This window comes from Nycticebus coucang, chromosome 11 (assembly GCF_027406575.1).
Source record: "Nycticebus coucang isolate mNycCou1 chromosome 11, mNycCou1.pri, whole genome shotgun sequence".
Taxonomy (NCBI): domain Eukaryota; kingdom Metazoa; phylum Chordata; class Mammalia; order Primates; family Lorisidae; genus Nycticebus; species Nycticebus coucang.
In genome coordinates, this window is record NC_069790.1 from 110,689,300 (window position 1) to 110,923,255 (window position 233,956).

General features: G+C 44.1%; 2 protein-coding genes and 1 non-coding gene across 4 annotated transcripts; 2 read left to right on the plus strand and 1 right to left on the minus strand.

Annotated features, from left to right (window-relative positions):
- The first annotated feature begins 1,669 nt into the window (after nt 1-1,669).
- Nucleotides 1,670-171,754, plus strand: TBXAS1 (thromboxane A synthase 1). 2 transcript variants are annotated; one of them, XM_053609040.1, is made up of 13 exons: nt 1,670-1,923; nt 29,791-29,884; nt 33,034-33,086; nt 63,546-63,642; nt 80,149-80,265; nt 100,311-100,399; nt 102,044-102,192; nt 103,673-103,803; nt 110,555-110,869; nt 160,698-160,789; nt 166,695-166,832; nt 168,994-169,156; nt 171,468-171,754. In XM_053609040.1, exons 1-13 carry the CDS (start codon nt 1,835-1,837, stop codon nt 171,540-171,542), a joined length of 1,602 nt encoding a protein of 533 aa, XP_053465015.1. In that variant the 5' UTR covers nt 1,670-1,834; the 3' UTR covers nt 171,543-171,754. The 2 variants fall into 2 exon arrangements, with proteins under 2 accessions (XP_053465015.1, XP_053465016.1); XM_053609041.1 differs by lacking the exon at nt 80,149-80,265 and having other exon boundaries at nt 1,701-1,923.
- Nucleotides 113,735-113,863, plus strand: LOC128560595 (small nucleolar RNA SNORA70). The gene has a single exon (XR_008373077.1). It is a non-coding gene; the product is annotated as a small nucleolar RNA SNORA70 (small nucleolar RNA).
- Nucleotides 171,755-174,683: 2,929 nt separating the features above from the next.
- On the minus strand, nt 174,684-215,908 carry PARP12 (poly(ADP-ribose) polymerase family member 12). Its single transcript, XM_053609039.1, has 12 exons — nt 215,577-215,908; nt 211,866-212,001; nt 210,818-211,121; nt 208,516-208,617; nt 195,399-195,522; nt 190,062-190,257; nt 186,883-187,024; nt 184,094-184,190; nt 179,511-179,586; nt 178,331-178,461; nt 177,319-177,470; nt 174,684-175,853 (listed from the first exon to the last, which is right to left on the minus strand). The coding sequence occupies exons 1-12, from the start codon at nt 215,906-215,908 to the stop codon at nt 175,528-175,530; spliced, it is 2,118 nt and encodes a 705-aa protein (XP_053465014.1). The 3' UTR covers nt 174,684-175,527.
- Between the last annotated feature and the right edge of the window lie 18,048 nt (nt 215,909-233,956).

Sequence of the window (233,956 nt, forward strand, 5' to 3'; positions counted from 1 at the left end):
TAGCGGTCAGAGGGAAACGCAGGTGTTGGGAGGTCCTTGGTATCTTCCTTGGTCTTCTGGATCTAAATACCCAATTCATGTGGATGACTTCCACATACTCTTTTGAGGACGAGAAAAGGCATTGGAGTCATCCAGTGTCTTCTTCTGTGAAGGGGGGTTAGTCACACGCTTTGCCTCCTGTGTTGTTCATGAGGACTCTGTGAGTCGACCCCACGAGCGCTCTCACAGTAGTAGCCCAGACATAGTAAGGGGTCCGTCAATGGTTTATCATTATCAGTCATTGTCATCTCCTCCCTGACTTGACAGCCCCACTCAGATGTCTTCCAGGCATCTCGGGCTTAATGGGACCATTAAGAGCAGAATTCTTGGTTTTTCAACAATGCTCTCCCTTCCCTGTCTCAGTAAATGACACCTCCTAGCTCAAGTCAGAAACCTGGGAGTCAGACTTGGCCCGTTTCCCCCTGCCCTTTCTCATCCATCCCACCAGGAGATTCTGCAGTGTCCACCCTCAGGTGTATTTCAGATTCATCGTCTTCCCACGGCCATCCCTGCTCTGGTCCAAGTGTGCTCATCGCTGGGTGAAGGTAGGAGTCGAGTCTTGTAGGGAGTTCTGCACCTGTCCCCAGAGTGACTAGGCTGCAGTGTGACTGTGACCACAGGGACCCTGCAGGGACTCAGGCAATGAAGCCTAGGCTTCCCAGGTGGCTTGGGCCTCCCAGCTGCTTCTCGTCCTGCTCCCTCCATGGCTTGGCTCTCTGTGGTTCCTGCCACACATGAAGTTCTTCCCTGCCATGGGGCTTCATCCGTGTCGCCCTTTGTGTCCAGAAGGCTTTGCCTGTGGCTCCTTATGGGATGAACTCCTCCTCCACTGATGTTTCTCCACTTACATCTGCCCTCTTCAGACGACTTCTCCCATCATCCCACGCAGTCCCACCACACCCCCACCTTGCTGGCCAGCACCACAGGCTCCTCAGTTTTCAGTGCCCTATTCACGGGCCTGCTATTTACTGTCCTTCCCTCTCTAAGGAAAAGTCTCCAGAGTCTGGTCCCCACATGAGCCTGGCCCTATATGTGTTGGACAAAGGGATGACTGTCATGGTGAATGTTCCCTCTCTAACACACCCTTCCCATTACGCAAGGTGCAAGATGCTGACTAATGGGCAAAAAATGATTCCACCTGCGTCAGTCAGGTGGGCACAGAGCACATAGCAGCCTGTAGGTGGGCCTGCGGACGGCAGAGGAGCCTTCCCGTGCAGGACCAGAGCCCCGGCCCTGAGCCAGATCTCTGCAAACTCCGTCACTATGAGGGGTCGGGAGACCCAGGAACTAATGGGCCTTGCAGTTGGGCTGTGCCTAAAGCAGCCAGCATTTTTCATCAGGCTGATGTCTGGTCTTGAATTTTCTGGGATGTTCAGAGACTCCTCTCTCTCTGGCTATAGATACAGAGGCGTGGCTTGGAGGAGAGTCTTTCTCTGAGGGCTACTTGCATGGCAGAAGTCCATGGCTGCAACCATCTTGCTTCTCAGCAACTGTGGGGCCGATCTGCTCTTGTTTCCCAGGGAAGCTAACATAAATGTTTATTGACAGTACAGTCATCAAGAAAATAAAGTTGCTGATTCATTGCCTTACCCTGAAACCCTTTTTTTTGGTCCTCCTCTTCCTTCCTCTTTATAAGGAGACACTCTGAGAAAGAGCACATTTTGGGGACCCATTGGTATGGTTTCCCCAGATGCCCATTCCAGCTCTACCTGCAGAAAGCTATTCCTGAGACAGTGCTGGGCTCAGCCACCCTCTTTCAGCTGGAAGACCCCCACTCTGGGGTCCCTGAGGAACAATGGAAGCCTTGGGGTTTCTAGAATTGGAAGTGAGTGTCCCCATGGTGACCGTGGCCCTGTCAGTGATGCTCTTGGCCCTCCTGAAATGGTAAGTGCAGCCAGCCCTGGGACTGTGACATTGTCGTGAAGGCAGCCCTGGAGCCTGGCTGGTGCCAGGGTAGGGTCTGTGGGAGTGTGTTTTTCTTCTTTTCTAATCTAGAGGGAGTTGAGTATTAACACAGCTTCAGAATTAAAAGCAAACAGCCAGGTTAATCTTTTGCTAAAATGCATGAGATTGAAGTGTCAGGAAAAGCTGGTGATTCAGTGACTGAGAATGCTACACATAATTAAGTTTGAAAGAAATGGAAAAAGAAACAAATTGGAAAGGCATTAGGTTTGGGGAGAAGTAGTTCCTCAGACCCCGTCGTATCTTCTCACCTCGTTTTTCTAAAATCCTCTTCCTTTGTTGGATTTACAGCGAATAATCCAGCCTCTTGGTTCATATTACATTAAAAACATAATAGGACATAGGAGCTGTTTGGCAAAAGGGGTCTGCTTTGCCAAAAGTCCTTGACAGGGATTTCTGTGGGTTTAAGGACAAAGTGGTAGATCTGATTTCCTAATGTTCTAATATTTGACAGAAGGGGACAGATTCTGATGAATGTAACACACGCAGCTCCCATAAAGTTGGAGACCCTAAAAGAGCCTCTGATTTGAACTCCGAATTGTTCCTCTGTGGTTTTGTTAATTCGACAGCAGATTTTCCTAAGCCTGACTCTGCGGTGTCTGTAGATCGACCGCCTCACACTATGTTACATTCATGTGTATTCACCCCGTCAGTTAAACTTATTAGAGTTACCCCCTCAGTCAAAACCGCCTGGGTTTCGATGGCTCCGGTATTTGAGGGGAGAGTGGAAAAAGAAATAATGCAGAACTGGAGACGGAACAGAATTTTAATTTATGTTTTCAGTGGTAATAAAGCCTCTTCTAGATTAATAACTGGGAGAGCACTTTGAAAAGCATCGAGCATTATGCAAATGGGAGGTATTATTCTTTTGGAATTTGCATAGCTGAAAGTGGAATTCACGTTTGATGTTCTGTGATGATGAAATTCCTCCTTGGAAATCGGCTCTGAAACGCAGCCTCAGTCCCAGTGCTGTTTTGCTTTTTAACTGGCTTAATTATTTTTTGAACTTCCCTCAGTCAGCTTATCTTGCACTGAAACTAGCCTCGTTCAAAACCAAGAGCAAGTTACAGACCCCTGTCCTGCAGCCCCAGCAATCCATCTCACTGATTCTGTGCTCACTGAAGCTCAAAGCACAGTGTCTGACATGCAGATGGTGCTTAATGGATGTCAGCTACTATAATTAACTATCATCCACGTAACCTAAAAGAAGAAGCAAGTAAGTCTTTAGTGGTTTGGGTTTATTTTTAATTTCTTACTAATGTGCATATTTATATTAATCTCATTGTTAGTTATGCTCTGACTGTGGTTCTCAAAGCACACACTTTTGTTCCTGTCTTTAATGTCTCTGTTGCGTCTGAACTCCCAGTTCACTGCCTGACTCATAGTATATCTGAGTTCAATCACTGTGTGATGAACGAACGGGCAGCAACGTGGCACCAGTCAGCAAGGCAGCTGAGAGTTTTGCCATCTATTCTCGGGGATTTATTAATAACCTGGCTGAGAGACACAGAGATTAAGACAGAGGCATGAAGCAGAAGTGGCAAATAGGAAGTGAGAGCTGACTTCCACTTGGTATCGCAAAAATATGCATCACCCTGTTAACATAAAATAAACAAAAATAACATTACCCTGTGTGTCTGGCCTGGTGGGCCGCCCTGGTACACAGTCAGGGAGCAGGTCTGGATTGGGTGCCCGAGGCAGGGCAGACATAGAGGTTCTGGGGTTGAACTCAGCCACTGCAGGGGATGATGTGTGAGAAGGTGGCCGTGGCTGTGGCTATGACTGTGATGCTCATGAGTCCAGCCCTGGCTCCATTGCTTCATCACCAAGGGATGCATCTTTGGGCTTTTGGCCCTCCTTTTCCAGGCAAGGTTCTAGGCAGCTACTAACTACAGGCTTGAATGGAGTGAGGCGTCCCTCTGCTTCATCTTCCTAAGCAGATATGCTCAGAAGAGAGGGGCATGCTTTTCCTCCAGCAATGAGATTCTGAGGCAAGGAGAGGTGTGGAGACGCTCACAGCCATCTGGTCCCAGAGGAAAAGCTGTGGCTGGTGAAATGGCCCCAACCCTTCAGCACATGCGTCCTTCCAGAGTTACACCTGCCGCCAGGAGAGCTTGCAGGGTAGAGCCTAAATCTGAGGAGGCATGATTACAGGGGACACCAAAGTTGCTTCTTGCCCCCTCGACCAGCCTGTGAGTGCTGCAGTGGTTAGGGCAAGGTTGCCTATGTTGTTAAAATTCTGGAAACTTCTGTCCATGACACAGATGCTCTACTAGTCTTTGGTTGAAGGGGGGTTCAGTTAAGAAGTCCTCACCCCTCAGCCTGTCCGCAGGCCTTACTATCTGGTGCCTGCTCCTTCAGCGGCCCTGCAGCCCCCCTCTTCCCAGCCGCTGTGCTGGGGTTGTATGAACTGTCTGCCCTACTGGGGAGGGTCGCATTCCTGTGTGCACATGGCCTTTTCTTCCCTTCAACATCTCAGAGAAGTGGTCCCTGTTTCTACAGGTATTTATCGTCCCCTTCTCAGGGCTGCTTTTTTGTTTTGTTTTGATTTAATCAGATCTCTCATCCTATCTTTCTTCCTCACAATGACTGGCACACAGTTGGCATTTAATAAATGTCGCCTAACGGGTAATTCCAGCCTCCAGTCTCTGCCTGGTGTTTTCTTCCCCTGCTTCTCGCTGGGCCTTCACAGTTCCATTTAAATCTCAGTTCTCTCATCCATGTGCCTCGCCCCTTCTCTGAAAGCCTGTCATGTTTTCAGTTGGTGCCAACTTGCTGCCCACTTTTTGAGTTGTTGCAGAGGTCCTGTTTTTGTGTCCTCTTTCACCTTGTAGAGCAGAGTCCTGAGTGTGTGCTTAATAAACACCTCTTAAGTGCTCAATGGATGTGGGAATATGGAAAGAAGAAGACAAAAAAAAGTTCATTTCATTTAAAAAGAGACTGTTTTAAGCTAGGTGTAGTATATTTTGATAGTTTTCCTGAAATTGCACTGGACACCATTTTTCAGTGATGACCATTTAGATTGGCTGGTGCGGGGCTTCAGGTGGTCAGGGTTGGAGATGGAGCTGGGGCGTGGACCGTGTTAGCTGTAAGTACATAAAGCACGTGCTAAGGTGATGAATATATAAGATAAAAAATTAAAAACACTCATTTTTCTATATAAAGTGGTTTTCAATTCTGACTTCTGGAAGAGATTTGATGTACGGGGAATAAGTCGTACCAGCTGAATGTTGCTCGAGGCAACCTTAACTACTAGCATATTTAATCTTTCAAGCAATACCTAGGAACTGGCAGCCGGACTCCTGGGGGAAGAATAAAGATGACTTTCTTCTTTAAAGAAAAGAGTGTAAAGGAATAACCCAAATATTAGTAGTGGGTTTCTTTCTGGGGTGAGGGTGTTGGGTAATTTTTTTTTCTATTTTTAGTCTTTCTGCATCTTTCATATTTCTTTAATGAGTATGAATACTTAGTAAAAAAGAAATTTAACTAAAAAGAATGAGGAATTGCTCCTTCCAAGTAGTAACGAGGGAAGCGGTTTGGTGTATCAGGCATGGTGGTCTTATCATTTCTTCTGGTGGAGCTTGATGCCAGGGGGACTTGGAAGGATGGGGCACTTCTTGGCTGATGGGGTGGTGAGGCAGGAAGCAGGGGTGGGGGAGTCCGATCAGGAGCACCTGTGAGCAAGGTGGAGGCTGGGGGCTGTTTTAGGAAGGTGGAAGCACTTTTAGTGCCAACCTGCATAGACACTCAAGTACTAAGACCCAGAGATCTGAATCAAGTCCACAATAAAAACAGGAATTCAAAGGTAGTAGGGTTCTGACTGAGTCTCATTTCAAGAGCAGTTTCAATTAAGATGTGATTATTGGTGATTATTAAGACTTAAGAATATCATGGATTATTAAGAATTAAGTTCACTGTTATACCTAGAAGTTTCTTTCTCAAGGAGCTTGCTTTACATGCGAAAGAACTGGATTCTAATTCTAAACTCACATCTACTCCCAGACCATACTTATTAATTTATGATTTTTGGTTTTAGTTTTTGAGATGAGGTATTGCTGTGTTACATAGGCTGGTCTCGAACTGCTGGTCTCAAGGGATCCTTTTGCCTCAGCCTCCCAACCAATTGAAACTATAGGCATATACCCACAGTGCCTGGCTCCAGACTATGTTTAAAAGGAAACACTGGGGGACAGAACATGGGAACCAAGATGGGAACTCTTGAGCTCGTCAGAGAAAGAAGCCACTGACACATTCCCTGGTGGCATCAGAGGTCGAGCTCTAGAGAAGGCATCTAACCTCTAGTATGTGGGTATTGCAGAAAGAAGACCAATTTGCCCACCATTTCCCAAGTTCTGTTCCTAAAACTGTTTGGGAAATTGAGTCGAGGGGGGTCCTTCTTGGAGATTTATAGCATATCAAAGGCCTTGAAGGATTCTTCAGCAAAGAAATCTGTTTAACTTTCTTTACCCCAGCATTTCTTGTGTGTATTCAACACAGACTCACTGTGGCGGGCGTCCTCAAACTTTTTAAACAGGGGGCCAGTTCACTTTCCCCAGACTGTTAGAGGGCCAGACTATAGTTAAAAAAAAAAAAACAAAAAAAAAAAACTATGAACAAATTCCTATGCACACTGCACATATCTTATTTCGAAGTAAAAAAACAAACAAAACGGGAACAAATACAATCACACCGCCTCATGTGGCCCGCAGGCCGCAGTCTGAGGACCCCTGGGGTATGGCCTCAGAGGGAAGGGCAACCAAGACCCTATAGAAGAGTTCCTTGGAGGGGATGGCTGGATACTTTGGTGGTTGGGCAGGTGCACGCCTGGCAGATGGACAAGGATTGCTAACCAGAGGAACAAAACGTTCAAATTACCCCTTGGCAAGCTCCGAGGTTGCAGGGTTTATGTCTTATTTACTTCAGGACACAGAAGGTATGGAGTCTAGTGAACAAAAGTGGAGCCAATGTGTATGGCTGGCTCTAGTTCAACATCAAAGAAAATGAATAACCACCGCTGACCAGCCGGGTTGTAGGGACACTGCCGTGGGAGGTTGTGAGTGCCCCTCACTGTGTACCAAGGATGATACAGAAGCATTTGCTGTGTGGTGTGGGAGGTTGGTGCAGAAGGCACACAAGTGCCTTTGAGGTCTGGACTTGATGACCTCTATGTTTGTTAATACTGCTGCATGCGCAGGTCTGTGCTGACCCCAGCTGACCCACTGGGTCTCTCCCCGCCACACAGCCTAGAGTGTAGTAGCATTATCACAGCTCACAGCAACCTCAACTCCTAGGCTCAAGTGATCCTCCTGCCTCAGCCTCCTGAGTAGCTGGGACTAGAGGTGTGAGCCACCACCATGCCTAGTTAATATTTTTTAGTTTTTTGTAGAGATGGCTCTTGCCGTTGCACGGGCTAGTCTTGAACTCCTGCCCTCCCAGGTAGGAGTACAGGTGTGAGCCACCACCCAGCCTTTTTTATTCAAAGATAGGATCTTGCTCTGCTGCCCAGGCTGGGGATCAGTGGCCCAATCACACTGCTCTTTCTCTTGCCTGGACACCCTATCCTTCCTCAGCAGCAGTCCCTAGAGCTGAGTGGGGTTCCCCAAAGCCTGGAAATACTCTGAGGAGACAGCTGTTAGGGTCCTCCTTGTAGTCTTGGCCATGACTCTTGTTTCTCCCCTTCCGGCCCCAGCTCTGTGGCCTTTCTGGGTGGTCAGCAGTCACATCTGACTTTGGGAAGCAGAAGTGTCCTGGGCTGGGTGTTGAAATGCAGGGAAGAATTAATTGACTCTGCATAGGAGAGGGGGAGAAAATTCCAGGTGGGGAAGCATCAAAGGTAGCATTAGAGTTTGTAACATTTGGTGGAACAAAACATGAGAAGTGTGAAAAATGGACGCAGTTTAGGAACACATTTTAAAGACTGTGGATAATTCCCAGCGCCTCTGAGCGTCTCCAGGAAGAAGCGTGTTATTTCCCTTTTTTTGATTTTTGTATTTTTGTCTAGGATATGATGGGTACTTCGATTTAATAACTCAGTGATGAGCTTGGAGATAAAACTGAGCCTATTTATGAAAACTAGGTCTGCGCTTCCTCGAGGACCATCTCCACAGAATATTATTTTTTGTTTTTTCCATTTTAAATAGTTATACACAATATCCCTATCCTTCTCCTCACTTTATTGATTTTCCAGAATGAGAGTACGAGGTGTGACTGTGAAGTAATGTGACTGATTATTTTAGCATACACACCAGAACTTATATAGCCAAATGAATTTTATGACCTTCAAAGACATTTTCTTGATAGGCCAAACCCTTACTGCAGACACGCTGCCATCAGAAAACACATTCTGAGCACTTCTCTATGGGGATGGTGCTTGGTGCTTCGATGCAATCTTTTCAAAACCCTCAAGGCAACAGATCTTTGTCAAGAATAGATTAATTTTTTAAAAAACAGCCCAAATTGTGGCAAATAGGTGATTAAATTGGGTAATATTATTTGCAATCAGAAACAAAATGTGATTATCAGACAACCAGACTTGCAGTTGTGGTTTTCTCGGACGATGTCTGAGCCGCTTCTGGAAGCCTGGGGATTGAGCTGAAGGGCTATGCTCCCTGGCACAGGTGTTGGTTTCTGTTTTTTAAAAAGAACAATAGCAATAGTCTTAGTACTGATTGCCATACCTCCTCTGATCTGCTAAGGCATTCAGGCTTCCGGTAGCATCTATTTTTTGGGTAGAATGAGAGAAGAATCTCAATTGTTGTCTAAACAAAGAAATCCATCAGATTTCTATTTGTGTAGCACGGAGCTGCTTACATACACACTTGGCGCCACTTTTCCTGGGAGGAAGTAGCTCTCCCAGAAATAAAGCTATTGAATAAATGCTACCCTGCCCCCAAACACCATCATAACAACTAAGCTAATAGGCCGTGGTTTGCCATTGGAGGTAAGTGCCCCATCCTTAGGAACCTCAGTAGCCTTATAGGGACTTGTCTCTATTGTAAGAATAACGTGCATCTGAATACAGGGATGAGACTTTGAGGAGAAGATGGCCACGCTGTTGTTGATTGATATTTCAGTTATTCAGAGCCATTTTCTTCCTGGGTTACCAGAAGTAGGCAGAACCACTTCCTGCTGGGTGGGGTAGGCAGGCAGCCAGGGCTGATCAGGGAGTTTCCAGGAACCCGGGGTTCCCTGTTGCCTTCCTCCCCGGCCCTCCGAGCAGAGTACGGCACTGAGCCCCATGGTGGAGCTTTCTTAAACCTTCCACATGTTCTCAAAAACACATGCTTCTTCGGCGTTGCCTCACCAGATGGTCAACTGCTCAGCACAGTCCCCCAAAGAGGAGAGACCATTTTTTTTTTGCCTTCAACTGTATCTAGAAAAATGGTGTTAGAGATGGTCTGAAAGCCAAGCCAACCTCTGCAAATAGTGGCTTCCACCAAGGTCCTATTTGTATGTCCTGCACACGGACGCCCTGGAGAGAGCCAGCGCCATGCACCCAAACTAGCAACAGCCTCCAGTTCTGATGGAAAAAGAGCCCTGATCCTCCCACGAATTCCCTTCCTGCCTGCACACAGCAGCTGTGTCCCTCCATAACACACGGCACCATCCCTGCTACCTAAATCCTACCCGCCCTTCAAAATCCTGTCCAAACGTCACTCTCCACACAGGTCCCTCCACCTGGCCATCCCTCCAGGAGCTCTGCTTCCTGCGGGCCCTCTTCCCATCTCTGTGGCTATCCTGGCACTTCCTACATTATTTTATTGCTTATGCACGTGTCCTATCTTCCTGACCTGACGATACACTCCTGAGGGCAGGGCCAGTGAGTACCTCATACATGGTAGCTGCTCCATAATGTTAGTGACCATGTTACACCTCTGGTAACTGAGATGGCAACACTGTTGTAACGCGTATGGTGTGTTCCCACACTCAGCTGTGTGTGCAAGGGTGGGTAGGATGGGTCTCCTTCTGACTTGCACGCCGGTAATACTATGCTTTTGACACCTGGAAGGATGCCTTGCATGTGGCATTCTTTATTAAAAGAATAAAGAAATGACTTGTTAGTTTGTGCACCCATTGAATGTGGAAGGTTTTCTGGGCTATACGCTGGTTCTCCCTCATAGATGAGCTATGTGTGTAACATTAAGTTCAGACGGATAAAGTTAACTGTCACATCAGAAATCAAAGGCAAGATTGCAAAAGAAGTGGATGGGATGGAATGCAGACCCCAGCCATCTAGAAGATGTGGTGCTTGGGGGTGCACAGAGCCCTTGGGGGACACGTGGGGTGTCCCAGTGTGCACTGTTCTGTTGAGCGCAAGTCCCTACAGCTTACAGCGATAGCATCTAAACTCTTCCCAACGCCCACTGTTTATGTTATTGTCCCCATAGGCCCCATAGTCTCTTGTTCCAACAACAATGTATATTTAAGTCATGATTGATTTATTTTTCCTTTTTAATTATTCAAAGACACAGTGATTGGGAAGCCCTGCCAATGAGAATGGCTGATCGATGAGATAACCAGCAAGTTATAATTCTACTCCAAAGCAAAGAAACTTGACATTTTAGTTAACCTGCACCCTCTTATTGTCAATAAATACACAATTTACATTAGACTCTTTGAAATGTTGAAAATATCTCATGGACCCTCTTCCCACCTTCACAAATCAGTAGCCATCTGGGGACCCCAGACCATATGGCAATGAGAAGGGAGTGTAGACAGTTGTACACTTAGGAGTTTTTAAGTCTATCTGTACATGAAGAGCAGCCCAAATTGGCAGCATCATCTCATAATGCAAGGGAGGAGGTCATTGGGAAGGTCTCAGGAGAAAGGTGGCTTTATGGAAATCAGCCAGGCCTTTACAGTTTAGGGACACACACTTACCCGCTGGGTAACACTGGACAGGTCACTCCCTCCTTGCTCGTTTCCCCACTGGCGAGAGCGTCCATAGCACCTGCCTCTCAGCACACGGCTCGTTTTCTGCCTCGCCACGTGGGCCAGACCTCTGCAAATCTCCTGTCCCTCAACTGACCACAGCGCGCCCGGTCTTGTCTCTTACATGTTCCTTAGAGTGTCCCTTCCCCTCTCTCTCTGCTCTCTACTGCTGCAGCTGAGGACTTCACAGGCCTCCTCGGGATGGACATAGCCTCCCAGCTGGCCTCTCTGCCTCCTGTTTTGTGCTCTTCAAATTTGTCCTGCAGCTGCTGCCAGAATAACACATCAGAAGGTCCCTCTCCTATGGATAAACTCCCTCTCTCCTGCTCCCCTGGGGAAGGAGGTCTTCCTGGCCTGGCTCATGGGGTGCTCCCTGCACTGGTCCTGCCCCTGCGCAGGCTCAGCTCCCTCCCTTCTCACCTGCACTCAGCTGGAGGTACTATAGGAGCTGCACCTGTGTCCCCGGGCTCTGGCCACTACACCTGGTACCTTCTCTCTCTTATCACTTCCCTGGCTCCCCAAGGGCAGGGTTGGTTCTTTTTCAGCTTTAGCCTGAATGCCCAGCATTGTGCCTGGGGCGCTCACATCTGGTTTGGGTAATAAGCACTCTATTATTTATTGAACCAAATTGAATTATAAGAGATGATCTATAAGATTTCATCAGGCATGTGTTTGGCATATATACTCAAGACACGTTAGTTGTTCTTTGCTGCTGTGAGCATTATCGTGGAAAATTTCCATCCCTTTCTGGCTGTCTACCCCTGCAAGCAGCTACCACCCCCAGTTGTTATCTGACAAAATTTCATTGAATTGAACTCTGGATCTTAATTAAAGATTTTGTCTTCATACTTCAGGCTAAACTGGACTGCAGGTTAAAGTTCATCTTTGCACTATTTATGAGGGAAAGGATTTCTACACAAAATTGGAGTACAAAGGCGACAGCCCAACCCGTTCAGGGAAATAAACCACACTCAGGCACGTCGGCAGCTCGCCAGTGCATCAGCGCTGCCCCGAAAAGCCCACTGAAAACATTGCCCTCCAGACAACCTTTCCGTGCTTTCTATGATGACTCAGAGGTCAGGCTGAGGAATCAGATGTCTTGGGTTCAATTCTGGTTTGGCCTGATGACCTTAAGCAAGTGATGTCAGGTCTCCATGCCTCAGTTTCCCTGTTTGTGAAATAGGGATGATGATAGCGCCCATCTCACAGCATGTAGGGAGGATGACCCGAGAAAGGACAGGAAGCAGACCTGGAGCTGTGTCTGGCACGGTGAGTGTCCAACAAACGTCAGCTCCGAGAGTTGCTCCAGAACTGCAGACCTGGACTCAGCTGTTGTGTAGACGCTGGGCAGTGAGATGGCAGTTTTCATTCAATAACTTATTATACATCATTCTGATTGCCCCCAAGATCCCCTGAACTGCCCTGGAGTCCAAAGTGAGGAGGGGCCTCCTTGTGAATGATCCTGGGCCTATACCACTAGGGAGCTTTTGACCCTGAACAAGTAAGATGAGGTTTTAAAACGGTCTACTAGACTTAGCTACTAAAGGATTTTAGGAGATGTTGAAGATAGTCACTAATGGCCTAGTGGGGCAGACACCAGAATGCAGAGGGTTTGGGAGTGGTGCAGAAGGAAGGCAGTGAAGACGACCAGGGGCTTCTCTTTCCTGAAGGTCAGAGATGTCAACCACTCTCTGAGCCTTACCACTTTTTTTGTTTGTTTGTTTTGTTTTTTGAGATAGAATCTTACTATGTTGCCTTCGATAGAGTGCTGTGCTGTCACAGCTCACAGCAAGCTCAAACTCCTGAGCTTAAGTGATTCTCTTGCCTCAGCCTCCCAAGTAGCTGGGACTATAGGCGCCTGCCACAGGCCCAGCTATTTTTAGGTTGTAGTTGTCATTGTTGTTTGGCGGGCCCGGGCCGGGTTTGAACCCACCAGCTCCCATGTAGGTATGTGGCTGGTGCCCTAGCTGCCGAGATACAGGCGCCGAGCCCTTACCACTTTTTTATAAAGTGGAGATTGCCTTCCTTTTCCTGTCTCCTTGAAAGGGAGCACAAGTGCTTTGTGATGGTACGCCTTGAACTAACATATGTTGCTATTAGGCTACTGATGTCGACTGTTTACCTCTTAGTCCTAGGTGTTTAAAAATTAAAGAAAATCTATTTCTTGAAAAGTGCTGTATAAATCAAGCTTTAAACTCAATTAGGTTTCCAGAAATTTTTCAAATTTTCAGTTTAAAGTTCACGTTCATCCTCAGATTTGAACAGTAAGAGCACAATCTTATTTTTCACTTGGTCTTCGTTTCTTCAGCTGACACTTGCCTTGCCCTTGGGCTTGAGAACTCGACGTGTAAATGATGCATAGCAAATCAGTAAATAAATCCTGCTAAGCCTTCCTCTATTCTCTCTCACACACCGGGCATTTTGTTCCCTGTTCATTCTCATCTAAGCCCTCACTCTCATCATCTTCACTGACCTCCGTGCAAATGTTTCTTTGTAGGTTTGACGCTTTCCCATTATAAAAGAAATAAGCCAGTCAGTCAACTAGCCAATCAACTAACCAGTTAACCCATTAATCACTTCTTTGACGTTTTGGTCTGTCCCAGCCATCGCTACACTCATCCTGTCCTTCTCGGCCAAGTGTTTTCTAAGAAGACCCCACATTTGTTCACTTCCTCACCTCCTGTTTGCTCTCAGCACTGCAATGGGGTTTCTGCTTCATTGTCCACTCAAACAGCCTTCTCCAAGGCTGCCAGCATGTCCCTGCTTCCTAGTTTCCAATTCTTCTCTGACTTTGTGTTTTGCAATACAGTAGAACCTCTGTAAATTGGCCAGTCAAGGGATGGTAACAAACTGGTCAACCTACAGAGGTGGTCAACATAAGGAACTAGGCCTGCTGTATGATACGTACATATGGTGCATGTCCAGTCTATGAAAATTAGGTTAACCAAAGGAGGTGGTCAATGCAAGGAAGTGGTCAGGTACAAAGGTTCTACTGTATTTGACTCTGTTAATGTTGAATATATGTCACAGCCATCAGTTGCGTAGAGGTAGAAAAAGGATTGAATATCATTGATTATAATCCAATGGCCTCATTTTATAGATGCAGATATAAAGTTCTGGAGAAGCAAAATGCATGGAACTGTATTATCTGATTTTGCTGCAATAATGCTGTGTAACAAACTACTCCAAACATAGTGATTTTTCTCATAGTGATCTGTGGGTTCAGGGTGAGGGTGCAGTTCAGACCTTCTCCACCTGTGTTTAATGGGGACCGGGCTGAAGGGGATTTGGAGGGATAAGCTGCTCCTGACGGATCATGGAGTACAGAAAATGCAAAAGGAAAGAGCAGTGTCCCTGGAAGCCTCATCCAGCAAATGGCTTAAGGCCACTTCTACCCACATCCCATTGGCTGAGTAAGCCACATGCCCAAGCTGAACATCAATGACGTGAGGGAGAAGAGTGCGCACTGCAGCAGGAGGAACGGCAAGTCATGTAGCAAAGGGCCTTGACACAGGATATTGATCCAGGCCTGGCATGAAGAATAATCTACCAAATGCTCTAAGATAACCTCTGGATTCTGAAAGTGGTCATGAGTGATGAGACAAAAATAAAATCATAACTAAAAACAAACAAACAAGAAACTTAAAGCTAAGGGACACTTGGATTTTTTTCCCCAAGAGACAGGGTCCTTCTCTGTTGCCCAGGCTGGAGGGCAGTGGCACCTCATAGCTCACGGCAGTCTTGGACTCCTGGGCTCAAGCCATCCTGCTGCAGCCTCCTGAGTAGCTGAGATTACAGGCATGAGCCACCACATTTGGCTAACATTTGGATTTTTATAGTGGATGAAAGCAATGATGGAGAATTTGCCAGCTGAGACATTGACATGACAGGTCATAGTGGGTCTTAGCGATGGAGTGGTGACCTAGCACCAAGAGTGCTGAAGCAGGGACCAGAGCTTAGTAGAGAGGCTCGAGTTGAGCCTATACTGAGCCTGGGACATACCTAGGAATTTCTAGCCAAGTGGAGGTGAGGCGCTGGCTGGTGACGCAGGTAGGGCATGCTTTAGGAAGACGGACAACTGAACCAGGGGACGGGATGGAGAGGGGTTGTAGGATTTCAGCTCCAGTCTGGAAAAGCAGGACACAGGGAAGGCATGTTTGAAGTGCAGAAGAACAAAGGAAAGCCGAGGGCGGAAAGCACGGTGTGTTCACCGTGCCCTGAAATACTACAACCAGGGGATACCCCCGCAGACTGTGAGCTGTACTGCTTAGGACAAATTCATTGTTCTGCGCTGGGCAGTAAATTTACAGATGTTGTTATGCCAAGAAAGGGCTATGGCTGAAAACATAAATAGCTCCAGATTGTTTTAAATATTCTCGTGGGCGCTAGAGCCCTCCTGGGTTGGTAAGGGAAAAAATGTTTATCCACTGCCCTTCTGGAAACTGCTCCTTGGACTGTCTAGTGGCTGTTAGAAGAAAGAGTGTATCTTTGTATCACGGGGCCCAGTACACATGGTGAATTTCACCTGGGTTTTCAAAGATAATAGAGACCCTTGTCTCACTTCCACGCCCCTCCTTGCCGTGCACACTTAAGTGGTCCCCTCCGGGAAGTCGCTGAGGAATCTGGGCAGGGTGGTACCCCTTCAGTCCAGAAGCAGCCACAGAATTTCACTTCCTTTTTTGTCCCATGTAAAGGGTGTGCCGACTAAAACAACTAAAGCAGATTAGTGTAGTCACAATAAGTAGCAAAACAAAACATGGAAACAAAGCACAACGTTCAGAGTGAGCCAGGAAATAAATGTTTTTGAATGAGTATCTTCTTTTATGAGGGCTGGTTTCTCCCCGTCTGGTATCCTCACATCCTTAGGATGGTCAGGCCCCTTTCTGCTGATCCACACCTGCGGATTATTCTCTTTGTACTGAGTTTAATGGTGTCCTCCCCAAATTCATGTCTTCCAGAACCTAAGAATGTGAACTTATTGGGAAATAGGGTCTTTGCAGGTGCAATCGAGTTCAGATGAGGCTGGACTGGATGAGTGTCCAGTGACTGTTGTCCTCTCACAAAGAGGGAAAGTTGGGCATGGAGATGTAGGGAAGGAAGAAGGTGTGAGGACACATGGTGGAGGCAGGGACTGGAGTGGCACAGCTGTGAGCCAGGGGACACCAGTCTGCTGGCCGCTACCTGGAGCCAGGATGACGGAGGAAGGAGCCTCCCTCAGGGTCCTTGCTGTCCTCAGAGGGAGCATGTCCCTGCTGACACTTCTATTTCAGACTTCTGGCCTCCAGAATTGTGAGAGAATACATTTCTATTGTGTTACGCCTCCATCTATGGTCATTTGTTAGAGTGGCCCTAGGAAGTAGCACAGTCTCTTTTATTTTATTATTATTATTTTGAGATGGAGTCTCATTCTGTCACCTAGGCAAGAGTGCTATGGTATCATAGCTCACAGCAACTTCAAACTCTTGGGCTAAAGTGATCCTCTTGCCTCAGCCTCCAGAATTGCTGGAAAGGCAGGTGCCCACCACAATGCCCGGCTAGTTTTTCTATGTTTAGTTTTTCACTCAGGTTGGTCTTGAACGCCTGAGCTCAAGTAATCCTTCTGCCTCAGCCTCCCATAGACTTAGAATTACAGGCGTGAGCCACCACACCCAGCCAGCCCAGTTTCTTTACCTTCTTTGTTCTCACCAAGTCAGGGCAGATGAGCCCATGGCCTGGCTGGAGGCCCAGCCCTTTCCCTCACAGAGCAGGCCAGGGCAGTCTCTAAGCCTCAGTTTTCCTTTTTGTATAATGGACAGAGCGAGGATATTGGTGGAGATTACAGGGCACGTGTTTATAAAACAAAATTTATAAGTAGGATTTATCAGTAGGATGCCCGACCCATAGCAAGTGCTTAGTAAATGTTAGTGACTATTAACTACACAATTTTCTGAAGTCTTGAAATCCATTTTCATCCAGCCCAGTATGAGCTTTCCCTAATTTTCCTGTTCTAATGAAAGCAAATCAGATCTTCTGTATTCTCCCAGGGACATACACATGACATCTGGGACAGTGCTTGACACAGAGGTAGGCACTATCTCTGTCTTTACGGGATGAAGAATGGAAGATCAGCATTTTGTTTCAGCATCTCATCAGAGGACATAGATTACAGATGTTACAAGGCTTAGTAACCAGCTTGAAATATAAAAGGTGCAGTTTGTTCACACCAGGACATAGGTAGCCAGCCTCCAAGATGGCCCCAAATGTCCCTGCCCTGATATTCACACCCCTGCCTTGTTCTTGCTCCCGTTGTATGGTGTGACCAACAAAATACAGTGGAGATGACAGTGTGCCACTTCTGAGGTCAGGTTATTAATATCTGAGGCTTCCATCCTGGACGCTGTCTCTCAGATTGCTGTTTGGGAGGAAGGGCCCACACGGTAATGCCTGCCCACAGCTATGAGAGAGCATGTGGGAGAGGTTCTCCAGTTTGACTAACTTTCTGGAGGACCCTGAGCCAAAACCACCCAGTTAATCTGGTCCCAGATTCCTGACCCCCAGAAATGTGACCAACAGTCACTTAGGTTTGGGGTGGATTTGCTGCACAGCAGTGGGTCACTAATATAGGCAAAGGGGTAGGAATGGCTAGGATGGGCCAAAACTAGGATGAGGGACTGTAATAATGGATGAGGTTACAAGATGCAGGCCAGGCAAGGGGCCCGATCCAGCAGGGTGGGCCCTGGGGGAGGGGCAGAGGGGCTCTGTGACCAGAGCTTGGAGGGGTGAGAGCCAGAACCAACCACATCCCTGAGTATTGAGACTCGGTGACCTCAGACTGGAGCTATCACCTTTTGACCTTGTTTTATACAATTTCCAGTTGGACCCACAGTTGATCATTGTATCTAAGAGATGATCAAAGTCCAATGAGTAAACTTGCCAAGAATTAGGTCAAGGCAAAGATCTAGGGATTACAGTAACAAACATGGTGCCATGGGATTATAAATACGTTTTGAAACACTCATTCTTTTGTTGCTTGAATTCTTTTGTTGCCAAATCTCTTTAGCTGTCTGTCAAACTGAGAATCTGAATGGGGCTTCCCAGGCCTTTTCCAGTGGGTCACAGTGCAATCGAAAAACAGAAATATTGGCTGGGTTTATGAAGACATAACCTCAAATCCAACTGGCAACTGTTTTTTGAATACCTGCTTGGCTAGATACGAAAGGACTTAGAATCTTTCACACACTCACTGCAAGTACGCAGTGTCCCGTGTACTTACCTTGGCTACACAGAGATACTTAAATTCTATCAGTCAAAGAAACTGTGCACTCTGCACAGGCCAAGTCTTCATGTTTACCTGCTCTGGTTTTAAGTCTTGAAGTCCTGCTGACTTACTGGCTATCTGATCAATTGATTTGAACCAGGTGTCCTCAAACTTTTTAAACAGGGGGCCAATTCACTGTCCCTTAGACCGTTGGAGGGCCGGACTATAGTTTTAAAAAAAAACAACTATGAACAAATTCTTATGCACACTGTACATATCTTATTTTGAAGTAAAAAAAAAACAAAACCGGAACAAATACAATCACACCGCCTCATGTGGCCTGCAGGCCTCAGTTTGAGGACCCCTGAGAACCCTGCCTTTTTACAGGTGCCTTAGAATCCTTAACCCACAGAAATGAATAAAATAGAGTTCTCCACATGCCCTGTCTTATAGACAGGTTGGATTTTAGGCATTTTGCTGCTCTGCAAATATAAAATGAGAGACAGTAGCACCCAGTAGTAAAGAGTACAGACTCCAGAGTCAGACAGCCTGAGTTCAAATCTCAGCCTGGCTACTTACTAGCTACGTGACCTTGGGCCAGTTGCTTAACCTCTCTGTGCCTCCATTTTCCCAGCTACAAATGAAAATGATAATAACAGGACATCCCCCACAGAGTGTGCGGAGGAACAAATGAGTTCATCTGTGGGCAGCACTTAGAATAACTCCCGGCCCACGGGAAGCATTCTCCCACCGCTCCCTCACTTGCTCCCTTTTATTATGCAGGATGCAGAGGCTAGAGCAGCTTGGGCTGCCCTCTCTGGGCTCTAACTTAATTGTCCACCAGAGTTCACCCGAGGCAGATGTCCCTCTTTACCACAATGTCTCAAGGGTTCTTTAAGGACTTCATAAAAACAAAGGATTAACTGCAGATGATTAAACCCAAAGATGATGGAAACAGAACGAGGTACAGTAAATAATGATCTTAGGCAGGATTATATTCCTGCAAACAGTGCAGCGTGTTTTCCCCGCTCGCTCCTGTTGCCAACCCTCCTCGGTAGGGAATTGCTGGGACTCCTTCAGTGGCCAAGGGAAAAGTTTCTGTGTGCCCAGGATAGTCTAAGCGGGCTCATAGAGGAGGTAGCCCTTAAGCTGAGAGCTGAAGAATGACCAGGATTCACCAGATGGAGAAAGAGGGAAGCCACACCAAAGGAGAGAAGAGTGGGTGGGGACCAGGATGAGGGAAGCAGGCACCTGCGGTGCAAAATTTAAGGAAGCCCATGTTTTCAGGGTCATGCAAGAGCAGGGCTGGCGTGTTCACAGCTCTGAGAGTGAGGGCTTCCTTAAATTTTTGGTCCTGGATGCCTCATTTGCCTCACCTGAGTCCTGGCCCTGGCAACCAGCCCAGGCAAAAGCTGGGAAGGGTGAAACAATGTGGCAGCACCAGGAACAGACAAGTCAGGCAAGATTGTCAGAGCCTAAAGGGGGACAGAGACCACTTAGAGTGTGGCTAGGATTCATGTCATCAGAGGCCCCATGTGCCAAATAAACCAGGTTAATTCTTGTCTGAAAGTGACCAGGAGCCAGCAGAGAATTCTGAATAGATTGCGACATGGTCAGATCTGCACATCAGCGAGAGTCTTCTGGCCTAGTGTGAAGGGCTGATGATGGAAGAGGGGAAGAAGCTGGAGACTGGGGGGCCCGTTCAGGACTCTACGGAAGGGTCCCTGCCCCAGGGAGAGAAGATGATGGCCTCAAACAGGGCACTGGCAGTTGGGAGTGATGGTGAAGAACTCCCTCGAGAAGTTTTGAAGGTAGAATTGACCATATTTGGTGACTGAGTGCAGATGAGCATCAAGAGAAAGAGTCGAAGATGGCGCTGAGGTTTCTAACTGGTGGTGGACTTGGAAGCCATGGAGAGTTATTAGGCAAGATAAGAAGCACGTAGAAGGTGGTTAGCTGTTCAGCTTCCCTAAGTCCAAGGTAAGACCCGGTTGCCATGTTGGTTTTCACAGGACATGCTCTCTGGGGCGGGGGGGATATGACCCAGGCATCCTTTATAAAGTGTCCACATTCTGTAAGTGCCACTGAGCTGAATTAAGTGGCTGTGGCCCCTCCCTGTCCTGCTCATTCGCTCCTAAGTAGCCTTGGGGTACTACTGTGTTTTGAAAGTTTGTCCCCTCCAAAACTGGGTCGTGCAGGCTCTGCCCTCAGGAATGGCCTCTACAGAGAGTTCCCACCACCAAGATGGCTCTTTACCAGAAGCAGCCTCTAGACCTTGAGCTTCTCAGCCTCTGTAACAGGAAGAAATAAATTCCTCTTCTTTATAAATTATCCAGTTTTGGGCATTCTGTTATTAGCAGCAGAAAAAGAACTAGGACACATGTCCATGTCCTTTTAAGGATGGCTGTACTGCTGGGACCTGACAAACACAGCGAGGACGCACCCCACCTCCCACCTGGGCACGCAGGACCTCGGGCTCTGACTTGTCTGGACCATCTTGCATTGGGGCCTGCAGTGTGACCAGATGCTAGACAAGGGGCCACAGGAGGGTTGGCCGGTGGCTCTGGGAGGTAGAGGTAGGAGTGAGGAGGAGGTCAAGAGGCGGATTGAGCTGCCTAGTGAGGAGGGCTTCAGGAAGGACAGTTTGGGATCAGAAAGTCAGCCAGGGAGAGGTGGGATGGAGGGCTGTGGCTTCTGAGCTGCTACCCAGAAAGGCTGACTCAGCAGTGCTACAGGGAGAGGGAAGGTGTCCCAGAAGATGAGTCTGGGGCAGGGGGAAGTGCTAAGGCCACGGGGTAGCACTTGGAGCCACATACTGGCTCTAATTTCCTCTGACCCAGGCAATAGCATGCTGATCTGTGGTCAACTAAAGCTCTCAGCCCCTTTTTTATAAACTGTAGTGACATACCCTTCCTGAACTTGATAAATTTGGAAAATACCTGCTCTGCTTGCATTCCTCCCCATTTTCATAAAATACAGCAAGTAAAAAAGGGAATCTGAGCTCTTTGAAACATTAATTAAAGGCACCACAGTTTCCTTATTTAACTGAGAGTTGCAGCTTCATATGGGATTATTAGCAAAGCAAAAGAGCCTTTGTTGTGCTTGACAAAGTGATTAATTCAGACTCTAGGTGAATTTTGGCTTTCTTAACATCTTTTGATGTGCTAAGATGCCCCAGGAGGACAACATCATCAATTACCTAAACAAACTATTACCTTGAGAGCACAACTATCAGTTAGGCCCCGTCTCCTAATTGGCAGACAGAGAGATAGAAATGAACTCAGGGTTGCAGCTTCAACCCTTCCTTGTTCTACGGGTGCAGAGTCCTTTCAAATGTCTTGTGGCAATGCTCCTGTTGAGCTGGGGGGTGACAGAGTTATTTTTCCACCTCTGCAAAATGCAACGGCAGTGACTTGTGTCTCTAGAACGAAAGACCTACCTGTGATTGCTGACCTGGCATTATTGTGGGCGGGCCACAGAGCTCAGCAATGGGGGGACATGAGAGACAAGTTCATGGGTGCAAATGTCCTCCTCCAGGGCTGAAGAACAAGACAAGGCAGAAGCTGTCCTTGTGGTTCTGTGGGATACATCTTCTGGGCTCACTATCCTGTGACACAGAAGGAATTCAAATCCAGATACAAGAGGCAGCTTATTACATTGAAAAATATATACACATATAAGCTTATACAATATTTAAATATATTTTTATTTATACATTTCACTAAGCCATTACTCTATTTTTCTCTCAATCCTAGAAAAGAGTTGTTGGGGAAGGTTTTATGCTGTGTCCATATATACTTCTATGTCATTGGTTTTTCTGCTGGGAGAGGAAAGAACTCATTAAATTCAGGCAAGTAACCAATACTTCAAACAAACCAAAACCACCCCAGAAATGTTTCTTCCATATCGGCCACTTTGATGGCGTCATGACATAATTCAGTTGCTTTGTCTGTTTTTACAATAGAAACCCGGGTTGGATGTCACACTGTGAACCCAGGGCTTGCTGTGCCACCATCATTCTTCTCTTTTAATTCTCACAGAGACTAACGGGCAAAGCACTTCCCAGGATCCTGGGAGAGGCCAGGCTGGATTTTCTCAGAGGCACCCGGGCTTGTGAATGTTACCTCACATGCCAAAAGTGATTTTGAAGAGGTGATTAAATTAGGGATCTTGAGAAAGAGAGAGCATGCTAGGTTATTTGAGTGGGTGCCACACGTCATTGTGAGGGTCCTTATCAGAGAAACGCGGTAGTAGGGGCAGGGTAAGGATGCAGTGTGATGGCTGGAAGCAGACGTTTGACTTCTGTGGCCACAGCCAAGGAGAAAAGGAATGGAGACTCTGCCAGAGCCCTCAGAAGGGCTCAACCCTGCTGACCTTTAGCATCAGATCAGTGAGACTGACTGTGACCTTCTGGCTTCCAGAACTGTGCAGATACCAAAGTTGGGTTGTTTCAAATTAGCAAGTTTGTGGTTATTTGTTACAGCAGCAATAGGAAACTAATACACTTTGGAAAGATTAGTTGACTTTAAAAAAATTCTTCAATTTCTAACCAGATTCCGTATATTGATCTTTTATGTTAAGGTACCCATTATACATTTGAAGCGATTCTAATGACAAACAATTCAATTAATGAGTTTTAAAAATCTATTTGCTTTTGAATAGGGCTTCATGTGGTGGAAGCATCAAACATGATATCATCAGTTTAATATCTCACACTGGGGACACATGATAGTTTTGGATCTTTATGAACTCATGGACTCAAATCTCCTTGATGTGTTTTGATCATTGCAGTTATCGCTTGATTGATCAAATTGTCCATGTATCAGTCTTGCTCATCTAAAGTCAAGGTGTTGACAGGGCTGGCTCCTTCTGGAGGCTCTGAGGCAGTGTCTTTTCTTTGCCTCCCTGGTTTCACTCCAGTCGCTCCTTCCCATCATCACATGGGGCAGGGGGCAGTCACGTTTTTGGCTTGAGCAGTTGGTGGACTGTGGTTGCAGTGATGGCCTGGAGATGATTAAGGGACAAACAATTTAGAGGGAAAATTGAAATCAGATTAGGCATGTTAAGTCTAAAATGCCTAATAGACATTCAAAGGGGGCAAACAATTTGGAAGTTGGATAACGAGGACTGGAGCTCAGTGGAGAGAATATAGCTGGAGATAAAAATGTAGAATTATTGACTCACAGATGATAATTATAGTCATAGGACAAATAGAAGGAAAGTAACCAGCAGAGACACACAGGCATGATCCCTTAGGTAGGAAACAAAGAGCAGGGAGTGTTTGGGGAAGAAGGAAGTGCTCATTTACATCCGCATGCTACTGCAAGGTCAAGTTAAAAGACTGGCAAGAAATCATTGCCTTGACAAAGTCAAAATCAAGGGCGGTCCCAGTGAAGCTGTAGATACAGAAGCTTAGTTGGAATGGGTGCAGAGGGGAAAGAACAAGTCTAGATAATGCCTTCAAAGAATCTTACTGGGGAGGAGAGAAGAAGGCAATGGGTGGAATCAAAAGAGTTTGGTTTTTTCCTTTTAAAATGGAAGACACTGGAATATATTTCTATGCTGATAGGAATCATCCAGCAGAAAGAGAGAAATCGATGTCTCACAAAGAAAGAATAATTGAGGATAATGATAAGAGATGAGCAAGCGATTGGCCTTCGGTGGGTAAGGACTCCCTCCCCTTTCCCTCTTTCTCTCACCATGATCATCAGTTCATTTCGATCTGTTATTATTATACCTTTGGTTTCTAAGCAACCTGCCTGTGTTCTCAGGATATTCTCCGCATGTTCTCAGGTGGTGGTTTATCCACAAAGTCCTGGCCTAGAGTGCAGGAAGGAACAGGTTAGGAGAGGTAGTGAATAGCCTGTTTGAAATGCGGCTGACCTGGTTTCAACTGTCACTGAATTACTTTGCGGCACTGTCACCTTGGGTACACTATGACTCCTCTCCATGCTTTCATTTCCTGATCAGTAATAGGAGGATAATATTCTACCTTTCTGTTATGGTTGGAAGGTTTCTACAAGACAGTGTGTATAAAGCACTTAGCATAGGGCCTGGCACATAGGAAACACTAAAAACTATTATAAATTATAATAATAGTAATGATTGTATGACTCTGTATAAATGCCTAATGTATTTTTCTTGTATTTTGACAAAGTTGTTGTCTGGCTAATGACTACAACGACTATGTCTTTGTGGTACTTAAATTACTGGGGAAAAGAACTTCACATCAGCCAGATATTTATGTATTTACTCAGTAGTCCTCTGTTTTACTTCTTTTTCCAAAGGAGTAAAGATAATAAGCCGTCACCTTTCTGGACCTTTAATGCCAAGTCATAGTGGCTGTTACTCATTAAATCTTCTATTTAAGACCTTGCAACTCCAAAATATCAATCCCTTTGAGGTTTGTTTGGTGTGCCTATTAGAACACATGCATGCTCAGAAGTTTCCTATGAAAATGCAACTATTGGACCAAGAAAATACTATGTTTCAAATTGTATGGGATATAGTTAAAGGAGTACTCAGAGGAAGATTTATAGCTTTAAATGCATTCATTGAAAATAAGTTAGCTAAGCCATTAACTTAAGAAGCTGAAATAAAACAACAACAAAGAACAAAGAGTAGGGAACAGGCCCCATATGCCAGAGGTGGTGGGTTCAAACCCAGCCCCGGCCAAAACTGCCAAAGGAAAAGAAAAAAAAACAAAAAAAAAAAAAAACAAAGAGTAAACTCAAAATAGAAGGAAGAACATAATCAAAATATGAGCATAAATTAATAAAACAGAAAACAACAAAACATTAGAAATGATCAACAAAAGAAAAAGTTGGGGCTTTGAAAATAATAATAAAATAGACAAACCCACAGTAGGATTAATCAAGAAAACTTTTCCAAGCAAACTAGGAATAGAAGAAAATGTCAACCCAATAAAGAATATTTATCAAAAATATACAGTAAAATCTCACACTTAATCTTAAAACATTTGATGCACCCCTGTAGAGTCGGGAATAAGAGAAGGAGACTCATTCTTAATGCTTCTTTTTCATATTGTATTAGTGGTCTCAGTCAATGCAATATGAAAAGAAAATGAAAAGTGGGACAAAAGGATTAGAGAGAAAGAGAACAAACTATTATTATTTACATCAAATATCCTTAATTATCAACATAGGATATCAGGCTGGGTGTGGTGAACCTTATCTAAAATCCTATCATTCTGGAAGGCCAAGGTGGGAGGAGGCTCAGGAGTCTGAGACCAGCCTGAGCAAGACCAAGATTGCGTCTCTACCGAAAATAGAAAAATTAGGCAGGCGCGGTGGGTGCCTGTAGTTCCAGCTACTGGGGAGCCTGCTGGAGCCCAGGAGTTTGAGGTTGCTGTGAGCTACTTCTGCCCAGGTGACAGAGCAAGACTGTGTCACTGTGCCTCAAAAAAAAAAAAAAAGAAAAGGAAAAAAATCTAGAGAGAATTACAGTAGAAAGGGAATAGGTTTTCTCTCAGACAGTTCTAGTTTTTTGCCCAAATTTCTGCTAAGCACTTCAAGATGTGTCTTCAGGAAACCGCGTGTTCTGCTCCCATTTCTTAACAAAACCTTTTGAAAAGGCAACAATTTAAGGCCTTTAAAGCTTCCAGTGTAGGCACAACTTTTCATGAAATTGCTGGCAAAGCCTCTGAGAGCCACTCCCGCTGAAAGTGTATAGTAACCGCGACAAAGGGCTTCTCCTCTCCAGAGAGCAGGCCAGGTGGGTTATCTGGCACCGTTGGCCTTTCCCTGTTCTTGGAGCATCACGATTTTTATCCAGGAGAAGTAAAGGACTCTTTTACCATTTCAAAAACATTAGCAGCCTCTGAAATCTCCAAAAGCAGCTCAGTAAGCAGGAATCCTTTGATGGTGACAGTGAGGATGAATGAACAGCCCGGGAGCTGGCTGTATCAGGTTGCACACCATAGGAGAAGCCCATTCCTCCAGGGCTGCTGGAGCTACGCGGTGAGCAAAATACCAGAGGGCAGCTTATCATTTGAATATTTTCTTCTTCTGCTCCAAACTTCAATCAATGTGACTATCTCCTTAACACATAATTCATCAAAATATCCCCCAAATTATCCCTAGTGGCTTCTTTAACTGAACAATAGGCTAAGCACCCATGTTGAATCTACCAAGAAAGGACATTTGTCTTGAGGGACATGAAACACTGGGAACTCTTCAGCCTTTAGAAATTGAACCTTATTTTGAAAATGATCTGTCTTGTTTAATTCATTTTGAGAGCAGACAGTGGAAATTGTCCCACTAGCACTACAGGACCCACGTCATGTAGCATTTAATGACTGGTCGAGTTGTGAAAATAAAACCAAAGGATGCTGTCTGAAGCCACATGTACTTTCTGTTGTCATTTTCCAACTTGAGTATCCTTAATGTAAACAATGACAGATGTGCATACTCATAATTGTGGGATACATTTGCATTAATTCCTGTCAAATGAAAGCTGTTCTAACTATCACAAGGTGGTGATCGTGTGATGATTGCATATTACCTGCTTTACGCAGCAGTAGCCCAGGCCACCTGTACTTTTTGGATTTAATGACACAATTTAATGACACAAAAGATAAATTTCATTCACAATGACCACTTTTAAAGTAACAGGATTGTTTAAAAAATTGACACAATCTTTTCATTGACTCTACAACTCACACATGGCAGTCCCCGGTGTATCACTTCCCGAGGCCTGCCGTATCAAAGAACCACAAACTGGGTGACCTAAAACTCCAGAATTTTATTGTCTCACAGTTCTAGAAGTTTGAAGCATGAAACTGAGGTGTCCCCAAGGCTATGCTCCCTCTGAAACCTGCAGGGGAGAATCCATTCTTGCCTCCTCCTGGCTTGTAGCAGATGACTTTGGACATACCTGGGCTTGTAGTGGCATCACTCCAGTCTCTGCTGTCACAGTCACATGGCATCTGGCCTCCACCTTCTTACAAGGACACCAGTCATATTGGACTAGGGGTCTCTTCTACTTTGATGTGACCTCATCTTTTTTTTTTTTTTAGACAGTCCCACTGTGTCACCCTCGGTAGAGTGTTGTGGCATCACAGCTCACAGCAATCTCAAACTCTTGGGTTTAAGTGATTCTCTTGCCTCAGCCTTCCAAGTAGCTGGAACTATAGGCGCCTGCCACAATGCCCGGCTATTTTTTTGTTGCAGTTGTCGTTGTTTAGCAGGCCCGGGCTGGGTTCCAACTTGCCTGCCTTGGTGTATGTGGCCGGCACCCTAACCACTGAGCTACGGGCTCAGTGGTCACTGTCTGAAATCCTGGAGGTTAAGACTTTAACTTACTTTTTTTGGGGGGGGGTGACACAATATGGTCACACTCTGAAGTCCTAGAGATTAAGACTTCAACTTACTTTTTTCGGGGGCAACACAATTCAACCCATTACATGTGGGGTCCATGAGTTTTGGGTGAAGAACCTATTGAGACAGTCAGAGAAGGTGGCATTGGGACCCTGGGACCAGAGAGTATATGCAACCAGGGTGCAGAGAGGGATGTGGAGGGGACATGAATGGAACCCACTTTGCAATTTTGCCCATAAGTATAGTGGTGGTGATCTCTGTCTCTGAATATCTGAGCACAGAGACTCCAGACCCTGATGGCAATATTCGGCCAATATCCAGCTGAAGGCACTTGAGTTCTACCCTTGAGTCTAGGCTGCAAAGTGAAGTTTGTGTCCAGGACACTCTCTGCTGGTGCCATATGCTTGGAAATGTCTGAATTTTGTGCAGAGACACACATTTCTCTAAGAAGAGTTACATAATTAGGGCATGGACTTGCATAATAATTAGCATGTGTAATTAGGCACAGACTTCTTGTCCTTTAGACAATCAAGACATCTAATTACAAAATTAAGATGTAATTACGTGGTCTGTGATCTACATATTTCTTTCTACCCAAGAGATTATATTTAGAAAATAATTCATGAAAACTGATGAAGAAATGATCAGAGTACCCAATTTGAGGATGTCAAGGAAAGTGTTAAGTGGGCTAATAAGTCTTTTTCGGTCTTTCCCCTTAGGTGGTAGGGGAATTATTTATAACATCACAGTCTACTTGAAAGAATAACTTTTACAAACTGTTCTGTCAACCTTTGGGACACACGTTAATGAAGAGGAATATTGGCATGACTAATCTGTGGCACTCACATGTGGCTCGAGTGTGGTTTGTAATTACACTTGAACATGGATGTAAATGTGATGTTCTGGGAATTCATTCAGACCTAATAATGCAGCCATATGATGGAGATGTTGGGAGGGCTGGGAGGAGAACCTGTCTTCTCCTTCTGCCCCATCCTGACTCTCCCTTGGGGCTGCTTTACAAACAGACCCATTGCAAAGTGAATGGAACCCATTGGCAATTTTGTCCATAAATATAGTGATGGTGATCTCTCCCTGAAGATTTGGGCACGAGGACTTTAGACACTGATGGCAATATTTGGCCGATATCCAGCTGCAAAGTGAAGTTTGTGACCAGGGCACAAACCAGTACTTACTATGTGTTGTCTTTTCCTGCGTATTTGCTAAACTGTTCTCATTTTGAGTGCTCCTATTGGACTTCAGGTGAGAAAGGGAATGGTTAAAGAATATAGCAAAATTCCGTCTTTCTAATAGGCCAGGGATTTCTACAGCGATTTTTGACCCTTAAAGAAGCCAGATTACAGTGATATTCTCCCTGCCTTTCCTTGCCCCTAAATTGTGACTTGGCTGATCTGTGCATGTTGCTAAATGCCCAGTTTAACTCATTAATTTTTTTTTTAAATGAACTGAACTTTTGACCTATTGGCTGCTGGTTGGGATCAGAACCATATGTCCAGGTTTTTCTAAGCCAGTTCTGACTTTAACTATATTATCCCGCTGTTCCTATAAATTGTTGAACTACTCTAGTAATTCCAATGTTTTGACAGCCACACTGCACTTCTCAGACCGCCACTTTCTTCTGGAAAATGGCATAAAAATCTGTCAGACCACGCTTCCTGATTTTTGATTAAGAAAATATGCTTCCTGTATGCTTTCAGGCCGAGAAAACAGAGACTTAAAGAGGCTGTGAGCAGCTGTGATGGGGTCTCCTCTGCAGGGCGTGTTCCTCCATCCTCTTTTTTGAATTTCTCTATTTAGGCCATGAAATGTGATGAGCGACAAATTGTGTGTGTGTGTCAATCTTGACCAAGAAAACACACAGATTTGCACAGGCAGCTTTGCCCTTGGTAGTTTTTTGCCTTGCCTTCTGAGCAACTGCTCTTGATGGATTTAGGGGCCAAGGAACTGAACTAGAGAGAGGAACATTTTTGAGAACAATTTAATAGGAATTCTAGGTGGGGGAGGGACAGGTGGACTACAGCATCACTAAGGCATCTCCCAACTCAGAGGTTTTAGGATCCCTTGACCTCCAGCCTGTCACTCCATCAGGAGCCATTCTCTCAGCTCTGGACCTCTACCTTTTCAGTCCTTAGATGAATAACTGGAAACTTATTATTCTGCCTTTACTTCCAGAGAACTCAATAATTCAGATTCCTAGGAACCAAAAGCAAGAATGCAAATGTTAATTTCTCATTTTAAAAATTTGCTTCCCCCACTCCTCCCCAGGTACTCCATGTCAGCATTCTCAAGACTGGAGAAGTTGGGCATCAGGCATCCCAAGCCTTCTCCTTTCATTGGAAACTTGACATTTTTCCGCCAGGTAAGGGCTGTCTTCCCACTGACTTCTGTTATAAAATACGCGGAGCCTAGCAAGGCTTCCCCATGAAGTATTGCTCTCGTTCACGTCACCCACGCCCGGCATGGACTGTCCGTGATGTGATGAGCCCTCTTCTGCTTGCATGAATTCTTATGTGAGGAAAACGATCCACCTCTTGTCAGTCATCATTATGTATCGTTTGGTGCCATCCATTCGTTCACCCATTCATTCACTAGAATGCCTAAATAGGCTTGGAAGAAGTCAAAGTTGCTTGTGCCCTCAAGTTCACCATCGACTAATGGTGTTCAATTCCAAATGAGATGTGCCCCAGTGATAGACTGGGTGCTGTAGATGGGAACTGTCACTCCTTCAGAGGAGAGAGTGATCCATCAGGGCTGCAAGCGCTCTAGGGACATCCTGAAGGAGGAGGTTCCTACATCGAGATAAGGAGATATACACCAGGTGGGCCGCAACACACACGTGAGGGCCCCAACGTGAGAATGACACCGTAGATCACTCAGTAGCCTGGAATGACAGGGAGCCAAAGATCTGGGAGCCCTGAGAGTGCGGGTGTGTGAGAGGAAGGGGGGGTATTACGTACAGGCTAGACAGGCTGGTGGAGAATATTCCTGAACTGATGTTTTTGAGTAGGAGTGGGGCATGAGAATGGAAGATTACTCGGCCAGGGACGATGCACCTCAGAGCCATAGACTCCATCTGTGGCTGAAGTGCAGGTGTGACGTGATGCGGGCTTGGCCCGGGGTGGTGCTGAGAGCAAAGGGAGATAGACTTAGCATATGAACACATTTACTGCCATGCGAGTTGGATTTAACTTATTCTAGTTTTGAGCCCAGAGCCTCATGAAGCATATATAACTCACACATCTCTTGACCTACCTTGACCTAATAAAGCACTGTGGCCCAAAGGGAAAAATGTTTTTATTTTCCTAGTGTGTCAGTCAATGTGTTTTAAGAACTCTTGTGACTGATTAGGCATAAAGAATTCGAGGCAAAATGAGTCAAGTGTGAGTCTAAGTTTTAAGCTGGGGTAATAGGAGGAATGACCATGAGTTGACAAAAATAAATGTTTCAGGGAGAAGGCACATTTCATTTTAAGTACGTTGTCTTTGCTTGGCCAGAATGTCGTGTCAGTGGACACGGCCAGGGGGCCTCTGCAGATACCGGCCCAGGACTCTATCTTCTAAGGTTTTTTTCCCCTTTCATTGGGTTTTCTCAGAAACCATTTGATTTCTTCTGCTAACTCATGGGGACACTGCCACCAGACCCCACATCAGAAGCTGACAGATCTTGCGTGTGGACAGCCACTAAGCAAACAAAGGCAGGAAGAACTAAATTTGGGCTAATCGTGATAATATTTCTTCAACATCTCCTTAGGATTTCCCCACCCACCCCCAACCCCCGGAAAGGCTGGTGCTTGGCACTAGATAGGAAACGACACTAGCTATTTCTGGCTTTTTTCTTCTTTTCCCAATTTCTTTTTCATCCTATCTATCTCTTTCTCTGCCCCTCACCTTTTCCCACTATTTGTTGTTGCTGTTACCCTCATCCCAGCATTTTTAAATGTCTTCTTCTCTCATCTCTCTGTCTGGGATGGGCAGTTCGCAACTTTTAAGCCCACAAACTATCTCATCGAGGCTTCCTGTGAGACTCTTGAAACAAGTGTGAAGAAATTTAAAAGTGTCAAGATAGAACAACAAACCAGGTCAGAAACTTAAAGAAAGTATATTTGACAGATTTGGGGGAGGGGTGGGAATAATAATTTATATTTGGTTCAGTAATTCATTTGGTATTGACATGTTGAGGAAAACAGTGTAACTGTCAACATAAGGAAGACACCAGGCTCCTGCCTCTGGCTGGTCCCCACATTTGTTCCTTTACAGCCCATCACCCCATAGGTACACCAGTTCTTTCTAGAACATAGACATTTCAGTGACTATTTTTGTATTCATATACACTTTCCTTGGTATACAGCGAGCTTACATGGTGAAATCCAGGAGATTTAAGGAGAATGGGACATGTTTCTGCTCAGGACGTCTACCTCTCCTAACTCCCAGCTCCCCACCCCCCCAACTAGCATGTTTCACACCCCACCCCATCCTGACTCATGCAGGTGTATTTTCAGGTAGACTCCATTCCCACTGCATAACAGGTCTAGCATTTTCCAACCCCCACTACCCAGGTGGTGCTCTTCCAGTCATGTCTTCTGCACACGTGCTCCATCCCCAGTGCACAACTCTGGCCCTAGGGCGCATGGGTCTAGCACTTTCCAACCACCCATCCTTCCTTCACCCATGTGTATTTATTTCCAGGTACATTCCTTTCCCAATATAAAATGTGTCCTGTATAAAGTTACACCCAGGTTCTTATGTTTAAAACATATTAATTTTTTTTGACACAGAGTCTCTGTCACCTCAGATAGAGTACAGTGGTGTGATCATAACTCACTGTAAACTCAAACTCCTGGGCTCAAGTGATCCTCCTGCGTCAGCCTCCTAAGTAACTGGGACTATAGGCATGTGCCACCATACCTGGCTATTTTTCTATTTTTATAGAGATGGGGTATCACTCTTGCTCAGGCGGTCTCAAATTCCCAGCCTCAAGCAGTTCTCCCACCTTGGCCTCCTAAAGTGCTAGGATTTACAGGCATGAGCCACCAAGCCTGGTTTCACATATATTGATTTTAATTACAATTTAACTTGGATAGATCATAGTAATTCAGAACTTGTGATAATTTGGGATAGATTCAGTAGAAGTTTATACACATAGTGGCAGTAAAAAGGACCATGGGCAAATAATTATAATGAAATAAACCAGATCTCAAAGGGAAATGCTATAGTTAAGAAGGCAAACATTTTCAAATATTTCAGCAGCAATTACACACAAATAATTTAGGTACTGATGATCTTTTGTCTATTAAAGCAGAGCTGCCCAATACTTTTTTTACTTGCTGTTATTTTTAAAAAAGCTATTTGTTATTCCGCTATTCCAAAGGACTTGAAAGCAATATAACTTCAATTTTTTACTATTTATGTAATTTTCTTCTTACTGTTTCAGATTTTTTTTTCCTAAAAAAGTTTGAGTGGTGGGAATTTTGCTTCATCTTATTCTGACTGCAGTGTATGTTTCCTTCAGGGTTTTTGGGAAAGCCAGTTGGAGCTGAGGAGGCTGTATGGACCTCTGTGTGGGTAAGACAGAAACTCCATTTTTCTACTATTTGCTCTATTTTGATTTTTGTGTGTGGAATGGATGTGGAAGTAATGACAAGAATAGGAATGTCCCATGTGCTTCTATGTTTTGAGAGCCGACAAAGAGGATGCCACACAAACAGATGAGGTTTCCAGAGAAGACGGGGGCTGCCCCAGGGGACAGCAGGCCAGCCTGAAAAGAATGCCACGTCCTAAGCTTTACGACCCTTCTGAGCCCCGTGCTATTGTCACCTCCCCCCACTGTGCCGGGAGTGCAGCTGCCATGGGGCAAGGCAGACAGCCCAATTTGCCTCGACAGCCCTGACAGATGTTCCCCACGAACTTATCTCAATCTTCCTTGGATCTGTGTGTTTCAACCCTATGGGCAGAGCGTGCTGCCTGTAGTATGACCACATCGTTTATCTCCTAGTCCAGTGCCCTTTTGAAAGTGAAAGGAAGCGCTATTAATAACTACCCCAGGACTACAGTGTAAACCAAGGCTCTCCTGGATGTGCTGGGAGGTGTAATGTAGCCCTTGCCCTTGTTTTCCTGAATTTTCCCTTTTTATGTGTCCACGTATGCTCTTCTGGTGAACAAACCCAAGTCCAGACCATTTACTCTGTTCAACACATAACTGACTTGACTCATATTGATTCTCCTGTGTCTTTCCCCACTGGAGACCTAACCATCTTAGTCTGTTTTCACAAAGCAGATTCTCAGACCCTAAGAGGTTTTTCTGGTAGTTTTTTCTAGATCTCCAGGTTGGGGATAACCTTTTCTAGGTACATTAAAGTTCTCTTGTGTTGCTAACGTATATCCTAATGGGTTCTAGTGGTTTGTGAGCCCTTCTGTCCAAGGAATTCCCCAAGTCTGTTCTTCCAGGGCCCATCTTGGCACAGGATTGGCTTGTCCTTTTTGTGCCCGTGGCCCTTCCCTGGACACCCATGATTTTGGGCAAGTTCTTCTACCTACTTTTTGGCTTGCTAGGTGGCCCTGAGAAAGTAATAATCTAAGATGTTGTGCTATGTGCTCTCTGTATTGGTTTGTTTTGCTGCATAACAAACAGCCCCAACTCAGTGACATAAACAGCAATTTATTACTTATCATATGCCTAAGGGCCAGCTGGAGTTGGCTGGTCTGAGCTGCACTTGGCTGGATTTCCTTGTGCGTCTGCTGGGGAGGGGCTTACCTGGGGCATCCTCCTTGGAAGGGTAGGCTCACCTAGCACATTCTTCTCATGATAAAGGCAAGGGCTCTGGAGATCAAGCCCAACACTGCAAGAACATTTTAAGTTTCTGCCATATCACCTCAGCTTATATCCTATTGCTCAAACCAAGTTACATGACCAAATCCAAAATTAGAGCAGGGAGGCACACTGTGGCCCCTGTGAGGCCCGAGCAAGTCACTTGGCCAACCCTGTCACTGATGGTACAGGGAGGTGCACTCTTCTGATGGACGGCCAGGGAGGAAGTCATGTATTTAAAAATAAGCAACTCCGCCTCAGTCTCTGAGATCTTGTTTAACTTGGCCTTCACTTTCTTTCTTTCATTCTTTTTTTTTTTTTTAAGTGCGTAGCTTCTTGCTTTTAAGCATGATAGGCAGTCAACAAAGGCTCGAGGGATTGAACTGTTTACCTTTCTCTTACTCTTATGCTGTTCTATTGTCTTCTGAAGGTTCTCATCCCAGCTCTCTCTTTCCAGTCTCATTCTGTGGCTGACTTGGCACTGACCTTGGAGACCATCTCATCTGTTTCTGAGACACAGCACTGATTCAGAATGATGGTAGCTTCACCAGAATTAGAAAAAGTTCTGGGGGGGGGGGGGACAAGACATGATTGCAAGAGGGACTTTACCTAACAATTGCAATCAGTATAACCTGGCTTATTGTACCCTCAATGAATCCCCAACAATAAAAAAAAAAAAAAAAAGAAAGAAAAAGAAAAAGTCCTGCCTGAGTTTGAATTCTAGGAATCACTTCCCTTGAGTACTTCTTATACAGATTTCCAGAGTAGAGCCATTGGGCATTTTAAAATAATTGTAAAATGTCAGATGAGTTTAAAGGGTACTACCGTATTAACTGGTGTGTGTGTGTGTGTGTGTGAGAGAGAGAGAGACTCTCTCAGAAAGAAAGAGAGAGAGATGGAGAGAGGGAAGTGAAGACTATTAGTTTCCTTGACAACAGGATGTCCAATCGACTTCCCCCCAACTTTAACTAAGTTAACACAATTTATCCTTTACATTTCAAGAAAACCTAAATCATAGAGAATGATTTCAAAGGAGGTTGAAAAGATCAGAATTGCAATATCATCTTCACTCTTTGTTCTCATTCCTGGTGAGAAGGAAAAAAGAAAGGTGATGGCATAATTTCTTCCTACAAAGCTATGACTTTTTCTCCTTTAGAAAAAATAGAGGAGCCATAAAATACTGATTTCTTTTCAAATGTGTCCACTCCCAGATTTAGAGGCCATACGATGGTGGAATCCAAATGAAAGGATTGAACTGGTCTACACCTAAGGTCCTGTCTAACTTTAAATGTCATTATTATTATTATTTTTTACTGCTTCCATTTAGCAAAAGCATTCCACTGATTGGGAATGTCAAGGATGTACTATGTTCCATGAACAGCAAAGACGCTGAGGAAACAGCTTGGCTTATGTTACATTAATTTCTAGAATACTTTTGATATTAGGAAATATAATTAATTCCAGCTTGATCCTCTTAAAAATTGAAATAATAGATTGATTCATCTTTTGACAAATGAAACGTGTTGTTGATGCTGTGGAGAGATGCACTGGGTCGTTAGGTAACTGCACAGCACCGAATGTTGAGAGAGACGTGGGGAGATCTCCTCCCTGCTCCAGCCTGCAAAGCCAAATGTGGTGATTGAGCTTATTATTTGCCTGTCATCTAGCAACTCAGCCCGGGTTCAGAGCTTGGAACTGGGAATTAGTTCCTTACTCTTTCCCTCTCCCACTCACTGCTATAGGAAAGACAGTGCTGGAGGGGTGACAACGACAATGTTTATTATCACTACCATCACCATGTCACCACCACCAGCACCACGACTGTCACTGCAAACCAAATATTTTCACTATGAGTCTAATTATGGAGGCTGCTTTGCCAGGCTCTACGTACATGAAACTACACATGTCTCTACCTTCTTTGAATGTGAATGTGAATGTGAAAGCAGCTGGACTGGCACAGCGTGGACACCTGCACAGCTTTTATTCAAGGTACTTGACAAGAACTCCTCTGAATTGTACATCAGTACCACCGACCACATCACACAAAGGAAGCCAGGCTTGATTGCTTTGGAAAATCTTCATCAATGAATGACTGCATGTTACCTCCTTCAGTCTGAGAATGAGACCCAAGTTGGATTTATATTCCTTCCCAAACCCTACAAGAACAGTTACCAGCGTAATCAGCATACATTGATGATCGAATACAAATCAGATAGATTAGGCCCCTCCGATTTGTAATTGACTTTGTAATCCAATAGATGATATGCCCTATTCATTATTACAAATACTTAGTAAACAGGTAAACATAAACATTGTAATTAATTCATAAAGTACAGATGAGTGTATAAAAATAAGGACACGTTCCCATTCATTACTACAAATACTTACACAGCCCTCAAGTTCAGCTCATTAGTAGCCTCTAAAGGCCCCCATACAAAGATCCTTTATCTCATCTGTCTGTTCAGTGCTTACTCTGTAGTTCTCCTTTTGTGTAGCCTCATCCCCATTTCTTCCTGACCCCACATCACTTTAGCTTTGATTGTGAGTATAAACTTAGCTCCCTCTTGTTGAACTTGACCTCGTCCCTGACCTCCATCACTTGCGTCTGCACTCCTGAGTCCCTTCATGAAGCCATCTTTGTTGCATAATCTCAAATACTCTCATTAAAACACTAACGGGTAATAGGTAAACATAAACATTACACATAATTCATAAAGTACAAACGAGTATACAAAAATAAGTATACCTGCTCCGACCCTGGCCCCCAGCCACTCTCCCACCAATTTCTCTTACTAAATAGGTAGGTAATGTAAGGTACGTGCTGTTCTTTACCTTGCTTTGTTCAATAATGGCATTTGGAAATTGTCCCATCTCAATACATTCATTTTTGTTAAGTGATATTCTATTCTTTGAGGATTTCATAGTTTGGATATATCCTAATTTTTAAAACAAACTCCCCATTGAACATCTTTTACAAATGATCCTGCAGCAAATAATGCCATTACATTCTTATGTAAATATGTACAATAACTTCCTAGAAATAGAGTTCTTAGGTCCAAGTTTGTCTTCATTTTTTATTTTGGTAAGTATTACTGAATTGTTCTCTCTAGAAATCATATTAATTTACATCCCCATAAGTAAGCATATGAAGAGCATGTTTGTCCCTTACATGCCTGCCATTAAAATGCACAGTCACAATTTTAAATCTTTGCCATTTGGTGGTATTTCACTGTGGTTATAATTTCATTAATCATGAACAAGTTTGAGCATCTTTTCATATGTCTAATTTTTCTTTTGTAGTTTTCATGTTTAAAATCCCATTGTATTTTGTTTTCTGAGGACTCCTGAGCCGCTTTTCTATTAGGTTATTAATCTTTTTCCAGTTTGTTTGTAGAAGCTCTTTATATGAATATATTTTTAAAAGTAGCCATTTGTATGTTGCAAATATTTCGCTTTTATCATTTGTCTTTGACTTTCTATGTTTTTCCACTTAGAAAACATTTGTTTTGCATTGTTGAATTTAATTGATTTTAACAGTTTATACATTTTGTATCTTACTCAGAAAGGCTTTCTCCACCAAGATTTTTTTTTAAACTTCCATTTTTCTAGTATTTTTAATTTCATTTTTAAAATTTAGGATATTGGCTATGTCAAGAATTTATTGGAAAGTAAAGATGGAGGTAGAGATCCACCTTTTTCTAGATAGTGGTGTTCCATCTGGAGTTTCCTTCTTTTCCAAACGATTTGAAATGTCACTTTTAAAAAAAATTTTTTTTTTTTTATTAAATCCTAGCTGTGTACATTAATGCGATCATGGGGCACCATACACTGGTTTTATAGACCGTTTGACACATTTTCATCACACTGGTTAACATAGCCTTCCTGGCATTTTCTTAGTTTGAAATGTCACTTTTATCACTTGTCAATATGTCCTATGTGTATTTCCGATTTCTCTGTTCCATTGCACTGCCTGATCCCAGGATAACGTGTGTGCAGCTTCTGTATCCAACAGCAGTGGGTTGTTCTAAGAAATGTCTTCCCAAGTGTCATAACCCAAAGCAATCTATCTCCCAGGAAATCTTGGTCCTTTCACTGAACAAGTCAATTTAGCAAACAAACAAGCCTTCTGTATAAAGGGCCTGCCTCTCAGTTTCAAAGTTCACACCACAGGAGGGGCAGGTGTCTCATACACTTCCACCTCAGAAGTTTTTAAGCACCATTTTTTGATTTAATTAACTAGCACCATGAACGAATAGCACCTTGTCACCAGGTAGTGAGGAAAGTTGAGAACTTGGGGATACGTATGGAAAAGCATGTGGCATCAACAGTGAAAATAACAAGATGGTTTCAACACTTTTTAAGCTCAGATTCCATGGCACCGTCCATTAGGAGAGGCTGGGTCCGGAAGTGACTAAGGTGTGAAAGCGTTTCAGGTTAAGTGCTCTTCGTCATGATGTTTGTGTACTAGTTCGAGGGGACTGAAGAACAGCACAGAGATGGTTTACTTTAATATAGGTGGGTGGCGATGTCATCAGCTGTGGGAGGCTTCCCAGCTGACTGCCACAGACAGAAAACCACGGGGACCAAAGGGCTTTGAAAGACTCAAGCCGTTGGGCCACTGCTGTGTCACCTGATTATCCTCTCACTTAAGACACAGGAGGCATCTGAAGACATCGGGCTTCAAAATGTGGCTGAGGATAGGGTGAGGTGGAAACTATTTCTGATGTGTTCAAGAAAATCTAAGTATTTATACGCACACTGGACAGCTGACGTCTGGAGACTGTACTCACTTTTAAACGGGGCTGAGCTCAGCAGCATTGCAGAGGTTGAAGAATGGTGGAAACTAAGCCAGCCCTGGAGAAGAGCTTCCCAGACGCTGAGGCTTGGGAGTCAGCTCTAAGTTGCTGCTGCCGATACAACATGCAAGCCTCAGAACGAGGCTCATTTACTAAGTGTTTGACCTAAAAGTATGGCTCAGTTTTAGGAGAAATGAATGAGAAGGAAAATATACTATGATCATTGAGAAAACACAGTCTCCTTGAAACAGTGGAATTAAGCACAGAAATCCTAAATTATCCTCACATCCTTGACCGTGGGCAATATTTGGGTCTTCCTAGCTTATTAACAATTGTCTTTTATGAAAGTGTTGAAAGTATAGCTGAGTATTGCCAGTTTTAAGTAATATGATTCTGGAATCAATTGTTTTCAAATATTTAAAAAGGTTTATTCTGAGCCAATATGAGTGACCGTGGACGGGAGAGACACCATCTTAAGAGTTTCTGGGAAAATACACCTGCGGTGGTTGGAATACAGTTTAGTTTTATACATTTCATGGAGACAGAAATTGTAGGTAAAATCATAAATCCTAAGTGTATTCATGGAAGGGATACATTGGTGGAAGCTAAATTAGTGTGAAACCTGATGGACTTTATTCCATAATTATTGAGTCTCATTCAGTGAGTTCAGTATCAATATTCTCACTGGTTAAAATGGATTAATCATGAATGCTAAGTATGTAAGAGCACACTTTTTTAAACGAGTGGAATTTATTAAACTGTTATTGCATTTTAGGGGGGAAACATCATTTTGTTAAAGTACATGCCCTGACATTAATTGTCTGTTTTAGGAGGCCTTTGAGAACAGGAAGAAAGTTGTTAGCAGGACAACTATCACCAGGGCAAGCACTTTGCTCAACAGGTAGAATTATCAAAGGAACGATTGTCCTCCAATAAATAAGCAATTTACATTTTTTGGGTTTTTTTGTTTTGTTTTGTTTTTGGCCAGGGCTGGATTTGAACCCACCACCTCCGGCATATGGGGCCGGCACCCTACTCCTTTGAGCCACAAGCACCGCCCGATAAATAAGCAATTTAGACCAAAAAGAGACAGACAGTCTTCAAGCCCTACTTTTCCTGAATGAACTTTTAATAAATTCTTCACCCTTACCTGCCACTAAGGGTGTGCAATGGATCACAATATGGTTAAAACATTAAACAAAGTAATTTAAAGTATTTAAATTTAATAATTTAATTTAAAGTATCATGACCTATTGTTATACTGAATGGACACTGCTAAAGAGGTTCCATTCTTTCTATGACTTAAGACCTTGTGGCCTACTGTTGATCCACAGACCCTTCTGATGTTTACCTAATGTTTTGGATTTCTGATTTCTTCTTTCAGTGCATTCATTTTACGTCACTTTACTTTCCCCATCCTCTTTCTGCAATAATGTACAGGTTTGATAGTTGCTGTGTATTTTAGTGACTACCGCTGCCCAAATCTTTGTGACCCACATTCATGAAGATTGAGAGACTCTATCAATTCCCTCTTCTTTGGGTAGAAACATCTGACCAAGAATGGTAACTCACAATAGAAATCTGGGGTTTAAAAAACCCAACTCTAGACTCTTTTTCTACCTACCTCTTGTTACCTTAATGGATTTGAGGGCAGTCGCTTCCCCCTTTGAGCCTCAGTTTTCTTTGATATAAAATGAGGGGACTTGGATTAGATCAGTGACTTCGATACTTTGTTTAATTACTTTGTTTAATGTTTTAACTGTATTGTGATCCGTTGCACACATACGCGTGAAATAAATGTTTTACAAAATAATACGGTTTTTACTATCTAAAAACCGTTTGAACTATTCTAGTCTAGTCTATTCTATTTGTGAGAAATAAAACAAATACAAGTTGGTTATGACCCATGAAATTGATTTCACAACCACTAGTGAGTCACTATTAGCAATTTGAAAAGCAAGGGGCCAGGTAACATATGAAGTCCTTTTTAGTTATAAGCTAGATGACACAACCCCTGTCTACATTGCAAAATTGTTATATGCCCCTGCGTTTTCCCGTCTGTGGTTTAAGATTCTGAGACGCCTTTGAAAAAATCAGCAAAAGCCCATTGTTGCAGCTGAAGGACTCTCCCTCCAGAGAAGAGGCTCCTGTACCTGACTTTGGGCTCAGGGTGGGCACCTCTTGCCTGGTAGGACTTTCCTTCTTATTCTTATTTCCTTCTTATTCTTATTCTTATTGAAGTCACAAATTCAACCATTTTGAAATTATTTCCTAGCCTTAACCCAGAACCTTTCAGGTGAAGAAACTTACAAAATTGCATTCATTAACCATTTAAAACATCCCTCTGTAAGATTTTTGCATTGGGTATAAATGTCTCAGCAATTTGTGTGGATATCCTATGTCCGATAGGCCAGCTGATTACTTACTGCCACAGGGATTGGGCTGCGGGAGGCAATGGCCTAGAAACCAGGAGTAGCCCTGTTCACTGGGAGTGGGCTAGATTGGGGAAACGGACCAGGCTGCTGTGCTGAGGGCTCATTCCAGTAAATGGGCAAAGTACAGCATGCAAAGGGTAAGAAGGGGGCAGCTCCCCATTCTAGCAAACACTGGCCACAGTGGACAGTCCAAGAAAAAGCTGGACAATAGGCAGATGCCCAGTAAAACACCAACGAAGGAGGCCTTTCAGTGGACATTAGGGACCAACTCATGGGTAGTTCAGGAAACTGAGAGTCCTCAGGGCCCTGAAAAAGGAGTCTGGTGGGAGCACACACAGGGCAGGATGTTGTCAAGTATAGACGCTCTGTTCTAAGACGCAGAGTATGATGTGAGGCTCAGGCCAGACCCAATCCCCAGTCTCGGGTGGGAGAAAAGGTCTGTCCTGGCTGGAACAGATCCAGGCTGTGGAATCTGTCTCAGGAGGCTAAGCTGGAGGTTGTTCCAGCTTCTAGAACCAGGGCTGGGACTGCAGCTGGGGAATGGAGCGTGTGTCTGGGAAGATGAAGACTGCAGAGGATGAGGGTCAGCCACAGGTTTGCATTCCTTGATGTTCATACCCCAAATCCACCGCTGAGAACATATCATCAGGCTCAAGGAAGGAAATTTGTTCTTTATCACTTACAATCCAATACAGCATCAGTAACTTCTTCATCCCCCAAGTGACAGCTCTGTGCAAATGTGTTCCCAAACAATAGAATGTCTCAAATTAAAGTCGCATAAAAGCTCTATTTCTAGCTAACATTTTCAAATAATAAATTCCATATTTAATTGAACTGTACCTGCAACAAATCCAAGTTGTTCATCCCAAAATGCAGAACAGAGTTATGTAACAGTCATGAATCATGACAAGCTTTATGCATACCTCTTCTGTCAAGAACTCCTTTGCATAGACAATCTCAAAAGTTGCACACTTAACCCAATTATTAGGGCTTGGAACTCCAATTAATTGAGAATGCAAAATAGCATTTCTATTCTATGCAAAAGGAAGAATGATAACCCATCTTGGATTTCATAATTTTTAAAAAATCATTACTAAAATTGAAGAAGCAATGAGTTCTCAATTCACATAGCGCTGGAAGTTCCTCTTTGATCATTACTTTGCAAGCAAAGAAACTTTTTCCAACTAAGTTCTCAGAAACATTTTAACAGTTCTAAATCTTGTTACCCACACAGGGCAAAAGTTGAAGTCATTTAAATGTCTACAACTCTCTCCAGATATTACCTTAAACTTTTAAACAAAAAGAGTCATACACCACCAAGACACACACATGGGAAAGTCTACTAAATTAAAAAAAAAATTGTAACATTCTTCTTTCTTCCTCGGGACTCTTAGATCTTTTCAAGTTTGGGTTGTTTATTATGTGTTCCTGTTGTTCCTAAATTACTCTATGGGCAACACTGGTAAAGCTGTGCACATGAAGTAATTCCCTAGCAAGCTACTGCCAAGTTTTAAGATGCCTGCACGCGAGGGGCAGATAATGTAAACTTAACTACTAAAAGTAAGTTCTTTGATTATCCTTTTGTGTCTCAAGATCATGTTCCTAACAACTTCTCTCCCCTTTCACCCTCAAACTGCAAGAATGTTGCAACCCACTCTATGAAGTTTTTTCTCCCTAGGTAGGGCTGTTTACTGGCCTGTTTATAAAGGTCTGACTGTCTGACACCTTCTCCAGGCTCCCCACATTAACCACCAGGGAGGTTCTGTTAGCAGATGATACTTTTTTTTTTTTTTTTTTTTTTGCCTCTGTTTAAAGATATTAACCTTTGCCCTCAAGCCCTGACTGGTAAATGGTATGTCATCACATACTAAGTGATGTGTGGATTGTGGTCTTTTGTGCTACAACACCCACTGGGACCTCTTGACACCACTGGGTCCACAGGGGAGGTAGGCACCCAGGTACTGCGTGGAGACCAGGGCCTTTCACAACAGGATGGCTCCGGGAAGGAAACCCTCTGGTTGTGTCATCTCCATCCTCCCTGAGGCAGTGCTTGGAGTACATTAACCACCAAAGAGGCAACTGCTGAATGGATCTTCCATTTTGCATTGAAGCTTGTTTGTAATTCTTCAAGTTCTTGTCTCTTCTCCCTGCCAGACCACAGCTCCTTACTGATGATCAACATGGCTCCCACAGTCTTCCAAAAGACTTCAGCCTAAATACTCTTAGCTGCCCAAGGTCTCAGACTTCCCTGCTATAGTTGGGTTTTTCAGGCCATCCCATGAGCAAGAAGCCTCACGCAGTTCTTTGTCCTCAGCTTGGCAATGGTCTATCTCTAATCTATGATGACACCTAGCATGCTGTCTTCCCTCCTCCAAATCCAAACCTGTTAATGAGCACCAGGGCTTCAAGGCCCAAGAACACCATGACTAACATCCACAGAATAAAGGCTTCATCTGAGTAGGTGAAAGTGGTCTTCATCCATGGCCAGCAGGACCATGCTGTGTGATGCGGGGTTATGGGACTGATGGTCTCCTGGTTCCTGGTCAGATCCAAGCATTGAGTATGGCAAGGGGGGGGCATTTTTCTTACTGTGTAAAATACACATAATGTAAGATGCACTATCTTATTTTTCATTGTATAGTTCAATGTCCTTAAGTGCCTTCATCCTGTTGTACAACCGTCATTACCATTCACATCCGAATGCAAAGCTGAAACTGTGTCCCCATTAAATACTAACTCCCTGTTCCCTTTCCCTCTGCCCCTGGCAACCACATTCCACTTTCTGTCTTTCTGAACGTTGCTGCTCTAGGTATCTTGTATAAGTGGGATCATACAGTATTTGTCCTTTTGTGCCTGGCCTATTTCACTTGGCGTTATATCCTCAATTAACCTACACTGCAGCAGGTGTTAGAATTTCCTTCCATTGAGGGCTGAGGAGTGTGCCACCGTAGGTGTCTCCCGCGTTCTCATTCCTACTCACCTATAGGTGCACACGTGCCTTGCTTTCACCTTTGAGCTATTGTGAACCATGCTGCTGCGAATATGGGTGTACAAATACCTCTTCAAGATCCTGATTTCAATTCTTTGGGGCGCATACCCACAAGTGGGTAATATGCTAATTCTGTTTGTAAGTTTTGAGGAACTGTTACACTGCTTTGACCATCTCGTTGTGCTTCTGGAGGACACTGTATAGCAATGCTTTCTTCCCTTTTAGCCATGATGAGCTGCCCATTACTTCGCGTTTTCGAACCTCGAGAGTGAACTCAGATGAAATTTACACTTCTCCTTGTGCTCCACACGAACTGCACATTTCTGATTGGAATGTACGGCTCCAGTGACCTTGCTTCTAACTTCCTGTTGGCGAAGCCAGGGAGCACATTTTTTCCCAAACTAGCCCCACTATCAACAAAATGCTTGCAGTGCACCATAAATCCGTTTGCTTTCATGAATTCCCAGTAGTCTCCACCCAGAAGTCCCTCTCCTCTTATCTCAGCCCTCTCTGCCAAACCCTTTGCAATTTATGTGTCTGCTTTTTGATTCTGCTTTCGGCCCCCTCCGCGTTTCCTCTTTCCCACCAGCTCGCTGGGGCCACTGGTGTGTCACACACATGTTGTCTTCTCTGTCTGGGACACTTGCCGACTTCGGCCTCCTTCTCACCCGGTCTCTGTTGTCCTCCCCTCCCTGGATCCAGCCCCTCAGTATCGGGGCTTCCTGCCTCAAGTCATTTGTCAGAACTCTGTCTGTGCAACTTGTGGCTCGTTCGTTTCATTTCTCTGACTTTCTTTCACATTGCTCTCTACTATTTCACAGAGGCATGTTCCTGCTTTGTGACCCTTTGTGACATGTGGACTTCCTCTTTTGTACCCCATTCTCTCTGCTGAGTGGCTTACTGGGGAAGATTAACTAGCAGTATATCTACCCAAAAAGGAGTGATGGCAGGCGGCCGTGGAGAAGGGTGTGCCAGGCACATATACGCGGGAGAAAGCGTACAGGTTTTAGATGAAATGGAAAGAGAGAGAGTAGAGGTCAAGGTAACAGAGAGGAAAACCTTGGCAGTGGCAGGGGATGAGGCAGGCCTCGGAACTGGTGCTGGGGAGGTGGAGTATTTGAAGAAAGCTGTACAGATGCGCAGAGTAGAGAAGGGCAGGCTGAGGGTACAGGGAGAAGATAAAATCCTTTTCTTTTTATTAATATTAAATCATAGCTGTGTACATTCATGCGATCATGGGGTTTTATAGACCGTTTGACACATTTTCATCACACTGGTTAACATAGCCTTCCTGGCATTTTCTTAGTTACTGTGTTAAGACATTTATATTCTACATTTACCAAGTTTCACATGTACCCTTGTAAGATTCTTTAAAAAGTACCCAAATAAACAAAAAGACATTCAATTAGCTCAAGTGAGAGATAACAGTGATTCGGATCATCATACATGGAAGGGGAAAGAAGGAGTATTTTATGAAGAAAATGTCCTTTAGGGAAAACACAGCAGGCATTGATTGTAAGGAAGAAGGGACGAGTCACCATTAATCGCTGTGCTGACTTCCACTTCTGGAGACAAATGGTGATTCTGCCATAGGAGGAGGCTGAATGGGACAAAGGGAAAGTTAGTTCTGTCTTCCACATAATCAGCTGGAACTTGTCTTACTCTGTTTGGGCTGTTACAACAAAGGACCATTGACTGGCTGGCTTATAAATTTATAAATATCTTTCTGACAGTTCTGGAAGCTGAGATATGCAAGATGGAGTCCCTAGCAGGTTTGCTGTCTGGTGAGGGCCTGCTCTCCCGTCCCAAGATGGTGCCCTCCTGCTGTGTTCTCACAGGGTGGGAGAGGGGCAGGGGCTCCCGGGGCCCCTTTTCTAAGGACACTGATCCCATTCCAGAGGGATGACCTAATGACCTAATCACCTCCCCAAAGCCCCACCTTCTAATACTGTCACCATGGGGTTTATGATTTCAACATATGAATTTTGGGAGGAAACAAACATTCAGGCCGTAGCAGGGTCCAACGCACTTAGGAATGGGGCACCCTGCGGGTCAGGCAGCTTTCCTAGGAAGGAGAGAGAGGAATTGTGTGCGCGGCTGTGCTTGGCTGGAACCTGGAATCTCGTGCCTGTCTCTCGTCCTTCACCCGTCTAAGGTGGTGTTCCCTACAGTATGTCCTTTGGACCATTGCCACTAACGATTGTTACATGGAAAATGAAAGGGGAGCATTCCCCCTTAAGCAGATGCTGAAAACACTGGGTCTGTCAAAGGAACCCAGGTCTTTGTAGTGTGGGATGTCTCAGAACCTTTCATGTAACAATGTCCTTGGAAAACCTCCAATTGAGAAATTTAGTATGCGGTGTTTATTTGACCACAGGACTTTTTTCCCCCCAGAATATCTCTGGGGACTAGAATAAGGAGAACAGGCTTTGAGAGAGTACACTGACCTAATAAACACAGCATTTTACGCCTAAGGAATTCCACATAAAACCACCACCAATAGGAAGAGTTCACTTCACCACAGTGAATTATCAACATTACAAAAGTAATTACTAATTACCTTTGTTTCAAGTTGATTCTGTGGCATTATGGAGAGTCTGGGCAGGCCCTACTGTGTGCTTGGCTTTTTTGTTTATTCCTTTTTATCCCCAGACTTTCCCTCATCTCCGTCCGTCCCCAAGAGTCAGCCATTGCACTACGCTTAAAGTGTATGTTTTTTTTATGTTCTTGCAAACTGCGTATTATCATTTTGCGGGTATTATCTTCAGCTTATGCTGATGGTAATGTCATAGCTCTCATTCTGATTTTTAGTTTTTTCATTTAGCACTGCGCTTTCAGGATCCATCATGTCACTGTGTTCCTGTTGAATCTGTCCCTTCTCCTTACTGTCCAGCACTCCACAGTCCTGTTGAATCTGTCCCTTCTCCTTACGGTCCAGCACTCCACAGTCTTGTTGAATCTGTCCCTTCTCCTTACTGTCCAGCACTCCACAGTCTTGTTGAATCTGTCCCTTCTCCTTACGGTCCAGCACTCCACAGTCCTGTTGAATCTGTCCCTTCTCCTTACTGTCCAGCACTCTACAGCTGCCTGCACCTGTCTAACCCATGCCCTGTCCCAGTGGCCTTCAGCAAACAGTCCTGCAGGCCCCTTTTAGGAGCCCTTTATGGAGCTGGGGGAGAACCCCATGGGCTATATATCTTGCTTTATGACCATACGAGAGATATGTCTCGGTTCCCTGGGGCCATGAACCTATTAAGTGTTAATAATCCGTGAGAGTTTTCCAGCACTGGCTGTGGGTCACATCCTTCTAATATAGTATCTCATGTGACCATCCCAACAACACCATGAGTTTGGCTGAGCTGACCACGTTATCCTCAATTTACACAGAGACACGAGTAACTAAGATGAGAGGGCCTGGTGGTTCTAAGAGGTGTGAGCAGGATTGGACAGGTTCCTCATTAACGCGAAGCTTTTTCCACTCCACTGACTCTTCTTGTCCCTTGAATGCTCCAAACCTTTCTGCCATATGACATTTGCCCTAACAATGAGTAATAGAATTGTTTGTTTAGTGACCTGCTTTCCTGGTAGAATGCAAACTCTGTGAGGAAAGGATCTCTTGTTTGTTCCAACAGTCCCAGTGCCAAAACAGTGTCTGACACTACTAGGAGCTCAGCAAATGACCAGAAGAATAGCCTCTAACTTGTCCCAAAGGAAACCTCAAATAGAAATGTCTTGTTAATTTACTAATTTTGATAATTGATATTATTATTATTATATTGTTATTTTGGGAGACAAATGAAAGGAAATTGGGCAAGTGTCTCACCTTAACATCAAGGCTAAGGGAGGGGAGGTTATAGTCTTTTCCCTTCAGTGACTTATGCTCCATCAACTCAGTAGTTAGGTCACCAAAGTACACAGTTTCATTACACCATGGAAGGCCATCTTGGGATCAAAAGGTAAGCAGTTAAGACAAGGAGCACGCTCTCCCGGCACTCTAGCTGGGCTCCAGTCACCAAGTCATTAACCAGCTTCTTACCGGGATACTGCTGCATACTTAGCCCTCTGCGCTGCCGACCCCCAAGCCTAAATCTCCAGGGTCAGCTTGAGGGTACCAGAAACAGCATTGGATTAGGATCAGATCTGGGTTCTGCTCCCATCTTGGCTGTCCCTAGCCATGGGACTAGAATGAGTCTCTGGACACTTTTCCTCAATTAAAAAAAATACTTGCTCCCCTGCCCACCCTCACGTCTGATGCGAGACTCAAAGGGACTCTGAGGTCTCCCACGGCAGACCATCCAGGTCACAGGTCACATTCCTTGGGCTTTCTTGGCGCCAGCTGGCACCTTGGGGAGACCTCCAAATTCTTCCCTAGCCAGCTCAGTGCAAGCTTCTCGAGTCCCTGCACATAGGTCCTCTCACCTTCTTGTCCTGGTGGGGGAGGTCCTCTCACCTTCATGTCCAGGGGGTCCTCTCACCTTCGTGTCCCTGGGGGGGGTCCTCTCACCTTCATGTCCCAGGGTGGTCCTCTCACCTTCGTGTCCCAGGGAGTCCTCTCACCTTCGTGTCCTGGGGGGTCCTCTCACTTTCATGTCCCATGTTCCCTCCTCCTGGAGCTCCTCCTAGGTAAGAGGTATCTCTTGGGAGATGGTTCACATCATCCAGCCATTTTCCCAGCTATGAAATGAGGGCATTGGGTTAGAATGATCATCTTGAAGTTTCCCGCCCTCTCTAAAGTATGTTCATCTAGGCTTTCATTTTTGTTTCTTTCACACTGTGTCTGAAATTCTTTTGCCATTTCCCTTTTTTCAGGGTCACACATCTGGGCTTTCCAATATCCAGCCTAGGACAGCACATTGTTCCTGTGGCTGTGGGCCTGTCTTTTTAGAACTGACATTAGCTGTGGCTAAGATGCTCTAGTCATATTCTGAGTGCACACATCACTTGGGGAGAGGCAATTTTCTCATATACTCCTAGTCAAATATAAGTCCTGCACGTATTCTATGAAATAGGACACACACATACACACACAGACAGCTCTCTCAATATCCTAGAATATACATTCCTGGGCACAATGTGTGGGCAAAAATATTCAGGGACAGCCAGATGACTATTTTAACGCTTCTTTGTCCCCGCAGGGCCATCCAACTATTTATTTAGTAGCTCGATGCTGTTTGCATCAACAACTTTGCCTTATAGGCTCTTCTTCATGTTTATGATTCTTACTGTGAAAAAAATTGCTTGCCTAACATCTGTTCTGAATTTGTTTTTTCTTTATTTTTATTTATCTGTTCCCTATTGAATCCCATTTGCGCCAAGGACAGTAACTTGAATTGGAATCTTCAGTGTCCTTCAGGATTTCTCCACGCTTCAATACATCTCTTAATTACCCCTTTTTTTATTGTTATGAGAGACACAGATATACCCCTGCTCACACAGGCAGATTGGTTTGTAGCTTACCTCTGCCTGTCCCCCTCTGGGGAATCAGTTTTATTAACTGAATAAATTAAATGGGCGGGTGTATTCAATACAGTAGGCAGGTTTATTGTTACCGGTTCGATTCAGATATTTTTCCCCTTGCTGCCCAATTCTCTCCTTTAGCCACAGCTCTGTTTTAGAGAAAGCTTTACTGTAGCTTGAAGTAGTCATAACTTACCAGGATGAGAAAGGCCACTTCATTTTACAGATGAAGAAGCTGTGGGCCAGGGAAGAGGCTGTCTTCCTGCCTACCTCTAGAAAACACAGAGAAAAGCTGCCCCAGAGCCATGACCTTTTGAGAAAGGGGGCATTGCTTGACACTGTGTCTCCTGGAAGCAGAAGATCTCCTGGGGTACCTGGCCACCAGCCATATACCAAGCCATTGGGGCAGATCCAGCTCTTCCAAGAGCAAGCACGTTGCATGTTGTCCATGGACACAGTTGGAGGATGCCATCAGGAAAGCACATAGATGGCATGGGGCCAGGGTGGCAGGGGAAGTTGCAGCAGGGCCTCCTCTTTCGTGTGAAGCCCTGTTGTGGAGCTTCTTCCAGGCTGTCTGTATGACATGAATTCTCATTAACTCCCTGCTCTCACCTTTGCAACCCAACATATAGGGACCAACCAAGCATATTCCCAGCTATAGGCAAGAAGGTCCTTAAAGAAGGGTGATGAGACCTCCTTTATTTATTTATTTTTTTTTAAAGCTGATCTAGGGAAATTTACCAGGTGTAGAGACAGTTATCCCATGACTCAGAGGATTGGCCCAAAGTCACCAAGCTGTAGCTGCAAATGCAAAGCTCTTTGCACCGTCAGTTCTCTGTTCACTCTGGGAGGGCTGCCCCTGCTCTCTCTTCCTGACTTCCCACACCCTTCAGGGTCTGTGTCCATGTCTTCCAAAGGCACAAAGACAGAGGGGACAGTTTCCCTCACACCTGGAAACTATCACTGCTGGGGCTGCTCTGGGCATTGCCCACTCAACAGACCTTTCAGTCTTCACTATGTGGACAGCACTGATCTGATGGCAGGGAGAGACTCGCTGTCCCCTCCAAAAAGGTATCATTCGTGTCTCCTTTCTTGAAGAAAAATGGCACCTGATTTAGAAAACAAACACAGACAGGGGCCACATTGCACAGGAATTCCAGGAGTATAATAGGTCTTAGAGAGTGAGTAAGGGGGAGGTGAGAGGGCTGCACGTTTTACCCAGTGAGAACAGTTAGAGAAAAGACCTTCAGGTGGGAAGAGCTGGGGAAGGGAAGCTACCAGGTGGAGGATAACAGCAAAAGCCTTGGTTGCCAGGCTGAAGAAATGGCCTTTGAGCTGGTTAAAGCCACATCTTGCAGGTTGTTTTCTAGAACCTGCCATTGAGATGGGCTTTGGGGTGCAAGATGTTTGCTAGGGATCCATGCCTAGGAAGGAAGGAGGAGGGAGCTGTCAGTCCCCCCCAGCAGGACAAACTGCCAGTCTTTTATGTTCCTCCCTGACCTTGATGGAGCTGATCACTGGAGACTCTCTGCTGACCACAGTCTTGGCAGCTGGACAGCAAGTTCTTCCCCATAGGGGGATCTGGGCAACATAACTTGATGTCACCACATCATGGAAACATTGGTTCAAATGAAATCTTTGGCAGAATCATTGGGTTGAAGTGGGAGGTGGTCTGAGGGTTCTGTGTGTTCAGCTTCCCTGTAGGGGATTCTTTGCACAGCCAGATCTGAGGCTGGCCAAGGCAGCCACCAAGGTGGGCACATGCTGATGGAGCCAGCAGGGCAGCTCTGCAGGTGGCCCTTCTCTACACTAAGGGAAGTGAACTAGAAAGAGTGGGCCCCAGGTTGTAAAGAATGACCAGGGACTGATGACTTCCGGAATGCAGGATAAATGTGAATAAAGAGAAGGAAGCTTCTGCCTTTTCAAGTCTGGGCTTCAGATCTACCAGGAGCAGGAATAGGGAAGTCAGGAGGATAAAATGATTTCCCATTCCTGGAAAGGCAGACTCAAAACCAGCCTTCTGCTGAGGACGAGGCACTCTGGTAGCTTCTAAGGGCTGCAAAGCCAAGGAAGGCAGGACTTTGTCCTCAGAGAACTCAGAGAAGCAAGGAGCCTGTCAGCAAATAAGCAGAGTGTGATGCAGGGACCCACAGGTAGACAAGCAGCAGGCCAGAAAGACAGACATAAATCCCTGAGCGGGAGGTGCAAAGTCTGGGCAGGAAGTGAGGGACGAGAAGGCTACCCAGGTGGAGGAATGACCAAGTGCTGTGGACACTGCGAGGACTGAAGGGTCCAAGAAGATACCATAGAAGAGGGGACTAGGGACCCAAATGTCTGAATGCATTTTCCAAACCACCAAGAGGAAGACTTTAGAAGGGAAATATGTGCAAAGAAACAGGACACGGAGAAATACTGCAAGTTTTAGGAACCATAAATAACTTTTATATAACAAGAGTGTGCCTCCCAAACTGTGTGCTGAGACACACCCCTGGGAGCCCCAGTGAACTCAGAGGGGCTTCCTGGGATACTACAGTATTTGCAATATTCACGGAAATGCAGAGGCATCTGTCAGTCACTTTGAGAACTTGCTTTCAATTCATGTGGATTATTTTTTCAAGTGTCCACTGAGTTGTTAAAACATGAATACTTATCAAGTTGTTTGGACTTAGACTTTAAAATGAGACTGTTAAGTTCTTCTTTTGGCCTAGGGAATGCTATGAAAATATTATGGAGTCACTAAGGGCACCAGAAACTGAGAAAGTCTGGAAACATTGCTATAAGAGGAATGGGGCAGAGAGAGGTTATGAGCTCCTGCAGGACCCTAGTTACAAGTCTAGAAGCTTGGACTTTCTACAGTAATGGAGAACCATTAGTGGTTGACAGTAGGTGGAGAACACAGTTCTGTTTTACAAAGGTCAATTGGCTTTGGGGGCGGTTGGTTTGGAGACAGAGAGCCATTGTGAACTACTCAGTGGTCCAGGATAGAAGGAGAGGGCCTGGACCAGCCAGCATTAGAGGTTAGAACGGGAAGACAGGACATGCCATTAGCATCATGGAACTCCTATTGCAAAGCTAACACTGCAGTCAGTACTAGACATCTGCGGTAAATAAGACGAGGCTCCTGTGTTCAAACCACCTACAATCAAATGGAAAAACAGTCAAGAAAAAAATTACAATTAGCAGAGAACCACTAGGAGTGAACCAGGCAAGAAAAAGGAGCACAGTTCCAGGCAAGACAGGGGAACAGCACGTGCAAAGCATGGGCATGAGATCATGGTGGGGTTGGCCATACGGGGTGATTCTCAGGACTGGCTCTTGGGGAATAAGGAGGAAGAAAGAGGCATGAAGAACAAGGCAGGGATCAGGCTGTGAAGGAGGGCTTGATCTCGGCAAATCATTGAAGGGTTTTCAACAAGCAGTGGCAAAATCATTTTGCAGTTCCTAGGTAGATAAACGGAGCAGCGACCCATAGGTAGACAAGCAGCAGGCCAGAAAGACAGATGTAAATCCCTGAGCGGGAGGTGCGAAGTCTGGGCAGGAGGTGAGGGACGGGGAGGCTACTGCAGGGGGAAGGCAGGAGAAAGCAACTGAACGGGCCCCTGTGGCCCAGCATGGGAGACGTCTGATCAGGGGCTGCCTCAGTCTACCCGCCTCCCAGGGCTCTGGGAACTCAGGGTTGGACCCAGGCATGGGGACCCTGGGGTTCCTGGGGCAGGTGACACACACCTCTGCTTAGAGTGATAGGATTTGGGGGAAAGCATCTCCTGACTCCAAGGCCCATGACTGTGTCACTGGTGCCTCAAGAAAAGTCTCCCTGGTAGCCCCGGTCTGCTGTGCCACTCAGCTAACTGGAGTGTCCTGCTTGTGCAGCAGATAGGATAGTGGACCAAATGGGTGAGGTCGGTCCCCCAGGGGCAAGCAGCGATAGACACCCAGCCCCAGGGAAGCCCCTGTAAGTCAAGTGCCCATGACACCGACTTCTCCTGCACGTTTTAGAAGTTGAGAGTCTCAGACACTCACAGCCAGGGTTTGGGATAGTGTCTGTCACCTTCCCACTGAACTTCCTGCGGTAAGGGTTAGACTCCAGGGCAGAACAGTAGCCCCCCACCCCCGCCAGCATCTTCAACTTGCTGAGAAACAAAACTGTCACTGAGGCCAGAATTTCTCAGGAGCTGAGAACTCTCATCCATCCTTATAACAAGAGGGAAAGGCTGCAGTTCCCAAACTGTGTGCTCAGACACCCCAAGGTGCCGTGTCAGCTCTCCCTGGGAATCAGGAGCCTTGGGACATGCGTTTGTTTCTAGGCCTTCTGTTGATAGAGGGGGGTCAGGCTCCCATCAGAAGCTTCCTCTCCCTCTACCAACTTCTTTATCCCTTACAAATGGCACCAGCTGGGTGTGGCCCACCTGCTGGAGCCTTTCACCTCTTGCAGGAAGGATGTCACAGCCAGAATTTGCATAAAACTTTACTGTTGACCAATTATTCTCATTTGACCCTCACAGCAGGGTCTTTATCAAAAGCAGGCTCTAGGAGGTTGTGATTTGCTCAAGGCGACACAGCTGTGGAATCCTAGGACAAGGACTTGAACTTGTGTGCCTATGACCCAGCACCTGCAGCTGCAGCCCTGCCAACCTGCAGTCTGCCTGCAATAGTCCCAGAGGGGCCAAGCCAGCCACGAGACCCCCTTCCTTTTTCTGACTGCAGAAGTCACACACACTCATTGTAGAGCACTGAACAGTAAAGAAATAAGTTACGTGAAGAGCAAAAGAGCCCCACCACTTCCTGCTCCGGATACACGCGCTGTTAGCAGGGCCCGGCATACTGCCTGACCCCAGAGCATGTGCTCCATAAATGCACTTTGAATGCACCAGTTAATAGTGAGCTTCACTATTATTTATTAACAGAACTATACATACTATTTCACAACATCTTTCTTTCTTTTGTACAACTTTCCATGTTGGTGTCTAACGGTGACCCCCCCTACTCCCACTCTACTAACAGTCACCCCAACAGGAGCAGGCCTTCTGGAACAGGGCCAGACCACCCCCAGACTAACACCAACAGTCTGTCCTACTTTGTGAACTATTTTGGTTGAACTGACTGGTCGGTGAAAAAAGAAAGAAAACCACTAATTAAACAAGTCAAACAAGTGTTATATTTGTCTACACAATACTTCACTGATTTGCCTAAATTTTCTCTTCCACCAGGTGTTTCGGAGTTGAATAAACAAATCCTTATGTGCGTAAATGAGTATAAATGAGTAACTGGTTAAGAATTTCTTCCTCTAAAAAGAGTCTATGTGCAAGTTTAGATTAGAGGAAAGCAAGACCCTACCTCCTTAATTGGGCTGGGGGTTTTCTGGCCCATTAAGCAAGAATCTAATCCAAATCTGCACCTTTAAAACTGTGATCTGCACAGCAGGAAGCCTGGAGCTGGTCCCCAGTCTGGCCACTCCAGTCGGTGGCAGCAAGCTCAGTGGCAAGGGGCCTAGCCTTGGGCTCAAGTCCTGCTTCTTGGGCAAGTTGTTCAACCTCTCTCTGTCTCAGTTTCTTATTCTGAAAAGCAGGAATAATAATACCTCATCCATTTTCTATGAGGATTAAATGAGATGATGCAGCTAATGCACTTAGAAGGAGGTCTGGCTAGTCATAAGCCCTCTATAAACACTGACAATTGTTAGCTCAGAGGTTCTGAGGAGAATCCACAACCAGTGGGAATAGTTCACTGACGGTTTCCCTGGTATAGGGCATTTCTTCACAGCCTGTGGAAAATAGACCTGAAACTCACAAGCCCTATAATCTAATGTCCTTTTGAAGTCAGAGGAATTAGAGGATTTGAAGCTAGAGCAAACTGCAGAGATTACCTAGTTTTCACTCCCACACTTCAAAGGCGGCCCAGAGAGTTTCGGGAGTTTGCACCTGGAATCTTTCTCTGTGTGTGAAGTGACCCTGGATCCCTCCTGTTGAGCTCTAGCAGGAAGTATTTCCCAGGACCCCACCCCAACTCAGGAAACAGGAAGACATTGCTGTATCCCTGCCTGTTCATACCGACATGCAATCCTGAGACCAGACCCTTTTAGGGAAGTAAGCGTTGAGAGGCAGAATGGTATCAGGTGTTCACAAGGTTGAGATGAAAAAGCCTCATACTAATTAGCACTTCTTGACTTCGAATGATAGACACCCAACTCAAACTAACTTTAGCACAAACTACTGTATGCTGGGAGGGTCCAACAAAGAGCTGCAGGAGGCAGACCCTTGGCCTCAACTTCATGCTTCCAGGCTCTCTATCTGAAATCTCTGCTGGTCTGTCTTGGCTCCCTCTGCAGACAAGTTCTCTCCAGGTGGTAGAAAAATGGCCACCAATAGCCTTAGATTTATGTATTCCCAATTTAGCAGCTCCAAGAGAAAGTCAGGGCTTTTCATCCCAGTATGCATATGGAAATCCTAATAAAGGTTTTGACTGGCCCTGACTGGGTCATTTGTCCACCTCCAGACTCATCACTGTTGTCAAGGAGATGAGATACTAGGACTGGTCATACCCGGAGGATGAGCCAATTCTCACGACCAGAGGGGCAGAGTTCTGTAATTGACAGCACCTTCAGAACTACATGGAATGGGGGAGGGGGCTCCCCAAGGAGTAGTGGGCAGTCAAAAACAGGAGAGCCATCCCAGGCCCCCTAAAGAAAGGCTATGTGTGCTTAAGACACACTACCCTTACATTTTTCTCTATTGGAAATCTTTCTAGGAGCTCCTCAAACTACAGATGAGCACTTTTATAAAAATAAATTCACAAGATTACACAATTTACATGTAAAATGGGACAAGTTTTCTCACGAGGTTCATAAACTAGCTCTGAAGCAATTCTAAAGGAATTGTTGCAAAATTGTTTTTAGCATTAGCAATATTACTAGAAAAAGACAGAAAGACTCCCAAGGTGACTGCTTGGAAGGACAATTTGCATTTGCATATAGAAGTATTATTTTGGTTTTCTTAAAAGTCCAGATTATGTATAAAATTATTTTGATAATAGCTACATCAATATAAATATATTACCAAAATATGTGTGTGCACCACAGTCATTGCTTTCCATTTAGATCTAAGAATTTAGGGAAATGAGAACGGGTATGAACTTTGGTTATATTTAGAGCAGGTTTTTAACTTGGGGTTTCTGGGTCCCCAATATGGTTACTATCAATCACATCGGGATCCCCTGGGAGCTTATTAAAATAAGAGGTGACTGGGTCCCACCCCAGAGGCTCTAATCTGGTAGGTCTGGGTGGGGCCAGGCACTATTATTTTCTGAATGTTTCACAGTTGGTTTTGACTAGCCTCTGAGGCTGGAAAGCAGGACAGGGGTTCTCAGAGTGTGAGAGCAGTCTTCTTGCATCAAATCTGAAAGCCTGATGAAATGCAGATTCCTGGGCCCCATCAGCCCTGGTAGATCAGTCTTGGTAGGGAGTATGGATTTACTAAGCTCCTAGGTGGCTTTTTAAAAACTTTTTTTCTTTGAAATAATTATGGACTCATAAGAAGTTGCAAAAAAATGTGCAGGAAGCTTAACTTCTTCTTGTAAACCTTACGCATAACTGTAGCACACTATAAAAAATGGGAGATTGACACTGGTACAATCCACAGAGCTTATCAGATTTTATCCGGGTGTAGATGTGCGTGTGTGTGTGTGCGCAGAGAGTTCTGTGTAATTTTATCACCTGTGTAAATTTGTGTAACCACTACTACAGCCAAGATGCAAGACTATTCCATCACCACAAGGCTCTCTTGCGCTATCCCTTTATAGGCACCCACCCATCACCACCCCCATCCCTAGCTCCTGGCAACTACTAATCTGTTATGTGTCTATAAATTTATTCCAAGAAGGTTATATAGACAGAATCATGCAGTAGGTAACCTTTTGAGATTGGCTTTTTGCACTCACATTCCCTTGAAGTCCATCCAAACCATTGCATGTGTCAATAGTTAGTTCTTTCTGTTAAATGCTGCAGGGCATTTCATCACGTAAGCACCGAAGTGTGTTTAACCCATCCATTGAAGAACATTTGGATTGCGTTCAGTTTTTGCCTATTACAAACAAAGCTGGTATAAATGTTCATATACCTGTTTCATGTGGACATACATTTTCATGTCTCTGAGATAGAGAGGTTTAACAGGTTCAAGAGCGCAATTGCTGGGTCATATAGCACGTACATGTTTAGTTTTATGAGAAATTGCCAAACTGTCTTCCAAAATGGCCTCATTGTTTCACATCCACACCACTAACTAATGATGATCTGCTTTCTCCACATCTTCATCATCATTTGATGTTATCACTATTCTTTTATTTTAGCCCTTCTGATAGATACTATTATCTCATCATGGTTTTAATTTGCATTTTCCTAATGTCTAATGATGCTGAGCAACTTTTCTCGTGGTTACTTCACATCTCTATATCCTCTTTGGCAAAATTTCTGTTCATGTCTTTTGCCCATTTTCTAGCCAGATTTTTTCCTATCTGTTGAGTTTTGAGAGTTCTTCAACTATTTATTCTAGGTGCAAGTCCTTTGTCAGGTGTGTGGTTTGCAAATATTGTCTCCCAGTCTGTGGCTTGTCATCTTCTTAATGAGGTCTTTCATAGAGCAAAATATTTTAATTTTGATGAAGTCCAATTTATTGACTTTTGTCCATGCGGGTTATCTTTTGGTGTCAAGTCTAAGAACTCTTTGCTTAGCTCCAAATTCAAAGATTTTCTTCCATTTTTTTCTAAAACAATTTAGTTTTATATTTTACATTTAAGCCTGTGGTCCATTTTGCATTAAGTTTTGTACAAGGTATGAAGTTCGTATTTTTGCCTATGTTGTGTCCAGTTGCTCCAGCACCAAAGTCTATCCTTCCTCCATTGAATTGATTTTGTATCTTTATGAAAATTATCAATTGAGCATATATATAGGTCTGTTTCTGGTTTCTCTATTATGTTCCATTGATCTGTGTGTCTGTGTCTCTGTCAGTACCGCACAGTCTTGGCTACTATGGCTAATTCTTAGAAGCTGGTAGACGGATTCCTCCCACTACATTCTTCTTTTTCAAAATTGATTTAGCTATTCTAAGTCTTTTGCCTTTCCATATACGTTTTAGAATAAGTTTGTCTAAGTCTATGAATATTCTTGCCAGGACTTTGATTGGCATTTCATTAATCTTATAGGCCAATTTTGGAAGAATTGGTACCTTTACAGTGTGGTGTCTTCCAATCCATAAACATGATATGTTTCTCCATTAGGTCTTCTTTGATTTATTTCCTCAGCATTGAAAATGGTATTATGCTTTCATTTTGGCTTCCTCATGCTCATTGTTAATACATAGAAATGCTATTGATAGTTTGATACGCTGATTTTTTATGAAGCGACTTTAAGATTCATGTATGTCGATCTTGAATCCTGCAAGAATTGCTGAACTCACTTCCAGAATTACTTTATTCCTTATATCTATATATAATTATATATTCCTTATATTCATTTTGGATTTTTTAATTCCCTATTTTTTTTCCTGTGGACAATTATGTCATTTCAAATAGGAACAATTTTGTTTAGACCTTTCCAATCTTTTTATTTATTCCAATCAATTGATTCCTTTCCAGTGTTTTACTTTTCTTGCCTTCTTGTGGGTTACTTGAACATTTTTTAGAATTACATTTTGGCTCATTAAAATTTTTTTATATATTACTTTGTATAATTTTCTTAGTGTTTGCATAAAAATGCATATGTGATTTATCACAGTCTACAATTATGGATGCCTTACCATTTTGAGTGACATGTGGAAATTTTGTTTCCATTTTAGTCTCTTTAGCCATTTTTATACATTTATTTATTTTTCTTGCCTTATTGCACTGGCTAGAACTTCCATACAATGTCAAATAAGTGCAGTGGGAGTGAACATCCTTACCTTGCTCCCAATTTTAGGGAAAAACATTCAGTCTTTCACCTTTAAGTATGGTGTTAGCTGAAGGTTTTTCTGTAGATATATTTTATGGAGTTAAGAAAGTCACCCTCTGTTCCTGAGAGATTTTATGATGAACAAGTGCTAGATTTTGTCAAATTCTCTCTTTTCATCAACTGATAGGATCACACATAATTTGTCTTTCTTAGGCTGTTAATATGGTAGATTATATTGATTGATTTAAAAATATTAAACTAGCCTTGCATACCTAGAATAAATATCACTTAGTTGTTATGTATAATTCTTATACACTGCTAGGTTTGATTTGTTGGATATTTTTAAGTTCATGAAAGGTTCTTGCCTACAATTTTCTTTCCTTGTACTACCTTTGTCTGGTTTTGATATCAGAGTTAATACCATTCTTGTAAATTGAGTTGGAAAGTGTTCTCTCCTCTTTTATCTTGGGAGAGACTGTAAAATTATTGTTAATTCTTCTTTAAATGCATGGTAGAATTCTCCATTGAAATCATCTAGTCTGGAGATGTCTTTTGTGGGAAATTTTAAAACATGAATCAAGTTTTTTACAGTTATAGGATTTTTGAGATTGTTCGGTTCATCTTGATTGAGTTTTAGTAGTTTGTGGTTTTTGTGAGATTGGTCCATTTCTTCTTAGTTGTTGAATGTATTAATCTAAAGTCATTTTTAGTAGCCCCTTAACCTTTTAATGGCTGCATTATCTATAGTGATAGCCCCTTTCATTTCTGATATCCTCTTCTCTCTCTTTATCTTTGTTAGTCTTGCTAGAAGTTTGTTGATTTGATTGATTTTTTTCCCAATGAATCAGTTTTTTGTTTTGTTAATTTTCTATTTTCAATTTCATTGATTTCTGCTCTTATCTTTATCATTTTCTTCCTTCTGCCTGTTCTAAGTTTTTTGATCTTTTAAATTTTTTTTCTAGTTTCTTGAGGTAGGAATATGGATTGTTTAGTTTAAATCTTTCCTCTTTTCTAAAGTAACAGTTAGTGCTATAAATTTCTCTTTCAACACTAATTTAGCCCAACCTTAAATTTTGATCTTATCTAATTATTCCACTATATTTAATTATAATACAGTAATGTATTTGTTCTCTTTTAGACCCTCTGTTTCTTGTTTTATTTGTCTTGCCTTCTTATGAGTTACTTGAACATTTTTTTTTAGAATTCCATGTTGGTTTATTAAATTTTTTTATATATTACTTTGTATCATTTTCTTAGTGCTTACATAAATATGCATATGTAATCTATCACAGTCTGTGATTATGGATGCTTTACCATTCTGAGTGATATGTAGAAATTTGTTTCCATTTTAGTCCCTTTACCCTTCCAAATTTTTAAATTTATAATTGTCTTAACTATTTCCTCTACATACATTGAGTACCATTTCATAGGATGTTATAATCTTTGCTTCAACCATCCAGTATGATTTAAGAGATTCATAAGAATGATAGAATGAAACAATGGAATGATGTTTTTCTACCCATTCCATTGCTCTTCTTTGCTTTCTAAGGTTCCAAACTTTCTTCTGTTATCATTTCCCTTCTGTTTAGAGAATTTCCTTTAGTCATTCTTTAAGGATAAATCTGCTAGTGACAAAAGCTCTTAGTTTTCCTTCTGAGAATGCTATTATTTCTGCTTTTCTCCTGAAGGATTACTTTCACCAGATTAGCAATTTGTGATCGACAATTTTTTTCCTTTCAGCACTTGAAAAAATGTGCCACTTCCTTCTGGCCTCCAAGGTTTCTGATGAGAAATTTGTTGTCCTTTTCGGTAATACATCAATTCCATTTCTCTCTGGCTGTTTTCAATTTTTTTTTCTTTCTTTTTTAGTTTTTAGAAATGTAATTATGATGCGTCTTGGCATGGATTTCTTTGAGTTCATCCTGTTTGAGGTTCATTCAGCTTCTTGAATCTGTGGGTCTATGATCTTTTGCCAAATTAGAAAATTTTTCAGCTGTTATTTCTTCAAACCAAGATGACTTTTAAGCACATTTTATATTTGAGAAATATGGCTCTGGAGTAGGGTTCACAGAACTTGTCAAAGTATATACAAAATGCTGGGAGTGTTTTGTTTTTCTTAGTGGAGTGTCCACAATTTTCACTAGATACTCAAAAGACACTGTAACATTTACGTTATAAAAGCATAGGTTTATGCTTTATTGGGTTATTTTTCATGTTCTTGGTTAAAACCAATAAAAAACTAGTTATTATTCTTTTCTTTCCTTATACCACATATGTCGAATGTGTCTCAAAGATTTCTCCAACAGTTTTGGAAAATATGATCACTTAGGTTAACACTTTCTGAACATAAAATGGTGCAAATCAAATGGATTTTCTTTTCCATTTTTCTCTGAGTTAATGAGAAGAAAAAGAGTTTAAAAGCTACCATTATTTTTGGGTTATGAGAAGTTGTAACTACGAATGCTGGCGTACACTTCCCTGCCTTTCCATGTGATAATCTCTTCCTTACTGCTCTCAGCTGGATACACCAACAATCAAATCACATTCCTGAAAGTATAATTGCATGCACTGAAAACACTGTCCTTGAGCAGTGGGGACCTAGTCATCACTCTGGCTTCCTTTGCACAGGTGGTTGTGGGACACATGTAGCTCCCCCAGGCAGAGTTGTTCTTGGCCAGTTGCTCAAGGTGATCCCTCTTTCCAGCACACCCTCATCTCCTTTGTACCTGGAGGCATCCTGCTCATCTTTCAGAACTCAGTTTGGAAAGTGTCACCTCTGGGAAGTCTTCACTCTCTTTCCTCCAACTGCTGAACTGGGTGTGCCTTCAGTGTCACTCAAACCTGCCAGAATGTCACACTGTGCTGATTGTCTTAACCGTCCCTCCCATTAGATGGTGAGACCCTTCAGGGTTGTCAGTGGGAATGGATTGCTTTTGTGTCCCCAGTACTTTCATAAATACAGTAAAACATAGACACATGCATTGCCATGTTTAGCGCTCACCACCACCAGCTGAGTGCCCATTCATTCCTTCATTAATGCCCTAAGTATCTGTCCAGCTCCTTTAAGGACCGATGCGACAATCAGAGTCAGTCCTTCCCCCATAGGTCTCATCTTCCCCACATTCTCACAAGCATCTGTTTAATCATTGACTTTAGATTTTTTTTTTTTTTTGAGAATCAGTTTAAAAATTATTAGTCTTCTCTTGCTAGAATGCCTATCTCTTCATTTCTGGAAAGTATAGGCAACACTGACCCTTACCATTTTCTTTCTTTGCCTTAATACTGGATCTTACAAGCCCCTTATTATTGTGTTTACAATTGTAGATCTGTCTTTCCTATCAGGTTCTAAGGTCCTCCAGGCAGTGTCCATGACTTATTGAGCTCAGAGTCTCCAGGGACTGGTACAAGGTGACCTTCCATAAATAATACCAGAAAGAATTTAATGTTAGATGATCCCAGCTATACAGTCACACATGATTGGAACATGCATTTCCTCATGGTCTCCACATCTTTACTTTCTATCTTTTATCCTTCATTCTAAGCCGCTATGAATTCTTTCTTGGAGAGGAGAAATGGGTAAATGCAACACATTTTAAAGTAATTTTTTTTATTCCTCTCAGGTACTATCTTGGTCGACGGATATTTATTGTTCTTTCTGAGCCAGACATGATCAAGCAGGTGTTGGTTGAGAATTTCAGTAACTTTACCAACAGAACGGTATGTAGCTCTCTTTCTGCATATGGATGGATGGGGAATCTTTCTAACATGCAGGCACCACGTGTCAGATCAAACAGGGTGCAGTCAGGCCCTTAGCAGGTTTAATTCAGTTGCACTCAAAACTGAGCTTCCCAATGAACTCAGGTTTTCAAAAGGGATATATAGGATTGGTATAAAAGTGTGGCATTTACATTCAAGAAATGCATCAAGAAGGCCAAAGCTCAAGAGAAGTTGGGGCTAATAAAAATGCTCAAACCTAGAGGGTTTCTAACGCTGTGTTCAAAGTTAGGGAATCCAGAGGGCACAGGCCAAGTGACTGTAGAAGACTGAGCAAGGTTAATAAATGTCAGTGGGAAAGCAAAATTTCAAGACTCTTATGCTCACGTCTTTCCCATAGAGTATAAAAGTATTAGGCTGGAAAGGGAAGATAGGCAATTTTAGGAGGGAATTTGTCCCCAAGTAGCCTTTAAGAGGGCTTTATTATACTAGTTCAAGTCTTGCTCCACCTACAAAGGATGTATGTAGCCTATTGTTTTGGAAAGTACATGTCCTATTCTTTATCTTTGATGAGAAATTCCAGAGAATGGGAGAGGTGGCAGAAAATAGCGAAGGTTGGTGTTGTCCAAGTTTTCCATTAAGCCTTCAGGATTAAGCTCAAGTTCTCTGGATGAGATTTAAGGGCCCCTTGATGTAGATCGGTTGTACATGCTTCCCTCTGTCTCACCTGCTCTGAGAGACCTGCCCTGCACCTTCGCTCACTCTGATGTGCCCCTGGGTTGGAGGCAGCACAGCTGTGGGTCTCAGGTGTATTACAACGTGAGCGGGAGCACATTTCTCAACTTCCTGAAGCTTCTTGTTTCTCTTTTGGAAGGGGCATGTGCTCTACCTTCCCAGGCTGTTGTAAGTGTAAATGGGACCAGGCAGACAAGCCCTTCCTCTGCACTTGGCAAGTGAGACATTAGTGCTTTTAACAAGAAAACCCATGAAAGCTATAACCCAGTTACAACTTAACAATAGGGGGAAGTGGGAAAGGGGGGGGTGGGTAGAGGGAGGGGGATCGGTGGGATCACACCTGTGGTGCATCTTACAGGGGTATTTGCGAAACTTGGTAAATATAGAATGTAAAGGTTTTGGCACAGTAACTGAGATAACGCTGGAAAGGCTATGTTAACCACTGTGATAAAAATGTGTCAAATGGTCTATGAAGCGAGTGTATGATGCCCCATGATCATATCAATGTATACAGTTATGATTTAATAAAAAAAAAAAAAGAAAACCCTCCACTTCTACACCCGTCCAAACTCTAGCTATTCATTCCTCAAGGCTCTCCTCAATTTCCACCTCCTCCATGAAGCCTTCCTTACCTTCCCTGACATTTGCTATCCCCTTCTCCGAACTCTGATAGCTCTTACCTGAGTCACTCCTGTCCACAGTCGCTCCGATTGTGGCTTCTACTATGTCCAGTAAAGGAAGATACATACGCCTTTTACCCTAACTTTTTTTATATACCCTACAGCCCAAACACAAATTCAGCATCCAATATAGTCTTCTTCCAACTGAATTGAATCTCCAACACCTTGACATTCTTCCCAGAAGAGGGAGGTATTACCTGAACCTGGAGATTCGATACACACCCCTTCCATCTAGGATGCTAGGTCATTCACAAACTTGTAGAAAGACTCCTCAGAGAGGAGATCTCTAAGAAACCCCTGTGTTTGTAGCTTTCCGTCTGGGAATGGATCCACTTGTCTCTAGTTTTATTTATGGTCTTTAAGCCAATTCCATGTCCATGGTAAAACAACCCTTAGTGACTCAATTTTTTAAAACCAGTCATTAGACTGAGATTTTCTCACAGGTTTTTGAAAGTCAAATTAAATTGGGTTCTGTGGTTCCCTCTTATCCACATGCTTATTTATCTGCTCAGAGAAGGGAGATTAGTGAGATGTGATTTCTCCTCACAACACCACACCGCCTTCCCTTTAATAGGCGACATTTACTTAAGCACTTGGCAACTTGGCTTTATTATACATTCACTCAGTAAACATTAAACGCTTACTCCACGCAAGCTTCTACCAAACGGTCCCTTGTGATACAGAAAATACCCTGGCATATTAGTTTGATAAATTAAGTGAAAAGGAACTTAAATAATGCAGTTTCATTTTCTAACAGTGAGACCCCATCTCTGTTCTCAAATCTGGACTTGAGTTAGACGTGAGTTCTGGGTGCCCCTGGGCAGCCTGACGGAGAAAGCTGGATTTAGCTTTGAAATTTGATGTGAGCTGTAAGCATTTCATGAGGGATCCCTAGAGTGTGTTGACGGGGTGGGGACACTACAGGGAACTCCCTGATATGTATAAGGAGCATTGAGCAAGAACTTGAACTCAAAAATCAGTGAATGAAATATTGTTTTTCAAACTCCAGAACACTAGGCTGAGCAGACCATTGAGCCTGTGTCACATCTCTGCTCTGTCTTAACCACTTTCCCAAAGGGTTTAATGGGTCTGTATTGCTGCCCTCAGGACTTCCTAAAATTGCCCCGAGATGGTACAAGTATTGTTTGCCATCAAACCCAACTCAATGCTCTTAGCATTTATGGAAACTTAGTTGTCCCCCCACCTAGGGACTTGATACTTTTATTTAGATATTTTCAATGAGTTCTTCTTTGCTATCATAGATAGTCCTCCATGAAGCCACAGAATCAGTTCTTAAAAAAAAAAAAATCCATGGAAACTGGAGCCAGGGCCACATGGCTCAGCAGAAATTGTCATAACCAGGAGTAGAACTTCTGATATCGCCACCTATCAAGCCCTGGCTGGGGGAAGCTGTGGGAAGGTGATGAGAGGTGGGCTGGTCTTTGGCCCATGTGAGGTAGGCCTGGTTGCATAGGGGCCTGGAGCAGGTGTGTGGAGTCACTCAGGGACCTCGGTCCTGGTCCAAAAATGGCAGCTTGGAGAGTGAGTCAGGCTGCAGACAGGATCATTCTCGGTTCTGCTGCTCATAGAGTGGAGCTGGAAAGCAATGAGAGGTGCACGTTTGTGTGTGTGGAAGGTCCTGTCCCTCAGGTCCTCATGAGCAAGACAGAAGTCACCTCTCCAGACACAGGTCAAGCCCCACCACTGAGACACAAGAGTTACATCTAAAGCCATGTGATGGATTTGGTGAGTGGTTTTATCCAGGAGCATCCAAAACCCCAGGGGTGTGGCTGCCCCAGGTGCAGCCTCTCAAAGGGCTGCTTCATCCACTCAGCACGTGGCCATCAGAGTCGTAGGATGAGTCACTGTGAAACCACAGACTCCTTGGCACTGGCAAAGATGACTAAAGTCATGAAGTAAATAAGTCACAGGAAACCTTATTAGAGAGGAACAGGAGTGTGTCAGCTCCTGGCGGAGCTCAGCCCAAAGAAAGGTCAATTCAGAGCTACAAGTGGATCAGACTCACCTGTGCTGGGGCCACAGGACCTGCTGGTGACATCCCCTAGGGCGTAGATGTCACAGTCTATAACTGTCCCTTGAACTTGTCCTCTCACCTGTAACTTGGCTACTGAGAGCTTTTGAAAACATGTTTATGGAGAGCAGTGGTTCTCAACCTTCCTAATGCCTCCTAATGCCGCGACCCTTTAATATAGTTCCTCAAGTTGTGGTGACCCCCCAACCCATAAAATTATTTTTGTTGCTACTTCATACCTGTAATTTTGTTGCTGTTATGAATCGTAATGTAAATATCTGATACACAGGATGTATTTTCATTGTTACAAAGGGGTCGTGACCCACAGGTTGAGAACTGCTGATCTAGAGTTTTGTTCCCTTTCTCTTAAATAAGACACTAAGTAAATGAGGACATTCAGATGTTCAAATGTGTACAGCAAGAAAAAGAGTGGCTGTCACGCATGGCCTCGGGAAGCTCGCAGTGCTTGTAAGCTTGTAAACTTGTGTTGAGCTACGCATTTCTTGAGAAGGGTGAGCTCCCATGGTGGGCCCACAGCTCTGAGGGAGGAGGAAGTTCTGTGGGTGCAGACTGCAAAGAGCAGCGAGGCCAGAAACACAGGTGCGCGACCTCATTTGCCTGTCCCTCTATTTTGAGGCTCTTTGTCTTCTGTGACACATTCTGCTATGCACAGGAAACCCTCCAGCCTGAGCTGAAAGCTGCCCGGGCCAGGACAAGCTGCCCGTTGGAAGTCCCAGGTGACAGCCTGTCCTCTCTCACTCACTTTCCTAATGTCTGGACATGGCTAGTCCTGGAAAAGACAGCTCTGTGTAATTGCATTTGATCTGCAAAACCCACTGAGCTTCAAGCTTCCAACATGGTAGCGAGGTTTGAGCTCTAACACCTTTAATGGTGCCCCAAGTGCCTGGTGAAGCCTGGAGGCTATGGGAATGGTGTTAAGTGCTATTGATTCTGAATGCTCAAATGTTCTCTCTGCCTTGCAAGACATTTTTTTTTTTTAAATTTCAGAATCTTGTTGGAAATGATGTTCTATGTTTGTGTCCTAGTAGATTGACTCTTGGTTCAGCAGGAAGCCATCCTAGTATATTTTTTATTTTTTATTTATTTATTTTTTTTGTAGAGACAGAGTCTCACTTTATTGCCCTTGGTAGAGTGCTAGTATATTTTTTAAAAGAAACAAGTAAAAAATCTTGTTCTGATATTGAGGCCTTCTTGCCTAACTTTTATGGTGGCAGAGTAGAAGTAAGTGTGTAAACCAGGAGATTCATACCTAGAATTTGGGGATGAGAGTTGTAAATAAGCCACGGAAGCAACTCTGGTCTCTCGACGGCTGTGTTCCAGAATGTTCTGTGGAGGTCAAGTCGCAGTGCAGGGGTCCTGCCCCCCCGCCCACTCTCTCTCTTCTCTCATCTCCTCCTATTGAATAATGCCCCTTTCTTCCCATTTCCCTCCTCTAAGCCACCAGGCTGCAGCGGTGCGGTGAAAGATCTGTGGTTTAGTCGAAAGGAACGAAGTCAGATTCCAGATTCACTGCGTCTCATTAATGTGCGACTTGCACCCAAATCTTTAACCTACCTGAGCCTCAGATCCCAACTGGGTAAACCCCAAGTGTCAGACTAGCCAATCCTAGAGATCTGCTTTGTTCCAGTTTGTGTGGCCATCACTGCCAACAGGGACCACAGAGCCCCATTAGCTTCTCGCAGAGCCATTTTGAGCTTTGCTTAGTGGGGTCGAGCTCCCTCAGAGGAGGAAAATGTCTTCTCTCAGCCAAGTGCAACAGGGGCTCTATCCGGGACACCCTTGTCCTTCTGTAACCCTTCTGGCCAGAAGCTCCAATGAGATCTATTGAAGAGTTTCCCGAGATTTAACAAGCCTTTGACTCCCTTCCCCCTCGGAAAGGGCCCTCACTGTTGGTGGGGGGCTAACAGGGGCACAGTTGGTCCCAATGCATGGTTTCCACCTCCTTGGTTGATAAAATGCCAGAAACTTGCTCAGACAGGGCCACCATCATCCATATCATACCTTCATCCAAACTAGAAGAGGCCGCCTTCCCACCAGCTGGAGCTGAATAGGCAGGTGGAACGCAGGCTTGCTTTTAGCTGCCAGGTGACCCCTGTGCTAGTGCCCTTGAGCTGTGGACACACCTCACAATCTTACTTGGAGCTGTCCTCTCTCTGCTTTAGCCAGCATCTAAAGCAGAGAGAGAGAGACTGTGTAATCTTTATGGCCATTTTCTCCTAGCAGAGTGAATGAATAAAAATTTTCCAGCATAATAATAAAAGAAAACCTCTGCCATTTTCATTTTTTAAGTACTTTTTAAACTTATATTTATATTTGTATTTTATTTTTAGTAAAGGGAACGCCTTTGCTATTTCAAAGCACCAAGATAAAAGGCCTATACTTGTTTTAAATCTTTCTTCAGTCAGACAGGAAACGTCATATATTGAAAATAGCTTTCGGGATACACTTTGGGGTCATCCAGGTGATAGAATTGTCCGGTGTTAGCTGATTCGAATGCACTGAGGGGCAGTGCCAGATGCTTCCCGTTTCCAGGTGAGGAAGAGACAGGTTGTCCTAGAGGCGTCCTCATCTGTGCAAGGTCGTGTGAGAAGTAGAAAGAACATTTGTAACAGCTGAGCATGGTGGACTTTCTAGTAGAGTGGAACCTTGTTAGTTGACCACCCAAGGGACTGTTACAAACTGGTCAATATACGGAGGTGGTCAACATAAGGAACTAGGCCTGCTGTAAGGATATGTACATATGGTGCACGTCTAGTCTACAAAAGTCAGGTCAACTTAAGGAGGTGGTCAGTGTAGGGAGATGGTCAGCTATGGAGATTCTACTGTATTCATATTTTTGCAGCCTACTTGGCATATTTACTAGACAAATCAGCCACACTCACATCACAACCACTGAAATATAACAGGATCTCCCAGAGTCTTTAAAAGCACCTGCTTACCTGGCACCCTCAGCTCTGTGTGGCCTTGGAGGACTGCTGACTGCCCTGTCAAAGCATCATAGAGGTCATCTAGGCTTAGAGTCAACGTTCTTGCATGTTCTGGAACACAAGAAAACTTTTTCAACTATAGTTTTATACCATAGTATGCCTCTAAGCCCTTTCTCCTAGTCATACGTGCACTCAGGTGTAGCAACAGCGCACAGCCTGCATTTTGCAACACTCTGGGAGAAGCCAGCGGCCCTCGCGTGACCACGCCAGGTGAGAGTCATTGGTGCAGCCCACAACACTTGCGCGCTGAATGGCCGTTGTCCTCGTGCAACTACAGAACACTGAGGTATGGGCTTGTTTGACAACCTGTCCCTTGGGACTATGATTCTTCAAAGTTTAAAGCTTATGTTTAGCTGACCCAATAGAAAGTTAGACTCTACTTTAAGAGAGGTTAATGGAGAAACCAAAAATGTTTATCATCCCAGGGAATCTTAGCAGTTGAGCCAGGAGGCCACAGCTAAGCCAATGCTGCTTATCAGGGCAGAGTGTCCTAATTACTGGAGAATTACTCAAGAGTTGAGGAAATAATGTGAAAAGCACTGCATTAGCTGTAAGATCTACAAATATTGGTCATAAACCTCCCTGCTCCCACCTTTAATTCTTTGTCTTGGTCACTCCTGTGTGAGCACAGGCCCCAGCAGGCACCAGACGACCTAAGTGTTCAGGACCATTCGGAGCTGAATTGCAAAGCCCGAAGCGTAAAATACAGCAAACCCAGCTCAAAGGCTTGGCTGTGGCAGTGAAGCCACATGTGTCTAAGGCATTGTTTAACTCCTGTTAAAAAGAGCAGCTGCCCAGCTCCTGTGGTGGGTCTATGCAGAGTGCAGGAGACAGAGACCCCACAGATTCAGAGTGAGTGTTTTCCTGTCAAGGCCTCGCTATTTGGAGCAGCACAAGCAAAGACAGACCAGGGGCCCCTCTGCCGGGTTTTCCACCCCCTCTCTCTGGCTGGCCTGTAGCAGACAAACTCTCCAACCACCCGACTTTCCCCTCCCCGCTCTGGGCCCTCTGCAGTGACTTTCACTCACTCAGATCTCCTGCTCCTCCCTGCACCTTTTAGGAGGTGGGAACCAAAGGGCCTGTAGGCTCCAAACAGGGACCACCCTTGAAGGAGGAGACACAATCACAAAATTTCACATATAACATCCTAATGGGAGTCCACGGTGAATAAAGCAAATTAGCCACCTGGCCTTAGCGGAGACTTGCAAGGTATGCCAAGGTGATTGTCCAAAGTCAGGGAGGTGAACATGAACCAGAGAGAAACCACAGTTCACCCACATGTCAGAGGTAATGTGGCCACGGGAGGGTGGATGACCTCAAGCTTCCGCATCTTCAGTCACGAGCAGAAGATGGAGAATCTGAATCAAAACTGGTCAGAGGGCTCGGTGCCCGTAGCTCAGCCATTAGGGTGCCAGCCATGTATACCAGAGCTGGCGGGTTCCAACCGGGCCCAGGCCTGCTAAACAAGAATGACACCTACAACAATTAAAAAAAATGGGGGGGCATTGTGGCGGGCACCTGTAGTCCTAGCTACTTGGGAGGCTGAGGCAAGAGAATTGCCTGAGCCCAGGAGTTTGAGGTTGCTATGAGCTGTAACACCACGGCACTCTACTGAGGGCAACAAAGTGAGACTCTGTCTCAAAAAAAAAAAAAAATGGTCAGAGGAGTGGAGGGGATGCTTGATCACCCTTAACATCCCTCTCAAACTGTGGCCCGCATCTGAAAACCGTCCTCTAGATAATGAGGTGTAACTTCATCACACCTGACAGTGGGACACTTCTTCCTGAGACCAGGCTCTGGGGGCAGGACAGGCTTCCTGCACCTGGAGATGATACCCCAGCCCTGCCCTGCCAGCTTGTGGTCAATCAAGGTCCCCAGATCTTTTTCATGTGAATTACTGCAAGTCTGATTTCTTCCTTTCTCACACTCTGAACAACTAAATTTTAATCTAAATATGAAGTCTTTCAGTTACATCTGTTATTTTCATCTTGTTTGTGTTCATCCAGCATTCAAGTCTGTCCAAATTAAATGTTAATTGTTTTTTAGGTTTTTTTTTCATTGAGATAACATCCATATACAAACCGTGAGCGTAAAGCTCCGTGCATCATCATCTATGTATGCACCCGTGTGACCATGACCCAGAGCTGGACATAGAACGTTTCCAGTGCTCCTCATGCCTCTTCTCAATCAACCCACCTCTACCACCCAGAGGAAAGCTCCCCTGACATCTGTCAGCAAAGAGTCACTTTTTCTGCTTTTGAACTTCACTTAATTGGGAACTTACAGTCTGTGTCCTTTTGTTCTGGCTTCTTTTGCTCAATATAAGGTCTGTAAGATTTATCCATATCATGTACAGAGGTCGCTGTGAAAGTTTTGAGACAGACTGTGTTGTGGTCCATTATTTTATTTCGAAGAAATACATTCGACAGCAACCTTTCTGATTAAACTTGCTCAGCTTATCAGTGATGCTGGGAGGGCTTTGTCTGTTTCCACCTATGTGTATTTTACGTTTCTTGATTTTTGTGTATCTCAAATCTTTTGTAATGACCTGTGTAGTAAGATGAAAATAGTGCACCTCTTTAATTGCTGTATTGTATTCTAATGTTTAAAAATAGCACCATTTATTTCTCTATTGATAGACATGTATGTTGTTTCCAGCTTTTTACTGTTAAGAATCAAGTTGGTAGGAGTATATCACAGAGTGCTCTTTGGACACATACCCAGGAGTGGAATCGCTAGGTCACGAAGGCAGGTGTATGCTTGGCTTCTGTATGTACCGACAGTTTTTCAAAATGATTGAGCTAATTTATACTCCAACCAGTACTGAAGTAAGGTATTACTTACTTTATATCTTAGCTAATTCTTCTTGTTGTCACTGTTTTTAATTGTAGCTATTCTGGTGGCTGGTAGCAGTGGTATTTTTTGTGGTTTTAATTTGCATTTATCTAATGGATAATGATGTTGAGCTCCTTTTCATACACTCATTGGCCATTTGGACGTCATTCTCTGTGATGTGCCCTTAAATCCTTGCCCATTTTTTTAAGGTGTTGACTTTTTCCATCAACTTATTTGCCTTCTTTATATGTTTTTGTGAGTGTTTTATCAGACGAATTATGAAGATCTCCCAATCTGTGGTCTGATTGCTCACTTTCTTAATGACGACCTTTGATAATAAAGTCCAATTTATTAAAATCCTCCATGGTATTGCTTTTGGTATTCTGTTTAAGAAAACTTGACTTGCATCCAATGTTATAAAGATATTCTTCCAGAAGTTTTATTGTTTTACCATTCATATTGGGACTATGATCCACCTCTAATTAACTTTGACCCATTCAAAAATGAACCTTATCAGGAAGGGTTCAGGGTTCATTTGTTTTCCCATGTTGATATCCAACTGCCCTCATACCATGGTTGAAAGGACCACTCATTCCCCACTCAATTGAATAGCAGCTTTGTCATAAATCAAGAGATTGTATGTGTGAATTTATTTCTGGACTCCCTATTCTGTTCCATTGATCTATTTGTTTATCCTTGTACCACTATCACACTTTCTTAAATATTATAGCTTTATAATCAATCAGAAAGCTGGCAGTATAAATTCTCCTCGATATTCCTTTGATTCCGTATATATTGGTAAGGATCTGCTTATTGATTTTTGAAAAATAGACTTCATGATGAGATTGAGTCTCCCAAACCATGAACGTGGGATCTCTATTTATTTAGGTCTTCTTTAATTTACCTCAGCAATACTTTGTAGTCTCAGAGTAGACGTCTTGTATATCCTTTGTTAAATGTATCCCTACGTACTTGATAGTTTTACTGCTAATGTAAATTGTATTTTTTAAATTTCCTTTTCTATTTGTTTGTTGCCCACGTGTAGAAATAAATACTTTTAGTTTGGAATTGTATTCAACAATCTTACTAAGCTCAATATTAATTCTAACAGTTTATTTATAGATGGTTCTTGAATTTCCTGTTATGTAATCATGTGGTCTATAAATAGTTTTATTTCTTCCATTCCAATTTTTCCCTATTCTCTTTCTTGCTTTATTGCATGCTCTCTAATGTCAAATAGAAGTGTGTTAGTGGACATACTCAATTTGCTTCTGTTGTTTCACTACTGAGTATGATCCTAGTTGAAGGTGTTTATGTAAATGTCATTTATCAGGTTGAAGAAGTCCCCTTACATTTACCATCCTCTGAGAGCTGTTACGAATGGATGTCAAGTTTTATTAGATATTTTCTTCTGCATCTGTTCAGACTATATATGCTTTTCTTTTTTATTCTGTTAATGCAACCAGTTACATTGATTTTCAAAGGTTACACTCCCGGAAGAAGCCCCATTTCATATTCTGTTTGATGAATTATTCTTTTAGTATATCCCTGGATTATATTAGCTAATATTTTGTTTAGGAATTTTGCATTTATGTTCATGAGAGACACTGAAGTATAATTTTTCACTCTGGTCTTTTGTCAGTTTTTAGGATCAGTTTACACAGGCTCATGAGATGGTCCAGATTGACGTTAAATTGTGATTTGGTGAATATTAATCTTCTCATCTGTGATTCCTGCAAATCAATAGTTCATTATGAAAATAGCAAATAAAATGTTCAATTAGACTGGGCTAAGTGCAGAAGCCTGTGGTTCTCCATTTGATTTCACACTAATAGAGTTTTATTTGTCTTTGGCTGTTCTGCCAGGCAGGAAACCACCCAACAGAATTATTTCTTCTCTTTCTCCATAAAAAAGTCCTTGGGAAACGTAAAATGTTTTGTTTCCCACATCTATAGATCTTTCTGTCTCTGAAAAAAAAAAAAAAGAATGAGGTTACTTTGGCATTACTTGTTAGTGAACTCACACTGACTCCTAAAGATCACTTTTTAAAAAATCTTTCTATTATACAATGTAAGTAAGATATTATTTATATGGGGCCATCAGGGTGAGGTCCAGTCGATAGGGCTTCCTTTAGGAGATGTTCTCTAAGCTATGTTCTAGAAGTTAAATAGTAGTTAGCAGGCAACAGAGAAAGGGGGCTGGAGTGGGACCAAGAGTTTCAGAAAACGGAGTTCAAGAAATTCACAAGGACAGACCCTAGAGAGAAGATGGCATGCTCGAGGGAGTAACCAGAATAATAAGAAATTATCTCGACACTCCTCCTGAGACTGTCCTAAATGCTTTAAATGTATTAGCTCAATTAATCATCCCAAACTGAGAGTCATCCTTGACACCTGTCTTCCTGTCGCCTACCTCCATCAGGAAATCCTATTGACTCTCCCTTCATAAGCAGCCCAAATCTGACCATTTCTCTCCACGTCTGTGCCTCCACCCTGGCCTGAGCCCCCTCCTCTCTCTCCCCTGGTCATTTTGCTTCTTACTAATGATTCTCCCTGCCTCCGTCCTGGCCCCTTACAGTCTATTCTTAGCACTGAAGCAGAAGTGATTCTTAAAACAGAGTCAGCTCAAGACATGCCTCTGTTCAAAATTCTGTTATGTCTTTCCATATCACGTGGTGTAAAAGTCCTTCCAAGGCCCTGGAGGCCTCCCCCAGGACCTCTCTGCTCTCTGGCCCCCCTCTATCCCTGCACTCCCACCACAGGCCCCCGAGAGCCTCCTCACAGAGAGCTTAGCATCTTTGCTGCAGTGACTCCCGTGCCTGGTCCTCACTGCCCCCAGCTCAGTCAAGGCTTTGCTCAAATCTCACCCACTGCAAAGCCCAGAGCTAATTCTGCGCTCGCCCAGCCCCTGCACTGCAGGGTGCATTTCTCATGTATATTGTCGGCCTCCTCCCACTGGCGTGTGTGAGCTCTGTGAGGACAGGGAGCTTCGTTTTGTTCACAATTGTATTTCAAGCACCTAATCCAGGGCCCAGTACAAAGCAGGCACTCAATAAACATTTGTTCAGTAAGTGAAGCTTCACAATCATCCTAAGAGGTGGGCAGCATTGTTATCCCAATTTGTAAATTGAGAAATTGTAGTGAGCCAAGAGTTGGGCCCAAGGGACTGACCGTAGAGGCAACGCTCTTACCACTGTTTTATCCTGCCCAAGCCCAGGGTAGAAACACAGCCAGAGCTTCCAGAAAACTCCTCCCTTGTGTCTTCAGACTACTACTCCAAGGGATTGGGAAGTTCAAAAACTTCAGGCTTTGTGCTGTGTTCAGAAGCGGGTGGGGAATTGGCCAGAGCATGCCAGGCCTTATAAACCAAGTTAGGAAGTTTGCACCAGGACAGAGCAAGATTTTTGCTTTCGAAACATTCCACTGACTGCAGGGTGGAGGACAGATGGGTGTGACAGGCTGGAGGCAGGGAAATCAGTCAGGGGCTGAGATAATGGTGAGCTCAGCCAGGGTGGTGGCTGTGGAGATGGAAGAGTTGGCAGATCAAAAAAGATGTAATAGTTGTGACGGACAGGATTTTAGCTGAGAGAGAGGACAACTCCCAGGTCTGGGTTTGGGTTAGAATAGGTCTTCCAAACTTTTTCAACTAAGACTTACAGTAAGAAACACATTTCACGTTTTGACGCAGAATACACACACACACACACACACACACACCCCTATCTTGAACAAGTTCAACAACAAAACACTTGCCCTGACTTTGTGAAGTGTTCCTCTATATTTTCTAGCCTGTTCTTCTTTCTCTTCTTTTGGTAAATGCTGGTTGCCACTCACTGCATTGATTTTGTGACTGGCTGTGGCCTGCAGTCTGGAAACCCCTGGCCAGGCAGGGGTTGGAGGTGTCCTTGCTGAGACTTGCTGGAACACACTGCTGGGCTGACCAGAGTCCAAAAAACTCTGTTTCCCTGGACATCCTTTCCCAAGACTCAGCGTCCCCTTTCCTGCCTGACCTCCTCATGTTTGTGTCTTGTTCCTCATTTCTTTGTGGAAACCCTTTGTGCATTCAAGGGATCACTCAGAACCTAATCAACGAACGCATGTTGACAAGGCTAGAGGACAGGAGGAACAGGGTTGATTAGGCACAGAGTTTTAGTTTTTCAAGGTGAAAAGAGTTCTGTGGGTGGATGATGGCAATGGGAGGACAGCAGTGTGAATGCTCTCAGCACTACTGAACCGTGCTCTTAAAAATGGTTAAGGTGTAAATTTTTTGTTATGTGTATTTGCTGCATTAAAAAAAAAAACTATATGAAATAATATAGAAAAAAAATGTCCGGAGTGGTTTTCTAGAGATGAAGTCTCAGGGCTGGAAGAGGTCTTGAAGGTCATTTAGAACAAACACCTCTCAACGCTCAAACTTCCTGTATAGTAAATTCCAAGAAATGGTGCCGATTCCCAGCAAAGAACAGCTCGCTGCTCAAGTCTTGTTGTTTTATCTTTGAATAATTCTGACTTTTCACTACTGGGATAGTTCCCCTTCAGAGGAGCTGGAATTTTCCCCAGAGCTTCCTCTATTAAACCCAATTTTCACTCCTCAGGGTCACAAAAACAACTTGTATTCCCTCTTCTATGTAATAGGCATTCAATAAATATTTATTGGGCACAAGCTTAAGTACCACCACCTGATCTTCCAAATACTCTCCTTTGCTGTTAAAAATTCTCAAATCTGACAACTGTTTTATATATGACATGATTGAATGTCCTTCACCATCTGACTGCTCTGTTGAAACGACCAATTTGCTGCTCTCCTTCTTATCAAATAATATCTAGGAAGGAAAACATTACTCTAACCAATGCCCCCAAATTTTTCCATCAAAAAATGGAGGATTCTAGTGGAACTTCTAGGCTGATGGGAGTGCAGTGTTGTGGCCAGTTGGTAAGGGAGATATTTTGAGGACCATGCTGACACATCTCATAGTGGCTAGATTTATCCTTCAGGGGTGAGATAAAAAATAGTGTGGTCTGAATCCTTAGGTTTTAATGACAGATACAAAAATCCAGTCACTCTTGAGTCTTATCTCTGATTCATTTTGTCTCATCAGAACCACATAAACCATCACCCCGCTTTCCTTGGAGTGCAATGCTTTATTACAATGTCATAGCATACCGCAGACCACACTTGCCACTATATAAATATCCACAATGTATGATTTCTCCTTTGACTCTAGAACCTAAACAAATGGATTATGTTCCAAAAATTCCATAAAACCATAACTCTGGTTAGTGGCCATGGCACTCCTAAAGAATTTCATTCTAAATATAGAGAGGTATTCCTCTGCGGAAAAATATCCCAGCAACTCGGTTCTCATATATAATTAAATCCCCTCTAGATACTTTGCAGTTATATTTTATGGCTTATTTTGAGTGTTCATATTTTATCAGAAAATTATAATTTTCCTCTAAAAAGGAGTTTTTTTACTAGGCTTTTGAATTACGATGGCTGGCTTCATGTTTCAACTATAATTAAAACAGTGAAAAGAAACAGCATTGCCACACATCATAAGTGGTTCCAAAGAGTGCTTGGTCCCTCGGCCACCACCCTCCCCTCTCCACACCCTGCGGACCCAAGGCTTGGGGGCCACTTTGACCAACCATAGGGGCCCACTTGGTGGAACAAGTAGTTTTAGAAAGGGACAGAGTGGCCTGGGAAGAAGGGACAAGGAGACCAAAGCCTCCTTTACAGGCTATTGCGCCCAGCTTCAATGCCCCCTTCTCTCAGAGAGGCCTCCTGCCCCCCCTACCTTCCTCCCACCTTGGTCTGTTTTTCCCTTCATGGTGCTCACTTTGTCCTGCCCTACAGTGGCATCTAGTCACCTACGTAGGGGCAGGCTCTGCCTCCTCCACACCGTCAACTCCATGAGGGCCAAAGCCAAGTCTTTTCTAGTCAACACTGTGCGGATAACTTCTCAAACCCTGCACTAGTTTTCTATTGCTTCTGTAAACAAAGTACCACAGAATGGGTAGTGTAAATAGCAGAAATGTATTGTCTTACACAACTGGAGGCCAGAAGTCCAAGATCAGGGTGTCAGTAGGGTTGGCCTCTCCTGAGGCCTCTCGCTGTACAAAGCAGATGGCTGCCTTCTCCTGGTGCCATTACATGGTCTTTTCTCACTGTGCGTCTGTCCTGTCTCTTCTAATAAGGACACCAGACTATCAGATTAAGACCCACCCTAATGAACTTTAAAGGTCCTTTCTCCTCAGTAAGGGCGGTGGGGATGGAGAGGGAAGGATTGATTCCAGGGCCTCCTATGAATATTGAAATCTGAGGATGCCCAAGTCTCTAGTTTTAAATGTGTTTTCGTATAACCCACACATCCTCCATGTACTTTAAACCATCTCTAGATCACCATTAAGACCAACACAATGCCTGCACATCACTCCTTCAAGGATTCGACATAGTACTTGCACAGGGCAAATTCAAGTTTTGTTTTCTGGAACTTTGTGGAATCTTTTTCTTAATAATCTTAATAATTTTTGACCCTTAATTGGTTGAATCCATTGATACAGAACCCATGGGCATGGAGCACCAGCTGTGCAGCTGGGTTAGGGCTTAAACACAGGAAGTTTGAAATGGGGGGACAAGATATGGCCATAACACACGTATTAGGCATTCAACAAATGCTTGCCTATTGAGAAAAAAGCGAATGACTGATGGAACACAGGAACATCACCATAGCCCTGCTCTTGGAAGCAGCTCTTGGCATGCTTCTGAAGGACTCTCCTTTGTCCTCCTCCCCTCTCCTTCCACCCACATACCCACCTCATGACAGACACATGAGTCTGTCAACTTAACCAACCCAGCCACACTGAACACCTCATCACAAAGTTCAGACATGGAACCGGCTCCCAGAAAAGGCCAGCCCATCTCCAGGAAGACTCCTTGCTCAGGGGGGCCTCAGAGCACATAGAAGCTGCCATGTCATCTCTGCAAAGATGACTGCACCAGGGTGGGACTGAGCCACTCCAGCTACCGTCCGCTCCCTCAGGACCCTGGACACTGTCCGTGAGCCTTCCCTCTCTTCTGCTGTGTCCTTGCAAGAGACACCTCTCATTTGTTGGTCATGGATGGATTGTAATCAGAGCATCCATCATGAACCAGTATTGCTACCGAGATGGCTTTGCCTCCCTGTGTCCTAACCCCGCTGCTTGTTACTTCCCATCAGGCATCAGGTTTGGAGTTCAAGCCGGTAGCCAACAGTGTTCTGTTTCTACGTGACAAAAGATGGGAAGAAGTCAGAGGTGTCCTGACTCCTGCATTTAGTCCTGAAAAGCTGAACGAGGTAAGACATGGGAACCACTGACTCCCTCCCCTAAAGAGAAGGGTTATTTTCTCCACACTGTGACACAGAGCACGTTCTTGCTGCACACATGACCAGGTGGCACATCCAAATGCTCTGCCTGCTGGAGTCTTCCACCCTCTGTTATGCAAAAAGCACAGAATACTGTATTAAGTGTCTTCTGCTTCTCCAGCCTCCCACATTCCCAGTTGCTGTAAATCAATAGTGAGTCAACAATTGTATGAGGTATCCAGCTCTGTGCAGAGGAACTCTGGAGCCCCAGGGGAAACTGCAACTGTGCTGCCAGGAATAATTTCATGGGTCACCGGGAGCTTGTTAAAAGGCAGATTTCTCATTCAACAGGTTCTGGGTGGGTCTGGTAGTCTGCATTTTGGAGGGGTGGTTTTGGTTTTGGTTTTGTTTGTTTTTTTTTTTTTTTTTTTTTTGAGACAGTCTCACTCTGTCACAATGGGTTGAATGCCATGGTGTCATAGCTCACAGCAACCTCAAACTCTTAGGTTCAAGTGATCCTCTTGCCTCAGCCTCCCTGTAGTTCTAACACTGCCCCCTGAGGTAGGGACATGGTTTCTAAACAGCAAACCACTCTTTACATAGCAAGGAACCAGAGAACAGTTTGAAACAAAGGTGAGCACTGACCCAATTCTTAAATAAGGAAATAGTGGCCTAAAATTATCAGGAAGGAGCAGGGGATATGTCCTGGGAGAGTGCTAGGCAGGCAGGCACACGTGGGTTATCCTCAAAGCCAAGTTCAAGGGAAGCCCAGCTCCACAACATGCTGCCAGCTCTCTGAGGCTCTCTTGGGCTCTTTCCTTTCCCTACCCAATAGCCTGCCTTCCCAGCTAGGTGTGTCTGTACTGCCTCCCAGGCTGTCTCCTGCACCCCAATCCTGGTTTTGTGTGCAAGCCTAACATCCCCCTCAATTGCTGATCTAGCTTTGGTGCCTGCTGTTCTGAATTTGGCAACAACTCAGAAGTGAGAACTTGAGCCCTTCTATCAATGAGTGGTTAAGAGACTCACTCTGTAGAGTTCCAGGTACACCAGCAACTCCAGAGCAGGAGGCCTTCTAAAACTTGACTGGAGGGCACTGGGCCTCAGACATCCACCACATCTAACTGTTCCACAATGCCTGGGCGTGCAGTAGCCTGTCTTCAGTTCAATAAACGAAAGCTACTTTTAGCTTAAATTCAAGATGCTTACACATATGGTCCTGATTGAATTCCTATAAATCTTTTGAAGTCCCCCAGAAAAAGAAAGGGTTCCACACCTCATAACAGCCAATTAAACGCAGGCAGAAACTAGTGATCCTGCCCATTTTCAATGCAGTTTTGGTTTGCTGTCTCCCTGGTCACCTTCGGTATTTGGGGGCAGAGCATGTCATAGTTCAAAGAAGCAGCTCACACTCACTAGCTTTGTGTACCAGGCACCCATCCAAGTGTTTCCTGTCTGTATTATAATAACACACTTCATCTTCACCACATTCCTGTGAAATAGATACCATTATGATTATCATCATCACCCCCATTTTACAAAGGATGAAACTGAGGCACAAGGCAAGTAAGCAGTGTGCTCCAAGTCACACAGCTGAGGGTGGGGGCTAAGTAAGATGGTAGACCAGAAGGATCGTTCAGCTGAGCTCTCCTAGAATGACTGGGGAAAAAGAGATAACCTGGCCATAGGAGTGGGGACCTTCCCTAGAGTCATAGTTCAGGGAGCGCAATAAGGAGGTGGTGAGCTGGATACAGCGTATGATCCAGAGCAGTGGAACTTTGATGAATTAGGCAAATGATTGCAACCTGCTGGGATTGGCTGGCTTCCCATGGAGGTCTGGGATGGGAAGAAGCCTTTCCAGAGTTTTCAGTTGTTGAGGGAAGCAGCACATTAAGTGGAAATCTTGGAAGAGTGGGAAGACTCCAATAGTATACAACATTCCATATTTGAACGCCGGATTTGCCATAGGTTTGGTAGTGACCAGCGAGGCAGCCATACTTAGGTCTCAGAGGCCAGGGGGCTGCCATTGTGGGAAGATGGTGAGAAGGTCTTAGCAGGGGTCTAAAGCATAGCTGTCTTAATTCCACCTACCAGAATCAGAACTTCTCTCTTGGGAGAGGCTGAGGGGCTCCTGCACCCCATGAGAACAGGGGGCACTGTGAGACCTGCCCCTGAAGGATTATTGTGAGCTTTAAGATACCAACACAACAGGAAATAATCAGGTGATTACCAAAGGCAACTAAGTTTGGAATAAGGACCATAAAGATTGCTGTCTGTGCTCTGTCTCCTAAAAAAAACACAGCACCACCTGGTGTCCCAGCAACATATTGTCATCAAGAGCAAGGACTTCTCTTTATTTGGCCACAGGAAAAGTTTGGCTTTGCTCAGGCTGAGGCCACCTCAAGACCTAAGCTCTGAGACAACGTAATCTGAAGCAAAGGAGACAGTGAGAAGAAAAAAGAAAGAAAAGGAGGTGAACAAGAAGAAAGAACACATGAGGAGGAACCAACAGAAAAAATTCAGGTAACATGAAAATCCAAAACAGAGGAACTCCCACAAGAGTCTATGAGGTAACTACGTCAGAAGACTCCACCTATAAAGAATTAATGGACTTAACAGAAAGGAAATTTAAAATATGGATGATAAAGACAATAAAAGGAATGGATGAGAAAATGGAAAAACAGAACCAAAAGTGGGACAAGAGATATGTAGAATATAGAAAGGATATGGTGGAGCTTAAGGAAATGAAAGAGACAATCAGGGAATGTAAAGATGCAATAGAAAGTATCAAAAAATCAGTTAGACCATGGAAAAGAAGGAACCTCAGAGCTAGAGGATAAAGTTTTTGAGTTAATCCAGATAGTTAAAGAGGCAGAAAAGAAGAGAGAGAAAGCAGAACAGGTGCTTAAAGAACTATGAGACTCTGTGAAGCATTCAAACCTATGAATAATAGGGATTCTTGAAAGGGAAGAAGATTGTCCCAAAGGTATGAAAGCCCTACTGGAGACTATCAGAAATGAAAACTTCTCATGTTTTACTAAAAGACCCTGACACACTCATTTCAGATGGATATCAAACCCTGGGTCATTTCAACTGAAACAGAGCCTCTCCAAGATAGATTGTACTGATCCTGTCCAAACTCAAGATGAAAAAAAAAAATTCTGCAAGCAGCCAGGAGGAATAAGTGCCAATTGACCTACAGAGGCAGAGCCATTAGTATGACAGCAGACTTTTCAACTGAAACCTTCCAAGCCAGAAGGGCATAGTCATCCACCTTTAACGTTCTTAAACAAAACAATTTCCAGCCCAAAATTCCATATCCTGCCAAACTAATCTTCAAAACTGATAGAGAATTCAAATCTTTTGAGAACATACAAGCACTGAGGAAAATTGACACAACAAAACCAGCTCTACAGGAAATACTTACCCCTATTCTTAACACTGACCATTATAATGGACTACCAGCAAAGTAAACACGCAGAAGTAAAGGTCAAAACTTAGCTTCCACAATGGGACAAAGGATAAAACTACACAACAGACTTTCACCAAATAAGATGAATAGAACTCCACCACACTTATTAATTCTCCCCCAAAATGTCAATAGACTGAATTCCCCACTGAAGAGGCACAGGCTGGCTAATTAGATAAAAAAGTACAAGCCATCCATACGCTGTCTCCAGAAGACACACCTAGCATTGAAGGACAAATCAAGATTCAGGGTTGGAAAATATATTTCAATCAAATGGAAGTCAGAAGAAAGGAGGGGTTGCAATCTTATTTCCAGACACAAGTGGATTTAAAACAACTAAAGTTAAGAAGGACAAAGATGGACACTTTATACTGGTCAAAGGAAAAATATAACAAAAAGATATCTCAATTTTAAATATTTATGCACCCAACTTAAATGCTCCCAGATTTATGAAACAGACTTTGATAGGTCTGAGCAATATGATATCCCATAACACCATAGTAGTCAAGGACTTTAACACCCCTGTGACAGAAATGGGCAGATCCCCTAAACAGAAACTAAACAAAGATACAAAGGAGTTAAATGCAACCCCAGAAAAAATGGGATTAACAGACATCTACAGAACATCCCAAAGCTAAAGAACAAACATTTTTCTCATCAGCCCATGGTATGTACTCTGAAATTGACCACATCCTAGGATACAAATCAAACCTTAGCAAAATTAAAAGAATAGAAATTATACCTGTATCTTCTCAGACCACAGGCAATAAAGATGGAACTCGATTCCAACAACAGCATTAATCTCCACACAAAGACCTGGAAATTAAACAACCTTATACTTAATGATAGCTGGATTCAAAAAGAGATAAAAGAGAAAATAATTAAATTCCTCAAACATAATAATAATGAAGACACAAGTTACCAAAACCTGTGGGATACAGCAAAATCAGTCTTAAGAGGAAAATTTATCGCATTAGATGCCTATATGTAAAAAACAGAAAGACAGCACATCAACAAACTTATGAACCATCTTATGGAATTAGAAAAAGAAGAACAATCTATCCCAAACCCAGCAGAAGAAAAGAAATAACCAAAATTAAATCAGAGGGTGGCGCCTGTGGCTCAAAGGAATAGGGCGCCGGCCCCATATGCCAGAGGTGGTGGGTTCAAACCCAGCCCCAGCCAAAAACTGCAAAAAAACAGCAAATAAAATTGTTTAACTACAAAACAAAACAAAATTAAATCAGAGAGGAATGAAACTGAAAACAAAAGAATCATTCCGAAAATTAACAAAATAAAAAATTGGTTTTTGAAAAAATACATAAAACAGATAAACTTTTAGACAGGTTAACTAGAAACAGAAAAGTAAAATTTCTAATAACCTCAATCAGAAATAATAAAGGGGAAATAACAAGATTGCCACAGAGATACAAGAGATCATCTCTTAGTACTACAAGAAACTCTATGCCTAGAAATTTGACAATGTGGAGGAAATGGATCAATACCTGGAATCACACCCTCTCCCTAGACTTAATCAAGAAGAAATAGATCACTTGAACAGACCAATTTCAAGAACTGAGATTGAAGAAACAATAAAAAGAAATCTCCCAACAAAAAAAGTCCTGGTCCAGATGGCTTCACACCAGAATTCTACCCTGTTTCTCTGAAAATAAGACATCCTCTGAAAATAAGACCTACTTACAGGAAAGATAAGACGTCCCCTGAAAATAAGACCTAGCATATCTTTGGGAGCACACCTTAAAATAAGACACTGTCTTATTTTCGGGGAAACGGGGTATTAAACCTTCAAAGAAGAGCTTATACCCATACTGCAAAAATTATTCCAAAAAATTGAGAAGGAAGGCATCTTCCCCAACATGTTCTATAAAGCAAATATCACCCTGATACCAAAACCAGGAAAAGACCCAACTAAAAAGGAGAATTTCAGACCAATTTCACTAATGAAGATAGATGTAAAAATTCTTAATAAAATCCCAGCCAATAGATTATAGCTACACGTTAAAAAAAATTCAACAGAGTCAAGGAGGTTTCATTCCAGGGATGTAGGCCTGATTTAACATATGCAAGTCCATAAACGTAATTCACCATTCTCAACAGAAACAAAAACAAAGACCATATGATCCTTTCAATAGATGCAGAAAAAGCATTCGATAAAATTCAACATCCTTTTCTAATTAGAACTCTGAAGAGTATAAGCATAGGTGGCACATTTCTTACACTAATTGAAGCCATCTATGACAAACCAACAGCTAATATTATTCTGAGTGGAGTAAAACTGAAAGGTTTATTACAAGGTGTCTTGGAGAAACTTTGTTTGAATTGAGATGACCTGGGGTTTGATATTCATCTGAAAGGAGTGTGTCAGGGTCTTCAGTAGAACTTGGGAAGTTTGCATTTATGATGATCTCCAGTAGGGCTTCCATTCCTTTGTGAACACTTCTTGGAGTCTCATAGTTCTCTAAGCACCTGTTCTGCTTTCTTTCTCTTCTGCCTCTTTAACTACCTGGATTAACTCGAAAACTTTATCCTCTAGCTCTGAGATTCTTTCTTCTCCATGGTCTAACTGATTTTTGATACTTTCTACTGCATCTTTACATTCCCTGATTGTCTCTTTCATTTCCTTAAGCTCCACCATATCCTTTCTATATTCTACATATTTCTTGTCCCACTTTTGGTTCTGTTTTTCCATTTTCTCATCCATTCTTTTTATTGTCTTTATCATCCATACTTTCAATTCCCTTTAAGTCTATTAATTCTTTATAGGTGGAGTCTTCTGCCATAGGTACCTCATGGACTCTTGAGGGAGTTCATCTGTTTTGGATTTTCATGTTTAAAAAGTTGTGCACCACTGTTCTACTTCACCTAGACAAGCTAGGTGCAGTGTCCACCTTTATGACATCCAGCTGCTGAAAGGTTGAGTTAGCCAAGAGAAGGCCAGGGGAAGGGAGGTGAGGATGGTGAACCTATGGCTGACATCTCTATCTCCACCATACTGTGTCATATGTCTTTATTTGTTGAGTAAGTGATGACTTCCATAGCATTATAGATGGAGAAAGAACCTCATCATGTGTGAAAAATAAGTTGGTGTGGTATCTGAGAAAAAGAAAAAAAGAAATAAAAGTAAAATAAGGTGAACAAGTTCTCACAGTCTCGAGCTATGGTTCTTTGATTCAAGGAATCTTCTCAGGGTCTAGATTTCTTTAGCATCTTACAGAGGGCGTCCCAGAGAGTGATGCAATGTCACTTCCCAAGCAAATCCAGTTTGTTTCTAGGATCTAATCATCTCCTTCTGGTCCGTAAATCAAATCCTCAGTACCTGAATCAGTTGCAGAAAATAAATTTCCTCCAGAATGTTCACAACATTAAGATGCTGAGAGAGAACATTCGTAGACAAAAATTCCCTAGGTGTCACTTTTGTTCTATCCCATTATTTAATGGATCCTCCCAATAAACTCAAAAGGTCATTGATGAGATTATAAATGGTTAATAATAAAAAGTCCATTGTAAGTCACTTTTTCTACTCCACATAGTTCAATTTAGGCTATTGGGTTTAGGGTTGGAAGGATCCTATTCTAGAGGACGGGGTAGTCCCCAGCCCTGGATAGTTTAGACCTGGCAAGCTGAGGTTTCCTGGAGGCATCTAAGGACATCTACCAGGAAGAAGTTGGCTGTACAGATCTGGAACTCAGGTGAGAAGGGAGGGAAAGACTGTCATGAAAACACAGGTACAGATGTGGTCACCCAGGGAGTGTGTGTAGCGTAAATGTAAATATGGTTCTGGAAGAAACACACGTAAGGGAGGTGCAGAGGAGAAACCTATAGAGAAGGCTCAGGAAGGACAGCTTGAAATGGAAACCAGGAAACTGTAGAAGGGGGAAGTATTTCAAAGAGGAAGGGGCAGCTGAGGTGTTAAGTGCTGCTTAAATATAAAGAAATAACAGGACACAGATCACGTTCTGCACTTCATGTTAACCAAAAGGCCAAGATGAAATTACAGATAAACTCTGAAATGTAAGAGCAACATATGCATGTTCCATGGGCCACAGATCATGTTTCCTGTGATCTCTCCTGCCCACCAAATCCACGCCAGCACCGCATCTGAAGGTGCCTCTGAAGGACACTTTCATGCTGTCCAGAACAAAGAAGTTGGTGCTCAGATTTGAACTGTGCATTAGGCTTTCTGGAGCCCTGGTGAGACAATGGTTTTGGAGGCCAAGCTTTGTAAGGAGAGAAAAGAGTTTCTCTAATTCCAAAGGCAGCTTCCTTTTGTGTATGAAGAGCAGGGCTGTGAGGCTTTGAGCACTGAGATCTCTCTGAGCGAGGTGTTGCAAGGTGCAGGGTATGACGAGGGGGTGGTTTCTAGCCCATGGAAGATGTGGGGAGGGGAGAAAAAGGAATGCAAGCTGCCCCACAGGCATGTCCATACTGCATCCTGCCCCACCCGCTCCTGGTTTCTGGATGCTTCCTTGGACTTCAACCTCCCAGCCCTTTGTTGTCTAGCTCACTGGTTCTCAAACCCTATGGGACCAAGGGCTATATCAGAATCACCACCTCAAGCGAACATTCCATTTAGTTTACTTATTTATTGTGTTTATTTCGTGTCTCAGTCTGCTGCATGCATGCTTTGGGAAGGCGAAGGTAACATTTCTTTTTTTCTTTATTGTTAACTGCACACACTAGGTCCAAATTAGGCACTTAGTAGAAGTGAGGCATGGATGGATGGATCAGAAGCAAACCCTAGGAGGCTTTCTACCAATTCTCCCTGAGGATGTATGATAAGACTAAGACTAAAAAGAAATAAAAGGGAAATAATTTCATCAAGAAAACATTGAGAGGATGTGGCAGATTGCTGGCTTTCTCTTCAGAGAGTCACGGCAGGTCACAAAGACACAAAGAGGGAAGTGAGGGGACACCTGGAGACAGGAGACAGCTGAGAGACTTTGAGCCACAGATCCTCGCTGTAGGTACCTGAGTCAGTTTTCCCAGAAATAGCTTCAAAATATCAACATCTCTAGTCCTTGTTGAATTTGTAAGCAGCTTTTAGATTTTTGTTATTAAACATCAGAGTTTACTCTTAAAATGAAGGTTTGTTTTCCCTTGGAATTCTGAGGCTTTTTCCTCGACAACCTTGGCAGCCTAAGTCTCTCTCTACCTGTGTCTTTAAGTGTCATTAATATTCAAAAGCTCTGGATGGCACTATCTTTATTTATGTGGATTTTAGGCTGCCTCAGTCAACAATGCTTGGAAATTACGTTAAAATCAGCATTATATCATAAAGCCATATTTTTATTTAAAATAAAATTTGTTTTTGGCCCAAGTCTTACCAGGACTAATAGACATAGAGAGAGAACCAGTGAAAATGTGATTGATGCATCCCTGATGCAGGAAGGATGGACCGTCAGAGTCATAGCCAGTGGCAGACAAGTCATTGGCATTTATATTAAAGGATTGCCAAGCTGTGCTGGGAAAACAACTACTTTTTTATCTGAGGGCAAATTCTGCCTGATTAACTTGCCAGCATTTCTATCCCCTTCCCTAAAAGATTCATGTCTTTAAAAGGGCAGCCAGGAGATTTATTTAGATTTTTATAGTCTTTGTTAGTGAGCAACCCTGGAATCATGTAAAACTTTATTGTGGATCCAGAAGTACATAGATTTCATTTCAGGAAACAAAATTGGGACTAAATAAGCACTTCTCTAAGGGAAAAATATAAACAATGTGATCCCCTAGGGAGCCAGGTTAGTACTAGTTTTATTTTTAAATTATGTAACTCATTTGAAAGAGGGAGACCAGAATGAAACCTATGTATTTGTATATTCCTCTAAGCTCTTCTGATTTGAGAAATATTAAATCAATAGGAATAACTTTCTGAGACTCTCTTAAGATTGTGTAAGTCAGCACAAAAGTGCCAGGTAACCTTCAGTATAAGCAAGAATAAAAGAACACATTTAGGAGAAAAGCATCTTAGCTGTACATACACGATGATGAACTTCAAGCTATGAATTCTTACTGAGGAAAAGGATTTAAAATCATGGAAGACCAGAAAGGTGCCAATGGTCAAATAATTTGGTAAAATATTGCAAACCCTCTTCTTTGAGAGTCACCATGTATCTTAGCATATTAAACTCTTGGGAATGACCTGTAGTAAGTAAATCTGTTTAACTTAGTTTATTCTAGGCTCGGATAAATTTTCAAAAGGTGAAAACATGGGTAGTTAACTTCATAGTTGTCTATCATGAGAAATTAGCATTTTGGACACTGTGCCTTTGCAGGTGGTCCCCCAGGGGGATTTCTACATGTCAGTGCCGCTGGCAGAGGCCAAGCTCCAAATTGGACGGCCCATGGGTCCAACCCAATATGGCAGCACCTCACATGTTTGCAGTCTTCAAAGCCCAACATAAGTACTGACGGGCATTTCCTCATTCACCCAGAAAACTCAGAACTGGTGGTAACCCACTGAGCAGATACGAAAGACCAGGTAACTTAATATGGAGAGGAGAGCCTGAGGATGTACGCTTCACTCAAGAGTAAATAAGCCAATCATATCACCGAGCACGGCTGCCAGTAAAGACAAGTCAAACAGGGGAGGCTGGTATCGTGCACAGCACTGAGAATCCAGCTCTCTGCCTAATTTTTCACTTTTCATCCAGATGTTTCCTGTCAGGAAGGCATAGTCAATAATGTATGAATCTTAATGGCAGAGGCAGATGTGATTATTATTCTCCATCATCCTTTCCTGCCTTGGAGAAGACATGTTACTCAAGAACGACTACAATTTTTAAAACTTTCAGCTGATCTAGCTGGCTTATGAGTAAAAGCGTAGCTACAACCATTTCATTGCAAAAGTCATTGTAGAATTGCAGTCATCATCACAGTTGAGTTTGGCCTTTACATTTTCCCCATAAGCTCTTCAGACAATCACATTTGGGGACTGCTTAAGCAGGACAATTTTCAAATAACGTTAGAGCAAGTAGCTTTCTCTAGGCAGCAGTCTATTTTTAATATTTCTTTTATTTCTTAATCCTACTGAACAACAGAAATGAAAGCCATTATAACCAGGGGTGGCTGTGGCAATAAATACTTCAGTGTCCAAAAATACATTGCCCCTGCCTGACCAGTTGCCCATTTTCCAGAAAGTCTGGGTATTTATCCAGCAGCCAGAGTCCATTATTCCACAATGCAGTTGCATTCCACTGACACCTAATCTCCTAATTAAAATCAGTATAATGATGGACTGTTTAAATCCTGGTTAAAATGTTCCTTTACCATTTGCATTTAAAAGAAAACACACTCCTCATCACGGGTACCCCATCCTGGGTTATAATTTGGTTTTCCTTTGCAGGAATTATAATGTCACCCCGACTTGCCTCTGGTTAAATCTAAAAGAGCATCTAAACGGGCCTCACAGCTTGGCTGTTGCTTAGCAACACCAGCAAACACCTCCTCATTGGGGTAAGCCCTAATTGGTCACAACTCTTGACAGGAGCCACTGACTTATTAGAAATGACACTTGATTATTCACCTAGATGGCTAGAGCTGATAGTCATCAGCAGGAAATTTTGCATAAAAATGAGTCCTGGATGTTTTTAATATCTGGGTGGCTTTTAGCAATGGTGTAGTGGAAGAAAGAAGTGATAAGTTTCATTAGCAGGAATTAATTTTTCATTTGTTAGTCACCAGTTTAGAACACTTTAAGGTATTAATTTTTCTGTTTTTTAAACCAGCAATATCATTAAAGTAAGCCCCTCTTCCCCTATCAGCTGTTCCTTATTTATTCAGAAAATCCTCTGACATCAGTTCTGAAAACAACATTGCCACAGGTCTGCCGACCACCAAATAGGATGAAATGGTAAATTCATAAAGGTCAACAAATATTTACTAGCTCCTGATTTGAAGGGGTTTGTAATGTAGAAGGGCAACAAGGTACATAAATTACTGCAATATTGCCCAGTAGCAGAAGATGGTGACAGAGCTCATGTCCTGTGTGGAGCATCAGAAAGCACTCTGCGGGCAGGCAGTAGCTCTGAAACCAAGCCCTGAAAATCTGGCTGACTGTCGGGACAGAGAAGAGGTGTTGCAGGTGGGATGAGCTGCAGGAACAAAGGCATCTGGACAGAAAAGTACAGGGTGTGTTAAGGGAGTAGGGGAGTGCAAGCTGGCTGGAACACAGAGTATGTGTGAACAATTAGTGAGAGAGACAACTGGAAAAGTAGGTGCAGGCACGTGGAGTTCACCGTTCTGTGCTAGGGGAGTGTTTGGTGCATACTTCACTACAGCACAGGAGCTATTAAATACTTGAAGGTGGGGGAGTGACCCGCTTAGACCTGTGCCATAGGAAAAATGGCTCTGTCTCAGCTGTTCAGCCTCTAAGACACCAGACATTCCCCAGACCCATGGGGCAGGTCCTCCTGGAGCAGAAAAGGAGAACGACATATCACACCCTTCTTCTTTGTAGCCTAAAAGCAAGACAGGTGCCCAGGGGCCAGTTTGGGTAGCAGGGTATCATTCTCTACTTCATGTGTGGATAAATGAATCTCCCAGGTAGTGTGTGGAGATTGTCTCAAGTTAGATGTGTAGGTAAAAGAAATCTCTCCTTCCTTCTCCCTGTGGAGGAAAGAGGTTTTCCCCAGCACTCAGCATAGCCCAGGCTTCTAGGAACTCCAAAGGCCTAAAGATGGTGGGTTTCTTTTTCTCCTTCTCAAGTTCATGACAGCAGATCTACATAGAGTGAAATTATAACCCAGAAGCAAGTAAGCTGAGGAACAAATGAAATATGGATCTGCTATTGGTGGGAAAGTGTCTGGAGTGCTAATTCTCACTGTCACAAAACCAACTGAGCATAGAAACAACCAGACTCAGCTCTTTAGGTCCTGTAATTCTGAAGTCAGTGCATAAAAGAGATGGTGGCTTTGTTAGAGGGGGGATGTGCTATCGCAAGGAGACGGGCCCCAGGGTCTCACATCTTACTACCCCACACTAGGAATTGAACTACTCTTTCCATGGTCCCAAGCAAATGTCTCAACCTGATGCTTAGTGATCTGCTTGGAATTGTAGAATGTCAGTGGAGAGGGGTGTTATAGCTCTTTACAGTCAGCCTCTCCTTTTGGGGGTATGGACCCAAGTTCAGAGAGACCCAGATGCCATGAGTAAAGTAAGAGGTAAGGCCCTCATTGGTCTCAGGTTTCTCACTCAGAACAAGTTTTCAGCAAAATACACTGTATTCGTGCCATTAGTGTTTCTTGGGTACTTTCTATACCAAGGCTCTCAAGGAATATGTTCGACGAATCAGTCATCACACAGATGTTTCTAACACAGTCAACTGAGTGAAGCATACCATGCTCATTCTTAATGTAAAAAATACCAAAACCTCCAATATGTATGGTAACATACACAAGTTACACAAAAGAGTGGCATTAAGAGCATGTTAGTTATTGCCATGTAGCCTAGGGATGGTGGCTTATGCCTGTAATCCTAGCATTTGGGGAGAATGAGACAGGAGGATCACTTGAGGTCAGGAGTTTGAGACCAGCCTGAGCCATACAGTGAGACTGTCTCTACAAAAACTTAAAAAATTAGCTGAGCATGGTAACATGCACCTTATAATACCAGCTACTTGGGAAGCTGAGGTAGGAGGATCACTTGAGACCAGGAGTTTGAGGTTGCAGTGAGCTATGATCATACCACTGCACTCTAGCATAGGCAACAGAGTCAGAAAAGAGAAGAAGAGAAGAGAAGAGAAGAGAAGAAAGGAAGGAGGGAAAGAAAGAAAAGATTATCCCTAAAATTTAGGGACTTAAAACAAACCTTTGTGAGCTCATTGTTCTGTGGGTCAGGAATCCTGGCATGGCTTAGCTGGATGCCTTTGATTCAAGGTCTCTTGTAGGTATAGTCAAACTGCTGGCCTGGTTTGTGGTCTTATCTGAAGGCTTGATGGGGGAAGGTGTGCTTCAAAGTTTATTGGCAGAATTCAGTTCTTAATGGGCTTTGGAAGACAAGATGTTTGTACTATGTTCTTCAGTCCATGGGGATCTCCAAAGATTTCAGCAAATCATTGCTCAGATTACAAGTATTTTTAGAAAGCAAGTCTGGTGACTGAGCACAGTTGGATCAGAGAGTTAAAAGACAGGAGGCCAGGAATCTCTTTTTAAAATTATTTTTTTAAGTGCACCTGTGTGTCAGACACTGTCAAAGTACTAAGACTACAAAGATACTTAAGCTATAGTCTTTTGCTCTCAAGAAGCAGGGTGATGGCCATATTCCAGATGATAGGTACCAAAGCTTGGATTAGAGGGTGACTGGGGAAATAAAAGTGAAGGGAAAGATGCAAGAAAGGAAGCAATGTTAACGTGCGTGAGTTAAGAATAGGCAGCTCCAGTGGAGAATCGTCTGTAAGGAACAAGAGGAGAGAGAACAATTCCAGATGTCCATGCCCATCTGGGAGGACGGGATTCTGACAACTACCATGTGTGGACCACTCAGGTGTTTTATATATTTTGTTTCTAATCTTTGTCACTACTCTTCATGGGAGGTATAATTTTTCTTATTTTGCAGATGAAGAAATAGACTCAGTGAGGTTGAGCAATTTGCCCACAAGATCACACAACTACAGAGTGACAGGGAGAGGAAACCTAATAACTGGCAGTGCCTTCAAGTGTTTGTCCTCTTTCAGGCAAGGGTTCTTTAACAGACCAGAACCTTTTACTTGAGGAAGGAACTCAGGGATCACCTAAAAGGAAAAGAGCAGAAAGGCTTTGAACAAACAGGAGACTTTCTCAGCCCTTCTTAAGTCATTACTCCATAAATTGTCTCTTTGGGCCACTTACAAGACCCTCCCACCTTGTGAAATTTACTCAATTGCCCTCTGTCTACACCTTGACCCAGAATTCCTTGCACACAATTAATAGGTAGAGAATCCTTTCTTTCAAAACTGGGCATGTCAAGTATATAATAATTTCCAAATTCTGGCTAGGCGCAGTGGCTCACACTTTAATCCTAGCACTGTGAGAGGCCAAGGTGGGAGAATCCCTTGAGCTCAGGAGTTTGAGACCAGCCTGAGCAAGAGTGAGACCCCATCTCTACCGAAAGTAGGAAAATTAGCCAGGCATGGAGCACCTGCCTATAGTCCCAGCTAATTGGGAGGCTGAGACAAGAGGATCACTTGAGGCCAGGAGCTTGAGGTTGTAGTGAGCTAAGCTGATATCACAGCACTCTAGCCTGGGCAAGGGAGTGAGACTCTTTCTCAAAAAAAAAATCTCCAAATTCTTTCCTTGGGGAATTTTCCAGGCTGAGAATAGTGCTTTTCTATCAATGGTTACTGCTAATTACCAAATAGCTGCTCTGCCAAGCACTGAGCTTAACCTCTAATAGGAATAACCAATATGAGAGATGAGAGAACTAAAATGGGAAACTTTCTCTCCAGGCTTAGCTGCTGGCCCATAACCCCTGTCTTAGTCAGCTTGTACTGCACTGCAGACCAGGTGGCTGAGCAACAGACATTAATTTTCTCACATTTTGGAGGCTGGAAGTTGGAGACGAGGGTGCAAGCATTGTTGATTTCTGACAAGGCCTCTTGTGGTCACATAGTCTGTCCTTAGTGCACAGAAAGGGGGAGTGACAGAGAGAGAAGGAACACTCACACTCTGGTACCTCTTCTTATAAAGACACTAATTCTATCAGATCAGGGCCCCATCCTCATGACTTCATTTAACCTCAATTACTTCTTTAGAGGCTCTATCTCCAAATACAGCTACACTAGGAGTTAAGGCTTCAACATGAATTTTGAGGGGACACAAACATTCAGTCCATAGCACCCCTCAAGAATAAATCATTTTTAAAAACCTAATAACAGGAATATTGTATTTGATTCTAAGTGTTATATATGTGTATTATGAAAATCTGAAATAAAACAAAACAAAAATCATTCAGTATGCCATGGAAAAGATGAAATGTAATGACCTGATGAGAATCTTTGATTAAGATCTGAGCGATTCTGACATTGTGTATTCACCTGTGCCTGTGTGTGTGCACATGTCATGTTTGCCTGTTTGTCCGAAAACCTAGAAGAACTACAGTGTTTGTGGATTATATAAAGATTCTGCAAGCCCATCAAAGAGAGCTTTTGTTTGTATGCAACCCGTGTACAAGTAAATATTCAGTAACTGCTGTGTATAATGCAAGGAAGAAAACCTGAAATGATGGCTATTGACCAACAGACAGATCATGCGCCACTGTCTTATTGTATTTTCTCTGCATTGCTTTTTAAAACATTTTTCATATTACATGCCCCATCTCATATTACATTAACCCGAATAAAAATGTCATTATCTATTCAGTTCGACAGACAGCAGGCAGAGTGTAGCAGAAAATTACAGTCACATCAGCCGGCAACAAAGCATTCTGGTTGAAAGCATGCAGAGGGGTCAATGCCGGGCGTTTTGCACTATTCAGGCATATATTTGGATTCAGTATGACTGGGCCCCTGTTCATACACAGGGCATGCCTCTGAAGAGTTATGTGTAAATCAGATTTTATGTTGTATCTCCTTTGTTACTTTAAGAAAGCTTCGATCTTGATGGTGAAAGAGATGTCCTTTCAAACGGTATATGTATATTTCACCATGTTACTATTCCTCTGAAATAAATCTAAAAGATATTTCAGTATATGGAATTTTGTTAAAGTAGGATTCACTTGTACCACTAAGCTGATTAAAATAATTGAAGGAATCGCTTAAGCCCAGGAGTTGGAGATTGCTGTGAGCTGTGTGAGGCCACGGCACTCTACCGAGGGCCATAAAGTAAGACTCTGTCTCTACAAAAAAAAAAAAATAATAATTGAAGGAACATAGCCAGTGAAGCTAGTTATAGGAATGTGGCTTAAGGCTGGGCATGATGGTTCACACCTATAATCCCAGCACTTTGGGAGGTCAAGGCAGAAGGAGTGCTTGAGGCCAGGAGTTTGGGACCAGCCTGAGCAACATAGCAAGACCCCATCTCTGCAAAACATTTTTCTAAATTAGTGGGGATGGGGGGAGGGGCATTGATAGTCCCAGCTACTCAAGAGGCTGAGGCAGGAGGATTGCTTGAGGCTGCAGTGAGCTAGGATTGTGCTGCTGCGTTCCAGGCTGGGCAACAGAGCCAGAGCCTGTCTCAAGAAAGAAAGAAAGAAGAGAGAGAGAGAGAGGAAGAAAGAAAGAAATGCAGCTTAGACTTCTGTGCTGAGTTCTCCAAAGGTAGTCTGAGATTTCTTGGGAGTCACAGTCTAGAGATCATTTTCATGACCTATCTACACACACTTTTCGTATGATGGATTATTAAACTGATGGTTTGTGAGAATTTAGGAAAGCATGAGGTGGACGAGAAAAGTCGATTACTAAGAATAACCCAGAGAGTGATGCTCGCTTCTTTTTTGAGTGGACTTCATGCTAGGCAGATGAGGTAAATCACATTTCTGCTTCAGCAAATCATTTGACCAAGTCTTCCCCAGCTGACTTAGCAGTAAGATGGTGCCTGGCCGAGTATTTACTTAGGTTCATGCACAGCTGGCTAAAGAGCCAGAAACCGTGATGATGAATGATTCCACGGCTACCTAAAACAGCTGTCTAGTGGAGGGCCACCGGGCTCTGAGCTTGATCCTGGCCACACGGCAAAGAGCTGAATGAACCTGAAGACTTAGAAGGCACATTAAGCAGATTTCAGACAGAACAAAGAGAGGAGAGCCAACGTTAACTGGTGATGGGATTTTCCCCCAATGAACAAACACCCCAGCATTCTCAGCCCTTGCAGCTTGATGAACAGCAAATTCTTTCCCCCACAACTGCTCTCCCTCCATGAGTCTTGGCAACAAGGGAGGGTCCAGATGCTCAGCCACCTCTCTGTTGCGTGTATTTTGCTCTGAATGTTTGAGCTGTTGTGTGGCTGCCTGTGGATGCCACCAAGGCCATTGTCCCTGCCTTGGGGACCTCCTCCACGGGCCAGCCTTTGTGGAGCCAGTGCAGCCCTGAGCTCAGACCACGTGTGCTCACTCAGCAGGACTGACTCCTTCAGAGAGGGAACCCATCCCAGAGTAATTGTGCCCCTGGGGACACAATTGTCTCCTTCTACCAAAGAGTACATAGGACTGGCTTAGGCTGTGGAGAGAAAAGTTCCAACAAAGCCCTGTGTCCCCTGCCCCACATCCCTCTAATTGCAACCAGACTGTCCTCCTCTGCCAGGCATCTCCAAACACCCAAATGTTCCAGGGAAATTAAGAGATCGTTCTTCTCAGAACACATGGCAGGACCACCTTTTATAGAATAAAATGCAATGTAAATATAAAGCCTTTCTCATGAATGGACCCTCAAGGGCAACATTTCAATTGCATGTGGTATGATTCATGGAAGACTTTGTGGTTTTCATTGACCTCAACTTCAGTATTCACCTGTGCAACGTGTCTTCTGAAAAAGTCAGTATAAACTGGGCTTTGCTATTGATTCACAGGGTGCAGACCACAGAAAGGGATCTGTTCACACCTGAAATGCTGTGTTCCACTTCGGGGCCACCTTTTGGGTGTGACCCTGATAAGGAATAAACCTGGAGAGGTGTGTGCAAACCATGTGGTAGGAGGAGCGATTGACGGCATGGGGAATGGTTGCCCAGGAGAATGTGAAAGGGAGATAGATCCTCTACTACCGTCTGAGCATAGGGTGCACTGGCTCATGTCAGAGAGCAGAAATGAAATCAGAAGAGAAGTACAGGAAGTCAGATTTTACCTCAATACAACAATATGCTTTCTGATAAGTAATTAACATTTTATAATATTTCCCAGTGCCTCAAGACTCTAAAGCAGGCGTCCTCAAACTGCGGCCCGCGGGCCACATGAAGCAGCGTGAATTGTATTTGTTCCCATTTTGTTTTTTACTTCAAAATAAGATATGTGCAGTGTGCATAAGAATTTGTTCATAGCTTTTTTTTTCCAAACTATAGTCCAGCCCTCCAATGGTCTGAGGGACAGTGAATTGGCCCCCTGTTTAAAAAGTTTGAGGATGCCTGCTCTAAAGGCAGAGAGTAGGTATTGCATAGTCAGTAAAATTGAGTCATTCAACAAATAAATACTATGTGTAAGGCACCGTTCTACATGCAAATGAACAAAGGAGATAAATTCTCCCCTGCCCTCAAGAACTTAATATTCTCGTGTCAAAATAGTAAAATCTAAACATAGGTAACATTGCCTAACATGTTTTCCGTAAGAAATCCTCAGAACAAGGTATTATAGTATGTGGCTTTCGCTATGATGCTGTTTGAAAATGTGAGCTGGTTAACATGATTCCTTCCCCTTGACATTTCCAGTGTGGCCTTTCAAACATACAGAAGAGAATCAATGTCACGTGGGTGCCCATCAAGCTTCCTGAAGGATCCCACCTGCTCAGTTGAGCCTGTTGAGATCACAATTGGTGCAGCCAAAACTGAGATCTTGATTTGCTGAAGCCGGGTAGTAGCTATAGGAATTTCGTGACACCATTCTCTCGACCTTTTTTGGGGGGGGAGGGTTGAGGAATTTCTCATAATAAAAATAATTTAATGTTAAAAAAAGAAATCCAACAATTGCCCTGTGTGGGCATAGGAGGCCTTTTGAAGTCAAGGTTCCAGTATACTCAAAGACTTAAGTAGCTTAAATGTAAATGAATAACCATCCATCAGAAATGCTCTAAAAATAAATTCTGTGCTAAGCAAGAAGTTGAAATGGATGACCTTAGGTTCCTTTACATGCTAAGAGTATATATTCCAGTGGATAATCTAAAATATGATTGGAACAAACAAGCAAAGACTCAAACTAATTCCAGAGAGAGTACATATAAACTGGAGTCTGTTTACTCTCTACGGTTAATCAAATGTCATGAAACTGAGCACTGAGCCTCACTTTTATCTAAACGTTTAATGATCGTTTTTATAATTATTTTGGTACTTATATTCTTTTTTCTTCTAAAAATAAAAGATTTCGTAAGCTAAACTAGATGCTTACAGCTATTGTATTTTACAAATATTTGTGATTTTCTTTTTTTTTTTTTGAGACAGAATCTCACTCTGTTGCCCAGGCGAGAGTGCCCTGACATCAGCCTAGTTCACAGCAACCTCAAACACCTGAGTTCAAGTGATCCTCCTGCCTTAGCCTCCTGAGTAGCTAGGACTAGTATACGCAAAGACTTAAGTAGCTTAAATGTAAATGAATAACCATCCATCAGAACCTGCCACAACACCCAGCTAATTTTTTTATTTTTGGTAGAAATGGGGGTCACACTCTTGCTCAGCCTGGAACTTCTAAGCTCAAGGGATTCTTCCATCCCAGCCTCCCAGAGTGCTAAGATCATAGGCATGAGCCACCGCACCCCAGCCACAAATATTTGTAAATTTGAGATCTATCCCTTGAATCTTAGCTATGTGAAAAGTACCTTAAAAAAATAAAAAAAAGCAACATCCATTTTCCCAGAAAGCCATGCATATAACCTCTGTCTGAAGCTAATTTAGGTGTGTTCTCAGCATGGTGCCCTAATTACACCTTTGTTATCCTTTCCCAGTTAACTCCCCTCATCAGCCAAGCCTGCGACCTTCTCCTGGCTCATTTAAAAGGCTATGCAGAATCTGGGGAGGCATTTGACATCCAGAGGTAAGGGGGCTGCACTGCTTCTGAATTGCTGCTTCTTGTAACTGTACATAATTGCTGGACAATTACCTTGGGACTAGCAAACTGTGGAAATGCTAGAAGCTCATAAAAGGAACTGACTAATAAGAAGAAATGAAACCCACTTCGAATGGGAGATGAATGTGAACAAAGGCTATGCCTGTGTGGCCTGTGGAGGGAAGCCTATACCCTCACAGCCAAGGGCAGGACAGGCCTGGACAGAAAGGACAGGGACGTGGGAAAAACTGTGGTACGCCTCAGCCTAGAGCTGTGACTTAGTGATGGACGCCAAATCCACATGGTCTGACTTTTCCCCTAGAAATCTTTAGTTGTTTTAAGCCAAACTGTAAACATAGAAGGGATGTCGAATCAGTCAGAAGTTGAGTCATTATCATTACTAATAAAATAATAACATACTCATCACCAACATTTACATTGTACCATGTTGTTTACAAAGTCTTCTCATCCACATTTTCTCTGATTATAGGATGCATGACTTGGTTAAAGATTAGGTGGCCTTTTCACCTATAAAAGCAAAGCAAATAGCTCTTAAAACCCTTAAATCTTCAACCATCAGGGTCAGATGCAATCACATGCAATAGTCTCATTCTTGTTTTTACTGTAGCAGAGAAATGTGTAATCAATTATAGAAAGGTTTTTAATGAAAACAGTCAAAATTTCTTTAAAAAGTCATCTGGAAATGTCATTTCTTCCTTAATGATAATTCAGTGGTTATGTAACTTAAGCAGAAGAGGAACGAAGTTAGTGCCTACATCAAGGACAAAAATAGACTCTTTAATTATAAATGGATATTAATAACCCAGTTGTTAGCCTTTTTAAAAAGAACTTAATCTGACTATTCCTATAAGATAACAAAAAAGAATAATTCTAGTTTAAAATGGCCTTTGGGGGACAGATTATGAGGTTAAAGCTATCACCAGATACTTTCTCTTTTGTCTGTTTGTAAAGTGCACAGTATGTTTTCTGTAATAATATACATATGTTCACGAAGCCTGTCCTAAAGTTTGTCTTATATTTATTTAAGTGTGAAGAGCCCTTCTTTTTTGTTTGTTGCTCTAAAGAAAACTGTAAAATCATTAGAAGGAAGAGGGAGATGAAGTTAATGAAACCAGATGATGAGGTTGTTTGAAATTGTCAATGACAATTTCATCTATATCAATTCATCATTAGATTCTGGCCTGAGATGGGCTGGGCAGAGCCTTGGGGTGAAGCACGTAGGCTGTGGGCCACCTATTTGCCCTCCTGCAATGGGAGGAAAATGTGAAACGTCCTCTCTCAGTATTTGGCTGTGTTCTGGTCAATTGCAGCTGCCTGAAGTTCTGGTTGAGTAAGCCTTGCCTCCCCCTCTGCCGCCCTGGTCTTTGTTTAGATAAGCTAGCTGCTGGGCCCTGGTCTCCTCCCACAGCCTGCTGTCCTCTTCCAGGGCCTCAGCCCAGCAGCCCATCTCCCTCCGCCTCGCTGCAGATCCTCAGGAAGCTCCTCGCCAGCCCTTCTGCAGGGCTCGTAAGCCCTATTTAGACCCTGAAAGCAAGCTTCCTCAGGAGAGGGGCTTTGGGGACAAGCCCACACCAGAGTGCTGTCTAATCCCAGTGTTCCCATCTCCCGCAGGTGCTACGGTTGTTACACCACAGATGTGATTGCCAGTGTTGCCTTTGGCACCCGGGTGGACTCCTGGAGGGCTCCTGAGGACCCTTTTGTGGAACACTGCAGGCGTTTCTTCCAGTTCAACATTCCCAGACCTCTCCTGGTTTTAATCTGTAAGTGCAGCCCCAGCTCTCTGGGCTCTGCCCCTGCCTCTAGGAAAGGGCACCTCAGGTGCCCTCTATTGACCAGCCTAAGACCACTTATTACCAGTGCAGGATCCCTGACCTAGCCGCTCACCCCATCACAGTGAGAATGGCCCAACATGCAGCGCTAAGCACTCTGTGTTTATCACTTCACTTAGTCCTGGTATTCACCCTTTAAGAACGATATTCTTGTCCCCATTTTTCAGATGAGAAAATGGAGGCTCAGAAAGGCAGACCTGAGACTGGAGCCCAAAGCCTTTCATTTTCTAGGGCATTTTTCTCCCTGCCAGCAAAATCCTCTTCCTTCTCTTGAAGCCCAGTGCACAGTAAACCAGAGGTCATACCCGGTGGGAGACTAGAAGGTTATCTAAAGCTGCACAGACCAGCCTACCAATCTTATTTTTATTGTAGAAGTGAGTTTTTGCCCTCTGGCCAATTCTAGTAGTATCTTCTTGCTTTTATGAGTGCATTGAAGTGTTGTTGTTATTGATTATTGCCATGATTTCTAACCATTCTGCTGGGCTGGTAAATTGTATTCATTCCTTGATCAGGTCATTCCCATTTCTGAGCCAATTTCAAGGGGAGCCTCTGTCATCCCCATCAGCTCTGCCCTGAAGTTGCAGGTCGAGTCAAGTTTGGGCAGTCTCTTCCTTTGCTTCTCACTGCACCCCACTCTGACCCCCTACTAAACCCTCCTCCCTCCTGTGTTGTATTGGTTCAGGCCCCTGATTTGGAAAAGGAGCTGTGCATTCTGGGAGCCTGTGTGTCTGGAAACTTTCTCTCCAGCTCCATGAGAGCCTGGCATGCAGGAGCCCATGGTAGAAACAGAGAGACTGAACTGAGCTGAGTTCCCCCACACGGGACTCAGCTTGCAGCCTGGAACCTCTACCCAGAGCAGCCCCACCAGGGTACCTGGCTGAGCTGTAGGCAGCCTCCACAGGAGGAACCCACAGAGGCTGGCACCCTCAGCAGCAGCAGAAACAGCTTTTATGAACAATTCAGGGGTCACTCTGGGGATCATTATCCAGAGGAAAAACATGCAAATAACCAGAAAGTTTAAAAATAAATCTGCTTCTACCACTTGCTAAGACTTGAAACAGCCTGTAATCTGTTCTCCCTTGATGAAATTCAAAGACCTTGGGCCCTCCTGTCTAGGACCTGAAGTATGAAGTTGACCTCTGGAGGGCCAGATGGAAGTGAGGACTCGATTAATTGTCCAGATGTTTATTGAGTGCTTACTATGTGCAAGGAATGGTGAGGAGCACAGAGATGGAAGAAGATCCCACAGCTGTTTTTAGGAGTCATGGCAGTGGGGTAGGAGTTTGGGAGGGAGGCAGTGCTCTAAAATGCCCCCAGTCCAAGGCCCATGTGCTTCCTCGTAATAAGCATCTAATGGTCCTGGTTTATTACCACCTCCTTCTCAATGCCACTTTTGTTTTTCTCTTTCAAGTATCATTTCCATCCATAATGGTCCCACTGGCCCGGATTCTGCCCAATAAGAACCGAGATGAACTGAATGGCTTTTTTAACAAACTCATTAGGAGTGTGATTGCCTTGCGGGACCAGCAAGCCGCGGAAGAGGTAACGTATTTTAATAGGACACCACCTTGAAATGGAATGGAACCTAATTTGGCATCACTATCTCTTTACTCTCTCTACTTTCCCAACGCCGCACAGCACACCACTGTCCTTTGGCAATCTACCACGGAGTAGAGCTTCCCAGGGGCAGCGCAAAGAACAGAGAAGAGCTGAGGATGGTCACACAAGAAAGAGCAGGTGGGCTGGAAGCGAGGTGAGGCCCAGAGCAATTTGTCCATCCTCTGACTCGGGCGAGTAGAATGAAAGCCGTCCCTAAACGCTCTTTCTAGTTTAAGCATCACCTCAAGCACAAGTTATAACAGCCCAAAATAATTTTCTAGGTAAATGTGCCTACATGCAATTTTCATGAGCATTTTTTTATATCAAGAAATGGTAGGACGGATTTGTACCGTGTGAACAGCATAAATATTAGAGAGGGTTCAGGCAACTGTCACTCCACTCCACATCCCCTTTCAGCACGAAGGGTGTGGCTACGAAAGTCGTGGCTGAGGGCCCTCTGGCCTCCTTAGCATGCTTCACACAAGACCTAGAGTTTTCTTTCCTCCTTACAGACTTGCACTGCACTCGGCACAGAGCAAGAATCAAGTAAATGTTGATTGAACTCAGCTAAAAGCAGAAAGAGAAGTTTTCAGTGTGATGAAGGGTAATTTCAATCCTGGATATGCCTGTGCACGTGTAAGTGCTCTCCTTTCGGGGCCTGGTTATGTGGAAGAAAGTTACTTTCAAGGAAAAACAGGGCTAAAATGGCTTAGCCTTAACTGACTTGTGCAAGGTGCAACTTTAAAAAGGGTTTCTCAACTGGGTAGCGTAGAAGAGGTCAGAGGTCCAAATGCCAAGGCCTTGGCCTAGAATGACATTGAGGTCAGTTGGTGGCTCAATGCACTGAGAAGCCTCAGGCAGCAAGCTCGTCCTCCCCTGCTCCACATCCTGGGTGCTGGGCAGCAAACGTGTCTGGATCCAGAAGGCATGGAAAGGTATAGACAGGCTCACGGCCCCTTGGTCTACACCACATGAACTCCATTTGAATGCCCTTGGAGGGGTCAGCCAACTGGCATCCTTGGCGGGGCTCGGAGGTCTTTTTTTTTTTTTTTTTTTGCAGTTTTTGGCCGGGGCTGGGTTTGAACCCACCACCTCTGGCATATGGGGCTGGTGCCCTACTTCTCTGAGCCACAGGCACCGCCCGGGGCTCTGAGGTCTTAAAGAGGACAGGACAGATATTCTTACCTGGGTTCATCCTTCTCAGCAGAGTGAGGATGGAGCCTGGGGGAGGAAGGATGAAGAAAGGACCATTTTCAAACCTCAACATCACTATGAAGTGCTGTCCTTTGAGAGCTGTGTCACACACAACACACAGACACACATATACACACTCGCACACACAGCCTCCAGCCTGACTGTGGAATCAGACTGAAGATTTTAAAACTATTGCACTGAACGACTTGCTAAGAGGTGAGAGGTTATTAAAGATCCAATTACTGGGATTGCCTAGAGCTTTTCTTTTTATAAACTCTAGTGCTATTTGTTTCAAACAATGAGTTGATCTGAGAAAAACCTCCCAACCACAAATCTAAGACTGCCTGTGTCAAGACAGAGCTATACGGTTACTAAGAAAACTTGCTTTCAAACCATCTGAACTCTGTATACATTCCATCAAGCAGATGTGTGTTTGCGCAGTGAAAATGCGGCACAGATGTTAAAAGGTAAATATTTTTCTAAGCTCTAGCCAGTGGGTGGATTAGACACCTACATCTATCAGGGTGCGTATTTTGCTTGGGTATAACCATAAACCAGTGCTGTTTCAGCCCTAAATGGGCAGTGTTCATTTAGCCTTCAAGACACACTGGGAATAAAAGAAACCCGTCTATACTAATGTTCCTCTCCAACGTGCAGGCCCTGGAGAGCGGCCTTTTCCTCTGGCCTCTGTAGCCAGAAGTCAAGACAGATTTCTACAAGACTCCAGCAGCCCGTTAGCAGCTTGTCTGAGCCGGGATAAGAGGACAGGATGCCAGCTGCAGTTCTGCCCTGGAAAAATACACAGTGTAGACGTGGCTGTGCCCTCTTCCCAGCATTTCCCCTTCCCCACCCCCACAAAGCATAGCCAGGCCTCAGGGACCACACCGTATGATACCCCTAGAAGCTCCGGATGGACAGGCTGAGAGGTCTGGGGGTGTTCTGGGGTTCCAGGAGCTGAGGGAGCAGACTGCCCCCAAATGGCATCTTGACTTGCCCCAGCTCTGCCCCCAAGGAACAGGGCCAGCGGTGGGACCATACCAGCCACCCAGATGCTGACCAAGCAACGGGAGGGAATCTGAGGAAAGCCAGCTTTGCTGTTTGGAATTCAGAATGAGCAAGTCCAGGGTGGAATGAGGAGCCGTCCATCCCCAACCCTTTGCCATTTCCTCACCTGTTACAGCACAAACAGCCTGGCGGAAAGCTGAGACCTTGCCTCCTTAGCCTCAAGGTTCATGACATTCACCATATTGACCTCAGCAGACCCCTTGCAAGGTCACAAAGCTGGGAAGCAGTGGAGCTACAAAGGTCTCAAGACCGAAGGCCCCTGCTCTAAATAGCATGCAGCTGTAGTCACACCCAGCGTGTCCGTCCTTAAAATGCAGTTGTTGCATTGTTGTTTTATCAGTGAAATTATGGGTTGTATTCCTAACACATGCTCAGCGTGATACTAGGCACAGTGGTGGGGGTGAGGGTAGGGTCCTGCCCCGGAAATGTTTCAAATCTTATGGAGGAGAAAAGGCAACCATATATGAAATGACAACATTCTTTTTTTTTTTTTTTATTGTTGGGGATTCATTGAGGGTACAATAAGCCAGTTACACTGATTGCAATTGTTAGGTAAGTCCCTCTTGCAATCATGTCTTGCCCCCATAAAGTGTGACACACACTAAGGCCCCATCCCCCTCCCTCCTTCCCTCTTTCTGCTTCCCCCCCCATAACCTTAATTGTCATTAATTGTCCTCATATCAAGATTGAGTACATAGGATTCATGCTTCTCCATTCTTGTGATGCTTTACTAAGAATAATGTCTTCCACGTCCATCCAGGTTAATACGAAGGATGTAAAGTCTCCATTTTTTTTAATGGCTGAATAGTATTCCATGGTATACATATACCACAGCTTGTTAATCCATTCCTGGGTTGGTGAGCATTTAGGCTCTTTCCACATTTTGGCGATTGTAAATTGAGCTGCAATAAACAGTCTAGTACAAGTGTCCTTATGATAAAAGGATTTCTTTCCTTCTAGGTAGATGCCCAGTAATGGGATTGCGGGATCGAATGGGAGGTCTAGGTTGAGTGCTTTGAGGTTTCTCCATACTTCCTTCCAAAAAGGTTGTACTAGTTTGCAGTCCCACCAGCAGTGTAAAAGTGTTCCCTTCTCTCCACATCCACGCCAGCATCTGCAGTTTTGAGATTTTGTGATGTGGGCCATTCTCACTGGAGTTAGATGATATCTCAGGGATGTTTTGATTTGCATTTCTCTAATATATAGAGATGATGAACATTTTTTCATGTGTTTGTTAGCCATTCGTCTGTCGTCTTTAGAGAAAGTTCTATTCATGTCTCTTGCCCATTGATATACGGGATTGTTGGCTTTTTTCATGTGGATTAATTTGAGTTCTCTATAGATCCTGGTTATCAAGCTTTTGTCTGATTGAAAATATGCAAATATCCTTTCCCATTGTGTGGGTTGTCTCTTTGCTTTGGTTATTGTCTCCTTAGCTGTACAGAAGCTTTTCAGTTTAATGAAGTCCCATTTGTTTACTTTTGTTGTTGTTGCAATTGCCATGGCAGTCTTCTTCATGAAGTCTTCCCCCAGGCCAATATCTTCCAGTGTTTTTCCTATGCTTTCTTTGAGGATTTTTATTGTTTCATGCCTTAAATTTAAGTCCTTTATCCATCTTGAGTCAATTTTTGTGAGTGGAGAAAGGTGTGGGTCCAGTTTCAGTCTTTTACATGTAGACATCCAGTTCTCCCAACACCATTTATTGAATAGGGAGTCTTTCCCCCAAGGTAAGTTCCTGTTTGGTTTATCGAAGATTAGGTGGTTGTAAGATGTTAGTTTCATTTCTTGGTGTTCAATTCGATTCCAAGTGTCTATGTCTCTGTTTTTGTGCCAGTACCATGCTGTCTTGAGCACTATAGCTTTGTAGTACAGACTAAAATCTGGTATGCTGATGCCTCCAGCTTTATTTTTGTTACTAAGAACTGCCTTAGCTATACGGGGTTTTTTCCGGTTCCATACAAAACGCAGAATCATTTTTTCCAAATCTTGAAAGTACGATGTAGGTACTTTGATAGGAATGGCATTGAATAGGTAGATTGCTTTGGGAAGTATAGACATTTTAACAATGTTGATTCTTCCAATCCTTGAGCATGGTATGTTCTTCCATTTGTTAATATCCTCTGCTATTTCCTTTCTGAGGATTTCATAGTTTTCTTTATAGAGGTCCTTCACCTCCTTCGTTAGGTATATTCCTAGGTATTTCATTTTCTTTGAGACTATGGTGAAGGGAGTTGTGTCCTTAATTAGCTTCTCATCTTGACTGTTATTGGTGTATACAAAGGCTACTGACTTGTGGGCATTGATTTTATATCCTGAAACATTACTGTATTTTTTGATGACTTCTAGGAGTCTTGTGGTTGAGTCTTTGGGGTTCTCTAAGTATAAGATCATGTCGTCAGCAAAGAGGGAGAGTTTGACCTCCTCTGCTCCCATTTGGATTCCCTTTATTTCCTTGTCTTGCCTAATTGTATTGGCTGAAATGACAACATTCTTAAAAGATAGAATTAGATACTAATGTGTGTGGCATAGATAATTAAGGCAAAGGAAATTCAGAAGCCGATAAATTGAGAAAATAGTATAACTCGTAAAGTTATAGTACTTTACTCATAAAGTACTTTGAAATCATAATATTTTTCTGCTGGTGGATCTGATACTCTCCTTTTGCCATTTTAGTCCCATAAACTTCAAAAAAAAAGCAACATATCAGTTGTCATTCATCACATTAGGGAGCATTTCAAACAAGGGACATGCCAGGAATATACTTTGTTAGCACTGAAGCAATATAGAAATGCTTCTATTGTTATAATTAGTGGTGGTAGAAACATTAAGAATATGCAAACTACTGATAAAAATAAAAAGGTAGGGAAAATGGTAAGGAAACTCTGACCACTTAAATGGGGTAGAGCAACAGTCCCCAGCCTTTTCAGCACCTGGGATTGGTTTCATGGAAGACAATTTTTCCATGAACCAGGGAGAGAAAGGGATGGTTTTGATATAAGTCTGCAAGCAACTGATTTATTATGGTCTCTGTGCAGTCAAACCTCTCCACTAATGATAATCTGTTTCTGCAGTTGCTTCCCAGCACTAGCATCACCACCTCAGCTCCACCTCAGATCATCAAGCATTACATTCTCCTAAGGAGCACGAAACCTAGATCCCTCTCATGCATAGGGTTCTCGCTCCTATAAGAATCTAGTGCCACTGTTGATCTGGCAGGAGGCAGAGCTCAGGCCCTGATGTGAGCAACGGGGAGTGGCTGTAAATACAGATGAAGCTTTGCTCACTTGCTTGCCACTCACCTCCTGCTGTGCAGCTGGTTCCTAACAGGCCATGGACGGGTACATGTCTGCAATCTGTGGGGTTAGGGACTGCAGGGGTAAAGGATGCTGGAGGGAACAAAAAGGAACCAATACAAAGAGACTAGGCTCATAGGCTCAGGGACACAGAAGGCACAGTCCACAGACTTTGAAGACAAGCTTCACCAAATCCAGTTTCCTCCCCACACCCCAGTTCTGTTAACTTTCTACCATGTGAGGAACACACCTCGCTGCCCATATCAGCCTAAATTGTGTGTAAGTGAACAGTGGAAATCATGCTTTGATGTTTATTGTTGGAAACCCAACCAACCAACCAACCAACCAACCAGCAGCACAAACCTGTATAAAGGAAAAAATGAAAGCTCCTGCCCCTATTTTCCCTCCTCCTCCAGCTCACCAGGAACTGTTGGGTATGGAAGTTGCAGAGTATTTCCTATGCATAGACGGGCATGCACTTTTATACACGCATTGTACATTCACTGTTTGAACAGAAGTGACAGCCACTGTGCATGCTGTCCCTTGACTTACTTTTTTTTTTTTTTTTGACTTAACAAAGTGACTCAACAACTCTCCAAACCAGCCAAATAGAACGGCCTGGTCCTTGTTTGCAGCAGCATTCTTGGCTGCTCTTGGTGGCTCCATGATCTGTGGGAGCCGTGCTCTCCTGAGGGACATTCAGGCAGTGTCCAGACTCTCACCAACTCAGATAACCCAGCCAGGAGGATCCTTGTTCCCGCTGAGCTCTTTAAGAGCTACACCCACGGGTGGCGCCTGTGGCTCAGTCGGTAAGGCGCCAGCCCCATATACCGAGGATGGCGGGTTCGAACCCGGCCCCGGCCAAACTGCAACCAAAAAATAGCCGGGCGTTGTGGCGGGCGCCTGTAGTCCCAGCTACTCGGGAGGCTGAGACAAGAGAATCGCTTAAGCCCAGGAGTTGGAGGTTGCTGTGAGCTGTGTGAGGCCACGGCACTCTACCGAGGGCCATAAAGTGAGACTCTGTCTCTACAAAAAAAAAAAAAAAAAAAGAGCTACACCTATGTATCTATCTTCCTCCTTTATTCTCCTTTGGCTCCTGTGATGGACCACCAACATACGCATTTTCTTCTTTTGTCCCTCAGAGGCGGAGAGACTTCCTCCAAATGGTCCTGGATGCCCGAAATTCTTCAAGCCCTGTGGGTGTGAAGGACTTTGACATCGTTGGAGAAGTCTTCTCCTCTACCAAATGCCAAGTGGATCCCTCCAGACAGCGCCCACCCAGGGCCCTGTCCCAGCCTTTGAGTGTAGATGAAGTCGTGGGCCAGGCCTTCATATTCCTCATTGCCGGCTATGAGATTGTCACCAACACGCTCTCTTTTGCCACCTACTTGCTGGCTACCAACCCTGACTGCCAAGAGAAGCTCTTGAAAGAGGTGGATCTTTTCCAGGAGAAACATGTGAGTACAAGTTGGGCCCAGCTGCCCAGCTTGCCCTGGCCACAGGGCAATTGATTTTGTGTTTGCAGAAGTGAAATTTATTTTAATAACTTGCTAAAGTCACATCCTAAGTTTCTAAGATCAAATAGGAACATTCCCCAGTTTTTTTTCATTCCCCATCTCTCTGGGTTAGCAAGTAAAATGAAATGATGAGAACAGAAGGAAAAAGAAAGACAAATTGTACGTGTACCTTCCCTGTCTGGGCCAGTCCGCGATGCCAGGCCTGCTGGTGGGTGGCTGCAAAGGCCCAGGAAGGAGTCCGGGGGAAGGGCAGGGGCTGGGGCCGAGGCAGGCCTTCCCAGTGCTCTGCAACGGAGCTGCCATGCATAGAGGGAGGCACAGGGGAGCCAGAAATGGAGTCGGCTGGAAGGCAGGCGTGGACACAAGATGGACCAACCTGAAACAGGAACAAAGACATAGAGGTCTATAAATGCGGGAAGGAAATGGGCCCGGTCAGCAGCACCAAGCCTGGATTCTGAGTGTTCCGTCTAAACAAGGCCCCTCGGGGTGGACTTGCTGCAGACCTAACAAGGGGGCTGGGCTAAGCTACTTTCTCTCCTAGTTTTCTCCCTAAATGCCCATGTGTGTATCGCTTTGCCTTAGGAGTGATTAAAGAGATTTATTTTAAAAATATGTGCTTTAAAAGGAAGACCACCATAAAAGAGTCCTTCCTATTACATGCTGATAAAATTGTTATTACAGTCACAATTTTGGAAGGTGACTTGTTCTGTTATTGGAGCCATTACAAAATTTTTTTCATATAATGAGGGAAAAATCACTTCAGAAAATTCCACTTCATCCTACTGGGGAAGTGGAGGCAAGGTTAGTCTTCTCCGCAGCAGTTTGTTAAATCTTTAAAAACTACATTCACTGTGTTACTTATCTACTCAACTTTGGACTCAATGCAAGCTTATGGTCAATTTCAAGTTCTGTGTTATTGCGACAACTGCCAGGCTGGGGCTCCCCATCCACTGCTTATATGATTGATTTTTTGAGCAAGAATTTATATTTATCTTTATTACTGTTCAAGTCAGTCAACATAATTTTGAATCTTGATTCTGCCATCTGTTATATTAGCAATTCCTCCAGCTTTGTGCCATCTGAGACTTACTAAGCATGTCTCCTATTTTATCCAAGTCATTGATTAAAATGTTGAACAGGACAGAGCTTCCCTTAAGATTGACATTGATCCATTAATCAATATTCTTTGGGCATAGAATCTCAACAAGCCATGAATCCAGATAACCCTTCCACATATCTTATTCTGTTTTATTCATACTTGTTTATTTATTTGTTTTTAAATTGGGGAAAGGAGAAGGGGAGTGAGCAAAGACGGTGGGGTATCACTTCACTGGAAGAGAGGGAAGGGGAGCTGGTAGTCACATCTATTAGGATGCACTTAGTTACAGGTAACAAAACCCCAGCCCAAACTGATGTAAGCTGAAACAAAGGAAAAACTCTTAAATTCATACTTATGAGTACACCTAATGGACCCTCTCAGGCAAAACTTTATCAAGGCCTCAAAGTTGTGCAGAGGTACGAGTCTCTTTCTCCCCAGTTGTTGGCTATGTTTTCTTAGAGTGACCATTTTCTCAGTAACACTGTCCCCTTGAAGCCCCAGGAAGCCTGCCAAAGGTGTCCAGGACTACTTGCTTCCATGCTCAGAAGAGGGAGAAGAGGGGGTCTGTGGCCTACAACTCTCAGCAAGAGTCATGAGGGCCACTCAAACCAGAAGGCCAAGGTTACTGCCCATTCTTGAACCAGCTATTGTGGCCAGGGAAGTGGGGGCAGTGATGGGCTTTTACCAATCAGACCTTAGTCCAAAGGTCAATCAAACTCAAGTCATGTGATTGAGGACTTGGGAGGGTGATTTTCAAAGGACAATTAGGATGTTGTCCTAGGAGGACATTAGAAGGAAGTCTGGTCCCTGGCCTCAAATAAATAAGAAGGCAGGTCAAATAAAGGAGTTGGAATTGGGTAATGAGTGCCAAGCTCTAACAGGCAGAAGTCAAGTCCTTACTTTCAGGGAATTTAATCGCCAATGGAGAAACAATAAGTTATGGCTATGAAATAGTATCTCCCTTCCAAACAAAACCCTCCAGGGAAATAAAAGGCAGTAAATTATTGAGTCTAAAATGTGTGGTGTCATTTAGAGAGCCACCAGGCTTTGGAATTCTGTCCCACCAGCTACAACCCATAGTCATGTCTGGTTATGTTAACTTACTGGGAGCAACGTTAGTGTGTCCATCTGAAGGCCCGCACGCACAAACCCCTTACCTCTGGCATGGCCATAACTGGCCGTAACCTCAAGGAGGCTGATGGTGTCCCACCAAAGTCTGGCCACCTTTAATCCCTCCAGCCTGCAAATGGGGCTTCTTCCTACTTCCTATGGGGCTGTGCACAATATCACAAGGCATTGAGGCCACACAGGCGAAAAAAGAGATTATGGCAGGGAAAGTTTTTCAACCTTTGTATATACCGAACAATCTGGGAAGATCGTTTAGAATACATATTCTAAATAATATAGAATTTCAGGGCCCTGCCCTCAGGAGTTATAATTCCTCAAAGCTGCTCTCTGGGCCAGAGCCCAGGAGCAGGAATTTTTAGTAAATATTCCCAGAGATTCAGGTGCAGGTGGTCCCTGGATCCACTTTGAGAAGACAGCCTTTGACTGTCAGGCCCACAATCTTCTTCTAAGAAAACACAGGGTCCAAAGCCCCACCCCAGCCATCAACCCCCATTACCTTCTTTCTCTAGGTAATAGTTGGGACGGCCTTGGAGAAATGGGAATAAATAGAGGTTGTCTTTTTTAAAAAATTAATTTGGCTGCAGCCAGTTAACCCACCATGCTCCTTTCCTTGTGGGGGACTGATCACAGTGGCTGCAAAGAGCAGCCCCCATAGTGTATGCAGCCTGTGCTTGTATGGGTCGCTCTAAGGGACCTTGGGGTCAGATTTTTTGATTGTATGTTCATGTCTCTGGTTTTGCACCTCCCACGATGTAGAAAAAAATGTAAACAAATAAATAAGTAAATGTGACGGTCACAGCAGCATTGCCTTGTATAGCCTCACACAGGGTGCTCACGCACTGAGTATTTGTAGGTTTTCTTTTTTCCTTTTCTTTCCTTCTCTCCTTCCGCTTTCATTTATTTCATTTCTTTTCTTTTTCCTTTTCTTTCTTTCTTTTTTTTTACTATAATCAGAGCTCTGTTAATATGGGCCATCTGTCTGAACATGGAAATGCAGATTAGATGTTCACACATTAGATATTTTCCTAAAAATATTCCTAAAAATTTGCATGTAAAGTATGACTTGTTATCATTTTCCTGCTGGTTTCCATTCAACAAATATTTCTTGAGTGCCAGTTAATGCCAGACTCCGGGGCTCTATAGACCTGCCCCCCCCGCTCCGCCCCCCACCCGAGGATGCGCTGGTCTAGCTCCTCCGTGATATCCCTGTAGTGTCCCAGGCCTCATTAGTGGCCCCTCCCGCGTATCTGTCCATGAGATTGCTGCATTTGAGCTCTAGGGTTTCTCCTCCCTGGGCCATTTCCCTTTACAGCAGTGCCCTGTGAGATTCAGATGGGAGCTGTGCGCTACCCCCCAGGAGAAAAAGCAGCTGTGTGCACTTCTAGGACCCTTCTAGGGACAGAGACAGACATCTCAACCCAGGCTGGCTCCTGGAGCTTATCCCAGAGCTCAAAACTGCAGAGGGCAGGGCTGCCTTTTGGTGTGGCCTCCTGCGGGAGCTCCAGCCCTGTCTCTGGGATCTGGCTTGTTACCTCTCCCTGCCTCTCCACCCTATGACTCTGGACACACTTGATTCTCAGGGAGGATCTCATCCAGAAGTATTGAGACAGCTGCGTTGCCAGTATTCTGAATAGTCTGAGCTCAAAGAGTAAAAATAGGAAACTATTTGGTGTTTCCTCCAATTACTTCCTTTAAATATGCCGTGATGGCTCTCCTTGCCCTTCCCTTGATGGTACCTCAGACAGATCTTAAAGATTTCTCGTTACTTTTAGCCATTAAACATCCAGACCAGGCTCGGCGCCTGTGGCTCAAGCGGCTAAGGCGCCAGCCATGTATACCTGAGCTGGCGGGTTCGAATCCAACCCAGGCCTACCAAACAACAATGACAGCTGCAACCAAAAAATAGCCAGGCATTGTGGCGGGCACCTGTAGTCCCAGCTACTTGGGAGGCAGAGGCAGGAGAATCCGCTTGAGCCCAGGATTTGGAGGTTGCTGTGAGCTGTGATGCCATGGCACTCTACCCAGGGTGACAGCTTGAGGCTCTGTCTCAAAAAAATGTCCAGACCAGTTTGGTTTGGTCCAGATGAAAACTTCAGTCTCACATCTAATTCAACCCTGTCCTGTCCCCTAGCTCAGGCTGACCAGTGGCCTGAGGAAGCTGCCCTGGGGAGGGGTTATCTGTTTCTACACTCTCCTCTCCTTTACCTTCTGGCCTACGACCAGATCCCCAAACCCCTCCTTCCTGGGGGTGCTCTCAGCACCTTCCCTGAGATTCTAAGGTGGTCCCTGAAGTGGAGCAGATGGAGGAGAGCTGTCGGGACATCCCCACTCCAGAATTTCCTAACAAGGAGATGGGCTCCAGCTCCAGACACCAGCTCCTGCTCATGGCTGCTTGGTGAGAAATGAGCTGTCTTGAACAGGTTACTAGCAAGATGGCACGAGCTTCTATGCCTTCCTTAGTGTCCATGGGGAACACATATCTTGTCCTCACCAATGGTGTCTGTGTCCTTGGCCCTGCCATCTCTCTCCAACTACTTTTCCTTTGCTCAAATAGGCAAAGAGGGCAAATGAGCAATTCTGCTGCATAAGCAGATGACCAAGGAGAATGAAACCAGGCTGCTAGCCTGAGGCCGCTACCCCCATCACTGTGAGTGGTCCTATTGGGGACCCCCTCCCTTTGCTTGGAATGGCTTGGGACACACTCTCCTAGACTGATGACTCCTTGCTTTGCCAAGTTTTCCTTAAACCCTCTAATGTCTATGTAAGCTGAGGATGGGAGTCGAGGAGAGGTAGTTCATCTCTAGCATAATAAAGCAAGATTCTCTTTCCCGGAATTCTCAGCAGAAGTCTCATCCCATCTCAGTGATAGCACCCAGCCCTCAGCCACTCACTGGGCTCAAAGGACAGTGAGCTTGCCCCCTCCTGGAGTTGTTGTCTAAGGGGACCTCACGTGAACCACTCAGACCTTGAATGGGGGAGGGGTGGGTCTCTAAGTCCATATAACTGAGAGTAGGGTACATGGCTTCCAGGTTGTCAGTAGTTGTCCACTCATGTACATAGAATCTGTGGTCCCAAGATTAAAAGCTCCTATTTTCCAGTTCCTGGTTATGTGATCACCCTCACCTTCCCTCTGAGCTTTTAAAACCCGGCTTTCCAAAACCAAAGGTCTACATCTGACAGTGCCTAGAACAGCCTGCACTTCTTGTAAATGATGTGGCCATTATATGCCAAATGGTCGGCAGGTCCTAATTGCAGCCACTACCATTCAAAGAGTATAAATGTCAGGCCTGAAGGTCAATAACAGATTCACTTCCTGTAGCGGAAAGAAACTTCCGTCACATCCAAGAACACTGCCGTACTCTGTGCGCGTTTTGCAGCCCACATGTTCTGCCCAGCAATAGCCCATCCCCTGCCACCTGTTGTGATCCAAGTGATCTTGATTGTCCTTTCAGTCTCTAAAACAGTTACAAGGCTCTTTATAATTCATGTCTCCAGGCTGCTGCTTTCTCAGCCACGTGAGTTTTCTTCCAAATCACCTGGCTTGGGAATTTTGTCCAGCCCTCCCTCCCTTCAAATCTTCTTTCTCCTGTCTCCCAGTCCCTTAGAGAACTCCCTTTTTCTCCATGTTGCCTTTGTCATATTGAAGAGGAGCCATGTTCATTAAATTCAATAGTGAAGGAGCAGGGAAGGGTTGGTACCATCTGCAACACTGATAAAATCGAGAAAACACACCAATTATTTAATAAGGCCTTTGTCATGTGGATGCTCCTTGTGTTCTCCAATATAGAATTTTGAAAAGGATGAAAAGGGGAAAAAAACCCTTGTTTTCATATAAATTGCTTTTGTTATAGCTTTAGTACTTTATGTTGAAATTATTGACTTTCGATCTGGCTAAACCATTCTCTTTTCTTCTCTCTGATGCCAGACTGTGCCAGCCAAAATTTATGACCTATTTTCCTTCTGCTTAATTGTTGTTATAAATCTGTTGTGCAGATCCAGTTATAAATTTATCACAAACTGGATTGGATTGATATACAGCCTCTCTTTAGGATAATTTGAACACAGTTATGCTTTAGAAGGAAGGCCAAATTCTTAAAACTTCTCTTGAAGAGCTGCTTTGTAACCGTTATAAATATCTAATTAAAATACAACTTACTCTTTCTTTCTCTCTTAAGGATAAAAGAACATTCTGTGCTGGTTATTTCAGCTGATTAGCTCATGCTACTAATGTGAGCAAGGTTGGGGGGATTTGTTCCTTGAAGCAGCAGAGGATCTCAAAGGGAAGAAAAGCACATTCTGTGGTACAACAAAATAGCCATTTTACCCCCAACCAGCTATTTCATAAATACATGTCCTTTGTCACAGGCAGAGGGTGAAAAAATGTGAATAGCTTAAGACAAATTCCAAAATAAATGTCTCCCAGTTTGGATCTCACCCAGGTTCAATCTTCACACAGGGAGCAGAGCACAGTTGACGTTGAGATCAAATGAAAGACTGGAAGTGGGTTTTCCCCCATTGGGAAAGTTTCTTCCCCTTTGCCCAGGGCTGCTGGGGTCCTGCAGTGAGGACCACACGGGGCTTAGTGGTTCCTAAGTCTTTCCCCTGCCTACAAATCCCTTAACAGGACAAGAGAACACAAAGAAACAAGGTGCAAGGAAAGAGGTAGGAATGGAGAACAACTTATAGCCTGGAAGTGGAACTATAAAACAAAGAACTAGCAGCATGAGAGTGGTGGCAACTGGCTGCAGCAGCCACCATACTCATTTGAAACTAGTAGATGAACAGCTACAGGTCCACATGGGAGAAAAACACAGTTTAATTCAAGAGCAGGGGAAGGAGGACAGGGGAAGGAACATAGTAAGCTCTCACCAAATGGGCACAAAGGAGGGGTAAATGGCACACCTCCAGAGTGAAGGACTCACATACAATTCAGACTTTTCCTAACAAATTCAAAAGATGTAACCTAATCGTATATACCCTTATATTAATCTGAAATTTTTTTAAAAAAGGAAAAATTTAAAAACATGTTATGTTCATAGGAATCACCTGGGGATCTTGTGGGGCATGTCACTGAGTCTGCGATTCTAACAAGGGTCCAGGTGACGCCAATGTTGCAAGCCCACTCTCTTGAGGAGCCAGGTTAGATGTGATGTACGTAGCAAGTATTTATTCCTAATGATGGTTAAAGTACTGATGTTGTGTGTTGATTTTTCCTTCTGTTAATAAATCTTGATGGTGGTGGTGCTGTGGCTCAGTGAGTAGGGCGCCAGCCCCATATACTGAGGGTGGTGGGTTCAAACCCAGCCCCGGCCAAACTGCAACAACACAAAAAAAAATAGCCAGGTGTTGTGGCAGGCACCTGTAGTCCCAGCTACTTGGGAGGCTGAGGCAAGAGAATTGCCTAAACCCAGGAGTTGGAGGTTGCTGTGAGCTGTGATGCCATAGCACTCTACCGGGGGTGATAAAGTGAGACTCTGTCTCTAAAAAAAAAAATAAATAAATAAATAAATAAATCTTGATGGTTTCAAGATTATGCCAATAATAGTGATGCCACACTACTGAGTGGGACATAAAGTGATGCAGGAATTACCCAATTTTAATATATGTTTGAGGTGTTTAATCCTTCTAAATTAAGCCTAAAACCATCATGCTTCCTTAAATAATTTTCTCCATGAAAGGAAGCTGTGGGGAGCTTTTGGGTTGACTTAAAGCAGTGGTTCTCAACCTACCTAATGCCACGATATATTTTTATCATTACAAAGGGGTCGCGACCCACAGGTTGAGAACCGGTGACTTAAAGTCATCTTCAAAGTAGAAGAAAATGCCAACCAGAGCCTTCTCTCAGGGCCTGTGTGTGGACCGGAGATCACCACACTCAACAGGACCACCAGGCCTGCCCTTAGGCAGGGACCCCACCTGGCCCTTCAGCTCCCATGGTGAGCCCTCTGTGTGCACAGTAGCTTTGGGTGCTGGGTGAGAGGCCATACCAGAGTGTCTTGGACAAAGGGAAGTAGCCCTCGTGCCATTTCTCTGGCATCGTAGAACAGAATCTACTATTTTCATACTAAGGAATAGGGACCTTGAAAATGTGTCCAACTCGCCCACCTCCTGGCCTTCCTTCTGGAAGTGTCTGACCCAGGGAAGGAGCATCCCAGCAACTAATGCTGGGGCAGGGCAGTCTTCACAGCCTGCGAAGAAGGCCCTGTCTGGGTGTGCATCTCTACCTTGAAGTTCGGGTTGTGGCTACAGCTACCAAAGCACCAACTCCCAGGAGGGGGACAGGATATTAGACAGTAACTTCCGTGCCCCCCAGTGGACAACTCAGGAGTCCCAAAAGCAGGGCAACCTATGGATCTGGGTCAGGTGGAAGAGCCTGGGGTTTTAACTACTCATATGATTATTATATACACAGAATGGTCTTTGTGGTCAGGGTCTTCTGTCCATTCTGTTCCTGGGGACACCTGCGGGAAGGTAGCCAACTGAGCTATGAGGGAGTGCCAAGACCTTCTCTACCACTATCCAGGGTTCTGGGTTCATCCATATTCCTTAGAGACACCCGAAGCCCTGGCCCACAGTGACCTTTGGGGAAACTGCCCACCCTGCCTGAGCTCTGCAACCAAGACCCCCATCAGCCTTGTGGCATCCAGGAGCTCAGTGGCCCATGGGATTCTCCCTCCCTCCCTGCTTCTACTGCTGCCTGCCTTCCCGCCCTCCTGCCGCATTCTCTGTCTCCCTTCTCTCTCCTCCCTTCAGTGTTCACAGCACTATCTAGTCTTCCTCCCTCCTTTCTTTCCCCTATTCTTGTTCTGGCTCTATTCCCCAGATTTGGAGAGGCCTAGAATCTTCTCTGCCCTCCTGCCCACTGGGAGCCCCCAGCCATCCCAGAACCCTGCGCAGCAGCCAGGTCCCACGTGCATGTGGACAGGGAGCTGTCTTGCCAGCATTTTTCTAGGCTGCCCAGATTAATCAAGTGTGGCACCTCAGCACTTTGAATTCTTAGCAATTAATGTTCCAAGTCCTCCCTCTCCCAAGTCCCTGAGGAGCAGAGCGAGGGAGACCTACAAAGAGATGTCCCTCCCGGGAGTGGGCCACACCAATCAGCATATATGTGGTGCCTTTCATGTAGCAAATCAGAATACTTTATATTCAGTAGCTGGGCCTCCAGAGGGGCCAAGCTTTGCTAAGCAAATAAGCTGGTGGGGTCGGTTCACATCAATCCAGAAAAGCAAGAATTAAAAATAAACTTGGAAAAGTTGACTCCACGGTTGAAGCCCACCATTCTGTGGGTCTACTTGGCATTGAGCTAGAATCACAGCTGAATGGTTCATTTATATAACTATTGCTCACATTATGGGCTCTTAAAAGAATCTGTTTTATTTCCAACAATTAGCTTTTGAAATAAAAGAATAAGCATACATTTTTCTTTTCTTTTCTTTTTTCTTTACTTTTTTTTAGACAGGGTCTCACTTTGTTGCCCAGAATGGAGTGCAGAAGCCAAAATCATAGCTCACTATAACCTTGAACCCATGGTCTCAAGCAATTGATCCTCCTGCCTCAGCCTCCCAAAGTGCTGGGACAGGTTTTTAAATTTTTTTTAGCTTCATCCAGACTTTATTGACCAAAGCCACTGTAACACCAGTCAAGTAGAAGCTTAAAAAAATAAAACAAAATAAAACAAGAAACCTGTCCATCAGCCCTATAACTGGGCTTAAAGCTTCAACAGTAGCAGGGTCATCCTTACCCATTATTAACATGCCACTGCTCTTGGGAGGGGAATGGCATCAAATCCCCACTAGGATGTGAGCCCTGCAGAGCAGGAGACTCACCTGCTGGGTACACTGGCAAATCTCGGGCCTAGAACAGTGCCTGGTACATGAGAAATAGCATTGAGGGAGTGAGTGAATGGACGCTAGCTCACCCCCCTTCTAACTGCAAACTGAGTGCAGGTTTGAGGTGGGAAGAGGCAGGGAGACCAGCTGGGTAATGCATGTGGGTTACTGCACCCTGGGGCAGAGGGGGATGGAGGAATCAGGGCAGAGGGCCACTGCCCAGGGAGATGGGGGCAGGTGGAAGGCCATGTTCAGGGTCCCTACAGCCCTATAACTGTGGTGCACTGCACAGACCCACAGGTTGATGCCCAGAACATGTCGTGCCAAGGGAAGAAGGGAACCTTGGACACTGAGGGGACTTTGGGGGCTGCCTAGGACAGTCTCCCACCCAAGAAAGATATCTGAAAGAAGACCATGTGCCTAACCTTAAATGCTGCCAGAAACAAAGACCTTACCACCTACCATCCCGTCTCTACTAACATCCACCTTCGAGCCTGTGTCTCACTCCTCTTTCAGCTCATGGTCTTGGAGTGTCCATTGGAAGGCAGCATAGTAATAGCTTCTGCCTGGGGGCTCTGTCCATGCCACTAATAGCCAATCACTGGACACCTCAGAGCTGAGAGGAGGAAAACTGGGAAATTAGTAAAAGATAAGGGACCCTTCCAAAATGTTTGCCGGTGGCCCAGACACTCAATTCACCCTGTTTTCTGCTAAGTCTGTTTTGCCTCAGGACTGTGGGCAACATTATGTTTTCTTTTGTGTGATTTTTCTTTTTTAGATTGTGTTTTAGAACTGAATATGACATATGTGAAAATATCAACTACAAAAGCTTTTTAGCCCAGACGTATAAATATTCCAGATCAGAAGGGATGTTTGACTCCCCAGTGAATTGCAATGTGTAAGGTTTATAAAGTTAAGCATTTAGAAATCTGTCTTTAAAATTTAAATATTTAGATTGGGTCTCTAGGACACAAAAGGCAATGCCTGTTTCTCGAGCTTGCTTAATTTGAATTTTTTTTTCTCCCTTTTGGTAGCAGAGTTGTTTTTCAAAGCCTCATTCCTTGAATGTTCCCTATAGGAGGAATATAATTAAACTCCACTGCCCCCACATCCCCCTGCTGGGACCAAACAGGGGCCACAGCCATAGGGAAAAGAACCCTTATTATAAAGATGAGAAGAGACTCGATTACCCTTCGGTTATGAACAAGAAGCTTTAGAAAGCCACCCAGGCTCTTTCCGCAATGGACTTAAGTCTCCGGGACATTTTAATTAGTAATTTAAGACTGGGAGGGAGAGGATAAGCTTCTCACCTCTTTAGCTATAGGAGAGAACTTCAACTTGGTAACTGGTTCAAGTGGCTGAGAAGGAAAGAGTACCCAGTGTTGGGGGTGGGGTGTCTTTTAAAAGAACAAAGTTTTTCATGAAAATAGCATATATACCCTGGCCTCCGAAGAGTCCCTGCGTTTGGGGTCCCAGTCTGTAAAGGCAGTTCTCATCCGCATCAGGGGCAAGCACTGCCTCACTCTGGGACATTTAGCTGGTACCAGGGTGCAGAAGACCATTCTGAGAGAGGGGCTCCCACTCACACTTGAACCAAACCTGGCCTTCTCTCTAACCATGTCAGCCAAGCGGGAAGCCTGGAGAGAACCCGGGCGGGACCATGGAGGCCTGAGTGCTTGTTCCACCAGGGCCAGTCAGGCACACCAGGGCCCTGAGCTGACACTCACTGGTGTCAACATGACATGGATCACAGACATAATTTCTTGATTCCTTAGTTTTACTGTCTGAAAACTGGGGATGGCATCATTATGCTCCTCATAAGGCTGTCACAGGATTAAGACACATGCAGTGTTCAGAATAGGACCAGCATTACATGCATGTAGCTACCACTGTCTCCTTCTGGGCCTCAGTTTCCTTATCCGTAAAAACAGTGGACTAGACCTCTTCTCTGCTGGCAATGAGGATGATGATGATGATAATAATGGAAATTGAATGTTTATATACTGACCCTAAACTACTTTACATGCAAAAGCTAGCTTGATCCTTACCTCATGAAGTAGGGGCTGTCACCATCCCCATTTCACTGGTGGTGGAGAGGCTGTATTAGTCAGGGATGTCCAGAAGAATGGAGCCAAGAGGGGAGAGAGGGAAATTTATTTTAAGGAGTTGGCTCATATGTTTGTGGAGGCTCCAAATCTGAACCTGCTGGGCAGGTCAGCAGTTTGGAAACTCGGGCAGGAGTTGATGGCTGAAGTCTTGGAGCAAAATTATTTCCTCTCCAGGAAACCTTTCAGGGCCTTCAACTGATTGGATGAGGCCCACCCATATTATCAAGGGTAATCCCCCTTTTTAAAATCGACCACTTGTAGACCTTCATTCACAGCAACACCAAGATTAGTATTTGATGAAGAAACTAGATAATATAGCCTAACCAAGTTGATGCACAACTACCCATGGTGGAGGCCTGGCCTTGACCTGTCATCTTGGCTCTCAGACTGAGGATGATGCATTTTCCTGGAAGTTTCTGTGTTTGTTGTGTGTTTTTCCCTCCTCTGAGGATATGAATTCTCTTTCTTAGAGACCCACATGGTACAAGATGAATAGCACAAAGGTAGCCCTTCCCCTGATGCCCCTGTGTCCCTGTTTAACCCACTAGGACAAGAATCTTCCTGAAATAGAGACCTCATGCCCCACGACTACTTTTCTATCTCAGCAGACAACCTTCTTGGGCTTTTCTCAGCTTTCTTTTCTTTCTTTCTTTCGTTCGTTCTTTCTTTCTTTCTTTTTTAAGAGAAATGAGATAAGAGTTTTGCTCTGTCACCCAAGCTGAAGTGCAGTGGTGCAAACCTCCAACTCGAAATTTAAGCAATCTGTCTCACTCTGTTGCCCAGACTGGAATGCCATGGCATCAGCCCAGCTCACAGCAACCTCAGACTCCTGGGTTCAAGGGATTCTCCTATGTTAGCCTCCAGAGTAGTTGAGAGTACAGGTGCCCTCCATGACACTCGGCTAATTTTTCTTATTTTTTTAATAGAGATGAGGTCTCACTATGTTGACCAGGCTGGTCTTGAACTCTTGGCCTCAAGTGATTTGCCTGCCTCAGCATTCCAAAGTTCTGGGATTATAAGCATGAACCACTGGGCTGGCCTTTTCTCACTTTCATTTATGACTGGTCTTGTCTTGTTCCTTGCAGAAAGTTCTTCAGCTATTCCAGGCTTCCTCTTTGGGTTCCATTTCTCTGGAATGTTCTACTAGTTGCATTTCCTTATAGTTTATTTGTGCCAGGTTCACTGTTAGAGAATACTCAACATGCATCTGAGACATTTAGTTGTCTTGCCTAATTGTCCCCCGCCCCTGCCCTCTGTGGGTCACCGGTGCTGCCTCTGCAGAGGGCAGTCATGGTCCTCCCACTCCCAGGACTCTGTCAAGCACAGGCTTGATGCTCACCCTAGGCTGCTATTTTCCTTTCAGTTGAGAAAAGTCCTTGGGAAATGGGTGTCCTGAGGCTGTGGCAGTGCTCCCTGCCTCCCACCCAGGAGACAGACTTCAGACAACCTGATACTCTATAACAGTATCAAATAACAATATCAAATTCCTTTAACTACCTTTTCCTGCCCAAGGCCCAATCTCATCATAGGCCCACATGCAAATCAAGGCCCAAGAGCAACCAGGGGTATTTCCATGTCCTCAGGAACTGCTACAAAGTTTTCGTAGATGCTTGGGACCCACACCCGGAGATTCTGATTTAGTCTGGAGAGAGGCCCGGGCTTCCTAAAAGCCCCCAGGGGAGTCTAAGACATGGTCAGGGTGAAGAAACATGACCATAGGCCCATGAGGTGTAGATGCAAACCTACTTTGATAATGACCTTGGGTTGCATTGTCAATGGCAGGACTGACTTCATGAGTACTCTGCATAATTACTGGAGCCGCTGTTTGCTTTTTAGAAAAGTCAGATTCTCAAGAAGTAGTGGGGTGTATGTGATCATTCCGTGGTCAGATCCAACGCATCCAGAGAATAAAAAACAATAAACAGAAACAAATCCCTGGCAAGCCCCATGAGATGATTGCTCTAGTGACACTGAGCGTATTTGAAAGCACCTCCTAGAATTATACTAAACCCAAACCCAAGAGGTTGTCTGGTCTATACCCCAACTCTGAGAGTGTGAGGGGCTATTTTGGCCTCTTACATACAAGACAACTAAAGCCCAGGGGGTTCCATCACAGACCCATGCTTTACCTGAGAATTAGGAGGAAGAGTGTCTGGCTGTGGGGATGGGACGGGAGAGTCTCTCTCTTTCTCTTTCTCTCTCTCTCCTTTCACCTTCCTCTGAAATTCTCATCTGATGATTCCCTAGCCTGGCTGCACATTAGAAATTTGTAGACCTGGGGCAGCGTCTGTGGCTCAGTGAGCAGGGCGCTGGCCCCATATACCAAGGGTGGCGGGTTCAAATCCGGCCCCGGACAAACTGCAACAAAAAAATAGCCGGGTGTTGTGGCAGGCACCTGTAGTCCCAGCTTCTCGGGAGGCTGAGGTAGGAGAATTGCCTAAGCCCAGGAGTTGGAGGTTGCTGTGAGCTGTGTGATGCCATGGCACTCTACCGAGGGCGGTAAAGTGAGACTCTGTCTCTACAAAAAAAAAAAAAGAAATTTGTAGACCTGAAAGATGCTAATGATGGTTACCGCCACTACTACCATCATAACAGTAAACATTTATGGAGCACTATAATTATTCATAATCATTTTTATGTGTTAAATAAATCTGACCCAACTCCATAAAGAAATAGGCCCTGCTGACCGAGAGTACTGGGTAAATTGAAAGTCTCCTAGAGTTTTCTAATGGAAATATCCCACATTCCATAATGCTCGTGTCATTCGGGGTTTGTTTCGGGCTTGATTCACCGTGGGCCACTTGTGCGATTGCAGGGAGTGTCATCCGTCTTCTCCGTGCTCGTGCTGTGGCCTTGGCCAAGTGTAATTCCCTGGTGTCTGCGCTGTCAGTGTTAAGGCCTGCTACAGGAATGCCTTGGTTCCAGTTTGCTTTCCTCAAGCAGCCATCCTTTGGGATCAAGTATTCAGCATCAAGTAATATTTATAATAATTATGATAGAAACGATAAGAATTACCATTCATTGAATGCTTACATGCTCTGTGCTTGGTGCTCAGCCAGGCAAAGTTAATAACCAAAATTCTATATTTTCCTCCATTTTAAAGATTAAAATGAAATTGAAACTCACAGAGTAAGTGACTAGCTCAAAGTGGAGAGGCTGTATTTGAATCCAGACCTGCTGGCTCCAAGGTCCCTTGATGTTATCTCGAGAATGACCGCTGGGTCTGTGGGACATGCTTCTATGAGAACAAAGGGGAAGGGCACATGTTTCCATACACAGTGACTTCTGTTTTGTCACCACTGTGGTTAGCCAGGTCTCTGTCAGGATATTGGGGTCCCTAAAGTCATTTTTCCCCCTCCCCAGGGGTCCCCTCCCTGTCTGCTGTCACTAAATCCCTAAGGACGTTAGCAGAATAAATGGCATTTTTTATTTGCATCCTTGGCTTATAGCAACTGAGAAATCCCAGGAAGTCAAGATGGTCCATGTTTACCATAAAAAAACAAACAAACAAATTTACTTCAATAACCAGTAAACAGATTAAACAACATAAAAATAAATAGCCAAAGAAAGAAAAAACCCTAAGCCAAGAAATATACTGTTTCTATTTGCTTAACATTTGGCAAATTTACATTCTCCTTGTCTGCCCTTGGGTGCCTTAAAATAAAATTCTATCAATATTTCCATATAACACTGGGCCTTTTTCTATGTAAAATCCCCCTATCAGGTATTCCTTTATTCATTCTGTCCCTTGGGTCTCAGACAGATAGTTTCTTCCCCTCAGGAATAATTCATGTGTCAAAACTGTCAATTTTCACCATATCTAGTAGCATTTTTCTCCCTGTCCCTCAAATTTTAGCTTAAAGCCCACTTAATAGGGCCTGTGGGTGTCCTTCTCAAGCTTATGAGGTTTCTGGTGATACAGGCCATAATTTAGCAAAACAAATCGTGCCCATTGCTGGCATCTAAACAGGATCCTGGTAGATTTCCATACTTGCTTTTCTTAAAGGTATGACCTTCAACTGAAAGAAGGGAAGAGTGTTATTTCGTGTGTAAAATATCAAAGTCTTTGGAGGTGCAAGGCAGGTTTCCTTCATGTGAACGTGCTGAAATGGGAGTGGTCCGTGGGTCAATCCACCCCTGCGGCCCCGTCGAGGGTACTCACTTCCGGAAGCCAGCACCTCTCTGTTGTCCACATCTGGTCATCAGTGGCCTCTCCCTCCTTGGCTGGGGGAACCAGAGACAAAGGAAAACACGGTTTTTCCTGCTTGGAATTTACCTTTCTTAGTCATTTGCAGAAAGCTGGGAGCCAGCCACCTCCAAAGGACGTTCCTATCCTGTGCCCTCCTCCCATCCTTCTCAGAGGTGGGATGACTCACTTCTGCATGTTGGCCCCAGGCAAGCCCAGCTGTTGGCGCCCCAGCACAGTGTCCTCTTTGAATGAATGAAAGTTAAAGTTGAAATAAACCTTAGATTAGATCAGTTAATCTAATTCCTTTATTTTATACATGAGGAAGCTGGAGCAAAAGACATGATACAGATTACATTGTGTTTTGGTGAGTTTCCTGACTCCCAGACCCACGCTTGTTTTTCCATGTGTCTTAAGAAGCTGTCTCTTCTCTAACCATGCCCTTTTGCCTACACCCCCTTTTTTTGGAGCAGGGAGAGTTTGCATTTGCAATGAGCAAGCAAGCCCGGGGCCACCCTTGACACACCAGCTGGACACCTTCCTTGGTGTCTCTATTTCTGTTCTAGATGAGCCAAGTGTTTGTCTTACCCATATAGGCCTCCCTGCCTGCCCTTGTAATTTCTGCAAATAGCCTGTTTTCTAAGCCTGGCCTGGCATTCTTCGAAGGGTCCTCAAGACCTGTAGCTTCCTGTCCTCCACTGAGCTTTGCTCTCTGTACCAGCCTGGGGGGTGGCGCATGCCCTCAGCGAGATGTACCCTCCTCCCACCCTATTAGCACAGACATGGACATTTCTTCCACAAGCAGTGTTCCACAGCCTTTTTTAGTTATAAAAGCTGAAACAAAAATACTGATGGGAGCGGCATCTGTAGCTCAGTGGGTAGGGCGCCAGCCCCATATACCGAGGATGGAGGGTTCGAACCCGGCCCTAAAACTGCAACAAAAAATAGCCAGGTGTTCTGGTGGGCACCTATAGTCCCAGCTACTCGGGAGGCTGAGGTAAAAGAATTGCCTAAGCCCAGAAGTTGGAGGTTGCTGTGAGCTGTGACACCACAGCACTCCACTGCAGGCGATAAAGTGAGACTCTGTCTCTAAAAATATAAATAAATAAAATAAAAATACTAATGGTATATCAGGACCCTTTAAGAGGATGACAGTCATCAGTAATGAAAGTAAGCAAATCAACGTGAAGATAGGCAGATGGAGCACAGCTATTAGTGTCCTGAATATTAAATTAGCTGACCAGTGGACATTCGCTGTGCTGTAGAAAGGGTAAAACACAAATGGCTTTTCTTCCTTTGTGTGTAGTCACCAAGACCCAGGACTGCACAGAGATTCAGATCGAATTATTCGCCCGTTGCTGGTCCCGGACAGCCCTTCTTCACACTGCACAGTTTAGGGTAAGAGACAGCCCACCTCTAGCTGAAAGGCAGGGATGCTTCAGTGCCAGGCTGTGTTTGTTCTGAAAGGCATTAAAATGGAGAGAAAGCAACCACTGGCCGCTCACTGGGATTGTTCTCGAGGATTCCAAACAGACCATAAGTAATTCAATGAGTCACTCACCAAGGAACTGGCCCTGTGAGCGTGCGGCTGCAGCATTCAGGCGAACCGACGGTAATCAGTGCCACCGAAACGCCGAGTGAACTCTTCTCAGGAGATGTCTTTTTTTTTTTTTCCTAAATGCCGTATATACAATTTTTATTAGAGCATGATGACAGATAGTGAATAATTTAACATAAATTGACATAACACAATACGGCTGTTAATTTATGATCATATTAAAATACAAAGTTTTGTAGTTTGAACCATTAAAAAGTCTTATTAATCTTCTGAAACTTTCCCTCCTCTTTGCTCCTCACCTACTTAGGGTTGCCAGATAAAATACAGGTGTCTGGCTAAATTTAGATTTCAGATAAACAATCATTTGGGGGTATATCTTTGCAATATTTGGGACATACTTATACTTAAAAATTAGTCATCGTATATCTGAAATTCCCACTGGCCCGTGTTTATATTTTGGTTTGACAAATCAAGAACTCTATACTTTAACTCTATACTTAGCTTCATAAACAAACAGCTTAACCCCTCCTGGTTCTTTGCTGGCAGGGCAGAGGTGGCTTCTTTGGTAGGGAATGGTACCGACTAGTGGGGCGTTAGCATCTTTATGCTTTCCGGGAGGCTGGCTTTCCCAGGGACACTAACGTAGTGAAAGGGACCAGATTATGTGCCAATGTAAAAGGAGAAACAAAGGCTCGCAGCACCCCGGGGCTTTCTTGGCAGCATAGCTATTTTTCAGATTTTTGGGACTACAATCCCATCACCAGAAATATAATTTACAACTCCACCCTGTACACACAGCCCTATGCATGAAAGAAAAGTTTTATGAAGCCACAACATGTCACCTTCCGTGTGCAATCTGCTCTCTTTCCTATTCAGCCTATTTCATGTCTTTAAATGCTGCTCTTAACCCCCTAAATGGAATCCATTCCCACTACGGGATCACAGCCCACATGTTGAAAAACACTGGGTTAGAAGGTTATAGTTTAGGAAAGGGGAGGAGGAGCTTTTCTTTTTTAATCCACTTTATAAATGAGGAAACGTAGCAGATTTGTTAAGAGCCTTTCTGGGTCCCTTTTTGCTCATTTATGAGCAAAGTAGGAGTAAAACTGAGGTCCCCAACTCCCAAGGTGGTGTTTTTGGTTTCATTCCACTACTCTTTCTGGTATCTGTCTTCCTGGTCTCCTGGTTATAAAACACATTCTGGGATGCACATTTATTTGTTTTATTTTATATAATTGTACTACTTGTATACTTATCACTTCAAATTCTTCCCAAATTTCCAAGCTCTATCTGAATAGATGATATCCTTGCTTATGGCATCACTTGACCTATATCAGTGTTTAAACTAATTCATCTTGGTCTGCACCCTTTGACCTTCAGCAACTTACGGAATATGACTCATCCCAACCCCTAACCTTCTCTCACTATTTTGGTGCCTCAGGAGATCTCGGTAATGAATATTCCACCTGTGCTCAGTCAGTAACATGAGAGAAACATTGTAGTACAACTATGACTTGGTATCATTTGTTCTCCCTGGTCTATGAAATAGCCAGGTATCCACTGGAAATATTACTTTGAGAGTTGAGACAGAGGCTCAGAGAGGTTAAATGTTTTTCTCGATGTCACACAGCAAATACAGATCTTGAGTCTTCCCACTCTATCTCTTGTATCTGTCATCAGGGCATAGGGGCTGCTGAGCCGAGACAAGTAAACTGGCCAGAAAAAACACCAAAGAGATCTTTGTGTATGTTGTGTATTTTTCTCAAATAATTAGTCTAGAGTTTCAAACCACATACAGAACTTTCTGGAATCTTATCATTGTTTGATTTACTATCATCTGAATCCTCCCTATGGGCCATTCATTCCACACACATTTTTTTTCCCAGTTGTGATAGACAAGTTCCAAAGAAATCCACTGTGCCCAGAGCCCCTTGCCCACCCCTCCACAGTTCATCTGGGCTTGTAGAATCCATATTCAGGGGTTCCTCTTAATATTTGTATTAATTCAGTACTCCATCAATTTACACAGAGAAGTGGACTCGGTGCTCTCCTTCTATCTGGGACATGCATGTTTCTGTTGGTCCTTCCTGGGCTCAGCAGCTTCTACCTAAGCTGCCAGTAGAGGAAATAGTTCTTTCTGTCCCGCCGGGGACCGTGACCCAGGAGCTGGCAACCCACTCCTTGGGGAGGGCCAGGCAACTGTGCTCAGAGCAAGGATAACATGTGGCATCTGCAGGTGCCTCGGCCCTCAGCAGCTGCATCTCCCCCACCTGGACTGAGGCAGGCTGAAGGCCAAGAGACAGACTCTGGGGCCCAGCCACCTACCTCAGAGCCAGTCTGGCCCCTTCCCCAAAAGGTGACCGTGGGCCACTATGAGAATCTTCCCTAGGCCACATTAATAAGAGGGGATTACTAAAAGTTTCTGCATGTTAGGTTAAGGGCTGATTAAACAGGCAAACATATATAAAGTAGTCAGTACACAGCCCAGCACCTATTTATTCTTTTCTGTTTTGTTATTGTTGTTTCGGGTCTTGCAAATCTTCCTATTATTCCCATTTAGAGCCATCTCAGAAACTTCAGCCATGCATTTCTCCCACGTGGCCCACCATGTCCTCCCAGGGTACCTCTGCTCCCCAGGGGCTCAGCATGTGCTCTGCTCCCCCCAATCTCCCCTCCCTGGCCCCCATCAGCCAGGGCCCCTTCCCTGCCATTCCTGGGTTGCTCCCTCCTTTTGAGCCCAGAAGTTTTACTACCTTTCTACCCCTCTAACCAAACTCACATTTTTGGGTTTTGGGGGGTTTGGGCTTAAAATAACAGATATTTATTATCTTATAGTCTTAGAGGTCAGAAATCAAAAATGAGTTGACAGAGCCTCTTTCCTTCCATAATTCCTTCCATATTCCACAAAAAAGTGATAATTTGTTTCTTTGCATTTTTCAACTTCCAGAGGCTGCCTGCTTTCCTTGGCTTATGGCGTCTTCCTCCACCTGTTAAGCCAGCAGCCTAACATCTTCAAGTTTCTCTCTCACTCTCAAATCTCTGCCTGCTTCTATCATTCCATTTCTTTCTTATATCTTCCCCTTATAGAGACCCTTGTGGTTACTTTGGGCATACTCAGAAAACCCAGGGTAATCACTTGTCTCAAGATTTTAGCTCAATCACACCTGAAAAATCCTTTATTATGTAAGATAACATATGCGCTAATCTGAGGATTAAGACAAGGACATCTTTGAGGAGTCATTTTTCTGTCTGCCATACTACCTTTGACTTTTCTCCCAAGTGTTAAGTCTATAAAAATTGCTCAATGTTCTGTTTCTAAAAAGTTCAAACTCTACTTAAAAATATTCAAAAATGTAATTACCTCTCAACTCACATTCAGGAATCCTACTCCCTCATTTCCAAGTGATCTCACATAACCATTTTCCTAGTCATCCCAACTAGGATATATGTGAAAGGATAGCATGGTGCACCAGATTGTGGACACTAGGGAAAACTGCTAGGATTCAAATCCTGGCTTCACTATTGGGATAATACTTAGCCAAGCTTTATTAAGAGCAACACATCTCGGGGCGGCGCCTGTGGCTCAGTCACTAAGGTGCCGGCCCCATATACCGAGGGTGCAGGGTTCATATACCGCCCCTGGCTGAACTGCAACCAAAAAATAGCCGGGCGTTGTGGCGGGTGCCTGTAGTCCCAGCTACTCGGGAGGCTGAGGCAAGAGAATCGCTTAAGCCCAGGAGTTGGAGGTTGCTGTGAGCTGTGTGAGGCCACGGCACTCTACCGAGGGCCATAAAGTGAGACTCTGTCTCTACAAAAAAAAAAAAGAAATTTTAAATAAAAAAAAAGAGCAACACATCTCAGATATTCATCTAAATACAAACATAATAGTTGTATCTATATGATAGATCTGATTTAAGGACTAAGATAATTTATGAAAGGTACAAGTCACCTAGTAAGCGCTCAATAAATGTTAACTAGTTCCCTCATCTAAGTGGCACATTTCTTAATCTGATCAAAGCCATCCATGAAAAGCCCACAGCTAATATTATACAAATGGATTAAGACTGAAAGCTTTCCCACTTAGAACTGGAACCAGACAAGGTTGTCCTCTATTACCACTACTATTTAACATTGCTCTAGCCAATACAATCAAGCAAGAGAAGGGAATAAAGGGCATCCAAATGAGTGCAGAGGAGATCAAACTCTCGCTCTCTGCCGACAATATGATCTTATATTTAGAGAACCCCAAAGACTCAACCACAAGACTTTGGAAGTGATCAGAAAATACAGCAATGTCTCAGAATATAAAATCAATGTCCACAAATTAGTAGCTTTTGTATATGCCAATAATAGCCGAGATGAGAAGCTAATCAGGGACACAATTCCCCTCACGGTAGCTTCAAAAATAGGAAATACCTAGGAATATACATAACAAAAGAACCCTAAGAACAGAAATAGCAGAAGATATTAACAAGAAGAATAAACATTATGAAAATGTCTATACTACCCAAAGCAATCTACAGGTTCAATGCAATCCCCATTATAATACCATCATTATACTTTCAAGATTTGGAAAAAATAATTCTTCATTTTATATGGAACCAGAAGAAATCCCATATACTCATGGCAATTCATAGTAATAAAAACAAAGCCAGGGGTATCACCCTACCAGACTTTTGACTATACTACAAGGCCATCGTGATCAAAGCAGTATGATATTAGAACAAAAATAGAGACATTGACATTTGGAACTGAATAGAAAATGATGAGATGAAACTAACCTCTTACAGTCACCTGACATGTGATAAATCAAACATGAACATACACTGGGGAAAAGAATCTCTATTCAATAAATGGTTCTGGGAGAACTAGATAACCACATGTAAAAGACTGAAACTGGACCCACATCTCTCACCACTTACAAAAATTTATTCAAGATGATAAAAGATTTAAATCTAAGGCATGAAACAATAAAAATCCTCAAAGAAAGTGTGGGGCAAACACTTGCAGATATCGACCTGGAGAAAGATTTAATGAAAACGACTTCCTTGGCAATTGCAATAACAACAAAAATAAACAAATGGGACTTAATTAAACTAAATAGTTTCAGTACAGCGAAGGAAACAACAACCAAAGCAAACAGACAACTTTCAGAATGGGAAAATATATTTGCATATTATGAATCAGACAAAAGCTTGATAACTAGGATCTACAGAGAACTCAAATTAATCAACAAACACACACCTATAATCCCATATATCACTAGGCAAGAGACAAATAGAACCTTCTCTAAAGAAGACAGGTGAATGGCTGAATGGCTAACAAACATATGAAAAAAGGCTCATCGTCCCTAATTATCAGAGAAATGCAAATCAAAACTACCCAGAAATATTACCTAACCCCAGTGAGAATGGCCCACATCACAAAGTCTCAAAGCTGCAGATGCTGGCATGGATGTGGAGAGAAGGGAACACCTTTACACTGCTGGTGGGACTGCAAACTAATACAACCTTTTTGGAAAGAAGTATGGAGAACCCTCAAAGAACTCATATTAAACTTCCCATTTGATCCTGCAATCCCATTACTGGGCATCTACCCATAAGAAAAAATATCCTTTTATCATAAGGCCATTTGCACTAAATTGTTTATCACACCTCAATTTATAATCGCCAAAATGTGGAAACAGCCTAAACACCCACCAACCCAAGAATGGATTAATAAGCTGTGTGGTTTATGTATAACATGGAATACTATTCAACCATTAAAAAAGATGGAGACTCCAACAATAAAAAAAAAAAATAAGTAAATACGAGTACACAGATGGCCAATGGGGAAATACATTGTCAATTCAATAAAGGACAAATGGAAAAAAAAAAGACGGAGACTTTACATCTTTACATTCTTCTTGGTAAAGCATCACAAGAATGGAAAAGTGGGACTCCAATGTACTCAGTTCTAATGTAAAGGCAGTAGATGAGCTAATACAAAGGGTGGGGTAGGGGAATGGGGGACCTGGGGGGATGGAGGTCATGGTATATGGCACACCTCTTAGGGGCGGGACAAAATTATAAAAGGGACTTTAACAAATGCAATCAGTGTAACCTAATTGTACCCTCAATGAATTCCAAACAATAAAAAATATATATATTATTTTTTAATTAATTAATTAATTTTTAATTTCAGATTAATAGGAAGGTACAAATCATTAGGCTACAATGTTTGCATTTGTTTGGGAAGGTCCTTGTTGTGGTTGTGTCCTGCACCAAGGAGGTGGGCCATATACTCTTCCTTACATTGTGCCTATTAGGTGGGGATACACTGATTTCCCCCCCCCCGCCTCCCCTCTACTCCCCTTTCTCATCCCCCTTCCCCCAACTGGAATTGAATTGAGTCTTTCTCTTGTGTGGGCATGTTTTAGTTCATCAACTGGCTTCATGTTGGTATTGAGTACATTGGATACTTGCTTTTCCATTCTTGTGATACTTTACTAAGAAGAATATGCATGGAAGATTTTGGAATAACAAAGAAACTTCTGTTGCTGTAAAGCAGCACTGAGGTTTTAGTTTGTTAAGCAAGCCTAGGCTGTTTTGACTGACACAAACTCACATTTTTGATCCCCATTTCCCTGCATGCTATTTTCTCCTAAGAACCAATATGATAATGATCAAATTATAAGGATCTGAGGACCTTTAAGAATCTCAGGGATCCGACGAAGGGAGCAAGATGGCAGCCGAGTAACAGCTTCCTTGCATCTGGGCACCGTGAGTCTGGGGATATAGGACTCCAGGCATCTCTGGCTGGTGGGATCTGCCTATCATCACCCCTGAGAGGATACAGGGAGTCAGCAAGAGACTTCTGGACCCCAAGAGGAGGATTAAAACAGTGGAAAACCGGCAAGTGGTCGCGTGTGTTCAATCCGTCTAAACCCGCCTGCAACTTCCACAGGCACGAGAACTTAAAGAGCAAGAGGAAGTGAAAGGAAAATTAGGGCAAGGAAACAGATAAAAGAAATGACCCATAAGGAAGAATCAGCAGAAAACTCCAGGCAACATGAAGAACCAGTCCAGAACAACCCCGCCAAGGGACCATGAGGTAGCTACTGCAGAGGATTCCACCTATACAGAAATGTTAGGAACGACAGAAAGGGAATTTAGAATACACATGTTGAAAACAATGAAAGAAATGATGGAAACAATGAAGGAAACTGCTAATAAAGTGGAAAATAACCAAAAGGAAATCCAAAAACAGAATCAAATCAGAGATGAACAATATGAAGAATATAAAAAGGATATAGCAGAGCTGAAGGAAATGAAACAGTCAATCAGGGAACTTAAAGATGCAATGGAAAGTATCAGCAACAGGTTAGACCATGCAGAAGAAAGAATTTCAGAGGTAGAAGACAAAGTTTTTGAGATAACTCAGATAGTAAAAGAGGCAGAAAAGAAGAGAGAGAAAGCAGAACGTTCACTGTCAGAATTATGGGACTTTATGAAGCGTTCCAACATACGAATTATAGGAATTCCAGAAGGGGAAGAAGAATGCCCCAGAGGAATGGAAGCCATACTAGAGAATATTATAAAAGAAAATTTCCCAAACATCACCAAAGATTCTGACACACTGCTTTCAGAGGGCTATCGGACCCCAGGTTGCCTCAACTCTAACCGAGCTTCTCCAAGACACATTGTGATGAACCTGTCCAAAGTCAAGACAAAAGAAAAGATTCTGCAAGCTGCCAGGAGTAAGCACCAGTTGACCTACAGGGGCAAATCCATCAGAGTGACCGCAGACTTCTCTAATGAAACTTTCCAAGCAAGAAGACAATGGTCATCTACCTTTAATCTACTTAAACAGAACATTTTCCAGCCCAGAATTCTGTACCCTGCTTAAGCTAAGCTTCACAATTGATGGAGAAATCAAATCATTTACAGATATACAAACATTGAGGAAATTTGCCACAACAAGACCAGCTCTACAGGAAATACTTCAACCTGTTCTGCACACTGACCACCACAATGGATCAGCAGCAAAGTAAGAACTCAGAAATTAAAGGAGAGAACCAAACCTCCACACTGATGCAAAAGATAAAACTAAGCAATGGACTCTCACCAAATAAGACGAATAGAATACTACCACACTTATCAATTATCTCAATAAATGTTAATGGCTTGAATTCCCCACTGAATAGACATAGATTGGTTGACTGGATTAAAAAACACAAGCCATCCATTTGCTGTCTGCAAGAAACACACCTGGCTTCAAAATTAAAGCTCCGAGTCAAGGGTTGGAAGACAACTTTTCAGGCAAATGGAATTCAGAAGAAAAGAGGAGTTGCAATCTTATTTTCAGATACATGTGGATTTAAAGCAACTAAAGTCAAAAAAGACAAAGATGGTCACTTTATATTGGTCAAGGGAAAAATACAACAAGAAGACATTTCAATTCTAAATATCTATGCACCCAATTTAAATGCTCCCAGATTCTTGAAACAGACCTTACTCAGTCTGAGCAATATGATATCTGATAATACCATAATAACAGGGGACCTTAACACTCCTCTTACAGAGCTGGACAGATCCTCTAAACAGAAATTAAACAAGGATATAAGAGACTTAAATGAGACCCTAGAACAACTGTGCTTGATAGACGCATATAGAACACTCCATCCCAAAGATAAAGAATATACATTCTTCTCATCAGCCCATGGAACATTCTCCAAAATTGATCATATCCTGGGACACAAAACAATTATCAACAGAATCAAAAGAATTGAAATTTTACCTTGTATCTTCTCAGACCATAAGGCGCTAAAGGTGGAACTCAACTCTAACAAAAATGCTCGACCCCACCCAAAAGCATGGAAACTAAACAATCTTCTGTTGAATAACAGATGGGTGAAGGAAGAAATAAAACAGGAAATCATTAACTTCCTTGAGCATAACAACAATGAAGACACAAGCTACCAAAACCTGTGGGATACTGCAAAAGCAGTTTTGAGAGGAAAATTCATCGCTTTAGATGCCTACATTAGAAAAACAGAAAGAGAGCACATCAACAATCTCACAAGAGATCTTATGGAATTGGAAAAAGAAGAACAATCTAAGCCTAAACTCAGTAGAAGAAAAGAAATATCCAAAATCAAATCAGAGATCAATGAAATTGAAAACAAAAGAATCATTCAGAAAATTAATGAAACAAGGAATTGGTTTTTTGAAAAAATAAATAAAATAGATAAACCATTGGCCAGACTAACGAGGAATAGAAAAGTAAAATCTCTAGTAACCTCAATCAGAAATGATAAAGGGGAAATAACAACTGATCCCACAGAGATACAAGAGATCATCTCTGAATACTACCAGAAACTCTATGCCCAGAAATTTGACAATGTGAAAGAAATGGATCAATATTTGGAATCACACCCTCTCCCTAGACTCAGCCAGGAAGAAATAGAGCTCCTGAACAGACAAATTTCAAGCACTGAGATCAAAGAAACAATAAAAAATCTTCCAACCAAAAAATGCCCTGGTCCAGATGGCTTCACTCCAGAATTCTATCAATCCTTCAAGGAAGAGCTTATTCCTGTACTGCAGAAATTATTCCAAAAAATTGAGGAAGAAGGAATCTTCCCCAACACATTCTATGAAGCAAACATCACCCTGATACCAAAACCAGGAAAAGACCCAAACAAAAAGGAGAATTTCAGACCAATCTCACTCATGAACATAGACGCAAAAATTCTCAACAAAATCCTAGCCAATAGATTACAGCTTATCATCAAAAAAGTCATTCATCATGATCAAGTAGGCTTCATCCCAGGGATGCAAGGCTGGTTTAACATACGCAAGTCTATAAACGTTATCCACCATATTAACAGAGGCAAAAATAAAGATCACATGATCCTCTCAATAGATGCAGAAAAAGCATTTGATAAAATCCAGCATCCTTTTCTAATTAGAACACTGAAGAGTATAGGCATAGGTGGCACATTTCTAAAACTGATTGAAGCTATCTATGACAAACCCACAGCCAATATTTTACTGAATGGAGTAAAACTGAAAGCTTTTCCTCTTAGAACTGGAACCAGACAAGGTTGTCCTCTGTCACCTTTACTATTCAACATAGTGCTGGAAGTTCTAGCCAATACAATTAGGCAAGACAAGGAAATAAAGGGAATCCAAATGGGAGCAGAGGAGGTCAAACTCTCCCTCTTTGCTGACGACATGATCTTATACTTAGAGAACCCCAAAGACTCAACCACAAAACTCCTAGAAGTCATCAAAAAATACAGTAATGTTTCAGGATATAAAATCAATGTCCACAAGTCAGTAGCCTTTGTGTACACCAATAACAGTCAAGATGAGAAGCTAATTAAGGACACAACTCCCTTCACCATAGTCTCAAAGAAAATGAAATACCTAGGAATATACCTAACGAAGGAGGTGAAGGACCTCTATAAAGAAAAGTATGAAATCCTCAGAAAGGAAATAGCAGAGGATATTAACAAATGGAAGAACATACCATGCTCATGGATGGGAAGAATCAACATTGTTAAAATGTCTATACTTCCCAAAGCAATCTACCTATTCAATGCCATTCCTATCAAAATACCAACATTGTACTTTCAAGATTTGGAAAAAATGATTCTGCGTTTTGTATGGAACCGGAAAAAAACCCATATAGCTAAGGCAGTTCTCTGTAACAAAAATAAAGCTGGGGGCATCAGCATACCAGATTTTAGTCTGTACTACAAAGCCATAGTGCTCAAGACAGCATGGTACTGGCACAAAAACAGAGACATAGACACTTGGAATCGAATTGAAAACCAAGAAATGAAACTAACATTTTACAACCACCTAATCTTTGATAAACCAAACAAGAACATACCTTGGGGGAAAGACTCCCTATTCAATAAATGGTGTTGGGAGAACTGGATGTCTACATGTAAGAGACTGAAACTGGACCCACACCTTTCCCCACTCACAAAAATTGATTCAAGATGGATAAAGGACTTAAACTTAAGGCATGAAACAATAAAAATCCTCAAAGAAAGCATAGGAAAAACACTGGAAGATATCGGCCTGGGGAAAGACTTCATGAAGAAGACTGCCATGGCAATTGCAACAACAACAAAAATAAACAAATGGGACTTCATTAAACTGAAAAGCTTCTGTACAGCTAAGGAGACAATAACCAAAGCAAAGAGACAACCTACACAATGGGAAAGGATCTTTGCATATTTTCAATCAGACAAAAGCTTGATAACTAGGATCTATAGAGAACTCAAATTAATCCACATGAAAAAAGCCAACAATCCCTTATATCAATGGGCAAGAGACATAAATAGAACTTTCTCTAAAGATGACAGACGAATGGCTAACAAACACATGAAAAAATGTTCATCATCTCTATATATTAGAGAAATGCAAATCAAAACAACCCTGAGATATCATCTAACCCCAGTGAGAATGGCCCACATCACAAAATCTCAAAACTGCAGATGCTGGCGTGGATGTGGAGAGAAGGGAACATTTTACACTGCTGGTGGGACTGCAAACTAGTACAACCTTTCTGGAAGGAAGTATGGAGAAACCTCTAAGCACTCAAGCTAGACCTCCCATTTGATCCTGCAATCCCATTACTGGGCATCTACCCAGAAGGAAAGAAATCCTTTTATCATAAGGACACTTGTACTAGACTGTTTATTGCAGCTCAATTTACAATCGCCGAAATGTGGAAACAGCCTAAATGCGCACCAACCCAGGAATGGATTAACAAGCTGTGGTATATGTATACCATGGAATACTATTCAGCCATTAAAAAAAATGGAGACTTTACATCCTTCGTATTAACCTGGATGGACGTGGAAGACATTATTCTTAGTAAAGCATCACAAGAATGGAGAAGCATGAATCCTATGTACTCAATTTTGATATGAGGACAATTAATGACAATTAAGGTTATGGGGGGGAAGCAGAAAGAGGGACGGAGGGAGGGGGGTGGGGCCTTGGTGTGTGTCACACTTTATGGGGGCAAGACATGATTGCAAGAGGGACTTTACCTAACAATTGCAATCAGTGTAACCTGGCTTATTGTACCCCCTTATGAATCCCCAACAATAAAAAAAAAAAAAAAGAATCTCAGGGATCCAGAGATTGTTGGTGGATTCCAACAAGGCCCAGATGTCCATCCCTAGGCTTCTACTGCCCATCCTGCCGACCACCCCGGGAACAAGGGACTCGCCTCTTCCTAAAGCCAGATCTTCCAGTTCACACGTCTGGACCAGACCAACGCCCTTCCTGTCATTCATCTGCCTGTGGCTTCTACCCACAGCTTCAAACTGAGACCACACAGAATTATAAGGCTTTAAAAAGTTGGGAACTCTAACCCATCTGGCTTCTTTAAGTGTTCCTGTGCGACAGAGTTTTGAAGTCCCCTGCCCATTCACATCCCCCTCCAGTGTGACTGTGTCCCTAGAGAGTGACACACCCAAGTGGCAGCAGACCCCCCTGGGCTGGTGGTATGAAGTACACTGGCTGCTTCTGTGACGTATGCTTCTAAAGGCCAGAGTGGCCTCATTAATAACCCATATCAAGTTGTCATCCCTGGCTTTATCTAAAATTATCTCAGTTATTATAACCCTAGAGTAGACTGATAAGCCCTATGTGTTTAAAATTTGCTAGATGAAAAGAGTATTCCTTTTATTTGTTCAAAAAAAGTAATTCCTTTGAGTATTCTGAAGTTTGGTGAATAATTTCCTACTTTACACTCCTAAAATCTTTTCTTCAAAACTTATTTACTTATTTATTTTTGAGACAGAGTTTCACTTGGTCGCCCTCAATAGAGTGCTATAGCAACATAGCTCACAGCAACCAAACTCTTGGGCTCCAGTGATTCTCTTGCCTCAGCCTCCGCAGCAGCTAGGACTATAGGTACCCACCACAACACCTGGCTATTGTTAGAGACAGGGTCTCACTCTTGTTCAGGGTGGTCTCGAACTCCTGACTACAAGCAAACGACCCGCCTCAGCTTCCCAAAGTGCTAGGATTACAGGTGTGAGCCAACTTACCCAGCCCACTGAAATACACTTATTGATGGGCTTAATCTGCCTCCCCCACTAGACTGGAAGCTCCACGTAGCCCATTCTAGTGTCCCCAGTGCCCAGCACGGGACCTGGGACATCATAGACACCCTCAGGGTCAAGTAGAGGGCTGCTGTTAGAGATCATGAGCCCACTTCCTCCCATCCAGCTCCATCCCCTTCCCTGACCTGTGCCTGACAATCCAGGGTCCAAGGACTGAGGTCTCAGGTGAGTAGCATCTGAGATCCTATTCCCAGCTGGGCTTCACAGCAGAGTTCTGTCTCTAGGTGTGGCATGAGCTTCTAAGTGAGCATTTAGTGAGCATCTTCAAAGAGAACCCTGATCGAAGCACTGATCAGGCCCACCAGAGCAGTTGACCATCTGAACAGGCCAGCCAGAAAGGAGGAACCCAGTAGAACAGACACAGGCCATGGAAGTTGGTAACAGCAGAGGTGGAGAACATTCACTGAGTTCTCTCTGTGCACCAACATCATTCTAAATGCTTTCCACGAGCCATGCTTTTTGCTGACTACAACTTTATGGTGTAGAACTAGTGTTATCCCATTTTACTGGCTGAGAAACTAAGGCTGCCAGAGTTAAGCTGACTAAGGCCACGCAGTTGGTAAGTAGTGAAGCCCAAATTAAATCTCGGGCAGTCTGACCCCTGTATTCTTTTAACCACTCTGTGACATTTGGCAAGACTCGGTATGCTGTTCCAGAGCCGTGAGCTTGGGCGATGGCCTGAATGCTTATAGCCACGAGTCAACTCTCAGTGACTGTCTTTCTCAGGATTTCTGGTCCTTAACTACACCCTGGAGTGACCTTGACGCTGGACTCACCCAGCCTGGGCACTTGGGATATTCACAAACTCCTTGGGGACTCCCAGGCACAGCTGAGGCTGAGAACCCCTGAAAACTGAGACACCGGAGGAAGCTGCTCTCGCCTGCGACACCAGAGCCCAGGGTTTCCGGGGAGCCTAGAGCTAGGGCTTTATTTCTGTTCTCTCAACCAAGACTGGGATTCCAAATCTGCACATCCTGCTCAGGGGGCTGGAATGGATCAGGCCGGAGTGAGTGTGCTCTGTCTGAGACTGACGGGCAGTTCTGTCGGCCCAACTCATGTGGCCATTATCCTTGCAGGAGCGCCGCAGGCCCCTCCCTCATCACCACGCGTGTCCAGTCTCACCCTGGGTTTCCCAGCATCATTCACCATAAATCAGTTGTCAGGGCCCCTGAGCCTAAAACACTCATCTAATTATAAAACACACATTTGATTATAATGGAATCCTCCCACTAAGACTACTCATCAGAAAGAAAAGTAATTCACTGGGATATTAAGAGCTTTCTAAAATTAGTTCCAGATGTTTTTGCCTTAAATCTGTATGAGTGTTGCCCTATTTTTCATTTACTTTAAAAAATACATTGGGATGCTAAGTAATTGGGGGCCCTGAAGATTACAGAAGATTGAACAGGCCCTTGCCTTGGCCTAAAAGATTTTGGGGGCCACAGAGCCCTCCCAGGCTTTAGAGAGCAGTGGCACCACCATAAGGAAATGGTGTTTTTCCATCAGGCAGATTATCAACCTGCAACTCCAGCCATACCTACTCTTAGTACAAGTGTTGGGAAAGAATCCTCTTTTCTTAGCTCATTGGGAAAAACATCACAGCACCCTATGGGCTGGGCCAAAGTGAGTGAATATCAAAACAACCTCATGGAGGGATGGTCCAGCCCAAAGAGGCCTGTGCCAGTGGGATGCCAGGGGACAGGCTTCGGAAGGAGGCAGCCCACAAGCTGAGCACAGCTGCCGAGGTTTTCTTTGGCTGTTTAAATGTAAAGTAACTGCCAAAATTTAAAAACCAGGAGTATTCCACAAAAATCTAGATTCTAGCTTTTCTTGATGGAAACTCAGGTCACCCTGAGCCCATCTCCACCAGCAGTCAGCAGCCAAGTATGTGCCTCCACTTACCCTGAGTACATCCACTCCCATGTCAGGGCCCAGATGCACGGGGCCTTCTGTGTCACACTTGTGCCATTCTGACCACTGACTCTCACAGCCACAGTGCCTGCCCAGCTCTGATCCTTTTGGGTTTGTTCCCTGGCCTCACCTCCCTCTGTTGACCCTGACTCTGACCAGCCCCAGGCTCTCTGCTTCTGCCCCATATCCTGGGGCTGTTCCTTCCAGCCACCCATGCTGCTGTGGGATAGGGACCTCTGCCTGCTTCAGCTACCTACCAGCCAGCTCAGAAGCTTTGGCTGCCCCTCAGCACAGATTGTATTGACCCCTAGGGTTGTCTGGTGCTTACTTGTTCATGATTCACAGTGTTCTACCCTCATGATTCCAGCACACCTGCCACCCCGACTCCAGGCCTCAGCTAAACACCTAGGGTCCAGGCCAGAGGGCAAAGGGCACAGCCAAGGAAATGGAACAGGCACCCCATGTGGTGGAGGCAGGAGCATTCTTCCCCAGGGTGGTGTGCAGTGGGCGCTGGGTGAGTCTCCCTGCTGGTCTGGCCAGCAATAGGGAAGGGAGGTTCCCCTAGCTGTCCATGCCTGGGTAGAGTAGTCCCCAAAGCAGGCCCATGGGAGAGCTCTCAGTGGTCTCTGGGAAAAGAAATGGCATATTGGGGGTTAGAACCTTCAGAAGATCCCACTGGGGTCCTCATCCTGCTCTAGGCTAGGCCCATCTCCTCCCGCCCTGCCCTTAGCAGGAATGAGAACAGCTGGGCACCATGCTATTTTCAGGGAAGTTTCCAAATAGACTCATGAGTCTGGCCGAGACCCTCAGGGGTTGCCCCATTGGCCCTCAGGTGGTCTCTAAGCAATAGCTCTTTGTCTAAGAAGCAGTCAGCACCAGCTGGGGGCAGAGAAAGGGGGTAAGCAGACTGGGCAGCAGCCTCCTCACTGGAGTTGGACTGCAAGGGGCAGGGAAGTCGCTGTGTCATCTGGGTCAGAGAGTACCACAGATGCCCACAGATGCCACCCTTGGCCTGTGGTCCAAGGCTGAGGAAAATGATACCATATCTGCCCATGTCCCAAGCAAGGGCTGCGGAATTCTCAGAGGCTTCCTCTCCTTCCTGTGGGGCTGTCCTGCCTTTCTGCCATCTGTGATGAGACCAGCCCTCAGCAGCCACAGTGGCCTGCAGTCAGCACTCTGCCAGGTACAGGAGAGCACCGGTGAGGTCTCAGCAAGGACAGAGACCTACAGCATCTGCGCCTGGGTTTAGGAATCCCTCCTAAACTCTGCCCTCCCAGCTCCTTTCTGTTCTGGATTCTCCCGTCCCAAGAGGGGCACATTGGTGTCTTGCTAGCTTGGTTTATGTCCTGCCAAATGAAGGCCCTACCTCTGATTGTTCCCTTGGCCACTCGCCTGCCGTGGTCACCTGGCAGCGTGCCTAGCACAAGCTTGCACGTCCTGTTTGATAAGGAAGAGAAAACGATTCCTGTTTCGTTCATCTTTGCTTGTCATTGTCGTAGGCTTTAGAATTGGCCAGACTTGGGTTTTCATTCACTTAATGTGATGAGCCCCTCTTCATGAAAAAACCCACCATCTCCGCCCACTAACCCTAAACACAAACCCCCCCTGCGCCTCAGCTTTCTCGTGTGGAACATAAAAATCAGTGACACGGTACAAAGGGCACTCACCCTGTGCCCACCCCACATGTTAGTAAACACTCAATATAGTCGTGGGACTTTCCCTTCTTATAAATGATGCCGTTGGCCTGCTCTCCACTCCTCTCCAGCCGGGTCCCAAACTGGCACCCACATCTCCTGCCCCTCACTCAGGGCTGGGCTCCGAGGGGTGACCGTGAGACTACCTGCGAGGTGAGCCCAGCTGGCAGGCAGCAGCTGGTGTCAGGGTGTGCCATCCCTGTCATAAACCACACGCAGGTCCAGTAAGTATGAGCCAGAGACACCAGATCTGCATGAAAGCTGTGCGCAGCCTGAGTCTCCCAGAGAAGGGCATCCCCGAGTCTAAGGGTGGCATTAGAGGCTCTTGCTCTGGCATGGCCAGCCAGCAGCCTCCAAGACCCAGTTCCTTTAGGGATGTTCTGGTGGCTTCTCTGTGCCCCAACTCCGCTCCCCACGCAGTGTGCTTTCCTCCCTTCCCTCCCCTCTACCCCCCAACCTGGTCTGCCAGGGGCGTGGCTGTGGATTTGACCTCTACCCCTGGCTGCCTGGATCCTGCAAAGATCCTGGCCCTGCCCATAGGGCCTCCCTGGTGTTTTCAAAGCCCCCTCTGATTCCTGAGGGACTCCAGCCTGTTCCCACCTGCAGGTGAAGCCCCTCCAAGAAGCCTCACCCTTGCGCAGGGGGGCACATGGCTCACCACAGAGCGCAGCAGACAGGAAGACAAAGGAACACGCCATTCCTTACATCCACGCCAAAACAAATTGCCCTAATTAACACTTGCCACTGCCACGATCTATGGGCTGCCATGTGGCTGGAGAGGCAGAAACCACAGCGTACTCCAATAAAACAGCAATAAATGGTGCGCTGTGATGGAACTTGTTTCAATTTTGTTCCGAAACCTTGTTTCAGTGCTTTTATTGTTTCTGTATGAAAGAACACAAACGCTTTTTGAAAATTGCTTTGTCACAAGCTTCATCTTCTCTGGGAAGTCTTTTGATCCCCATCCTCACCCCAGTGGGTAGCTTTGTGGCCCCAGGAGGCCCCTGTGATGTCTCCTCTGTGTTGCCACAGTTTCCACACTTCCCTGTCCCCACTGGAGTGTCCACTGGGCCTCTCCACCCCTAGAGACTGGGCACCACCTACCACCCACCCCAACCCTGGGACAAACTGGGCTGGGGTGACCGATGTCCCAAAGGAATGATTGTCATGGTCATGAGAGAGGCCATTATAAACGTCAGGGGAGTCACCAAGGTTACTAAGGGCACCCTTGTAGGATAGATGAAATTCTCATTAGAAATAATCAGTGTTGATTTCTCAAAAAAAAAATCAATAAATAAAATAAAAGCATAAAGACATGGGAACACATAAACAAAGAATCTTTTTACATGGGTGGGAGGAAGTGGTGACTGGCCCTTATGTGGCCAGAGTTACCTTTTGATGTTTTGCCGTATGTTTGAAGAGCAGCCCCGTAGCAGAGGTAAGAAAACCAAAACAGGCAGTAAAAGTTGGGCCCAGAGTCAAGACTGGGTGTAAGCCCCTAAGTCCCCATGCAGCTTGTCCAGGTGAGAGGCTCTCCACCCCTCCTCCAGCTGGGTCCCAAACTGGCACCCACATCTTCTGTCCCTCACTCAAGGCCAGGCTCCGAGGGGTGACCATGAGACCACCTGCCAGGTGAGCCCAGCGGCAGGCAGCAGCTGGTGTCAAGGGTGTGCTCTCCTTAGCACAATGCTTCCCTGTCATGAACCACACACAGGTCTAGTAAGTATGAGCCAGAGACACCAGATCCTGCAGGAAAGCCACCTGCAGCTTTGGAGGGGACATGGCCTATGTGAGCCCTTCCTGGGTGCCCCAGGGCTGCAGAGACCCAATTTGCCAGCAGATGGGGGGAGGGGAGTGGAGTTTGGTCTCACCTGCAGGGCCTCCCCATGCAGGGACCTCCCTGGAGGGAAAGAGAGGATGGCGTGGATTAGCCTCTCTCTCTCCGCCACACCCCTCCTTGTCTGCTCTGGGAATATGCTTTGGGGAAGGGGGATCCACCGCATCCATCTCCAGAGGTCAGTGGGACCCCTGCAAGCCAGCTGGCAGCCCCTCTTTGCCGCCTGCATGTGGCAGGCCAGAGGGGAGGCATGGATTTAGCACGCATCTGCTTTGAGCAATCACATAAAGCCCAAGTCTACAGAGATAAGAAATTGTCCATCAAGACTCTGAGGCATGAGCCGTCTTTAATCTGATATGTCCCCTCGCACTCTCAAATGTAATTAAGGAAAAAAAAAAAACCTTCCTTCCCAAGATCTCATTCTCATGTATCCAAACCCCTTCCTCCAGCTCCCAGAAGGAAGGGCCACACTTACGTACAAAGGCCCACATTAATGAGGTAGTGCCTGTTGGCCGCTTCTTTGGGGCCTGTTTTTACTTAGTTTGACCACTGTAGAGGCTATTCTTGGCAAGAAGTTCTTTTTACTAAAAGCCACCAGCTGCAGAAAAAGGAAAGGGCTGAACTAGCACCAGGTAGAAGAGGCCCAGGTGTCAGAGGCAGGCATGTCAGAGGGAGCTCTGGAGACAGGCCTGGTTGCAATCCCAGCTCTATTTCCTCCAATGCAAAGTGAGAAGCCCCAGCAAGCACTGGGCTTGGAGCTTGGCACAGAGGAGCCATTAGCTCAAACAAGCCCAAAGTGTTCACAAGGGCCTATATAAAGTACCGAAGTCACTAAAGGCATCTCTGTGAGAATCAAAAGGAAACAGAGGCCCAGAATGGTACCTCACCTATAATCCCAGCACTTAGGGAGGCCAAGGTTGGAGGATTGCTTGAGGCCAAGAGTTAAAGACCAGCCTGGTCAACAGTGAGACCCTCTTCCCAACACCACCCCTTGATCTCTACAGAACTAATTTTTTTAAAAATCAGCTGATCATGGTGGTGCATGTGCCTGTAGTCCCAGCTCCTCAGGAGGAGGCTAAGGCAGGAGAATGACTTGGGCTATAGTGAACTATGATTGCACCATTGCACTCTAGCCAAAGAAAAGAAAAATCTTACTCTAACCAGATTTGTAAATGTTTAAAAGCTTAGCTGATTTAGTGGAATTATTTATTTACAAAACAAAAGTAACAAGTGAAGATTTCTGTGTAGGCAGAAGTGAGGTCAAGTCATTTCATCCTCAGGGCTGTGGCTCCTCATCCGCACTTTGAGGGCTGAAGTCCTGAGCCTCTGCATCTCCTCTGCTCTGCTCTTTGTCTTCTGATGGGTCTCCCACTATGTGCTTGCAGTACTGATCCAACTGCATCTCATTCAATGTTAACATAAATAGTACTACCACCCTAGAGTTGCCATATTTAGCAAATACAAACATAGGACATCTAGTTTAAAAAAAAAAAAACAATACTTTTTTTAACAGTAAGTCTGTCCCATGCAATATTTGGTTAAAAATAAAGTATTTATAGTTTGTCTTAGTTAGTTCATGCTGCTATTACAAAAAAATGATAGCCTGGGTAACTTAAACACAGATATTTATTTCTCATAGTTCTAGAGGCTGGGAAGTCCAAGATCAATGTACCAGCAGATTCAGTTCCTGGTAAGGGCTAGCTTCCAGGGCTCACCTTCTCTCTGAGCTCGTTCCTGGTAAGGGCCAGCTTCCAGCATTCACCTTCTCTCTGAGCTCGTTCCTGGTAAGGGCCAGCTTCCAGGGCTCACCTTCTCTCTGAGCTCATATGGGCTTTCCTTGGTGTGCTCAGAGAGAGAGAGAAAGAGAGAGATCTTGTGTTTCTTCCCCTTTTTGTAAGGCATTAATCCCATCAAGAGGGCCCCATCCTCATAACTTCATCTAACCCTAATAACATCCAAAGGCCCAAAAACCAATTACCAAATACCATAAAGAGGGCGTTAGGACTTTAACATCTGAATTTGGGGAAGGGAACACGCACATTCAGCCCATTGCATCATGTGTCTCAAATTCAAATTTAAGTGAGTGTCCTGAGTTTTATTCGGCACACCTACACACCACCTGATTGTAAGCAAAGCCCCTGAGCCTGTAGAAATCAAAGCAGCCATCCATGAATACAGGGTATTAAGAAATGCAAGAGCCTCAGTTGGTAAGGTGCCAGCCCCATATACCGAGGGTGGCGGGTTCAAACCCGGCCCCAGCTGAACTGCAACCAAAAAATAGCCGGGCGTTGTGGCGGGCGCCTATAGTCCCAGCTACTCGGAGGCTGAGGCAAGAGAATCGCTTAAGCCCAGGAGTTGGAGGTTGCTGTGAGCTGTGTGATGCCATGGCACTCTACCGAGGGCCATAAAGTGAAACTCTGTCTCTACAAAAAAAAAAGAAATGCAAGAGCACACTGCTCAAGTTCACCTCCTGCTCATCCTGAGGCTCTGCTGCCTTGAGCTAGAAGGCACCCACTTTTCCCACGTCTTTATCTTCCTTGAGATTTTATAGGGTGATCCAAGAAACATGGGTCCACCATTTCTTATAAATTGAACACTAAAAAACCATTTAGCTATGGTATCCCTAGATGTCTTATCCTGGTTTTTGTGGTTAAACCCTTCCCTCTCCAGTGCAATGTGAGCAGAGAGGAGATCTCTGGGCCAGAGCCCGACACTGCCTCTGCCCTTCTGTTGCTATGTGGCTTGGGCAAGTCACTTGACCTCTCTGGGCTGTGTCTCCTCATCCATACAAAGGGAGGGTTGAACTCCTGTAATCTCTGAGTCTCCTCTGCTCTTTCTTTTTACTGTCCTGTGACCAACTGCCCTGTGCCAGCTGAGACCCTCTTTTCTCCTAAGCTGACCACTCAAAGGGACCTCGCTTCTCAGCAATCATTAGACTCAGACGCCATTTAGGCCTCTGGACATTATCCTGGGGCAAAGGAGGCTTTTTTTTTCTTAACTCAGGCCTGGCCCTCCCCACCTATATCCTGAGCTGTGAAACCAGACTGAGCAGGCAGTAGGGAATTTAAGCTGAGCTGAAAAAAATCCTGCTACAATAAATCGCATCACAGTGGAGATCTCTTTCTAACCAGAAAATTCTGAGCCCAGACAATGGCTCATTTATTTCAAACAATATTCAATACAACAGAAATCCGGGTCAACAAAGGGATTTCTACACGTTCTCGGAATTGGTTGCAAAGGGATTTAACCCATGTGGAAAAAAGAGCTGTTCAATTGCAGATTCCCAGTGTGAGGGAGACCTTATTAAGGAATCCTGAGGTGGGCTGCTGAAAATGATGCTCCTAGGGTGGTGCCTGTGGCTCAAGGAGTAGGGAATCAGCCCAATATACCAGAAGTGGTGGGTTCAAACCCGGCCTCAGGCCAAAAACTGCAAAAAAAAAAGAAAAAAGAAAATGCTGCTCCTTCCTTTGGGGGCATTCCACGTAATGTTAGTGTGAGACAGAAGCACCAGGGGGCCAGCCTGGGAGGGCATTTGGGTAATGTTAGTGTGAGACAGAAGCACCAGGGGGCCAGCCTAGGAGGGCATTTGGGTAAATATTTGAGTAGAGACGGCTGCTGCTGAGATGCTGAGCAAAGCCCAGAAGCAAAGCAAATGGCCCCTTCTCCCAGACCCTCAGATGATACATTTTTATAAACATCCAGGAAGACTGGCTGTAAAGACTCTTGGGCTTTACAAACACATTTTGTATTCCATAGTCAGAGACCATCCTCCGAGCATGGGCGGGAAAGAGGAACCAGGAAACAGGCAGGGCGGGAGGGGTCTGGACCGGCTTTCTAAATTTAACATGCAGTTGCTTTCAGGCCAAGTGGATAAAAAATAAATTCCAGTGCTTAAAGCTCTTATCTTTGTTTACCATTTCCCCAAATAGTTAGTGCCCTGCACTCCCTGAGACTGAATTATCAAGGAGAGACATGCAGACACCAGGGGTGGGAAATCCTGGCGAGGGCAAGTGATTGCTTGCCGCCTCCATGTGACATTTACTTGGCCTGGCAGGGTGACCAGGCTCTGCTAAGGTCACCAGCTGCTCCTGAGCACACGGGGCACAGTCATGACGCATCACACCAATCCAGAGGTGGAAGGTAGTTGGGGGTCCCTCAGGTCAGCCTCCGACTGATGAAGGGTGTAGTCATATCCTACAGTGACCTCTTGTGAACAGCTCCCGTGAGCGTGGGCTTGCCCGTGCCACTGTTAAATTGAAGTCATTTGAAAATCCTTCTCTATGTTGAGGCAAAATCTTTGCTGCTGGGACTGATGCCATGAGGCCTGGTCACAGCCTCTGTGAGGGTACACAGCATAACCTGTCCCTGGGTTGCGACTGCCCTGTGATGATGCTCTCTGCTCCCTCGGGCTGCTCTGTTCTCCAGAATTCTCCCAGTGCACCTGGTGACTGTGGCCAGTCAGGTTCCCTGCCTGACCTCTCTCTCCATCCCCTCTCTACCCGCACATCCTTTAACCCCACTAATGGAACTTTGGCCTCCCTTCTCCCCTAGTTGATGAATGCAATGCCCTTTCCAAGTCCTGAATCTCCCAGGCCCTGTCCAAGAGATCTGAGACATTACCTAGGGTCCCTTTCTTTCCAGTTGCCCTGCTACCCTCCCCTGGGCCATACTTAGGGTACAGACCATGGCCCTGTGCTTTTCTTTCTTGCCCGGATCCCAGAGACTCACCCCCCTCTATGTGGCTAAGCTGGACACCATCTTCCCACTTCCAGGCCAAGCTGCTGACTGTCTCCCTGGAGGGTCTCTGACACAACCCTGCAAGTGCTGAGCTCCTTCCCATGGATGGTGAAGCCCCTGCCTTCTACTTACTGGTCCTATTTCCATCTTTCTCTCAGCCACCCAGGAATGAAACCTGGGAATCACTTTTATCTCTCTTCATTCCTTGACCTCTTGTATCCCAAGACACATCTTCTCTGGTGAGGCTTCCTTTATGACACTGATCCTGACATCCAGGCTATACATAATGCCACCTGGGGAGCTTTAGAATGATACCAATTCCTTCACCAAACCCAGACCAGTTAAATCTGAATGTTTTGGATGGAGCCCCAATACTGGTAGAGAATGGCCAGGATGAAGCCCCTTTTCCCATCTGAAACCTGACATTGTAATTGGAGCTCATCCCTTGTGCCTGGACTATTGCAACAACCTCCATCTTATTGACCCAATTCCCCACTTTTTCTGCTCCTGCCATCCTACAAGTCCTTGTCAGCTCACACAATACCATTGCCAGTGCTGTTACCTCTACTCATCAGAAACCTTCAGTAGCTCTCTATTACCATAATAACTCTTTGAATGAACAAATAAATGGTTCCTCAATGCAGAATAAGCTCTGTGTGGTGTGGAGCTGTATTTTATCTCTTCTTCCTTATTCACCCCCACACTCTGTTAAGCAGAGTAAATAGAGGGAACTGAGGATCTATGGAGTGACTGAACAAAGATATTTTCTTTGCAAATTAAATGCAGTCCTCTCTCTCCCCAAGGCAGGGAAAGTGGGCTAGGTAATTTGACTATCCTTCACATAGGGGCTTATTTCTTTCCACATCATATACAATCAACTGTGAATGTTCCACACTAATGGAGAGAACAGAATCCTAAATATTACAAAACAGCTGATAATTCAAATACTACAATCTAGTTGATGTTGGAATGCATTTTTGCTTATGAGTGCTTGTGTCAGTTAATTGAGACAATTTTTTTAAATTAGGTAATTAGATGTGTCTTATTTGTTCCCAATTCGCCCCTCCGCTACACACATACTAAAGGAATAAATAACTCAGCTCCCAAAATAATAAATAATACCCTATTTTTTCTCTCAACCCTTTCCTGGAATAGAGATAATGGTTAGATTTCAGAATTTTGGCTGGGTGGGGAGAGAGAAAGGCGGGGGAGGAACCCACAGTTAGAGTGAATAGAAGGAACTAGACATCAACAAGCTGCTTCTCAACTGATTCATTGTTAAAATTGTAGGCAGCATGAACAACCAATTTGTCAAACTGTTCTCAATATCCACTAAAGATGAACATACACATCCCTTATGGCCTTCGAAATTCCCCGAAATATACCCAGCAGAAACTTGTACACATGCTCACCCAAAGCCATAGAAACGAATGCTCATAACAGCTTTATTCATAATGGCCCCCAAACTGGGAACACCTCAGATGTCCATTGGCAATTGAAAGAATGAATCAATCTTGGTGGCGTCACCCCGTGGAGCACCATATCACGGGGACACACACCCGGCAGTGAGTCTCGCAGATGCCGTGTTGAACAAAAGACACTGGGCACGAAAGCCTACATCACACATTCTGAAGTTCAAGAAGAAAAGCAAAAAGTAATCTCGTGTTAGAATTCAGGACAGTGGCCACTCTTGCCGGCCTGTGACTGGACGGAGGTGTGGAGGTGCTCCAGATGCTGGAACGTTCTGTCTCTACCCAGGCACTGTTTACACAGGGGAGCTTCCTTTGTGGAAATTCATTGAGCTCTACATTTTTGTCTGTGTTATTTTTTTTCTTCATTATTTTTTTTTTCTGCGTGCATGTTATTCCTCCACAAAATGTACATGAGGAAGGGAAGGGAGGGAAGGTCAACGGAGGTGGCACAGCGTAACGGAAAAGACTTGGGATTTGAAGACCTGGATTCTGTTCGGACTCTGCCATTTACTAGCCTCGTGGCCTTGGACGAGCCACTAACCTCTCTGAATTTTCTGTTCTTGTCTGTCTATACAGACAATAGAAGCATCGCTCAGTGGTGGGGACCAAGTGGTGTAATGGACATAAAACTCCTCTGGTATTACAGTAGATCTCTGAAGACAGGCAGGTTCTCCTGCAGAGGCGTCAGTGCTACAGAGAAAGGGCAGCCGGCCCTGGGCAGAGAGCGCTGAGCGCTGAGCACGTCACGGCCTGATTCCCGTTCTTTCTTCACATCTCCTCACCGAATCCCTTAATGGCCCGGGCCTCAGAGTACAAGGCCCCTGGAATAGCCTGGGTGTTTGTGTGAGATGAAGCAGATGCGACGTGCACGCTCCTGTGTTTTCTAAGGTATAGATTCTGCCAAATTCTTGAATCTAGCACAGAGGACTTCCTGAGCGCTGGCGGGGAAAGCCAGCCATGTTGACAGAAAGATGTCTCACCCCCACCCCCATAACTAAAGCTTCTGCTGCTTCTCACTCCAAGCCTGAAACTGCGGGCTGGACCATACTGATCTCAAGACGACAGGCCTGTGGCACCTCAACGATGAAATGTCAGTTCAGAGAGGACCTCAGTGGCCCGAGTGGGAGAGCTGGCCGGTGAGGAAGGCAGACCCTGCCTCGTGTAACTTGCTCGCCTCGGAGACCTGTCACATGGGGAGGGGCTTTGCTTCCAGCTTTATGGCAAAAGGAAGGACAAAGCTGAGGTTGCTGAGGTTGCTGTACTTGCCAAGGTTTGTTTTCACATCATAGTCTTATGTTCCCGGAGCATCAGAACCAATGCAAACCCTTATTCTTCATGCGGCTGCATTGCCCCCAGCTGCCCCTGTGCTTAAGGGATTTCCAGCTTCCTGCTTCTAGAGAGCAAGGGCCGGCTGGCTTGGCCACCGTGTACATGCCAAGTCCAGCGACGTAGGGTGAGCAGCTGTAAATACCATTGGATGCTGCTGTTAGGACTGCTCTGAAGAAACAAAAGCGAAGCCACTCACTTCTATATCCTCTATCAAAATAGGAAAATGGTAATTTTTTTATTAGGTTTCTGAATCTCCAGGAAAAATCTCTATGAAAGAAATGACATTTTTATTTTCTTTTTCCCATTTATACTCCGGATCATATCTGCACGCATATGCGGTGTGTGGTGTATGTGTGGGTGAGTGGCTGTGTGTGTCTAGCTTTCAGAGGAAATGATACACAAAATTATAAATATGGAAGAGCAAGATTAATAGGAGAGGGTGGTATTATTTCCTTCTTAAAAGGATTTATCAATAGATTTTCCATAGAGTTCTCTAACCACCAGCTTTATCTGTTGTATTTAAATATTGGTGTACAGATCCTAAACTATACGGTGGGAAGACTAAGCAATCAAGAACCTTAGAAATAAATTCGAAGTCTCTGCTCATCAAAAATCAAATATATATGGAAAAATCTCCCTGAAAGTTGAGAAACTCTGGTTTGCGAATGTAAACCACGAGACAAAGATCCCACCAATTTGAAAATTATTTTTATTGTTTTTTGGTTTTCCCCAATATTGTATTTTCAGTCTTCTGAGAGCACAGTTATTTTATAAAATAAGTCCCAGATGAAATGAATTCTCTAGGACTTTAGAATTTCTTCCTTAACACATCCCTACAGAGTAGCTCAGTCTGGAGAACAGAACGACCCATGTACAGATGAACTCTTTGCCACTGAGTGTGTCCAAACAGAGGTGTCACCCGCCTCTGGGGCACATTATAGTTTTCAAAGACTTTTCCCTTTGTCACTCACCCACCCTCCTGTGCAAGATGGCTAGGACATCTACAGACCAGGCAACCTGTAGATGTTGTCTTGGTGACTGGCTCAAGGCCACAGCTGAGGGCAATGGACCCACAAAGGGTCCCTGACCTTTTCCCCACCTGACAGGATCTGGGAGGGGGGGTCCCAGGAGCAAGGCCATGGTCAGGGAGAGGAGCTGCAGGGGCTCCTTATTGAGTATAAGGTAGAGCATGGTGGTTTTAGGATTCCTCCGACTCTAATTCTGAGTAATTTGGCCTTTCCAAAAGGATTCAGAGATAAACCCCCCTCCCCATCCAGCTCACTCTTTAATGTTATCTTTTGGAAACACAGAAACCCAAAGTGCTTCCAGGCTCGAAGTAAGACACCATTCAGCTCAGCCCCCCAAGTTTTCCTGATACTTCCCACAAGCCAACCCACCAAAACCCCCACCAGATACCAGTAAGATAGGTGCCTGGAGGGGCTGACAGAAGGTGGAGAGTGCGAGGGCTGAGGGGGTCTTGGCACGGGGTGAGCAAGGCCACAGACCCAGCCTGGAGCTCCCATCCCGCTGGCTATGCCAGGTCCAGGTCCTGCCTCCCCCTCAACCAGCCGGACAGAACTATTCTTAATCCTTTCGACCCATCTCAGAGTTGTCATGTAGTCTGGCCCATACATGAGGGTTACTTAAATTGTTATTTAGCATTTTCACTTTTTATTATGGGAAACTATAACATCCACCATTTGGAAGAGCAGTTGAGTGCAGTCCTATGTCATTACCTCTCAACCGGCTTGACTACGATCAAGGTGTGGCCACCGTGGTTTCATTCCTTTCTCCACCCTTCCTCCACTTTCGATTTTTTTAAATCCCAGACATAAGATCATGTCATCTGTAAATACTTCACTATACATCTCGGAGAGATAACCACTCTTCTCTAAAACACAACACAATATTATGCTCACACTAAAAACAAAATCAACCATAATTCCTTAAGAGCATCAAATATCCTGTTGGGTTCAAAGTTCCATGATTGAACAATCATACTTCACTGCAGCCTCCAACTCCTCCAGTGATCCTCCTTCCTCAGCCTCCCAAACTACTGAGATTAGAGATGTGAGCCACAATGCTTGGCCTATATTGTTTTAGATTGGTTTGCTTGAATCAGCATCCAAGCAAGCCCACCCACTATTCATGGCCTATTCTTCCTCATCATAAAGATCTCAGCCTAGACCTTGCTTTCTCCTGGCAGCTTTCCCAAATCCCAGATACGTGGGACATGCATCCCTCATCTGTTCCGCCATCCCACCCTCATCCACTTGTTTGTATCTTGATAGACTAGAAGCTCCAAGATGTGTTTTGAAGTCCTGTTCCTGGCCCTAACACAGTGCCTGGTCAGTAGTATTCACCAACACTGCATGTATTCCCTGAATCAGTGAATGAATGATCTCCCAAACAGAACCAGTTTTCAAATCCCCTTACGCCTGTTCTGTAACACTTTACACATCAGTATAATGATTTCCGTAGAAATCAGAATCCCAGCTGACAAAGACTTCATCATTTTTGGATCCTGGCACCTAGCCCAGCACCTGGCTCTCACAAGGTGTTCATTGAGGGAACGCTGAATGAATAAGGACACTTAGAACAAGCTGTATTTGTGAGCCGTTGGGTTCACACTCGGGGTCTCATTTTTCTCATCTCCATCATGAAGAATTTGGATGTAATGATTTCTAAGTTCCTTCTCAGACTGGAGAGTCCTCATTTGCCATGTGCTTGCTGCCCTCTGCTGGAGGATTCCTCAGGCCTCCTTTGTCCCCGATGTTCCTGAAAGTGGGATAGGGACAGGAAGTTCCTTGTCTAGCTGGATTAGACTCAAACACGGGGGTGTAACTCTATCAGAGTGGAGGAATGCCAGCGTGGGTCTCAGACAGGCGGAAAGACTGACGCAGTGGTTCCCGCACCCCCAGTTGCGCATTAGACCAGCGAGGAGGCTTTACAAGGAGAACCAGTGCCCAGGTCCCACCTGAGGCCAAAACTCCACTTCCTGGGGAATGAGGCCCAAAGGCTCATATATATTAAAAGTATTTTAAAATCCAGCTACTTCTAACATGCAGCAACATGAGCAAGATGACCTTTATGTATGTACCTTGAACTAAAAGCTCAGTAAAATGCCCATCACAAGAAAGAATAAAAGAAGGCTTTGATTCCATATTACAAAATCCCCTCAGCTGAACTTTAAGGTTTTCTTTCTCTGACAAACTTTGACAGCTTACAACCCGTACAATTTTATTTGGGGAACCATGTATCTGTTAGGGATGCTGCTCCCAGATCTGGTTTCTCTTTCTTTTTGAGATAAAGTTTTCTATGCTTTTATATATATATTTCTGCAACTCCTTTAGTTTTAGATAAAGGATCCCAGGGGGGCATGTTTTGGGGCCTAGACATACTAGGTGGGCTGGGAGAGTCTAGACCCTCACAGGCACCTAAGGGCCCTGCCACCACGAGACCTATGACTTAGTGGAGGGGGGGTAGGGTCTGGGGAATTAATCCAGGCATCTCCTGTTCCCACCCACTCTTCAAAGATCTTCAAACCTCTGGACACACCCAGTGCCTGGACCCAGGTGGGCAGCGGCTTGACCCTACCGAGACACAGCCTCTGGACAGTCCTGCCCCAGACCCATGAAGTCCATGGTCAGTATTTTAGCTGGTCTGACCTAGCCATCTTGGGGCAAGGACGGGCCCACCATGCCCACCCTGAGATGCTGTGGAGCACATGTACCCCACCCAGCCCTCTCTGCACCTGTGCCCAGGACCCTTCCAGGAGTGGGGGGCAACATTGATCCTAGGGCAGGGAGGGGCAGGCCAGGCTGGGTGAGGGCTCCAGAGAGCAGCAGCCTCAGCACAGGTGGGACCAGGCAGGAGTGTGCCTCCAAGCCCTCAGCACATGCTCTCTTGCTCCTTCCTATTGTTTCCAAAGCACAGATCGAAGATAAAGTTACTAGCGGCCTCTCAAGAGGGCAACCACAGAGCAACCCCCCAGGCATGGGGCCCTTCTCCTGGGTCAAATGCTCATCCAGCCACCTGATGGCTACAATTGGGGTGAGAAGTGTGCAGTCAAGTGATAACCTTCAAAAGGAACAGCTCCCAGAAATGCAGATGAAAGGGCCTTGGGTAAACCAATTGGATGTTATTTTTGATTACACAGTGGACGTAACTCCCTGGCCCTCCGCATTCATAAGCACGCACAGACCTGGAGTTACACTCCACATATTTTCTTCAGCTTGACTTAGGGACATGACTGAATGGCTACATCATATTCAATGGCAGTATGCAACAGACTGTTAAAACACTGACCAAGTCACCATGTGTTCTGGACCCTGCCCTATCTCCTCCCACCCTTCCCCCTGACCGACTCCACACTGCTGCTGTTGGGGGCTCACTCAGAACACTGGCTCAGACCCCAGGCGGGGCAGCCACTGAGCAACTCTGGGGCTGGAAAGGGCTCCCCCTGCAGATGGGACAAGGCCCTACAGAGCCCATCCTTGGAAAGTTGGTGACTGCAGAATGGACTTGCCCTGCTGCTCTGGAGAGGGGAGAGAACAGAAGAAAGGGATTCCCTAAGTTGGGGACTCCTGGATTAGCATTACCTAAATGAATGAAGTGAGGCTGTCATCTACCAACCAGATAATGCATCCACCTCTGCCAGGAAGCCAGCACAGCAGCAAATAAGCACCCCACACCCACACCCTGTCCCACCCAACCCTAATCAACAACTCACTGCCAAATATGCCCCTCCTCAGGCCATGGAGTGACCTGAGTGTTGCTCCAGGGGAGTCCCCAGGGGATGTAAGGATCCCCCAATACAGGGTACTGGAGTTGTGTTCTCCACACTCGCATACCCCAAAACCTAATCACTATTTTCCAACTATCTCTAATCGTATGTGTGTAAAATGGAATCTCATTGTTTTAATTTGTGGTTTTCATCCTAGCAACTTATATTTCTTCTTCTAGGTTTTGCCTGTTTGGATTCTTTGACTTTTTTCTAGGGAGTTGTCTTTTCTTACTGATTTATTGTGGCCTTTTGGTTTTCTGTTACTGTTAATCTTTTATAGATGTGGCAAACTAGTTTTATTTGCTATTTCACTGTCTTTTAACTGCATGATATTTAGCCTAGCACTGCAGTGGGCACCTTTAGTCCCAGCTACTCAGAGGGCTGAAGCAGGAGGATGGCTTGAGCCCAGGAGTTTGAGGTTGCTGTGAGCTATGACACCACACCACTCTCTAGCATGGGCGACTAAGACCTTGTCCAAAAAAAAAGGAAAGAAAAGAAAAGCCCTGCATGATGTATCAGTTACCACCCATATGACAGCCCCTCTGAGCCTCAATTTTCACATCTAAGACATGGGAAAGTAGCCGCCACCTTGGCTCGCTTAAGGATCAAACGAGGTAGTATCCATGTAGTTCTTAGCCAACCACATCATCAACTCCTAATAAACACTAAGAGCTGCCACTGCAATTTTACAACCAAACTTCTCTGTGTTATGCATGAAGACCCCCAAGTCCCAGGCCACGCAGCTGATCTTCAATAACAGCACCTTGAAATGTAAGCACGACAGAACACAGGGTGCTATCAGATGCTATCCGGTTATATATACTTTTCCTTCCGTGGGGTTTTCACTTAAATGTTTGCCAAAGTTGGGGCAAAACTCTGAAAAGCATGGAAAAGACCAAATGCTGTGAGGCTCCAGCTGACCCGACCTTCTTCCTTTGTCACTGCTCCTCCATCAGGCAGCCCCTGAGTACTGCAGCCTCCAGGAAGGCCTGCCCTACCTGGACATGGTGATTGCGGAGACTCTGAGGATGTACCCACCGGCTTTCAGGTACGCACAGCCCTGGCCTGCACCCCAGGGCCCTCACTGGACCTCCCTGTGTTACCACCTTGCTAATCACATGTGCTGCTGCAAGGCAGGGTCTGATTCCTCGGGTTCCTTTGCCTCCCTCAGGGCACCCTGAATGACTGGCCCTTTTCCTATGTGTTAATGGCCTTCTCATAGCATCACTGGCCTTTTGTTAGCATGGCCTTCCTCATCAACCCAAGCCCATCGCCTTGGCCTCCTAGCCTTTGATGGCTTTGCCATTCACCCTGCCTGTTCATTCATTTATTCATTCATTCAACAACTGTTTATTGAATGTCTACTTTGCACCAAGCACTGGAAATCAACTGTGTATAAAACAGATAGAAAGCCCTGCCCTTGGACCTGACACTCCAGTAGGGGACTGTCTGAGGACTGGGAGCTCCTCCCTGCCACCCAGCAGCCTCACCTGTCACATCCTGGGGCTCAAACACGACGCGCCACCAAGGATGTTGGCCTCACTTGTTCCTCCCTGCCATCCTCCCTGGCACTGTGAGCTGAGCTACACTTATTATTTTCTTGGACCCATTCCCACCACATCACAACATTTCACTGAGGTACTGGCAGTCACACCAATTTATAAGTACTGTGACAGCAGGAATCAAATCCCAAACAAGGCACCTCCCCAGAAAAGAGCATTTTAATTCAGGTCCCCAGACCCTTAGAGAAGGTGAAGTGATGTAGATTTCGGGTTCTGCAAGTGGAAGCTGTGCACAGCACCAACTATACAGTATACAATCCACTCAGCAGGTCTGTGAGTTCATATTCCATATGAACCACACGGAGATAGCTTTTACAATTTTTAAAGAGAAAATGTAGGTGATCTGAGGGTATCTCAAAATATTTCAAACTAAAAACATTACAAATAGTGTGATTGTGGATATTGTCCAAATGTTCAAGTCCAGAAGCAAAGAGAAAGTTCCAGTGGTGTGATTCAAATTGCATTGTCCTCAAGCACCCAGGGTTGCAGTTGCTTGATGGGGGAGCAGGCTAGTAATTCAGGGGCTCTCCACACCCTCTCCTGACACCAGCATTAAGTGCTGGTGCTTGTCTGGGTGCAGTGGCTCACTCCTGCAACCCCACTGTTCTGACAGGCCAAGGCAGGAGGACTGGAGTTCAAGCACAGCCCGGGCAACATAGTAAGACTCCAACTCTACAAACAATTTTAAAAATTAGCTAGATGACAGCTATGATTTAATAAAAAAAAAAAAATTAGCTAGATGTGGTGGTAAAGACTTGCAATCCCAGGTACTTGGGAGGTTGAGGCAGGAGGATCACTTGATCCCAGGAGTTCTTCAGTGAGCTATGATACCACCACTGTACTCTAGGCTGCGTGACAGAGCAAGACACTGTCTCTAAAACAATCTTAAAAAAAAAAAATAGAAAAAAAAAAAAAGAACTGCTGTTCCAGCCCTTCCCTAATTTCCTTGGGAACCTCAAGCCAATGTCACTCAGTCTTTTTTTTTTCATGATTTATATCCAGCTTCCTTCCATGAGGACTGTGGGCAGCTGGTATACATGTTAAAATGAAGTTCAAAACAAAGCATTCAGGGATCAAACAGAACAATGGCTGGCTACAGGAGAGAAGCCTTTACTGGGCCCCAGAGATGGCCAATAGCTGGGGTCAGGCCTGGGCTTGGTGGCCAGGGCTCCTGGCAGACGGGGAAACCAGCTGAGCTGAACAGCTGTGTCCTCCAGGGGGAGGGAAGTATATAAACCGATCAAAGGACACATTATTGCCTGGATCTAAACTCAATCAAGAATTCATCACGTGAGACAGAATAGACGACATGTTAAGTCACAAAGGGGACAGACTAAAAAAATAAATAAATAAATAAACAGTGGACGGGTTCTTCAGCAAATGCTGTGGCCCATTAGAAATAGCAAATTACAAGAGGAAACTGGAGTAGGAGTTGCTCTGGAGACCCAGATGCTGGTGATCTCAGGACAGAAGTAGAGACTCTGGACCAATTGGCTCAAATTCCCTCCTAAAGGTGCACACAGTGTCCTGCGCCCAGAAAACACCAAACAAATTGCCCTTGCTCTACTGCGTGGTCCTGGGGGAGCTCTGCACTGCTTGGCGTGTTTCCTCCCCCAGGTTAAGTAGGGACACACACCTGCTCTGCTTGCCCCCAGGAGCAGCTGAGGCCCTGCGGGTAGTGTGTGAGCAAACCCAATGTCGTCTGGGCCACGTGCAGTACAGGTGTGGGGCGAGGGGCCAGAGGCGCTGGGCGTCCAGCTAAGGTCCTCACACCTGTCCACATTTTCTTCCCACGGCTTAGCCAGCTTCTGTCAGCAAACACAAGAAACAGGAGAGACAAAGAGGCATGATTCTCACCCAGGGAAGAGGATGGTCCACATCTGCCCAAAGGACGTGAGAGGGAGCACAGGGAGAGTGAGCATTTGATTTGATTTGATTATTTTCTCTCATAAAAGCATGTTGACTTTTCCCAAGCACCAGCACAACTTGACTTATCTATACAAGAAACTCAGAACAGCCCTTCTGGAAAACATAACACGTCTCAAGTGTGAGTGATGTGAGTCGGCTTCCGCACTGCACAGTAGCAGATGTTGCTGGCCTCTCCTGGGGCCTGGTCGAGCTGGACAGGAGGCCCAGCAGCACAGAGAAGGGAAGGTCTATTTTCCTGCTTCCCAGGTCCTGTATCCAAGTCCAAGCTGTTTCCAGTAAAGATGAAAAAGCAGGAGTCAGGGAACACCCTTATCTGACCCTATTTGGAATTAGGGATGCAGATATCACAGCCCCATCTGCCTGTCCCGGCTTCAGTGCTGCTGTTGGCCACTGGCATAAAGTAATTGCATTCATCACTTAGGGTCTGATGGGGTCCTGCTGCCCTGGTCTGTCACTCTTCCTGACTGTTTATGGGAAAGGCTCAGAACACAAACATGAATGTGGTCAGGAGTCCCAGGTTGTTCTTAATATTTTTTATAAGCAGGAGCAGGGTATGACTATAATTAGTGTAATGACTGTATTTCTCTAAGATATTTAGAGAAGCCCAATCCTATATATAACTTGAAGTAAAAACCAGTATAGAATCATTTTCAATGTTTATATTACCAAAAGAACATGTTTATACTTTTAAAAAAAACTCAACATTCTAGCTCAGATAACAGAGCAAAACCCTGTCTCAAAAATAAATACATACGGGCGGCGCCTGTGGCTCAGTCAGTGGGGCGCCGGCCCCATATACCGAGGGTGGCGGGTTCAGGCCCGGCCCCGGCTGAACTGCAACCAAAAAATAGCCGGGCATTGTGGTGGGTGCCTGTAGTCCCAGCTACTCGAGAGGCTGAGGCAGGAGAATCGCTTAAGCCCAGGAGTTGGAGGTTGCTGTGAGCTGTGTGATGCCATGGCACTCTACCGAGGGCCATAAAGTGAGACTCTGTCTCTACAAAAAAAAAAAAAAAAAAATACATACATAAATAAATATATAATTGTTTAGAATCCTAACCAATGCAGAAGAATACAAACAAAAAGAACTCCTGGGCCCCCAGCCATCCTCTAGGCCAGTGCTGTCCCCTAGAGGAGATAATGGTGCAAGCTTAGGCATTCTTCCAGTTTTCTGTTCACAGGCAGAACACAAGGTCTATCCTTTAAATATAAATAATTCATAAAAGAAATTATACCATTGGGTAAAATAAACAATCTTGGTCAGACGCTTTCCTCTCTAACAGAAGAGGCTGTCCGTGGTGATACTGACCTAAATTTCCTTTAGGTAAAACCTCACCAGGACTCACCCAGAGAATCAAATTATATAGACACAGAGTAGAATGGTGGTTTCCAGCGCCTTAGGTGGGGTGAGGGAGACAACTGGGAATTAGTGTTTAACAGGCACAGAATTTCAGTTGAGGAAGATGAAAAAGTTCTGGAGACGGATGGTGGTGATGGTTGCACAGCAATGTATGAACTTAATGCCATAGAACTGTGCACTTCAAATGGTCAAAATGGGAAATGTTATGTTACATACATTTTATCTCAATAAAATAAGAAACAAACAAATAGACAGATAAATCCAACCTCACCAGGACCAATTCTGGCATTAAAACATTTCAGAATTATTATTAATGATGCTGTCCTGGTCAGACGCCCTCATGCCCTATTGTTACAGATTTAACTCTCAGAGAACTTTCCATCTGCTCTAGGCACTTGAGGGTGGTATGGTCACCGGCAGGATGGGAGTCTGTGTGTAGGGGGTGCGCGCACTCCCCTCAGGATTCCAGCCATGTTGGGATGTGGCTTTTCCTACACAGGGAAGGTAACTCAAGGCCATGACCGGCATCACCTCCCAGTGCTCATGTTGCCTGAGGTCTGGCAGGTGAGTAGGGTGGGAGGTGGCTTTGTCTCCTTATGTGGGCGAGATCTGTAAGAAGTGGGGTGACGCTAAATCAGAGAGGAACTTCTCAACCCTAGCACTATAGTCACAGCAGTCTCGGGGGCTGGGAGGCAGTGCGAGAGAGCGATGAAGAAGCGACTATTTGCTGTCACTTTGCTCTTGTCCTAAAAGGCTCTGTCTCATCTTTAAAACGCTAAGTAAACTATGACCAGAACACTCGGGAGCTTGTGCTAGACACCAAAAGTCCAAAAGCCTACATTTTTGTATCCTAAATTGAGGAAAAGGGTTCTTTGGCTCCCCACCCCTAATTCTGTTTGTGGAAGGTTGCAGGTCTGTCCCTCAAACGTGCTCAAGAGTGAGCACGTTTGAGGGACAGAAACTCTGAGAGAGCAGGGCAGGAAGTGTACAGTTTGGAGTCAGGGCTGAAGAGGTTTAAGGTAGGTTTTCCATGGCAGGAAATGGAAATTGGGCAAAATTCATGACATAATGGTCTAGAAACTAGTGGGTACACATAGGCGAGTTGAAGGGACACTTGCCAGGCACAGCTGCTGTCTGGTAAGTGAATCTCTCGCACAAATGAGCAACCCATTGTCTTGATAGGAAAGTTGTTTGCTCAGATGTTATTAGTTTGCATTAATTTCCTGAAGCAAACAGTGATGTTATTTCTTAACAGTGATTAGTTTTAGAGTCTTGTCTTCCTGGGCAAGAACTTGCTGGAACAGACAGTAAGTCACATGGACATAGGTGGTCTCAATACTCAGTCCTGAGAGTTGAATTATATTCCTACAGGTAGACTCCATTCTTGGCAGACTGAGGAGCCACAGCCACCAAGACGAGGCTTAGGGGAGATGTGGTTGGTTTTCGAGTGACAAGGAATAGAGAACTGCTCATGTTTTGTTGAGTCGTGGGTGTTTGTTATAAGAAATTGTGGTGAGATAAGGAACCAAGAGCGGCCATCAGAGACGGGCCTCATGAAGGAGACCTGAGCTGGGAAACTGGATGGTGGTTCCAAAGCCACCCCCTCGGCAGTCAGACTGGGGGTGAGGCCTGGACAGCACTGAAGCCCGAGTGCAACTTCACTGTGCAAACACTGAGGGCAGCAGCCAGACAGCCGGGCTGGCCAGTGACACAGAAGAGGGAGCAAGGGGGTGTGGGGTGCACCCATTTACAGAGGCTTGACTGTGAATGGGAAGGTAAGGGAGGCGGCAGCCAGGGAACAACCCTGCAAGATCCTCCCAGAAATAGGCCCCTCCACGCACCATTGCTCCTCAACACCAGGTGCGGGGAGGAGTGCATTTTCACCAAGGGCCAAGCACATTTGAAGAAACCAGGGACTAACTGTAGGCTCCTGGGCAGTGAGGGGCAATGTGAGGAAGCACCACCCCCTCCTGGGTCACCCTGGGCCCCTGTCCCCCAGCCTTGTTCACACACCATGCCTGCACAGCTGCAGACTCGGACCCCTCCTGCGCGGCACTCCCCAAGCCCTCCTCTGGACTCACTCTGCATCCCCATGTCACCCACAGGTTCACGCGGGAGGCGGCTCAGGACTGTGAGGTGCTAGGGCAGCATATCCCTGCAGGCACTGTGCTGGAGATGGCTGTGGGTGCCCTGCACCACGACCCCGAGCACTGGCCAAGCCCAGAGATCTTCAACCCTGAGAGGTGAGTGCTACCCCTATTCGATGGCCCTGGAGCAGTGGTTCTCAACCTCCCTTCATCAACCTTCAAATGCCAGATGTATTTTCACTGTTACAAAGGGGTCGTGACCCACAGGTTGAGAACCGCTATGCCTGGAGGGATACTGAGTGTGTAGAGTAGACATTTAGCAATGGAGCCCTAAGCTGGGAGGCACAGACTGAGCAGAGTTGTTCCCAAACCGTCAAAAAATTATAGTAATTTAGATTGATGTTAGCAAGGCTTAATTTCCAAAGGGAATAACTGTACTATTTTAAAAAGCTCCAAAAGGAATCCAGAGATTTAGCCTTTTAGCAGCACTGCATGCAAGATATAAGGCAATTCAAAGGTTGTCTTCTGTTGGTTCAAGACAGGACATAAGACACAGGGTTGTATTTTGGGTGTGCACTGGTAAGTAACAACACATTTCCTTGTTTAAAAAATTAGTGGCTTTCTGGCTCGGTGCCCATAGCTCAGTGGTTAGGGCGCTGGCCACATACACCGAGGCAGGCAGGTTTGAACCCAGCCCAGACCTGCTAAACAACAATGACAACTGCAACAAAAAAAATAGCTGGGTGTTGTGGCAGGCACCTGTAATCCCAGCTATTAGGGAGGCTGAGGCAAGAGAATTGCTGAAGCCCAAGAGTTTAAGGTGGCTGTGAGCTGTGACGCCACAGCAATCTACCGAGAGTGACATAGTGAGACACTGTCTCAAAAAAATAAATTAAATTAAATTAATTAATAAAAATTAAAAAATGGTGGCTTTCGGGACACAATTAGAAGAGGGACTTTACCTAACAAATGCAATCATCGTAACCTGGTTCTTTGTACCCTCAATGAATCCCCAACAATAAAAAAAAAAAAAAAAAAAATGGTGGCTTTGGCCAGGCACAGTGGCTCATACCTTTAATCTTAACACGCTGAGAGGCCGCGGTAGATTCCTTGAGCTCAGGAGTTGGAGACCAGCCTCAGCAAGAGCAAGACTCCATCTCTATTAAAAAATAGAAAAATTGGCTGGGCGTAGTAATGGGCACCTGTGGACCCAGCTACTTGGGAAGTTGAGGCAGGAGGATCACTTGAACCCATGAGTTTGAGATCGCTGTGAGCAAGCCTGATGCCATAGCACTCTAGCCTGGGCAACAGAGTGGGACTCTCTGTCTCAAAAAAAAGAAAAGAAAAATTGGCAGCTTTGCCGAAACAGTAGTATCAGCTAAATTTCTCCACCACTCTAAATTTATGAGATCTCGTAGTAGACCTTCCTTTCACCTCCATGGATTTGGTGATTGGATTTGGTCCATTGTCTAATTTCATTTCTGGGCTTTTGGATTGGAAATGCCTGAGCAGGTATCCCCTGTCCCAGTCCTCATCAGAACGGGTCAATGTCCCTTCCCTGTATGATCTGACAAGGGCAGGGCTGGCCAGGCAGCAGTGGTGCTTGCACCTTTAATGGCTCCAACTGAACTCATCCCTGCTCTATAGCCCAGTCACTGGGAAAATGTGGGCAGAGGGAGGCTAGGTGATTAGCATTCCCTTGCCAGCTGCTCCTGAAAATACAGCAGCAATGAAGTACAGCGGTAGTAAGTGTCCCCTGAGCACTTGTGACAGGAAAATGCTGCAATTTGGTAACAGACTTAGCAGCTCCGAGGAAAGGCCTCCAGCCCCTCAAAATGCTGCAGCTTCTGGGAAGTGGCTGCCAGTGTGTTTTGAGACACTGGGGGGAAATAGCAGTACATGGCCTCCAAGGAGGAATGGTAGGTGCCAAGATGCCTGGGACTGTGCTTAGGAAGTTGGTTGCAATGGCTGGGTATTCTGGATGAGAAGGGGTGTAGCCAGGTGGCCCTGGCCCTGGTGAGGGCTGTGATCACCATGCCCTGGGCATGGGGTGCCCCAGGTTGGTTAGACCCTGACTCTGGGTGTTGATGAGCCTGGGGGTGCGATATCAACACCCTGACTTCACAAGGAGAGGCAGGAGGGTGCTGTTGACAGTCTGATGATTCTCTGAATTCAGCAGTGCCTGGGGCTATGCAAGATAGCAGTGGGAGTGGGGACTCTGCCAGGGGCTATACCCTCCTGGAGGAAGGTGTCAGATGAAGCTGCAGAGGGAAGGGAGCAGGTGTCCTGGGCCAGCCCTGACCACTTACACCTTCAGGTTCACAGATGAGGCACAGCAGCAGCGGCAGCCTTTCACGTACCTGCCCTTTGGGGCTGGGCCCCGGAGCTGCCTCGGGGTGAGGCTGGGGCTGCTGGAGGTCAAGCTGACACTGCTCCACGTCCTGAGCAAGTTCCGGTTCCAGGTCTGCCCCGAGACTCAGGTGAGGCCCAGTGCTCTGGGGCAGGGGGTGGTCACTGGGCCAGCCTGGGGTGGCATCGCCTGGGGTGGCAGTGAACTTGAGTGAGCGAAGTCCTCAGTTTATTGATCTGTAAAAGAGGGATGATAATAGTAACAACACCCCCCACCCGTTAATGTCGTGTGAGAGTTAGGCGAGTTACCCATGTGCTCAGGGAAGTACCTGGCATGCCAGGGGGCTTGCTTACAGCAATCTTGCAGAGGGCATTAATATTCCCATTCTTCAGATTAGGAACCAAAGTTCAAAAAGGTTAAGTAACTTGCCTGAGGTCACACACAACTGGACTGCAGCCTCTGTAAGAGTGGGGACGCAGCCTGACATTTGTACTGTGGGACCCTCCGGCATCTAGCTTAGTGCCAGGCACGTTCCAGGTGCTCACTCATTCATTCAACAAATGTTAATGGATGAATAGCCAGAGGGTAAAGAAATGGTATTCTCATCCAGATCTTGCTCACTCCCAAGCCCTCCTGCTTTCCTCTACATCCTGCTGCCTCTCCACACAATGTCATCTGGGTCCCACCTCAGGGAGCCACCTGCACAGCTGCACACCTAGACAGGAGGGCCTGAGGAGACAGATGATAAGGACACAGTGACAGAGAGTGACAACTCTAGATTCAGAAATTGGCCGTGCCTCTGACAGAGAAACTGGGACTGGCTGTGGGTCCTGGAAGAATAATGAGCTTGGTTGGGGAACACAACAATTGAGCAAATGCTAGTGAAAACGTCCACAGAGGTGTGGTGGGGGAGGGCAAGTTGACAGCACAAAGCCACAGTAGGAGAGAGCAGGCAGCAGAGAAAGGAGCACTGTCTCTCTGGTATTCCATGTGTTAGGACTTCCTTTGGGGGTTGGTCTCCTTTCCCCTTGATTTTGACATATGGCACAGCAGCTAGACCAGTGTCCCAAATGCTGCTTATAACTGCCACTCCCCAGCTCAGAACCCAGCTGTGAGTCCCTGGGCCTGCTGGGTCCAGGAAGAAGTCATTCAGAATTCCAGTCGGGGCTGAGCCCACTCTTAAGTTCTCCACCCCAAATTCCCACTCCCAGAAAGTTCCTCAGCCTCCTCCAGATCTGCTCAGGCTGCAGACATCCACCTGGGATGTCCTCCATCCTGTTCTCCAGCCTCCCGTCTAATCCCACGCTCTATGTTCTTCTTTGGCCCCACTCACACATCTCCCATTCCTAGCTCAGAACTGGGCCTAAAGCAAGCTTGTGGCTTGTGGCTATGAACTAAAGGATGGCCAGGCTAGGAGTGAGCAAGGACCCGTCCCCAGTTGGACCACTATAGGCAAGTTCCTCCAGGAAGCCCTCCATGACTGTGCCAGCCCAAACTGCCCTCTCCTTTTCTGAACTCCTGTGGTATTTCAGATTCATCTGGAATTAGCCACTTGTTAATATTCACATTTTAATTATAATCAAATCAAAGAAAAAAACTCAGTCTCTGATTTGCACTGACCACATTGCAAGTTTTCAAGGCATAGGTCTATACCTTCTTGTTTCTTGGGCATTTTAACTCACCTCTCATCCCACAGCCCTCAAAGGCATCCGGAACAGCCTGCAGGCCCCACATTAAGGCTCTAGAGATTCTTTGCTACGAAGGGTTCACATTAGCTGTGGAATCATCATTTTACACACAGCTCCAGGGGAAACCCAGCTTCTTGAGGCTTTGGCTTTTCTTCGAAGCCTGCAGTCTGCCATCAACTCTGCCTTTGAAGTTGGACACAGGAAAGTTTTCTGGACGTCAGCAAGGCCAGATCATAGTATGCGTGAGCAGGAAACTGCACCAACCCACTCTCCTCAGTTACCGGGCTGGCACTGGGAAGCAGAGTGAGGAGGGAGCAGCAGGGAGGGTTAGAGTGGTTGAAAGTCAGATTTGAGGGCTTTGCTCTCCATGCCAGTTATGTGACTGTGGACAAGTTGCGTGGCCTTCTTGAACCTCCATTCTTCATTTGCAGGGTGAGATGCTACCTCTTACCCAGGCTCATGAGGTAGATAAATGCAGGACCAAACACACTCTTCTCCTGGGCATTTCATTAACATAGGAAAGGGGGTGTTAATGTTATTCATTAACAATATGCTTCCAGATGTGTCAGTCCCCAGAGGGTAGCTTCCTTGGGTTTTCCAGTAACTGTAGTCCAACTGGGGACAGTTCCTTGCTCACTCCTAGCCTGGTCATCCTTTAGTTCAAAGCCAAATTTCTACAAGCCTGCCTCAGGCCCCAGTCTGAGGCATAGATAAGGTTAACTTAGACACATATTTTAATTTCTTCTATTTTAGGTGCCGCTGCAGCTAGAATCCAAATCTGCCCTAGGTCCAAAAAACGGTGTCTATGTCAAGATCGTGCCCCGCTGACTCAGAAGACTGCCAGGGGAGGGAGGGGCATCTTGTGGCTGTGATACTTGTGAGTCATTGTTGTATCCAGTTCCAAAGAACCCTGACATGGAAATTCAGATTTGGAGGAAAAGAAGTCAGCAAAGTGATTAAGAGAGAACCTGGCATGCAAGTATAAAAAAGGTTATTTATGTAACATTTCCTAAATGCTCAATAAACTTTGGTTGCACTTAGTTATGACATTACCAGAAACATGAGGTTTTAAAGGAATTTGTGCCTCAGGTTGGAAGGAATCTATAGTGCAAGGGGACACTAGGACACTCAGATAAGCCTGTCCTGATGGCCCCAGTTGGTGGCTTTTTCTGTTTCTTGTGCACTGTCTTAGAGAATGACATTCATCTGAAGTTCAAACTCAGAAGTGGTTTTAAAACTTTATATTTGATTTTCCTAGGTAGATTAGTAACAAGTTTATGTAAGTTTCAATAGGCAGAAAAATTATATAGGCTGAAGTTTAAATGTTCTCTCTCTCTCAAAGAGCACTATAACTTTTTTTAACTTTGATCAAGGAGAGGTGAATTTTAGTAAGAATAATTATTGCACAGCTGAGCACTTGCAAATCAAAGACCAGATCTGCCACCAGCAGCTGTGTGGTTGAGGTGGAACTTTCCATCTCCACCTCCTGTGCCTCACTTTCTTCTCTGTGACACAGGGAAGGTAGCCTAGGACAGAGACCTGTTCCTCTGTTCTTTGACCTCAGAGCAACATTAAGGGGCAAAATGTTACATGCAGAAAATCTCAGTCGGAATCTTTGAGCCCTTTGGGGGACACCCAAGTGCTGACACTGCACCTTTAGAAAACATTGGCTGTTTCAGATTCTGCAGTCACTGCTGTGGGGGCTGCCCTGTTCGGTCCTCCCCCACCCCCCTTTCAGTCCAGGGCTTCCCCAGTAGCCTTCCCAGCAGGGCCCCACCTCTCACTTTCTGACCTCTCCAGAGGGAGGAGGCAGCCTCACTCCCAGCACTGTGCCAGGCCCAGGAGCCACTATGTCTCGACCACCCATCCTCTCAGAGGTCCAGGACTGTCCCTCAGCCCTCTCCATGCCGTGGTTGCCACCATCTGCTATTCTCTGTAACCCGGTATCTCTGTGATGTCTGGCCCTGGGCTTGCTCACTAAAAAAAAAAACCCATCTGCTCCTGGTGACCTGCCTCACTCCCTGGCTGCCCTGCCTGGCCCCCAATCCTATCCTCCTTATGGCCACTGTAGAACCTCAGCCTACAGATGGGCTCCCTTGAGCACTTAGCTCCTTGCTGGGAGCACAGTCCTGGCTCCCTTCACATTCTCTGCCCATGTGCTTACCATCTTCAGACTATAGCCCCACTGCACTCTCAGCACTTTACCTATCTGAACACACCAATCCCCTGCGTAAATCCCACTGTTCATACCCCAGACCAGACATGATGGGGCAAGAAATAGCAGGAACTGCACTGCCTGGATCCCAGCTAGGTCCTCACAGATACTTATGGTCAATCGCCTACACACACACCTGACCTGGACCCCCAAACATCATGAGACTTACGGTCACTGGAACTCCTTCCCTTCACAATGCCCTCACCTATCCTGTGCCCACAGGATGAGCTTCCACCCCATCAAGCAACCTGGCCACACGGATCCCTTTCTTCCCTACCACTGCCAGGTAGTTGTTCTTCCTCACTTGCTTTCTCAAGAGTCACCAAATCCAGTGACCATGGGGCAGCGGTCACTGCCATCCTTATAGCTCAGTGAACTTTTCTGGAGCATTTGATACCTCCCACCTGATTTTTCTGGTCACTCTTCCCATCCATGCTCACATGATTCTTGCTTCTCATGATTCCTCAGCTCCTAGCAGCCAGATGGTTAAAAATCACAGGGTCAGCTAACCTACAGTTAAGACTATTTTAATAACAGGCACACATCCAAACCAATGCTTCTCTCTGACACCCCTAGGCCCCAAACCAACTACACTGCAGCAGGATCAATGGCTGAATCAAAAGCAATGAATGAGACCAGGCAGGGTGGCTCAGACCTGTAATTCCTGTATTTTGGGAGGCCGAGGGAAGGTCCTTTGAGGCCAGAAGTTCGAGACTAGCTGGGCAACACAAGGAGACCCCCATTGCTATAAAAAATACAAAAATTAGGTGGACACGGTGGCACTCACCTGTAGTCCCAGCAGTTAGATAAGCTAAGACAGGAGAATTGCTGGAGCCCAAGAGTCAGAGGTTCACACTCTACACTCCAGTTTAGGAGACAGAGTGAGACCCTGTCTCTTTAAAAACAAAACAAAAAAGCAATGAATGAAATGGCAGGATTGGTTAGGCCATGGGGAAAACGTGAAGGGGCTCTGAAAATCATACCACATGCAACCCTGAAGCTGGCCCTGTTGACGGGTAAGGTTGTATTGTTGCTTCTTCATTCATCCAGTTATTTAACTCACTCTCCTCTGGCCTGACTGCACTTGTCTACGTAAGGTTTCAGATCCCTCCAAAGATGGAAAAACTAGTTGAACAGCCCTGGATCTGAGAACCACAGAACAAACCAATTGAAGTAAAGGCAGCAAGTCACCAGCAGATGCATCCCACCAGGAAGGCAAGTGGGCATTGGTAAGGAGGGCAGCCCACTACTGAGGACTGGACCTCATGGACAGATGGCCTGGTGACAGGGAGCCACTCTGCCAGCCTTCCGCCAAGCTGGACCACACACAGCCCTACTGAGGCCAGTGGCATCAGCTGCTATACCCTACTGTGGTCTGTTATGTTTAAGTCCTCCTAAATTCATTTAAATATTACCTTTAAGTAGATAATTCTTTTGAAAGGTGATTAGATAATAAGGGCAGAGCCTCATGGATGACATTAGTGCCCTTAAAAAAGAGGCCTGAGAGAGACCCCTCACCCCTTTTACCATGTGAGTTTACAAATGAGCAGACACTGAACCTACGAGATGCAGGACCTTGGATTTCCCAGCCTCCAGAATTGTAAGAAATAAACACCTGCTGTTTGTAAGCCACCCTGGCTATGGTATTCTGTTACAGCAGCCCAAACGAAGACAATCCCTGACATACAGAAAAATGCCTGGTACCAGCATATATTCAATAAATAGACCATAAAGAATGAGCTTCAGTCTTCATCTACTTTAGATAAATATTCTTTTATTTCCGTACTCTTTGTGACATTTGCAGCACAGGTGTTCAATCTTACAGGGATGTTAAAACCCACACTAGGTGCATGTCCAGTGTGTTTAGGTTCTAAACTTTAGGAGATATGGTTTTGGGCACTCATGGACCAAGTCTGGGGGTCCTTGAGGGGAGCTACTAACCCACATCAGCTGCCAGGGTATATCTGCTCCTTCTAGTGATGGCTGACCCCCAACAAGACCAGGGGAGCCAGCAATGACTCGATGGCACCAAACATTAGCCACCTGTTCTAACAACATGAAACAGGGCAACCAGGAGTAGCAGCCATGGAGCTGCCTGGGTTGTGCCTGAGCCACAGGAAGAAGTAAATGCCCACCTCTAGGCCCACCCTAGGGCTGTGAATGAATAGCTACTGCATCATCCTGACAAAAACTAAAACAGATGCCATGAGACCCTGAAAAACGGAGTCCTTGCAGAGATGAAAATTCTTAAAACATTAAAACAAATCCATAAAACTGTGTCTAGAAATACTGTGCCTGGTGCCAGTAGGCAGCAAAGTCAACAAAGAGAGTAAAAAATAAAACTTTAACACATTATTAAAAAGCAAAAGTGGACTCACCTAACAATCACTACCGGTTAGTCCACCAGCAAGCCCAAAAGTGACTAAAAATGAAACCATTATCAGAGATTAAGACTGCAACTTCATTGAGAAGTCAATATTTAACAAACAGTTCATTAAAAGATTTTTTGTAAAAAAAAAAAAAATCTAATACCATAAGCTATTTAGCTGTTTCAGAGAAGATCAGCCTGGAAGGCCTAAGATCACTCTGGTGCACCCCTCACTGGCGACTGCCAAACAAGGAGCCTAGGGCAAGCAGGACAGAGGGCCCGGGCAAGGGCTTAGTGGAGGTGGTGTACTGGATGAGGTACTCTGGATAGACCTGGTGCTTCTCGAAGACTACGAAGATGGAGGGGTCGGACACGCTGTTCACGCAGCTGTCATAGAAGATGTTGCTCTGGCCTTCCTTGGCAGGGGGGCGGACAAAGGAGGCGTTGCCCCTGACGAACTCGCCCACCAGCACCCGTGCCAGGAACATCATGTGGGAGTGCGTGTCAGACTTGCTGTAGTGGTGAGAATATGCAGCATCACGGGCAAAGTAGCTCCCTGAAATGACACACACGAGCTTAGCTGGGCATCTGGGGGGTCAGCTGAGAAGGAAGAGCACCGTCCAGGCAATGCACGTGCCACTAGCCTCTGCTCTTCCGTCACCATATCTCCCATTCTCCCTCTCCTTTTTCCATCCTTCCTCGTAAAGGAGTCACCAGACAGAAAACTCATTTCAAGTTCCTAATCTGTCGCACCAAACCTAAAGGGCTCTGGGCATGTTGCTACTGTTCAAGGTCCCCTTGAACCTCAGTTTCCTCAGCTATAAAACAGAGCTGCCTCACCCAACCTCTAAAGGTTGGCATGGAAAGTAAACAAGACCCCACATGTGGAACTACACTGGAGACACCAGCAGCCTGATGTCATGAGTCTTGTCAAATGGGAACCTGAGCTGGAAGCTGCCACCCATGCATTCAGGGTCATAAAACTACCCTAGTACTGCCCACCTCGACCCCAGGCTCTCACTGCACCAGAGTGACACTGATATGGGAGTGATAGAGCTGGAAAATGGGCTGCAAGCTAGCACAATTCCTAAACCTGGTGACCATACTGTGGTTACAGAAGATGACAACACCCCTTTTCTTAGGCTGCATTTAAGAGTGAAGGGAGATGATAGATGCTACTTACTTGCAAATGGTTCAGGAAAAAAAAAAAAAAGAGAGAAAGAGATGAGTGGCAAAATTTTAAAACTTATGAATCTAGGTAAAATTTATATAAAAGTTTTTCTAGGGCGGCACCTGTGGCTCAGTGGGTAGGGTGCCGGCCCCATATACTGAGAGTGGTAGATTCAAACCTGGCCCTGGCCAAACTGCAACAAAAAATTGCTGAGCGTTGTGGCGGGCACCTGTAGTCCCAGCTACTTGGGAGGTTGAGGCAAGAGAATCACCTAAGTCCAGGAGTTGGTGGTTGCTGTGAGCTATGTGACGCCACAGCACTCTACCAAGGACAATAAAGTAAGACTCTGTCTCTACCAAAAAAAAAAAAAAAAAAAGTTCTTCTATATTATTCTTGTAAATTTCCTCAGATAAAGTTTAAAACTAAGACAGGAAATACTCAGATGCTCAGATGACAGCTAGAGTACATGTCTGAGTGTCTCAGAGGTCTTTAGGTTTCTATTCTAAGGAAACCATGAAGGCACAGCCAAGGGCTAGGAAGATGTTCCACTTCCTCTCCCAACTGTCACCACTCCCAGGGCCTCTGCTCCACAGGAGGCAATACCCCAGCCAGGCCTACCCCACCCACACCTAGAGCTGAGCTCCTGCACATACACAGAGCAGTCAGGGCAAGGTGTGGCCAGCAAGCATCCTCAGAGGGCCAAGGCACTGCCACTCACCGAGTCCGACCTTGCTCATCAACTCAAGCAGGCCCACCTTGCCCTCTACCAGATCAGTCTGCTTCAAATAGCTTCCCAGGCCCAGGGGTGAGGAACATGGGGTTCTGCTGCTGGAGGTCAGTTTTGCCTTACCCTTGCCATAGGAAGTGCCATGAAGACCACAGACCCTCCAGTCAAAGTTCTGCTGGCAGATAGCATCCACGAAGCTGGCACTGGTGCCATGGAACAGCTGCCTCTCATCTACTACCTTCCCTCCATTTTGCTTCTGCATCTGGCCTTTTTGCCTAGAATCATAGAACAGGTATTGGGGGCAGAGGAATAAGCCACCAAATACAGCAGACTTGACCCAAGAAAACATATTATGCCAAAGTGCCAGAAGTGTCCTGAGACCAGGGCATGTGGGCCATGGGCTGCCCTGGCTCTAGGCATGGGCCAGTGAATAGGGACAAAGGTGGGGCATGGTACAGCACCAGTGAAAAGCCTGACTCACAGCTCTGGACCTCCAGTGGCTCCCTGGGACTCCAAAAGCAGAGAGCCATTGGAAAGTGGGTGCAACTCATCCTTACATTTAATCCTGGGGAGAGCTAAGCCTGAGAAACTGGAGGAGTATAGGGCAAAACTGCTGGTTGGTGGGGCCATCCTCCTTTTCTCTGCCGCTACCCTGACTTCATCACTATGGGGACAGGTTAGTAGGACCCAGCCTGTCATGGTGACCCAATGTGAGTTGCCTCCCCATACAAACAAGGCCTGGGTACCCCGAGACATGCCAGTCCTTGTGTACAATCCAGAGGCCCCTGTTCTCCAGCCACAGCCTATGTTCCCAGGGCTGAGGGCATAGGTGGGCTGTGCAGCCTCATCTCCTCGGTGTTCAGGGAGGCAGAATGGGTGAGAGTGCTGCCTTTGCCACAAGTTGTGAACAGGAATGAGAGATAAGCTCAGGGAAGCCTCAGTGCCCTCATCTTTATAATGGCTGCACCACCCGACCGCACTGAGGCTGGGTTAGCCCACACACAGTGCCTGGTATGCGGCAGCCCTGGGTGGGCAGTGGCTGCTGCTCAGACTCTCCTGGAGGCCCAGGCCATGTTTGCCTAAGTGGTGTGCGGGGACACAGCTACCAGCCCACCAAGAGTGAACCCCCACGCACCACTGGTAGACCTCCCAGAGGGCCAGGTTCTGGATTCGCTCAATCTTCTGAACAAAGTAGAAAGGCAGTGTGCGGTTAAAGAGGTTCCAAACCTTCTGATACTCTTCTGAGGAAGAACTGAGGGTAATCTTCTGCAAGGAGCAAATGTTTTTCGTATGTTATTGTCAAAGGGCAGAATAAAGACCAATCCCTTCCCAAGGCTGCTCGTAAATCCTAGAACTATACAAGGACCAAAGCCCAGAAAGTGATGGTGCTGAGTACATTCCCCTCTCCCCAGTATGAGTCTCCATGCATAGGAGACAGGCTCTTAGAAACTGCAGCTTTAAGCAAAACAATGCACTGCAGCTGCAGGGGCTGAACTCCTGTTTATACCACAGAGCAAGATTTGTTTCGTTACACAGCACTTCCTTTCACATAAAGTCGTTTCCAAGAACCTGTTGATGACGTTGAGGACTTATTTGCAAACTGTTGTCACTTTCCTCTTGATCACTGTGAAACCAGTGCTAAAGACAGACACATGATGCTAAAGCCAGGTGTCCTGGGTGTCCTCAGGATGTCCCTACTCTTGTGTCCCAGAAAGGCCAAAGACACAGGTTTGGCTACCTAGTCTACAAGACTAGGCAGTTAGTGTTGACAAACATGTCTGAATTACTCTAGCCCTTAGCATATCCTGCTTGCATTGTTTACTGTCCGTGCTTCACACAAGCTCAGTGAGATAAGTCCTCCCAGGATAGGGAGTAAAAGTCTGTTTGCACAGTGATTAGCAGGAGGCCAGCTGTCAAAACATCAGTCCAGGTACCCTACACAGATGGTCAGTGTCAGACCAGAGCTTTCTCACCTGGTTTCTCTTCCTTTGCTTGCTTAATAAAACTGATATTTATCTGTTAAGCCCAGCTCATAAACTTCTTATTTCTGCCCTTTCTAGCCAATACCATAGCTTGTCTTCCCCCTTCTACAACACAAGCTCTCTCTGAAGAGCCACAGCTATCTCATGGGTAGTCACTTTACCTTAAACCCCACTACCACCAAATAAAATATGCAAAAACTTACACCCACTGCTGCCCTCCTGCCCTCAAGTCCCAGCCTTATGGCTTCTTCAGTATAAAGAGCATAATCTGTTTATACATTCACTTCTACAGAACACCCTCCCTTCCAGCCCCAGGCACCATGAGTCCCATACCTTAAAGCCAGGGTCTGGCAGGGCCGAGGGGTCCCAATAATCTGGGATGCTCTTTGGGCCTTGAAATTTGACATTGCTACAAAAGGTACACAAAAACACAAAGACATTGTATTCTTAGACACAGCAATCTACCACAGGCAGTCTCCACTAGCTGACATCACCAGTCTTGAGTCTTAGCATATCATATTTTAAAAGCAGGCCAAAGGTGAAGAAGCACCTTAACACAGTATTCACCAGGGGACAGCACTATCTTTGCTGACATGGCCAAACAATTAGTCATGACAGATCCCTTTCTCACCTGTGTCCCAACTACTACAAAGAAGGGTAGAACATATGATTAAAGCAGCTCACACAGGGCCACAAACCTTTATCCACAATTTTAAAATCCTAAGAATTCTAAAGATGTTTAAAAAAAAAAAACTCAAAGAAGGATAAGTGACACACAAAAAAACATTTTTTAAAACTATAAAATTAATGTCAAAATTTATTTGGCAGTAGAAATTTGAATGGTAAGAGGCTACTTGTGGTTGAATTTATCCTTCTTAAAGTGACTATGCATATTCTTTACTGCAGAGACATTCATGTACTAAAATATAGGGTGTCACATAATACGGGCATGTTATCTTTCTAAAAATAAAAATAAATAAAAGTAGTTCTAAAAGACATATGGCTCAAAGGATTTAAGAACAGGACTGTGAAACTACAATTCCAAATCACTCCTATTAAGTTTCAGAATGCACTGTTCTTCTTAAATAGATCTACCTTCTGTTTCTCCTGGCATGAGACACGTACCTTCATCCTAAGCTTCAAAGAACTCCCACAGATAACTTTCCCAGGAAAATGGCACAGTTTAAAAATAACTAAGCAAGGTGCCACGAGCAAGACTCAGCCAGAAATAGACCCACTAAGACCTAAAACGCTGAAATTATCAGATTACAAAACAATTATTGTTCCCATGTTTAAAAAATTATTTCTTTTAACATGTTGTCTTTTATAAGGCAAACTTTACAAACACAGGCAAGGAACAGGAAACTATAAAAAGACCTGGAAAGAACCAACCACAACTTTTAAAATGAAAAATACAATGCTTGATAGTAAAAGTCAAATGGAAAGGCTTCACAGTAGTTAAGACCACCTGAGGAGAGAATTAGTGGGATGAAGGATATGTGAAATGAAATTATCCAGAATGTGGCCCAGAGCAATAAGCAGATGGAAATGTGGGAAGGAAGTTGAGACATGCAGAACAGAGTGAGAAGGCCTCCCCAGAATCTGATCATAGCCTAAGTGAAGCTCTAGAAGAGAGAGAACAGAGTGGAGGCAATTTTCAAAAAGAACTAATGAGACACATCAACCCACACTGTTAAGAAGCCCCAAAAAATCTCAAGCAAGACATTTAAGAACCCATTTCTACACACACCAGAGTAAGAGTGCGTAACTCCAAGACAAACAGAAGCTCTTAAATGTAACCAGAAGGAAAAAGAATGATTCCCATCAAAGAAGCACCAGTTGACCAATATTCAATTTCTCAAAAAGCAACAAGGGAAACCAGAAGACCATGGAACAATGATCTTCCATGTTCCAAGAGAAAATACTACAACCCAACACCAAATCATATGAACAAATAATTTTCATGGAGGCTGGAAGGATGGTAAAGTATCTAAACCTCATATGTATAAAAGCTATGTTAAATTTTACATTAAATGACACCTCTGTATTATAACTTCTGAACATGGGTATCATACTTTGTGATCCCATTAATTGTGTAAATACAAGTTATTTCTGAAAGTGACCCACCCTCACAGTCCCAGTTGGCCATGGAGGCCCAAGCAGACTTGCTTCCTGGAATTAATGACAACCAGCTACCATCACATGGTTAGAGGAAGAAGCAAGCACTTCACCTGCACAAATAGTGTGCAGTGTGCTCAGGTTGCTGGGGGAATAGGGGATCCTGAATCACCCATATCTTAGTCTGAATCATTTTTATTTCTGACATTTTTGGTGTTCGTTATGTCCCCCTGAAACTAAATTGGAATAACAACAAAAGAGATCCAGTCTCAGAAATAAGACAGATAGACTTTCCCAAACTCTACCTAGAGTAGGCTCCGGATAGGGAAAGAATAAAAAATTATAGTAGAAGGGTTATAATCAACCAAAACTCTAAATCCAGAAGCAACAGAAGAGACTGATACATTTAATTAAAAAATAAAATTTCTGTATGATAAAATCCTTTTTTTTTTTTTTGAGACCATGTCTCACTGTGTCACCCTCAGTAGAGTGGCACGGCATCACAGCTCACAGCAACCTCAAACTCTAGGGCTCAAGAGATTCTTTTGCCTTAGCCTCCCTAGTAGCTGGGATTACAGGTGCCCACCACAACACCTGGCTATTTTTTGGTTGGCCCATTCTGGGTTCGAACCCATCAGCCCTGTTGTGGCCAGCGCCCTAACCACTGAGCTACAGTAGCCAAGCCTATAAAATACTTCTTAAGTCGAAAGGCAAATAACAAAAGGAATTCCCAACAGGAAATATTTTCAATTTACATAACAAATCAAGAGCTAATCTCCCAAATAAAATTTAAGAATTTTACCTTACTAGAGAGATTAACCCTTGATTTTATAATATTTAAGAAAAATAACCAACACATTGATAGAAATGTGGACAAAAAGACAAAGAGCCCATAGACAAAGGGAACTAGCCTTTACATGTTAGAGAAAAAAAAGTATTCAATCTTACTCATGAGAGAATGCAAACTAAAATACATTGATACACCTTTCCCACCTCTGAGAATGGCAAAAACCCAAGAGTTGGACAACTAGCTCTGTCAGTAGAGCCAAGGGAACAGGCATCTCACAAATCCAGGCGGGATTGCATGATGATTCAAGCCCATGAAAAGCAAGGTAGTTTACCTCCAAGGACCTGATGATCTACCTCTAAAATCTGAAACAGCACATACACCAAATGGTCCATTGTGGCTTTACACTTTGTAATAAAAGACTGAAAACAACATAAACATCCATCAAAAGGGGACAGATTAAATAAACTATGGTACATAACCATTATGGAGAACTGTGAAAGCAGACATAAACTGAGGAAGACTTCAATAAATATAAACAGAGTGATTATCAGGATCTATTTTTAAGCAAAAGAAAAAAGGTACATAACAGTTAATGCAGCATGTTACCTTTTGTATGTGTATCATTTGCTTATTTTTGCAAAGAGAAACCAGAAACCTATGAAAATGGTTACCCACAGTGAGAGTAAGGTAATGATAACGGACAGAAAGATGACTAATGAGAATACCTTTTTATCATGTAAATGTTTTAACGTCAAAAATAAATTTTAATTAAAAAAGGAAAGACTGACACATTCTCAAGAAGTTACTTTGCTAGACTTGACTAACAAAGCCTATTTCTTATACTGATAGCTTTTTCCTCTAGTTTGTACCAAACTCTCTTTGAAATGACCATGCTTTATAAACACAACCACTGAAGTCCACCTATGAAATCTTTTTTTTTTTTAGAGACAGAGTCTTACTTTGTCGCCCTCAGTAGAGTGCTGTGCCATCACAGCTCACAGCAACCTCCTCCAGCTCTTGGGCTTAGGTGATTCTCTTGCCTCAGCCTCCCGAGTAGCTGGCACCACAGGCACCCGCCACAACACCCAGCTATTTTTTTTGTTGCAGTTTGGCTGGGGCCAGGTTCAAACCCACGATCCTCAGTATATGGGGCCAGCGCCTTACTCACTGAGCCATAGGCACCACCCTACCTATGAAATCTTAAAAGAACCAACTGTTGGTTCTATAAGAAACAGAAGTGAGCCAGACTTTCAGGGTCACGGAAGATACAGCCAACTAACAGCAACACTGGCTAGAGCCAGCATTGGCTAAGGCAAACCCAAACTATAATGGACACTGGTCCCATTATGTGGCCATGTGGTTTGGAAAACATTGACCACACCCCCAACTCTAATCCAATCACACCTGAAGCCTAAAACAACACTAGAGTTTCAGACACTATCTGAACCCAAAGAATTTCCCCCATCAGCCATAGAAGGGCTCTGTCCTCCCTCCTACATGCTTACAGGGCCAGGAGCTAATCTACTGGTCCAGTGAAGCCATCTTGTGACATAAGGAGACCGACCCTGAGGATAAGGCATACCCTGTTGACTGTAAAACCAGTTTGGGGAATTTTGGTATTTCATGATATTAAAGTACTGAATCATTATTTCAACATTTAAAAAATTCAGGTCTATGACTCAGTTGTTTCATAGAAAAGACAAATGAGCTGATGAGCTGTCTTTAAGTCTAGACTTGCTTGTGGATCACAATAGGCAGCCTCATAATTATGTATTACAAAGCTCTACCCAAAAAGATAACTCTTACTCTGGTCCAACCAAGAGAATGTGAATGACAGTGCTGAAGCATTTAGTCACACAGGAATGTGAAGGATAGTGCTGGAGCACTTAGTCCCACAGACCAATGAATGCCCTTGAGTATTGTCTGAGGCAGGTTTTCTGTTACCTGCAGCAGAGCACACCCAGCTGATAACCCACACTGAGTACCAAGTTCCACAAATGCAACCTACCAGGTTTGCATGGTTTTCACATCCTGGGGAGACACGTATTTGGGTCTGCGGCAAACCTTTCTAGTAGTGCCATAGACCAAGTTTTTCTGAATGAAGGCTGAAAGAAACATAGCCAATGAAAAAAATATACATATACACACACACAGGATGGCAATGTTTTATAAACACAAATTAAATGGGTTTGAAAGCTAATCCAACTGTGTAGAGCCCAGAATCAGTCTGTTAAAAGAAAGGCAGTTTTATACATTTCAAATATTCATAAAGAAAATAGGTATCCTTGGGAGACTAGGTTTAATGAATAGAGGAATGATTAGTAATTGACGTATCAATTATACATGAGTGCTTTTAAATTGTTCCTTTGAATCTTGTTTAAACTATTATTTTGCTTAGCAATTTTTCCCAGCTTGAATATAAAAAAGCTTTAACCCAGCCTAAGACCAAATTACTACCTCTTGAGTTAGTGAGATTTAGAGTTAATATAATAATTTTAGGACTTTTTTTGAGTTTCACTGAACTGACTCTATAGCAGTATTTATCAAGCTTTAATAAACTATCTTTAATAAACAAAATTCTTGCTTCACAACTCTTAAGAATCTCATATTCATCCTGAAGACTAGGGATCCAGGGGTGGCCAATAGCCTAGAAGTATTTGTTATGCTCCCACCCACCAGGAAAACTCTATCAAGTCTTTTTTTTTTTTTTTTTTTTTAAGAGATGGAGTCTCACTATGTTACCCAGGCTGGTCTCAAACTCCTGGACTCAAGTGATCCTCCTTGCTCAGCCAACCATATTGCTGGAACTATAGGCACATACCACCTTGCCCAGGCAGTATTATTTCATTTAAAAAATATTTTCTTATTAAACATTGTAGATGTCTGGAATTTACCTTAAAGTACTTGAGCAAAAACTGTCTGCTAAGCTGAGTATGTATCCCTTATGCTGCAGCCCAAGTGGTCGCCTCTCCTAGGGGTCCACCCACATTCTCATCGGGAGCTCACAATCCCAACGAAGCAACCTTGACTTTCTGTTACACACCACTCAACTAGCCATCAAGGCTTTGTTTATTAGCATAATTAAATGGGTTTTACTGGCTTATTGACCATCTGTGATAAATCTTAAACATCTTTCACTGGTAAAACTACAAGTTATTCAGGATATGTCGACTGGCTAAATATGTGCTAGACACATTCTTTACCTTTCTATGGACTGTAAGAGAGGCACTTTCCCTAATTTAACCTTACAGAGGCTAAACTAGGCTATGTCCCTAAATGAGCCCTGACTTTGGGGGATTTCTCCTCTGTCTGAAGCCAGCTAACAGAATGCCAGAATTCTACCTCTGGAATCTTGGCATTTGACAAGAGGCCCTAAAAGGACAGAGCTGAGTCTTTCCTGAACCTACAGAACAAGTCTTCTGGGCTGGTGTGTGTTGTACATGTACTTTCTTCCTTATAGTTAATGAACATGTGTGGCAATTCGGTCTGAGGCTGCTTTCATTGTACCTAGCAGTGAGGTTGTGAGGGAGAAGCCAGGTCATCTCAAACTTCTTCTGTGGCTAATGTTACCTACCCCCCTCCAAAAACTCGTGCCCACCCAAGTGAACTCTTGCCATCCTGCAGTGAAAATGCTCTTTTCCAAATAGCACGTGTGTGTTCTTCCCCATCCTCTCCTGAGATTCTGTTAAGTCTCCCGGGGATCTGGCCTAGGTTGAGAATGACAAAAGGTGGCATTTGATACTTTTAGTATATTTCTTTTGCTCTTTTCCAGATATTTAAAAGAAATATTTCAGACTATTGTCAGCAGCAGTCAGACGAGGTCTGGTGTGCACCCCTGATCTCCAGGGCAGCCCTGCCTTTCTCTGCTTACTGCCCACACTCCCACTGTGCCCCTCTGTGCACTGATGTGCACATTCACGAGGCAGTGATTCAATCTTAAACAAAACAAGTGCTGCAAAACCAATTGGCAAAGCCCGTTAGCCAAAAGCAGGCAGCCAAAGTGGTTTCAGGATAATTCACCTGAGACACTTTGTGGCTTTCCACATAGAATGAAGGTCCATGAAAATAGGGAAAAAAACAAACAAACAAAAAAACTGTGTTTAAAGAATGTTTACTCCCTTATAAACATTCTGAACACTCGAAGGACCCAGAGTTTAAAATGTGAAATACAGGCAAAATTCAACTGAACAAAGCTAGATTGATACACTCATGTGAAAATGGCTTAAGAGAGACTACAGTAAAACTAGAACTTTAAAAAATGCTCACAAATCAGCCACCAGAGGGACTGGCCAAAGGGCATGTGGCCTACTTCTATTAAGACAACTGGGACAAATCATTTAAGCCCCAGTTTCAGGACACCACAAATACAGGAAAATCTGCTTCCCAGGGGCTTTAGTTACAGCCTGTTCTACAATGCTTCACCTGACTGGTGCTGAAGGTGCCTACAGAAAATGACAACAGACTGCCACACCAGGAGTGACGAGACAGATGCTGACAAGAGATCCAGGCTTGGGATTAGTCTTAGACACAAAGGGACAACCACACTGAACACGTGGTATCCCTGCAGGTCTCTCTGCACTTGGGGCTCCTGTCCCCTCCTGGGATCCTTGTTCCTCACACTCCTGATGCAGCTACTTCCTGACCTCACAGTGCTGGCATCCTCCATTTACAGGTTAGCCTTCCTTCCAGATGGACAAGCATTCCCTTCCTTTCCTCAGCTTCACGAGGTCAATGTGGAAAGGCAAAGCTAACCCAGGGTCAGGCTCCTCTGGGTGAGAGCAGTGTGTCAGGGTGTACCTTTGAAGTCTAACTCATAGTTGTGCTTCCCCGCCTGGAACTTCAGAGTGGCTGCCTGGACATCAGACCCTGGAACGCAGTACGCCAAGTAGGCCTTCTCCACATCGCTACTGGTGACGGTAGTCACAGGATGTGTTGTGCCCTGCAAGGAAAAAACCAGATACTTCATGAAGGCAAAAACTTACAGTGATGATTAAATACCCTGGTGTCCATGAGCCATTTCAGACATGCCTACGGTGGACAATCCGTCATGAAGGAGGGAGTCAGGAAGCAGGTGTGGCAGGAGAGGGAGGCATGGAACAGGAAGGACTTGACTCTCTCCTGAAAGCTGTCCCAGCCAACAGAAAACAAATATAGGCCCTACTGAGCAGGACAACAGAGATGGGAGCAAGGACAGGAAGGGCACTGGAATCACTCAGAAAGGACAATATGGCAACTGTTCAAACGGCAGTGGAGCAGCAACAGTGAGTTCTCCACACCAGCCCCAGCAGTGCCGCCTCTGCTCTGAGGCCTACTCGCACTGCCACCACCCTTTAATTAGAATTCAGTCTCCTTCCTTATGGTTTACTTTTGTGGTCCCTTGAAGAGCTCTTCTATTTTTTCAATTATCTGTTTCAATTCCTCATCCTCTCCACAGTTACCTACAGGATATCTGACAGCTTGACTTGAAATGAATTTGAATTCTAGCTCCTAGACCTGTTGTCTCTATAACATCAACAAGTTATTTTAATCTCTCTGAGCCTCAGTTATCTCAAGTGTATAACAGGGAAAATAACAATACTCAGGCCACACTCATCCCATTATACAATAGGACAAGGCTGTCCTGCCCACACAGAGTTGGACATTAAATAATTAAAATAAGACATTAAGAACACTTAGTACAGTCCCTAGAACAAAACACATACAATAAATGTTACTATCATTGTCACCACTCTTATTATACTTGGCATTGCACTGATAGCCAAAATTAAAGTTATTGAACCTATAACTATCTTCCTTTATCCCTGCAAATTTTCCTACCCCCAGACCTCACCCCCCCCCACCACCATCCTAATTCTTCTAGGTCACAAGTACTGGGTGTTATGAGAATAAGTGAAACAGGATCCATACCTGCTTCTGGACAGCTTAGTCCTGCAATGAAGGAAGAGGAGATAAAAACAAGTGGACATTTCAAAGCATCACATTAAAGGTCCCACATAGGTCTGTCTGCACAGCATGTTCTAGAATAGCAGTTCTCAACCTGCAGAGGGTCAAACAACCCTTTCACAGGGGTCGCCTAAGACCATCCTGCATATCAGACATTTACATTACAATTCATAACAGTAGCAAAATTACAGTTATGAAGTAGCAACGAAAATAATTTTATGGTTGGGGGTCACCACAACATGAGGAACTGTATTAAAGGGTTGCAGCATTAGGAAGGTTGAGAACCACTGTTTTAGATGCTGAGGAGAACTGAGAATGACCAGGAAAGGAGAGAACCCAGCAAAAGTTTTCTGGAGGAAAAAGAAATCAGGGCCAGGGCCAAGGCCTAAGCCTAAGGGACAAGAATAAGTTGGGTCTACATAGGAGCCATGAGGGGAGGCTGGAACAAGTATGCAGTTTTCAAAGTAGCCTCCTAATTTATGGTCTTACATTGATGCCTAAGTTTTTCCTTTTGAATTCTGTCTTCCTGTGAAACTAAACCATTAGAGTAGAGTTGGTGGCAAGAGGGGATATATGGCATCATAAATCGCTTCCAGACAACAAGGGTAAAGGAAAAGAAAATAATCCCTCCCTTTTGGGTGTGAGGAAATAAAACCAAGAGTTGGGAGGAACGGATGAGCAAAAGACAGCAGTCAGACACAGACAGCCTGCCCCTGCCCCAACTCTGAAGTCAAAATGCCTTAAGACATGTCACAGGGGAGGAAGGATGCAGGAGGTTGAGCAGAAAGCAAAAGCAAAGGGTTTCTGTCCCAACAGGAGGTCTGGAAGGAGATGCCTCATTATGTGTTAAACTGGGGAAGGGCTGGGTTTAACAGCTTGGGGCAGGTGAGATGAGGAAGGAATAACACAATCCCACACATCCCTGTGGCAGGAAAAAGGCATCTGATTTTCATAAAAAAGAACCTGGCTTTTCTGGGAATCAAAGAAAACTGTCTTGAACCGGCAATTAGCAGAAAAACTAATTCAAACATGGAGTCACACAGAAATGTGTGGGAAAGCCAAGAAGAAAACAGATAGATCAAGCTAGAAGGCTGCCCAGCTACTAGTTCAGAATGAGAGTGTGCAGCCAAAAGTCACAAGTCCACCCACACATCACTACACTCCCCCAGCATGTGGGCACATCAATAACACCCCCACATAGTTCATCCCTAGAGATCCTCAAACTGCTGTCAATGAGTTTCTGCTCTTTTCTGCACAGCAACAGAGTGGCAAGAGCACAGAAAGGGGAAACCCCAAGTTTGGGTTGTTTGGAAGAGAAAGACACCAACCTCCAGAGTGTGACGATGTTCACCAGGGGAACATTACTTCCCATGGGTTGCCCCAGGATGCCATGTTGTCCCACTTGGCAACCAGGGCTTGCCCGTGTTCCCTCAGAAGCCAGACAGATTTGAGAGATGGGGGCCTATAGCAATGGTGCCCTCCCTATACTTGTACTTCTATAGGTGACCAAGAGACTCCCTTTAATTTGGCCCATTAATGAACACCTGCAAATAATTGATAGCATCATTTTGTATGATCTGGATTTGAAATCAATACCTGAAATAAATCAATCGTCTTATATTTGCCTAACCTTTATAAAGCTGTAGAAATGGCAGAAAGCCATTTTGAAAGCTTTTACCTCTATACCACAGCTACTCAAAAACACAGGCACTAGCTCTGGAGTTACTTGTTACTTCTCAACAAGTCAGAGAAGCATCTTACTACCCCAGTTAACAAAACTCCTACATTTTTTTGTCATTCACTTATTACCTAATAGATATCTAACTATTAAAAAATGGAAGCTCATACAAATGAACTCTAAGTTACCTACTTTTTCCATAATTCTGCCAAAGCAAATGAATTACACAGGGCCCTAGGGATCTTTGGCTCCATCAAGGATGCCCCTAGTAATGATCCTTGTGCTCCTGTGTGGAATGGCTCCTCCACTATGGATCCTCAGGATAAAACACTTACCCTCGTCCCATCACACTTACTGGTCTTCCATATTCCTGCCAGGAACCAAACTCATCGGCCCAGTACCAAATCCAGTCAGTAGTGAAGATGAAGTGTGGGGGTTTGGTGACAGAAGAGGCTGTGGAGAGGCGGCGAGCCTGGGCAGCACCAAACATCATGGAGGCAAAGTTCAGACAATCAAAGTGAAAACTACTAGCCAACTTGGAGCAGAAGATACTGCAAAAGAAAATGAGAAGCAGATTGAAAATTCCACCAGCCAAACGAACATAGGTCCCTCAGTTTCCACCCGTGAGAACACAAGACTAGTAGATGTGACTATTAAAGGGGACATGCATATTTTAAAACATGCTTCCAGCCAGGCATGGTGGCTCACATCTATAATCTGAGCACTCTGGGAGGTTGAGGCAGGTGGACTGCTTGAGCTCAAGACTTCAAGACCAACCTGAGCAAGAGAGAGAGCCTGTCTCTAAAAATAGCCAGGCATGTGGCAGGCACTTGTAGTCCCGGCTACTTCGGAGGCTGAGGCAAGAGCCCAAGAGTTTGAGGTTGCTGTGAGGTATAATGCCATGACACTCTACCCAGCATGACAGTGAGACTCTGTCTCAAAAACAAAAACTAAACAAACAAAAACCATGTTTCCAGAGGTGGGGGAATTGCTTTTTAAGATAAGTTTTGCTATGGACGAGTAATAAAATCAGGAGAATATGGAAGACTAGTTATCATGAAAATTCTTCTCACTACACAAAAAGCAGAAAACTCTGGTTAAAATATTCATTCTTTTTTTTTTTTTTTTTAGAGACAGAGTCTCATTTTATCACCCTTGGTAGAGTGCCGTGGCATCACAGCTCACAGCAACCTCCAACTCCTGGGCTTAGGTGATTCTGGCTGATTGCCTCAGCTCCCAAGTAGCTGAGACTACAGGGGCCCACCACAACGCCCGGCTATTTTTTTGTTGCAGTTTGGCTGGGGCCGGGTCTGAACCCACCACCCTGGGCCAGATGCCCTACCCACTGAGCCACAGGCACCACCCTACAATATTCTTTCTTTAAATGCACTGCTAAAATGAAAGAAAGTAAGGCAAATCCTTAGAAGCCAAAAGTAACAATAGTTAACATATACTGAGTGTTTATTGTGTAAGCCAGACCCTGCATTAAGTACTGTATATGTACTAGAAGATTAAATCTCCACAACTCTATAAGGTTTTGTTCATCATCACTTCACAGGTGGGAAAACAGAAGCCCCATAAGGCTAAGAAACTTGTCAGAGGTTAGTAGATGGTAAGCTGGGGTTTAAGGTAAGCAGTCACTGCACAGCCTGCATGCTCAGCCACCAGGATATGCTCCCTTCTAAATGCAGTACCGCCTAAAGACCAAAAGGAGGATATAAAACTGGAGAGGTGAGTGAGGACCAAAGCCAGTGGCTGTCCAAGGGCAGTGTCAGTGAGCAATGACAAGGAGCCTTGTTTTTAGCAGAAAGGGGGAAATAGGAAACAAATGTAAGATCTGAGTAAGGTAGGAAGTTAAAGCTCAAAAGAGATAATTCCTGTGTAAAACCAGGCCCCTGAAAGACTACACACCCTTAGGAAAGAGGGATGAGGAGTGGGGAAAGGACTTGCCTTGCAAAGGCAGTTAGAAAGAAAATTTACCTGTGGAAAAAATTCCACTGAGAACTCATAAACCACTCAAGTCTCACAAAAATTTTAAGTTAAATCACATTTTCTTAGAGAAAATTAACTTCTTCCCAAGGTAGCAATCCCCTGAGAACAAACACAGATCCTCTCTGGAGGAATTCACCTTTGACTTAGGCCTCAAAAGAATTTCCACAGATAACATTTCATCGAGCATGAGCTCAAAATCAAATATATATATAAAAAAAAAATACGTAAACAAAGACATCATGAGCAAAAGTCAGTAAAAACAAATTGAATTTGACCAAAGGCTGCAAGCATATATTTTTTAATTAAATTGAGTATCAAAAAGTATTTGTAAGGATCAAGATCTATAAAAATGAACCAAGTAAATTTGAAGAAAAAATAGAACTTTTAGAAGTAAATAATTTATAATAATTAAAATTTAAAAATCACAAGTGGGACACACTACATTTCAGTAAAGTCTTAACTAGTGAACTGGGAGACCGAGGGGAAGAATTCTCCTGAATACAGCAGAAAGAGATAATGAAAGAGAAGTTAGGAGACATAAAAGATAAAGTGAGAAGATTCTGTCTGATCAGAATTCCAGAGAATACTTAAAGAAATCATAGCCAAGAACAAATTATAAGTAAAATAAAAACAAATCTACGCATACATCTTAATGAAACTGCACAACACCAAAGAATGGCAAGAATATTAAAAGGGACCAGAGAGAAACAGAAACCTACTACACTGGGTTAAATTATGTCCCCCAGAAAATATGTTAAAGTCCCAACCCTGATATCTGTGAATGTGATCATATTTAGAAATAGGGCAGTGGTTTTCAACTCGTGGGTTATGACCCCTTTGGAGGTCAAACGACCCTTTCCCCTTTCACAGGGGTCACCTAAGACCATCGGAAAACACATACTTCCGATGGTCTTAAGAACCGAGACACGGCTCCTCATGTGTGGGGGTCACCACAACATGAGGAAGTGTATTAAAGGGTCGCAGCATTAGGAAGGTTGAGAACCACTAAAATAAGGTCTTTGCAGATGTAATCAAGTTAACATGAGGGCATACTGGATTAGGGTAGGTCCTAATCTTTGGTATCTTTTAAGAAGAGGGAAATTTGGACACAGACACAGAGACACATGGGAGAAAATATCATGTGTCAATGGAGGCAGAGATTGGAGCAACGCATCAACAAACCAAGAACGGCAAGGACTGCTGACAACCACCAGAGCCAGGAAGAGATGAGAAAAGATCCGTCTCTAGAGCCCTCAGACAGACATAGCCCTGATGACACGTTAATTTTGGAATGCTATCCTCTATCTAGCTTTGTGATACAATAAATTTGTTTTTAAGCCATCATTTTCTTGATAATTTGTTATGGCAGCCCCCCAAAACTGATACCTCCACATCTATACTGACAGCTAACTTCTAAACAGAAGCAATGGAATCTAAACAACAATGGAATAATATTAGAAGAGTTGAGAGAAAATACTCAATAAAACTATCCTTTAAGAATGAGGAAATATCCTTTCAGACAAAAAACACATTTGCCACTAGACTTTCACTAAAGCAACTTCTAGTAAGTGCACCTAAAGGAAAATAACTCACAAAGAGAAGTGTGAGCAAAGGAATGGTGAGCAAATACAAAATGGTAATTGTGTAAGCTTAAACAAATATTGTAAATATCAACTGCGTAAGACAATGCTAATTTCTGGGATTAAAAAAATAATTCAGCAACATAATACAGCACATTGTAAGTGGCTGGCACTGTTCTGAGTGTTTTATGTATATTTACTCATATAATTCCAAAATAACCCTATGATGTAGAATTATAGCATATAGTAAAACCGAGAGTGAGGTTAAGTAATCTGTCCAAATTTATACAAGTATCATGGTGAACCTGGTGCTAAACCATTCATAAATGACCTGCTTCTGGGTCAGGATTTCATACATAGAAGAGCAGCTCCCTCACTGTGATCTACTGAAAGTCAGCCCTTGACATAGGGGTTTATTTTTTGAAAAAGAAAACAAAGATTAAAAAAAGAGCAAAAATTTAAAAACAAAAGAAAACAAGTTTGTACAAGTAGTAAAATAAGTTGGAATGAAGCTAGCCAGAATTCAGGAGTTCAAGGTTCTCTTATTGTTTGAGAGAATGATAAAAACTTAAGTTATTAAGTTAAAGTTTGTTAAAATAAAGTACCTGTTTAGATTTCTGGACAGACTATTAAGAAATAGAAATTTAGTATATACTTCCAAACTAGATTGGGGGGGAAAAATACAAATGAGGAGAAAAAATTTAAGAGATCAAGAAAAGAAACGAAACACAGACAAAGCAGGTCACATAGTAAAAGATAAACAGTGGCAATAAATTCAAATCCATATGTTTATAGGCCACATGTACTTCCTCTATAGGGAAATGTCTGTTTTTTTAGTTTGCCCGTTTTGTAGGTGGGGGATTTGAGTGAAAGATGGCAGGCACTACAATACATACCACAGGGTTCCACTGATACAAGGTTCAAGAACTAGCAAGACTAATCTATGGTGACAGAAAAGCAGCAGTGACTTTTGGGGGTGGAGACTGACTACAAGGGAACATGAGGAGACTTTCTGGCAATGACACAAATGATCTGTATCTCAACCAAAATGCTAGCTACCCAAGTATATGTATTTATCAAAACTTACTCAACTGTGTACTTATTATGTGGGTACTTCAGTGTGTGTAAATTTTGCCTCAAATGGAAAGAAAGATTAAGGATATTAAGGAAGTCATTTAATCCTAAAGGAAATCATTTGTCTCACATACTTTACCAATAGCAATTTGCACATAATAAGTGCAAATTTATTTTATACACTCAAAAATTAGGCTCAAATTCTCTTCCTGGCATATTTCAGCAGGTTCAATCCAAGATATGGATGAATATTTGAAAACAAGGTTACCTGGAGCTTCTCTATTGACTAAGCGAATTGACTAAGTGAAAACACTAGAACACACTCACAAAAATAATTGTTAAAAGTTAAACGATAAACAGCAGTTCAGCTGTATGACTTTACAGATCAAAGCAAAATTTCACAAATGATCTCTTGCTCTTTTATAATGATGTATATGCTCAATCCCAGCAGCAACTGACTGGGAACTTACTTGCCTTGGTACCATCTTCTTTCCCCATAGCTCCTGCTTGAAAAGAAAGGGAGGTGGGAAATTTAGCCTCCAAACCGCCAGTGTAAACACTAATTTCCAGTTTCCAGTCCAGAGCTTCCACCTTTAGCTTCCACCTTTAGACCCAGCTCCTCTGGGGGGGTGTGTGTGCACGTGCACCCACACAAAGATCATCAAAACTGAAACACTGATGCTTATTTTATTTATTTATTTTTTTGAGACAGAGTCTCACTGTGTCGCCTTCAGTAGAGTTCTGTAGCGTCACAGCTCACAGCAACCTCAAAGTCTTGGGCTTAAGCGATTCTCTTGCCTCAGCCTCCTAAGTAGCTGGGACTATAGGCGCCTGCCACACGTCCAGCTATTTTTTGGTTGCAGTTGTCATTGTTGTTTGGCAGGCCCCAGGCCAGGTTTGAACCCGCCATCCCCAATATATATGGCCGGCGCCCTAGCCGCTGAGCTACAAGTGCCGAGCCATGAAACACTCATGTTTAAACACAACTTCCTACACTGCACACAAAAGCCCAGGTAGAAATCAGAGATGAGTGGCACATTTCCTACCTGTCTTGTCTGGGATTACTATATGCCTCTTCAATAAGCTCCATTTTGTCCAAATCCTTCCATTTGCCTCCATCCAAGAATTGCCATCGATACGGCAAATGGAAATGAATTCTATTGCACTTATCTAAATGAAAAACATAGGAGTAAGACAGATTTGCAATATACAGCATGCCTTAGCCCCTTGGTTGTTACTGGGTGTGGGGCTGCCCACTGACTTGGGAACATTCTGGAAATTTATGGGAGTCTGTTTTTTCAGTGTAGTCATATCTGAGCATTTATATTTTGAAATACTATGGTCTGAATGTCCTTTCTGAAACTCATGTTAAAACTTAATCCCCAATGTGACAATAGTGAAAGGCAAGGCCTTTAAAAGGTGACTGGGTCATGAGGATTAAGCTATTCAATGGATCAACTGATTAACGGGTTATCATGGTAGCTTTCCAAAAGGAAGAGAGACCAGAACTAGCACAGAGTCCCCACCAGCAAGAAGGCTCTCATTAGATGTGGCCCTTAAACTCTGGACTTCTCAGCCTCTATAACTGCAAGAAATAAATTCCTTTTCTTTACAAATTATCCAGTTTCACGTATTCTCGTGTAAGCAACAGAAAACCGAGAAAACTTCCTTTTGTCTCATTTAATAAGATGTAACATTGATTTTTAAAAATATATGTTAGTGGGTTATAGTATCTATGAATTTCATTTCATGACAGTAAAGAAACTGATCATGATAAGGTCAAATGTGCCATCCCTGCAGTGGACAGTCTGACTGTTCAGTACAGCTCTACACGTGGCAGGTAGATGGTCAGAGGTCACATTTTAAATGGCGCTAGATTCATTTCTACCAGAAATGCATCCCGACTCCAACACATCCAACCAAAGGTGCAGCAGTGTGATTCCAACCTCCTTGGATCTCTGCTGGCTGCCAAACTACTCACCCATCCTTGACACATCATCTCCTTGCGTGTCTTCATACACACTGGTCTGCCCGTTACCCACACAATGACCCAGAGGCTGGTTCCCTACAGTTCCCCATGTTCCTCCCAGGCCCTCACTTTTCTTATCACTCCAAGAACTTTGCCTGCCTCATGCTGGCCACCACCAGCATGCTGGCCACCACCCGAATGCCACACACATCCTCTCCCTACTTTTCTATAGCCTATGTAAGTTCTGCTATGTCCACACAGAGGAACATTGGGAGAGGGTAGAAAGAAAGGAGACAAAAAGAACGGAAGCTCTTTGCACTCTGAGGTGGAGCTGCCTCCGAGATACATGCTATTATGTAGAAAGATACAGAACGAGGTGCAGAATGCCTCAAATTAATATAGAAAACAAAAATACAGACTATGGACACACTGAACACACAGAAATTCACATATTATTTCTTACGGAGAGTAACTGTGTGGTGGAAAACAAAGTTATGAGAAAAAACCTTCTGTCGTTTTAGAATGTTTTGAATTTTGAACCACAAGTATATTCCAAAAAATTAAATACCTAGTTAAGTGGGGAAAAGGTACAAAATCATGCTGCATATGCCTATGGAAAAAAGAAACTGAATGACTACATGCACTTACACATGGATAGTCTTCACAGGAGGATATTCAAGGAATAGAGGATCATGGCTATTTCGTGGAGGGGAGCTGGGTGCTGAGGAAAACAGGTATGAAGTAGACATTTCCTATGGTCCATTCTACATTTTCCATTCATATTTCAAAATAATAATGAAGCCTGGCTAATTTGACACTTGAAAAAAATTAAAATGTTCTAAAATCTTATGCATTCTTTCAGATGCATTTCCATGCCACTTCTCTCCTAGACTCCACAAAAGGGCACCAGGGTTGGGATAGTGTCAGGAAGGAGAGTGGGGAGGCCCCCTGGGCTTGCCAAAGACCAGGCCCGGGGCTCAGCAGACAGGGCAGAAGAAAGCACCATGCCAAGAAGGCTCAGAGAACAAGATGGTGGTTCCCAAGTGAGGAAATATCCTCTAAGTTTCAACAAGGCTGGACATAGCCATTTGAGGACTTAGAATCTCCTGACTTGTCAATTTTGAACATGAAAACTCACCAGGCCAAAGAACCTTTCAGACTCTTGACCAGATGTGTGTACAACAGATAATAAGGGCTAGGCCAGGATAGAGAAGACCACAGCTATGGTCAAAAGTCCTGATCAGTGAGACCCTGTTCCCTCCCTGAAGGGAAATGACCAGGGATGAGAACAGAAAGGCCACCCCAGGACATCCCAGTATTGAGATGCTGCATCTACAAACTGTAGGTACAGGTGAATCCTGGATGGCCAGAAGAAAAGCTCTCCCAGAAAGAAGGAACTTCCTGGGGAAGGTGTATCCCCTCCACAGCCCTCAAGACTGATCTTCCTCAGGCAGGATATAGGGGCCAGGAGAAGGCACCAAGGTCAAACAGCAGGCCCGGGCTTTGTTTTTTAGCAGAGACCACATCACTCACAGCTGGAAGGTACCCAGGAAAGGAGGCACCGTGCAGGCCACTGAAGCCACAAGACATGGCAGGACTGGAGTCCCAGCAGAGAAGAGACATGAGGCCCACTCCCCATTTCTCATCTTCTTTGACCCTCCTGCCCCCTTTCTCAATGTCATTTTCCTCCTTCTGATGTTCCCCAACTCACTGTGGCATTTAGGGGTCTAGGCTTTCTAGAAGATGAGTCAAAGGAAAAAAATCAATTTTGCAGGCAAAGCACCACATCCACCTCCCCTTTCTCCCTACATTCCTTGAAATGACAGACCAGGGAGAAGAGTAAATTCAAAAGCACTAGAAAACAATAAAAAGCACTATCAAAAGACCAGAATTATTCAAGAATTCCTAAAACTACAAAGCAAAACTACAAAGATATAAAAAGAAGAGAAAAAAATTAGGCAAAATACACAGAAGATATCACAGAAGTAGAAAAGATCTGGGGGGTATCACAGATTCAGACTCAGATGAAACAGGAACAAGAAAGATACAAAGGATACAAAGCCCACCCACACATGAACAGACTAACATCAAGCATCAAAATTGCAACAACGATAAAAAAGCTTCCAACAATAAAAAAAGTCCTGGACCAGACGGTTTCACACCAGAATTCTACCAAACTTTCATAGAAGAGCTCATAACTATATTGCAAAGCCCATTCCAAAACATTGAGAAGAAACCCTCCCCAACTCCTTCCATGGAGCAAGTATCACCCTGATGCTTAACAAAAAAAGAAAACTACAAACCAATATCATTAATGAATATTGATGCAAAAATATTCAATAAAATCCTAGCAAATGCATTCAGCTACACATCAAAAAAATAATATATCACAACCAGCTTAGCTTCATCCCAGGGATGTAATGCTGGTTCAACATATGCAAATCCATAAACATTATTCACCACATAAACAGAAGCAAAAACGAAGAGAATATGATTCTCTCAATAGATGCAAAAAAAAAAAAAAAAAAAAAACATTTAGCAATATATAGTGGCCTTTTCCAGAAAGAACAATTAAGAAAACAGGCATAGTTTGGACACTTTAAAAACTAATAGAAAGCACTTATGACAAACCCACAGCCAACATCACATTGAATGGAGAGAAACTGAAAAACACTTCCACTGAGAACAGCAACCAGACAAGGAGGCCTACTATCACCACTACTATTTGACGTAGTGCTAGAAGTCTTAGCGAATGCAATCAGGAAAGAGGTATAACTTTTTTGCTGATGATATGATCTTTTTGCTCCTTGCTGATGATATGATCTTATACTTAGAAAATCCAGGGCGGCGCCTGTGGCTCAGTCAGTAGGGTGCTGGCCCCATATACCGAGGGTGGCGGGTTCAAACCCGGCCCTGGCTGAACTGCAACCAAAAAATAGCTGGGCGTTGTGGCGGGCACCTGTAGTCCCAGCTACTCGGGAGGCTGAGGCAAGAGAATCGCTTAAGCCCAGGAGTTGGAGGTTGCTGTGAGCTGTGTGATGCCACGGCACTCTACCGAGGGCCATAAAGTGAGACTCTGTCGCTACAAAAAAAAAAAAAGAAAATCCAAAGGACTCAGCCAGGAACTCCTGGAAGTGATCAAGAAATACACTGATGTCTCAAGATATAAAATCAATGTTCACTAATCAGTGCCCTTCATATATGCCAATACCAGTCCAAGCTGAGAATCAAATCAAAGACAATATCCTTTACACTAGCTTCAATATACTTAACAAAGGATGTGAAGGATCTCAACAGAGAGAACTATGAAACCCTGAGAAAACAAATAGCAGAAGACATTGACAAAAGGAAGAAGATATCATGCTCGGGGCTGGGAAGAATCAACATTATTAGAATGTCTGTATCACTGAACACAAAATACAGATTCAATGCAATTCCCATTAAAATACCAGTGTCATACTTTGAAGAACATAAAAATAAGTTCTTGATTTCATATGGAACCAGGAAAAAAACCCAAATAGCTAATGCAATTCTACGAAATAAAAAATCTGGAGCATCATTACTACCAGACATCAGATTATACCACAAGTTGACTATGATCAAAACAGCAAGTACTGGCATAAAAATAGAGACATAGATCTATGGAAGAGAATTGAGAACCTAGAGATGAAACCAGCCTCATATCACCATATGATCTTTGTAAAACCAAACAAAAGCATACATTGGGGAAAAGAATCCCTAATTAATAAATGGTACTGACAGAACTGATTAGCTACATATAAAAGAATAAAACTGGATCCACACCTCTCACCACTTAAACAAAATATAACTTATGCTGGATAAAAGATTTAAATCGAAGACATGGAATAAAAACTCTAGAAAAAAGTGTGGGACAAACTCTTTACAATATCAGCCTTGGACAAGAATTTATGAAGATGAGACCACTGTCAATTTCAGCAACAACAAAAATAAACAAATGGTACCAGATCAAGTTAAACAGCTTCTGCGTAGCTACGACAAAAATCAACAAATCAAATAGACAACCTTCAGAATACAAGAAGATCCTCACATGTTATAAATCTGACAAAGGGCTAACAGCCAGAATCTACAAAGAACTCAAGCACATCAATGACAAAAGAGCAAACAACTTCATTTAATCATTGGGCAAGAGACACGAACAGAATATTTTCCCAAGAAGACAGCTGAATGGCCAAAAAACACATGAAGAAATGCTCATCATCCCTATCATCAGAGAAAAGCAAATCAAAACCACTTTGAAACATCACCTAACTCCAGTGAAAACAGCCCACATCAAAAGGTCCCAAAGCTTCAGATGCCAATGTGGGTGAGGAGCGAGTGGAACACTTAACGCACTATTGGTATGTTGTTGGACAGCCCTTTTGAAAAAAAGTACGAAGAATCCTCAAAGAGCTAAAAATAAACCTTTCATTTGATCCCACAATCCCATTACTAGGTATCTACCTAGAAAAAACATTACTATGTTATTATAAAGACATATGCACTCAAATGTTTACAGCAGCACAATTCACAATCACAAAGTTGTGGAAACAAACCAAGTGCCCATCAACACATGAATGGATTAATAAACTGTGGTATATCATATCATGGAATACTATTCACCATAAAAAATGGAGACTTTGCATCTTCTGCATTTACCTAGATGGATTTGGAGAACATTGTCCTACGTAAAGTTATCTCAAGAATGGAAAAGGAAGCATCACATGTACTGAATACTATGTTAAAATCAGTAGATCAACAACTACAGGCCTACACTAGAGAAACACAGTTAAATTCAAAAAGGGTAGAGGGGTAAAGGGAGGGGGTTCAGCAAGTTCCCATCTAACAGATACAACGTAGGGGTACATGGTATGCTTCCTGGGTGAAGGACTCAACTCAAACTTTACCTTACAAACGCAATAAACATAACCTAATCGTATGTACGCTCATATTAAACCATAATTTAAAAAAAATTTTTTTTCCAGAAAAACAAAGACTAACTGCAAGAAGAACAATGGGACCCACTGGCACAGGCACCCACTTGCTCTGACTTGCTTGCACCAAGCAACCTTGCTACCCACTTCCCACAGAGAGGAAAGCAGGTAAGATAGAAGCCAAAGTCCCCACCCTAGCCTGAGGCTACACACCAGAAGCCTGCCCCACAGGCAGGACATACTGCCTCTTGGCATTATCATTAGAACACGGGCTTGGCCTCAGAACCAGCCCTCCAGAATCAACCAATAGGCACATGGGAGTCTCAAGCACGAGTGTAACTGACAACCAAGAATCACCCAACAGGCAAGGAAAATTTTAATCCAAAGAGAGGCAATAGACTCATACAGATGCCTAAGGAAAGAATAATCAGAGTCAAGAGAACAGTCATTAACAACCATACCTAACTAGACCTACACTTAAAGGCTAAACCTATAAAACTTATAGTAAAAAAACACAGAAGAAAATATTTTGCAGGCAAACATTTTTTAGGCTACAAAAAACACAAACCATAAAAGAAAAAATATTAAAGTGAACATCAATATTAAAACATCTATCCTTCAAAGGGCACCATAAAGAACATGAAAGAGACTGAGAGAATGTATTTTTAATACAAATAATATACAAGACTCTTATAACTCAACGACAGATGAAATAACCCAATAAAAATGGGCAGTACAGTCACAAAAGACCAATATTGTATAATCTCATCTATATTACATATACAAGCAAAGACAAAGAGATAGAACCTAAATCTGTAGTTGCCAGGAGTTGGTGGGGGAGGGAAGAATGGGGAATGACTACTAACAGATATGGCGTTACTTTGGGGTTGGTGAAAATGTTCTCATGTTTACTATGATCATGGCTGCACAACTCTGTGCTTAAACATACATATGAGGAGACTTCCAAAAGTTTGTGGGAAAATGAAATTAAAAAATAAAAATAAAAAAAGGAAAATTTTATTTCTCAACATAATCTCCATCAAGTCCAAGACACTTCTGTAAGTAATAACAGCCATTTAGTCCATTCCTAAATAACTGATGACCCTGGCTCGGCGCCTGTGGCTCAAGTGGCTAGGGCACTAGCCACATACACCTGAGCTGGCGGGTTCAAATCTAGCCCAGGACAGCCAAACAACAATGACGGCTGCAATAAAAAAAAAAAAAAAAAAAAAAATAGCTGGGTGTTGTGGCAGGCGCCTGTAGTCCCAGCTACTCAGGAGGCTGAGGCAAGAGAATTGCTTGAGCCCAGGAGTTGGAGGTTGCTGTGAGCTGTGATGCCACAGCACTCTACCCAGGGCAACAGCTTGAGGCTCTGTCTCAAAAAAAACAAATAAATAAAATAACTGATGACCCTGAGAATTCAACCATGTGTCAATGCAGTCTTTTTTACTTTATTAAGTAAATAAGTGTCCTTTAAATATTTTTAAAGAAAATAAAAGGACTTATTTAAAGAAAAATAAGTGTCCTTTAAATATTTTTTTAAGATTAAAAAACAACGGCTCGGTGTCTTTAGCTCAGTGGTTAGGGCACCAGCACATACACGAGGCTGGCAGGTTTGAACTCGGCTCAGACCTGCTAAACAACAATGACAACTACAACAAAAAAATAGCTGGGCATTGTGGTGGGCACCTGTAGTTCCAGCAACTTGGGAGGCTGAGACAAGAGAATCACTTAAGCCCAAAAGTTTGAGGTGTTGTTAGCTATGATGCCATAGCACTCTACCAAGGGTGACACAGTGACACTGTCTCAAAAAAAAAAAAAAAAAAAAGAAAAGAAAAAGATTAGGAAACAAAAAGAAGTCAAAAGGGGCCAAATCAGGATTGCATGGTAGATGTCTAATGATTTCCCATAGAAACTCTCATACAATTGCCCTGTTTGATGAAAAGAATGGGCAGAAGTACTGTCATGGTAAGGACTGTCTGGTGAAGCTTTCCTGGGCTTTTTTCTGCTAAAGCTTTGTCTAACTTCCTCAAAACACTTTAGCTCTCCAGACAAAAAGCAAAATGCCTTAAGCATCCCCCAAAACTGTTGCCACAACTTTTGCTCTTAACTGGTTCACTTTTGGTTTGATTGGACCACTCCCACCTCTTGGTAGCCAATGCTTCGATTGTGCTTTGTCTTCAGGATCATACTGGTAAAGTCAAGTTTTATTTTCTATTATAATTCTTCAAAGAAATGCTTCACAATCTTGATTAAAATTGTGTTTAAAATTTTCATTGAAAGCTTGAGCTGACTCTTGTCTATAGCTGATCTGGGTGCAATGGTTTTGGCACCCATCCAGTGGTACCCATCAAGTAGAAAGTTAATTTTTTAGGCAGAATTGGGTAAGCTAAACAACTGAGATGTCTATGACATGGTTATTTGTGCTATTAACCTTCAATTAGTGCATAAATAAGATTAATTTTTTCCTCAAAAATTGAAGTGGATGGTCTGCCACTCTGGGCTTCATCTTCAACATCATCTTACCCCTTCGTAAAACAAGTTCCCCATTTGTAAACTGCTGACTTCTTTGGGGTACTGTCCCTGTAAACCTATTATATAGCATCAATGATTTCACCATTCTTCCACATAAATTTGATGTTTGTTCTTGCTTCAATATTAGCAGAATTCACTTTGCTCTGATAGGAGCTCTTTTCAAACTGATATATTATCCTTCTTAGTGCCTCAGACTAGCTCCTATTCAAACATGTTATAACCAGTTAGCAGGAGGTTATTTTGGTACAAAAGAAAATTGAACTCCATGCATAGTATTTTCAAAATATGCATTTTCCATGAACTTTCTGAAGTCCCTCTCGTGGCTGTTATATAAAAAATAGGCAAAAAATATAAACAGATACTTCACAGAAAATATATAAATGTCTAGTAAAAACATGAAAATAAATGTTAAGATCATTTATCATCAGGCAAATGCAAATTAAACCACAATGAGACATCACTACTCACTTATTATAATGGTTAAAATTTGAAAGATAATACCAAGTGTTAAAAAGGATATACAGCAATTAGAACTGTCATATACTGCTGGTAGGAATATAAAACACTATATCCATTGTGGAACACAATTTGGCAGTTTCTTATAAACTCCAGCATACATCAGATGACCTATTAACTCCACACCTGGGTCTTTACCCAAGAGAAATAAAAACATATATTCATGTGAAAACTTATATATGAACATTTACGGAAGTTTTATGTTATAAAAGCCCAAAACTAGAAACAACCCAAATGTTCATCATCATATGAATGGGTAAACAAATTGCAGTGAACTCATGCAATAGAATACTACTCAGCAATAAAAAGGAACAAACAATTGATATGCTAGTCGATATGATATGAGTTGATATGAATCTCAAAAACATGCTGAGAGAAGCCAAGCACAGGAGAATACATACTGCATGATTCCATTTACGGAAAATTCTAGAAAAGACAAACCTAATCTGTAGTGACAAAAAGTAGGTCAGGGATTTCCTAGCATTGATAAAACACAAGATAAGCATTTCTAAAACTGATTGAAGCTATCTATGACAAACCCACAGCCAATATTTTACTGAATGGAGTAAAACTGAAAGCTTTTCCTCTTAGAACTGGAACCAGACAAGGTTGTCCTCTGTCACGTTTACTATTCAACATAGTGCTGGAAGTTCTAGCCAATACAATTAGACAAGAGAAGGAAATAAAGGGCATCCAAATGGGAGCAGAGGAGGTCAAACTCTCCCTCTTTGCTGACGACATGATCTTATACTTAGAGAACCCCAAAGACTCAACCACAAGACTCGTAGAAGTCATCAAAAAATACAGTAATGTTTCAGGATATAAAATCAATGTCCACAAGTCAGTAGCCTTTGTGTACACCAATAACAGTCAAGATGAGAAGCTAATTAAGGACACAACTCCCTTCACCATAGTCTCAAAGAAAATGAAATACCTAGGAATATACCTAAGGAAGGAGGTGAAGGACCTCTATAAAGAAAACTGTGAAATCCTCAGAAAGGAAATAGAGAGGATATTAACAAATGGAAGAACATACCATGCTCGTGGATGGGAAGAATCAACATTGTTAAAATGTCTATACTTCCCAAAGCAGTCTACCTATTCAATGCCATTCCTATCAAAATACCAACATCGTACTTTCAAGATTTGGAAAAAATGATTCTGCGTTTTGTATGGAACCGGAAAAAACCCCGTATAGCTAAGGCAGTTCTCTGTAACAAAAATAAAGCTGGGGGCATCAGCATACCAGATTTTAGTCTGTACTACAAAGCCATAGTGCTCAAGACAGCATGGTACTGGCACAAAAACAGAGACATAGACACTTGGAATCGAATTGAACACCAAGAAATGAAACTAACATTTTACAACCACCTAATCTTTGATAAACCAAACAAGAACATACCTTGGGGGAAAGACTCCCTATTCAATAAATGGTGTTGGGAGAACTGGATGTCTACATGTAAAAGACTGAAACTGGACCCACACCTTTCCCCACTCACAAAAATTGATTCAAGATGGATAAAGGACTTAAACTTAAGGCATGAAACAATAAAAATCCTCAAAGAAAGCATAGGAAAAACACTGGAAGATATCAGCCTGGGGAAAGACTTCATGAAGAAGACTGCCATGGCAATTGCAACAACAACAAAAATAAACAAATGGGACTTCATTAAACTGAAAAGCTTCTGTACAGCTAAGGAGACAATAACCAAAGCAAAGAGACAACCTACACAATGGGAAAGGATATTTGCATATTTTCAATCAGACAAAAGCTTGATAACTAGGATCTATAGAGAACTCAAATTAATCCACATGAAAAAAGCCAACAATCCCTTATATCAATGGGCAAGAGACATGAATAGAACCTTCTCTAAAGACGACAGAGGAATGGCTAACAAACACATGAAAAAATGTTCATCATCTCTATATATTAGAGAAATGCAAATCAAAACAACCCTGAGATATCATCTAACCCCAGTGAGAATGGCCCACATCACAAAATCTCAAAACTGCAGATGCTGGCGTGGATGTGGAGACAAGGGAACACTTTTACACTGCTGGTGGGACTGCAAACTAGTACAACCTTTCTGGAAGGAAGTATGGAGAAACCTCAAACCACTCAAGCTAGACCTCCCATTTGATCCTGCAATCCCATTACTGGGCATCTACCCAGAAGGAAAGAAATCCTTTTATCATAAGGACACTTGTACTAGACTGTTTATTGCAGCTCAATTTATAATCGCCAAAATGTGAAAACAGCCTAAATGCCCACCAACCCAGGAATGGATTAACAAGCTGTGGTATATGTATACCATGGAATACTATTCAGTCATTAAAAAAAATGGAGACTTTACATCCTTCGTATTAACCTGGATGGAAGTGGAAGACATTATTCTTAGTAAAGCATCACAAGAATGGAGAAGCATGAATCCTATGTACTCAATTTTGATATGAGGACAATTAATGACAATTATGGTTATGGGGGGGAAGCAGAAAGAGGGACGGAGGGAGGGGGGTGGGGCCTTGGTGTGTGTCACACTTTATGGGGTCAAGACATGATTGCAAGAGGGACTTTACCTAACAATTGCAATCAGTGTAACCTGGCTTATTGTACCCTCAATGAATCCCCAACAATAAAAAAAAAAAAAAAAAAAAAAAAAAACACAAGATAAGGGTTAACTGTAAAGGAGGATAAGGGAACTTTTTTGGAGGGAGGAACTATATTGTATCTTGATTATAGTGATGGTGACATGAGCATACACACTTATCAAAACTTAGAACTATACATTTTATTTTACTTATTTTTTTGGAGACAGAGTCTTGCTTTGTCACCCTCAATAGAGTGCCATGATGTCATAGCTCACAGCAACCTCTAACTCTTGGGCCTAAATGATCCTCTTGCCTCAGCCTCTGGAGTAGCTAAGACTACTGGCACCGGCCACAATGCCCAGCTAGTTTTTAGAGATGGGGTCTCACTCTTGCTCAGGCTGGTCTCAAACTCCTGAGCTCAAGTGATCCATCTGCCTTAGCCTCCCAGAGTGCTAGGATTATAGGCATGAGCCACCTTACCTGGCTGGCCCAGAACTATACATTTTAAATGGGTGCATTTTATCATGTGTAAATTATACCTCAATAACACTGATTCTAAAAATATACGTGTGTGTGTGTGTGTGTGTGTGTGTGTATCCTGCATATTCTTTGACCTAGCACTCCATTTCCAGGAATCTATCTCTGGAAATACTCACCCTTGTGTACCTGGATGCTCAATGGAACATCACTATACTCAAGCACTACACAGTTGTTACTGACATGGAACAAAAATCTCCAAGATGCAATGTTAAATAAAAGATGAAGGTTGAATAATACTTTGTCACATGTTCCCATATATTTAAAAATATGCAAAACAAATATCGCAATCACACAGCAAGTGTTTACCTTTGGGAAAAGATGGAGGAGGACTTCATGCTTTACGCTTTATTATTGGGCTCCTTTATAAAGTAAGAGTATTCATGAATTGCTTGGGTAATGATTAAGGACTGAAAATGAAACAAGATGTTTTGGTGGTTTTTTAAGGGGAAATCACCAAATTTGAGAATGAAATCTTTCTTCAGTCAAAGCCCAGGATAGCATTTAAAAAGAAAACAAAGGTTTAGTGAAAATACACACATGCTCATAAAACATTGCTGCTTCTGATAAAAAAAGGAGAACTATGGAGTTCACTGGATCAATTCAGAAGAAACACCCAACTTAAATAATTACTCATCCTACAAGAACACAGTTGTTTCCTCCTCTGTGAGGTCTTTCCCAATTTCTAATATGTAAGGCATTTCTAAACCTACTATCACGTTATCTTCGTTCCCACTAGACTGAACAGCTCCCTGTTCCATGCAGGTCTGTGATCTCATGCTAAGCTAACCAAGGGTCAACACTTGACCCTCATTTGATGCATGAACCAGACAGGTATGTTCCCCAAAATGATCTGCAGTTTGATTTTTTGGAAACTCAAAGAATTGCTACTATCCTCAACTCTACAAAGTGGTTTGGCCAGAGTGCCAGGGACTGATGCTGTCTGGGTGGGGGTTCAGGGATGACCTCAAAGCACAGTTCTAGGAATGACAAGCAGGTCAGTTCTAGGAATGACAAGCAGGTACCCTTCCTACAAGTGGGATGAAGGGACCCCCTCCAACTTACCTTGAAAGCTGCAACTTTTCCGGATATAGTACAAGCAGATCTGATCACTCTCCTCCTGGCTAAGAGTATTTGGGGACACAGGACCTGAACTGTTTTTCCTTTCTGTAAAGAAATACCAGAGATGTGTCAGTTTCTGATATGGGGTTAGAATAGTTCAAGGTACAAAGAAAAGTAAAGAGAATTCATTCATCACTCTGCATGAGACAAAAGTAGGCAAGGCAAGTTCACAAAGCCCTATTCTGTTAAGGGTGAAGGTGGGCTTTTTACTTCTTAGGGATTAGCTGGGAGCCCCAGGCCACATGGCTGCTAGCCAAATCCAGAACACCATATAGGGGGCTCTTTTCTAAACTTTTGCTGTCCACCCAATTCACTAGGAGACCTATTTAAAAATACAAGTTCCATCTCCACCTCAGACTAACTGAATCTGAACCTCCAGATGGGCCCTGAACACTTTTTTAAGGGGAAAGCAACGTAAGATTCCTTCTATACCTAAGGTGCCCCAGAGGGCAAATTAAGGGCTATTTTTCATAAACTAGGCTGATACATAGCAAATATGTGTTAATGAACTATCAGAATTGTCACAGGTCTGTGACTCATGTCTATAGTACCAGCACTTTGGGAGGCCAAGGCAGAAGGATCATTGAGGCCAGGAATTCAAAACCTCATCTTTATGAGAAAATTTTTAAAAATTAGCTAGGTGAAGTGGTGAGTGCCTTTAGTCCTAGTTACACAGGAGGCTGAAATGGGAGGACTGCTTAAGCCCAGAATTTCAAGGCTGCAGTGAGCTAAGATGGTTTCACTGTACTCTATTCTGCTAAGCAACAGTCAAAACACCATCTCTAAAAATAAAAAATGAAAAGAATTGAGAAAAATACCAAGAAAAGGGCAATAAATAGAAAGTCTGTATCTCAAAATGAAACCTCCTTAACTATTTTTAGGTTTACTATAAGGATCTTATAAAAATGGGCATGCAAGTGCCAAGTTTCCTTGTAGAGTGACATTCCAATAAGTCTTTATGTGTGACATCTATCCCCACAGACCTACCTCCAATGAGAATATAAAACTCATCTGCAATCCCTCCCAACCCTATTGAGAGTCCCTGTCATTCTGTTATTTATCTTCCCTTTTCTAAGCCCATGAAATACTTAATACCTCAAAACCAAGGCCTGTGGGACCCTGAAGGCCATCTCCTTCTCCCCGCCAGGATGGGCAACTGCTCTTTGGACCTGGTATCACTGGGCAGTGGATCCTCCCCTCCCTCTCTAACAAGGCTGTAATCCAATTGATACTCTTATTAAAGATTTAAAGCACAAGTTATCTATTTGTAGGCTTCCCACAGTTGAAAGAAATTAACAAAAACAAACTGAAGAGAATATAAAGAAAGAACAGATATGGTAAGGACAATTTTTAAACATAAAAGTAAGGTAAGGTTAGAGTGCTGAGTTTGTGGGTAATCCTGACACACACCTGATATTTTAGGAAGCGCTCTATTAAAATCATAGCTCCTGCTACAGCTAAATAAGAAGGCTTGGTTCTACACTCTGAGGGACTACCACAATAGCCAACCAATGGCCTATATCATAAAATCCAAAGGGTATCAATGTATCATAATACATGGTTGAGAGACCATGTTATTTACCTGCCAAACAGGTACTGAAGAAATGCCTATCAAACAAAAATCTCTGCTTAAAATTCCCCCTTTTGCTTGTCACTAAGCCTGACATTGCTTTAAGAAAAATAAGCATTCTAGCACACTCAATTCAACAAATGTCTGAATGTCCACTTTGGGCCAGGTACTATCTAGGTGCTGGACATGAGCAAGGAACAAAAGCAGACAGAACTTATAATGACTCAAAACATCCTATTTATTCATATGAGTTAGATGTCCAAAATCAAGATATGCTTCTTTTACTCATTTTGTAAAATCAAAACAGAACAAAACAAAAAGGGTTCCTCTACAGTTGTACAGCACAGCATTGCTAGCTTTGGGGTCCCTCATGGAAAGGCAACCTTTTGGGGGGGTCAGGGGCACCGCACAGGGGGAGGAGCTGAGTATCCCATTTCAGCACAGATAGGGCCCACTTGGAATTTATTCTCCATCAACACCAACTCCCATTTGTCCAGAACACGTCTATTATTTCAACTTATCCTCAAATTCCCCCAGGCCCTTGCTAAGAAAGGATCAGCAACTCCATTTTAATAAAAGAAGCAGGGTTGCCCAAAGTCACACATTATATTTACTAGTCAACTGTAATCCAGGAACCCCCAGCCCAGGGTATACCATATTTTCTACTAGCCTTACCAGAAGTCCCCTGTGGGCCTGAAGGAGGAGGAGGGGACACTTTGATAGAGGTAGAGCTCTTATTCTTGATGTCATGTGCATTTCTGTAAATGGAAGGCAGTCTGCTCACCAGGTCTGGGCTCATGCCCAACTTCTCCAATTTTTCCAGATTCTCCGAATTAGAGAAATCATGAGATCTCTTACAGCTAGTGCCAAACTTGCATTCCCCCTGTAAAAAATACTGGCAGATATGGAGTTTGATACATTGCTTTTGAAAGGAACAAGAGCCGTGGGGTCCATCTCCTTTATTGTAATGTTGGCAGATCTGTTGACGGAAAGGAAAAAAGGTACCAGTTCAGGGAAAAAAAGACACCATCTCCCAGTGACCAGTCCAGTGGTTATAAGAACTCTGCACAGTCAAAGCTGTGATTCCTTCATCCACTGGGAATACAGCTACGAGATCATCCCTCATTCTAGTCTAGATGATGGCTGCTAACACAGATAGTACACCCTTGGGAACCGGGTGGAAAGCAGATCGCTTAGAACAAGCCCCTCCAGTGGGAAAATCTAAAGCACTTCAAAGTGACCAGAGCTGCTCCCTTCTCAAGACAGTGTTTGAATGTGAACTGAATAGCAACATCCTACGGACCTCTACACTCTACCTATATTCTTTCCCTACAGACTACCCAGCTCTTCTCTTCCAAGGCCTCAATTCCTCCCAACTCTCTTTTCTATAATTCAGAGTCAAAAGAGGCTCTGAGTATCTTGGAGAAGGCCAAATAACACCTTTCATTTCATTTCCCAAGGGAGCACACAAAGAAGCTCAGAGAAGTTAAACAGCCAGTCCCAGTCACACAGCTCTTTATAGTATCTGGCATATATGTTGTCTGTTGAATCAGTTTGTTGGCAAAGCTGGGACTTGAACTTTAATAACAGCTCTTCTGCTCTATTCTCCAAATTCCTGGAGGTGGGAACTAGCCAGAGACCACCAATTCATAGGCATTATACTTCCCAAGATACAGGAATGCCCCAGACGGCTGCCGAACCCAAGACTTCCCCTGGCACTTACTTCTGGCAAAAGCCAGGGGTCGTTCTGAAACAAGAGTTGGCACAGCTCACTATAGCTGAGGTGGTCAACGCCATGAGTTCTCAGCACACTCAGGTTGTGATCAGTCGTCAAGCTGTGATTGTTCCTACAGTTCTTCCTAAAAAGAAGCAGAGCTAGTGTTACAGGCTACATTGTGTCTCCCAAATTTTCTAAGTTGAAGTCCTAACTCCCAGAACTTTAGGATGTGACTGAATTTAGAGATAGGGCCATTAAAGAGGTAAGTTAAAATGAAGTCATTAGGGTGAGATCCAACCCAAGGTGTCCTTTTAAGAAGAAGATATTAGGACACAGACACTCACAAAAGAAAGACTACGTGAGGACACAGAAAAAAAGGTAGATATCTATAAGCCAAGGAGAAAGGCCTCAGAAGAAACCAACCCTGCCAAGACCTTGGACTTTCAGCCTCCAGAACTATGAGACAATTGATGGTTGTTATTTAAACCACCCAGTCCGTGGCACTCTGTTATGGCAGCAGTGGCAAACATAACAGCTGATAAAAATCAGCCTTCATGACAATTTTTAAGAAACACTTCGTGACACTGTTTACAAGCATCAGGAAAAAAAATAGCATGTCTATGCAACAACAAAAAAATGTAATGTTTATTTACCAAGAAAGAGATGGGGCCTTGCAAAGCCTAGGCCCAGGACAGTACCTCTGAGCAGGCATCTGATGAGAATGATAAGGCCATGATTGAAAGAGGAGTCCCAGCATACCAGTTAGTCAGCAGGTACTTAACTATGTGCTAAATAAGTGTGGTTTCTTAGGCTTGTGCGCACCCATACCCGCACACAGCCCAATCCTTTTTTCTGCTCCCTTCCTCTATTCTTCCAATCCACAAGCACCTGGTAAGCAACAAGTTTGAGCCTGGAACTGGCACCATGCCCTGAGGACCCAAATACAAACTTTCCAATGACTTCCTGGGTCAAGTGAACCCGGAAAAGTCAGGCAAATAGCATTTGCTTGACTCAGACACTGCCATATCTCATACGCCATACTCCTAATAAGCACCTCAAGAGAACACCAAACCCCTGATCCTTCCTCAAACCTGTACCTCCCCCAGTCTCCCCTGTCCTAGTAAAAGGCAACTTCCCTCCTCTACTACACAGACCAGAAACCTTTAAGCCATCCTTGACTGGTCTATTTTTCTCATCTAGGGGAGGTGAAAGACGTACAGATGACTCTATACTAGAGAGCGTGAAGTGCAAGGTCAGCCATGGTCAGAATACATCAGTGCACCTAGGCCACTCTGGGCTGAGGAGAGAACAGAAGAAGAAATGAGGGAGGATGCTAAAAAGTATAAAGCCTGAGCTGAATACTTAAAGGGTGTGAAAGAACCAAGAGAGGAGGAAAAGGAAGAACATTCTAGGCAGAGGGGCAATAATTTGGTGCTGCCAGAGCCAAATACAATAATTGTAAAGAAGATGATTGATGATAATGACAACATATATTATTTGTCATATACCAGGGATTGCCCATGTTTTATGAGTTAACTCATTCAGTCCTCAATAAGCATGTAAGGTAATACTATCCTCATTTCACAGATGGAAGCACTGTGGCTCAAATGTAAAGTCACCTGCCCAAGATCCACAGCTAGCAAGGAGCAGGGCCCCAGTTAAAACAAGGTGAGCTGGCTCTTGGGACTGACCACCGTGCTCATTGCCTCCTGAGCATAGGACTGGGGGTCAGGGACCTGGGACTCCTCACCAGCTCTGCTTTAAGGCTACTTTGCTTTAAGACGACCTATTTCTCAAAGAGCCAACTGTGTAGTTCAAGAGACAAGTAGAGTCACAGTGAAAGCACAGTGAAGTCACAGTGAAAGCAACAACATTCACTCCCTCAGGTTAGCTGGGAAAGAAGGTTCAAGAAACTCACCTGTATAAAGCACAAGGAAAAGAAAAAAATGAAGAATGAAGAAAATTCAAAAGTCATCTAGGCCAATAAACGTCATTATCCAGATTTCAAACACAAGTTAAATCTGAACCCATATTTTGGCAACTAACATAAAGAGTAGGGCTGTCCTCTTCATTTTACAAAATTTGGACATTAAAAAGATCCACCAGTTATCCCTATCATTGGGTTGATCCAGCCACCATTTACCATGTGCCCTCTTCCAAGTTATACCATGAGATGCTTCATCCTGGAAGAACTGACTACCCTAGATTACTTTTACCTTCTTTTCAGGCCTCAGATTTCACCCAAGATCTGATCCGCTCCTGAGGGATGCTGCCAGGTATACACCAACCATCTCCCAGACCAGCAACCCGGGGCCTAACCTTCCTCTGGAGTGTCACACCTGGAGAGTCAACAACATTCAGTCCAGTAGGAGATGAAACCCAAGAGGCATCACCTCTCTGGTATCTTCTCACCACACTGTCACCAGTGCCCCAACTCTCCCAAATTTCTCAGACATGGCTCTTGGAAAATTCTAATTTAGATATTTCTGGACAGCTGCTTCCTCAAGACTACACTTCATGGTCCTCAGACAGCTTCTGGTCAGACTTAGCCTGTACAAACACCCCACACAATCCCTACTGTCCATCTTTTCCTTCTGTTCTGGAATGGTCTGGAATGGCCTCAAGAGCCACAAGCTGAGGAAGGCATAGCCTGGGTCAGCCTGGATCCCTGAATGACTGCAGGGACCCGAACCATACCCCATGCTCACTGTGGGACCGGACAGGAGCAAGAAATAATGTCTACTCTGTTAAGACAAAATAAATGAAGAAGAGTGGGGGGTGGAGAGGAAGAAAGGAGGAGGAAAGAATAGAGTTGGGGAAGGAAGGAGGGGAGGAAGGAACTCTCCTAGACAACTAACTAGGCTAGCTTCTGAGCATTCTCCACCACATCCTTCTTTAAATCAGCAGCACACTCCCGGCCAACATCTCCTCCTATCCATCTTCAGGACAAGCTCCACGGTCCTCAGCACAGCACACCGCTCATCCCTGTGGGTGCTGAGTGCGGGCACCGGACAGGGAGGACCTTCTCTGCCTGCAGGGATGGACATTCTACCGAGAGCGGAGGAAATGAAAGAGCTCCAGGGGCCGAAGAAAAGTGATCCTTTGAGTTAAGGGCGAACAGACTTAGGGAGCAAACAAACCAAGAAGGGCATCCCGGAGGCGGAGGCCACCACGGAAGCAAAGGCTGCGGTGTCCAGGGAAGGGATGGGACCCAGCAGGGGCCGTTGACGGAGGGAGGGCGGGACTAGCGCCCCACGGACCTGCAGGCAAGGGGCAGGAGCTCGCGTTTTCTGGCTTGTAGGCAGGTAAATAAGAGGGAGTGAGATTTAAACAAACTCTTCCAGCTGCCGGGCAGAGAAGGCCCTCCCTGTCCGGCCCGCAAGGCCACCACGGGAGACCGGTCCAGGCCACCGCCTCCCCCCTTATTGCCACACCCAGGGTGTCCCACCTGCCACCGCGTTCACCCAAGTCTCTCTTTTCAGAGAGTGCCCTCGGGAATCTAGAAAACACCATTTGACCCCCAGTCTCTCTCACAGCGCCAGGTACTCAGTAGGTGCTCAATAAGTGTTCGCTAAGGTGAATGAAGGGGAGTGAGGCCAATGAAAGGGCACATAATTGTCTCCCCCCCGAAACGGGCTGGGAGAGGGCTAGGAGGACCCAGGTCCCCAGCACGCCATCCCCTCCTCGCCCCCCGTCGGGGCTGGCGCGGCGCCTTACCCGGCCCTGACGAACTTGCAGGCGCCATAGATCAAGAACTTGCAGAGGTGCAGCTGCGCGCAGAGCCCCACGCAGCCGGGCTTGGCACCCTGGTGCGCGCGGCACAGGCGCAGCGGCGAGGCGGCCAGCACCAAGCCCTCGGGGGCCGCCGCCGCGCCGTCCGCGCCCGCCCGCCGCGCCACCACGAAGCGCCCGCGGTCCCGCAGCAGCCGCTCCAGCGCGTCGCCGCCCAAGCCGGACCGCAAGCGGCGCTGCAGCTCCGGCAGCTCCAAGGCGCCCCCGGACGCGCACAGCACCTGGGTGATCTCGCCGATAACGGTGGCCTGGGCCATGGCCGGGCGGCAGGGACGCGCTGCCAAGGCCTGCGCCCGTCGGATGGCGGCCTGGCGCGACGCTGGTGGCTGCTGACACGGACCGACGGGCCGCTCGCACAGGGTGGAGATGCCAACGGAAAACGAAAGCGAAAGCGACCCGGGGCGGGAAAAGCAGAACCTGTGCGGCCTCGCCACGCCCACGGCCGCAGCTGAACCGCCGGCGCCTCCCGCCTCAGGGCCCCCAGCTGCGCCGACGCCCGCCCGACTGGGGCTCCGGCGCTCGGGCGGAGGCCGCGCGTCGCGGCGCCGCGGGGGCTCCAAGGCCGGCCCGAAAGGGCTGCCCCGGGCCCGTGCGGAGGTTGGGGCGGCCTGCTTCGGGCGGCGGAGGCGGAGACGGCCCGAGTTCACTCCGCCACCTGGCGGGAAGCCCCCTGCGTGTGGCTGGAGCGCCCTCCGCCAGAGCCCGGACGGAGCGGCCGGCCGGTTGGCGGAGCAGGCGGGGACGCCGCCCGTTAAAGGGCGCGCAGGTCGCCGGGTCGGGCCGGGGCTTCGGGGCGGCTCACAGAAACCCGGACGGCGGACGCGCGTCCGGCCCTCGGCACCCACGAGAAACGCTCAGCTTCAGGGAGTGCAGTGAATTCCTAAATTTAAACTCAAATGATGTCCGTTTAAGAAAAAAGCAAGTCCGTTTCTCTCAGCCTCGCCCGAAATGTTGAAGAAATATTTTTAAAGACCCTTCAGACCCGCAGTGGTTCTCAACCTTCCTAACGCCGCGGCCCTTGAATACAGTTGCGACCCCCAGGTTGCGAACCGCTGCCCGGGAGCACAGGGCTTGCCCACACGTCACTGGTGGAAACGTGAACTGTTAGAGCGCTCCGGAAAGTAATCCCGCCAACAGCACGAGAAATTCAGACCGCGCGTGACCTTTAAGCCAGCAGTCTTTCTTCTGAGAATCTTGCAGAAGGGAAAGAATAGTGGATGAATTAGGTACCAAAGTATTACGGGTGAAGGTATGGTTTATGCAGATCGCTACGTGACTTTAACCAGCATGCATTAAATGGGGGTGTTGACCCACCAGGACAGCCATAGTGTGGTGTTCAGAAAAAAATGCTGGGTTTTTGTTTTTTTAACAAAAGAGAGAAAGAACTCTATTTGTGTGGGTGAGGGGCAGGGCGGGGTTCAATGAGCTTGGGGAGGCGTGGCGCGGTGTAACCCTAGCTCTCTGGGAGGCCAGGCGAGTGGATTGCCCTGAACTGACCGTTGGAGACCAGCCTGAGCCAGAGCGAGTCCCCAGACCCGGTCTCTAAAAATAGACGCGTGTTGTGGCGGGCGCCTGTAGTCCCAGCTACTGGGGAGGCTGAGGCAAGAGTTTGAGGTTGCTGCGAGCTATGACGCCATGGCACTGTACCGAGGGCGACAAAGTGAGACTCTGTCTCTAAATAAATACATAAGCATGGGGAAAGATGAGGAAGCACGCTGGTGGTAGGGGGTGGGAAGTGGGAGGTAACCAGGAAAGTGGAACTGGGAAGCTGAGTTAGAAAGATGGGGGTGGGGGGAATGTTTATGAGTTTATGGTATAACATTAAATTAAAATGAATTAAAATTCTAACTGTAATACTACAAAAATGGGTGAAGACTAGATTATAACAGGGACAACTGAAAATGCTTTAATTAGGAAATGGGAGGAGGGATTGCTCGCTTGGGTTTTAATTGCAGTTATAGTTTTCTGATGGTGTAAAATGTTAATTTTTAATTTAAATTTTTGATTTTTAAGTTGTGGTTCTGTATTGTTTTGCAATAAATAACATTTCTTAAAAAGAAAGGAAGGGTTATATCAGTGAAAATGGTGGTTTAAGGACCCCATAAAGTTTACCTTTCCATAAAAATTGAAAAAATTGTCAATTTGTCAGAATCAACTTTTTCATAGCTCTGGAAATTAACCAAAGCTTTTATCAACACATCTAGCGTTTAGTCAAGAAAAACAGCTGTATCTCACTAAGAACATCAATCTTTGTAGCATTTTAACTTACCCTAGTCTTACTCTCCCTCTCCAGCTCCATGGCAGCCCTCATTCCAGTACCTATACGAGAGGGAGCAGACAGGGCTGTAGCTCTTTTAAAGCCTCCATTGCCAAAGTAGAGTCATTATTTGACCTATCTAGGGGTTCCCTGGAAGACCCTTTGAAAAGGCTTGTGTTTATTCAATCTCATTGGAAGTAGCCAGTTCTAAAGGTTTCTGACCCCTCAGATGGCAGCGTAGAGGGTCAGGGTGTTTGTCAAATATTTTAACATCATGACTGGCTGAGGCAATGAATGACAATTGGGGCAAACAATAAAATAGCCAAAAATCATAACAGGAAAAGCTAACAAATGAGTCTCGGGTTAACACTGAGTCTCTGTGTGAACAGGAAGTAAATGAATGTTGAAGGCATGCCCTACACCACATACAAGCCCCTCACTAAAGTCTAAGAGACATATTAATTCCAAGTGTTTAAGGAAATCTCCATCTAGTCATTGGCTGACCACTAAGCTAATCAAGTAGAAACTTTAATAGACACACAAATGGAAGATACACACTTTACAAATTTAGCTCAGAAAAGACACTAAATACTACAACAAACATCAACAACAAATCCTAATCAGGGGAAGAACATAGCTCAAAAAAGGCACTACATAACTACTACAACAAGCAGCAACAACAAACCCTAAGGAGGAGAAGAATCTGACACATTATTTGAAATGTCCAATTTTCAACCAGAAATTATGGGGCATAAAGAAACAGTATGATCCATACAAAGGAGATAAGAGCAATCAATAAAAACTGTACCTGAGAAAGCCCAGATGTTGGTCTTTGTAAATAAAGACTTTAAATCAGCTATTTTAGAAAGAATGAGAATGATGCCTCACAAAATAATAACAAAGAAGTAGAAAGTATAAAAAGGAACCAAATAGAAATTCTGGAGCCAAAAAGTACAATAATTGAAAAAAATTCATTGGAGGAGTTCAGCAGCAGATTTGAGCAAGCAAAAGAAAAATCAGCAAACTTTAAGATAGATCAATTGAGATTATTTAGTCTGTGGGACAAAAAGAAAAAAGAATTAAGAAAAATGAACAGAGCCTGAGAAACAGGGATTTGGTCAGTTATACTAATAAGATAATCATGGAAGTCTTAGAAGGCAAGGAGAAAGAAAGGGAAGAAAGAATATTTGAAGAAATTATGGCTAGAATTTATCAAATTTGCTGAAAGTCATTAATCTACATATCCAAGAAGCTCAATGAACTCCAAATAGGAAAAACTTAAGAAGAACCACACTTAAACACATCATAATCAAACTTGTGAAGGACAACGAGAATCTTAAAAGCAACGAGAGAAGCAGCTCATCATGTACAAGGAATTCTTAATAAAATTAACAAATGATTTATAATCAGTAACCATGCATACTAGTGAGATGACATATTGAAAATGCTAAAAAAAAAAAAAAAATTCAATATCCAGCAAAGCCATCTTTCAAAAATGAAGGCAGAATTAAGATATTCCTGATAAACAAAAGCTGAAAGTGTTAGTTGCTAGCACTAAGAAAAACGCTAAAGAAAGTGTTGGGGGCTGAAAGTAAAGGATGCTATGCAATAACTTGAATTCTCATAAAGAAATAAAAAACTTTTTGGAAAGAAGTTTTTTTTTGGGGGGGGCGCAGTTTGAACCCATGACCCCCAGTATATGGCCGGTGCCCTACTCCTTTGAGCCACAGGCGCTGCCCTTTTTTTGTTTGTTTTTGAGACAGAGTCTCACTATATTGCTCTGGGTAGAGTGCTGTAGCATCACAGCTCACAGCAACCTCAAACTCTTGGGCTTAAAGTGATTGTCTTGCCTCAGCCTCCCAAGTAGCTGGGACTACAGGCACCTGCCACAACTCCCAGCTATTTTTTTGTTGTACTTGTCGTTGTTTGGCAGGCCTGGGCTGGATTGGAACCCGCCAGCTCCCAGTGTATGTGGCTGGCGCCTTAGCCACTGAGCTACAGGCACTGAGCCTGGAAAGAAGTTTGGAAAATACTCAAGGAACTGAAAGTAGATCTACTGTTCAATCTTGCAATTCCTCTACTAGGTATATACCCAGATGACCAAAAATCATTTTATAATAAAGACATTTGCACTAGAATATTTATTACAGCCCAAGTCATAGTTGCCAAGACATGGAAACAGCCTAAGTGCCCATTGGCCAATGAATGTATTAACAAATTGTGGTATATGTATACCACGGAATACTATGCAGCTATAAAAAGATGGAGATTTCACATCTTTTATCTTTACCTAGCTAGAGTTGGAACATATTCTTCTTAGTAAAGTATCTCAAAAATGGGAAAAGTATCCAATGTACTCAATACTACTACAAAATCAATATATAATTACCTACACATTCATACGAATGATAAAACATAACTATAGTCCTGAAAGGAGGAGGGAGGGGAAGGGGGAGGCTGGGAGGAGGGAGAGTATTTGGTGAGACCTCACCTAATGTGCATAATGCAATGGTACGTTTCATAACTACTAAGAATAGAGTATAAATGTTTTACCACAAAATGTAAGCAAGGTGATGGTTGTGTTAATCGGTTCAATGTAAGCATTTCATATTGTATGTCAAATAAGTACACTGTACCCCGTAAATGCGTCAATGTACACAGTTATGATTTAATAAAAAAAAAAGAAAAAAATCCAGTAAAGGTAACTACATAGGTAAATGAAAAAGTGTAAGTGTATTTTTTGTTTCTAATTCTCCTCACCCATCTGATTTAAAAAACAATTACTGGCTCTTTTTATGTTGATTAATTTGAGTTTTCTGTAGATCCTAGTTATCAAGCTTTTATCTGATTCATAATATGCAAATATCTTTTCCCATTCTGATGATTGTTTACTTTGGTTGTTGTCTCCTTAGCTATACAGAAGCTATTCAGTTTAATTAAGTCCCATTTGTTTATTTTTGTTGTTGTTGCAATTGCCACTGAAGTCTTCTTCATAAAGTCTTTCCCCAGCCTAACTTTTCCCCCTTATATCAGTGGACAAGAGAGATGAATAGAACCTTCTCTAAAGAAGACAGATAAATGGCTAACAAACATATGAAAAAATGCTCATCATCCCTAATTATCAGAGAAATGCAAATCAAAACCACCCTGAAATATCACCTAATCCCAGTGAGAATGGCCCACATCACAAAATCTCAAAGCTACAGGTGCTGGTGTGGATGTGGAGAAAAGGGAACACCTTTATCTTGCTGGTGGGACTGCAAACTAATACAATTATTTTGGAAGGAAGTATAGAGAATCCTCAAGTCAAACTGGACCTCCCATTTGATCCTACAATCCCATTACTAGGCATCTACCCAGAAGAAAAAAAATCCTTTTATCATAAGGACATTGGCACTAGACTGTTTATCACAGCTCAATTTACAATTGCCAAATTGGGGAAACAACCTAAATGCCCACCAGTCCAGGAATGGATTAACAAGCTGTGGTGTATGTATACCATGAAATACTATTCAGTGACTAAAAAAGATGGAGACTTTACGTGTTTTGTATTAACCTGGATGGAGGTGGAACACATTCTTCTTAGTAAAGCATCACAAGAATGGAGAAGCAAAAATCCAATATACTCAATTCTTTTTTTTTTCTCAGAGACAGTCTCACTTTGTTGCCCTCAGTAGAGGCCGTGGTGTCACAGCAACCTGCAGCTCTTGGGCTTAGATGATTCTCTTGCCTCAGCCTCCTGAGTAGCTGGGACTACAGGTGCCCACCACAATGCCCGGCTATTTTTTTGTTGCGGTTTGGACGGGGCCGGGTTAAAACCCACCACCTTCGGTATATGGGGCCGGCGCCCTACTCGCTGAGCCACAGGCATCGCCTCCAATGTACTCAATTCTGATATGAGGAAAATTGATGACCTAGTACATCATGGGGGGGTGGGAATAGGGAGCAGGGAGGAGGGAAGGGTGGGGGTCACAGTGTGTGATCCTGACCTCTTGGGATCAGGACACAATTATAAGAGGGACTTTATCTAACAAATGCAATCAGTGTAACCAGGTTCTTTGTACCCTCAGTGAATCCCCAACAATAAAAAAATACAAAATAAAAGACACTTGCAGAATGCAATACTTACAAATGTAAACTGATGGGCAAACAATGTATGAAGATGTAATTTGTGGTAATAACAGCAGAAGGAAATTCGGAGGAAAGTGAAGCTATAGAGAAGCAGATTTTTATATACTGTTGGAATTAAATTAATATTAATCCAAACTAAATTTGTATAAATTATGATTTTGGTAATCCCCAGTCCAACCAACAGCTCAAAAATCTGTAATAAAAGAAATAACACGAGAATTTAAATGGCACAATAGCAAATATCCATTTAACATAAGAGAAGGCAGTAATAAAGGAATTGAGAAACAAAACACAAAAGGCATATAGAAAAAGTAGCAAAATGGTAAACATAAATTCTGTCTTATTAGTAATTACATTAAATGTACATAGATTAAACTCTACAATTTAAAAATGGAGATGGTCCTCATCTGTCACCACTTACAAACATTGACTCACCATGGATAATTTAAATCTAAAATATGAAACAATAAAAATCATAGAAGAAAGTGTAGGAAAAATTCTTGATGATACAGGCCTGGGGAAAGATTTTATGAAGAAGACTCCATTGGCAATTACAACAACACTGAAAATAAATAAGTAGGACTTAATTAAGCTAAAAGGCTTCTGCACAGCTAAGGATACAACAATCAAAGCAGACAACCTTCAGAATAGGAAAGATACTTGCATGGTTTGTTGTTCTCTTGAAAGCCACACAACATACTATCCAGAAGCTCAGAACAGAATACCAAATAATGAGAGCCACGTAGTGGCAAAGAATTGATAACCAGAATCTACAGCAGCGGTTCTCAACCTGTGGGTCGTGACCCACAAAAACTGTATTAAAGGGCCGCGGCATTAGGAAGGTTGAGAACCACTGATCTACAGGGAACTCAATCAACAAAAAAAGAGCAAACAACTCCACTCCAGAGTCCACGTGCCCAGCTACCTCCTTCATTGGGTTCTCACAGGGCTCACACTCTAGGCCAATGTTCCCCTTCCCTAGTCACATCAGACCCAGGGACCAGATAACTAGAAACTAAGACCCTGCTAAAATTATTAAAACTAGCTTATCCTAAGCCAGTTTACCCAGTCTCCCTCATTCCTTACCACAGGAATCACAAAGGCTTCCGCATTCTTCCTCATTCTTTCTACCTACTGACCTACATTGGTACCTCCCTGTGTGGTCTTGTGTGGCATGCTTGTTTTTCCGGCTTTTAGAGATCTGTGAATATAAAAACTTCTTCCTTCTCCCTTCTGTGTCTGCATGTCCTAGCATATCCAATCCTGTGTACTCTTTTAAAACACAGGTTATGAAGGGTTTCAAGACTCGAGTGGAGTTGTTTGCTCTTTTTTAGTTGGTTAATTTGAGTTCAGTGTAGATTCTGGTTATCAATTCTTTGTCACTATGTGGCTCTCATTATTTGGTATTCTGTCCTGAGCTTCTTGACAGTACGTTGTGTGGCTTTCAAGAGAAGAAAATAACATGCAAAGAATAGCTAGAAGATACCTATAAAACACCCAAGTCTGGCATTTATAGACGATACTAGATTTGTGAACATATAGATGCTCTTTAAACCCATGAGACTAGATGTGTTTACCCTAGGAGAGCGTGTAAATTGAGAGGAGAATAATTCCAAGGACCTGCCCCTTTGATAGAGAAGGAGGAAACTGACAGAGCTAAGATGGTTGAAAAGGAAAAGCTAGTGGGGTAGGAGGGAAACCAGAAGAATATGAAGTCATGAAAGCCAAATATTTAAATATTTCTAGAAGGGATGATCAGCTACATTGAGTACTATCAAGAGATTGAGTAAAAGAGGGCAGAGAAATGTTTTATATATTGCTGCACAACCACCATCCCAAAACTTAGTGGTTAAAAATAACAATGATTTATGTTTCATGATGCTCCACTCTGTGGTTCTTCTGTCCCAACTGGTATAGCTAAAGTCACTCCTGTGGCTGTGTTCAGCTGGGGGCTCATTTTGGATTAGGAAAGCCAAGAAAGCCCCTCATCCTACAGAGTTGCTCCTTATTTGGCTCTCATTATTTGGTATTCTGTCCTGAGCTGCTTTATAGCATGGTGTGTGGCATTCAAGAGAACAAGCCCATGGTGCAAGTATTTATCAAGATTCTCCATTTTTCATACCAGTTATTGACTCTGTCCTCAGAGTCATCCTTTTTCTCCTACAAGAAATGGCTTATACTGGCAGTTGAGTAGATTTCTCAGACTGCTTGCTACCCATAGAAAATAGGGAAACAAGGAATCTCTTTATTCTGAAACTGTTTGTCTCCCTTATTTCCCAAGTGTAATTTTATAGGTTCTCTATGTACCAAACTATAATCCACTTTATTAGACAAAAGCCACACCCTCAACCCCCTTTGAGACAAACCCTTCCCTACATGTCAGGGTGTTGTGGGAAAATGCCCCTGAGATTCCTAGAAGTCAGAAGGGCATGGTGGCTCACACCTGTCTGTAATCCTAGCACTCTGGGAGACTGAGGTGGGAGGATTGCTTGAACTCAATAGTTCAAGACTGGCAAGAACAAGATTTCTTCTACACTAAAAACAAAAAATAAAAAAATTATCCAGGCATGGTGGCATCTGTAGTTCCAGCTACTTCGGCAGTTGAGAGAAGAGGATGCCCTGAGCCCAGGTGTTTGAAGTTACTATGAGCTAGGGTGACACTATGGCACTCTAGCCTGGGCAACAGACTAAGACTCTGTCTAAAAAAAAAAAAAAAAGGATTCCTGGAAGCCCTATACAACACCACCTTCAATCTTTCTAATGTCTAAGGAGTGCAATACCTGTGCCTTTCATTTGATCTTGAATATGAGGCCACGTTTTACTGGCAGGCCCTCGTTTTGATCTTCCCCCTGAGCTTACTTCTTAGATTTTTGCCAAGCACAGAGGCTGGAATAAATAAGTTTTATTATCCATTATAGCATCTCCTGGATTGGGGATATTTCTTCTAAATTCTGCTTAAAAACTGAACAATTCTCTCTATAATCCATCTCTTTACTGCAATACCTTATTATGTGCTGCTAAAAGAAGCCAAATATCTCTTTTGCTTTCTGCCTAGAAATTTTGTTAGCCAGATCCACGAGTTTCTTAGCAACATTTTCTCTCTTCCAAGTTAATGAATGTGACAATGTCTATGACAAAGATCCCCTTTCTCCAGCTTGCAATAAAAAATTCTTCACTGCTATTCCAGTCTTCATTGGCAGTCCCTTAGCCACCCTAGGCTTTGCCTATAGTCCAGCCCTAAAACCAGTGGTACCTGTTATAGGTTTTTGTTATATCACCTCCTCACCTCCAGATGCTAACTTTTCAGTGTAGGAAGTTTTGCTGCAAAGGGAAGCAGGAGAAGGTAGTGGTAATAACTGACTGGAGGGGGATGTGGGATGGAGGATTTGCTTGTTTACTTTTTGTTTTAAGATGCATAGTTTTATTCTTATGATGAGAATGATCCAGTGAGCAGATTGCTGATGTCAGGTGAGTGGGGAACTGCAGCAACAAAGAGGGAGCACCCTTCCCATAAATTGGGGGATTCATGGTTGGTGGGGATAAGGACCCATTTTCATAACAGAGGTAAGACAGAAAGGAAGGGTATAGCATGAGTGAGTGGGTTTGTTATCTGGCCTTGTGGGAAGAGGAGGGAAGGCCTTTATATTTCATTAAATAGTGCAGCCCCAAAGTTCATTTATTTTCTTTTTTTGAGACAGAATCTTGCTCTGTCACCTGGGCTAGAGTGCATCATCATAGCTCACTGCAATCTCCAACTCCTGGGTTCAAGGTACTCCTGCCTTAGCCTCCTGAGTAGCTGGACAACAGCTGTATGCCACCACACCCTGCTAATTTTTTCGGTTTTTAATAGAGATGGGGTCTTGCAAATCAAATTAAGGTGAGACCATCCTGTATCAGGGTAGACCCTAATCCATTGGCGAGTGCTTTATAAGAAGAGGGAAATTTGGACACAGAAATACATAGACACATAGGAAGAAAACCATATGACAACAGAATGAATCAAATAATGCTAATGATTGACGGCAGTCATCAGAAGCTGGAAGAGGCAAGGAAAGATTCTTCCCTGGCACCTTCAGAGGAAGCATGGCTATGCTGACACCTTGATTTTGGAAGTCTAGCCTCTAGAACACTGGGAAAATAAACTTCTCTTTCAAGCCCAGCATGTGTTAATTTTTATACAGCAGCCACTCTTTTCTTGGTGAGATGTGAAGGAAGGTGACCAGTGGAAGGTGGGACTGCAGGGGGGCTGGGAAAGAGAAGATATACTCCAACTGTCTCAGAAATTAAAAGACCAGGTTTACCGGACAATGTTAAGTCCATTTAAGTTTGAGGATAGTAAATTTAATGTTAAACCAGTCAGCCAATTATGTGATTGTTTTTTTTATTTTTTTCCCAACAGAGGTCAGTTGCCTCTGAGTTGCAAAGAAGTTGGGTTCAACATGCATTGGAGTTTTGGCTTTTGAGATCACTGGACTGAGAGAGCAAGGTATGTTTTGAGGGACTTTGCAAAGGAGCAATTGTTTTAACAGGCTATAGAACCAGTTTGGGCATGGAAGGAAAGAGAAGGTGAAAGCAGATTGTAAGAGATAGTGTGAAAGTTCAGGGATTGGAAATTTGAATTAGATCAAAAAATTGTTACAGTGATGAAGAAAAGCTGAGAAAGAAATAAATACTTGATACATAATAAGTATGTGAAAAAGACAGGCAATAAACAAATTATGCAAATAAGGAAAACATAAAGTAAAAGAGCTGGGAGGATAGAAGATAGTGATAGTTATTTGAAATGTAGTAGGGGCTTGCTTATGAGGAAATTAAATCCTTATTTAAGGAATGAATCTGTGATTTCAAAAATTTCCCTGTGCTGTTTATGTGAAGAGACAGCACTCACCTTAGGGCAGACCTCATTTGTTTTGGAGGAATCACTGGATGACCCCTACTTACTATGGACTATGTGCATCATGTATTATATAATTAGTGTGTGTTGTGCTCTTCCAATCTCTGAGACGAATAGATCATACCTTCTCTTCCCTCTTTTCCCTTAACTTTAGTCCCACCCTCAGCTGACTATCTTCCTTCACATCTCACTGAGAAAATTCAAGGCTGAATTTGTTTTCTAGGGCTGCCATAATAAATGTAGGAGTCTATTACATGAACAACCATGCTATTCTGTGGCTTGACCCTCCCAATGCCTGGCATTATACAGGGCTGGTCTCTGGGGAAGAGGAGAGATCAGTTTTGAAAGTTGCTAAAGAACTTCCTGGAGAAAATAGTTCTTCCCTTCTGTTTCAGTCCTGGTGCCCTAGAAGCAGACTTTCAGCTTTGATTCTTGTGTGTAGTTATTTATCAAGGACGTACTCCCAGGAGAAACTAGTTTAAGAACAAGAGAAGCCAGAGGGAAAATGGGAGGAAACCAAGCAGAGTCCCAGCCTCAGCTGAACACACAGCAGAGTTCTGGAATGTACAGTGAACTCCTGTTATTTACAATAGTTGTGTTTATAAAGAGGCTGTGGACACTGAATTGGTGAAACTGATCCATTGTGCCTAAAAGAAATGCAGAGCAAGTTTCCTTCAAGTCTCTGGTCACATTTTGCCAGTTGATCAATATACAATCTTGTTTTATGTGTGTTTCTGTTTTCAGACACCTTATTTAATAGGTATCTTTGATTCATTAACATTGAACTCAACAGATGACAGCACTGTAACCCATGCTTACTTAACACATGTATTTTCTCCATGAGCACATCCATAGCTTTCTCATACTTAGCAACACTACACAGCACTTCAGCATTACTCTCGGGGGGGCTACTTTAAATAGCAAAATCAACAAACAGCGCAACAATGGAAAAAACGCAACACTAAATAGACCTCAAAAAGGACAGTTGTTATGAGAGTTGAAACAAAAATGCAAGAAGGGTATCTTGTTCAACCTCAGCTGTGGTTGTATACTCCATTTTTTCCCTTACTCCGAGTATGTACAAAGTGACAGGGAAAACAGCAGGCCTATTGATTTGGGGTTACAAATAAGTTGTGATGCTTAAGTGAATTAGCAAATATAGAATCTGTGAATAATGAGGATCGACCATAAATGCCCTGTGAGTTTGTCCCTCCTGTAGGCTATCATAGCCCTGCACCAGGCATCCATCCGGCATTGGTGAAGGCCTGCAGGGCAGTGCACAGAGGGGCAGGAGTAACATCCTGGGCTTCTGGCTCTCTGCACCTGCACCTGGACAAAATGGCTCCAGCCGCCCTAGGGCAGCCCTCCAAAGAGAGTTTTTGTTTGTTTATTTTTTTTTTTTTTTTTTTTTTTTTTTGTAGAGACAGAGTCTCACTTTATGGCCCTCGGTAGAGTGCCGTGGCCTCACACAGCTCACAGCAACCTCCAACTCCTGGGCTTAAGCGATTCTCCTGCCTCAGCCTCCCGAGTAGCTGGGACTACAGGCGCCCGCCACAACGCCCGGCTATTTTTTTTTTTTTGTTGCAGTTCAGCCGGGGCTGGGTTTGAACCCGCCACCCTCGGTATATGGGGCCGGCACCTTACTGACTAAGCCACAGGCGCCGCCCTCCAAAGAGAGTTTTAACGCAAGCCTTAGAAACAAAGCTTACGGACAGGGAAAAAGGAATCCAAAGACTTGTAGGCAGAGCGGACAGTGTCCATGGCATGATGCTCTGTGGTTCAAGTCACAGGAACATGACTGATGGGTGGAGAAAATCCCCACAGAGAGAAGGGGAAGTCTGTGCAGCTGGCCAGGCTCACAGGAACTGGGACAATGTGTGGCCCTGGGTCCAGGCTTCAGTGCTATTAAAATGACTCCAGTTCATTGGTTGTTTCCATGGCTACAATGCCACCTCTGACAGAAGGGACCCAGATCCTGTTCCCATGGACCTCCTCAGGGCCTACCTAATCCAGTGTCTTATGTTCAGTGAATATTTGGGGAAGGAATAAAGGCAACGAACATCACCCCTAATCCCAGAACCCAGGTACATTCCACATTAATCCCTGGGGATTTGCTCTGGCTATGGAGGGGCTAGAAGCCCTACCCCCAAATGTCATCTGGCCTAAGGTAAAGTGATCATTTTAAGAGCTGTGGGCAGTCTGAAGGCTCTGTAAGGAGCCAGTCTCTTATGCACTTGCTGTCATATTGTAATCAGGGGAATCTGGCAGTACAGAAAAATAGTTTTTTGTTTTTTTTTTTTTTTTGCAGTTTTTGGGTTTTTTTGTGGGGGGGGCTGGGCTTGAACCTGCCACCCCTGGTATATGAGGCCTATGGGGCCGGCGCCCTACTCTTTCAGCCACAGGCACTGCCAGAAAAATAGTTTTTAAAACTTTAACCCCCCTCTTCTTTGCCACTAGCTCCCCAAACTGTACTGCCTGACAGTTGTGTGTCTGAGGAAAATGTATACGTAGGTACTTGATCCAGGAGCATTATAGACTAAATTGTGTCCCTGGCTGCCGGCATTCATATGTTGAAGTCCTAACCCCCAGTAGCTCAGAATGTGGCTGTGTTTGAAGACAGAGTCCTTAAAGCAGTCATTAAGGCAGTGATTTTCAACCAGTGTGCCGCCAGTGTGCCATGAAAGGATCTTAGGTGTGCCATGATCTTTAAAAATAAAGATCATTAATTAAATTATTTCTGAAAGAAGTTCAAAGCACAGTAAAAGTGTATCTTTTTTTAATCAACATAATTTAAATGTGCTGCAAAATTTAACTATAGGTTCAAGTGTGTTGTGAGATAAAAAAGGCTGATGAATGCTGCATTAAGGTAAAAAGAGGGAATTAGGGTGGATCCTAATCCAATGACAGATGTCTATGTGGGAAGAGGAAATTTGAACACAGACACAAAGAAAAGGCAGATGATGTGAAGAGGCAGGGAAAAGATAGCCATCTGTAAGCTGAGGAGATAGGCCTGGAGTAGTCCTTCCCTCATGGCCCTCAGAATGGACTTGGACTTGGATTTGAGCTTGGACTTCTGGCATCCAGAGGTGCAAGAACAAATTTCGCTATTGAAATCCCCCAGTCTGTGGAATTCTGTAAGGGTAGCCTGAACCAACCAATACAGGCAGTTACCCCTGAAACCGTAGAAGAGAACAGGCACATCTTCACCTCCCACTGGAAAGAAGTCTTTGAAGTGTCAAAGTCCACCTTCATGGCTTCTACCCACGATATTGTTCTTGACCCAACTCAAGTTTTGGGAGAGTTGCTGCTGGTTGTTGCAGACTATTGAAGGCTGTACCCAAGGTGAAATCAGTGTCAGTCCTTTTTGGTAGAAGGGGCTGGTTTTCCTAGGAAGTGGGCATGGGGATTTTTAACAGTGGAGGGTTTTTGGGCTTGGTAGTTCCCATTTGCCCTTCTAGGTCTGCTTTCCACCCTCCTTCCCCCTGCTGTGCTCGCAGGGGTCAAGAGTATTCCCTAGCTGACCAGCTTCCAATGGACCCACTGACCGGAAGCCCTGGCAGGCAATCAGAGAGCCAGAGGAGCATGAGGATGAGCACTTACTGAGCTTCCTCTTTCCTTAGGCAGCTGGTATGTCCCTGTGCAGAGGCCTGTGCCATTTAGTTCTTCCTCTGCATTCCAGTAACTTCCTGCTCTGCCATCAGGGGTGGTGAGGCTCCCCTCTTTGCTACCAGCCCCAGCGTGTCTTACCTTTGATCTCCACTTTTCCCCACACTGCTCACCACATTGTAAGTAGTCTTCCTTGCATTCTTGCCAATTACACAGTGTGAGGGTGCCATCTACATCTCACAGGGGGCCCTCCCAGACAACAGACCGAGAGCAGAGAGAAGTTTCCTGAGACAGTAGTAAGGCCAGGGAATGGGGTGTTCCTGAGAAAGATTTATTTTCCCTTGGACTGGAAGGAATAATTATACTGAATGGACAAAGTTAAACATTTTCTCACAATTCCTTTCAACTGCAAGGGAAGATGTAGTGACAAATGTTATAAGTACTTGTACCTTTGCTTCCATCCTCATGGTTATTCTGATGTAATTAAGAAGAGATTAATAGACTTGGGGAAAAAAGAGAATAGCAATAATCATTTCTACATTTACTTTGCACATGTAAATGCTTTACATGGATTATCTTGTCTACTTTTTATAACAACTATATTTAGTAGGTTACTATTATACCCATATTAGAGCTGATAGAATACTCAATTGAGAGAAATTAAATAACTTGCCAAGGTCACCCAAATCTTTTGGGTTCCAAAGTCCGGGCTTTCAAACCTCTCAGAGAAATTGGCTGGGCATGGTGGCTCATGCCAGTAATCCTAGCATTCTGGGAGGCCAAGGTGGGTGGATCACTTGAGCTCAGGAATTTGAGACCAGCCCGAGCAAGAGTGAGACCCCCATCTCTACTAAAAATAGAAAAATTAGGCTCAGTGCCCATAGCTCAGTGGTTCGGGCACCGGCCACATACACGGGGGCTAATGTATTCAAACCCAGCCCAGGCCTGCTAAACAACAATTACAACAACAACAACAAAGCCAGGTTTTGTGGCAGGTGCTTGTAGTCCCAGCTACTTGGGAGGCTGAGGCAAGAGAATCACTTAAGCCCAAGAGTTTGAGGTTGCCGTGAGCTATGATGCCAGAGCACTCTACCAAGGGCAACATGGTGAGACTTTGTCCACCACAAGAAGAAAAATTAGCCAGGCGTGGTGGTGCACACTTGTAGTTCCAGCTACTTGGGAGGCTGAGTCAAGAGGATCACCTGAGCCCAAAGTTTGAAGCTACTGGGAACAATGACGCCATGGCACTATACCCAAGGCCACAGAGACTCTCTCAAAAAAAAGTAAAGAAATTATACAATAAAATTACAAGTTCACCTTTCCTCCTTTCTGCTGGCTAGAAGGTGAGTTACCTTGGACAGTGAGGTGGAAACCATATGCAAGGATGGCAGGCCCACAGAAGAGAATGTGATACACAACACCTGCTTAGTCGTGTGTTTACTCAATGCTCTGCTCAGTGAGATTCATAGTAAACTCTACAGAAGATGCTGATGAGAGAAGATACATGGTCCTAGCCTTAAAGCCAGGCTGGTAGCAAAGACAGATGAAGCATGGAAAAGTAAACAATGGAGTGGGAAGTACAGGAACAGAAGCACAAAGCAGAGAGAGGGAGAAGGCAGCGCCGCACAGCAGAGCTCCCTGCAGCTTTCTGTGTCCCACGCAGCAGCCTGACCTAGCCCAGTGCAGCATGCCAGGAGCGGAAGGGCAGTCTCTCACCGGCTGAGGACAGGGCTGACAGTGTGGATAGCATGTCCTGGGGCAGCTAACACACACCCATACTGTAACACACTTGTCTGTTTTAATTACACAAAAACCCCAAGTGTCCAAGTCCCCAAACCTCAATGCCCTCCTCCTATCCACTGCCCATCCCCACCCTGAGATAACCAGCCACTGTTAACAACCTGCTGTGCATTATTCCAGAAACTTAAATGTATCTCAAGCCCTCGTCCCAGGATTTCTGCACATTCCTGGAGTCGGGCTTCCTTCTCCAGTAGGATTTGGTCTCCTTTCCTCCGTCGTGTACGTCCTGCCTTTAGCCTAATTTTGTTCACATTGACAGTAACTTGAAGAAATTATTAGTTGTCAAACTTCGATGGCATTCTGCACAGCACCACTGAGAATAAGAGGAGACTGTTCTTGTCAGAAGCCATATAAGGTACAGCCCGGCCTTACTTCCTCTTCAAGTAAAAAACAGTTTTACCTTTTCCCGGTAACTTTACCCGGCAACTAGCCAACCAATCACCTTATGCCCCATCTTACTTACTCTAGCCAATTCCCAGTTAACAACTCCTCTGAACCTCCCAACAAGACACACCCACCTTCCCCGTAATGCTTATAAGGCACAAGTTTTTTCAATAAAGTTGGAGACTTGATCAGAAAACTGTCTTGTCCCCCTTTCTCGCGCCCCTTGTTTTTCTCCTTTAGGTGGTTCCTACGTCCCCCGTTGCTGTCCCGCGGGTTGGGACATGTTCTGACAGTTAACAGTGTCTCCTTGTACCAGGTGAGGTCCTAAGTGCTCCATGTTTTCACTTATTTGATCCCTCAACAACCTAGTGAGGTAGGAAAGTATGTCGCAAAAGAGAAAACTGAGCACAGCATGATTAGTAAATGGCAGAGCCAGGATTTAACCTATTTAACTCTGTGCTCTTAGCCTTTTTACACTATGGAATCTAACAGGCAAGAGTGAAGACTCTTACAGGATCAAAGGCAAATCACAAATACAAGTCCTGCTTGCCCTCTCCCTCAATGTGCAGCAGAGGATGAGGAAAGAGGAATTGAACAACAGCTTGCATGCAAGAAGACCTAAGAGGCTCCTCAGGATACCTCCTATTACAATGCTGGAGCACAGTTTCAGGCCTCAGATTCCACAGAAACATGAATGAACTTGGCCAGCCTCACCCTGCCTCCCTCCCCTGGCAGAAGCAGGTCTAGTGCCTTGTGAGATGTGGAAGGGGTTCAGAGAAGAGAATGAGGCCTGACCAGTCCAAAAGGGTAAGAGCAAAATCTATGAAGATTAGGGAATGGATGGGCAAACTGCAATTGGAGGTCTAGCACTCTGGGAGGCCGAGAAAGGTGGTGGATTGTGTGAGCTCAGGAGTTTGAGACCAGCCTGAGCAAGAGCTGTTGGGTGTTGTGGTGGGCACTGTAGTCCCAGCTACTCAGGAGCCTGAGGCAAGAGGATCACATGAGCCCTAGAGTTTGAGGTTGCTGTGAGCTATGACACCATGGCACCGAACCCAAGGGCAAGTGAGACTCAGGAAAAAAAAAGAAAAAGAAATTGGGACTTCTTGGTTAGTGGGTCAGTGGAGTTAAGCAGTGTATCCCATGTGACAGGTGAGAGGACAGTGGTGTGATATACAACATGCAAGACTTCTCCAAGGCACCCAGAAATAGCAGGATAACTTCTGGAATAAGAGC

Bases quoted from the DNA above. Each gene is read 5' to 3' on its own strand.
- PARP12 (XM_053609039.1), bottom strand. From the start codon at position 215,908: ATGGCCCAGGCCACCGTTATCGGCGAGATCACCCAGGTGCTGTGCGCG. The intron at 187,025-190,061 runs GTAAGTGTGATG...TTTTCCTTGCAG, and splicing joins GGCAGGAATATGGAAGACCA to GGCACAACACATCCTGTGAC. The intron at 184,191-186,882 runs GTACACCCTGAC...TGTTTCTTTCAG, and splicing joins CTATGAGTTAGACTTCAAAG to CCTTCATTCAGAAAAACTTG.
- TBXAS1 (XM_053609040.1), top strand. From the start codon at position 1,835: ATGGAAGCCTTGGGGTTTCTAGAATTGGAAGTGAGTGTCCCCATGGTG. The intron at 1,924-29,790 runs GTAAGTGCAGCC...ACTCCTCCCCAG, and splicing joins CTCTTGGCCCTCCTGAAATG to GTACTCCATGTCAGCATTCT. The intron at 63,643-80,148 runs GTATGTAGCTCT...ACTTCCCATCAG, and splicing joins GTAACTTTACCAACAGAACG to GCATCAGGTTTGGAGTTCAA.